Source organism: Phyllobates terribilis, unplaced genomic scaffold (genome assembly GCF_046119375.1).
Source record: "Phyllobates terribilis strain yellow unplaced genomic scaffold, ASM4611937v1 Scaffold_1__5_contigs__length_1240528914, whole genome shotgun sequence".
Classification (NCBI taxonomy): domain Eukaryota; kingdom Metazoa; phylum Chordata; class Amphibia; order Anura; family Dendrobatidae; genus Phyllobates; species Phyllobates terribilis.
The window spans coordinates 690,518,332-690,806,689 of NW_027362761.1; positions in this window are offsets into that span (position 1 = coordinate 690,518,332).

Sequence of the window (288,358 nt, forward strand, 5' to 3'; positions counted from 1 at the left end):
GCATTAAAACCGTCTTGTTAAGCTACTGTGACATCCACGTCTCTTTCACGGGGCATTGATATTGTCTTTTTATTCCTCTGTAACCTCCACCACTCTTCCAAGGGGCATTGATATTGTCTTTTTAATCCACTGCGACCTCCACCACTCTTCCAAGGGGCATTAAAACCGTCAATTTAAACCACTCTGAACTCCACAGCTCTTGCAAGAGGCATTGATATTGTCTTTTTACTCCACTGTAACCTACAGCACTCTTTCAAGGGGCATTGATATTGTCTTTTTATTCCACTACGACTTCCACCACTCTTCCAAGGTGCATTAAAAACACCTTGTTTAGCTACTGTAACGTCCATGTCTTTTCCACGGGGCATTGATATTGTCTTTTTATTCCACTGCGACCTCCACCACTCTTCCAAGGGACATTGATAAAGTATTTTTATTCCACTGCGACCTTCACTCTTCTTCCAAGGAACATTGATATTGTCTTTTTTTTCCACTGTAACCTCCACCACTCTTCTAAGGGGCATTGATATTTTCTTTTTTTTCCACTGCGACCTCCACCACTCTTCCAAGGGGCATCGATAATGTTTTTTTAATCCACTGCGACCTCCACCACTCTTCCAAGGGGCATTAAAACCGTCTTTTAAGCTACTGTGACCTCCACGTCTCTTCCAAGGGGCATTAAAACCGTCAATTTGAACCACTCTGAACTCCACAGCTCTTGTAAGAGGCATTGAGATTGTCTTTTTATTCCACTGCAACCTCCACCACTCTTCCAAGGGGCATTGGTTTTGTCTTTTTAATCCACTGCGACCTCCATCTCTCTTCGAAGAAGCATTAAAACCGTCTTGTTTAGCTACTGTGACCTCCACGTCTATTCCACTGTGCCTTAAAACCTTCTGGTTAAACCACTGTGAACTACACAGCTCTTCCAAGGGGTATTGATATTTTCTTTTTATTCCACTGTAACCTCCACCACTCTTCCAAGGGGCATTGATATTGCCTTTTTATTTTACTGCGACCTCCACCACTTTTCCAAGGGGCATTAATATTGTCTTTTTATTCCACGGCGACCTCCACCACTCTTCCAAGGGTCATTGATATTGTCTTTTTATTCCACTGTGACCTCCACCTCTCTTCCAAGGGGCATTAAAACCATCTTGTTAAGCTACTGTGACCTCCAAGTCTCTTCCATGAGGCATTGATATTGTCTTTTTATTCCACTGCGACCTCCACCACTCTTCTAAGGGGCATTGATATTGTCTTTTTAATCCACTGTGACCTCCACCACTCTTCCAAGGGGCATTAAAACAGTTTTGATAAGCTACTATGACCTCCACGTCTCTTCCAAGGGGCATTAAAACCGTCTGGGTAAATCACTTTGAACTCCACAGCTTTTCCAAGAGGCATTGATATTGTCTTTTTATTCGACTGTAACCTCCACCCCTCTTTCAAGGGGCATTAAAACCATCTTGTTAAGCTACTATCTTCTCCACGTCTCTTCCAAGGGGCATTAAAACCGGCAATTTAAACCACTCTGAACTCCACAGCTCTTGCAAGAGGCATTGATATTGTCTTTTTATTCCACTGTGACCTCCACCACTCTTCCAAGGGGCATTGATTTTGTCGTTTTAATCCACTGTAACCTCCACCAATCTTCCAAGGGGCATTGATATTGTCTTTTTATTCCACTGCGACCTCCACCACTCTTCTAAGGGGCATTGATATTGTCTTTTAAATCCACAACGATCTCCACCACTCTTCCAAGGGCCATTAAAACAGTCTTGTTAAGCTACTGTGACCTCCTCGTTTCTTCCAAGGGGCATTAAAACCGTCTGTTTAAACACCCTGAACTCCACAGCTCTTACAAGAGGCATTGATATTGTCTTTTTATTCGACTGTAACATCCACCACTCTTCCAAGCGGCATTGATATTGTCTTTTTATTCCACTGCGACCTCCACCACTCTTCCAAGGGGTATTGATATTGTCTTATTAATCAACTGCGACCTCCACCTCTCTTCCAAGGGGCATTAAAACCGTCTTGTGAAGCTACTTTGACCTCCACGTCCCTTCCACGGGGCATTGATATTGTCTTTTTATTCTACTGCGACCTCCACCACTCTTCCAAGGGGCATTAATATTGTCTTTTTAATCCACTGCGACCTCCACCACTCTTCCAAGGGACATTGATATTGTCTTTTTATTCTACTGCGACCTTCACTCTTCTTCCAAGGAACATTGATATTGTCTTTTTTTTCCATTGTAACCTCCACCACTCTTCTAAGGGGCATTGATATTTTCTTTTTATTCCACTGCGACCTCCACCACTCTTCCAAGGGGCATCGATAATGTTTTTTTAATCCACTGCGACCTCCACCACTCTTCCATGGGGCACTAAAACCGTCTTGTTAAGCTACTGTGACCTACACGTCTCTTCCAAGGGGCATTAAAACCGTCAATTTAAACCACTCTGAACTCCACAGCTCTTGCAAGAGGCAAGAGATTGTCTTTTTATTCCACTGTAACCTCCACCACTCTTCCAAGGGGCATTGATTTTGTCTTTTTAATCCACTGCGACCTCCATCTCTCTTCGAAGAAGCATTAAAACAGTCTTGTTTAGCTACTGTGACCTCCACGTCTATTCCACTGTGCCTTAAAACCTTCTGGTTAAACCACTGTGAACTCCACAGCTCTTCCAAGGGGCATTGATATTGTCTTTTTATTCCACTGTAACCTCCACCACTCTTCCAAGGGGCATTGATATTGTCTTTTTATTTTACTGAGACCTCCGCCACTTTTCCAAGGGGCATTAATATTGTCTTTTTATTCCACTGCGACCTCCACCACTCTTCCAAGGGTCATTGATAATGTCTTTTTATTCCACTGCGACCTCCATATCTCTTCCAAGTGGAATTGATATCGTCTTTTTATTCCACTGCGATCTCCACCACTCTTCTAAGGGGCATTGAGTTTGTCTTTTTAATCCACTGTGACCTCCACCACTCTTCCAAGGGACATTAAAACAGTTTTGATAAGCTACTGTGACCTCCACGTCTCTTCCAAGGCGCATTAAAACCGTCTGGTTAAACCACTCTGAACTCCACAGCTCTTCCAAGAGGCATTGATATTGTCTTTTTATTCGACTCTAAGCTCCACCCCTCTTCCAAGGGGCATTAAAACCGTCTTGTTAAGCTACTGTGTCCTCCACGTCTCTTCCAAGTGGCATTAAAACCGTCAATTTAAACCACTCTGAACTCCACAGCTCTTGCAAGAGGCATTGATATTGTCTTTTTATTCCACTGTAACCTCCACCACTCTTCCAAGGGGCATTGATTTTGTCTTTTTAATCCACTGCGACCGCCACCACTCTTCCAAGGTGCATTAAAACCGTCTTGTTAAGCTATTGTGACCTCCACATCTCTTCCACGGGTCATTGATATGGTCTTTTTATTTAACTGTAACCTCCACCACTCTTCCAAGGGGCATTGATATTGTCTTTTTATTCAACTGTAACCTCCACCATTCTTCCAAGGGGCATTGATATTATCTTTTTATTCTACTGCGACCTCCACCACTCTTCCAAGGGGCATTCATATTGTCTTTTTAATCCACTGCGACCTCCACCACTCTCCAAAGGGGCATTAAAACCGTCTTGTTAAGCTACTGTCACCTCCACGTCCCTTCCAAGGGGCATTAAAACCGTCAATTTCAACCACTCTGAACTTCACAGCTCTTGCAAGGGGCAATGATATTGTCTTTTTATTCCAATATAACCTCCAGCACTCTTCCAAGGGGCATTGATATTGTCTTTTTATTCAACTGCAACTTCCAGCTCTCTTCCAAGGGGCATTAAAACCGTCTTGTTAAGCTACTGTGACATCCACGTCTCTTTCACGGGGCATTGATATTGTCTTTTTATTCTACTGTAACCTCCACCACTCTTCCAAGGGGCATTGATATTGTCTTTTTGTTCCACTGGGACCTTCACCACTCTTCCAAGTGGCATTGATATTGTCTTTTTAATCCACTGCAACCTCCACCACTCTTCCAAGCTGCATTAAAACAGTATTGTTAAGCTACTGTGACCTCCACGTCTCTTCCAAGGTGCATTAAAACCGTCAATTTAAACGACTCTGAACTCCACAGCTCTTGCAAGAGGCATTGATATTGTCTTTTTACTCCACTGTAACCAACAGCACTCTTTCAAGGGGCATTGATATTGTCTTTTTATTCCACTACGACTTCCACCACTCTCCCAAGGTGCATTAAAAACATCTTGTTTAGCTACTGTAACGTCCATGTCTATTCCACGGGGCATTGATATTGTCTTTTTATTTCACTGTATCCTCCACCACTCTTCCAAGGGGTATTGATATTGTCTTTTTATTCCACTGCGCTTACCACCTCTTTTCTAAGGGGCCTTGATATTGTCTTTTTAATTTACTGCAACCTCCACCACTCTTCCAAGAGGCATTAAAACAGTCTTGTTAAGATAATGTGACCTCCACATCTCTTCCAAGGGGCATTAAAACCGTCTGGTTAAACCACTCTGAACTCCACAGCTCTTCCAAGGGGCATTGATACTGTCTTTTTAATCCACTGTGACCTCCACGTCTCTTCCAAGGGGCATTAAAATCGTCAATTTAAACCACTCTGAACTTCACAGCTCTTCCAAGGAGCACTGGTATTGTCTTTTTATTCCACTCTAACCTCCACCACTCTTCCAAGGGGTATTGACATTGTCTATTTATTCCGCTGCGACCTCCACCACTCTTCCCACGGGCATTAAGACCATCTTTTTAAGCTACAGTGACCTCCACAACTCTTCCATGGGTCATTGATACTGTCTTTTTATTCCACTGTAACCTCCACCACTCTTCCAAGTGGCATTGACATTGTCTTTTTATTCCACTGCGACTTCCACCTCTCTTCAAAGGGGCATTGATATTGTATTTTTATTCCACTGCGACCTCCACCACTCTTCCAAGGGGCATTAAAACCGTCTGGTTAAACCACTCTGAACACCACAGCTCTTCCGAGGGGCATTGATATTGTCTTTTTATTCCACTGTAACCTCCACCACTCTTCCAAGGGGCATTGATTTTGTCTTTTTATTCCACTGCGACCTCCACCACTCTTCCAAGGGGCATTAAAACCATATTGTTAAGCTACAGTGACCTCCACATCTCTTCCATGGGGCATTGATATTGTCTTTTTATTCCACTGTAACCTCCACCAATCTTCCAAGGGGCATTGATATTGTTTTTTTATTCCACTGCGACCTCCACCACTCTTCCAAGGGGCATTAAAACCAACTTGTTAAGTTATTGTGACCTCCACGTCTCTTCCAAGGAGCGTTAAAACCGTCTGGTTATACCACTCTGAACTCCACAGTTCTTCCAATGGACATTATTATTGTCTTTTTATTCCACTTTTACCTCCACCACTCTTCCAAGGGGCATTGATATTGTCTTTTTATTCCACTGCGACCTCCACCACTCTTCCAAGGTTCATTGATATTGTCTTTTTAATCCACTGCGACCTCCACCACTCTTCCAAGGGGCATTAAAACCGTCTTGTTAAGCAACTGTGACCTCCACGTCTCTTCCAAGGGGCACTAAAACCGTTTGGTTAAACCACTCTGTACTCCACAGCTCTTCCAAAAGTCATTGATATTGTCTTTTTATTTCACTGTGACCTCCACCTCTCTTCCAAGGGGCATTAGAACCATCTTGTTAAGCTACTGTGACCTCCAAGTCTCTTCCAAGGGGCATTAAGACCGTCTGGTTAAACGGCTCTGAGCTCCACAGCTCTTCCAAAGGGCATTGACAATGTCTTTTTATTCCATTGTAACCTTCTGCACTCTTCCAAGTGCATTGATATTTTCTTTTTATTCATCTTCGACATCCACCACTCTTGCAAGGGGCATTAAAACCGTCTTGTTAAGCTACTGTGACCTCCAAGTTTCTTTCACAGGGCATTGATATTATCTTTTTATTCCACTGTAACCTCCACCACTCTTCCAAGGGGCATTGATATTGTCTTTTTAATCCACTGCGACCTCCATCACTTTTCCAAGAAGCATTGAATCTGTCTTGTTAAGCTACTGTGACCTCCACCTCTATTCCACGGTGCATTAAAACTTTCTGGTTAAATCACTGTGAACTCCACAGCTCTTCCAAGCGGCATTGATATTGTCTTTTTGTTCCACTCTAACCTCCAACACTCTTCCAAGGGGCATTGATATTTTCTTTTTATTTTACTGCGACCTCCACCTCTCTTCCATGGGGCATTAATATTGTCTTTTTATTCCACTGTGACCTCCACGTCTCTTCCAAGGGGCATTGATATTGTCTTTTTATTTAATTGGAACCTCCACCACTCTTCCAAGGGGCATTGATATTGTCTTTTTATTCCACTGTAACCTCCACCATTCTTCCAAGGGACATTGATATTGTCTTTTTATTCCACTGTAACCTCCACCACTCTTCCAAGGGGCATTGATATTGTCTTTTTATTCCACTGTAACCTCCACCACTCTTCCAAGGGGCATTGATATTGTCTATTTATTCCACTGTAACCTCCACCACTCTTCCAAGGGGCATTGAAATTGTCTTTTTAATCCACTGCAACCTCTACCACTACTCCAAGGTGCTTTAAAACAGTCTTGATAAGCTTCTTTGACCTCCACGTCTCTTCCAAGGGGCATTAAAACAGCATGGTTAAACCACTCTGACCTCCACAGCTCTTCCAGGAGGCATTGATGTTGTCTTTTTATTCAACTGTAATCTCCACCGCTCTTCCAAGGGGCATTGATATTGTCTTTTTTTTCCACTGCGACCTCCACCACTCTTCCAAGGGGATTTGATAGTCTTTTTAATCCACTGCGACCTCCACCACTCTTCCAAGGGGCATTAAAACTGTCTTGTTAAGCTACTGTTACCTCCACGTCCCTTCCACCGGGCATTGATATTGTCTTTTTATTCCACTGCGACCTCCACCACTCTTCCAAGGGGCATTGATATTGTCTATTTAATCCACTGCGACCTTCACCCCTCTTCCAAGGGACATTGATATTGTCTTTTTATTCCACTGCGACCTTCACCCCTCTTCCAAGGAAGATTGCTATTGTCTTTTTTTTCCACTGTAACCTCCACCACTCTTCTAAGGGGCTTTGATATTTTCTTTTTATTCCACTGCGACATCCACCACTCTTCCAAGGGGCATTGATAATGTATTTTTAATCCACTGCGACCTCCACCACTCTTCCAAGGGGCATTAAAACCGTCTTGTTAAGCTACTGTGACCTCCACATCTCTTCCAAGGGGCATTAAAACCGTCAATTTAAACCACTCTGAAGTCCACAGCTCTTGCAAGAGGCATTGATATTGTCTTTTTATTCCACTGTAACCTCCACCACTCCTCCAAGAGGCATAGATTTTGTCTTTTTAATCCACTGCGACCTCCATCTCTCTTCCAAGAAGCATTAAAACCGTCTTGTTTAGCTTCTGTGACCTCCACGTCTATTCCACGGTGCCTTAAAACCTTCTGGTTAAACCACTGTGAACTCCACAACTCTTCCAAGGGGCATTGATATTGTCTTTTTATTCCCTTGTAACCTCCACCACTCTTCCAAGGGGCATTGATATTGTCTTTTTATTTTACTGCGACCTCCACCACTCTTCCAAGAGGCATTAATATTGTCTTTTCATTCCACTGTAACCTCCACCACTCTTCCAAGGGGCATTGATATTGTCTTTTTATTCCACTGCAACCTCCACCTCTCTTCCAAGAGGCATTAAAACCATCTTGTTAAGCTACTGTGACCTCCAAGTCTTTTCCACGAGGCATTGATATTGTCTTTTTATTCCACTGCGACCTCCACGTCTCTTCCAAGTGGTATTGATATTGTCTTTTTATTCCACTGCGACCTCCACCACTCTTCTAAGGGGCATTGTTATTGTCTTTTTAATCCACTGCGACCTCCACCACTCTTCCAAGGGTCATTAAAACAGTTTTGATAAGCTACTGTGACCTCCACGTCTCTTCCAAGGGGTATTAAAACCGTCTGGTTAAACAACTCTGAACTCCACAGCTCTTCCAAGAGGCATTGACATTGTCTTTTTATTCGACTGTAACCTCCACCACTCTTCCAAGGGGCATTAAAACCGTCAATTTAAACCACTCTGAACTCCACAGCTCTTGCAAGAGCCATTGATATTGTCTTTTTATTCCACTGTAACCTCCACCACTCTTCCAAGGGACATTGATATTGTCTTTTTATTCCACTGTAACCTCCATCACTCTTCCAAGGGGCATTAATATTGTCTTTTTATTCCACTGCTACCTCCACCACTCTTCCAAGGGTCATTGATATTGTCTTTTTATTCCACTGTAACCTCCACCACTCTTCCAAGGGGCATTGATATTGTCTTTTTATTCTACTGCGATCTCCACCTCTCTTCCAAGGGCCATTAAAACCATCTTGTTAAGCTACGGTGACCTCCAAGTCTCTTCCACGAGGCAATGATATTGTCTTTTTATTCCACTGCGACCTCCACATCTCTTCCAAGGGGAATTGGTATTCTCTTTTTATTCCAGTGCGACCTCCACCACTCTTCTAAGGGGCATTAAAACAGTCTTGTTAAGCTACTGTGACCTCCACGTCTCTTCCACGGGGCATTAAACCGTCTGGTTTAACCACTCTGTACTCCACAGCTCTTCCAAGAGGCATTGATATTGTCTTTTTATTCGACTGTAACCTCCACCACTCTTCCAAGGGGCATTGATATTGTCTCTGTTTTCCACTGCGACCTCCACCACTCTTCCAAAGTGCATTGATATTGTCTTTTTAATCCACTTCGAACTCCACCACTCTTCCAAGGGGCATTAAAACGGTCTTGTTATGCTACTGTGACGTCGACTTCTCTTCCATGGGGCATTAAAACCATCTGATTAAACCACTCTGAACTCCACTGCTCTTCCAAGGGGCATTTGTATTGTCAGTTTATTCCACTCAAACCTCCACCACTCTTCCAAGGGGCATTGACATTGTCTTTTCATTCCACTGCGAACTCCACCACTCTTCCAAGGGGCATTAAAACCATATTGTTAAGATACAGTGACCTCCACATCTCTTCCACGGGGCATTGATATTGTCTTTTTATTCCACTGTAACCTCCACCAATCTTCCAAGGGGCAGTGATACTGTTTTTTTATTCCACTGTGACCCCCACCACTCTTCCAAGGGGCATAAAAACCGTCTTGTTAAGTTACTGTGACCTCCACGTCTCTTCCAAGGACCGTTAAAACTGTCTGGTTATGCCACTTTGAACTCCACAGCTCTTCCAAGGGGCATTATTAATGTCTTTTTATTCCACTGTATCCTCCACCACTCTTCCAAGGGGCATTGATATTGTTTTTTTATTCCACTGCGACCTCCACCAGTCCTCCAAGAGGCATTAAAACCATCTTGTTAAGCTACTGTGACCTCCACGTCTCTTCCACGGGGCATTGAAATTGTCTTTTTATTCCACTGTAACCTCCACCACTCGTCCAAGGGGCATTGATATTGTCTTTTTATTCCAATGCGACCTCCACCACTCTTCCAAGGGGCATTGATAATGTCTTTTTATTCCACTGCGACCTCCACCACTCTTTCAAGGCTCACTGATATTGTCTTTTTAATCCACTGCTACCTCCACCACTCTACCAAGGGCCATTAAAACCGTCTTGTTAAGCTATTGTGACCTCCACATCTCTTCTACGGGGTATTGATATTGTCTTTTTATTTAACTGTAACCTCCACCAGTGTTCCAAGGGGCATTGATATTGTCTTTTTATTCCACTGTAACCTCCATCACTCTTCCAAGGGTCATTGATATTGTCTTTTTATTCCACTGTAACCTCCACAACTCTTTCAATGGGCATTGATATTGTCTTTTTATTCCACTGCGACCTCCACCACTCTTCCAAGGGGCATTCATATTGTCTTTTTAATCCACTGCAACCTCCACCACTCTTCCAAGGGGCATTAAAACCGTCTTGTTAAGCTTCTGTCACCTCCACGTCCCTTCCAGAGGGCACTAAAACCGTCAATTTAAAACACTCTGAACTCCACAGCTCTTGCAAGGGGCATTGATATTGTCTTTTTATTCCAATGTAACCTCCAGCACTCTTCCAAGGGGCATTGATATTGTCTTTTATTCCACAGCAACTTCCACCTCTCTTCCAAGTGGCATTAAAACCGTCTTGTTAAGCTACTGTGACCTACACGTCTCTTTCGCGGGGCATTGATATTGTCTTTTTATTCCACTTTTAGCTCCACCACTCTTCCAAGGGGTATTTATATTGTCTTTTTATTCCACTGGGACCTTCACCACTCTTCCAAGTGGCATTGATATTGTCTTTTTAATCCACTGCGACCTCCACCACTCTTCCAAGGGGCATTAAAACCGTATTGTTAGCTACTGTGACCTCCACGTCTCTTCCAAGGTGCATTAAAACCGTCAATTTAAACCACTCTGAACTCCACAGCTATTGCAAGAGGCATTGATATTGTCTTTTTACTCCACTGTGACCTACAGCACTCTTTCAAGGGGCATTGATATTGTCTTTTTATTCCACTACGACTTCCACCACTCTCCCAAGGTGCATTAAAAACATCTTGTTTAGCTACTGTAACGTCCATGTCTATTCCACGGGACATAGATATTGTCTTTTTATTCCACTGTATCCTCCACCACTCTTTCAAGGGGTATTTATATTGTCTTTTTATTCCACTGCGACTTCCACCTCTCTTCTAAGGGGCATTGATATTGTCTTTTTAATCCACTGCAACTTCCACCACTCTTCCAATAGGCATTAAAACAGTCTTGTTAAGCTACTGTGACCTCCACATCTCTTCCAAGTGGCATTAAAACCGTCTGGTTAAACGACTCTGAACTCCACAGCTCTTCCAAGGGGCATTGATATTGTCTTTTTATTCCACTGTAACCTCCACCATTCTTCCAAGGGGTATTGATATTGTCTTTTTAATGCACTGCTACCTCCACCACTCTTTCAAGGGGCATTAAAACCATCTGGTTAAACCACTCTGAACTCCATAGCTCTTTCAAGAGGCATTGATATTGTCTTTTTATTTCACTGCAACCTCCACCACTCTTTCAAGGGGCATTGATATTGTCTTTTTTTTCCACTGCGACCTGCACCACTCTTCCAAGGGGCATTAAAACCATCTTCATAATCTACTGTGACCTCCACGTCTCTTACAAGGGGCAATAAAACTATCTGGTTAAACCTCTCGGAACTCCACAGCTCTTCCAAGTGGCATTGGTATTGTCTTTTTATTCCAATCTAACCTCCAACACTCTTCCAAGGTGCATTGACATTGTCATTTTAATCCACTGCGACCTCCATCATTCTTCCAAGGGTCATTGATATTGTTTTTTCATTCCACTGCCACCTCCACCACTCTTCCAAGGGGCATTGATATTGTCTTATTAATCCACTGCGACCTCCACTTCTTTTCCAAGGGGCATTAAAAACATCTTTTTAAGCTACTGTGACATCCACGTCACTTCCAATGGGCATTAAAACCATCTGGTTAAACCACTCTGAACTCCACAGCTCTTCCAAGGGGCATTGGTATTGTCTTTTTATTCCACTCTAACCTCCACCACTCTTCCAAGGGGCATTGACATTGTCTTTTTATTCCACTGCGACCTCCACCATTCTTCCAAGGGTCATGTAAACTGTCTTGTTAAGCTACAGTGACCTCCACATCTCTTCCATGTGGCATTGATATTGTCTTTAAATTCCACTTTAACCTCCACCACTCTACCAAGGGGCATTGATATTGTCTTTTTAATCCACTGCGACCTCCACCACTCTTCCAAAGGGCATTAAAACCATCTTGTTAAGCTACTGTGACCTCCACATCTCTTCCATGGGCCATTTATTTTGTCTTTTTATTCCACTGCGACCTCCACCACTCTTCCTCGGGGCATTGATATTGTCTTTTTAATCCACTGCAACCTCCAACACTCTTCCATGTGGCATTAAAACCGTCTTGTTAAGCTACTGTGAACTCCATGTCTCTTCCAAGGGGCATTAAAACAGTATGGTTAAACCAATCTGAACTCCACAGATCTTCCAAGGGGCATTGATATTGTCTTTTTATTTCACTACGACTTCCAACACTCTCCCAAGGTGCATTAAAAACATCTTGTTTAGCTACTGTAACGTCCATGTCTATTCCACGGGACATAGATATTGTCTTTTTATTCCACTGTATCCTCCACCACTCTTCCAAGGGGCATTGATATTGTCTTTTTATTCCACTGCGACCTCCACCACTCTTCCAAGGGGCGTTAAAACCGTCTTGTTAAGCAACTGTGAGCTCCATGTCTCTTCCACAGGGCATTGATATTGTCTTTTTATTTCACAGGAACCTCCAACACTCTTCCAAGGTGCATTGAAATTGTATTTTTATTCCACTGAGACTTCAGCCACTCCTTCAAGGAGCATTGACATTGTCTTTTTAATCCACTTCGACTTCCACCACTCATCCAAGGGGCATTAAAACAGTCTTGTTAATCTGCTGTGACCTCCACGTCTCTTCCAAGGGGCATTAAAACCATCAATATAAACCACTCTCAACTCCACAGCTCTTGCAAGGGGCTTTGATATTGTTTTTTATTCCACTGAAACCTCCAGCACTCTTCCAAGGGTCATTGATATTTTCTTTTTATTCCACTGCGACTTTCACCTCTCTTCCAAGGGACATTAAAATCATCTTGTTAAGCTGTGACATCCACGTCTCTTTCACGGGGCATTGATATTGTCTTTTTATTCTACTGTAAACTCCACCACTCTTCCAAGGGGCATTGATATTGTCTTTTTATTCCACTACCACCTCCACCACTCTTCCAAGGGGCATTGATATTGTCTTTTTAATCCACTGCGACCTCCACCACTTTTCCAAGGGACATTAAAAACGTCTTTTTAAGCTTGTGTGACCTCCACCTCACTTCCAATGGGCATTAAAACCGTCTGGTTTAACTACTCTGAACTCCACTGCTCTTTCAAGGGGCATTGATATTGTCTTTTAAATCCATTGTTACCTCCACCACTTTTCCAAGGGGCTTTGATATTGTTTTTTTATTCCACTGCGACCTCCACTACTCTTCCAAGGGGCATTGATATTGTTTTTTTATTCCCCTGCTACCTCCACTACTCTTCCAAGGGGCATTGATATTGTCTTTTTATTCCACTGCGACCTCCACCACTCTTCTAAGGGGCATTTATATTGTCTTTTTAATAAACTGCGACCTCCACCACTTTTCCAAGGGCCATTGAAACAGTGTTGTTAAGCGACTTTGACCTCCACATCAATTCCACGGCGCATTAAAACCGTCAATTTAAACCACTCTGAGCTCCACAGATCTTGTAAGGGGCATGGATATTGTCTTTTTAGTCCATTGTAACCTCCAGCACTCTTTCAAGGGGCATTGATATTGTCTTTTTATTCCACTGCAACTTCCACCTCTCTTCCAAGGGGCATTAAAACAGTCTTGTTAAGCTACTTTGACCTCCACGTCTCTTTCACGGGGCATTGATATTGTCTTTTTATTCCACTGGGACCTTCACCACTCTTCCAAGTGGCATTGATACTGTCTTTTTAATCCACTGCGACCTCCACCACTCTTCCAAGGGGCATTAAAACCGTATTGCTAAGCTCCTGTGACCTCCACGTCTCTTCCAAGGTGCATTAAAACTTTAATTTAAACCACTCTGAGCTCCATAGATCTTGCAAGGGGCATGGATATTGTCTTGTTTAGCTACTGTGACCTCCACGTCTCTTCCAAGGGGCATTAAAACCGTATGGTTAAACCAATCTGAACTCCACAGATCTTCCAAGGGGCATTGATATTGTCTTTTTATTTCACTGCGACCTCCACCACTCTTCTAAGGGGCATTTATTTTGTCTTTTTAATCAACTGCGACCTCCACCACTCTTCCAAGGGACATTAAAACTGTCTTGTTAAGCTGCTGTAACCTCCATGTCTATTCCACGGGGCATTGATATTGTCTTTTTATTCCAATGTAACCTCCACCACTCTTCTAAGGGTCAGTGATATTGTCTTTTTAATCCACGGCGACCTCCACCACTCTTCCAAGACCCATTAAAAACATCTTATTAAGCTACTATGACCTCCACGTCTCTTCCAAGGGACATTAAAATAGTCTGGTTAAACCAATCTGAATTCCACAGCTCATCAAAGGGGCATTGATATTGTCTTTTTATTCCACTGTAACCTCCACCACTTTTCCTATGGGAATTGATATTGTCTTTTTTTATTATTATTATTATTATTATTTATTATTATAGCGCTATTTATTCCATGGCGCTTTACATGTGATAGGAATATGCATAACAAAAGCATTTACATAATCTTAACAAAACAAGTCAGCGACTGGTACAGGAGGAGCGAGGACCCTGCCCGCGAGGGCTCACATTCTAGAAGGGATGGGTGAGGATACATTAGGTGAGGGTAGAGTTGGTCGTGCAGCGGTGGTTACTGCAGGTTGTAGGCTTGTCGGAAGAGGTGGGTCTTCAGGTTTCTTTTGAAGGTTTCCACGGTCGGCGAGAGTCTGATGTGTTGGGGTAGAGAGATCCAGAGTAGGGGGGATGCACGGGAGAAATCTTGTATACGATTGTGGGAGGAGGAGATAAGAGGGGAGTAGAGAAGGAGATCTTGTGAGGATCGGAGGTTGCGTGCAGGTAAGTACCGGGAGACTAGGTCACAGATGTATGGGGGAGACAGGTTGTGGATGGCTTTGTATGCCATGGTTAGAGTTTTGAACTGGATTCTCTGGGCAATGGGGAGCCAGTGAAGAGATTGACAGAGAGGAGAGGCCGGGGAACAGTGGGGGGACAGGTGAATTAGTCGAGCAGCAGAGTTTAGGATAGATTGGAGAGGTGCAAGAGTGTTGTAAGGGAGGCCAAGGAGCAGGAGGTTGCAGTAGTCGAGGCGGGATATGATGAGGGCATGCACTAGTGTTTTTGCAGAGTCTTTGCTGAGGAATGCACGGATCCTGGAGATGTTTTTGAGTTGGAGTTGGCAGGAAGTGGAAAGGGCTTGGATATGTGGCTTGAAGGAGAGATCAGAATCCAGGGTTACTCCAAGGCAGCGAGCTTGTGGGACTGGGGAGAGTGAACTGCCATTGACGTTGATGGCTATGTCAGATGGGGGATGTGAATGAGAGGGTGGAAAGATGATGAACTCTGTTTTATCCATGTTGAGTTTTAGAAATCTGTCAGAGAAGTAGGATGACATGGTGGACAGACATTGTGGCATTTTGGTTAGTAGGGAGGAGATATCGGGTCCAGAGAGGTAGATCTGTGTGTCGTCAGCATAGAGGTGATACTGAAAACCGTGAGACTCTATAAGCTGTCCCAGGCCAAAGGTGTAGATGGAGAAGAACAGAGGTCCAAGAACTGAACCTTGGGACACCGACAGATAGGGGGTGAGATGAGGAGGTGGTGCGTGAGTGGGAGGCGCTGAATGTCCTGTCTGTTAAGTATGAGGAGATCCAAGATAGAGCCAAGTCCGTGATGCCAAGAAATGAGAGAATCTGGAGTAAGAGGGAATGGTCCACTGTGTCAAAGCCAGATGACAGGTCCAAAAGGAGGAGGATGGAGTAGTGTCGCTTGGATTTGGCATTTAGTAGGTCATTGGTGACTTTGGTCAGGCCAGTTTCAGTCGAGTGATGCGGTCAGAAGCCAGATTGCTGGTGGTCGAAGAGGGAGCAGGAGGAGAGGTGGGAGGACAGTTCAAGGTGGACATGTTGTTCTAGTAGTTTTGAGGCAAAGGCGAGAAGTGATATGGGGCGGTAGCTAGTCAGAGAGGAAGGGTCAAGGGAGGGCTTTTTGAGGATGGGTGTGATTGCGGCATGTTTGAAACATGAGGGGAAGACACCGGCTGTTAGTGACAGATTGAAGAGGTGGATTAGGGTTGGGATGAAGACTGTGGTAAGGTTAGTGATGAGGTGGGATGGGATTGAGTCAAGTTCGCAGGTGGTGAGGTGTGATTTGGAGAGTAAAGAGGAGACTTGACCTTCTGTAATGGTGGAGAAGTGGGGTTTGGAGGAGGAGGGTTGAATAGATATGAGGAGGGGTTGTGTGGACTTTAGGCAAAAGTTTTGTCTGATGGTGTCAATCTTCTGTTTGAAGAATGAGGCAAAGTCATCGGCTGAGATGAGAGAAGAGGGAGGAGGTGCTGGGGGACGAAGGAGAGAGTTGAAAGTGTTAAATAGCTGTTTAGGGTTGTGAGATAGGGAGGATATGAGAGATGAGAAGTAGGTTTGTTTTGCTGTAGTGAGTGCGGACTTGAAATTAGTGAGGGATTGCTTGAATGCAATGAAGTGCTCGATGGAGTGAGACCTTTTCCATCTCCGCTCCGCAACCCTGGAGGCCCGGCGCAGTTCTTTAGTAAGTTTAGTGTGCCAGTTGCCTGTTGGATGTGCGAGATGTGGTGTGTGTGAGAGGGGCGATCGAGTCTAGAGCTGCAGCTATTGTGGTGTTATATGAAGCAGCAGCAACGTCTGCATCGTGTAAGGAATTTATTACTGTAAGAGGGAGGAGGGATTCAGAGAGCGAGTGTAAGTCAAGGTGTTTGAGATTTCTGCGAGGGTATGCAAGTTTGTGGAGTGCGGATTGTTGCCCCGGGGAGGAGAGAGAAGAGAATTTAAGTAGGCTGTGATCAGAGAGAGGGAGAGGTGAGTTAGAGAGGATAGATAGGGAACAGATGCGGGTGAAGATGAGGTCCAGTGTGTGGCCATCTTTGTGGGTGAGTGTGGAAGACCATTGAGTGAGTCCGAAGGAGGAAGTGAGAGATAGGAACTTAGAGACAGACGAGTGGGATGATAGTGGGGATGTCAGTGGAGAGGAAGTGAAGCAGCCAGGTGGTGAAGTGGTCTAAGAAGGTGGTAGCTTGCCCTGTGGGTCGGTAAACGACGGCCAGTTGGAGGTTGGAGGGGGAATAGATGAGCACACAGTGCACCTCAAAAGAGGGGAGTGTAACAGAGGGTGGCAGTGGGATTTGGGTGAAAGCGCAGTGTTCTGATAGGAGAAAACCTACGCCTCTGCCATGTTTGCCGTTGGGGCGGGGGGGGTGGGAAAGGTGGAATCCGCCATATGAAAGTGCAGCTGGAGAGGCTGTGTCAGAGGGGGTGAGCCAGGTTTCAGTGATGGCGAGGAAGGAAAGTTTGTAATGAAAAGATGTGGATGAAGGAAAGTTTGTTGCAGACAGAGCGAGCGTTCCATAGAGCTCCTGTTAGAGCAACTAAGGGAGTTGGGATTGGTTGGAAGGGTATGAGGTTAGAAGGGTTGCGATCATTTGTGGAAGTCGTGGATAGGAGGAAGAAGTAACTGTGGGGATATGGCGAGGAGGACCAGGATTTGGAGAGATATCTCCAGCAGTGAGGAGGAGCAGAGAAAGTGTTAGCAGGTGGGAGCAAGAGAGAGCATGAGGTAGCTGTCTGCGTTTGGAGTTCCAGGATTGAATGTTTAGGAATAATTTGGAGGAGGAGGTGAGATGAATGGGGAGGATGGAGGGAGAGATGAAGATTTTCTTACTAAATGTAGGGATATGAGGGGTTACTAGAAAGTGGAGGACTATAGAGGAAAAAGTGAGAGCTAACAGAAACATAGTTAAAAGAGAGTAAGTGGTCAAAGTGTTGGTCACCTGACTCCTGCCCTGACTAACTGCCTCTGAAATAACTGCCACTTATCTCCGAAGCCACTTTGCACAAGAAGACGCGTGCACCCCTTACAGAGCTTCTAAGTATATAGGGCACATTAAACTATCAGTTGAAGGGCATTGTGGGAGCTGCATATGGCTAAATTAGCAGCTGGTCATCCACCAGGAGATGGCTGGGTGATCAAACACAGAGCTAGGACTCTAATCTGTGCAGTTTAGCACCTCTAAAAATCAGATAAGATCTATAGTGGGGAAGGGACAGAAATATGTGGGTATTGAATGGAGTGGGACAGATAAAGCAGAGAAGTTATGCAGAGCATGTACCAGTGAGGTGAATCAGCAAAGCAGAGCATTAGATTACAGCAGACACAGCAAGCAGAGAAGTTAGGAAGAGCATGTTCAAGTGAGGTGAATCAGCAAAGCAGAGCATTAGATTACAGCAGACACAGCAAGCAGAGAAGTTATGCAGAGCATGTACCAGTGAGGTGAATCAGCAAAGCAGAGCATTAGATTACAGCAGACACAGCAAGCAGAGAAGTTAGGAAGAGCATGTTCAAGTGAGGTGAATCAGCAAAGCAGAGCATTAGATTACAGCAGACACAGCAAGCAGAGAAGTTATGCAGAGCATGTACCAGTGAGGTGAATCAGCAAAGCAGAGCATTAGATTACAGCTAACACAGCAAGCAGAGAAGTTATGCAGAGCATGTACCAGTAAGCTTATTCCACTGCGACCTCCACCACTCTTCCAACGGGCATTGATATTGTCTTTTTATTCCACTGTAACCTCCACCACTCTTCCAAGGGGCATTGATATTGTCTTTTTAATCCCCTGCAACCTCCACCACTCTTCCAAGGGGCATTAAAACCATCTTGTTAAGCTACTGTGACCTCCACGTCCCTTCCACGGGGCATTGTTATTGTCTTTTTAATCCACTGCGACCTCCACCACTCTTCCAACGGGCATTAATATTGTCTTTTTATTCCACTGTAACCTCCACCACTCTTCCAAGGGGCATTGATATTGTCTTTTTAATCCACTGCGACCTCCATCACCAAGAAGCTTTAAAACCGTCTTGTTTAGCTACTGTGACCTCCACTTCTATTCCACGGTGCCTTAAAACCTTCTGGTTAAACCACTGTGAACTCCACAGCTCTTCCAAGGAGCATTGATATTGTCTTTTTATTCCACTCTAACCTCCACCACTCTTCCAAGGGGCATTGATATTGTCTTTTTATTTTATTGCGACCTCCACCACTCTTCCAAGGGGCATTAATATTGTCTTTTTATTCCACTGTGACCTCCACGTCCCTTCCAAGGGGCATTGATATTGTCTTTTTATTTAATTGGAACCTCCACCACTCTTCCAAGGGGCATTGATATTGCCTTTTTAATCCACTGCGACCTCTACCACTATTAGGACAAATAGACAAAGTAGCAAAACATAATGAAGTGATTGTAATGGGGGATTTCAACTACCCGGATATTGACTGGGAAACAGAAACCTGTAGATCTCAGAAAGGAAAAAGGTTCTTGACAAATATTAAGGATAATTATCTCTCCCAACTAGTGCAGGAACCAACGAGAGGGAAGGCCGTGTTGGACTTAATATTGACTAATAGGCCTGATAGAATAACTGAGGTACAGATAGGGGGGCACCTAGGTAATAGCGACCATAATATTATCGACTTCAAAATGCCCTTCAGTAGGGTTATCAATAAGGGAACAACAAAAACATTAAACTTTAGGAGGGCGAAGTTTGATCAGCTGAAAGAAAGCCTTCAACTTATTGACTGGGACAAAGTACTTAATCAATGGAATACGAATAGTAAATGGGAAACCTTCAAAAGAATTCTGAATACTCAGTGCGAGAGATATATACCGTATGGGAATAAAAGGGCCAGAAATAAGAGGAAACCAATATGGTTGAACAAGAACGTAAAAGGGGCGTTAAATAGCAAAAAAGAGGCATTCAAGAGATTAAAACAGGAAAACAGTAAGGAGGCACTAATGTGTTACAAGGAAAAAACGAGAACCTGTAAAAAACAAATAAAAATAGCGAAGGAGGAAACAGAGAGACGTATTGCTAGGGAAAGTAGATCAAATCCCAAACTGTTCTTTACGTATATAAATAGTAAAAGGATTAAATCGGATAATATTGGACCGATAAAAAGTGAGGAAGGCAAAATCATAGAGAAAGATGAGGATAAAGCTAATCTATTAAATCATTTTTTTTCGACAACTTTCACAAAGGAAAGAGAACTAACAGGAGAAATGAGAAGTGACAAACTTAATCCTCCACTAAGTATGACTAATCTAACCCAAGCTGGGGTACAGAAACGCCTCAGTAACATTAAAATAAACAAATCACCAGGACCTGATGGCATACACCCACGGGTACTAAAGGAACTAAGTAATGTGATAGACAGACCGTTATATCTTATATTTAAGGACTCTGTTGAGACTGGGTCTGTGCCACTTGATTGGCGACAGGCGAATGTAGTGCCAATATTCAAAAAGGGAGCGAAAAGTGACGCCGGAAACTATCGGCCGGTGAGTCTGACGTCCGTTGTGGGCAAAATTTTTGAAGGCTTTATTAATGAGGCAATCATGGAGCATCTTGATGCTAATAATCTATTAACCCCGAACCAACATGGATTCATGAGGAATCGCTCCTGCCAAACTAACCTGATTGACTTCTACGAGGAGGTTAGCTCTCGAGTAGATCAGGGGGAACCAGTGGATGTCGTGTATCTCGACTTCTCAAAAGCGTTCAATAGCGTGCCACATAATAGGTTGGTATACAAAATGAGAATGATGGGGCTGGGGGAAAATGTTTGCAAGTGGGTAGCTAACTGGCTAAAGGATAGAAGGCAGAGGGTGGTTATAAATGGAATATACTCAGATTGGGTAAGCGTCACTAGTGGGGTACCACAGGGGTCTGTACTAGGCCCAATGTTATTTAATATTTTTATTAACGACATAGTCAACGGGATAAATAGTAAAATATCAATATTTGCAGATGACACAAAGTTATGTAAAACAATTAATACAAAAGAGGATAGTGAAGACCTACAGAGGGATTTGGATAAGCTGGGTAGGTGGAGCATTAAATGGCAAATGAGGTTTAACGAGGAGAAATGTAAGGTCATACATATGGGAAGGAAAAATGGAAGTCACCAGTACTCACTGAATGGGAAATCATTGGGGAATTCAGAGATGGAGAAGGACTTGGGCATCTTGATTGATAGCAAACTAAATTGGAGTGCCCAAAGACAGGCCGCTGCTGTAAGGGCAAACAGGGTAATGGGATGTATCAGAAGAGGTATGGCTGCAAAGGATGAGAACATTGTTCTTCCACTGTACAAAGCACTGGTCAGACCACACTTGGAATACTGTGCTCAGTTATGGGCCCCAATATATAGAAAGGATATAAATGAGCTTGAAAAGGTACAAAGGAGGGCAACAAAATTAATAAGGGGAATGGAGGGACTGCAATACCCAGAGAGGTTGGCAAAACTAGGACTATTCAGCCTGGAAAAGAGAAGGTTGAGGGGGGACATAATAAATGTGTACAAATATGTTAGGGGACAGTATAGAGACCTTGCCCGGGATTTGTTCAAAAGGAGGGATATTACGGTAACAAGAGGGCATTCACTAAGACTGGAAGAGAAAAGGTTTCAGCACCAGCATAGGAAGGGGTTCTTTACGGTAAGAGCAGTGAGACTATGGAATTCACTGAGTGAGGAGACGGTAATGTCGGATTCACTAAACCAGTTCAAGCGGGGACTGGATGCTTTTCTAGATACCAGGCAGATTTCAGCATATACTTAAAAATAAAATAAAATAGTAGGTTGATACAGGGATTTATTCTGACTGCTGGTTTCAGAGTCGGGAGGGAATTTTTCCTCAGGTGAAGATTGGCTAAATCATTTGGGGTTTTTGCCCTCCTCTGGATCAACTTTAGCAATTACAGAACTAACAGGTCGAACTTGATGGACGCAAGTCTTTATTCGGCTTTACTAACTATGTAACTATGTAACTATGGATACCCGTGTGGACGGCAGAAATATTGCTGGAAGGCTCTGGCCGCTGTTTGGGCTGTCAAGTCTTTTACCGGGACCACCACGAGAAAACGGGAATAGTGGTCCACGATTGTCAGGGCGTAGATGTACCCTGACCGGCTTGGAGCCAACTTGACATGGTCTAGAGCTACCAGCTCAAGAGGCTGCGTGGTGACGATGGGCCTCAAGGGTGTCTTCTGGCTGGTGCGGTCCTTCCTCCTTAGGTGACAAGGGCCACAGTCTCTGCACCATTTTTCTACAGCTCCTCTCATGCTGACCCAAAAGAATCTTCCTCTTAGCAGGAACTCCAGTTTCTTCCAACCGAAGAGCCCCGCTCTGTCATGGTAAGCCCCCAGGACCATAGCTGCATCTCGCCTTGGGACCACGACTTGCCAGGTCAGCTCGTGCGTCCGGTGGTTGACAATCCTTCTGCACAACTTGCCTTCGTAGAGGAACAGCTTGCTCTTCTCTTTCCATAGCTGCTTGGCTTCCTCTGGGGCATCTGGATCTAAGCGGGCGTCTTTCCGGGTCAGCAGATCTTTCACCAGGCGGATTGCAGAGTCACTATCTTGGGTCTCGGCCCAGCTGTGGTGAGGTAGGGGATTGATCATCACAGTTGTTAGATCCTCCTCCTTCACGCGGTGAGAGTATTGAGCGGCTCCATACCGGTGAAACGCGGGGAGTTCTACCTCCTCCAGCTCTTCTGGGTCTTCGTCACCTTCAGGTAAGTGAGGCATCCTTGATAGGGCGTCCGCGTTGGCATTGGTTTTGCCTGCCCGGTACTTGATCACGAAGTCATAGTTGGAGAGACGGGCCATCCACCGCTGTTCCAGGGCACCCAGTCTTGCATTGTCCAGGTGTGTCAACGGGTTGTTGTCCGTGTACACGGTGAACTTTGCGGAGGCCAGGTAATGCTTGAAGCGTTCCGTCACGGCCCACACCACCGTCAAGAATTCAAGCTTGAAGGAGCTGTAATTCTCCGGGTTCCTCTCGGTGGGCCTCAGCTTCCGGCTGGCGTACGCGTTCATCCTTTCTCTGCCCTGTTGGTTTTGGGACAGTACGGCTCCCAGTCCCACATTACTGGCATCTGTGTGGAGAATGAAAGGCTGGCCGTAATCAGGGTAGGCCAGGATCTCATCCCCCGAGAGGGCCATCTTTAGCTGGCGGAAGGACTCCTCTTCCGGTTTATCCCACTTGAAGGGTGGCTTTTGACTTCTGGACTTAGACTGTCCGATCAGGAGGTCCTGCATAGGAGCTGCCATCTTAGTGAACCCGGGGATGAACCTTCGGTAGTAGCCAACCAACCCGAGAAACTGTCTCACCTCTTTGATGTTCGAGGGGCTTGGCCAGCTCTTGATTGCCGTGACCTTGTCAGGGTCGGGGGCCACTCCTTCCGCGCTTACCACGTGCCCTAGGTACTGGACCTTTGGTTTCAGCAGGTGACACTTCGATGGTTTCACCTTCAGGCCATAGCCTGCCAGGGCTTCGAACACCTCGGCCAGGTGCTTTAGGTGGTCCTCGTAGGTCTTCGAATAGACGATCACGTCGTCCAGGTAAAGGAGAACCGTCTCGAAGTTTCGGTGCCCTAGACAGCATTCCATCAGCCGCTGGAAGGTCCCTGGTTGTCACACTACTGGCGATACTGGACTGGAGGTCAGTGGCCGGAGCAGATGTGTACAGGTGACCTGACCGTGGGAAGACTTCTGGGGATGCAGTATATGGCGGTAGTAGTTCACCTTGTCAGAAGATGCAGTATATGGCAGTAGTAGTTCACCTTGTCAGAAGATGCAGTATATGGCGGTAGTAGTTCACCTTGTCAGCAGATGCAGGGGCCCGCCCGAGCAAGGGCCGGCCGGGATCACACACGAGCACCAGGTTCGTTTAGGCAATAGGAGTTCGAGGTAGGAACAGCAGAGTCTTCACAAGAAGCAGGAAAGCGCCAGCAGAACACCTTCCAAGTCAGGAGCTCAGATAATGCTTCACTCAGTTAGACTGAGCACCACAATACTCAGCAACAGGAAGCTGCACAGGGCCAGGTATATATAGCAGGTCCAATCAATCTCAATCAGGGCGGGAACAATCAGCAGGGCAGGTGATGATCTCTATCCCAGACGAAGTTCATATGGTTTCAGGCAGGAGTTAAACAAGTTCCGAATAGCTCCACAGCAAAGGAACAGACTAGCAAGCAATGGGTCACAGGTTCAAATCCTAACAATAACATAGGATCCACCATTCACAATAGGTGAGATCACAGCTCACGTCCTCCTCCTCCTGTACAATGACTGATAACACATCTATATACAGTAGATTACACAGGATCCACCATTCACAATAGGTGATATCACAGCTCACCTCCTCCTCCTGTACAATGACTGATAACACCTCTTTATACAGTAGATAACACAGGGGGACCCACCATTCACAATAGGTGGTATCACAGCTCATCTCCTCCCCCTGTATAATGACTGATAACTAGTGTTTAGCAAGCACTAAAATGCTCGGGTGCTCGAAGCTCGGGCCGAGCTCACTGTGATACTCGGGTGCTCGACCCGAGCAACGAGCCCAATGTTAGTCTATGGGAGACCCGAACATTTTTGCGGCGGCACCCCCGGCAGTCTTTAGAAAGCCTAAAAAGTGCCCAAAACGATAGTGACAGTGTTCAAATGACATGGGGACAGCATGGGGATCGCCCCAGGAAGCATTTCTGACCCCCAGGTCACTGCTGTCAACAAGTGGGCAGAGGTATTAAGCCACTTTTACAGGCTCACAATAAAACGTTCAAAAACGAAACTGAAAGTGCTTTCCTGTGAAATATGTTAACCCCTTAACGACCATGGGTCTCTCTGTTTTTGTGTTTTCCTTTTTTCCTCCCCTTCTTCCCAGAGCCAGAACTTTTTTAATTTTCGTTCAATATGGCCATGTGAGGGCTTATTTTTTGCGGGACGAGTTGTACTTTTAAACACCATCACTGGTTTTACCATATCGTGTGCTGGAAAATGGGAAAAAAATTCCAAGTGCAGTGAAACTGCAAAAAAATGCAATTCCACAGTTGTTTTTTGGGTCCTTTTTTAACCACGTTCACAGATTGCTAAAACTGACCTGCCATCATTATTTTCCAGGTCGTTACGAGTTCATAGACACCAAACATGTATAGGTTCTTTTTTATTTAAGTGGTGAAAAAAAAATCCAAAACTTGCTAAAAAAAACAAAAAAAAATGACGCCATTTTCCGAGACCCTTAGCTTCTCCATTTTTCGGGATCTGGGGCCGGGTGAGGGCTTATTTTTTGTGTGCCGGGCTGACGTTTTTATTGATACCATTTTGGGGTAGATCCGATGTTTTGATCGCCCGTTATTGCATTTTATTGCAAAGTTGTAGCGACCAAAAAAAATTAATTCTGGCGTTTAAAATTTTTTTCTCTTTACGCCGTTTACTGATTGTATTAATTCTTCTTTTATATTGATAGATCAGGCGATTCTGAATGCGGCGATACCAAATATATGTATGTGTTGTTTTTTTTTTATATATATATATTTTATTTTGAATGGGGCGAAAGGGGGGTGACTTAAACTTTTATATATTTTTTATTTTTTTAATATTTTTAAAAACTTTTTTTTTACACTTTCTGCTTGCTTCTATAGTCTCCAGTCTCTGCCACTGTCAGAGATTTAACATGTTAACAGCCGCGGGTGGATTGCGATTCCAATAATCAGCTGACATGTGCTCGCTTCAGTGCGGGCTCACCGCCGGAGCCCCCGCTGAACCGGCCTTCCCGACCTGGTGCATACTATTACTGACCAGGTCGGAAAGGGGTTAAGGAACATCCTTTCCAGGGTAAAGACTTGTGTATAAGGTAAAATAAATAACCAAAAACAAAAATACTCCTCCACACCTTCGGCTATGTTCACAAGTAGCATTTTTTATGCGTTTTTGCACGTTTGTATTGCTTTCAACCGTGACAAATGCATTCACCGGGAAATGTCATTTTAACATTTTACAACCTTATCAGGCCATGTGCTGTGTGACACATGCATACAGTGCTAAAAAGACATGGGAACAGTATGGGGAAGACCCCTGGAAGCATCTCTGACACCCAGGTCACTGCCTAAAAGTGTGCCCATCAGAAGTGATCCTTGCCGCATCAGAAGATGCAGACTTGCAACTATCCCCGTGCAAGTCCTTGTCCCAGGGCAGTGTTCAATTGTACCTCCCCCATAACTTGCAATACAAGCGCAAGTATGCAGCCTGCCACCCACCCACCCCCGGGCTGCAATACCATACTGCTAGCTTGCTTGCACTTGAAGTTGGGCCTTTTAGGCATGTGGAGGTGGAATCTGGCCACCACGTCATGGCTGCGTCGGTAGCCTGGTATCCATACTCAGTCCCCAGCCGCCCGGCGGCCAGGTGTCCACGCTTGGTCCCCAGCCGCCAGGGGACGGCCGGGTGTCCATACTCGGTCCCCAGCCGCCCCGCGGCTGGCTGCCCACACACAGTCCCCAGCCGCGTGGGGGTGGCCGGGTGTCCATAAACGGTCCCCAGCCGCCCCTATTTGTCCCGGTGCGCCTTATACACAAGCGCGCATGCCAAAACATTACCTGTGCCCTCCCCAGTGCATTTAGTGGGAAGGACAGCCTAACCACAAACACGTGGACATGTGAATGTGGCCAGGAATGGTCCATCTCACTGACGCCTTCACACTGGGTTAATATTGTGGAAGCCGGGACACAGTTGGACACTGGGATGCAACACGTCCTCCAGACATAGAGGATTGCGGGTCCTGGGTCAATCAGGCTTCAACACAAAGTTCAGAAGGTAGACAGCAGCAGTGGTCGGCCTCCTACACAACGAGTAAATTATTCATAATCATGAGGCCATCCACCTCCTTAGCTTTCTGTTCCTTGGAATGCAAGCGCATGTATGTAGTAGCGGCTAGGCCTGAGGTGGTCCGCGTTTTGGCGCATATCCTACCTCCTCCGAGGATTGCTGGATGTTTTCCTGCTACTATCCCAGTTCTATGACTCCCGTTAAAACAAAGCTTCAGGTGATGAATGATGGATGAGATGGTGGCAAAGGAGAAAGAGCAGGAGGAACAGGGACCATTCACATCAATATCAGGCCAGTCAACCAGATATGTCTTGTAGGATATGTTTCTGTAACAAAAGGAGCAGTTCGGCTACACAGTTATAGGGCATACAGTGAGTGCAATGCCTACCAAAAATTTCGAGCCACTCCAATGCCCCTTGGAAATGACATGGAGGTCAGAGGGCATTAACTAAACCTTTTTTTCCATTTATAGCAACTGGGTCTCCCGTGCACTGTTGGCCTAAGCAGTGAAGGGAAGGCTTTCCAAAAATTATGAGGAACTGCAATGCCCCTTACAAGAGCCATGTGTGGCACCCCAGGGGTCTGGTCACCACAGTAATAGAGATATTACGTCGGAGAGCAAGTGGGAGGTTTCCTGGTCAGGATCCCTTAAACATGCAACATCCTCCTGCCCCAGTCCTGGGAGGGGAGAATTCTGCCCTTATAAACTGGATCTGGGGTGGGGTTGAGTGAGTTAGAGAACAGTCAGAGTCAGAGTGAGAGCAAGGGAAAGTAACAGCAAGGAGCTCTGTAGGAGCTAGGAGCTAAAGACCAGGGGCTGGAAGCTGAGCAGAGCTCGCCCTGGCAGAAGACAATAGGAACCGGACACAGGAGTCCGAAGCTGTGAGGACTTATATATCCAGCAGCAGAAACCAGCCGGCAGGGGATTTCAGGTCCTCTGGCCATAAAAGCCCGGAGGCTCAGTCACAAGCAAGGGACCAGCACCGCCGTCGTGGAGCGGAGGCTAACAGAAGGCCCCAAGTCACCAGCCATACGGGTGAGCACTACACGGTACACTCAGGGACGTGGGCTACTTCTACCCGCTTACAACAAGGTAGCCAGGAAGAGTGCAGACAGACGGGGAGGCCTACAACTCCACCTGGCCAGGGGAACTCCTGCTTGCTCACAGACTGACCAGGCCTCTTATGCTAGCCAGTACTCCCAGGAGGGTCTACCTTATAATCATCAGTAAAGACCCTGAACTGCACTGCAAAGACTCTGAGTCATTCCTGCTGCGCTCGTGCACGATCACCCCCATCATCCACACTCACTGCCCTGAGGCTATACTCCTCCCGAGGGGAGTTATCCCATTCTATGCTGCGCACACACCAGCCTCAGCGGTCTGCCTCGCAGCGGTGGTACTCCCTGACCGCAATCCACGGGTGGCGCAGTTGGACAATTAACCTCAAAACCTAAGAAAGACTGCCACTGGTTTGACCAGCCTGAGCCACGGGATCGGGTCACCGCCACGGAGACTACAGACCCCAGAGACCCGGCACCGGGTATCCCACACACGTGTACACACGGCCCAGGGGGCGCGTCACATGCAGTACAGCATATTACAAACATAAGTCCTATTATTGGGGAGTGGGTGTCCCATAGTATTTGCTTATGCCTTGCAAGCAAAAGCTGCCAAAAATTAGGACGGAGCAACTTGCAATGCCCCTTACAAGAGCCATGCAGTACAGCATATTACAAACATAAGTCCCATTATTGGGGAGTGGGTGTCCCATGGTATTTGCTTATGCTTTCCAAGCAAAAGCTGCCAAAAATTAGGACGGAGAAACTTGCAATGCCCCTTACAAGAGCCATGCAGTACAGCATATCACAAACATAAGTCCCATTATTGGGGAGTGGGTGTCCCATGGTATTTGCTTATGCTTTCCAAGCAAAAGCTGTCAAAAATTAGGACGGAGCAACTTGCAATGCCCCTTACAAGAGCCATGCAGTACAGCATATTACAAACATAAGTCCCATTATTGGGGAGTGGGTGTCCCATGGTATTTGCTTATGCTTTCCAAGCAAAAGCTGCCAAAAAATAGGACGGAGCAACTTGCAATGCCCCTTACAAGAGCCATGCAGTACAGCATATTACAAACATAAGTCCCATTATTGGGGAGTGGGTGTCCCATGGTATTTGCTTATGCTTTCCAAGCAAAAGCTGTCAAAAATTAGGACGGAGCAACTTGCAATGCCCCTTACAAGAGCCATGCAGTACAGCATATTACAAACATAAGTCCCATTATTGGGGAGTGGGTGTCCCATGGTATTTGCTTATGCTTTCCAAGCAAAAGCTGCCAAAAAATAGGACGGAGCAACTTGCAATGCCCCTTACAAGAGCCATGCAGTACAGCATATTACAAACATAAGTTCCATTATTGGGGAGTGGGTGTCCCATAGTATTTGCTTATGCCTTGCAAGCAAAAGCTGCCAAAAATAAGGACGGAGGAACTTGCAATACTGGCACCCTGGTGGTATAGTGGTGGTGGAGGCTGAGGATAAGGAGAAGAAGATAAAACAGCCGAAACGAGGAAGCGTATACCCATGTGTGGGTGTGTAGCGGTGCATGTGAATACACCTCCCGAAATAACACAGTGGATTTGACTTTATGTTACTCTGCTGTCATTTGGTGGTGATGAGAAGTCTGGCCCAATCCAGCCCTTGTTCATTTTGATAAGGGTCAGCTTGTCAGCATTGTCAGTTGACAGGCGAGTGCGCTTATCAGTTATAATTCCCCCAGCGGCACTAAAAACACGCTCCGATAACACGCTAGCGGCAGCGCAGGCCAGGACCTCCAAGGCGTACAGAGCGAGTTCATTCCAAGTGTCCAGCTTGGATACCCAATAATTAAAAGACACAGAGGAATCACGGAGGACGCTGGTACGATCGGCAAGGTACTCCCTCACCATCTTTTGAAACTTTCCACTCCTTGTGAGAGTACCCCGCGCCTCAGGGCCTTTAAGCTGGGCGGGTGTCAGAAAACTGTCCCAGAACGTTGACAGTGTTCCTCTGCCTCTGCTGGATTGGAGTTGCATCTCTCTCGCCTGTACGCCTTGGTTGGGCCATGAACTGTGACTTCTGCCGCTAGCGTGTTCAGATGGGAATTTTTTTAAGAGTTCTGCAGCAAGGGCCTTCTGGTACTGCCCCATTTTTGTAGACCTCTCCACCTCAGGAATAAGAGAGTGAAAGTTCTCCTTGTAGCGGGGGTCTACAAGTGTCACCAACCAGTAATGACTGTCACCCAACATTTTAACAATGCGAGGGTCACGGTTAAGGCAGCGTAACATAAAGTCAGCCATGCGTGCCGGACTGGTAACGGGCAAGATGACGACTGACTATGCTCTCCTCCTCCTCCTCTTCCTCCTCCCCTCTGTCCTCAGGCCACCCACGCTGAACCGACGGTATGACACTTGTACAGGTACTACCGTCTACAACGCATGATAGCAGATCCTGTTCTTCCTCCTCCTCCTCCTCCTCCTCCTCTCCCTCATTGTCCCCCAATGCACGTTGGGATGAGATGAGGCTGGGATGTGTGTAATCGCCCGCTACGGCTTCTTGATCCATCTCATCATACTCTGGCTGCAATGCCTCCTCTTTAATTCTCTGCAGAGAGCGTTGCAAAAGACAGACAAGTGGGATGCTGACACTAATGATGGCGTCATCGCCACTCACCATCTTGGTGGCCTCCTCAAAGTTTGTCAGGATGGTACATATGTCAGACATCCAGGTCCACTCCTGAGGTCTTATGTGTGGAGTCTGACCTGAATATCGACGGCCTTGTTGCAGCTGGTACTCAACAACTGCTCTCTTCTGCTCACAAATCCTTTGCAACATGTGAAGGGTAGAGTTCCAACGTGTGGGGACATCACACACCAGTCGGTGTGCTGGAAGCTGCAAACGCTGCTGCAACACAGCAAGGGCGGCGGAAGCTGTAGCCGACTTGCGAAAATGAGCTGACAGGCGGCGTACTTTCACGAGCAGATCTGGCAACTCGGGGTACGATTTAAGAAACCGCTGAACCACGAGGTTAAGCACATGAGCCAGGCATGGTACGTGTGTGATCTCACCTCGCCTCAGAGCCGCCACCAGGTTACGGCCATTGTCACACACGACCATGCCGGGATGTAGGTTCAGAGGTCTCAGCCACAGATCTGCCTGCTCTTTCACAGCTGTCCACAACTCACAAGCAGTGTGAGGTTTATCACCTAAGCTTATGAGTTTCAGCACAGCCTGTTGCCGCTTGGCGGAGGCAGTACTGCAATGCTTCTAGCTTGTAACTGATGTGGTGATATCTGAGATGGAGGCTGAACATGAGGAGGAGGAGGAGGATGCGCAGGAGCTGTACACTGTGGGGGCAACTCTGACTGACATAGGGCCCGCAATCCTCGGTGTGGGGAGGATGTGTTCCGTCCCAAGGTCCGACTGGGTCCCGGCTTCCACTATGTTTACCCAGTGTGCCGTCAGAGAGATGTACCGTCCCTGGCCACAAGCACTTGTCCACGTGTCCGTTGTCAGGTGGACTCTCCCAGTAACTGCGTTGTAGAGGGCACGGCAGATGCTTTGGGACACGTGATTGTGTAGTGCGGGGATGGCACACCGGGCAAAATAGTGTCGGCTGGGGACCGAGTACCGAGGGACGGCCACCGCCATAAGATTGCGGAAGGATTCCGTCTCCACCAGCCTAAAAGGCAGCATTTCCAATGCAAGCAGTCGTGAAATGTGCGAATTTAGGACTGTGGCCTGTGGGGCGTTAGCTGCGAATTTCCGCTTTCATTCAAAGGTCTGGGATATGGACAATTGAACGCTGCGGTGGGACGTGGACGTGGACGTTGATGCTGTTTCTTGAGAAACTGCCATAACAAGTGAAGACTGAGAGGAGGGGGCATCTTTACATGCAGTGTGGACAGGGGATTGCCTTGCACACACAACAGGGGGTTCTATTGCACGCACAACAGTGGAAGAAGCAGTGGTGACACTCGCTGACACTGGTCGTGGACCCTGCGTTTCGCCCCACAAAGTCGGGTGCTTTGCTGCCATGTGCCTGATCATGCTGGTGGTGGTCAGGCTGGTAGTTTTGTCACCCCTGCTGATGCTGGCATGGCAGGTGGAACATATGGCCTTTTTGGGGTTATCAGCAGAGTCTTTAAAAAAATTCCAGACTCTGGAAGACCTACCGCTTGTACTGGCAACGTCCCTCGTGTTGGTGTTACGGGGAACGGTTGCCTGCCTTCTGTCTGCGGCCACCACACTGCTTCTTCTTGCCTGTTGGGGTACTCTGCCTCCCTCCCCCTGTGTGCTGCTGGCCTCACTCTGCATGTCCTCCTTCCACGTTGGGTCAGTTACTAGATCATCCACCACCTCCTCCTCTTCCACTTGCGCACCACGATCCTCCTCCTCACTTCCTGGCAATTGTGTCTCGTCATCGTCCATCTCTTGTGACAGATTGCCAACGTCGACTTCCTGTGGCCGTGGCTGTTCAAATATTTGGGCATCGCAACATGGGATCTCCTCTTCCACCACTTCAAGCGTTTCAGGCGAGGGGCCCAAATATGGAAATGGACCAGTGAACAGCTCTTCAGAGTGTCCAAGTGTGGGATCACTTGCTGTCTGACGACACTCGGCATGGTGGGAGGAAGGAGCATCAGGGTGAAGAGGAGTATGCGGTCGAGACTCACGGCTACTAAGAGTTGACCGTGTGGAAGACAGACCGGAGGTGGTGGTGCCCAGGTAACTGGAAGTATTGTCTGCTATCCAATTAATAACCTGTTCACACTGATCAGTTCTCAATACTGGTGTTGTTCTGTGCTTCCCTAGTAATTCGGTCAAGAAGTGGGAGCGAGAAGATGTGGCTGTTGGTTGTGGCACATTTTCACCTTGGCCACGGCCCCGTCCTCTGCACGAACCATCACCAGAACGTCCACTTCCACGTCCCTTGCCACGCGCCTTGCCCATTGTAAATTAAGTAAAATAGCTTACACTTGCACTATCAATGGAAAAAGGGTAATAAAGAGTAGATTAGAACCATGGAAGAGGAAAACCACAGTTATTGTTTACTGGGGTATACCACACTTTTTTAAATAGAGATATTTGCGGCTGAACAGTGAGCGACACACTCAAACTGCTTTTTTTTTAGATACCAAAGGCCCAAAACTGGATAGTACAGCGATTTGACCCGTGGAACTGTGAAACCACACTGGGATGTCGGGCCTACACAAGACTATTTTCAACAGATATATTTTTGTGTCACAACAGTCAGGAGACACTACTGTTTTTCTTTACGGAAAAAACTACCAAAAGCTGATCAATAGAGATTTTTTACCGTGGGATGGCAAAACCACAGTTATTGTTTACTGGGGTATACCACACTTTTTTAAATAGAGATATTTGCGGCTGAACAGTGAGCGACACACTCAAACTGTTTTTTTTTTAGATACAAATGGCCCAAAATGAATAATACAGAGGTTTGAACCGTGGAAGTGCAAAACAACACTTCAGTTTCTCTAGCCTACACCAGACAATTTTCAACAGTTATATTTGTGTCTGAAAAATCAGAGACACGCTTTTTTTGGGGGGGGGGAGGGGGGACACACCAAAAGGTTAATAAGACGGGTATTTGTACAGTGTGAAGGAGGAAACAAAAAGGAGGATTTAGATGGAAAAAAAAAGGATTTTTCCTGGCCCCCGACACCTGGTGCTAAGTCCAGCAATTTCAGCAACAGGAGCACACAGGACTGTAATGCAGCGTTTGCTGGTATAACCACTGTGTCTCCTATACAGCCTGCCTGCCTGGTATCTGGGATGGATATTAGTCCTGAAAAGGACTGTTGGTTTGTTCTGGCAGCCTTTACAGACCCTACACTAACTATTTTGCAGTTTATATCTCTCCCTAAATCAGCAGCGCTGTCCCTACACTGTCTAAACCGGAGCGACTGTGTCCAAGATGGCGGCGCCCCGTTTTAAATACTCGAGGTGACGCTGTGCGGCCAGCCTATCACTGTAATGCCCACAACCAACATTGCTGCAGCATTTCAGTGACTGGCTGGCAATCCCTGCATTTTCATTGGCTCTGTAAAGAGCGCCAAACATGCAGGGCGGAGACCCGAGCTCCCGCCCGAGTAAACCGGAAATGCTCGGTGCTCGCCGAACATCCCGAGTAGCGTGATGCTCGGGCGAGTACCGAGCAGTGTCGAGCATGTTCGCTCAACACTATATGGGACCCATTATTCTGTATGGAGCAATATATGGGGTCCATTTTTCTGTATGGAGCAATATATGGGACCCATTATTCCGTATGGAGCAATATATGGGTCCATTATTCTGTATAGAGCATTATATGGGGCCCATTATTCTGTATGGAGCATTCCATTGGGCTCATTATTCTGTATGGAGCATTATATGGGGTCCATTATTCTGCATGGAGCATTATATGGGGTCCATTATTCTGAATGGAGCAATATATGGGGTCCATTATTCTGTATGGAGCAATATATGGGTCCATTATTCTGTATGGAGCAATATATGGGGCCCATTATTCTGTATGGAGCAATATATGGGGTCCATTATTCTGTATGGAGCAATATATGGGTCTATTATTCTGTATGGAGCATTATGAGGCCCATTATTCTGTATGAAGCAACATATATGGTCCATTATTCTGTATGGAGCAATATATGGGGTCCATTATTCTGTTTGGAGGAATATCTGGGGCCCATTATTCTGTATGGAGCATTTGATGAGGTCCATTATACTGTATGGAGCAATATATGGGGTCCATTATTCTGTATGGAGCAATATATGGGTCCATTATGCTGTATAGAGCAATATATGGAGTCCATTATTCTGTATGGAGCTTTATATGGGGTCATTTATTCTGTATGGAGCAATATATGGGGTCCATTATTCTGTATGGAGCAATACATGGGTCCATTACTCTGTATGGAGAAATATATGGGGTTCATTATTCTGTATGGAGCAATATATGGGGTCCATTATTCTGTATAGAGCATTATATGGGGTCCAATATTCTGTATGGAGCAATATATGGGTCCATTATTCTGTATGGAGCATTATATGGGGCCCATTATTCTGTATAAAGCAATATATGGAGTCCATTATTCTGTATGGAGCTTTATGTGGGGTCATTTATTCTGTATGGAGCAATATATGGGGTCCATTATTCTGTATGGAGCAATATATGGGGTCCATTAGTCTGTGTGGAGCAATATATGGGTCCATTATTCTTTATGGAGCATTATATGGGGCCCATTATTCTGTATGGAGCAAAATATGGGGTCCATTATTCTGTATAGAGCAATACATAGGGTCTATTATTCTGTATGGAGCATTATATGGGGTCCATTATTCTGTATGAAGCAATATATGGGGTCCACTATTCTGCATGGAGCAATAAATGGGGTCCATTATTCTGTATGGAGCAATATATGGGACCCATTATTCTGTATGGAGCAATATATGTGTAGCATCGGCGTCTCTGCCCCGTACTAGGCAGAGACGCCGTCCCTCTCACCTCCCCGCTCCTGGCGCGGCGTCCTCCTGCGCTTCTCTCCCCGCTGCTTCCGGCACGCGCTCCTTCCCCGGCAGTGTGCTTAGGGCGCGCGCGCTCCCCGTCTCTTAAAGGGACCGCGTGCGCCGTCCTAAGGAGTCCCCGGCCAATTGCCGGAGGACCTCCCATATTTAAGGCACCTCCTCCAAGATGGAGGTGCCCGAGCAATGTTGTTGCAAAGCCTTCACTCTGCTTCAGCCCTCAGGTCCCGTTACCAGTTACCAGCCAGTCACCTGCCAGATTCCTGCTTGTTACCTGCCAGTCACCTGCCAGATTCCTGCCTGTTACCTGCCAGTTACCTGCCAGATTCCTGCTTGATACCTGCCTGATATCCGTTTACCTGCTTGCAAGCCTGCGGTCCGACGGTCTGCTTTCCGACACCTGTCAGTCTGTCTAGGGACCAGCCTGCCCGCTCACCTGGGAGCGCTCACCTGCTACCTGCCTGCTAGCCTACCTGGAGGCTCCGCCGTCACTTGCCGTGACCACCTGCCTGTCCAGAGACTCTTGCCTGCTCACCTGGGAGCGCTCACCTGCTACCTGCCTGCTAGCCTACCTGGAGGCTCTGCCGTCACTTGCCGTGACCACCTGCCCGTCCAGAGACTCTCGCCCGCTCACCTGGGAGCGCTCACCAGCCACCTGCCTGCTGTCCTTCTACCCAGAGACTGTCCCTGTCACTTGCCGTGAGTACCCGTCCGTTTACCCAGAGACTGTCCCTGTCACTTGCCGTGACTACCTGCCCCTCTACCCAGAGACTGTCCCTGTCACTTGCCGTGACTACCTGCTCCTCTACCCAGAGACTGTCCCTGTCACTTGCCGTGACTACCTGCCCGTCTTCCCTGGGAGCCACCCGCTTCCTTACACGGACTGCCCCCTTGTATAGTTGCACAGAGGTTCCGCCTCCCAGACCCGTAACAATATGGGGTCCATTATTCAGTATGGAGCAATATATGGGGTCCATTATTCTGTATGGAGCAATATATGGGTCTATTATTCTGTATGGAACATTATATGGGGTCCATTATTTTGTATGAAGAGATATATGGGATCCATTATGTATGGAGCATTATATGAGGCCCATTATTCTGTTTGGAGCAATATATGGGGTCCACTATTCTGCATGGAGCAATATATGGGGTTCATTATTCTGTATGGAGCAATATATGGGGTCCATTATTCTGTATAGAGCATTATATGGGGTCCATTATTCTGTATGGAGCAATATATGGGGTCTATTATTCTGTATGGAGCAATATATGGGGTCCATAATTCTGTATAGAGCAATATACGGGGTCTATTATTCTGTATGGAGCATTATATGGGATCCATTATTCTGTATGAAGCGATATATGGGATCCATTCTGTAAGGAGCATTACATGAGGCCCATTATTCTGTTTGGAGCAATATATAGGGTCCACTATTCTGCATGGAACAATATATGGGTCCATTTTTCTGTATGGACCAATATATGGGACCCATTTTTCTGTATGGAGCAATATATGGGGTCAATTATTTTGTATGGAGCAATATATGGGGTCCATTATTCAGTATGGAGCAATATATGGGGTCCAATATTGTGTATGGAGAAATATATGGGGTCCATTATTCTGGATAGAGCATTATATGGGGTACATTATTCTGTATGGAGCATTATATGGGTCCATTATTCTGCATCGAGCATTATATGGGGCCCAATATTCTGTATGGAGCAATATATGGGGTCCATTATTCTGTATGGAGCAATATATGGGTCCCTTATTCTGTATGGAGCAATATATTGGGTCCATTAATCTGTATGGAGCAATATATGGGTCCATTATTCTGTATGGTGTATTATATGGGGCCCATTATTCTCTATGGAGCATTTTATGAGGCCCGTTATTCTGTAAGGAGCATTAAATGGGGCTCATTATTCTGTATGGAGCATTATATGGGGTCCATTATTCTGTATGGAGCAAGATATGGGGTCCATTATTCTGTATAGAGCATTATATGGGGTCTATTATACTGTATGGAGCAATATATGGGGTCCATTATTCTGTATGGAGCAATGTATGGGTCCTTTATTCTGTATGGAGCAATATATGGGTCCATTATTCCGCATGGAGCATTATATGGGGACAATTATTCTGTATGGAGCAATATGTGGGGTCCATTATTCTGCATAGAACAATATAAAGGGTCTATTATTCTGTATGGAGCATTACATGGGGCCCATTATTCCGTATGAAGCAATATATGGGGTCCATTATTCTGTATGGAGCAATGTATGGGTCCATTATTCTATATGTAGCATTATGTGGCCCATTATTCTTTAGGGAGCAACATACAGGGCCCATTATTCTGTATGGAGCAATATATGGGTCCATTATACTGTATAGAGCAATAAAAAGGGTCTATTATTCTGTATGGAACATTATATGGGGACCATTATTCTGTATGGACCAATATATGGGGTCCATTATTCTGTATGGAGCAATACCTGTTTCCATTAATCTGTATAGAGCAATATATGGGGTCCATTATTCTGTATGCAGCAATATATGGGGTCCATTATTCTGTATAGAGCATTATATGGGCTCCATTATTCTGTATGGAGCAGTATATGGGTCCATTATTCAGTATGGAGCAATATATGGGGTCCATTATTCTGTATGGAGCAATATATGGGGTCCATTATTCTGTATGGAGCATTATATGGGGTTATTTATTCTGTATGGAGCAATATATGGGGTCCATTATTCTGTATGGAGCAATACATGGGTCCATTACTCTGTATGGAGAAATATATGGGGTCCATTATTCTGTATAGAGCATTATATGGGGTCCAATATTCTGTATGGAGCAATACATGGGTCCATTATTCTGTATGGAGCATTATATGGGGCCCATTATTCTGTATAAAGCAATATATGGAGTCCATTATTCTGTATGGAGCTTTATGTGGGGTCATTTATTCTGTATGGAGCAATATATGGGGTCCATTATTCTGTATGGAGCAATATATGGGGTCCATTAGTCTGTGTGGAGCAATATATGGGTCCATTATTCTTTATGGAGCATTATATGGGGCCCATTATTCTGTATGGAGCAAAATATGGGGTACATTATTCTGTATAGAGCAATACATAGGGTCTATTATTCTGTATGGAGCATTATATGGGGCTCATTATTCTGTATGAAGCCATATATGGGGTCCACTATTCTGCATGGAGTAATAAATGGGGTCAATTATTCTGTATGGAGCAATATATGGGACCCATTATTCTGTATGGAGCAATATATGGGTCCATTATTCTGTATAGAGCATTATATGGGGTCCAATATTCTGTATGGAGCAATATATGAGTCCATTATTCTGTATGGAGCATTATATGGGGCCCATTATTCTGTATAAAGCAATATATGGAGTCCATTATTCTGTATGGAGCTTTATGTGGGGTCATTTATTCTGTATGGAGCAATATATGGGGTCCATTATTCTGTATGGAGCAATATATGGGGTCCATTAGTCTGTGTGGAGCAATATATGGGTCCATTATTCTTTATGGAGCATTATATGGGGCCCATTATTCTGTATGGAGCAAAATATGGGGTCCATTATTCTGTATAGAGCAATACATAGGGTCTATTATTCTGTATGGAGCATTATATGGGGTCCATTATTCTGTATGGAGCAATATATGGGACCCATTATTCTGTATGGAGCAATATATGTGTAGCATCGGCGTCTCTGCCCCGTACTAGGCAGAGACGCCGTCCCTCTCACCTCCCCGCTCCTGGCGCGGCGTCCTCCTGCGCTTCTCTCCCCGCTGCTTCCGGCACGCGCTCCTTCCCCGGCAGTGTTCTTAGGGCGCGCGCGCTCCCCCTCTCTTAAAGGGACCGCGCGCGCCGTCCTAAGGAGTCCCCAGCCAATTGCCGGAGGACCTCCCATATTTAAGGCACCTCCTCCAAGATGGAGGTGCCCGAGCAATGTTGTTGCAAAGCCTTCACTCTGCTTCAGCCCTCAGGTCCCGTTACCAGTTACCAGCCAGTCACCTGCCAGATTCCTGCTTGTTACCTGCCAGTCACCTGCCGGATTCCTGCCTGTTACCTGCCAGTTACCTGCCATATTCCTGCTTGATACCTGCCTGATATCCGTTTACCTGCTTGCAAGCCTGCGGTCCGACGGTCTGCTTTCCGACACCTGTCAGTCTGTCTATGGACCAGCCTGCCCGCTCACCTGGGAGCGCTCACCTGCTACCTGCCTGCTAGCCTACCTGGAGGCTCCGCCGTCACTTGCCGTGACCACCTGCCTGTCCAGAGACTCTTGCCTGCTCACCTGGGAGCGCTCACCTGCTACCTGCCTGCTAGCCTACCTGGAGGCTCTGCCGTCACTTGCCGTGACCACCTGCCCGTCCAGAGACTCTCGCCCGCTCACCTGGGAGCGCTCACCAGCCACCTGCCTGCTGTCCTTCTACCCAGAGACTGTCCCTGTCACTTGCCGTGAGTACCCGTCCGTTTACCCAAAGACTGTCCCTGTCACTTGCCGTGACTACCTGCCCCTCTACCCAGAGACTGTCCCTGTCACTTGCCGTGACTACCTGCTCCTCTACCCAGAGACTGTCCCTGTCACTTGCCGTGACTACCTGCCCGTCTTCCCTGGGAGCCACCCGCTTCCTTACAAGGACTGCCCCCTTGTATAGTTGCACAGAGGTTCCGCCTCCCAGACCCGTAACAATATGGGGTCCATTATTCAGTATGGAGCAATATATGGGGTCCATTATTCTGTATGGAGCAATATATGGGTCTATTATTCTGTATGGAACATTATATGGGGTCCATTATTTTGTATGAAGAGATATATGGGATCCATTATGTATGGAGCATTATATGAGGCCCATTATTCTGTTTGGAGCAATATATGGGGTCCACTATTCTGCATGGAGCAATATATGGGGTTCATTATTCTGTATGGAGCAATATATGGGGTCTATTATTCTGTATGGAGCAATATATGGGGTCCATAATTCTGTATAGAGCAATATACGGGGTCTATTATTCTGTATGGAGCATTATATGGGATCCATTATTCTGTATGAAGCGATATATGGGATCCATTCTGTAAGGAGCATTACATGAGGCCCATTATTCTGTTTGGAGCAATATATAGGGTCCACTATTCTGCATGGAACAATATATGGGGTCCATTTTTCTGTATGGACCAATATATGGGACCCATTTTTCTGTATGGAGCAATATATGGGGTCAATTATTTTGTATGGAGCAATATATGGGGTCCATTATTCTGTATGGAGCAATATATGGGGTCCAATATTGTGTATGGAGAAATATATGGGGTCCATTATTCTGGATAGAGCATTATATGGGGTACATTATTCTGTATGGAGCATTATATGGGTCCATTATTCTGCATCGAGCATTATATGGGGCCCAATATTCTGTATGGAGCAATATATGGGGTCCATTATTCTGTATGGAGCAATATATGGGGTCCATTATTCTGTATGGAGCAATATATGGGTCCCTTATTCTGTATGGAGCAATATATTGGGTCCATTAATCTGTATGGAGCAATATATGGGTCCATTATTCTGTATGGTGTATTATATGGGGCCCATTATTCTCTATGGAGCATTTTATGAGGCCCGTTATTCTGTAAGGAGCATTAAATGGGGCTCATTATTCTGTATGGAGCATTATATGGGGTCCATTATTCTGTATGGAGCAAGATATGGGGTCCATTATTCTGTATAGAGCATTATATGGGGTCTATTATACTGTATGGAGCAATATATGGGGTCCATTATTCTGTATGGAGCAATGTATGGGTCCTTTATTCTGTATGGAGCAATATATGGGTCCATTATTCCGCATGGAGCATTATATGGGGACAATTATTCTGTATGGAGCAATATGTGGGGTCCATTATTCTGCATAGAACAATATAAAGGGTCTATTATTCTGTATGGAGCATTACATGGGGCCCATTATTCCGTATGAAGCAATATATGGGGTCCATTATTCTGTATGGAGCAATGTATGGGTCCATTATTCTATATGTAGCATTATGTGGCCCATTATTCTTTAGGGAGCAACATACAGGGCCCATTATTCTGTATGGAGCAATATATGGGTCCATTATACTGTATAGAGCAATAAAAAGGGTCTATTATTCTGTATGGAACATTATATGGGGACCATTATTCTGTATGGACCAATATATGGGGTCCATTATTCTGTATGGAGCAATACATGTTTCCATTAATCTGTATAGAGCAATATATGGGGTCCATTATTCTGTATGCAGCAATATATGGGGTCCATTATTCTGTATAGAGCATTATATGGGCTCCATTATTCTGTATGGAGCAGTATATGGGTCCATTATTCAGTATGGAGCAATATATGGGGTCCATTATTCTGTATGGAGCAATATATGGGGTCCATTATTCTGTATGGAGCATTATATGGGGTTATTTATTCTGTATGGAGCAATATATGGGGTCCATTATTCTGTATGGAGCAATACATGGGTCCATTACTCTGTATGGAGAAATATATGGGGTTCATTATTCTGTATGGAGCAATATATGGGGTCCATTATTCTGTATAGAGCATTATATGGGGTCCAATATTCTGTATGGAGCAATACATGGGTCCATTATTCTGTATGGAGCATTATATGGGGCCCATTATTCTGTATAAAGCAATATATGGAGTCCATTATTCTGTATGGAGCTTTATGTGGGGTCATTTATTCTGTATGGAGCAATATATGGGGTCCATTATTCTGTATGGAGCAATATATGGGGTCCATTAGTCTGTGTGGAGCAATATATGGGTCCATTATTCTTTATGGAGCATTATATGGGGCCCATTATTCTGTATGGAGCAAAATATGGGGTCCATTATTCTGTATAGAGCAATACATAGGGTCTATTATTCTGTATGGAGCATTATATGGGGCTCATTATTCTGTATGAAGCCATATATGGGGTCCACTATTCTGCATGGAGTAATAAATGGGGTCCATTATTCTGTATGGAGCAATATATGGGTCCATTATTCTGTATAGAGCATTATATGGGGTCCAATATTCTGTATGGAGCAATATATGAGTCCATTATTCTGTATGGAGCATTATATGGGGCCCATTATTCTGTATAAAGCAATATATGGAGTCCATTATTCTGTATGGAGCTTTATGTGGGGTCATTTATTCTGTATGGAGCAATATATGGGGTCCATTATTCTGTATGGAGCAATATATGGGGTCCATTAGTCTGTGTGGAGCAATATATGGGTCCATTATTCTTTATGGAGCATTATATGGGGCCCATTATTCTGTATGGAGCAAAATATGGGGTCCATTATTCTGTATAGAGCAATACATAGGGTCTATTATTCAGTATGGAGCATTATATGGGGCCCATTATTCTGTATGAAGCAATATATGGGGTCCACTATTCTGCATGGAGCAATAAATGGGGTCCATTATTCTGTATGGAGCAATATATGGGACCCATTATTCTGTATGGAGCAATATATGTGTAGCATCGGCGTCTCTGCCCCGTACTAGGCAGAGACGCCGTCCCTCTCACCTCCCCGCTCCTGGCGCGGCGTCCTCCTGCGCTTCTCTCCCCGCTGCTTCCGGCACGTGCTCCTTCCCCGGCAGTGTGCTTAGGACGCGCGCGCGCGCTCCCCCTCTCTTAAAGGGACCGCGCGCGCCGTCCTAAGGAGTCCCCGGCCAATTGCCGGAGGACCTCCCATATTTAAGGCACCTCCTCCAAGATGGAGGTGCCCGAGCAATGTTGTTGCAAAGCCTTCACTCTGCTTCAGCCCTCAGGTCCCGTTACCAGTTACCAGCCAGTCACCTGCCAGATTCCTGCTTGTTACCTGCCAGTCACCTGCCGGATTCCTGCCTGTTACCTGCCAGTTACCTGCCAGATTCCTGCTTGATACCTGCCTGATATCCGTTTACCTGCTTGCAAGCCTGCGGTCCGACGGTCTGCTTTCCGACACCTGTCAGTCTGTCTATGGACCAGCCTGCCCGCTCACCTGGGAGCGCTCACCTGCTACCTGCCTGCTAGCCTACCTGGAGGCTCCGCCGTCACTTGCCGTGACCACCTGCCTGTCCAGAGACTCTTGCCTGCTCACCTGGGAGCGCTCACCTGCTACCTGCCTGCTAACCTACCTGGAGGTTCTGCAGTCACTTGCCGTGACCACCTGCCCGTCCAGAGACTCTCGCCCGCTCACCTGGGAGCGCTCACCAGCCACCTGCCTGCAGTCCTTCTACCCAGAGACTGTCCCTGTCACTTGCCGTGAGTACCCGTCCGTTTACCCAGAGACTGTCCCTGTCACTTGCCGTGAATACCTGCCCCTCTACCCAGAGACTGTCCCTGTCACTTGCCGTGACTACCTGCTCCTCTACCCAGAGACTGTCCCTGTCACTTGCCGTGACTACCTGCCCGTCTTCCCTGGGAGCCACCCGCTTCCTTACAAGGACTGCCCCCTTGTATAGTTGCACAGAGGTTCCACCTCCCAGACCCGTAACAATATGGGGTCCATTATTCAGTATGGAGCAATATATGGGGTCCATTATTCTGTATGGAGCAATATATGGGTCTATTATTCTGTATGGAACATTATATGGGGTCCATTATTTTGTATGAAGAGATATATGGGATCCATTATGTATGGAGCATTATATGAGGCCCATTATTCTGTTTGGAGCAATATATGGGGTCCACTATTCTGCATGGAGCAATATATGGGGTCCATTATTCTGTATGGAGCAATATATGGGGTCCATTATTCTGTATAGAGCATTATATGGGGTCCATTATTCTGTATGGAGCAATATATGGGGTCCATAATTCTGTATAGAGCAATATACGGGGTCTATTATTCTGTATGGAGCATTATATGGGATCCATTATTCTGTATGAAGCGATATATGGGATCCATTCTGTAAGGAGCATTACATGAGGCCCATTATTCTGTTTGGAGCAATATATGGGGTCCACTATTCTGCATGGAGCAATATATGGGGTCCATTTTTCTGTATGGACCAATATATGGGACCCATTTTTCTGTATGGAGCAATATATGGGGTCAATTATTTTGTATGGACCAATATATGGGACCCATTTTTCTGTATGGAGCAATATATGGGGTCAATTATTTTGTATGGAGCAATATATGGGGTCCATTATTCTGTATGGAGCAATATATGGGGTCCATTATTCTGTATGGAGCAATATATGGGGTCCAATATTGTGTATGGAGAAATATATGGGGTCCATTATTCTGGATAGAGCATTATATGGGGTACATTATTCTGTATGGAGCATTATATGGGTCCATTATTCTGCATCGAGCATTATATGGGGCCCAATATTCTGTATGGAGCAATATATGGGGTCCATTATTCTGTATGGAGCAATATATGGGTCCCTTATTCTGTATGGAGCAATATATTGGGTCCATTAATCTGTATGGAGCAATATATGGGTCCATTATTCTGTATGGTGTATTATATGGGGCCCATTATTCTCTAAGGAGCATGTTATGAGGCCCGTTATTCTGTAAGGAGCATTAAATGGGGCTCATTATTCTGTATGGAGCATTATATGGGGTCCATTATTCTGTATGGAGCAAGATATGGGGTCCATTATTCTGTATGGAGCAATGTATGGGTCCTTTATTCTGTATGGAGCAATATATGGGTCCATTATTCCGTATGGAGCATTATATGGGGACAATTATTCTGTATGGAGCAATATGTGGGGTCCATTATTCTGCATAGAACAATATAAAGGGTCTATTATTCTGTATGGAGCATTATATGGGGCCCATTATTCCGTATGAAGCAATATATGGGGTCCATTATTCTGTATGGAGCAATGTATGGGTCCATTATTCTATATGTAGCATTATGTGGCTCATTATTCTTTAGGGAGCAACATACAGGGCCCATTATTCTGTATGGAGCAATATATGGGGTCCATTATACTGTATAGAGCAATAAAAAGGGTCTATTATTCTGTATGGAACAATATATGAGGACCATTATTCTGTATGGACCAATATATGGGATCCATTATTCTGTATGGAGCAATACATGTTTCCATTAATCTGTATAGAGCAATATATGGGGTCCATTATTCTGTATGCAGCAATATATGGGGTCCATTATTCTGTATAGAGCATTATATGGGCTCCATTATTCTGTATGGAGCAGTATATGGGTCCATTATTCAGTATGGAGCAATATATGGGGTCCATTATTGTGTATGAAGCAATATATGGGGTCCATTATTCTGTATGGAGCATTATATGGGGTTATTTATTCTGTATGGAGCAATATATGGGGTCCATTATTCTGTATGGAGCAATATATGGGTCCATTATTCCGTATGGAGCATTATATGGGGACAATTATTCTGTATGGAGCAATTTGTGGGGTCCATTATTCTGCATAGAGCAATATAAAGGGTCTAATTGTAACGGGTCCGGGAGGCGGAACCTCTGAGCTACTATACAAGGGGGCGGCCCTTGTAAGGGAGCGGGTGGCAGTCTCTGGGTGAACGGACAGGGAGTTACGGCAAGTGATCAGGGCAGTCTCTGGGTAAGGGGTAGGTACGACCTGTGATGGCAGAGCCTCCGGGTAGGCTAGCAGGTAGATGTGTGCTCCCAGGTGAGCAAGCGAGAGTCTCTGGAATAGCAGGTGGTCACGGCACGTGACGGCGGAGCCTCCGGGCTGGCAGGCAGGCAGGTAACGGAGAAGCGCTCCCAGGTGAGCGGGCAAGAGTCTCTGAGATAGCTGGTGGTCACAGCACGTGACAACGGAGCCTCCGGGCTGGCAAGCAGGCAGGTAACGGAGAAGCGCTCCCAGGTGAGCGGGCAAGCTGGTCCATAGACAGACTGACCGGAGTAGTAAGGCAGACCGTCGGACCTCAGGCAAGCAGGCAGGTAGCTGATATGCGCTCCCAAGTGAGCGGGCAGGCTGGTCCTTTAGACAGACTGACAGGAGTAGTAAGGCAGACCGTCGGACCTCAGACTGGCAGACAGGTAACAAGTATTCAGGCAGGAATCAGGCAGGTAACTGGCAGGTAACTGGCAGGTAACTGGCAACGGGACCTGAGGGCTGAAGCACAGGTGAGACACAGGTGCAAACAACATTGCTCGGGCACCTCCATTTTGGAGGAGGTGCCTTATATATGATGAAGTCCTCCGGCCATTGGCCGGGGACTCTTTAGGGCGGCGCGCGCGGCCCCTTTAAGAGGAGGGGAGCGCGCGCGCGCGCGCCCTAAGCACAGGGGCCGGGAAGGAGCGCGCGCTGAGAGCAGAGCAGGAGGAGGACGCCGGGACGGAGCGCGCGCTGACAGCAGAGCGGGGGGAGGATGCCGGGCACGGAGCAGAGCGGTGAGGGGAGCAGCGTCCCTGCCTAGCAGAGGGCAGGGACGCCGGCACTACAGTACCCCCCCCTTTAGGCCCCCCCTTTTTTAGGCCAGACAGAAATTTAGCTAGGATGAGAGGGGCATGGATGTTCTCCCGGGGCTCCCACGTTCTCTCCTCAGGACCAAACCCCTTCCAATCTACCAGGAAAAAGGTCTTTCCTCTTACCCTTTTGGTGGCAAGAATGTTCTCTACCTCAAACTCGTCCTCAGCAGAAACCGGAGCAGGAGGCGTACCTGTAGACTTGGAAAAAGAGTTAAGCACCACAGGTTTGAGGAGAGATACATGGAAGGAGTTAGGGATCCGTAAGTTGGCCGGGAGTTTCAATTTATAGGCCACCGGGTTGATCTGACTGATGACCTCCAGTGGGCCGATGAACCGAGGCCCTAACTTATAGGAAGGGATCTTGAGCCGGACATATTTGGACGAGAGCCAGACTTTATCCCCAGGGCGGAATTGAGGAGGGTCCAGACGTTTTTTGTCAGCGTGTCTTTTCATACGCTCGGATGACAGAAGGAGTGCGGACCGGGTACTCTCCCATATGGAGGAAAATTTGTTAACAAGAGATTCCGCAGCCGGATTGTCCACCGAGGTGGAGACGGGAAACGGGATCCGAGGATGCTGACCGTAGACTACAAAAAACGGGGATTTGGAGGAAGACTCGCTCTCGTGATTGTTGTACGAGAATTCGGCCCATGGCAGGAGATCCACCCAGTCAGAATGGTGGGCATTAACGAAGTGCCGGAGGTAACTGGTCAGGTTCTGATTGATCCGCTCCACTTGACCATTAGACTGTGGGTGGTAAGCGGAGGAGAAGTCCAGGGTGACGTCCAGCAATTTACAAGTGGCTCTCCAGAAACGGGAAGTGAACTGTACTCCTCGATCCGACACGATGTGACGGGGCAGGCCATGAAGACGGAAGATGTGGCGGATAAAGTCTTTAGCCAGCTCGGGTGCAGACGGAAGACCTGGCAGCGGAATGAAGTGAGCCATCTTGGAAAAGCGGTCAGCGACCACCCAAATGACCGTACAACCGGCAGAGACGGGCAGATCAGTTATGAAGTCCATCGCTATATGCTGCCAGGGGGCAGCAGGTACTGGCAGAGGTAGAAGGCGGCCGGCCGGCAGGTGTCTCGGAACTTTGTTGCGGGCGCAGGACACACAGGCAGAAACAAAGTCTATTACATCCTTGTGCAGGTTAGGCCACCAGTAGTGCCGGGTAATAAGCTGGAGGGTCTTTTTCTGACCGGCGTGGCCAGCTAGTTTAGACGAATGACCCCAGTGTAGGATCTTCTCCCGATCAGGTGCTGGTACGAACGTCTTACCAGGAGGAAGACGATTTAGACTCACGGGAGCCACCTGCATTACTCTGGCGGGATCGATGATGTGTTTCGGATCCTCCTCGAGATCAGACACCAGAAAGGATCGAGACAAGGCGTCCGCCTTGACGTTTTTGTCAGCCGGGCGAAAATGAAGGACAAAATCAAAACGAGCAAAAAACAAGGACCACCGGGCTTGGCGCGGGTTAAGTCTCTGGGCATGCTGGAGGTAAGCCAAGTTCTTGTGGTCAGTGTAAATTATTACCGGGTGAAGAGCCCCCTCGAGCAGGTAACGCCACTCCTCCAATGCCAGTTTGATGGCCAATAACTCTCGGTCTCCTATGGAATAGTTGCGCTCAGAGGAGGAGAAGAGTTTTGAGAAGAAGCCACAAGTTACCATCCTCCCGGAAGATGATTTTTGAGTAAGTACCGCTCCGGCTCCAGAGGAGGAGGCGTCAACTTCCAGGAAGAACTGCTTGTTGCCATCTGGGCGATGCAGCACCGGGGCGGAAGAGAAGGCCTGTTTAAGGGAAAGAAAGGCCTCCTCTGCTTCGGGTGGCCACTCTTTGGGATTAGTACCTTTACGGGTGAGCGCAGAAATTGGGGCCGTCCGGGAAGAGAAGTGTGGTATGAAGAGGCGGTAGTAGTTGGCGAAGCCCAGGAATCGCTGAATGGCCTTCAACCCCTCCGGTCGGGGCCATTTCTCGATGGCAGACAGTTTCTCAGGATCCATTTGTAGGCCGGTCTGAGAGATAATGTAGCCCAGAAACGGAAGCGAGGTCTGCTCAAAGAGGCACTTCTCAAATTTAGCGTAGAGATGGTTCTGCCTTAGCCTGAGCAGGACCTGACGAACGTCCCTCCGGTGAGTCTGGAGATCCGGAGAGAAGACCAAGATGTCGTCCAGGTACACCACTACGCAGGAGTAGAGAAGGTCCCGGAAGATGTCATTGACCAACTCTTGAAAGACGGCAGGAGCGTTACAGAGACCAAAGGGCATTACCAGGTATTCATAGTGGCCGTCCCGGGTGTTGAATGCCGTCTTCCATTCATCCCCCTGACGAATACGAACCAGGTTGTACGCCCCACGAAGATCCAGTTTGGTGAAGATCCTAGCCCCCCTCAGACGATCAAATAATTCTGGAATGAGCGGAAGGGGGTACTTATTCTTCACCGTGATCAGGTTTAGGCCTCTATAGTCTATACAGGGACGGAGAGAGCCGTCCTTCTTTTTGACGATAAAGAAGCCTGCTCCCGCCGGGGAGGTAGATTTCCGGATGAATCCTCTGGCCAGATTCTCCTCAATATATTCGGACATTGACCGGGTCTCAGCAGCGGACAAAGGATAGATACGCCCACGGGGAGGAGTAGTACCGGGTAGCAGATCGATGGGACAGTCGTATCGTCTATGTGGTGGTAATGTCTCTGCCTCCTTTTTATTAAAGACATCTGCATAAGACCAATAAGGAATCGGAAGTCCAGGTAGATTAGCTGGGGTAGGAGAGGGACGGACGGGATGGACGGGAACCAGGCAGGTTTTATGACAGTCTTGTCCCCAGCGAAGGACCTCTCCGGTTTGCCAGTCTAGCACGGGTGCATGTCTCTGGAGCCAGGGCAGACCTAGCAAGAGGGCGTGAGAGAGTCCAGGCAGAACATGAAAGGAGATACTTTCAGAATGCAGCATTCCCACCTGCAGGGTAATGGATTCGGTGATGAGTTGAATGGGGCGAGGTAAGAGGCCCCCATCCACGGCAGCGACAGACAAGGGTACAGCCAGAGGTTTGGTGGGGATGCGGTATTTCTCAACCAGGGACTGTGAAATAAGGTTCCCGGCTGCTCCAGAGTCAAGTTGGGCTAGTTCGAAATAACGGTTCTCCCCGTAGATGATCGAAACTGACAACAGCAGGGATGGAGAGGATTTATTCTTGTCTAGGTGGACCTCTCTGAGCGAACCTAGACACAGGCGTTTCCCGACCTCTCCGGGCAGGCACGGATCCGGTGCTCCTTACTGCCACAGTAGAAGCAGCTCCCCTCGGCACGGCGTGAGTCCTGACGGGTTTTGACCATCTTGGTCTGGTCGACCTGCATAGGCTCAGGAGAGTGTACCTGGGGAGAGACGGAGGGAATGACGGGTTTCTGGAAAGTAGGAGCTAAACGTGGAATCCTTCTCTCACGGGTGACCTCTTTGGCACGCTCCTGGAACCGTAGGTCAATCCGGGTGGCAAGGGTTATTAGATCATCGAGAGAGGTAGGAATGTCCCGACCAGCAAGTTCATCTTTAATACGACCGGACAGACCCTCCCAGAAGACGGATACCAGAGCGTCGTTATCCCAGGCCAGCTCCGAGGCAAGGGTGCGGAACCGTATGGCATATTGGCCCACGGTGAGACCCTCCTGACGGAGGCGTAGCAGAGAGGATGCGGATGAGGTCTTCCGTCCGGGTTCGTCGAAGACTTTCCGGAAAGCCGAGAGAAAAGCAGGCAAGTTGGACACCAGGGGGTCTCCTCTCTCCCATAGAGGATTTAGCCAGGCCAGGGCCTCCCCGGTGAGATGGGACATGATAAAGGCAATTTTGGCCCGGTCGGAATTAAACTGATGGGACAAAAGTTCAAAGTGCAGGGTGCACTGATTTATGAAGCCCCGAGCCTGGGCGGAGTCGCCTCCGAAACGAGGAGGTGCAGACAGCCGGGGGCCGGGATAGGTTACCATGGTATTAGTGGGTAGCGGAGCTGCCGGGTTGCGAGTCATGGTACTGGCAGTGGTTGCAGGTGGTGCAGTCAGAGTGTCCAGGCGAGTATTGACATTCCGCAGGTGACCCAGGATGGACTCCTGTTGGGACCTTTGACGGGACAGTTCATGACACAGGTCCGTGAGCGAGGGAGCTTGGGTGCCACCGGGTTCCATGGCCCGAGCAAACTGTAACGGGTCCGGGAGGCGGAACCTCTGAGCTACTATACAAGGGGGCGGCCCTTGTAAGGGAGCGGGTGGCAGTCTCTGGGTGAACGGACAGGGAGTTACGGCAAGTGATCAGGGCAGTCTCTGGGTAAGGGGTAGGTACGACCTGTGATGGCAGAGCCTCCGGGTAGGCTAGCAGGTAGATGTGTGCTCCCAGGTGAGCAAGCGAGAGTCTCTGGAATAGCAGGTGGTCACGGCACGTGACGGCGGAGCCTCCGGGCTGGCAGGCAGGCAGGTAACGGAGAAGCGCTCCCAGGTGAGCGGGCAAGAGTCTCTGAGATAGCTGGTGGTCACAGCACGTGACAACGGGACCTCCGGGCTGGCAAGCAGGCAGGTAACGGAGTTGCGCTCCCAGGTGAGCGGGCAAGAGTCTCTGAGATAGCTGGTGGTCACAGCACGTGACAACGGAGCCTCCGGGCTGGCAAGCAGGCAGGTAACGGAGAAGCGCTCCCAGGTGAGCGGGCAAGCTGGTCCATAGACAGACTGACCGGAGTAGTAAGGCAGACCGTCGGACCTCAGGCAAGCAGGCAGGTAGCTGATATGCGCTCCCAAGTGAGCGGGCAGGCTGGTCCTTTAGACAGACTGACAGGAGTAGTAAGGCAGACCGTCGGACCTCAGACTGGCAGACAGGTAACAAGTATTCAGGCAGGAATCAGGCAGGTAACTGGCAGGTAACTGGCAGGTAACTGGCAGGTAACTGGCAACGGGACCTGAGGGCTGAAGCACAGGTGAGACACAGGTGCAAACAACATTGCTCGGGCACCTCCATTTTGGAGGAGGTGCCTTATATATGATGAAGTCCTCCGGCCATTGGCCGGGGACTCTTTAGGGCGGCGCGCGCAGCCCCTTTAAGAGGAGGGGAGCGCGCGCGCGCCCTAAGCACAGGGGCCGGGAAGGAGCGCGCGCTGAGAGCAGAGCAGGAGGAGGACGCCGGGACGGAGCGCGCGCTGACAGCAGAGCGGGGGGAGGATGCCGGGCACGGAGCAGAGCGGTGAGGGGAGCAGCGTCCCTGCCTAGCAGAGGGCAGGGACGCCGGCACTACACTAATATTCCGTATGGAGCATTATATGGGGCCCATTATTCTGTACGAAGCAATATATGGGGTCCATTACTCGTTAAGGAGAATTAGATGGGATCCATTATTCTGTATGAAGCGATATATGGGATCCATTGTGTATGGAGCATTATATGAGGCTCATTATTCTGTATGGAGCAATATATGGGATCCACTATTCTGCATGGAGCAATATATGGGGTCCATTATTCTGTAATGAACAATATATGGGACCCATTATTCTGTATGGAGCAATATATGGGTCCATTATTCTCTATGGAGTATTATATTGGGCCCATTATTCTGTATGGAGCAATATATGGGGTCCATTATTCTGTATGGAGCATTATGAGGCCCATTATTCTGTATGAAGCAACATATAGGGTCCATTATTCTGTATGGAGCAATAAATGGGGTCCATTATTCTGTTTGGAGCAATATATGGGGTCCATTATTCTGTATGGAGCAAAATATGGGACCCATTATTCTGTATGGAGCAATATATGGGTCCATTATTCTGTATGGAGCATTATATGGGGCCCATTATTCTGTATAGAGCAATATATGGAGTCCATTATTCTGTATGGAGCTTTATATGGGATCATTTATTCTGTATGGAGCAATATATGGGGTCCATTATTTTGTATGGAGCAATATATGGGTTCCATTAGTCTGTATGGAGCAATATATTGGGTCCTTTATTCCGTATGGAGCTATATATGGGGTCCATTATTCTGTATGGAGCTATATATGGGTCTATTGTTCTATATGGAGCAATATATGGGGTCCATTATTCTGTACAGAGCATTATGTGGGGTCCATTATTCTGTATGGAGCAATATATGGGGTCCATTATTCTGCATGGAGTAATATATGGGGTACATTATTCTGTATCGAGCATTATATAGGGCCCATTATTCTGTATGGAGCAATATCTGGGGTACATTATTCTGTATGGAGCAATATATGGGTCAATTATTTAGTATGGAGCAATATATGGGGTCCATTATTCTGTAAGGAGCAATATATGGGGTCCATTAATCTGTATGGAACATTATATGGGGCCCATTATTCTGTATGGAACATTACATGGGGCTCATTATTCTATATGGAGCATTATATGGGGTCCATTATTCTGTATGGAACAATATATGGGGCCCATTATTCTGTATGGAGTAATATATGGGTCCATTATTCTATATGGAGCATTATATCGGGCCCATTATTCTGTATGGAGCAATATATGGGTCCATTATTCTGTATGGAGAAATATATGGGGTCCATTATTCTGTATGGAGTAATATATGGGTCCATTATTCTGTATGGAGCATTATGAGGCCCATTATTCTGTATGGAGCAATATATGGGGTCCATTATTCAGTTTGGAGGAATATCTGGGGCCCATTATTCTGTATGGATCATTGTATGGCGTCCATTATACTGTATGGAGCAATATATGGGGTCCATTATTCTGTATGGAGCAATATATGGGTCCATTATGCTGTATAGAGCAATAAAAAGGGTTTATAATTTTGTATAGAGCATTATATGGGGTCCATTATTCTTTTTGGAGCAATATATGGGGTCCATTATTCTGTATGGAGCAAAACATGTGTCAATTACTCTGTATGGAGCAATATATGGGGTCCATTATTCTGTATGGAGCAATATATGGGGTCCATTATTCTGTATAGACCATTATATGGGGTCCATTATTCTGTATGGAGCAATATATGGGTCCATTATTCTGTATGGAGCATTATATGGGGCCCATTATTCTGTATGGAGCATTACATGGGGCCCATTATTCTGTATGGAGCAATATCTGGGGTACATTATTCTGTATGGAGCAATATATGGGTCCATTATTCAGTATGGGGCAATATATGGGGTCCATTATTCTGTACGGAGCAATATATTGGGTCCATTAATCTGTATGGAACATTATATGGGGCCCATTATTCTGTATGGAACATTACATGGGGCTCATTATTCTATATGGAGCAATATATGGGTCCATTATTCTGTATGAAGCATTATATCGGGCCCATTATTCTGTATGGAGCAATACATGGGTCCATTATTCTGTATGGAGTAATATATGGGTCCATTATTCTGTATGGAGCAATATATGGGGTCCATTATTCTGTATGGAGTAATATATGGGTCCATTATTCTGTATGGAGCATTATGAGTCCCATTATTCTGTATGAAGCAACATATAATGTCCATTATTCTGTATGGAGCAATATATGGGGTCCATTATTCAGTTTGGAGAAATATCTGGGGCCCATTATTCTGTATGGATCATAGTATGGAGTCCATTATACTGTATGGAGCAATATCTGGGGTCCATTATTCTGTATGGAGCAATATATGGGTCCATTATGCTGTATAGAGCAATAAAAAGGGTTTATAATTTTGTATGGAGCATTATATGGGGTTCATTATTCTTTTTGGAGCAATATATGGGGTCCATTATTCTGTATGGAGCAATACATGTGTCAATTACTCTGTATGGAGCAATATATGGGGTCCATTATTCTGTATGGAGCAATATATGGGGTCCATTACTCTGTATAAGTAATGAGAAAGCAAGCAAAGATGTCTCCAGCAGGACCAGGGTTGTATATATCTTGTTAAAACTTCAACCCTGGTCCTGCTGGAGACATCTTTGCTTGCTTTCTCATTACTTGAACTTTGGTAGCCCGTGACCTGGGCGTCTCTGCTGCAAGACTTCGTTGGGACTGGATGAGTCTGGCTATTACATCGTGAGCTGACATACGTTTTCCCTTTCCCTTTCCCCTTGTTTTTTCATTATTTTGTATAGACCATTATATGGGGTCCATTATTCTGAATGGAGCAGTATATGGGTCCATTATTCTGTATGGAGCATTATATGGGGCCCATTATTCTGTATAGAGCAATATATGGGGTCCATTATTCTGTATGGATCACTATATGGGGTCATTTATTCTGTATGGAGCAATATATGGAGTCCATTATTCTGTATGAAGCAATATATGGGGTCCATTAGTCTGTATGGAGCAATATATGGGCCCATTATTCTTTATGGAGTATTATATGGGGTCCATTATTCTGTATGGAGCAATATATGGGGTCCATTATTCTGTATAGAGCAATAAACAGGGTCTATTATTCTGTATGGAGCATTACATGGGGCACATTATTCTGTATGAAGCAATATATGGGGTCCACTATACTGCATGGAGCAATATATGGGGTCCATTATTCTGTATGGAGCAATATATGGGATCCATTATTCTGTATGGAACATAATATGGGGTCCATTATTCTGTACGGAGCAATATATGGGTCCATTATTCTGTATGGAGCATTATATGGGGCCCATTATTCTGTATGGAGCATTACATGGGGCTCATTATTCTGTATGGAGCATTATATGGGGTCCATTATTCTGCATGGAGCATTATATGGGGTCCATTATTCTGAATGGAGCAATATACGGGGTCCATTATTCTGTATGGAGCAATATATGGGTCCATTATTCTGTATGGAGCAATATATGGGGCCCATTATTCTGTATGGAGCAATATATTGGGTCCATTATTCTGTATGGAGCAATATATGGGTCCATTATTCTGTATGGAGCAATATATGGTGTCCATTATTCTGTATGGAGTAATATATCGGTCCATTATTCTGTATGGAGCATTATGAGGCCCATTATTCTGTATGAAGCAACATATACGGTCCATTATTCTGTATGGAGCAATATATGGGGTCCATTATTCTATTTGGAGGAATATCTGGGGTCCATTATTCTGTATGGAGCATTTTATGGGGTCCATTATACTGTATGGAGCAATATATGGGGTCCATTATTCTGTATGGAGCAATATATGGGTCCATTATGCTGTATAGAGCAATAAAAAGGGTTTATTATTCTGTATGGAGCATTATATGGGGCCCATTATTCTTTTTGGAGCAATATATGGGGTCCATTATTCTGTATGGAGCAATACATGGGTCCATTACTCTGTATGGAGAAATATATGGGGTCCATTATTCTGTATGGAGCAATATATGGGGTCCATTATTCTGTATAGAGCATTATATGGGGTCCAATATTCTGTATGGAGCAATATATGGGTCCATTATTCGGTATGGAGCATTATATGGGGCCCATTATTCTGTATAGAGCAATATATGGAGTCCATTATTCTGTATGGAGCTTTAGATGGGGTCATTTATTCTGTATGGAGCAATATATGGGGTCCATTATTCTGTATGAAGCAATATATGGGGTCCATTAGTCTGTATAGAGCAATATATGTGTCCATTATTCTTTATGGAGCATTATATGGGGCCCATTATTCTGTATGGAGCAATATATGGGGTCCATTATTCTGTATAGAGCAATACATAGGGTCTATTATTCTGTATGGAGCATTATATGGGGCCCATTATTCTGTATGAAGCAATATATGGGGTCCACTATTCTGCATGGAGCAATATATGGGGTCAATTATTCTGTATGGAACATTATATGGGGCTCATTATTATGTATGAAGCAATATATGGGGTCCATTATTCAGCATGGAGCAATATATGGGGTCCATTATTCTGTATGGAGCAATATATGGGTCTATTATTCTGTATGGAACATTATATGGGGTCCATTATTTTGTATGAAGAGATATATGGGATCCATCCTGTATGGAGCATTATATGAGGCCCATTATTCTGTTTGGAGCAATATATGGGGTCCACTATTCTGCATGGAGCAATATACAGGGTTCATTATTCTGTATGGAGCAATATATGGGGTCTATTATTCTGTATAGAGCATTATATGGGGTCCATTATTCTGTATAGAGCAATAAACAGGGTCTATTATTCTGTATGGAGCATTACATGGGGCACATTATTCTGTATGAAGCAATATATGGGGTCCACTATACTGCATGGAGCAATATATGGGGTCCATTATTCTGTATGGAGCAATATATGGGATCCATTATTCTGTATGGAACATAATATGGGGTCCATTATTCTGTACGGAGCAATATATGGGTCCATTATTCTGTATGGAGCATTATATGGGGCCCATTATTCTGTATGGAGCATTACATAGGGCTCATTATTCTGTATGGAGCATTATATGGGGTCCATTATTTTGCATGGAGCATGATATGGGGTCCATTATTCTGAATGGAGCAATATACGGGGTCCATTATTCTGTATGGAGCAATATATGGGTCCATTATTCTGTATGGAGCAATATATGGGGCCCATTATTCTGTATGGAGCAATATATTGGGTCCATTATTCTGTATGGAGCAATATATGGGTCCATTATTCTGTATGGAGCAATATATGGGGTCCATTATTCTGTATGGAGTAATATATCGGTCCATTATTCTGTATGGAGCATTATGAGGCTCATTATTCTGTATGAAGCAACCTATACGGTCCATTATTCTGTATGGTGCAATATATGGGGTCCATTATTCTATTTGGAGGAATATCTGGGGCCCATTATTCTGTATGGAGCATTTTATGGGGTCCATTATACTGTATGGAGCAATATATGGGGTCCATTATTCTGTATGGAGCAATATATGGGTCCATTATGCTGTATAGAGCAATAAAAAGGGTTTATTATTCTGTATGGAGCATTATATGGGGCCCATTATTCTTTTTGGAGCAATATTTGGGGTCCATTATTCTGTATGGAGCAATACATGGGTCCATTACTCTGTATGGAGAAATATATGGGGTCCATTATTCTGTATGGAGCAATATATGGGGTCCATTATTCTGTATAGAGCATTATATGGGGTCCAATATTCTGTATGGAGCAATATATGGGTCCATTATTCGGTATGGAGCGTTATATGGGGCCCATTATTCTGTATAGAGCAATATATGGAGTCCATTATTCTGTATGGAGCTTTATATGGGGTCATTTATTCTGTATGGAGAAATATATGGGGTCCATTATTCTGTATGGAGCAATATATGGGGTCCATTAGTCTGTATGGAGCAATATATGTGTCCATTATTCTTTATGGAGCATTATATGGGGCCCATTATTCTGTATGGAGCAATATATGGGGTCCATTATTCTGTATAGAGCAATACATAGGGTCTATTATTCTGTATGGAGCATTATATGGGGCCCATTATTCTGTATGAAGCAATATATGGGGTCCACTATTCTGCATGGAGCAATATATGGGGTCCATTATTCTGTATGGAGCATTATATGGGGCCCAATATTCTGTATGAAGCAATATATGGGGTCCATTTTTCAGTATGGAGCAATATATGGGGTCCATTATTCTGTATGGAGCAATATATGGGTCTATTATTCTGTATGGAACATTATATGGGGTCCATTATTTTGTTTGAAGAGATATATGGGATCTATTCTGTATGGAGCATTATATGAGGCCCATTATTCTGTTTGGAGCAATATATGGGGTCCACTATTCTGCATGGAGCAATATACGGGGTCCATTATTCGGTATGGAGCAATATATGGGGTCTATTATTCTGTATAGAGCATTATATGGGGTCCATTATTCTGTATAGAGCAATAAACAGGGTCTATTATTCTGTATGGAGCATTACATGGGGCACATTATTCTGTATGAAGCAATATATGGGGTCCACTATACTGCATGGAGCAATATATGGGGTCCATTATTCTGTATGGAGCAATATATGGGATCCATTATTCTGTATGGAACATAATATGGGGTCCATTATTCTGTACGGAGCAATATATGGGTCCATTATTCTGTATGGAGCATTATATGGGGCCCATTATTCTGTATGGAGCATTACATGGGGCTCATTATTCTGTATGGAGCATTATATGGGGTCCATTATTCTGCATGGAGCATTATATGGGGTCCATTATTCTGAATGGAGCAATATACGGGGTCTATTATTCTGTATGGAGCAATATATGGGTCCATTATTCTGTATGGAGCAATATATGGGGCCCATTATTCTGTATGGAGCAATATATTGGGTCCATTATTCTGTATGGAGCAATATATGGGTCCATTATTCTGTATGGAGCAATATATGGGGTTCATTATTCTGTATGGAGTAATATATCGGTCCATTATTCTGTATAGAGCATTATGAGGCCAATTATTCTGTATGAAGCAACGTATACGGTCCATTATTCTGTATGGAGCAATATATGGGGTCCATTATTCTATTTGGAGGAATATCTGGGGCCCATTATTCTGTATGGAGCATTTTATGGGGTCCATTATTCTGTATGGAGCAATATATGGAGTCTATTATTCTGTATGGAGCAGTATATGGGACCCATTATTCTGTATGGAGCAATATATGGGGTCAATTATTCTGTATGGAGCAATATATGGGGTCCATTATTCTGTATGGAGCAATATATGGGACCCATTATTCTGCATGGAGCAATATATGGGGTCCATTATTCTGTATGGAGCATTATATGGGGCCCATTATTCTGTATGAAGCAATATATGGGGTCCATTATTCAGTATGGAGCAATATATGGGGTCCATTATTCTGTATGGAGCAATATATGGGTCTATTATTCTGTATGGAACATTATATGGGGTCCATTATTTTGTATGAAGAGATATATGGGATCCATTCTGTATGGAGCATTATGTGAGGCCCATTATTCTGTTTGGAGCAATATATGGGGTCCACTATTCAGCATGGAGCAATATACGGGGTCCATTATTCTGTATGGAGCAATATATGGGGTCTATTATTCTGTATGGAGCATTATATGGGATCCATTATTCTGTATGAAGCGATATATGGGATCCTTTCTGTAAGGACCATTACATGAGGCCCATTATTCTGTTTGGAGCAATATATAGGGTCCACTATTCTGCATGTAGCAATATATGGGTCCATTTTTCTGTATGAACCAATATATGGGACCCATTTTTCAGTATGGACCAATATATGGGGTCTATTATTCTGTATGGAGCAATATAAGGGGTCCATTATTCTGTATGGAGCAATATATGGGGTCCAATATTGTGTATGGAGAAATATATGGGGTTCATTATTCTGGATAGAGCATTATATGGGGTATATTATTCTGTATGGAGCAATATATGGGTCCATTATTCTGCATCGAGCATTATATGGGGCCCAATATTCTGTATGGAGCAATATATGGGGTCAATTATTCTGTATGTAGCAATATATGGGTCCCTTATTCTGTATGGAGCAATATATTGGGTATATTAATCTGTATGGAGCAATATATGGGTCCATTATTTTGTATGGTGTATTATATGGGGCCCATTATTCTCTATGGAGCATTTTATGAGGCCCGTTATTCTGTATGGAGCATTAAATGGGGTCATTATTCTGTATGGAGCATTATATGGGGTCCATTATTCTGTATGGAGCATTATATGGGGTCCATTATTCTGTGTGGAGCAAGATATGGGGTCCATTATTCTGTATAGAGCATTATATGGGGTCTATTATTCTGTATGGAGCAATATATGGGGTCCATTATTCTGTATGGAGCAATGTATGGGTCCTTTATTCTGTATGGAGCAATATATGGGTCCATTATTCCGTATGGAGCATTATATGGGGACAATTATTCTGTATGGAGCAATATGTGGGGTTTATTATTCTGCATAGAGCAGTATAAAGGGTATATTATTCTGTATGGAGCATTATATGGGGCCCATTATTCTGTATGAAGCAAAATATGGGGTACATTATTCTGTATGGAGCAATTTTTGGGTCCATTATTCTATATGTAGCATTATGAGGCCCATTATTCTTTATGGAGCAACATACAGGGCCCATTATTCTGTATGGAGCAATATATGGGTCCATTATACTGTATAGAGCAATAAAAAGGGTCTATTATTCTCTATGGAGCATTATATGGGGTCCATTATTCTGTATGGAGCAATATATGGGGTCCATTATTCTGTATGGAGCAATATATGTTTCCATTAATCTGTATAGAGCAATATATGGGGTCAATTATTGTGTATGCAGCAATATATGGGGTCCATTTTTCTGTATAGAGCATTATATGGGGTTCATTATTCTGTATGGAGCAGTATATGGGTCCATTATTCAGTATGGAGCAATATATGGGGTCCATTATTCTGTATGGAGCAATATATGGGGTCCATTATTCTGTATGGAGAATTATATGGGGTTATTTATTCTGTATGGAGCAATATATGGGGTCCATTATTCTGTATGGAGCAATATATGGGTCCATTATTCCGTATGGAGCATTATATGGGGACAATTATTCTGTATGGAGCAATATGTGGGGTCCATTATTCTGCATAGAGCAATATAAAGGGTCTATTATTCTGTATGGAGCATTATATAGGGCCCATTATTTTGTACGAAGCAATATATGGGGTCCATTACTCGGTAAGGAGAATTAGATGGGATCCATTATTCTGTATGAAGCGATATATGGGATCCATTCTGTATGGAGCATTATATGAGGCTCATTATTCTGTATGGAGCAATATATGGGATCCACTATTCTGCATGGAGCAATATATGGGGTCCATTATTCTGTATGGTGCAATATATGGGACCTATTATTTTGTATGGAGCAATATATGGGTCCATTATTCTCTATGGTGTATTATATCGGGCCCATTATTCTGTATGGAGCAATATATGGGGTCCATTATTCTGTTTGGAGCATTATGAGGCCCATTATTCTGTATGCAGCAATATATGGGGTCCATTATTCTGTTTGGAGGAATATCTGGGGCCCATTATTCTGTATGGAGCATTGTATGGAGTCCATTATACTGTATGGAGCAATATATGGGGTCCATTATTCTGTATGGACCAATATATGGGACCCATTATTCTGTATGGAGCAATATATGGGTCCATTATTCTGTATAGAGCAATATATGGAGTCCATTATTCTGTATGGAGCAATATATGGGGTCATTTATTCTGTATGGAGCAATATATGGGGTCCATTATTCTGAATGGAGCAATATATGGGGTCCATTAGTCTGTATGGAGCCAAATATGGGTCCATTATTCTTTATGGAGCATTATATGGGGCCCATTATTCTGCATGGAGTATTATATGGGGTCCCTTATTCTGAATTGAGCAATATATGGAGTCCATTATACTGTATGGAGCAATATATGGGGTGCATTATTCTGTATGGAGCAATATATGGGGTCCATTATTCTGTATGGATCAATATATGGGTCTATTATTCTGTATGGAGCAATATATGGGGTCCATTATTCTGTATGGAGCAATATATGGGGTCCATTATTCTGTATGGAGCAGTATATGGGTCCATTATTCAGTATGGAGCAATATATGGGGTCCATTATTCTGTATGGAGCAATATATGGGGTCCATTATTCTGTATGGAGAATTATATAGGGTTATTTATTCTGTATGGAGCAATATATGGGGTCCATTATTCTGTATGGAGCAATATATGGGTCCATTATTCCGTATGTAGCATTATATGGGGACAATTATTCTGTATGGAGCAATATGTGGGGTCCATTATTCTGCATAGAGCAATATAAAGGGTCTATTATTCTGTATGGAGCATTATATAGGGCCCATTATTCTGTACGAAGCAATATATGGGGTCCATTACTCGGTAAGGAGAATTAGATGGGATCCATTATTCTGTATGAAGCGATATATGGGATCCATTCTGTATGGAGCATTATATGAGGCTCATTATTCTGTATGGAGCAATATATGCGATCCACTATTCTGCATGGAGCAATATATGGGGTCCATTATTCTGTATGGAGCAATATATGGGACCCATTATTTTGTATGGAGCAATATATGGGTCCATTATTCTCTATGGAGTATTATATCGGGCTCATTATTCCGTATGGAGCAATATATGGGGTCCATTATTCTGTTTGGAGGAATATCTGGGACCCATTATTCTGTATGGAGCAAAATATGGGTCCATTATTCTGTATGAAGCATTATATGGGGCCCATTATTCTGTATAGAGCAATATATGGAGTCCATTATTCTGTATAGAGCTTTATATGGGGTCATTTATTCTGTATGGAGCACTATATGGGGTCCATTATTCTGTATGGAGCAATATATGGGGTCCATTAGTCTGTATGGAGCCAAATATGGGTCCATTATTCTTTATGGAGCATTATATGGGGCCCATTATTCTGCATGGAGTATTATATGGGGTCCCTTATTCTGAATTGAGCAATATATGGAGTCTATTATTCTGTATGGAGCAGTATATGGGACCCATTATTCTGTATGGAGCAATATATGGGGTCAATTATTCTGTATGGAGCAATATATGGGGTCCATTATTCTGTATGGAGTAATATATGGGACCCATTATTCTGTATGAAGAGATATATGGGATCTATTCTGTATGGAGCATTATATGAGGCCCATTATTCTGTTTGGAGCAATATATGGGGTCCACTATTATGCATGGAGCAATATATTGGGTCCATTACTCTGTATGGAGCAATATATGGTACTCATTATTCTGTATGGAGCAATATATGGGGTCCACTATTCTGTATGGAGCAATATATGGGGTCCATTATTCTGTATGGAGCAATATATGGGTCTATTATTCTGTATGGAACATTATATGGGGTCCATTATTCAGTATGGAGCAATATATGGGGTCCGTTATTCTGTATAGAGCATTATATGGGGTCCATTATTCTGTATGGAGTAATATATGGGGTCTATTATTCTATATGGAGCAATATATCGGGTCCATAATTCTGTATAGAGCAATATACGGGGTCTATTATTCTGTATGGAGCATTATATAGGATCCATTATTCTGTATGAAGCGATATATGGGATCCATTTTGTAAGGAGCATTATATGAGGCCCATTATTCTGTTTGGAGCAATATATAGGGTCCACTATTCTGCATGGAGCAATATATGGTGTCCATTTTTCTGTTTGGAGGAATATCTGGGGCCCATTATTCTGTATGGAGCATTTTATGGGGTCCATTATACTGTATGGAGCAATATATGGGGTCCATTATTCTGTATGGAGCAATATATGGGTCCATTATGCTGTATAAAGCAATAAAAAGGGTTTATTATTCTGTATGGAGCATTATATGGGGTCCGTTATTATTCTTGGAGCAATATATGGGGTCCATTATTCTGTATGGAGCAATACATGGGTCCATTACTCTGTATGGAGAAATATATGGGGTCCATTATTCTATATGGAGCAATATATGGGGTCAATTATTCTGTATAGAGCATTATATGGGGTCCATTATTCTATATGTAGCAATATATGGGTCCATTATTCTTTATGGAGCATTATATGGGGTCCATTATTCTGTATAGAGCAATACATAGGGTCTATTATTCTGTATGGAGCATTATATGGGGCCCATTATTCTATATGGAGCAATATATGGGGTCCATTTTTCTGCATGGAGCAATATATGGGGTCCATTATTCTGTATGGAGCAATATATGGGGTCCATTAGTCTGTATGGAGCAATATATGGGTCCATTATTCTTTATGGAGCATTATATGGGGCCCATTATTCTGTATGGAGCAATATATGGGGTCCATTATTCTGTATAGAGCAATACATAGGGTCTATTATTCTGTATGGAGCATTATATGGGGCCCATTATTCTGTATGAAGCAATATATGGGGTCCACTATTCTGCATGGAGCAATATATGGGGTCCATTATTCTGTATGGAGCAATATATGGGACCCATTATTCTGTATGGAGCAATATATGGGGTCCATTATTCTGTATGGAGCAATATATGTGGTCCATTATTCTGTATGGAGCAATATATGGGTCCATTATTCTGTATGGAGCATTATATGAGGCCCATTATTCTGTTTGGAGCAATATATGGGGTCCACTATTATGCATGGAGCAATATATTGGGTCCATTACTCTGTATGGAGCAATATATGGTACTCATTATTCTGTATGGAGCAATATATGGGGTCCATTATTCTGTATGGAGCAATATATGGGGTCCATTATTCTGTATGGAGCAATATATGGGTCTATTATTCTGTATGGAACATTATATGGGGTCCATTATTCAGTATGGAGCAATATATGGGGTCCGTTATTCTGCATAGAGCATTATATGGGGTCAATTATTCTGTATGGAGTAATATATGGGGTCTATTATTCTATATGGAGCAATATATCGGGTCCAGAATTCTGTATAGAGCAATATACGGGGTCTATTATTCTGTATGGAGCATTATATAGGATCCATTATTCTGTATGAAGCGATATATGGGATCCATTTTGTAACGAGCATTATATGAGGCCCATTATTCTGTTTGGAGCAATATATAGGGTCCACTATTCTGCATGGAGCAATATATGGTGTCCATTTTTCTGTTTGGAGGAATATCTGGGGCCCATTATTCTGTATGGAGCATTTTATGGGGTCCATTATACTGTATGGAGCAATATATGGGGTCCATTATTCTGTATGGAGCAATATATGGGTCCATTATGCTGTATAAAGCAATAAAAAGGGTTTATTATTCTGTATGGAGCATTATATGGGGTCCGTTATTATTCTTGGAGCAATATATGGGGTCCATTATTCTGTATGGAGCAATACATGGGTCCATTACTCTGTATGGAGAAATATATGGGGTCCATTATTCTATATGGAGCAATATATGGGGTCAATTATTCTGTATAGAGCATTATATGGGGTCCATTATTCTATATGTAGCAATATATGGGTCCATTATTCTTTATGGAGCATTATATGGGGTCCATTATTCTGTATAGAGCAATACATAGGGTCTATTATTCTGTATGGAGCATTATATGGGGCCCATTATTCTATATGGAGCAATATATGGGGTCCATTTTTCTGCATGGAGCAATATATGGGGTCCATTATTCTGTATGGAGCAATATATGGGGTCCATTAGTCTGTATGGAGCAATATATGGGTCCATTATTCTTTATGGAGCATTATATGGGGCCCATTATTCTGTATGGAGCAATATATGGGGTCCATTATTCTGTATAGAGCAATACATAGGGTCTATTATTCTGTATGGAGCATTATATGGGGCCCATTATTCTGTATGAAGCAATATATGGGGTCCACTATTCTGCATGGAGCAATATATGGGGTCCATTATTCTGTATGGAGCAATATATGGGACCCATTATTCTGTATGGAGCAATATATGGGGTCCATTATTCTGTATGGAGCAATATATGTGGTCCATTATTCTGTATGGAGCAATATATGGGTCCATTATTCTGTATGGAGCATTATATGAGGCCCATTATTCTGTTTGGAGCAATATATGGGGTCCACTATTATGCATGGAGCAATATATTGGGTCCATTACTCTGTATGGAGCAATATATGGTACTCATTATTCTGTATGGAGCAATATATGGGGTCCATTATTCTGTATGGAGCAATATATGGGGTCCATTATTCTGTATGGAGCAATATATGGGTCTATTATTCTGTATGGAACATTATATGGGGTCCATTATTCAGTATGGAGCAATATATGGGGTCCGTTATTCTGCAAAGAGCATTATATGGGGTCCATTATTCTGTATGGAGTAATATATGGGGTCTATTATTCTATATGGAGCAATATATCGGGTCCAGAATTCTGTATAGAGCAATATACGGGGTCTATTATTCTGTATGGAGCATTATATAGGATCCATTATTCTGTATGAAGCGATATATGGGATCCATTTTGTAACGAGCATTATATGAGGCCCATTATTCTGTTTGGAGCAATATATAGGGTCCACTATTCTGCATGGAGCAATATATGGTGTCCATTTTTCTGTTTGGAGGAATATCTGGGGCCCATTATTCTGTATGGAGCATTTTATGGGGTCCATTATACTGTATGGAGCAATATATGGGGTCCATTATTCTGTATGGAGCAATATATGGGTCCATTATGCTGTATAGAGCAATAAAAAGGGTTTATTATTCTGTATGGAGCATTATATGGGGTCCGTTATTCTTCTTGGAGCAATATATGGGGTCCATTATTCTGTATGGAGCAATACATGGGTCCATTACTCTGTATGTAGAAATATATGGGGTCCATTATTCTATATGGAGCAATATATGGGGTCAATTATTCTGTATAGAGCATTATATGGGGTCCATTATTCTGTATGGAGCAATAAATGGGTCCATTATTCTTTATGGAGCATTATATGGGGTCCATTATTCTGTATAGAGCAATACATAGGGTCTATTATTCTGTATGGAGCATTATATGGGGCCCATTATTCTATATGGAGCAATATATGGGGTCCATTATTCTGTATGGAGCAATATATGGGGTCCATTATTCTGTATGGAGCAATATATGGGGTCCATTAGTCTGTATGGAGCAATATATGGGTCCATTATTCTTTATGGAGCATTATATGGGGCCCATTATTCTGTATGGAGCAATATATGGGGTCCATTATTCTGTATAGAGCAATACATAGGGTCTATTATTCTGTATGGAGCATTATATGGGGCCCATTATTCTGTATGAAGCAATATATGGGGTCCACTATTCTGCATGGAGCAATATATGGGGTCCATTATTCTGTATGGAGCAATATATGGGACCCATTATTCTGTATGGAGCAATATATGGGGTCCATTATTCTGTATGGAGCAATATATGTGGTCCATTATTCTGTATGAAGAGATATATGGGATCCATTCTGTATGGAGCATTATATGAGGCCCATTATTCTGTTTGGAGCAATATATGGGGTCCACTATTCTGCATGGAGCAATATATGGGGTCCATTATTCTGTATGGAGCAATATATGGTACCCATTATTCTGTATGGAGCAATATATGGTGTCCATTAATCTGTATGGAACAATATATGGGGTCCATTATTCTGTATGGAGCAATATATGGGTCTATTATTCTGTATGGAACATTATATGCGGTCCATTATTCTGTATGAAGAGATATATGGGATCCATTCTGTATGGAGCATTATATGAGGCCCATTATTCTGTTTGGAGCAATATATGGGGTCCACTATTCTGCATGGAGCAATATATGGGGTCCATTATTCTGTATGGAGCAATATATGGTACCCATTATTCTGTATGGAGCAATATATGGGGTCCATTATTCAGTATAGACCATTATATGGGGTCCATTATTCTGTATGGAGCAATATATGGGTTCTATTATTCTGTATGGAGCAATATATGGGGTCCATAATTCTGTATAGAGCAATATATGGGGTCTATTAATCTGTATGGAGCATTATATGGGATCCATTATTCTGTATGAAGCGATATATGGGATCAATTCTGTAAGGAGCATTACATGAGGCCCATTATTCTGTTTGGAGCAATATATAGGGTCCACTATTCTGCATGGAGCAATATATGGGGTCCATTTTTCTGTATGGAGCAATATATGGGTCCATTATTCTGTATGGAAAATTATATGGGACCCATTATTCTGTATGGAGCAGTATATGGGGTCCATTATTCTATATAGAGCAATATATGGGTCCATTATTCTGTATGGAGCAATATATGGGTCCATTATTCTGTGTGGAAAATTATATGGGACCCATTATTCTGTATGGAGCAGTATATAGGGTCCATTATTCTATATAGAGCAATATATGGGTCCATTATTCTGTATGGAGCAATATATGGGACCCATTATTCTGTATGTAGCAGTATATGGGGTCCATTATTCTATATAGAGCAATATATGGGTCCATTGTTCTGCATGGAGCAATATATATGTCATTTATTCCGTATGGAGTATTATATGGGGCTCATTATTCTGTTTGGAGCATTATATGGGGCCCTTTATTCTGTATGAGCATTATATGGGGCTCATTATTCTGTATGGAGCATTATATGGGGCCCTTTTTCTGTTTGGAGCATTATATGGGGTCCATTATATTGTATTGAGCATTATGTGGGGCTCATTATTCTGTATGGAGCAATATATGGGTCCATTATTCTGTATGTAGCATTATATGGGGTCCATTATTCTGTATGGAGCATTATATTGGATCCATTATTCTGTATGGATCAATATATGGGGTCCATTATTCTGTATAGAGCATTACATTTGGTCCATTATTCTGTATGGGGCAATATATGGGGTCCATTATTCTGTATGGAGCAATATATGGGTCCATTATTCTGTATGTAGCATTATATGGGGCCCATTATTCTGTATGGAGCAATATACAGGGTCTATTATTCTGTATGGAGCAATTTATTGGATCCATTACTCTGTATGGAGCATTATATGGGGTCAATTATTTTGTATGGAGCAATATATGGGGTCCATTATTCTGTATGGAGCAATATATGGGGTCCATTATTCTGTATGGAGCATTATATGGGGTCCATTATTCTGTATGGAGCAATGTATGGGTCCATTATTTTGAATGGAGAATTATATGGGACAAATTATTCTGTATGGAGCATTAAATGGTGCTCTTTATTCTGTATGGAGCATTATATGGGGCTCATTATTCTGTATGTAGCATTATATGGGATCCATTATTCTGTATGGAGCAATATATGAGTTCATTATTCTGTATGGAGCATTATATGGGATCCATTATTCTGTATGGAGAATTATATGGGACCCATTATTCTGTATGGAGCATTAAATGGGGCCCATTATTCTGTATGGAGCATTATATGGGTCCATTATTCTGTATGGAGCAATATATGAGTCCATTATTCTGTATGGAGCATTATATGGGGTCCATTATTCTGTATGGAGCTTTATATGTGGCCCATTATTCTGTATGGAACATTATATGGGGCTCATTATTCTGTATGGAGCATTATATGGGGCTCATTATTCTGTATGGAGCAATATATGGGTGCTCTGCAGAATACTTCCGTTCCCAACCTCAAGAGGCAGTCTAGACGTGCAAGGCATAGAAGTAAACCGTCACGTCAGGTTCTGTCCTCCCAAAGACCTCCTGTTCCCCAGCCTGTAGAGGCAGCTACCCGCACAGAATCTATGAAGGTTGACCATGTTCGTCAGGCAAAGCAGAGGCCGGAACTCTGTCATAAAATCGGATTGTGGACCCGCTGCGGTTGTTTGGAACACCCTGACGATTTTTGTCCAGCGAAGGTTGGAGAGTCCCAAGACATTAGGCCTGTAGGAGAGGCTGCCCTTGGCGTTAGTGTTTCCTCTCCACAGATGACCGTGACTGTCTCCGTGGCAAGTGAAGGCCTCGGATTAACTGGAAGTTTCGGGCTGAAAGCCGTGAAGAGTCGATGTGTGTTCCCCGTCCGACAACTCCAGAATCCGGTTTGGGCATTGTCAGGGGTAGGACGAGCCCTACTCAGAAACAGTCAAAATGTGTCTGTACAAATCAAGCTCCAGATTGGAGCATTACACATGAAGAAGTTCCCATTCCAGGTGCTGTCTGGTTTACCCACAGGTCGTCCAGAGCCGAGAGCTCTAGTGCCCGCTCAGGTCTGGAGATCCTGCATGGTGCTTCCTGGGGGAATGCTGAGGTACAAGGAGTGACCAGTCCCCATATCTTCAGGACAGTCAGCAATGTCGTCTTCTTCACCAGATCTGCTAGTCGCTGACTCGCTGTGCACTGAAGTCTCCGAAAGAAGGGAAGCGGAGGCGATGTCCCCACGAAGTCTTGACGATTGTACCAATGATCTGTCTTCAGGTACCGCCCCGCCTCTCAGATATGTCATCTAAGAGACCAGACTGAAGATGGTCCCGAAGCAAGGATCTTCCATCTTTAATAAGTCTGGCAATAAGTCCTTCAAGGCAGTGGCTACCTCCAAGTCTCTGCACCCCTCCAACCAGGCGGAGGACCTCCAGTTGTCTCTTGAAACCTCCGGGGTGCTACCTGATGTAAAAAAATGGAGAGACTTTCCTACACCCTGCACCTGGCACTTCGTCCACTTCATCCAGTAAGCTTGGCAAAGTGTACGTCAAAGCGGTAGCTACCCCCAAGTCTCTGCGCCCCTCCTACCAGCCAGAGGACCTCCAGTTGTCTCTTGAATCTTCCGGAGTGCTACCTGATATTAACAAATGGACAGAGACTCTCCTACACCCTGTTCCTGGTACTTCATCCACGTCATGTGATGCTGAGGATGGCTCGGTGGGACGAAGCATCCTAGTCACCAGGATGGTGAGACCAGTCTTGTTTCCTCTAGTGGACAGAAGAGGTAGTCTTCTTGAAGACAAGTCTTGGGAATCCATTGTGAAGAATCGGCCTCCAACTTCTCTGCAGAAAATCCTTGCAGGCTTGAAGAAGAGGGGGCGTAAAGGGAGGGATACTGTAACATCACTGGCGGCGTGCTGGCATGGCTTACCATCTCCCACCATGCAAGACCGCCAACTTACCTATCGGTCTAGGCTGTGCACTATACTCCTTTACTTGCTGTGTGCATGTCTCTTGTCTGCTGGCTTAGGGCGGCAGCGCTGGCACTTCCTGATTCTTAAAGTTACAGCGTGCGCAGTCCTAATGCATCCCCAGCCTATTGCTGTGAGTCACTGGATACTTAAAGCTCCTCCACCCAGTGGGAGGGGCCTGAGCAACACTTTCTTTCAGTGTGTTCTGTGCAATTGAGTTGTCAGGTCCTGTCCTGTATCTTGTCTGTTTCCGCCACCCTGGGGGCTGATTACCCAGGCCCGTTACCTGTATCTGTGACTTCTAGTCTATTCCTGCCATCCTGGGGGCTGAGTACCCAGGCTCGTTCCTGTATCTTGTTCCAGTGTCAGTTCCTGTCTGAACTGTGTCCTAGTCTGTTACCTGTTTGTCTCTATGTCCGATCCTTCCCTTTTCCTGCTGTGTCTGAACCAGTACCTAACTCCAACTCATTGTCTCTGTACTTCTGTTTGTGAGTTTTGTGTCCACTCGCTACTTCATTGCAAGTACCTTGTGTGTATCTGGTTCTGCTTGTCTCGTTTCCCTGCCTCCTTTTCTACCTCCTGTGTTCTAGCTATCTTCCTGTGTTTCCCAGTCTGTTCCATGTGAACAGAGCCCTGTCCTGTCTGCCTGCACCTGCGGCTCTGCTCCACTCTGTTCTGCTTGTCTTCTGCACCTGCAGCTTTGCTCTGCTCTGCCCTGCTCTGCTTGTCCTCCGCACCTGTGGTTCTGCTCTGCTCTGCCTGTCCTCCGCACCTGTGGTTCCGCTCTGCTCTGCTCCGCTTGCCCTCTGCACCTGCAGCTTTGCTCTGCTTCTCCTCCGCCCCTGGGGTTCTGCTCTGCTCTGCTTGCCCTCCGCACCTGCGGTTCTGCTCTGCTGTGCTTGTCCTCTGCACCTGCAGTTCCGCTCTGCTCCGCTTACCCTCCACACCTGCAGCTTTGCTCTGCTCAGCCCCGCTCTGCTTTTCCTCCACACCTGCGGTTCTGCTCTGCTCTGCTTGTCCTCCGCACCTGCGGTTCTGCTCTGCTCTGCTTGTCCTCCGCACCTGCGGTTCTGCTCTGCTCCGCTTGTCCTCCGCACCTGCGGTTCTGCTCTGCTCCGCTTGTCCTCCGCACCTGCGGTTCTGCTCTGCTCTGCTTGTCCTCCGCACCTGCGGTTCTGCTTTGCTCTGCTCTGCTTGTCCTCCGCACCTGCGGCTCTGCTCTGCTCTGCTTGTCCACCCCACCTGCGGCTCTGTTCCTGTATCCCAGTCTGTACTGGTCCCTCTCCAGCCTGTTTTCCTACCTGCCTGTACCGGCCCGTCTGCATACCAGCCGTACTTGCCTGTACCCGCCTGTCTGCATACCAGCCGTGCCTGCCAGTACCCACCTGTCTGCTTACCAGCCAAACCTGACTGTTCCTGCATTCCCCAGTGTGGGTCAACAGCTGGGACCGGGGTCTGACCTGGAGTAGCACCTCGGCCACCTCCCACGTCCCTCTTCGGACCACTGAGTCGATTAAGCCGCAGTGTGTTCGTGGTCGGATCTGGCGAGGCCCCTAGTCGCAACCCTCCAGGCATTCCTCGGTTCGTGGCCCAGTGGGACCACTAACCACGCTCACAGCAGTCAGTCCGGACGTGAGCGTAACACAGATTATGCATATGGCATACTTGCAGTCGCATGACTACCCTCTACTGCCACTGGAGACACCTGACAGCGCGCGCTGTGCGGATTCACAAGTCTGCAGTCACATACCTGTACAATCCCATATGTCGGGTATTTGGTGAGTTTTTTACTTCAGTATTTGTAAGCCAAAACCAGGAGTGGGTGATAAATACAGAAGTGGTGACGTGTTTCTATTATACTATTCCTCTTATTGTTCCACTCGTGCTTTTGTTTGTTTTATTCTTCCTCCCAAAAGTCAGAATAGAAAGCGATCAAAAAATGTCATTTGCCCGAAAATGGTACCAATAAAAACGTCAACTTGTCCTGCAAAAAACAAGCCTTAACATGAGACTATCAGCCGAAATATGGAAAAGTTATAGCTCACATAATATGGCGATGCAAACATTGTTTTTTGCAAAAAGATTTGTCTTTTAGTGTGTGACAGCTGTAAATCATAAAAACCCAATATGAATCTGGCATCGCTGTAATCGCACCGACTCAAAGTATAAAGTCGCCTAATCACTTTTATAAGGCACGAGGAACGGCGTAAAAAATAAATAAAACCAATTCACCTGCTGCTGCTGATTTGTTTATTCTGCCTCCCTAACATCAAAATATGGCTCGGCGCACATTTATACTGTGCTCTACGCTGAGCGCTTTCACCGGGCTTTCAGTGTAAATCTCTGAAATAAGTGATTCAGACGGAACCCCTGACAGAAGATTCCCTGTAATGAGGCAGATGGAGGCACTGTGGACTCCATCTGACCTATGATTTGGCGGTGTCCATCTTTTTAGGCGTAGATAAAAGCGCGGTCGGCCACAGTTTGTGCACCTCTGAACAGAAGGACAACGCTGAACAGAGGTTAGACGGAGTCCAGAGTAACTCTGCTGCCTCATCTCATTATAGTGATTGGAGCTCTCAGGGGTTTCATCTGAATCACGTCATTCGGAGATTTAGTTTAAAACCCCTAAGTAAGTCCTCAGCGTAGAGCGCCGGATAAATGTGATCTAAAATGTTATGTAAAATGTTCCCAATAAAAGCTTCACATAAAAGCCCCCACTCAGGACTATCATGTGTTAATGGAAATATAGGGGGCTTCCACGTTACTGGTAGTACAAAACCACTTTTAGTGTCCACATGTTTGGCAGGTGTATAATTTTCAAAATGGGGTCACTTGAGGGGGGATTCGGCTCTTCTAGCACTTAAGGGCTTTGTATATGGAGTCCGCAAACTATTCTAGGAAAATCTGCGCTCCAGCAGGTAAATAGCGCTCCGTCCCTCCCGAGTGTCGCCATGTGGCTAAGCAGTACTGTACAGCCACATATGAGGTATTGCCACATTCAGCAGAAATTATGGGACAAATTTTGGTGCCATTTTTAATCATTATCCCAGTGTGGAAATGTAAAATCTGGGGCTAAAACAATTTTTTTGCGGTAAAAATGTAATTATTTTTTCCTTACTGCCCTATGGTATAAAATTCTGTGACACACCCTTGGTGTCAGTATAATCACTGCACCCCTAGATGAATTCATTGAGAGGAGTAGTTTGTAAAATGGGGTCATTTATGGGGGAATCTGCTGTTCTGACACCTCGGGGGGCTCTCCCAGTGGGTTATGTCACCTGCAAACCACAACAGTAAAATCTGCACTATAATATGGTGCTCCTTCCTTTCTGACCTTTGCACTGTGCCTCAAAAGTAGTTCCCAATTACATGTAGGGTATTGGCGTACTCAGGAGAAAATTGCACAACAAAATGAGAGGTAAATTTTTCTTCTATTTCCCTTGTGAGAATAAAAAATTTGGGGCTAAAAGAAAATTTTTGTGATTTTTTTTTATTTTCACGGCTATACGTTGTAAACTTCTGTGAAGCACCTGGGGGTTCAAAGTGCTCACCACACATCTAGATAAGTTCATTGAGGGATCTAGTTTCCAAAATGGGGTCACTTGTGGGGGTTTCCGCTGTTTAGACACATCATGGGCTCTCCAAATGCGACATGGCGTTTGCTGATTAATCCAGCAAATTTTGAATTCAAAAAGTCAAATGGCGCTCTGTCCCTTCCGAGCCCTGCCGTGCGCCCAAACAGTGGTTTTCCGCCATATATGGGGTATCAGCATGCTCAGGAGAAATTGCACAATACATTCTGGGGTCCATTTTTATCTGTTACCCTTGTGAAAATAAAAAAATGGGTCTAAATTTAATTTTTTGTGAAAAAAAGTTAAAGGTTAATCTTTTTCTTCCTCATTGCGTCAGTTCCTGTGAAGCACCTGAAGTGTTAATAAACTTCTTGAATGTGGTTTTGAGCACCTTGAGGGGTGCAGTTTTTGGAATGGTGTCACTTTTGGGTATTTTCTGTCATATAGACACCTCAAAGTCACTTCAAATGTGATGTGGTCCCTAAAAAAAATGGTTTTGTAAATTTTGTTGGAAAAATGAGAAATCGCTGGTCAACTGTTAACCCTTATGAGTTCCTGACAAAATTTTTTTTCCCAAAATTGCGCTGATAAAAAGTAAACATGTGGGAAATGTTATTTATTAACTATTTTGCGTGACATATCTCTCTGATTTCAGGGCATGACAATTCAAAGTTTGAGAACTGCAAAATTTTCAAAATTCTCGCCAAATTTCCATTTTTTTTTAACAAATAAACGCAAGTGATATTGAAGAAATTTTACCACTATTGTGAAGTACAATATGTCATGAAAAAACGATCTCAGAATCAGGGGGATCCGTTGAAGTGTTCCAGAGTTATTACCTCATAAATTGACAATGGTCAGAATTGAAAAAATTGGCCCGGTCATTAACCTACAAAGTGGCTCGGTCCTTAAGGGGTTAATACAATTGTCAGCTCATCATGCAAAAAACAAGGCCTCACATAACTGTATCGACTGAAAAACGGAAAGATGACAGGTCTCGAAAAATGGTGACACAAACAAAAAAATGTTTTATTTTTTGTACAAATTTCTGAATTTTTGTTTTCACCACTAAAATAATAACAAAAAAACTGCGGAAGTTTGATATTGCTGTAATCATACTGACGTGGATCGTAAGATTATTTTTACTGCAACATGAAAGCTGTAAAAACTAAACCTTAAAAACAATGTTGGAATTGTGTAGGTTTATGTTTGCATTTTCATTGCACTTAGGATTTTTTTTATTTTTTATTGGTTTCCAATACATTGTATGGTCAAATGATTGATGTCATTCCCATAAGAAAAATCCTGCAAAAAAACAAGCCCTCATACGGCTATGTGGATTGAAAAAAAATAAAAAAATGATGGCTCTTGGATGAAAGGGAGGGAAAAAAACACAAAAAAGGAAAATGGTTGTATCAGGAATGCGATTACAAGGGATTTCTAGCGTGATTAGAAAAGCCTGCACTTGTCACTTTGTGTGTGAACACAGACTGGCGACTAGCGACAATGTGCAATGCGCACACTGTCACCATTCTCCTGTATTGCCAGCACCAGAGGGTGGACACCTGACCACCATTTATATACTTCTCTCATGTCCCCACTACATTCTCTGGGGCTTTTCTCAATGCTTTCTTTATTGTTCTGCTCAGAAAATCCCCTTAATAAGAAGATAGTTGCAAAGTTATTTTTTTCACAAACACTTTGCAATTTATCCATAAAAGAATTAGTGAATAACATTTTAATGGATGAATTAGAACAACCAGTGAGTCAGTTCTTAGGGGGATGTGTCTATACCTCCGCACTGTCTGCCAATATTATATCAGCATACTGCTGTAGGAAGCCATTATGGCAGCACTCAGAGCTGAGAGGACAGCCCCCCTCACACGTGTCACTGTACAGTATCCGCCCCCCTGTAATACAGCCTGGAGCTGTGAGGGGGTCGTCATAACTACAGCAACGACGAGCAAGCAACCTGGAGGACAGACTGAAGGTTTCCCCTCACAACTGCTCGCCATGTCTGGAGGCCTGCTGACAGGAGCCTTCATGAGCTGGTGAGGAGCGGGAATGTGCGGGATATGGCTGACTAGTAGCTGGTTACACTGCAGCGCGGGGTAGAGACTGTTCCTGTAATTGGTTCTGCTCTCCTATTACTGCTGTGGGTGTATTAGAAAGGTTTTATTATGGCAGGAGTGAGACCTGCTCAGCAGAAGTCTGTTATGTCAGTGATTAGGACTGCGCAGGAGACAGCCGTCATGTCCGGGATGAGAACAGCGAGCGGAGTCCCACTGCAGCTGCCGGGACTACATACACTGCGGGGACTTTCGGCGGGAAACCACGAGGCTCCGCCCACTCACATAAAATGGCGGGAAGAGCGCAAGCTAAATGGCGCCACTGCGCCTCATCATTTATTCTATAAAGAAATGAGCTGCAAATCCGATATATTATGGAAATAGCTACGTGCTACTAATGTTCAGTACTTTTATGATTGATGGCTGGCTTTATATATTGCACTTATACATATAAGGTGGAAATGAATGTGCAATGCTGTTGACACATAGTGCATGCTAAATGTAGTCAGCTTAGTAGAACCGTTACTGTAATAAATAAGAGTTAGGCCATGTATTTGTTTAGCCCATGTCATGCTGTGTTCTGTGTAATAGAATGAGAGTCGCCCCATTGGTAAAATCTAATGTATCCTGTGTGAATAAACCATGTCAGAAGTCAGTCAGTTTGGCCCAAGTGCAGATTAGCAGGGTTCCTTCTCTGCCTCCTTGTCTCTCAGAGGTCGCTGTGCGGCTGGAAATGGTGGCATTTCCCTCACTTTTACCTGACAGGATTTTGCTCATTAGTGTTTAGATCTAGCATGTAACTCCCTTTCCAGACCTGGTGATTATTTGTTTGCGCTTTTGCTTTTTCCTTCTCTTCCAAGAGTCATATTTTTTAAAATTTTCAAGTAATTTGAAAAAAATACAATTCTGCCATTGTTTTTAAAATTTTGTTTTTAGAGCATTTAGTGTGATAAAAAATACCTGGAACATGATTCTCCAGATCTGAACGATTACTGCAATAACCATTTTGTAATTTTATTTTTTATGCATTGGTATGTAAGGCGTTTGACAGAGGCATGTTCTGTTAGATTGCCTGACATTGTAAGGCTGCGTGCCCACTATGCGTTTTTCAAGCGTTTTTGCTGCAGAATTTCTGCAGCGAAAACGCTTGGTAAGGCTATGTGCCCACGATGCAGAAATGCTCAGGATTTGTTCCTGAGCGTTTCTGCATCTCCCTGGCAGCAAAGAACGCATGCAGATTGTACATGCAGATTGTACATGCAGATTGTACATGCAGATTGTACATGCGTTTTCCTGCCAGGGACATGCGGATGTGGAGCGTTATCACTGATATTTCCGCATGCAGATTGACAAGCGCTTTCCAAGCGATTAGCATCACTGCATGGATTTATATAGTGTGACCCGAGAGAGTGGTACCCCTTAAGGACCAGAGCATTTTCCGTTTTTGCGTTTTCGTTTTTTTGCTCCCCTTGTTCCCAGAGCCATAGCGTTTTTTTTGGGGGTCAATATGGCCATGTGAGGGCTTATTTTTTGCGGGATGAGTTGTACTTTTCAACACCATTACTAGTTTTACCATATCGTGTACGGGAAAACGGGAAAAAAATTCCAAGTGCGGTGAAGTTGCAAAAAAAGTGCAATACCACAGTTGTTTTTTATTTATCACGTTCACTGAATGCTAAAACTGACCTGCCATTCTTATTCTCCAGGTCATTACGAGTTCGTAGACACCAAACATGTATAGGTTATTTTATATTTAAGTGGTGAAAAAAAATTCCAAAATTTGTTTAAAAAAAAAAATAGCGCCAATTTCTAAGACCTGTAGCGTCTCCATTTTTCGGGATCTGGGGCTGGGCGAGGGCTTATTTTTTGTGCGCCGGGCTGATGTTTTTATTGATAACATTTTGGGGTAGATCCGATGTTTTGATCGCCTGTTATTGCATTTTATTGCAATTTTGCGGCGACCAAAAAACGTAATTCTGGCGTTTAGAATTTTTTTCTCGTTACGCCGTTTACCGTTTGGATTAATTCTTTTTTTATATTGATAGATCGGGCGATTCTGAACGCGGCGATACCAAATATGTCTATGTAGTTTTTTTTTTTAATATTTTATTTTCAATGGGGCGAAAGGGGGGTGATTTAAACTTTTATATTTTTTAATTTTTTTTATAATTTTAAGAATGTTTTTTTTTTCACTTTTTGCATGCATCTATAGTCTCCATAGGAGACTAGAAGCAGCAACTATCCGATCGCCTCTGCTACATACAGGGGATCAGCAGATCCCCTGCATATAGCAGAATTGGTCCTGTGCTATGAGCGCCGACCACTAGGTGGCGCTCATAGCGACCAGCTCATGACAACCACAGGCGTCTGCTGCAGACCCTGGGTTGTCAAGCCCACCCATCGGTGACCCCCGATTACGTGACGGGGTCGCCAATGGGCGGGGCTTAGGACGCGCCTCCCGGATGCGCGCGTTAAATGCCGCTGTCGGAGATTGACAGCGGCATTTAACATGTTAACAACCGCGGGTGGATCGCGATTCCACCCGCGGCTGTTGCGGGCACATGTCAGCTGTAAGAATCAGCTGACATGTGCTCGGCTCAGTGCCGCAGCCCTCACTGAACCGGGGGAGGAGTCCTATGACGTACTAAGACGTCATGGGTTGCAAAGGGGTTAAAAATAAAAAAATAAATATATGCTTACCCTCCGATGGCCTGCGCTGGCTTGCTTCGCTCGGTGCCGGCAGCGGTGGATTGAAAGACCTGCCGACGTCAGCGTCGCGTGACCCGTTACATGACTGACGTCCGCGCAGGTCCTTCAATCCACTGCAAAGTGCCGGGAAGCAAGTAGGAGCGCAGCGCGGGCCGCCAGAAGGTAAGTATATATTTATTTTTTATTTTATTCTTTTTTTACAGCTTTTTTTAATGGTACCTGGGTGTGGATGAGAGTCTCCATCCGCACATTAGAACGCGCCAATTACGCAAGTACAGATGCAGTCTTGCGGAATTGGCGCGTTCTAATGCAAGTCAATGGCGGTGAAAACGCAACATTTCCACAAAATAATTGGTAGTGCTGCGTTTTTTTCCGCAATGATAATCCGCAGCAAAAATTTCCGCAGCATGTGCACAGCACATGCGGATTATCATTGGGGAACATTGCTGCCCTTCTACCATGCGTTTTTAATGCGATTCCGCAGCTGCAAAAACACATTAAAAACGCATCGTGGGCACACAGCCTAATACGTGCCCCATGGTCCCCAATGATAATCCGCATGTGCTGTGCACATGCTGCGGAAATTTACGCTGCGTTTTATCATTGCGGAAAAATACGCAGGATGTCCACTAATTTTGCGGACACGCAGCTTAATTGCCACCATTGACTTGCATTGAAACACTTGATATCCTCATCACTACATGTGCACACGCGGATATTAAGCGATTCAATGTGCGGATGGTACCCAGATCTGGAGAAGAGGAGACTCTCATCCAGACCCGGGTACCATAGTACCTGTAAAAAAAAAAAGAATTTAAAATAAAAAATAAAGATTATACTTGCCTTCCGATGGCCCCCGGTCTCCTCAACAATGCGTCTGGTGTGTTGGGCGGCTCGCGGTGATGTGAGGACCTGACATGATGTCATTTAGTCATGTGACAGGTCACGCGACCACTGACGTCGGCGGTCGCGTGACCTGTCACATGACTCAATGGCGTCATGGCAGGTCCTTTTACACAACCGCGAGACACCGGGGAGATCGGACGCATCGGAGAAGGAGACCGCGGGCCATTGGAAGGTAAGTGTAATGTTTATTTTTTATTTTTTACCATTCTTATTCTTTTTTTAACTATTACTTGGTCACACTATATAAATCTATGCCGGTTGCATGGATTTATATAGTGTGACCAAGTTGTCAAGCACTTTCCAAGTGATGCTAAAATCGCTTGGAAAAGCGCTTGATAACCCGCATGCAGAAATGCATGCAAAAACTCTTGACAAACGCTTCTACCTGGCAGGAAAAACACATGTAATATCCGCATGCGTTTTCCCTGCCAGGAAGAAATGGAAAAAATATGCAGCATTTCTGCATCGTGGGCACTTAGCCTAAGACTGGGGCTAGTTACACTGTGACTTTGGTCGAGACCCAGGTCAGACGGCCAGAGATCACTATGTGCCGTTACTACGGTACGTCACAGCGTAATGCAGGTGAATGGGATTGCATTGCAACGCCTAGGATACCACAAGGAGCAAGTCACACAAAGGATAACTGAGGGTGTGTGCAGACGATCCAGATCCGCTGCTGGTTTGACGCTGCGGACTTATGCAACGTCAAACCCGCAGCGGCCAGCTGTTACAGCATAGTGGATGAGATTTGTACAAATCCCATGTCCACTATGCGTCTCTGTGCACCCGCGGAAACTGACATGCAGCATGTCTTTCCAGACCGCAGCATGTCAATTTCTCATGCGGGTCCACATGCGGACTTTCCCCATAGACCTAATCTCTATGAGGAAAGTCCGTAGGTAAAAAAAAAAGAAAAAAAAAAAGCAGAGCTCATTTGCATATCAGCTCCTCCGTAGCATTGGGGCCGCAGGCTGGGAGATACTTCTGCACATACCCTTAGACTTCTGCTTGTCGCGGTACTCAATGTCACTGCATTTTGCTGCTATGTTGCAGTGGCACAAAGCCATATTTGGGAGTGTAACCTACAGTGCCAGTCAAAATTTGGGGCTCACCTGTTCTTGAGACTCACAGATAATACACATAAAACTTATAATTTATTAGTATCAATTAAAAATATGAAAGACAAAAAAATCCCTCAAAAAGCAAAAGTCAGTATATAACCAAAACTGGATAATACAAGTGGATGGGGGGGAGTTGGATACCTTACACTGGTCTATCCCTACCTGTCAGCGGAGGTTGGCACCCTCTTGAGCGCAAATGGCGCCCCGCTTCTCGACGGCTCTCGCCAAAGGGTACCATTAGGCCCTGAGCAGATGGAAGCTGATGGGATTCCGTACAGAGGTGAGAGGGGCAGAAAAAAAGTAGCCAAACAGCTGATTCTGGACACCGCAACCAACTCACCACTGTACCTACAGCATGCAGATGTGGTGAAAAATATCCAGGAAAGTCTGTGTGATATCCTGAGAACACTATTACCTCTTGTATATTCTATATTAGACAATAGTCCTACAACATACAGCACATAGTTGTTGTGCATGTAGTAAATACTCATAAACGGACCACAAAAAAGCCGGGTGGGGTCTAGTGCTTTTTACTGCCATTTGGTGATATCTGCACCATTATTTGAACATTTGATCCAGAGGATGCATGAGGCACTTTATTAATAACACCACTGGTACACTGCGAAGGAGCATGCACAAGGCACTTTATCAAGAATGCCATTAAAATCACCAAAAGCTAAATCGTCTTTTGATTCTACATCTTGCATCTTAGGAATTTATATGGTTTGTGACTCCTGATGAGGCGATTTGCAGGAGAAACGCGTAGAGCAGGGGACAGGAACCTTTTTGGCTGAAAGAGCCATGAACGCTACATATTTTAAAATGTAGTTCCGTGAGAGCCATACAATATTTTTAAAACTAAATACAAGTAAGGCTATGTGCCCACTATGCAGAAATGCTCCAGATTTTTCCGGAGCGTTTCTGCATCTCCCTGGCAGAAAAAACACATGCGGATTTTACATGCGTTTTTCCTGCCAGGGACCAGCGGAAGTGAAGCGTTCTTCACATGCATTTCCTCATGCAGGTTGTCAAGCGCTATCCAAGCGATTTTAGCATCACTTGGAAAATGCTCGACAACTTGGTCACAGTATATAAATCCATGCAACCAGCATGGATTTATATAGTGTGACCGTAAAAGAATGGTAAAAAATAAATATTATACTTACCTTCTGATGGCCCCCTGTGTCCTTATCCGATCCGTACTGGCTTGCCGGCAACTCGCGATGGTCTAAAAGATCTGCCATGACGTCATTTAGTCATGTGATGGGTCACCCGACCACTGACGGCGGTTACGTGACCTGTCATGGCAGGTCCTTTAAGCCCATCGCGAGCTGCTGGCAAGCTAGGACGGATCGGATAAGAACGCCGGGGGCCATCAGAAGGTAAGTATAATGTATATTTTTTATTTTATTCTTTTTTTTTTACAGGTACTATGGTACCCGAGTCTGGAGGAGTCTCCTCTTCTCCAGACCCGGGTACCATCCACACATTGAACCGCATGATATCCGCATGTGCATATGTAGTGATGCGGATGTCATGCGGTCCAATGCAAGTCAATGGCAGCGAAAACACCGCGATTCTGCAAAATAATTGGTAGTGCTGCGGATTTTTCCGCAATGATAATACGCAGCGGAAATTTCCGCAGCATGTGCACAGCACATGCGGATTATCATTGGGGAACATGGCAGACCTTCTACCAAGAGTTTTTTAAGCGTTTCTGCAGCAGAATTGCCGCTGCGGAAATGCTTAAAAAACGCATAGTGGGCACAGTGCCTAAATCTGTGCATTTTATGCAAGACCAACACTTTAGAAGTACAATAAGTACCTGCTCTCTCCACAAAGGTGAATTCTTCTGTCCATTCCTGCTGAAAAGTACGATACTCCTCATTTTTTTTCTTTTAGCCATCTTCTTCAATAAAAGGGTTTCTGCAATTAGCTAGCTGACTACTTGATTAAAAGGAGGGAAGTTTACTTCCATATGCTGGAGGTGTCCCTGGCTAATTCCATGTGGGGAACAGAGATGGCGTCTTTGCTCTTAAGGGGAAGGGCAAACTGTACTCCCGAAGTACTGTGTATATACAGTACAGACCAAAAGTTTGGACACACCTCATTTAAAGATTTTTCTGTATTTTCATGACTATGAAAATTGTACATTCACACTGAAAGCATCAAAACTATGAATTAACACATGTGGAATTATATACTTAACAAAAAAGTGTGAAACAACTGAAAATATGTCTTATATTCTAGCTTCTTCAAAGTAGCCACCTTTTGCTTTGATGACTGCTTTTCACACTCTTGGCATTCTCTTGATGAGCTTCAAGGGGTAGTCACCGGAAATGGTCTTCTAACAATCTTGAAGGAGTTCCCAGAGATGCTTAGCACTTGTTGGCCCTTTTGCCTTCACTCTGCGGTCCAGCTCACCCCCAACCATCTCGATTGGGTTCAGGTCTGGTGACTGTGGAGGCGTAGCACCCCATCACTCTCCTTCTTGGTCAAATAGCCCTTACACAGCCTGGAGGTGTGTTTGGGGTCATTGTCCTGTTGAAAAATAAATGATGGTCCAACTAAACGCAAACCGGATGGAATAGCATGCCGCTGCAAGATGCTGTGGTAGCCATGCTGGTTCAGTATGCCTTCAATTTTGAATAAATCCCCAATAGGGTCACCAGCAAAGCCCCCCCACAGCATCATACCTCCTCCTCCATGCTTCACGGTGGGAACCATGCGTGTTGAGTCCATCCGTTCACCTTTTCTGCGTCGCACAAAGACACGGTGGTTGGAACCAAAGATCTCAAATTTGGACTCAACAGACCAAAGCACAGATTTCCACTGGTCTAATGTCCATTCCTTGTGTTCTTTAGGCCAAACAAGTCTCTTCTGCTTGTTGCCTGTCCTTAGCAGTGGTTTCCTAGCAGCTATTTTACCACGAAGGCCTGCTGCGCAAAGGCTCCTCTTTACAGTTGTTAAACCTACAAAAGACAAAAAATATATCTCATACCCTACGATCATTATATATAAATGTAAAGCAAAGTTGCATATTAAATATAGGGTACTTAGTGAACTATTTTTGATCAAAAAAAGTATACAAGCCGTCCCACCAGCGACAAGGTGACCCCAAATTGGGACGGTACCTGCACTGTCTATATTAAAAACCTTACTGTATATCAAAGTTGAAGTAATGCATATAAAAGGGTAGACAAATAGGACCGGGTCCCAACTCCAGACCACCTAGGCCCGTGGTAAGCTACATATATACTAACCAGCTCAACAAAGGGGATGCCACACCCTTAATTTGCACAGAATGCAAACAAGACAAAAAACCAAGCAATGTGAACTGAGGTCTAAGATGGTACACATGCAAGAAATAGGAGCATGTTCACACTAGCAAAAAGAAGCAAAACCTACAAAAGACAAAAAATATATCTCATACCCTACGATCATTATATATAAATGTAAAGCAAAGTTGCATATTAAATATAGGGTACTTAGTGAACTATTTTTGATCAAAAAAAGTATACAAGCCGTCCTACCAGCGACAAGGTGACCCCAAATTGGGACGGTACCTACACTGTCTATATTAAAAACCCAATTTGGGGTCACCTTGTCGCTGGTGGGACGGCTTGTATACTTTTTTTGATCAAAAATAGTTCACTAAGTACCCTATATTTAATATGCAACTTTGCTTTACATTTATATATAATGATCGTAGGGTATGAGATATATTTTTTGTCTTTTGTAGGTTTTGCTTCTTTTTGCTAGTGTGAACATGCTCCTATTTCTTGCATGTGTACCATCTTAGACCTCAGTTCACATTGCTTGGTTTCTTTACAGTTGTTGTAGAGATGTGTCTGCTGCTAGAACTCTGTGTGGCATTGACCTGGTCTCTAATCTGAGCTGCTGTTAACTTGCGATTTCTGAGGCTGGTGACTCGGATAAACTTATCCTCAGAAGCAGAGGTGACTCTTGGTCTTCCTTTCCTGGGGCGGTCCTCATGTGAGCCAGTTTCTTTGTAGCGCTTGATGGTATTTGCAACTGCACTTGGGGACACTTTCAAAGTTTGCCCAATTTTTCGAACTGACTGACCTTCATTTCTTAAAGTAATGATGGCCACTCTTTTTTCTTTACTTAGAAATTGTAATATGGCAAGAAAAAAGCAGATAACAGTCTATTCAGTAGGACTATCAGCTGTGTTTCCACCAGTCTTCTGCACAACACAACTGATGGTCCCAACCCCATTTATAGGGCAAGAAATCCCACTTATTAAACCTGACAGGGCACACCTGTGAAGTGAAAACCATTTCCAGTGACTACCTCTTGAAGCTCATCAAGAGAATGCCAAGAGTGTGCAAAGCAGTCATCAAAGCAAAAGATGGCTACTTTGAAGAACCTATAATATAAGACATATTTTCAGTTGTTTCACACTTTTTTGTTAAGTATATAATTCCACATGTGTTAATTCATAGTTTTGATGCCTTCAGTGTGAATGTACAATTTTCATAGTCATGAAAATACAGAAAAATGTTTAAATGAGAAGGTGTGTCCAAACTTTTGGTCTGTACTGTAGGTAACTGACGTCCCCCTAATTGACTAGTGGTATGAAGTAAGAGCGTTACCTGTATTCAGGCGCTCACTGACTGATGCGGCTGCTGATTCTTGCCAGTGGAGTTTAAAATGGCACCGCCGCTTCTGATCCACACCACAGGAAGCCATCACTCCTATAAGGCGCCCGCTGTCCTGACAGCTAAAGCGGCGCTTGAGCGAGCGGAGCTCAGTTGCTGCTACGCTGGGGTGAGGAGAACGATGGCTGACAGCGCGGGAACTCCCTATACCTGCTGGTGAGCTCGCCTCCGGTCTGCGCTTAATGATGACTCACCCCAGCGTAGCCGCAGCTGAGCTCTGAGCTAGGCAAAAAAGCATGCGGAAACACACAAAGAATGGGCTTGCATCGTTTTTTTCTGCACATGAAATCTGGTCAGGAAAATTTCTGATCATGTGCACGGAACTTGCAAAATGTCATAGTATAAGGTATGCAATGCGTTTTTGGCCCATTTCCGCTCTGAAAAAAAAAAAAAAACGCACAAAAAACACACTGTGCACATAGCCCAAAGCATTTATTTAACTGAATAATGTTATACAGGGCTGGTTAGGCAGGGAATTTACTCATACATAGGTGAATGCTGCTGAGTTGGATTGGGGGGGTGTGACCTGTCACCAATATTAGGCTACATTCACACATTTAGGATTTGGTCAGTACTTTACATCAATATTTGTAAGCCAATGAGGAGTGAAACAATCAGAGGAAAAGTAAAATAGAAACATGTGCTCCACTTCTGCATTTCTCACCCAACCCCTTGGTTTTGGCTTACAATATGGATGTAAAATACTGACCAAAAACTGAACGTGGCCTTAACGTTCCGATGTAGGGTCAATCTGTAGGTTAATAGCTTTACTAATCTGCCCGGTGCGCGCACTTAGCCGAACGCTATGGTGAGAAAATTAACTATTCTCCCCGCAGCGTTCCGGTTTCAGTCACGAGGGGTGGTGCCAGCAGTGACTTGGATCACTTGTATGAAATAAAATGCAGTCACTTTTTTTTTTTTTACTTTTTATACTGTTTGTGGAGTATAATCTTATTTGTCCACCCATCAACAGGAGTGCTGCGCATCCTTTTTAAAACTGCACAGATGCGCTACATTGTGAGCTTTCCATCAAAGTAACAGGGCGTGCTTGGAATCTCAGATCACTGTTAATTAAGCGGTGACATTCTTCCATTCCGAACACGCCTTTATGACTCAAAGTCGGCGGCTTCTGGGAGAAATACAATTAATTTCATTCCAGTAATTGCACCTTCAGTGCGGCAGCTTTAAAGCATTGTAACTATTAAAAGGAACCTGTCACATGCAAAAATAAGCTATTTAACTGCAGATCCAGGGTTAATCTGCAGATTAATAGCATTCTGAACCTGCTCGGCGCCCACACTTTGAGCCTCATTTCCAGGATGAAATGAGCTTTATTCCACTCCCCCCCACCAGCGTTTGTTGTTCTATCATAGGGGTGGCTCAGGCACGGTTTCAATCAGTGCTTTATGTATAGAGATTGGCAGCTATGACCGAGCCCCCCGCACTGACTGACAGCTGACCCTAATGTGGATCCTGTTGTCAGTCAGTTCCGAGGGTGTTGTTACAGCCGCTGCTCTCTATACACTGAGCGGTGACTGAAACTGCGCCAGCTCCACCCCTGTGACTGAAACTCAAATGCTTCTGTGGAAAAAAAGTTAATTTCCTCCCGGCATCGGGACTTTGAGTGCGGGCGCTACGCCAGGTACAGAACGAGATTTACCCCATGTCTTCAGGTTAATAGCATTTTTTCACGTGTTCCCTTCAACAGGCAGAATAAGAGCATGGACACACAGCCGTTTAATACGTGCGATGATCGCATCGCACTGAATGGACTGGCCGGCACCTCTCCTGACCTGAGTATGACAGCGTGATGGATTTCTATACAGCTGTCAAGCTCAGGTCAGGATAGGTGCTGGCCAGTAGGAGGTTTACCATGCGATACTCGCAGGAGAAATACGTCAGTGTGTCCCTGCTTAACCCCTTTAAAGCCCATGACTTACTAATACGCGTCTGTGCCCTGGGCTTTAAGAGCCTGACCCGTATTAGTACGTCATAGCGATCGCGCGCGCACACAGGATGTGCGGGCACGATCGCCGCCGGGTGTCAGCTGATTCTCACAGCTGACACCCGGTACAATGTGCAGGGAGCAGTCCCGCACCGCTCCCAGCACATTAACCCCCGCAATGCTGCGATCGAAGTCGATCGCAGCATTGCGGTGGCAAGGGGAGGTGATCGGTATACTCACCTCCTCTTCCGGCCTCCAGCGCTGTCTACCGCGGCTTCCCAGGTGTTGCCATGACGACCCGATGTCGTCATGACAACATCCGGGTCACCAGACAGCAGTAAGATTGTTTGGACATGCGCAGTGCATCTCCAAACTATCTTCTCCCTGTCCAGCGCTAACTGCTTGCATGGCACAGGGATGGTGCTGCATTCCTGTGCCATGCAGGCGATCAGAATAAAAAAAGTGAAAGTCCCATAGTGGGACAAAGTAAAAAAACTCCCAGAAAGTGAAAAAAAATATCTAAAAAAAAAATTGTAAAAATATATATAAAAAAATAATCCACTAAAAATATAAATATAATGTACCCATCAATAAATATTATTATGAAAAACAAACAAACAAACAAAAGTACACATATTTGGTATCCCGCTTCCGTAACGACCTGGCCTATAAAACTGTTCCACTAGTTAACCCCTTCAGTGAACACGGTAAAAAACAAAACAAAGCAAAAAACAATGCTTTATCATCATACCGCCAAACAAAAAATGGAATAACACGCGATCAAAAAGACGAATGTAAATAAAAATGGTATCGCTGAAAACTTCATCTCGTCCCGCAAAAAACAAGCTGCAATACAGCTCCATCATCCGAAAAATCAAAAAGTTACAGCTCTCGGAATAAAGCGATGCAAAAAAATAATTTTTTTAATAAAATAGCTTTTATTGTGTAAAAGCGCCAAAACATAAAAAACTATATAAATGTGGTACCGCTGTAAACGTACTGACCCGAAGAATAAAGCTACCTTATCAATTTTACCACACCCAGAGCAGAATAAAAAAATGTAAAAAAACACAATTCCTGAATTGTTGGTTTTTGTTTATTCTGCCTCCAAAAAGCTGGAATAGAAAGCGATCAAAAAATGTCACATGCCTGAAAATGGCACCAATAAAAACGTCAACTCATCCCGCAAAAAACAAGCCGTCACATGACTCTGTCGGCCAAAATATGGCGATGCAAAAACTAGATTTTACAAAATAGTGTGTGACAGATGTCAATCATAAAAACCCGATATGATTCTGGTATCACTGTAATCGCACCGACCCGAAGAATAAAGTAATCTCATCACTTATACCGCACGAGGAACGGCGTAAAATTTAAACGCTGGGGTTGGGGTTGTGCTAATGTTAGGGTTGTTTTTTTTTTTCAAAAGTAAAAAAAAAAAAAAAGATGCCAATATGGCAACTAGTGTTGAACGCTACTTGAGTTTGCATCGGGTGCTCGGGTATGCACTGAGGCACCCAAGGCACCTATCTAGATGCATAGTGAGCACTTGGAACCCCCAGGTGCTTCACAAATTGATTCGTAAAAATGAAAAAGTGTTTTTTTCCCACTTTTTCATTTTTACGAATCAATTTGTGAAGCACCTGGGGGTTCCAAGTTCTCACTATGCATCTAGATAGGTGCCTTGGGGGGTCTAGTTTCCAAAATGGGGTCACTTGTGGGGGGTTTCCACTGTTTAGGCACATCAGGGGCTCTCCAAACGCAACATGGCGTCCACTAATTATTCAAGCAAATTTTACAATCAAAAAGTCAAATGGCGCTCCTTCCCTTCCGAGCCCTGCCGTGCGCCCAAACAGTGTTTTTTCCCCACATATGGGGTATCTGCGTGCCCAGGGGAAATTGCACAACAAATTTTGGGGTCCATTTTTTCTTGTTACCCCTGCGAAAATAAAAAAAATTGGGTCTAAAATAACATTTTTGTGAAAAAAGTTAAATGTTCATTTTTTTCTTCCACATTCCAAAAATTCCTGTGAAGCACCTGAAGGATTACTAAAGTTCTTGAATGTGGTTTTGAGCACCTTGAGGGGTGCAGTTTTTAGAATGGTGTCACTTTTGGGTATTTTCTGTCATAAAGACCTCTCAAAGTGACTTCAAATGTGATGTGGTCCCTAAAAAAATGGTTTTGTAAATTTTGTTGGAAAACTGAGAAATCGCTAGTCAACTTTTAACCCTTATAGCTCCCTAACAAAAAAAAATGTTGGTTCCAAAATTGTGCTGATGTAAAGTAGACATGTGGGAAATGTTATTTATTAACTCTTTTGTGTGACATATCTCTCTGATTTAAGGGCATAAAAATTAAAATTTTGAAAATTGCTAAATTTTCAAAATTTTCGCCAAATTTCCGTTTTTTTCTCAAATAGACGCTAGTGATATCGAAGAAATTTTACCACAATCATGAAGTACAATATGTCACGAAAAAACAGTCTCAGAATCAGGGGGATCCGTTGAAGCGTTCCAGAGTAATTACCTCATAAAGTGACAGTGGTCAGAATTGTAAAAATTGGCCTGGTCATTAACGTGCAAACCACCCTCGGGGGTAAAGAGGTTAAAGGGAAGGTCCCTTTAAAAAAAATGTTTTTTAAACAATTGAAAAAAATTACCTCCTCCATTTGCAACAAAAAATCCTAATTTGATCTCCTTGACTTATCAGTAGGAGTCATCACCCCTTACACCTCATGAACAAGTGTTTGCTGTAACATCTCTCAAATGTTGTGCCTTGTATCTTTTGAATTCATTTGTAATATTGCCTGACAAAGGAGCCTCTGTGCTCTGAAAGCTTGCATATATATTTTTTTTCTGGTTAGCCAATAAAGGTATCACTCTGAGAATACTTTTGTCAGTTTTGGGCATAAAAGTATTTACATCAATTAAAAAAAAAATAGTTTTTATTAACACCTTTCTGGCGCAAGTCGTACTAATACATATCTGCTCCCTGGCCCTTATGGGTCTGATACGTATTAGTACGCCTCGGCATGCGGGCGCGATCGCCGCAGGGTGTCCCGCACCGCACATTATCCCCCGAAATGCTGCGATTGAAATCGATCGCAGCATTGCGGTGGCAAGGGGAGGTGATCGCGATACTCACTTTTCCTGCCGGTGTCCAGCGCTATCTGCCGCGGCTTCCCGGATGGGAGGAGGTAAGCGCAGATACTTACCTCCTCTCCGGCGTCCTGCGCCGTCTGAGTCCGGTCCCGGATGTTGTCATGGTGACCCGATGTCATCATGACAACATCCGGGTCGCCAGGAGGCAGGAAGTTACTTTGGTTCAAAATAACTTCTCCCAGTGCAGCACTGACAGGCTGCATAGCACAGGGATGGTGCTGCTTTCCTGTGCTATACAGCTGATCAGGCTGCAAAAAGTGAAAGTCTCATAGTGGAACAAAGTGTAAAAGTAAGAAAAATGTCAGAAAGTGAAAGAAAAAAATTGTAAAGATATTAAAAAAAATTGTAAAAATACCTCCCCCCCCCCCAAAAAAAAAAATTTTGTACCCACAAATAAATAATAATAATAATAATAATAAAAAAAAACAATAAAAGTACACATATTTGGTATCGCCGCGCCTGGAACGACCTGACCTATAAAACTGACACACTAGTTAACCCCTTTACTGAACACTGTAAAAAATAAAAAACGAAGCAAAAAACTATGCTTTATCATCATACTACCAAACAAAACATGGAATAAAATGCGATCAAAAAGACGAATGTAAATAAAAATGGTACCGCTGAAAACGTCTCACAATAAACAAGTTGTCATACAGCTCCAACGGCCAAAAAATAAAAGTTATAGCTCTCAGAATAAAGCGATGCAAAAAACAATTCTTTATTCTATAAAATAGTTTTTATTGTGTAAAAGCGCCAAAACATAAAAAAAAAACAATATAAGGCTATGTGCCCATGATGCAGAAATGCTCCGGATTTTTTCCTGAGCGTTTCTGCATTTCTCTGGCAGAAAAAAACGCATGCGGATTGTACATGCGTTTTTTCTGCCAGGGACAAGCGGATGGGAAGCGTTCTTCACATGCATATCCGCATGCGGCTTGTCAAGCGCTTTCCAAGCGATTTTAGCATCACTTGGAAAATGCTTGACAACTTGGTCACACTATATAAATCCATGCAAACGACATGGATTTATATAGTGTGACCGAAAGAATGGTAAAAAATAAATATCATACTTACCTTCTGATGGCCCCCGGTATCTTTATCCGATGCGTCCTGGCTTGCTGGCAGCTCGCGGTAGACTAAAGTACCTGCCGACGTCATTGCCAAGTCCACCGCGAGCTGCGGTCAAGCCCAGGACGCATCGGATAAAGACACCGGGGGCCATCAGAATTTAAGTATAATGTATATTTTTTATTTTATTATTCTTTTTTTTACAGGTACTATGGTATCCGGGTCCGGAGGAGAGTCTCCTCTTCTCCAGACCCGGGTACCATCCACACATTGAAACACATGGAATCTGCATGTACAGATGCAGTGATGCAGATTTCATGCGTTCCAATGCAAGTCAATGGCGGCGAAAACGCTGCGCTTATGCAAAATAATTGGTAGTGCTGCGTATTTTTCCGCAATGATAATCCGCAGCGGAAATTTCCGCAGCATGTGCACAGCACATGCGGATTATTTGTTTATTCTGCCTCCCAAAAATCAGAATAGAAAGCGATCAAAAAATGTCACGAGCCTGAAAATGGTACCAATAAAAACGTCAACTTGTCCCGCAAAAAACATGACTGTCAGCCGAAATATGGAAAAATTATAGCTCTCAAAATATGGCAATGTAAAAACTAGTTTTTGCAAAAAAAACAGGGTTTTTTAGTGTGTGACAGCTGTCAATCATAAAAAACCGATATGAATCTGGTATCACTGTAATCGCACCAACCCGAAGAATAAAGTCATCTAATCACTTATACCGCACGAGGAACGGCGTAAGAAATAAACTCTAGGGTTAGGGTTGTGCTAGGGTTAGGCTGCGTACGCACGATGCGGATTTAATGCGTTTCCGTGGCGCTTTTCCGCCGGAAAAACGCATTAAAAATGCATGTTAAGTTGTCTGCCATGTTTCCGAATGATAATCCGCATGTGCTGTGCACATGCTGCGGAAATTTCCGCTGCGGATTATCATTGCGATAAAATCTGCAGCACGACCATTAATTTTGCAGAATCCCGGCGAAATTGCAGCCATTGACTTGCATTGGACCGCATAACATGCGATTCAATGTGCGGATGGTACCCGGGTTTGGAGAAGAGGAGACTCTCCTCCAGACCTGGGTACCATAGTACCTGTAGTTAAAAAAAAATTAAAATAAAAAACAAACAAACATATACTTACCTTCTGATGGCCCCCTGTCTGCTCCCGGCGGTGCTGCTGGCTCTTCGGCTGCTCGCGGTGGTAAAAGGACCTTCTATGACGTCATTTAGACATGTGACAGGTCACGCGACCGTCATGACTAAATGACGTCATGGAAGGTCCTTTTTAGAGCACCGCGAGCCGCCGAAGAGCCAGTGGCACAGGAGAAGGAGATCGGGGGCCATCGGAAGGTGAGTATAATTTTTTTTGTTGTTTTTTTTCAACATTTTTATTCTTTTTTTTACTATTGATGCTGCATTTGCAGCATCGTAACTTGGTCACACAACATAAATCCATGCCGGTTGCATGGATTTATATAGTGTGACCAAGTTGTCAAATACTTTTCCAAGTGATGCTAAAATCGCTTGGAAAAGCTCTTGACAACCCGCATGCAGAAATGCATGCAAAAACTCTTGACAAACGCTTCTACCTGGCAGGAAAAACGCATGTAATATCCGCATGCGTTTTCCCTGCCAGGAAGAAATGGAAAAAATATGCAGCATTTCTGCATCGTGGGCACTTAGCCTAAGACTGGGGCTAGTTACACTGTGACTTTGGTCGAGACCCAGGTCAGACGGCCAGAGATCACTATGTGCCGTTACTACGGTACGTCACAGCATGTTCAAAACGCTTCACAAACTCTTCTACCTGGCAGAAAAAACGCATGTAAAATCCGCATGCGTTTTTTCTGCCAGGGAGATGCAGAAATACTCCGCAGCATTTCTGGGCACTTAGGGTTAGGGTTGTGCTAGGGTTAGGGTTGGGGTTGTATTAGAGTTGGGGTTGTATTAGAGTTGGGGTTAGGATTTTTTCAGAAGTAAAGAAAAAAAATGATGATGATGTGGCGACTGGTGTTGAGCGCAAGTGCTCAGGTATGCACCGAGTATAGCGGGTACTCGAGTGACTTGCTTGAGTCTCTGTCCCATATGTTTTGCAGCTGTTATACAGCCAAAGAAACCTTGTGGGGATTGCCTGCCATGGACGAGTGATCCCCGCATGTTTTTTTTTGAGTGTTTAATAACCATGAAACATGCGGGCGGGGACTCGAGCACGTCACTTGAGCACCCGCGATACTTGGTGCATACCAGAGTACCCGATGCAAACTCTAGTAGTGACACTTGCACTCAAGACCAGGGGTCGACAAAGTTGTTCAGAATCTAGGAGCCAGCCAAAAAATTTAGGAGCCAGAATTTTTTTTGTTGACAAACTGTACATATAGACCCCCTCACACACGGCGTCTCCCCGGTGAGCACGGCCTTTGTATGTACTTACACAGGTAGCGGGAGATGAGAACGGGCCCCCGGCCACAGCGATCCTTCCCCCCAGGGCCGGCTCCAGGTTTTTCTGGGCCCCGGACGAAAGAGTCTCAGTGGGCCCTTTTAACACATACACGATTCATGATGCACAGATACGGCGGAGAAATAAATATATTTATTTATTACACATGGCCCAGCCTGCCCCCTCATCCTTCACATACGCAGACATATGCGCGCGTACACACGGTACGCAGACATATGCGTGCGCAAACACGGTACGCAGACATATGCACGCACACACGGTACGCAGACATATGCACGCACACACGGTACGCAGACATATGCGTGCGCACACACGGTACGCAGACATATGCGTGCGCACACGGTACGCAGACATATGCGCGCGCACACACGGTACGCAGACATATGTACACATACAGACATACACATAGATAAAACAGACAAATATATATACACAGTCATATACACTGACATTCACATACATGCACTCACACAGACCCATTACTAATATTTTTAATATGGGGATTGGGGAAGCCTCACTCACCTGTCCCCGGTCCAGTGTCCTGTCCAGCAGCTCCTCGGGTATGGGGCAGTGCAGGGCCCCCGGCGTGTCACAGACTTCATGGCCCTGGAACATCAGAGGGGCCCACTTGCGGTCGGGTCCGGGCCCCTCCCGCCCATCTGTGCAGGACCTCCGCTCCGACGGTGTTTGATTGCCGGCACTCCCCCAGACATGGCCGTGCGCTGTGCGGCTATGTCTGCTAGTAATGACGCGGCAGGAGCGACACACAAGCACAATTAAAGGTGCAGTGCCGTCGACCCTGCCGTGTCATTACTAGCAGACACAGCCGGACAGCGCGCGGCCATGTCTGGGGGAAGTGCTGGCAATCAAGCAGCGCCTGCGTCCCAGAACAGGTGCCGAGGAAGCGGCCAGGGCCCCGACAGTGAGTGGGCGGGTGGGTGTGTGGGCCCGGCCCCGACAGTGAGTGGGCGGGTGGGTGTGTGGGCCCGGCCCCGACAGTGAGTGGGCGGGTGGGTGTGTGGGCCCGGGCCCCGACAGTGAGTGGGCGGCTGGGCCCCTCTGATTTTCCAGGGCCCCGGCACTTGCCCGGGTACGCCGGGTGCTGACGCCGGCCCTGCTTCCCCCGTAACCCAACTCTCCCTGTCCAGTCCCGGAGCATAAGGGGGGCGGAGCAAAGTGGAGAAGGCGGCCTGAGCGATACTGTCCCTGCTTCCTCCGATTGGATGACTCCGTGCAGGAGGTGGGATTGGATTGAGAGTATTTTTTTTTCTTCTCAACTCAACTCCTCAAGCACCAGGCAACATTTTCTAGGCGCCAGACAACATTTTCTAGGCGCCAGACAACATTTTCTAGGCGCCACTGGCGACCAGGCGCCTGGGTTTGTCGAGCCCTGCTCAAGACTAATGACAACTTATTCAATATGATGACCTAATGTTATCAAATTCTGTGTCGTACCTCTGGGTTCAAATTGTTCACTATACCCCTTGATAAAATCCTTGAGGGGTGTAGTTTCCAAAATGGAGTCACTTGTGGGGGGTTTCCATTGTTTAGGCGCATCAGGGGGTCTCCAAACTTAACATGGCATCCGCTAATTATTCAAGCAAATTTTATATTCAAAAAGTCAAATAGCACTCCTTCCCTTTCGAACCCTGCCGTGCGCCCAAACAGTGTATTTTCCCCACATATGGGGTATCGGCTTACTTAAGGAGAAATTGCACAAGAAATTGCATGGTGCAATTTCTCCTGTTACTCTTATGAAAATGCAAAATTGGAGGCTGAAAAACATTTTTGTTGGAAAAATGTGAAAATTTTATTTTTACGGCTCAATGTTATAAACTTATGTGAAAGGGTGCTCACCACACATCTAGATAAATTCCTTCCCTTTCCGAACCCTGCCGTGCGCCCAAACAGTGGTTTTCCCCCACATACGGGGTATCAGCATGCTCAAGAGGAATTGCACAACAAATTTTGGGTCCATTTTTTAATGATACCCTTGCGGAAATAAAAAAAAATTGGGGTCTAAAGTAACATTTTTGTGAAAAAAATAAATGTTCATTTTTTTTCTTCCACGTGCCAAAAATTCCTGTGAAGCACCTGAAGGGTTAATAAACTTATTGAATGTGGTTTTGATCACCTTGAGGGGTGCAGTTTTTAGAATGGTTTCACTTTTGGGTATTTTCTGTCGTAAAGGCCCATCAAAGTCACTTCACATATGATGTGGTCCCTAAAAAAAATGGTGTTATAAAAATGAAAAATCGTTGGTCAATTTTTAACCCTAAAAGCTCCATAACAAAAATAAATTTTGGTTCCAAAATTGTGCTGATGTAAAGTCTCCTTATCCGATGCGTCCGGTCTTCCCGGTGTCTCGCTGTTGTGTAAAAGCACCTGCCATGACGTCATTTAGATATGTGATGGGTCACGCGACGGCTGACGTCGGTGGTCGCGTGACCCGTCACATATCTAAATGATGTCAAGGCAGGTCCTTTTAGACCATCGCGAGCTGCCGGAAAGCCAGGACGCATCGCTGAGGAGACTGGGGGCCATCATAAGGTAAGTATAATGTTTTTATTTTTATTTTAATTCTTTTTTTTTTATGGGTACTATGGTACCCGGGTCTGGAGGAGAGTCTTCTCTTCTCCAAACCCGGGTACCATCCGCACAGTGAATCGCTTAATATCCGCATGTGCACATGTAGTCATGTGGATATTATGCGATTCAATGCAAGTCAAAGGCGGCGAAAACGCTGCGATTACGCAAAATAATTGGTAGTGCTGCTGATTTTTCTGCAATGATAATCCGCAGCGGAAATTTCCGCAGCATGTGCACAGCACATGTGGAACTGCCGCTGCGGAAACGCTTAAAAAACGCATAGTGGGCATACAGCCTGAAATTTTTTTTTTTTTCAAATATTATCATTTGTTTTTAAATAAGTAAAATATTAAACATAATTTTAAAAGTTTTTATATTTTCTCTTTTAGGCTGGGTGCCCACGTAGCGTTTTTCAAGCGTTTATGCTGCGTAATTTCCGCAGCGTAAACGCTTGTGAAACGCTAGGTAATCCGCACCCCTTGGTCCCCAAGGGGATTCCGCATGTTCTATGCACAGCGTTTATGCTGCGTACAAAAATCCGCAGTATGTCATTTAATTTTGCGGAAATGCAGCGGAATGGCCGCCATTGACTTGCATTGAGACGCATAGAATGCGCGTCTGTACATTTCTACAAGCGAATGCTATGCGTCTCTATGTGCGGATGGTACCCAGTTCTGGAGGAGAGAAGACTCTCATCCAGACCTGAGTACCATTGTACCTGTAAAAAAAAGAATAAAATAATAAAGTTTTTCACCTTTCCGAAGGCTTCTCTGCATGCCGGCATCGCTGAAGGACCTTCGGTGACGTCACAGTCATGTGACCGCAGGCCCTTCACCGCTCTGTCTCGCGATATGCCGGCAGCCAGGAACCAGCCAGGAAGCAGCGCTGCAGCCACGCCGGGGCATCGGGGGTAAGTATAGCTTTATTTTATTTTATTTTTACGGTTCACACTGTATAAATCCATGCTGTTTGCATGGATTTATACAGTGTGACCTAGTTTTCAAGCACTTTCCAAGTGATGCTATCGCCTGTAAAGCGCTTGTCAATCTGCATGCGGAAACGCATGTGGATCCGCATGTATTCCGCATGTATTCTGCAGGAAAAACGCATGCACAATCTGCATGCGTTTTTTCTGCCAGGGAGATGCAGAAATGCTGCAGAAATTTTCTGCTTCATTTCTGCATCGTGGGCCTTAAACACTAGGGAGAGCAGCTGCTGAAATTTGCCATAAAAACCTAGTAGTGCCAGTTCACATTACAACTGCAGTGAATGTGGGCTGGATCTGCACACATGTGTGGGATGTCACCCCTCCTCCTATTCTGAGTGTTTGGAAAAGGATAAGAAAGGATGAAGTTTAGGATCACAGTGTGGAGCCATTTTGTTAGTGACTGCAAAGTGTTACTGACAAGTACAGTGTCACAGAGGACAGCTGGCAGCATTGATTCTGTTAGTTGTTGCTTCTTTCTGTATCATAAGTTAAAGTTGTTAGATAGTTGTTAGTGTATCGTGCTGCGATTAGATACGCTTAGAGTAACGCTGGAATTAGATACAGGGACAAGTGTAGTGTATCACCTGATGGGATTAGATAGACATTGAGCTCAGCGGAGTGTATCACACAGGATAGGATTAAATACACAGTATCTATTCTAATGTATATATTGTGTCTCCCCGCACAGTCCACTTCTATGGGAGAAGTGGTGTAATCAGCGACACCGCTCCATCCACTTCTATGCGAGGAGTGGTGTAATATGGGGTTATGCATTACACCACTGCTCCCATAGAATTATACAGAGCTGGGTTACACATTAATTGCAACCACCCCCACTACCCCAAAAATAATAATATTCAGCGGGGTCACAGAAGAGCATATCTCATAACTTTGCAGCCCTTACAAAGTAATTTTCATTCTAGATTCCCATATATTTAAAAAAAAACAACAACATAAATACAATTTAATAAAGCATAGGTTAAAACAACATTCCCTTTAATGTTGTGCTTTGCTGTTGCAGGGAACCCAGGAACTACTCTTCATCTGGAAGCTACAGGCAGCAAGGTACGGATGAGCTTTCCTCATATCTCAGCATTTGGCTCATGTACTGAGTCATTAGGGTCAGTTCACATGCGACAGTTTTATTGCAAAAATATTGGCACCTTTCCCATTTATCTGATTTGGATTGTGTGGAAATCCATGGATCTGCATAAAAATAACCTCAGTCACATGTGTTTAATGGGTTTTTAAGTTGGAGAATTTATCATTAAGGGGATGTTTGTTTTGTTTGTAACCACTTTGCCGTAATTTACACCAGATTATTGAAGTGTTGCTCAAAGTTGGATGATGAATTTTTTTGCATCTTTAGATGACTGTTTAGAGCCGATTTTCTACTTTTTACATCATCCCCCTTTCTGGAGTGAGAATTAATGAAGTTGTCCGACCACAAAATCCAAATTTGTTTTTTAAGGTAATCTGTGCTGTATTGTAATATACAATACCCCTATAAATTTTTGTTTTTGTTTCTGCCTTTTGTTCCTCCTGAATTTCAATTCATTCCCTCACCTACTTTGTTTAGCAGTGGCTCTACCAAACTTGACAGCTCCCTGTGCTGTATTAGCTAACCTCATAGCCAGAACTGGCCTCAGTGTCCAGCCCTGCCCCCTGCCGGCCCACTGCACACTCATGCCTGCCAGTATTGTCCCCAGCATCATCACTCCAGAATTGGAAATAACAGAGCAGTGTCCTCATCTAAGGAAGGCATGACAATCACTGCACCACTTCTCCACATCACCTCTGGCATATGAGTACTGTGAAGTGAAAAGTCTATAGTGATGTGTGTGTGTGCAAGAATGCAAGTATACAGCTCTGGCAAAAATTAAGAGACCACTGAACAGTTTTCTATTGGAAAGCATGCCAAGACGCATGAAAACTGTGATTAAAAATCATGGTTAGTCCACCAAATATTGATTTCTGAACTGTCCCTGAGTTAAGACATAAATAAATTTGAGGTCTGAAAGCACTGTTTCTTTTTTAGTATTTTGACGCTTTATCATTTGCTGTAAATAAATACAATATTTTTAGCTTTGAATTTTGGAGACATGTTGTCAGTAGTTTATAAACTAAAACAACAATGTACATTTTACTCAAAAATATACCTAGAAAGAGAAAAATCAGAGAAACTAAAAATTTTGCAGTGGTCTCTTCATTTTTGCCAGAGCTGTATGTGTATATCTACATATATACAGCTGCTGCAGAACCTCGTAATATACACAGCAGGTGCTTTAGAACCTCATAATATGCCACAGCTGATGCTGAACCTCATACTGCACACCTCAGCTGCAGAACCTCATAATACACCTTGGAGGCTGCAGAACCTCATAATACACACCTCAGCTGCAGATCCTCATAATACACTTTGGTAGCTGCAGAACCTCATAATACACCTTGGCGGCTGCAGAACCTCATAATACACACCTCAGCTGCAGATCCTCATAATACACTTTGGTAGCTGCAGAACCTCATAATACACCTTGGCGGCTGCAGAACCTCATAATACACACCTCAGCTGCAGATCCTCATAATACACTTTGGTAGCTGCAGAACCTCATAATACACCTTGGCGGCTGCAGAACCTCATAATACGCACCTCAGCTGCAGAACCTCATAATACACCTTGGAGGCTGCAGAACCTGATAATACACACCTCAGCTGCAGATCCTCATAATACACACCTCAGCTGCAGAACCTCATAATACACCTTGGCGGCTGCAGAACCTCAATACACCTTGGCGGCTGCAGAACCTCATTTGCTGCAGAACCTTATAATACACCTCGGCCGCTGCAGAACCTCATAATGCACCTCGGCAGATGCAGAACCTCATAATATATCTCGGCTACTGCAGAACCTCAGTCTATAGTGATGTGTGTGTGTGTGCATGAGTGTAAGTATGTGTGTATACACATAAATATACCTCATAATAACCTTATAATACACCTCAGCTGCTGCAGAACCTCGCAATACATCTTAGGCCTCCTTCACATGTACGTGTGAAAGTGTGGCCTGGTCCATTTTTACCATCTATGTGTACATGTGTGCCGTCCGTGTGACACATACTGGAATAAAATGCATTCAAGAAATTACAGATTTTTATGTGTTAAAGAGAACCTCCCACTAGAAACAACGCTATTAGGCCTCTTCCACACGTCCGGATATTTCCGGTACTGGAAAAAACAGTACCGGAGATATCTATGTACGTGTGTCCATGTGTATGATACGTGTGGCATACGTGTTGCAACCGTGTGCCGCCCGTGTGATGCATCAGTATGGTTATGTGCCCACCATGCAGAAATGCTCCGTATTTTTTCCTGAGCGTTTCTGCATCTCCCTGGCAGAAAAAACACATGCGGATTGTACATGCGTTTTTTCTGCCAGGGACCAGTGGAAGTGAAGCGTTCTTCACATGCATTTCCGCATGCGGGTTGTCAAGCGCTTTCCAAGCGATTTTAGCATCACTTGGGAAGTGCTTGACAACTTGGTCATACTATATAAATCCATGCAAACGGCATGGATTTATATAGTGTGACCGTAAAGAATGGTAAAAAAAAATTAAATCTATACTTACCTTCCGATGGCCCCCGGAGTCTTTATCTGATTCATCTCGGCTTGCCGGCAGCTCGCGGTGGACTAAAGGACCTGCCGACGTCACCGGTCGCGTGACCCGTCACATGACTAAATTTCTTCACGGCAGGTCCTTTTCAGACCATCGCGAGTTGCCGGCAAGCCAGGACGCATCGCTATGGAGAGCAGGGGCCATCAGAAGGTAAGTATAATATTTATTTTTTATTTTATTCTTTTTTTTACAGGTTCTCGGTACCCGTGTCTGGAGGAGAGTCTCCTCTTCTCCAGACCCGGGTACCATCCACACATTGAAACGCTTGGATTCTGCAGATGCAGTGATGCAGATTCCATGCGGTCCAATGCAAGTCAATGGCGGCGAAAACGCCGCATTTACTCAAAATAATTGGTAGTGCTGCGGATTTTTCCGCAATTATAATCCGCAGCGGAAGTTTCCGCAGCATGTGCATAGCACATGCGGATTTATCATTGGGGAACATGGCAGACCTTCTAACAATTTTTTTTTTGTGTTTCTGCAGCAGAATTGCCGTTGCGGAAACGCTTAAAATACGCATAGTGGGCACACTGCCTATCACACGTACCGTTTCCTGCGAATCAGCCGTACAGTTTGCACTGTTCTCAAATGTCGGGTGCTGAACGCTTCCCTCATCATTGTCCCCTGCTAGCACTGTGTTCAGCGTCAGCAGGGGACAATGTTGAGAGTAGTATTCTGCTCCTGCTGTGTCCAACAAATGTAAAAATAAGAATAAAATAAAAAAATCCTTATTCTCATCTCTGCTCCCTCTGTGTCTTACAAGTGTATAAATAAGAATGGTGCTGGTTAATCTGCAAGTTAATAGAATTACTAACCTGCCCGGTGCCCGCACTTAGCCAAACACTGCGAGGAGATAATGAACTTTATTTTCCCCGCAGAGTACCTGTTTCAGTCATGGGGGCGGTGCCGGTTCATTTATGGCTCTGAGAATACAGAGTGGCGGCTGTAACTGCGCCCCCGCACTAACTGACACTCGCTCTGCATTGGGGCCGACTGTCAGTCAGGGCCGGAGATTCTGCATATACAGAACGGTGACTGACCTTTGCCAACACTGCCCCTATGACTGAAACCAGAATGCTGCGGGGGGAATAAAGTTCATTTTATAAATTAAATAAAGTTTATGCTGTTGGCTGCGTGCAGGCTCTGGGCAGCATAATAACGATATTAACTTGCAGATTAACCACATATCTGCAGGTTATTACCGTTATTTCTGGTGATAGGTTCCTTTTAAGATGTGCAACGATAATAGATATCCGGCAGATATATTACTTCACAACGATAAAAAGCCCAGGATGGGTTTTCCGGTGGTAAGTTAAAAGGTCAGAGAATGCACCCCGGTGGCAGGCTGAAAGGGCCAAGTTGGGTGCCTCAGTGGTTGGCAAAAAAGCCATAGAGTGCACCTCCGTCGTAGGCTAAAAAGCCCATGATGGGCGGCCCTGGTGGTAAGCAAAAAGGCAAAAGAAAAGGCACCCCGGTTGTAGGCTAAAAAGCCCATGATGGGGGGCCCCGGTGGTAAGCAAAAAGGCCAAAGAATGCACCCCGGCTGTAGGCTAAAAAGCCCATGATGGACGGCCCCGGTGGTAAGGAAAAAGGCAAAAGAAAAGGCACCCTGGTTGTAGGCTAAGAAGCCCATGATGGGCGGCCCCGGTGGTAAACAAAAAGGCCAAAAAAATGCACCCCGGTTGTAGGTAGGCTAAAAAGCCCATAATGGGTGGCCCCGGTGGTAACAAAAAGGCACCCCGGTTGTAGGCTAAAAAGCCCATGATTGGGGGCCCCGGTAAGCCAAAAGACAAAAAAAATGCACCCCGGTTGTAGGCTAAAAAGCCCATGATGGGCGGCCTCGGTGGTAAGCAAAAAGGCCAAAAAAATGCACCCCGGTTGTAGGCTAAAAAGCCCATGATGGGCGGCCCCAGTGGTAAACAAAAAGGCACCCTGGTTGTAGGCTAAGAAGCCCATGATGGGCGGCCCTGGTGGTAAGCCAAAAGGCAAAAAAATGCACCCTGGTTGTAGGCTAAAAAGCCCATGATTGGGCGGCCCCGGTGGTAAGCAAAAAGGCCAAAAAAATGCACCCCGGTTGTAGGCTAAAAAGCCCATGATGGGCGGCCCCGGTGGTAAGCAAAAAGGCAAAAGAAAAGGCACCCCTGTTGTAGGCTAAAAAGCCCATGATGGGCGGCCCCGGTGGTAAATAAAAAGGCCAAAAAAATGCACCCCGGTTGTAGGGTAAAAAGCCCATGATGGGCGGCCCCGGTGGTAACAAAAAGGCACCCCGGTTGTAGGCTAAAAAGCCCATAATGGGCGGCCCCGGTGGTAAGCCAAAAGGCCAAAAAAATGCACCCTGGTTGTAGGCTAAGAAGCCCATGATGGGCGGCCCTGGTGGTAAGCCAAAAGGCAAAAAAATGCACCCTGGTTGTAGGCTAAAAAGCCCATGATGGGCGGCCCCGGTGGTAAGCCAAAAGGCCAAAAAAATGCACCCCGGTTGTAGGCTAAAAAGCCCATGATGGGCGACCTCGGTGGTAAGCAAAAAGGCCAAAAAAATGCACCCCGGTTGTAGGCTAAAAATCCCATGATGGGTGGCCCCGGTGGTAAACAAAAAGGCAAAAGAAAAGGCACCCTGGTTGTAGGCTAAGAAGCCCATGATGGGCGGCCCTGGTGGTAAGACAAAAGGCAAAAAAATGCTCCCTGGTTGTAGGCTAAAAAGCCATGATGGGCGGCCCCGGTGGTAAGCAAAAAGGCACCCCGGTTGTAGGCTAAAAAGCCCATGATGGGCGGCCCCGGTGGTAACAAAAAGGCACCCCGGTTGTAGGCTAAAAAGCCCATGATGGGCGGCCCCGGTGGTAAGCCAAAAGGCCAAAAAAATGCACCCCGGTTGTAGGATAAAAAGCCCATGATGGGCGGCCTTGGTGGTAAGCAAAAAGGCAAAAATAAAAGGAACCCCGGTTGTAGGCTAAAAAGCCCATGATGGGCGGCCCCGATGGTAAACAAAAAGGCCAAAAAAATGCACCCCGGTTGTAGGCTAAAAAGCCCATGATGGGCGGCCCCGGTGGTAACAAAAAGGCACCCCGGTTGTAGGCTAAAAAGCCCATGATGGGCGGCCCCAGTGGTTAGCCAAAAGGCCAAAAAAATGCACCCCGGTTGTAGGCTAAAAAGCCCATGATGGGCGGCCTCGGTGGTAAGCAAAAAGTCCAAAAAATGCACCCCGGTTGTAGGCTAAAAAGCCCATGATGGGCGGCCCCGGTGGTAAGCAAAAAGTCACCCCGGTTGTAGGCTAAAAAGCCCATGATGGGCGGCCCCGGTGGTAAATAAAAAGGCCAAAAAAATGCACCCCGGTTGTAGGCTAAAAAGCCCATGATGGGCGGCCCCCGGTGGTAACAAAAAGGCACCCCGGTTGTAGGCTAAAAAGCCCATGATGGGCGGCCCCGGTGGTAAGCAAAAAGGCAAAAGAAAAGGCACCCCTGTTGTAGGCTAAAAAGCCCATGATGGGCGGCCCCGGTGGTAAGCAAAAAGGCCAAAAAAATGCACCCCGGTTGTAGGCTAAAAAGCCCATGATGGGCGGCCCCGGTGGTAACAAAAAGGCACCCCGGTTGTAGGCTAAAAAGCCCGTGATGGGTGGCCCCGGTGGTAAGCCAAAAGGCCATAAAAATGCACCCCGGTTGTAGGCTAAAAAGCCCATGATGGGCGGCCCCGGTGGTTAACAAAGAGGCAAATGAAAAGGCACCCTGGTTGTAGGCTAAGAAGCCCATGATGGGCAGCCCTGGTGGTAAGCCAAAAGGCAAAAAAATGCACCCCGGTTGTAGGCTAAAAAGCCCATGATGGGCGGCCCCGGTGGTAACAAAAAGGCACCCCGGTTGTAGGCTAAAAAGCCCATGATGGGCGGCCCTGGTGGTAAGCCAAAAGGCAAAAAAATGCACCCTGGTTGTAGGCTAAAAAGCCCATGATTGGGCGGCCCCGGTGGTAAGCAAAAAGGCCAAAAAAATGCACCCCGGTTGTAGGCTAAAAAGCCCATGATGGGCGGCCCAGGTGGTAAGCAAAAAGGCAAAAGAAAAGGCACCCCTGTTGTAGGCTAAAAAACCCATGATGGGCGGCCCCGGTGGTAAATAAAAAGGCCAAAAAATGCACCCCGGTTGTAGGCTAAAAAGCCCATGATGGGCGGTCCCGGTGGTAGCAAAAAGGCACCCCGGTTGTAGGCTAAAAAGCCCATAATGGGCGGCCCCGGTGGTAAGCCAAAAGGCCAAAAAAATGCACCCCGGTTGTAGGATAAAAAGCCCATGATGGGCGGCCTTGGTGGTAAGCAAAAAGGCAAAAGAAAAGGCACCCCGGTTGTAGGCTAAAAAGCCCATGATGGGCGGCCCCGATGGTAAACAAAAAGGCCAAATAAATGCGCCCCGGTTGTAGGCTAAAAAGCCCATGATGGGCGGCCCCGGTGGTAATAAAAAGGTACCCCGGTTGTAGGCTAAAAAGCCCATGATGGGCGGCCCCGGTGGTAAGCCAAAAGGCCAAAAAAATGCACCCCGGTTGTAGACTGAAAAGCCCATGATGGCCGGCCTCCGAGGTAAGCAAAAAGTCCAAAAAAATGCACCCTGGTTGTAGGCTAAAAAGCCCATGATGGGCGGCCCCAGTGGTAAACAAAAAGGCAAAAGAAAAGGCACCCTGGTTGTAGGCTAAGAAGCCCATGATGGGCGGCCCTGGTGGTAAGCCAAAAGGCAAAAAAATGCACCCTGGTTGTAGGCTAAAAAGCCCATGATGGGCGGCCTCTGTGGTAAGTAAAAAGGCCAAAAAAATGCACCCCGGTTGTAGGCTAAAAAGCCCATGATGGGCGGCCCCGGTGGTAAGCAAAAAGGCAAAAGAAAAGGCACCCCTGTTGTAGGCTAAAAAGCCCATGATGGGCGGCCCCGGTGGTAAACAAAATGGCCAAAAAAAATGCACCCTGGTTGTAGGCTAAAAAGCCCATGATGGGCGGCCCTGGTGGTAACAAAAAGGCACCCCGGTTGTAGGCTAAAAAGCCCATTATGGGCGGCCCCGGTGGTAAGCCAAAAGGCCAAAAAAATGCGCCCCGGTTGTAGGCTAAAAAGCCCATGATGGGTGGCCCCGATGGTAAACAAAAAGGCCAAAAAAATGCACCCCGGTTGTAGGCTAAAAAGCCCATGATGGGCGGCCCCGGTGGTAACAAAAAGGCACCCCGGTTGTAGGCTAAAAAGCCCGTGATGGGCGGCCCCGGTGGTAAGCCAAAAGGCCAAAAAAATGCACCCCGGTTGTAGGCTAAAAAGTCCATGATGGGCGGCCCCGGTGGTTAACAAAAAGGCAAAAGAAAAGGCACCCTGGTTGTAGGCTAAGAAGCCCATGATGGGCAGCCCTGGTGGTAAGCCAAAAGGCAAATAAATGCTCCCTGGTTGTAGGCTAAAAAGCCCATGATGGGCGGCCCCGGTGGTAAGCAAAAAGGACAAAAAAATGCACCCCGGTTGTAGGCTAAAAAGCCCATGATGGGCGGCCCCGGTGGTAAGCAAAAAGGCAAAAGAAAAGGCACCCCTGTTGTAGGCTAAAAAGCCCATGATGGGCGGCCCCGGTGGTAAGCAAAAAGGCCAAAAAAATGCACCCCGGTTGTAGGCTAAAAAGCCCATGATGGGCGGCCCCGGTGGTAACAAAAAGGCACCCCGGTTGTAGGCTGAAAAGCCCATGATGGGCGGCCCCGGTGGTAAGCCAAAAGGCCAAAAAAATGCACCCCGGTTGTAAGATAAAAAGGCCATGATGGGCGGCCTTGGTGGTAAGCAAAAAGGCAAAAGAAAAGGCACCCCGGTTGTAGGCTAAAAAGCCCATGATGGGCGGCCCCGATGGTAAACAAAAAGGCCAAAAAAATGCACCCCTGTTGTAGGCTAAAAGGCCCATGATGGGCGGCCCCGGTGGTAACAAAAAGGCACCCCGGTTGTAGGCTAAAAAGCCCATGATGGGCGGCCCCGGTGGTAAGCCAAAAGGCCAAAAAAATGCACCCCGGTTGTAGGCTAAAAAGCCCATGATGGTCGGCCTCGGTGGTAAGCAAAAAGGCCAAAAAATGCACCCCGGTTGTAGGCTAAAAAGCCCATGATGGGCGGCCCCGGTGGTAAGCAAAAAGGCACCCCGTTTGTAGGCTAAAAAGCCCATGATGGGCCGCCCAGGTGGTAAACAAAAAGGCCAAAAAAATGCACCCCGGTTGTAGGCTAAAAAGCCCATGATGGGCGGCCCCGGTGGTAACAAAAAGGCACCCCGGTTGTAGGCTAAAAAGCCCATGATGGGCGGCCCCGGTGTTAAGCCAAAAGGCCAAATAAAATGCACCCCGGTTGTAGGCTAAAAAGCCCATGATGGGCGGCCCCGGTGGTAAGCAAAGAGGCCAAAAAATGCACCCCAGTCATAGGCTAAATAGCCCATGATGGGGGTGGTAAGCTAAAAAGCCCCAAAAAATGCACCCCGGTCGTAGGCTAAAAAGCCCATGATGTGCGGCCCCGGTGGTAACCAAAATGACCAAAAAATGCACCCCGGTTGTAGGCTAAAAAGCCCATGATGGGCGGCTCTGGTGGTAAGCAAAAAGGCCAAAAAATGCACCCCGGTTGTAGGCTAAAAAGCCCATGATGGGCGGCCCCGGTGGTAACAAAAAGGCACCCCGGTTGTAGGCTGAAAAGCCCATGATGGGCCGCCCCGGTGGTAAGCCAAAAGGCCAAAAAAATGCACCCCGGTTGTAGGATAAAAAGGCCATGATGGGCGGCCTTGGTGGTAAGCAAAAAGGCAAAAGAAAAGGCACCCCGGTTGTAGGCTAAAAAGCCCATGATGGGCGGCCCCAATGGTAAACAAAAAGGCCAAAAAAATGCACCCCTGTTGTAGGCTAAAAGGCCCATGATGGGCGGCCTCGGTGGTAACAAAAAGGCACCCCGGTTGTAGGCTAAAAAGCCCATGATGGGCGGCCCCGGTGGTAAGCCAAAAGGCCAAAAAAATGCACCCCGGTTGTAGGCTAAAAAGCCCATGATGGTCGGCCTCGGTGGTAAGCAAAAAGGCCAAAAAATGCACCCCGGTTGTAGGCTAAAAAGCCCATGATGGGCGGCCCCGGTGGTAAGCAAAAAGGCACCCCGTTTGTAGGCTAAAAAGCCCATGATGGGCCGCCCAGGTGGTAAACAAAAAGGCCAAAAAAATGCACCCCGGTTGTAGGCTAAAAAGCCCATGATGGGCGGCCCCGGTGGTAACAAAAAGGCACCCCGGTTGTAGGCTAAAAAGCCCATGATGGGCGGCCCCGGTGTTAAGCCAAAAGGCCAAATAAAATGCACCCCGGTTGTAGGCTAAAAAGCCCATGATGGGCGGCCCCGGTGGTAAGCAAAGAGGCCAAAAAATGCACCCCAGTCATAGGCTAAATAGCCCATGATGGGGGTGGTAAGCTAAAAAGCCCCAAAAAATGCACCCCGGTCGTAGGCTAAAAAGCCCATGATCGGCGGCCCCGGTGGTAACCAAAATGACCAAAAAATGCACCCCGGTTGTAGGCTAAAAAGCCCATGATGGGCGGCTCTGGTGGTAAGCAAAAAGGCAAAAGAAAAGGCACCCCGGTTGTAGGCTAAAAAGCCCATGATGGGCGGCCCCGGTGGTAAGCAAAAAGGCCAAAAAATGCACCCCGGTTGTAGGCTAAAAAGCCCTTGATGGGCGGCCCCGGTGGTAAGCAAAAAGGCAAAAGAAAAGGCACCCTGGTTGTAGGCTAAAAAGCCCATGATGGACGGCCCTGGTGGTAAGCCAAAAGGCAAAAAAATGCACCCTGGTTGTAGGCTAAAAAGCCCATGATGGGCGGCCCCGGTGGTAAGCAAAAAGGTCAAAAAAATACACCCTGGTTGTAGGCTAAAAAGCCCATGATGGGCAGCCCCGGTGGTAAGCAAAAAGGCAAAAGAAAAGGCACCCCCGGTTGTAGGCTAAAAAGCCCATGATGTGCGGCCCCGGTGGTAAACAAAAAGGCCAAAAAAATGCACCCCGGTTGTAGGCGAAAAAGCCCATGATGGGCGGCCCCGGTGGTAACAAAAAGGCACCCCGGTTGTAGGCTAAAAAGCCCATGATGGGCGGCCCCGGTGGTAAGTCAAAAGGCCAAAAATATGCACCCCGGTTGTAGGATAAAAAGCCCATGATGGGCGGCCTTGGTGGTAAGCAAAAAGGCAAAAGAAAAGGCACCCCGGTTGTAGGCTAAAAAGCCCATGATGGACGGCCCCGATGGTAAATAAAAAGGCCAAAAAAATGCACCCCGGTTGTAGGCTAAAAAGCCCAGGATGGGCGGCCCCGGTGGTAACAAAAAGGCACCCCGGTTGTAGGCTAAAAAGCCCATGATGGGCGGCCCCGGTGGTAAGCCAAAAGGCCAATAAAATTCACCCCGGTTGTAGGCTAAAAAGCCCATGATGGGCGGCCTCGGTGGTAAGCAAAAAGGCCAAAAAAATGCACCCCGGTTGTTGGCTAAAAAGCCCATGATTGGCGGCCCCGGTGGTAAGCAAAAAGGCAAAAGAAATGGTACCCCGGTTGTAGGCTAAAAAGCCCATGATGGGCGGCCCCGGTGGTAACAAAAAGGCACCCCGGTTGTAGGCTAAAAAGCCCATGATGGGCGGCCCCGGTGGTAAGCCAAAAGGCCAAAAAAAATGCACCCCGGTTGTAGGCTAAAAAGCCCATGATGGGCGGCCTCGGTGGTAAGCAAAAAGGCAAAAGAAAACGCACCCCGGTTGTAGGCTAAAAAGCCCATGATGGGCGGCCCCGGTGGTAAACAAAAAGGCCAAAAAAATGCACCCCAGTTGTAGGCTAAAAAGCCCATGATGGGCCGCCCTGGTGGTAAGCAAAAAGGCCAAAAAATGCACCCCGGTTGTAGGCTAAAATGCCCGTGATGGGTGGCCCCGGTGGTAAGCAAAAAGGCCAAAAAAATGCACCCCGGTTGTAGGCTAAAAAGCCCATGATGGGCGGCCCCGGTGGTAAGCAAAAAGGCCAAATGATGCACCCCGGTAGCAAGATAAAAAGCCCAAAAGTGGTGCACCGGTGGTAAAACGGGAATGGATGTGCTCCGGTGGCATACCAACGGGTAAGGGTGTGCTCCGGTGGCACTCCCCACGGGAAAGTGTGTGCTCCGGTATCACTCCCAACGGGAAAGGGTGTGCTCCGGTGGCACTCCCAACGGGAAAGTGTGTGCTCCGGTGGCACTCCCAACGGGAAAGGGTGTGCTCCGGTGGCACTCCCAACGGGAAAGGTGGTGCTCCGGTGGCACTCCCAACGGGAAGGGGTGTGCTCCAGTGGCACTCTCAATGGGAAAGGGTGTGCTCCGGTGGCACTCCCAACGGGAAAGGGTGTGCTCCGGTGGCACTCCCAACGGGAAAGAGTGTGCTTCGGTGGCATTCTCAACGGGAAAGGGTGTGCTCCGGTAGCACGCCAACGGGAAAGGCTGTTCTCCGGTGGGGCGCCAACGGGTAAGGGTGTGCTCCGGTGGCGCGCCAACGGGAAAGAGTGTGCTCCAGTGGCACGTCAACGGGAAAGAGTGTGTTCGAGTGGCACGTCAACGGGAAAGGGGGTGCTCCGATGGCACTGCAATGACAAAGGGAAGACTGTAGCCTTTTATATGGAGGGCTATTTGGGACCCCTTATATTGAATGGAGAGCTATGTGGGTGCCAATAAATTATAAGAAAATCTATGTGGGTCCTATTATATTAAATGGAGGGGTAGGTAGGACCCATTATATTATATATAAAGCTATGTGGTGCCCAATACATTTATTAATTGAAGGGCTATGTGGAACCGACTATTAAATTGAGGGCAATGTGGTTCTCAATACATTAAATAGAGGACTATGTGGCGCCCATTACAGTATATTAAATGATAGGGTATACGGGCCATTATTAAATTTAGTGCCATGTGGGGCCCTTGATTTTAAATGGAAGGCTATGTTTTTCCCGTGATATTATATGAATAGCTATATGGCGCCAATTATATTAAATGGAAAACTGGGGTCCATTATTTTTAATGGAGGGTTATGTGGGGTCCACTATATTAAATGGAGTGCTATACAGATCCCATTATAATAAATAGAATGCTATACAGATCCCATTATATTAAGTGGAGTTCTTTGTGGGACCCATTACATTAATGGCAGGACTACGTGGGGCCCATTGTATTACATGAAGGGTTTTGTGGGTCACAATACATTTAATGGAAGGCTATGTAGGGCACATTATAATAAATGGCGGGCTATATGTAACCCCTTATATTGAATAGAGGACTATGTGGGTCCCAATATATTATAAAACCAATGTTCGTGCCCATAACATTAAATGGAAGGTTATATTTGGCCCATTATTTTATATGTAAAGCTATGTGGTGCCCATTACGTTAATTGAAGGGCTATGTCGGATCCATTATATTAGTTTGAGGGATATGTGATACCCATTACATTAAATGGAGGTCTATGTGGGTCTCATTATATTAAACTAAAGGGTATATGGGGCCATTATATTAAATTTAGTGCCATGTGGGACCTTTTATATTAAATGGAGAGCTATGTGGTACCCATTATATTATGTGGAGGGCTATATATGTGACCCCTTATATTAAATGGAGGGCTATGTTGGACTCAGTATATTAAATGGAGGGCTGTATGAGGCCCATTATATTAAATAGAGGGCTATGTGGGGCCTATATAATAAGTTGAGGGCTATGTGGGGCCATTACAATAAATTGAGAGCTATGTGGGGCACATTATATTAAATGGAGGGTTTTGTGGGGCCCATATTATATGTAAAGCTATGTGGTGCCCATTACAATAAATAGAAAGTTATATAGGTCCTATGGAGTTCTTTGTGGGACCCATTATAGTACTTGCAAGGCTACATGGGGCCCACTGTATTAAATGGAGGGTTTTGAAGGGCCCTTTATATTATATGTAAAGCTATGTGGGGCCCATTTTATTAAATAGAGGTCTGTGTGGGGCCCATTATATTAAAGGAAGGGTTTTGTGGGTTCCATTATATTAAAGGGAAGGCTGTATAGGGCATATTCTAATTAATGGAGGGCTGTATATGATCCTTTATATTGAATGGAGGGTTAGGTGAAAAAACGGTAAAGGGTGTGCTCCCGTGGCACTCCAACGGGAAAGGGTGTTCTCCGGTGGCACTCCAGCGAGAAAGGGTGTGTTGCGGTGGCACGCCAGCGAGAAAGGGTGTGCTCCAATTGGGACGCCAACAGGAAAGGGTGTGCTTTGGTGGCACGCCAACGGGAAAAAATGTGCTCCGATGGCACGCCAATGGGAAAAGGTGTGCTCCGGTGGCACGCCAACAGGAAAGGTGCTCTGGGTGGCACTCCAATGGGAGAGGGTGTCCTGCAGTGTCACGTCATTGGGAAAGGGTATGCTCCGATGGCACGCCAGTGGGAAAGGGTATTCTTCGGTGGCACTGCAATGACCAAAGGGAAGGCGATGTGTGGCCTCTTATATGGAATACCATGTGGGCTCATATTAAATGGATGGCGATGCGGTGCCCATTATAATAATTGCAGGGCTACGTGGGGCCCATTGTATTAAATGAAGGGTTTTGTGGGTCACATTTTATTAAATGGAAGGCTATGTATGGCACATTATAATAAATGGAAGGCTATATGGAACCCCTTATTTTGAATGGAGGGCTAGGTGGGTCCCAATATATTATAATAAAATCCATGTGGAGCCCATAACATTAAATGGAGGGTTATATTTGGCCCATTATTTTATATGTAAAGCTATGTGATGCCCATTCCATTAATTGAAGGGCTATGTCGGATCCATTATATTAATTTGAGGGCTATGTGGTACCCATTACGTTAAATGGAGGGCTATGTGGGGCCCATTATATTAAATGAAAGGGTATATGGGGCAGTTATATTAAATTTAGTGCCATGTGGGGCCCTTTATATTAAATGAAGAGCTATGTGGCATCCATTATATTATGTGGATGGCTATATGTGACCCCTTATATTAAATAGAGGGCTATGTTGGACTCCGTAAATTAAATGGAGGGCTGTATGGATCCCATTATATTAACTGGAGGGCTATGTGGGGCCCATATAATAAATTGAGGGCTATGTGGGGCCCATGACAGTAAACTGAGAGCTATGTAGTGCACATATTAATTGGAGGGTTTTGTGGGGCCCATATTATATGTAAAGCTATGTGGTGCCCATTCTAATAAATAGAAAGCTATATAGGTCCTATTATAATAAATGGAGTTCTTTGTGGGACCCATTTTATTACTTGCAGGGCTACATGGGGCCCACTGTATTAAATGGAGGGTTTTGAAGGGCCCTTTATATTATATGTCAAGCTGTGCGGGGCCCATTATATTAAATATTGGGCTATATGGGACCCATTTTATTAAATTAAGGGCTACGTGGGGCCCATTATATTAAAGGAAGGTTTCTGTGGGTTCCATTATATTAAATGGAAGGCTATGTAGGGCACATTATAATAAATGGAAGGCTATATGGAACCCCTTATTTTGAATGGATGGCTATGTGGATCCCAATATATTATAATAAAATCTATGTAGAGGCCATAACATTAAATGGAGGGTTATATTTGGCCCATTATTTTATATGTAAAGCTATGTGATGCCCATTACATTAATTGAAGGGCTATGTCAGATCCATTATATTAATTGGAGGGCTATGTGGTACCCATTACGTTAAATGGAGGGCTATGTGGGGCCCATTATATTAAATGAAAGGGTATATGGGGCAGTTATATTATATTTAGTGCCATGTGGGGCCCTTTATATTTAATGAAGAGCTATGTGGCATCCATTATATTATGTGGATGGCTATATGTGACCCCTTATATTAAATGGAGGGCTATGTTGGACTCAGTATATTAAATGGAGGGTTGTATGGGTCCCATTATATTAATTGGAGGGCTACATGGGGCCCACTGTATTAAATGGAGGGTTTTGAAGGGCCCTTTATATTATATGTTAAGCTATGTGGGGCCCATTATATTAAGTATTGGGCTATATGGGACCCATTTTATTAAATAGAGGGCTACGTGGGGCCCATTATATTAAAGGAAGGGTTTTGTGGGTTCCATTATATTAAATGGAAGGCTATGTATGACACATTATAATAAACTAGATGGTGGCCCGATTCTAACGCATCGGGTATTCTAGAATATGTATGCGGCCGACCGGGCGCGACTAATCAGCGAAGCAGTGTTTAAATGGGTTGTGCACTACTTTAAAATTAACCCCCCAATGTATCCCTCCGGGGCCCCTCCCGATGGCAAGTGTGAAGGGAGGACCGGGGAGCGAGGTCGCCGGTCGGGGTACTTCTGCTGTGTCGCTGATCTCCTGACGGTGGCCTGCGTGTTTCAAATCCGGTGCCAATCAGAGCAGCAGTGTTTTAAATTTGGCGCCAATATCTCTGATTGGTCGCGGCCGGGTGGCCGTGACCAATCAGCAGAGCGGTGTTTAAATTTGGCGCCAATATCGCTGATTGGTCGCGGCCGGGCGGCTGTGACCAGTCAGCAGAGCGGTGTTTAAATTTGGCGCCAATATCGCTGATTGGTCGCGGCCGTGACCAATCAGCAGAGCGGTGTTTAAATTTGGCGCCAATATCGCTGATTGGTCACGGTCGGTGGCCGCGACCAATCAGCGAACTGCGTTAGTGAGGATGGTGGAGCGGCGCTGCCTGTGCTGGTACTTCCGCTGCGAGCAGCCGGGAGATGACCGGCCTCCCGGCTGCATCGCCGCTGACCTCCATGCGGCTACCATCGGGAGATCAGCAGCTAGGGCCGCTGATCTCCCGGCGGCAAGTGTGAAGGGAGGACCGGGGAGCGGCGCCGCCTAGGCCGCCGGTCGGGGTACTTCTGCTGCGAGCAGCTGGGAGATCTCCCAGCTGCATCGCCGCTGACCTCCGTGCGGCAGATGAGCCGCTAACTGCCGCCATCTTGTTCTGAAATCCCGCGTCGCTGATTGGCCGCGGCTGGACCAATCAGCGTTGCTTGATTTCCTGGACGGACAGACAGACGGGATAAGCCGATTATATAGTAGATGGAAGGCTATATGGAACCCCTAATTTTGAATGGAGGGCTATGTGGGTCCCAATATATTATATGAAAATCCATGTGGGGCCCATAGCATTAAATGGAGGGTTATGTTTGGCCCATTATTTTATATGTAAAGCTATGTGGTGCCCATTCCATTAATTAAAGGGCTATGCCGGATCCATTATATTAATTTGAGGGTGATGTGGTACCCATAAAGTTAAGTGCTGTGGCACGCCAATGGGAAAAGGGTGTGCTCTGGTGGCACACCAGCGGGAGAGGGTGTGCTCCGGTGGCAAGCCAACGAGAAAGGGTGTGCTCCAGTGGCACGTCAACGGGAAATGGTGTGCTCCAATGGCACGCCAACGGGAAAGCTTGTGCTCCGGTGGCTCTGCAGTGACAAAGGAGAATGCTATGTGTGGCCTTTTATATGGAATGGCATGTGGGGCTCATATTAAATGGAGGGCTATGCAAGGCAGGGCTACGTGGGGCACATTGTATTAAATAGAGGATTGCGTAGGGGTCTTTATAATATAGGTAGATCTATGTGGGGTCCATTATATTGAATGTTGTTCCATGTGGGGCCGATTATATTAAATGAAGGGTTTTGTTGTTCCAGTTATATTAAATGGAATCCTATGTGGGGCACATCCCTTATATTGAATGGAGGGCTATGTGGGTGCCATTATATCATAAGTAAATCTATGTGGGGCCCATTATATTAAATGGAGGGGTAGGTAGAATCCATTATATTATAAGTAAAACTATGTGGTACCCAATACATTAATTGAAGGGCTATGTGGGACCTACTATATTAAATTGAGGGCTATGTGGCGCTCAATACATTGAATGGAGGGCTATGAGGGGCCCATAACTGTATTTTTCGGACTATAAAGCGCACTCTTCTCCAAAAATTTGGAGGAAAGTGGGGGTGTGCGTCTTATAGTCCGAATGTGGTGTGTGTGCTTGTGTGGTGTGTATATATATATATATATATATATATATATATATATATATATATACATATACATATATACACACACACACACACACACTGTGGGGGGAGCGGCGGAGTAGCTGGCACAGTAGGCAGGGGCCGGCTGCTGCAGCTCCTGCTTGTGCCTGCTGCTAAAGAAAATGAATATTCACTGCTCCCCACGCCCATGGGAGTGGGGAGTACTGAATATTCATTCTCCTTACTAGCGGGCACACAGTGTAGCTGCAGCGTGGCTCCTGCTGCTGCCAGGTGATCGCGTGTGCCTGCTATTAAAGAGCATTAATATTCACCCCTCTCCACGCCCATGGGCGTGGAAAGGGGTGAATATACGTGCTCTTTGATAGCGGTTACACGCGATCGCTCGGCAGCAGGAGCCACGCTGCGGCTACACTGTGTGCTGGCTATTAAGGAGTATGAAGTCACTGCTCTCCACGCACACAGTCCCAGCGTGTGGAGCAGTGACTTCCGACAGCTGATCTCACTTTGTGAGGGCGCGTGGAAGTGACGCCATGCCTGTCTCGCACGGTGAGACCAGTGCTTGGCAGTAGAGCAGGACCCAACACTGGAGGAGAGAGAGGTGAGTATAATTGTTTATTTTTTTGTGTGCAGTTTCATAGGGATTAGGGGGGGGGTGCATGCATACCAGGAAGAAGGATGGAGGGAGCCATGCATACCACGAAGATGGATGAGGGGAGCCATACATACCAGGATTAGGGATGAGGGGTGCTATGCATACAGGGATGAGGGGTGCTATGCATATGAGGGGTGCGATGCATACAAGGATGAGGGGTGCCATGCATACCAGGAAGAGGGATGAGGGATGCCTTGCATACCAGGATAGGGATGAGGGATGCCTTGCATACCAGGATAGGTATGAGGGGGGCCGTGCATACCAGGATGAGGTATGTCTTGCATACCAGGATGGGGATCAGGGTTGCCATGCATACCAGGATAGGGATCAGTGGTGCCATGCATACAGGGATGATGGGGGCCATGCATACCAGGAAGAAGGATGAGGGGGTTACCATACATACCAGGATGAGGGTTGGCAAGCATACCGGGAAGAGGGATGGAGGGAGCCATGCATGCCAGGAAGATGGATGAGGGGAGTCATACATACCAGGATTAGGGATGAGGGGTGCTATGCATACAGGGATGAGTGGTGCAATGCATATGAGGGGTGCCATGCATACAAGGATGAGGGGTGCCATGCATACCAGGAAGAGGGATGAAGGGGCCATGCATACTAGGAAAAGGGATGAGGGGTGCCATCCATACCAGGATAGGGATGAGGGATGCCTTGCATACCAGGATAGGTATGAGGGGGGCCGTGCATACCAGGATGAGGTATGTCTTGCATACCAGGATGGGGATCAGGGTTGCCATGCATACCAGGATAGGGATCAGGGGTGCCATGCATACAGGGATGATGGGGGCCATGCATACCAGGAAGAAGGATGAGGGGGTTACCATACATACCAGGATGAGGGTTGGCACGCATACCAGGAAGAGGGATGAGGGGTGCCATGCATACATGGATGAGGGGTGCCATGCATGCCGGGATGGGGATCAGAGGTGCCACGTATACCAGGATGAGGACTACGTATAATAGGAAGAGCGGGGCCATATAGACCTGGATGGGGGGATATTAAGATAATTGGGGTACATTTCCCCTATAACAGTGTCAGAAGCAGACTCCCTCCCCCTTAACAGTGCATCATGACCACATTTTTTGCTTCAATTTTTTTTCTATTTTCCTCCTCTATAACTTGGGTGTGTCTCATGGTCCGATGCGTCTTATAGTTTGAAAAATACTGTATATTTTATGATAGGGTATACTGGCCGGTATTAAATTTAGTGCTATGTGGGGCCCATTATGTTACTTGGAGACCTATATATCTCCCCTTATATTAAGTGGAAAACTATGTGGGCCCCATGATATTATATGAATGGCTTATACTAAATGGAAGACTATGTGGGGTCTACTATATTAAATGGAGGGCTATGTGGGTCTCATTATAATAAATAGAATGCTATGCAGATCCCATTATATTAAATAGGGTTTTTTGTGGGACCCATTATATTAATTTTATGGCTACGTGGGGCCCATTGTATTAAATGAAGGGTTTTGTGGATCACATTATATTAAATGGAAGGCTATGTATGGCACATTATAATAAATGGAGGGCTATATTGGACCTCTTATTGAAAGGAGGGCTATGTGGGTCCATATATATTATATGAAAATCCATGTGGGGCCCATAACATTAAATGGAGGGTTATATTTGGCCCATTATTTTATATGTAAAGCTATGTTGTGCCTATTCCAATAATTGAAGGGCTATGTCGGATCCATTATATTAATTTGAGGGCTATGTGGTACCCATTACATTAAATGAAGGGCTATGTGGGGCCCATCATATTAAATGAAAGAGTATATGAGGTAGTTGAAAAACATACAAAAAAGTTAATGTCTGCTCACCACCTCCTGGAGCGCACGGATCCTGCTGTGCGGCAAGTTTTCAGAACTTAGAAAGGAATAAGTCCAGCGCTATTAGTCCATTAAAAATCCATTCTTCATTTATTTCATAGCTTCAAATGGTATAAAATCCAGTAAGTCACAGTCCAGAAATTAAAAACATACGTGTTTCGACGCAAAGCAGTGCGTCTTAATCAATGATTATAATCAATGATTAAGACGCACTGCTTTGCGTTGAAAGGCGTTATATTAAATTTAATGCCATGTGGAGCCCTTTATATTAAATGGAGAGCTATGTGGTACCCATTATATTATGTGGAGGGCTGTATGTGACCCCTTATATGGAGGGTTATATTGTACGCAATATATTAAATGGAGGGCTGTATGGGACCCACAATATTAAATGGAGGGCTATGTGGGGCCCATTACATTAAATTGAGAGCTATATAGGTCCTATTATCAACTCTTTAAAAGCCCAAGACGTAATAATACGTACCTGCGCCCTGATCCAGGTAGGGAATAGTACGTCATGGCGATCGCGCCCGCACACATGCTGTGCATGCGCGATTGCCATCGGGTGTCAGCTGATTGTCACAGCTGACACCCAGTGCTATGTGGAGGGAGCGGTATCGCACCGGTCCCGGCACATTAATCCCCGCAGTGCTGCGATCGAAGTCGATCACAGCATTGCAGTGGCAATGGGAGGTGATCGCGATGCTCATCTCTCCTGCCGGTGTCCAATGCTATCTGCCGCGGCTTCCCGGATGTTGCCTTGACGACCCGATGTCGTCATGACAACATCTGGGTCACCAGACGGCAGGAAGATACTTTGGTCATGCGCAGTGCATGACCAAAATATCTTCTGCATCTGCAGCGCTGACAGCCTGTATAGCACAGGGATGGTGCTCCATCCCTATGCTATACAGGCGATCAGAATAAAAAAAAGTGAAAGTCCCATAGTGGGACAAAGAATAAAAGTTAAAAAAAGTATTAAAAATTTAAAAAAAAAATTGTAAAAATCTAAAAAAAAATAAAAAACAATCCACCAAAAATAAAAATATAATGTACCCATCAATAAATATTATGAAAAAAACCCCAAAACAATAAAAGTACACATATTTGGTATCGCCGCGTCCGGAATGACCTGACCTATAAAACTGTCCCACTACTTAACCCCTTTAGTGAACATGGTAAAAAAAAAAAAACGAAGCAAAAAACAATGCTTTTATCATACCGCCAATCAAAAAATGGAATAACACGCGATCAAAAAAACGAATATAAATAAATATGGTACCTCTGAAAATGTCATCTTGTCCCGCAAAAAACAAGCTGCCATACAGCTCCATCAGCCAAAAAATAAAAAAGTTAAAGCTCTCAGAATAAAGCGATGCAAAAAATAATTTTTCTATAAAATTGCTTTTATTGTGTAAAAGCGCCAACACATCAAAAAACTATATAGACGTGGTACCGCTGTAAACGTACTGACCCGAAGAAAAAAGCTACCTTATCAATTTTACCACATGCGGAACAGAATAAAAAAACAAAAAAAACAACAATTCCTGAATTGTTGGTTTTTGTTTATTCTGCCTCCCAAAAATCAGAATGGAAAGCAATCAAAAAATGGCACGTGCCTGAAAATGGCACCAATAAAATTGTCAACTCATCCCGCAGAAAACAAGCCATCACATGACTCTGTGGGCCGAAATATGGAAAAATTATAGCTCTCAAAATATGGCAATGCAAAAACTAGATTTTACAAAAAAATGCGTCTTTTAGTGTGTGACAGCTGTCAATCATAAAAACCCGATATTAATCTGTTATCGCTGTAATCGCACCGACCCGAAGAATAAAGTCGTCTAATCAATTATACCGCATGAGGAACGGCGTAAAAAATAAACTCTAGGGTTGTGCTAGGGTTAGGGTTGGGCTAGAGTTAGGGTTGGGCTGGGGTTAGGGTTAGGGTTGGGCTAAAGTTGGGGTTGGGGTTAGGGTTGGGGCTAGGGTTAGGGTTGGGATTTTTTTAAAAGTAAAAAAAAAAAAAATGACTATATGGCGACTAGTGTTGAGCGCAAGTGCTCGCTACTTGAGTTTGCATCGGGTGCTTGGTTATGCACTGAGTATCGCGGGTGCTCAAGTGACATGCTCGAGTCTCCGCCCCATATGTTTCGCGGCCAAAAAAACCTTGCGGGGATTGCCTGCCCTGCACGAGCGATCCCCTCATGGTTTTTTTTGGGGTGTCTAATAACCGTGAAACATGCCGGGCGGGGACTTGAGCATGTCACTTGAGCACGCGCGATACATGGTGCATGCCTGAGTACCCGATGCAAACTCAAGTAGCGAGCACTTGCGCTCAAGACTAATGACAACTTATTCAATATGATGACCTAATGTTATCAAATTCTGTGTCGTACCTCTGGGTTCAAAATGTTCACTATATCCCTTGATAAAATCCTTGAGGGGTGTAGTTTCCAAAATGGGATCACTTGTGGGGGGTTTCCACTATTTAGGCACATCATGGGCTCTCCAAACTCAACATGGCGTCCGCTCTCTATTCCAGACAATTTTGCGTTCAAACAGTCACACAGTGCTCCTTCCCTTCTGAACTCTGCCATGCGCCCAAACACTGTATTTTCCCCACATATGGGGTATTGGCGTACTCAGGAGAAATTGCACAATAGTTTTTGGGGCCCATTTTCTCCTCTTAACCTTGTGAAAAGAAAAAAAAATAGGGGCTAAAACATAATTTTTGTGGAAAAAGTTAGAATTTTTTTATTTTCACGGCTCCATGTTATAAACTTCTGTAAAGCACTTGGGGGTTCAGCATGCTCACCACACATCTAGATAAGTTCGCTGAGGGGGGTAGTTTCCAAAATGGTGTCACTTGTGGGGGGTTTCCACTGTTAAGGCACATCAGAGGCTCCTCAATCGTAACATGGCATCCAATAATTATTCAAGCAAATTTTACAATCAAAAAGTCAAATGGCACTCCTTGCCTTCCGAACCCTGCCTTGCGCCCTTGCAGTGATTTTCCCCCACATATGGGGTATCGGCTTACTCAGGAGAGATTGCACAACAAGTTGCATGGTGCAATTTCTCCTGTTACCCTTATGAAAATGCAAAACTGGGGGCTGAAAAACATTTTTGTGGGAAAAATGTGAAAATTTTATTTTCACAGCACCATGTTATAAACTTCTGTGAAGCACCAGGGGGTTCAAGGTGCTCACCACACATCTAGATAAGTTCCCGGAGGGGCCTAGTTTCCAAAATGGTGTCATTTGGGGGTTTCCACTGTTTAGGCACATCATGGGCTCTCCAAACGCAACATGGAGTCCGCTAATTATTTAAGCCAATTTTACATTCAAAAAGTCAAATGGCGCGCTTTCCCTTCTGAGCCCTGCCGTGAGCCCAAACAGTGTTTTTTCCCGACATATGGGGTATCTGCGCTCTCGGGAAAATGCACAACAAATTTTGGTGTCCATTTTTTCCTGTTACCCCTGCAAAAACAGAAAAAATTGGGTCTAAAGTAACATTTTTGTGAAAAAAGTTAAATGTTCATTTTTTTCTTCCCCATTCCAAAAATTCCTGTGAAGCACCTGAAGGGTTAATAAACTTCTTGAATGTGGTTTTGAGCATCTTGAGGGATGCAGTTTTTAGAATGGTGTCACTTTTGGATATTTTCTGTCATAAAGGCCCCCTCAAAGTCACTTCAAATGTGATGTGGTGCCTAAAAAAATGGTTTTGTAAATTTTGTTGTAAAAATGACACCACTCCAAATCTACTCAGACATTCATGCAGAGGAACAATTACAATGTTCTGGAATGGCCATCCCAGTCCCCAGACCTGAATATCATTGAACATCTGTGGGATCATTTGAAGAGGGCTGTCCATGCTCGGCGACCATCAAACGTAACTGAACTGGAATTGTTTTGTAAAGAGGAATGGTCAAAAATACCTTCATCCAGGATATCATTAAAAGCTACAGGAAGCGACTAGAGGCTGTTATTTTTGCAAAAGGAGGATCTACTAAATATTAATGTCACCTTTCTGGTGAGGTGCCCATACTTATGCACCTGTCAAATTTTGTTTGAATGCAGATTGCACATTTCCTGTTAGTACAATAAACCTCATTTCAAGGCAGAAACATTACTGTGTCCAACAGTTATTACATATATCAAACTGAAATAGCTGTTGCAAAAACACCAATTTTTATAAAACATTAAGCTTAAGATTAATAGGGGTACCCAAATATAACTGTGTATGTATGTATGTATGTATATATATATATATATATATATATATATACATACATATATATATATATATATATACACATATATACACACACACACACACACATACATACACACTGTGGGGGGGAGCGGCGGAGGAGCGGGCACAGGAGACAGAAGCCGGCTGCTGAAGCTCCTGTGTGTGCCTGCTGCTAATGAAAATGAATATTCACTGCATGGGAGCACTGATTATTCATTCTCCTTACTAGTGGGCACACAGTATAGATGCAGCGCGCCTTCTGCTGCTGCCAGGTGATCGTGTGTGCCTGCTATTCAAGAGCATGATTACTCACCCTTCTCCACGCCCATGGGAGTGGAGAGGGATGAATATTCATGCTCTTTGATAGCGGGCACACGCGATCGCCCGGCAGCAGGAGCCACGATACGGCTACACTGTGTGCTGGCTATTAAGGAGTATGAAGTCACTGCTCCGCACGCACACAATCCCGTCGTGGGTAGCAGTGACTATTCCGGCAGCTGATCTCACCTTGTAAGGGCACATGGAAGTTACGCCATGCATGGCTCGCACGGTGAGACCAGTGCTGGCAGCAGAGCAGGACACAGCACTGTAGTAGAGAGAGGAGGTGAGTATTAGGCTGTGTGCCCACGATGCGTTTTTTAAGCGTTTCCGCAGCGGCAAAAACGCTGCAGAAACACTTAAACGCATGGTAGAAGGCCTGCCATGTTCCCCAATGATAATCTGCATGTGCTGTGCTCATGCTGTGGAAATTTCCGCTGCGGATTATCATTGCGGAAAAAAACGCAGCACTACCAATTATTTTGCGGAAGTGCTGCGTTTTCGCCGCCATTGACTTGCATTAGACCGCATGGATTATGCATCACTACATACGTATGTAGATGCGCATTCCATGCGTTCTAATATGCAGATGGTACCCAGGTCTAGAGGAGAGGAGACTCTCCTCCGGACCTGGGTACCATAGAAAACTGTAAAAAAAAGAATAAAATAAATATATACTTGCCTTTTGGCAGCCCGCGGTGCGCTCCTCCTCGCATGCCGACAGTTCGCGATGTACTGAAGGACCTGCGCTGACGTCATAGTCATGTGACGGGTCACGCGACGCTGACGCCGGAAGGTCCTTCAGTCTACCACAGCCGGGACAGTGAAGCGAGACAGCGCGGGCCATCGGAGGGTAAGTATAGATTTATTTTTTTATTTTTTGACATTCTGTCGGGTCACACTATATAAATCCATCACTTTCCAAGTGATGCTAAAATCGCTTGGAAAGCGCTTGTCAACCCGCATGCGGAAATGCATGTGAAGAACGCTTCACTTCCGCATGTCCCTGGCAGGAAAACGCATGTACAATCCGCATGCGTTTTTTTCTGCCAGGGAGATGCAGAAACGCTCAGGAAAAAATCCTGAGCATTTCTGCATCGTGGGCACATAGCCTAATTGTTTATTATTTTTGTGTGCAGCGTGATGGGGATTGGGGAGGGACCATGCATACCAGGAACAGGGATTGGGGGGGGGGGGCATACATACCAGGATGAGGGGTGCCATGCATACCATGAAGAGGGATAAAGGGGCCATGCATACCAGGAAGAGGGATGAGGGGTGCTATCCATACAAGGAAGAGGGATGAGGGGTGCCTTGCATACCATGAAGAGGGATGAAGGGGCCATGCATACCAGGAAGAGGGATGAGGGGTGCCATGTGACGCGCCCCTGGGCCTGTGTCGCGCTGCGTTGCGCACGCGGGAGCTTACCCGGAGCCGGATCTCTTGAGGGTTGTAGTCTCGTAGCGGTGACCCGGTCCGTGCCCAGGGAGTCAAACTGAGCGGCGATGTAACAGCGGTAGATGCAGGACGACTACGCCACCCGTTGAATGCAGCTATGGAGCTGCCGCTGCAGGACAGTCTGCTGAGGCCGGTGGATGGATGGTGCAGCGTAGATGGTATAACCCCCAACGGGAGGGGTATGGCCTCAGGGCAGCAGATGTGGATGATGGGGGTAGCAGGAACCACTCAGAGACGGTGCGGTGTAATTCAGGGTCTTTACTGGTAACAACGATAGACCCTCCCGGAGTACTTGCTAGTGAACGGGGCCTGGTCAGTCCTTGAGCAGATGGGATCTCCCCTGGCCAGGCGGAGTTGTAGGCCTCCCAAACTGACTGTACTCTTCTGGCTACCTTGCTAGAAGCGGGTATAAGTAGCCCACGTCCCTGAGTGTACCGTGTGGTGCTCACCCGTATGGCCGGTGACTCGGGGCCTTCTAATGGCTTCCGCTCCACGATGGCGGTGCTGGTCCCACGCGTGTGACCGTGCCTTCGGGTTTCTGGGCCTGAGGACCTGAAATCCCCTGCCGGTCGGCTTCTGCTGCTGGGTAAGAGTTAGTCCCCACAGCCTCGGACGCCGGGTCCGGTAAGAAAGCTTCTCAGTCAGGGCGAGCTCTGCAGCTGCCAGCCCCTGACTTGTAGTAGTATTGCTCCCACTGAGCTTCTGCTGTTTCTTCCTGTGACTGTTTCTTGTCTCTACTCTCCTTGACTGACTAACCCTGCCTCAGCCCAGGGTTTATACAGGGGAAGTTCTTCCCCTCCCAAGACTGGGCAGGAGGTGTGGCATGCACAGGATCCCTGACCAAAGGACCTCCCACCTGCTCTCAGACATAACATTACATTACTGTGGAAAACCAGACCCCTGGGGTGCCACATTCCCCCCTAGTGAAATTTAGTACTCCGGGACTAAACATATTTTAGAAAAAAAAACATAACAAGATATAACAACAATAATAGTACAATAAGAAGAAACACATAAAGGTGGTCACGGCATGTCCGTAACCGGGTGTAGTCTTTGAAGAAAAGCAAGGTGTCCATTTCACCAAAACAGGGAGACGTAACCAGGTAGGGGTCTGTCCTACCCCGAGTCCTTAACAGTCTCTAGTCCATCCTGGGTTACGCTCCAACTATGTACAAGGATTCCCGGTAGATCCACCAAGGATTCCTAAAAATAACTGGAAACACAAAATTATACACAAGCAACAATACACAGATAAACATAAATAAAACAATTTATACATTTCAAATCCTCCAGCGTGCGGGTAACTGGCCTCTAGTGGCCCTAGTGGACCTACGGAGCTGACTGTCTGGCCCTGAACTACAGGGTGTAGGAGCTGTCAAGGGTAAACTGGGCAGCTGTCTACCGGCTCTTTGTCTCACTAGGGGTACGGCAGGCTCACTATAAGCAGAGAGTTGATCCTCCTGTTCTGCTTGTGTGGAGTCTTCTGCCTCCTGGACCGGCTGTTCTTCCAGCTCTACCTGTTGCTCCGTAGGTGCTTGGGATGCTGGTTGGAGGAAGGTGAGTACGGGTACCACAACTGCACCATTGACTTGAGTCCAAGACCGAGGGAAGTCCCCGAGCACAGTACTAACCATATCTTCCCTTTCCTCTACGGGTCGATGGTCTTCTTGTTCCTCTTCAGGGTTCCTCAGTTGTTCGGGACACTTCTTCAGGTGATCCCGGGATACAATGGCTGTGGTTTCCCCTCCGTCTTTACTGATGGTACAAACCTTCGGGTTCTCGTGGCTTGAGGGCAGTACGGTGTACGGGTCCTTCTCCCACTGGTCATCCAACTTGTGGAGCCGTCTCTTCCTCTTCAAGACCTGCTCTCCGGGTACCAGGGGAACAGCGGGAGCATACTGGTTGTAAGTTTTCTCTTGTCTTTCCCTAGCCTGACAGAGACTTCGCTCCACGCTCTCCTGTACTCTCCGGTACTGCTGCTGCCTCTCTGTGTCCCAGTCTGTTTCTGGTGAAGTGTCCTCGGGTGTCAGGACTCCCATTTCCAGGTCAACAGGTAACTTACCAGGTCTCGCCCTCATTAGGTAAGCCGGGGTACAGTTGGTGGAACCTACCGGGATGTGGTTGTATAGGTCCACCAGATCGGGCAACTTCTCAGGCCACAGACTGCGTTCTTCCAGGGGCAACGTTTTTAGAAGATCCATTACCACCTGGTTCATTTTCTCACAAAGTCCATTAGTTTGCGGATGGTAGGGTGTCGTCCTTATCTTCCGGCAGCCATACAGATTGCAGAATTCCTGGAAGACCTCCGCTTCAAAGGCAGGTCCCTGGTCCGTCAGCACTTGGTCCGGGTACCCGTGTGGACGGCAAAAGTGCTGCTGGAAGGCTCTAGCTGCTGTTTGAGCCGTTAAGTCCTTGACGGGGACGACAACCAGAAACCGGGAGTAATGATCCACGATGGTTAACGCGTAGACGTAGCCACTTCTGCTTGGGGTCAGTTTTACATGATCCAAGGCTACCAGTTCCAACGGTTGCCGGGTGACGATGGACTGCAGGGGAGTCTTCTGGCTGGCACGGTCCTTCCTTCTCAGGTTGCACGGGCCACAGTCTCTGCACCACTTCTCGATGGTTCCCCTCATGCCTACCCAGTGGAACCGCTCGCGCAGCAGGAACTCCAGCTTCTTCCACCCGAAGTGTCCAGCACCGTCGTGGTATGCCTCCATCACCATGGCTGCGTCTCTTCGTGGCACCACTACTTGCCAGAGTAATTCATGCGTCCGGGAGTTAACCATTCTGCGGCACAACTTCCCTTTGTAAAGGAACAGTCGACTCTTCTCTGCCCATAGTTGTTTGGCTTCCTCCGGAGCGTCTGGTTCAAGGCGAGCCTCCGGCCGAGTCAGCATCTCCTTCACCAGTCGGACGGCAGGGTCGCTGTCTTGCGTTTCCGCCCAGTTGTAGTGGGGTAAGGGATTCAACGTAGCAGCCTGCTTACTCCTTACCCGGTGGGAATACTGGATAGTCCCATGACGGTGGAACGCAGGGAGTTCAACTTCTTCCAGTCCCTCCGGATCTTCTCCTCCGTCCGGCAGGTTGGGCATCCTGGACAGGGCGTCCGCGTTGGTATTGGAGCGTCCTGCCCGGTATTTGATTGTGAACTCGTAGTTGGACAGACGGGCCATCCACCTCTGCTCCAGGGCACCGAGTCTTGCCGTGTCCAGGTGTGTCAACGGGTTGTTATCCGTGTACACGGTGAACCGGGAAGAAGCGAGGTAATGCTTAAAGCGCTCGGTGACTGCCCATACTACGGCCAGGAACTCTAGCTTAAATGAGCTGTAATTCTCGGGGTTCCTTTCGGTGGGTCGCAGTTTTCGGCTGGCGTAGGCGATTACTCGTTCCTTCCCCTGCTGGATCTGGGACAGTACGGCTCCTAGCCCGATGTTACTGGCGTCGGTGTAGAGGATAAAGGGCTGGCTATAATCCGGGTACGCCAGGATTTCGTCCCCCGTGAGGGCCATCTTCAGCTGGCGGAAGGACTCTTCTTCCAGCTCCTCCCATTTGAAGGGCGGCTTCTGGTTCTTGGCCTTCCGGGACTGGCCTATCAGGAGGTCCTGCATAGGTGCTGCCTTTTTGGTGAAACCGGGAATAAACCTTCGGTAGTAGCCTACCAACCCGAGGAACTGCCGCACTTCTTTTACGCTGGAGGGGCTTGGCCATTCCTTAATTGCGGTGATCTTATCAGGGTCGGGAGCCACTCCGTCAGCGCTCACCACGTGTCCCAGGTACTGCACCTTTGGTTTCAGGAGGTGACACTTGGAGGGTTTCACCTTTAGGCCGTAACTTGCCAGAGCTTCGAACACTTCCGCCAGGTGTTTCAGGTGGTCCTCATACGTCTTGGAATATACGATGACATCGTCCAGGTACAACAGGACCGTCTCGAAGTTTCTGTGGCCCAGACAACACTCCATTAGTCGTTGGAAGGTTCCCGGTGCGTTGCAGAGTCCGAACGGCATGCAGGTGAACTCGCTAAGTCCCATCGGGGTGGTGAATGCGGTCTTCTCCCGGTCTGCCTCTGCTACAGGAACCTGCCAGTACCCGCTAGTGAGATCCAAGGTAGAGAAGAAGTTAGCAGATCTTAAAGCAGCCAATGACTCCTCTATCCTTGGTAAGGGGTACGCATCCTTGTGTGTGATACGATTGATTTTCCGGTAATCTACACACATCCTCATGGTGTTGTCTTTCTTTCGGACTAAGACTAGTGGAGCTGCCCAGGGGCTACAGCTATCCCTGATCACCCCAGCCTCCTTCATGTCTCTAAGCATCCCCTTGGCGTGTTGGTAGTGTGCAGGGGGTAAGGGTCGATACCTCTCTTTTATGGGAGGATGGTCTCCCGTGGGGATGTGGTGTTCTACCCCCTTGACTCGCCCGAAGTCTAACGGGTGTTTACTAAACACTCTCTCGTACTCTTGAACCACCCGATAGACTCCCTGTTTCTGATGTGAGGGAGTGGAGTCAGTACCCAAATGTAGTTGCTGACACCAGTCCTCCTCTGTTTTCTTAGAGCCGTTACCTTCCTCCGGGTGAGATGGAGGCAAGGGTTCCACAGATTGTATAGAATTTTGGTTAATGGTATATAATTTGGCTAGCGTGGCATACCGGGGCAGGTACACTTCCCTCTCCCCGATATTGATTATGCGAACGGGCACCCTCCCATGGCGTACATTGACCACCCCCCGTGCTGTCAAAATGGTGGGCCTACTGTCTGAGTAAACTGGTTCTACCATTGCCTGGTAATCTCTACCTCTCAGACCAATAGCTGCCCGACACCAAATCATCATTTCACTTTTTGGGGGCATGGCAATAGGAAAAGGGTCACACATTCTTACGCTACCAATCTCACTGCCGGAGAGTTCCACCTGTTGCCGTCGCATCAGTGCCCGGATCTCTTTCTGGAGCACCCGCTGCTCGCCGGAGCTGGCGTTCTTGGCAACCTGCTGTAAAAGGAAAATCACCTCTGCAAGACAATTTTCAATTACATTAGTTCCTAGAGTTATTTTTGGGTGACTCTCGTGTTTGTCAATATCTACAATGATCAGTCCCTGTGCTGCCAGTTCGACTCTACCGATTTTGATGGTCACCTCTTTAAATCCGATCTGTGGCACGGGCTGGCCATTGCTGGCGATGATACTCAAGTCGTCGTCAGGGTAGCGGGTAATATCCGAGTCATTCCAGTACTGCTTAAAGAGCACGTACGGGATGGTGGTGACCTGTGACCCGGTGTCCAGTAGGGCACTCATGGGAATGCCATCCAGTACCACAGGCAAGACTGGACGTCCTCCCACATATCTGTCGCGCCAGTTCGATGGGCCTGGTGATCTTTTTCCTGGGGGTTGGCCCTCTACCCCAGGTTGTGCCCGTTTAAAGAACAGTACCTTGCCATATGTCCAGGTTGATTGCAGCGGCGGCAGATGGGTCGTCCGTCCTCGCTGTATCGGTCACTGGGTCTTCCTCTGGCCGGTGGGGTCCTCCTTGGTCGACGCCACGGGATGTCCTCTGGTCCGGATGCCAGCTGGATCTTCCCTGGGGTGGAAACCTGTAAAGACTGCACAGTTCGGGTTAGCGCAGCAACGCTCTTAGCTAGCTCTTGGACCTGATGGTGTAGGTCTGGAGCCGGGTCATTGTCCAAAGCCTGCGCATCAGCTCCCACAGGCCCTGCCGACAAGGGCGCCGCCTCCTGGTGGTAAGTGATAGCTGGGCGCCTGTGGGTCACAACGCCACCCGGTGCCGGTTCTCGGAGCACCCGGATGGCTCTGTCCTTGAACTGTGCAAAGCCCAGATGGGGATCCTGTAAGGCCATTGCCCGCAACTGGGTTCGGTGGGTATTACAATACAGTCCCTCTATAAACTGTTCGGTCAACAGCCTGTCCTCGTTTCCCACTCCATCAGGGTCGGTCTGCTTAATGGCCCTCAGGGCCTCTTGTAGGTTTAGTGCATAGTCCCTTATACTCTCATGCGCTCGCTGCTTGCACCCGTAGAATCTAAGCTTAATCTCGGCTGAGGTGCGGGTATCAAAGGTGTCCTTCAGCCGGGTTAGTATCCCTGCGACAGTCTTCCTCCCAGGTGGCCAGGATTTTACTTCCCTTTTGGCTGCCCCAGTTAGTTGGGCCACCAGGATGCTCACTTTTTGCTCTTCTGTGAGGGGGTACACCTGGAAGAGGCTATCCAGCTTTTCTCTAAAGTCATGCAGGGTATGTGACTCCCCTGAGTACTGGGGTAGCCAAGCTGCTCCCGGGATATAGGGCATGGTGAAGGGCATAACTGCCGCAGCGGTAGCGCTGGCGGGGGTTGAGGCAGTGAAGCTCTCCTCCGTATCCGACATCTTCCTCCCCCCTAGTGGACCGTGGCCTACCTTGCGATGATCCTGTTCCGTAGGCCGCGGCTCCGCAGTGGATCGTCAGGGTTGAGGACCTTCCGTCGCGCTCCTGTGACGTCGGCGTCTGCTGGGCTCCTTCCAGGACCTTACGCAACGTCCGGACGTGAGGCGGGGCTTCAGTTCTCGCGCGCTTTCGGAGTCCACGCCCCTCTTCTTCCCGCGCGGCGTCCTCAAGATGGCGTCCAACGGCGGGAAAACTCCACGGATGGTGGGAAGAAGGCTGAAGATGGCGCCGGATGGCGGGAATCTTCACAGATGGCGGGAAGAAGGCTGAAAATGGCGCCGGATGGCGGGAATCTTCACCGATGGCGGGAAAACTTCACGGATGGTAAGTTTTAAAAGTCTCTTTTTCAGGCACGCAGTACCCGGTGGTTGCGGGCACGAAATCCTGCCGACTACGCCAAAGTTGACGCGCCCCTGGGCCTGTGTCGCGCTGCGTTGTGCACGCGGGAGCTTACCCGGAGCCGGATCTCTTGAGGGTTGTAGTCTCGTAGCGGTGACCCGGTCCGTGCCCAGGGAGTCAAACTGAGCGGCGATGTAACAGCGGTAGATGCAGGACGACTACGCCACCCGTTGAATGCAGCTATAGAGCTGCCGCTGCAGGACAGTCTGCTGAGGCCGGTGGATGGATGGTGCAGCGTAGATGGTATAACCCCCAACGGGAGGGGTATGGCCTCAGGGCAGCAGATGTGGATGATGGGGGTAGCAGGAACCACTCAGAGACGGTGCGGTGTAATTCAGGGTCTTTACTGGTAACGATAGACCCTCCCGGAGTACTTGCTAGTGAACGGGGCCTGGTCAGTCCTTGAGCAGATGGGATCTCCCCTGGCCAGGCGGAGTTGTAGGCCTCCCAAACTGACTGTACTCTTCTGGCTACCTTGCTAGAAGCGGGTATAAGTAGCCCATGTCCCTGAGTGTACCGTGTGGTGCTCACCCGTATGGCCGGTGACTCGGGGCCTTCTAATGGCTTCCGCTCCACGATGGCGGTGCTGGTCCCACGCGTGTGACCGTGCCTTCGGGTTTCTGGGCCTGAGGACCTGAAATCCCCTGCCGGTCGGCTTCTGCTGCTGGGTAAGAGTTAGTCCCCACAGCCTCGGACGCCGGGTCCGGTAAGAAAGCTTCTCAGTCAGGGCGAGCTCTGCAGCTGCCAGCCCCTGACTTGTAGTAGTATTGCTCCCACTGAGCATCTGCTGTTTCTTCCTGTGACTGTTTCTTGTCTCTACTCTCCTTGACTGACTAACCCTGCCTCAGCCCAGGGTTTATACAGGGGAAGTTCTTCCCCTCCCAAGACTGGGCAGGAGGTGTGGCATGCACAGGATCCCTGACCAAAGGACCTCCCACCTGCTCTCAGACATAACATTACATTACTGTGGAAAACCAGACCCCTGGGGTGCCACACATGCATACCAGGATAGGGAAGAGAGGTGCCTTGCATACCAGGATAGAGATGAGGGGAGCCATGCATTGTAGGATAAGGATGAGGGGTGCCATGCATACCAGGATTAGGGGTGCCTTGCATACCAGGATGGGGATCAGGGGTGCCTTGCATACCAGGATGGGGATCGGGGAGGGGGCATTCATACCAGGAAGAGGGATGAGGGGGACCATACATTTTAGGATGAGGGGTGCCATGCATATCAGGAAGAGGGATGAAGCGTCCACGCATACTAGGAAGAGGGATGAGGGATGCCATGTATACAAGGATGAGGAGTGACATGCATACCAGGATGGGGATCAGCGGTGCCATGCATACCTGGATAGGGATGGGGACCACTTATAATAGGAAGAGCGGGGCCATATATTGCAGGATGGGGGATATTATTAGCAGAATTGAGGGACATTACCCTTATAAGTGTCAGCAAGAGACCCCCTCCCCTTTAACAGCGCATCATGACCACATTTTTTGCTTCAATTTTTTTTTCTATTTTCCTCCTCTAAAACCTAGGTGCGTATTTTGGTCCAGTGCATCTTATAGTCTGAAAAATACGGTATATTAAATGATAGGGTATATTTGACATTATTAATTTAATTTACTGCCATGTGGGGCCCATTATATTACGTGGAGGCCTATATGTGTCCCCTTATATTAAATGGAAGGCTATGTAGGTCCTGTGATATTATATGAATGGCTAAGTGGCGCTCATTATATTAAATGGAAGACTACGTGGGGACCATTATTTTAAATGGAGGGTTATGTGGGGTCCACTATATTAAATGGAGGGCTATGCAGGTCCCATTATAATAAACTAGCTATTGAGCCCGTTCTACGCCCGGGTGGCGAGCATTTTTATTGGTATATGGTCTCCCATCCTGGTATTTGTGCTGCCCCCATCCTGGTATTTGTGCTGCCCCCATCCTGGTATTTGTGCTGCCCCCATCCTGGTATTTGTGCTGCCCCCATCCTGGTATTTGTGCTCCTCAATCCTGTTCCCCCATCCTGTTATGTGCTGCCCTCATCCCTATCCTGTTATGCATGGTACACCTCATCCCTATCCTGGTTTGCATGGCACCCCTCACCCCCCAATCCTGGTACGCATGGCACCCCTTACCCTCAATCCTGGTATGCTTGGCACCCCTCACCCTCAATCCTGGTAAGCATGGCACCCCTCACCCCCAATCCTGGTATGCATGGCACCTCTCACCACTAATCCTGGTATGCATGGCACCCCTCATCCCCCAATCCTGGTATGTGTGGCCTCCTCATCCCTCAATCCTGATATGCATGGTCCCCTCATCCCCCAATCCTGGTATGCATGGCACCCCTCATCCCTATCCTGGTATGCATGGCACGCCTCATCCCTATCCTGGTATGCATGGCACCCCTCACCTCCAATCCTGGTATGCATGGCACCCCTCATCCCCAGTCCTGGCATGCATGGCACCCGTCATCCCCAATCCTGGCATGCATGGCGCCCCTCATCCTGGTATGCATAGCTCCCTCATCCTGGTATGCATGGTACCCCTCATCCCTATCCTGGTATACATGGTACCCCTCATCCCTATCCTGGTATGCATGGCCCCTTATCCGAATCCTGGTATGCATGGCCCCCCCAGATCCCTATCCTGGTATGCATGGTAGCCCTCATCCCCCAATCCAGGTATGCATGGTACCCCTCATTCCCCTATCCTGGTATGCATGGTACCCCTCACCCCTCAATCCTGGTATGCATGGTACCCCTCGCCCCTCAATCCTGGCATGCATGACACCCCTATTCCCCCAATCCTGGTATGCATGGCACCCCTCTTCCCCCAATACTCGAATGCATGGCACCCCCCATCCCCTATCCTGGTATGCGTGGCACCCCCCATCTCCTATCCTGGTATGCATGGCACTCCTCATCCCCCATTCCGGGTATGCATGGTACCCCTCATCCCCCCAATCCTGGTATGAATGGTACCCCTCACCCCCCAATCCTGGTATGTATGGTACTCTCATCCCCCAATTCTGGTATGCATGGTACCCCTCACCCACAATCCTGGTATGCATGGTACCCCTCATCCCCCAATCCTGGTATGCGTGGCCTCCTCATCCCCCAATCCTGGTATGCATGGTCCCCTCATCCCCCAATCCCGGTATGTGTGGCCCCCTCATCCCTCAATCCTGGTATGTATGGTACCCCTCATCCACCCAATCCTGGTATGTGTGGCCCCCTCATCCCCCAATCCTGGTATGTGTGGTCCCCTCATCCCCCATTCCTGGTATGTGTGGCCCCCTCATCCCCCAATCCTGGTATGCATGGCACCCCTCATCCCCCAATCCTGGTATGTGTGGCCCCCTCACCCCCCAATCCTGGTATGCATGGTACTCCTCTGCACACATACAAACAAAAAACACTTATACTCACCTTTCTTCCCTGTACTCCAGCGCTGCTGTGTCCTGTTCTTCCGGGGGAGGAATGCGGCGCCAGAGCAACGTGCTGTCCGGCGTCATTTTGCTGAAGACATAATGCAAATGTCTTCAGTAAAATGGCGCCAGATAGCGCTATGCGCATGCGCGATTCCGACACCTTCACTCCGCCCCCGGTCTCTGGCCAGAAGAGAGGCGCCGCGGCAACGCTCCTCCCGGTCAGGTAAGTATGTAAGTATGACGCCGGAGATTGCGGTATGCGTTCAGTGTCTACGCATACCGCGATCTCCGGCGCCATACACTCCTCTTACCTGTAACGGCTCCATGCGTTCTTTTGTCTGGAGCCAGACTGCGCGTCGCGCATGCGCAGTCTATAGGCTTCAGACAGACGGACGCTCGGCCGGTTATATTATAGATAGAATGTTATGCAGATCACATTATATTAAATAGAGTTTTTTGTGGGACCCATTATATTAATTTCAGGGCTACGCGGGGCCCATTGTATTAAACGAAGGGTTTTTTTGGGGTCACATTATATTAAATGGAAGGCTATGTAGCGCACATTATAATAAATGGAGGGCTATATGGGACCACTTATTGAATGGAGGGCTATGTGGGTCCCAATATATTATAAGAAAATCCATGTGGGGCCCATAACATTAAATGGAGCGTTATATTTGGCCCATTATTTTATATGTAAAGCTATGTGGTGCCCATTCCATTAATTGAAGGGCTATGTCGGAACCATTATATTAATTTGAGGGCTATGTGGTACCCATTAAATTAAATGGAGGGCTATGTGGGGCCCATCATATTAAATTAGAGGGTATATGGGGTCATTATATTAAATTTAGTGCCATGTGGGGCCCTTTATATTAAATGGAGAGCTATTTGTACCCATTAATTTATGTGGAGGGCTATATGTGACCCCTTATATTAAATGGAGGGCTAAGTTGGACGCAGTATGTTAATTAGAGGGCTGTATGGGATCCATTATGTTATATTAAAGAAAGAGTTTTGTGGGTTTGATTATATTAAAGGGAAGGCTATGTAGGGTGTATTCTAATAAATGGAAGGCTATATGGGATCCTTTATATTGAATGGAGGCATGCCAATGGGAAAAGGTGCGCTCTGGTGACAAGCCAATGGAAAAGGGTGTGCTCCGATAGCACGCCAACGGGAAAGGGTGTGCTCCGATGGCACTGCAATGGCAAAGGGAGGGTGTGGCCTGTTATACGGAATGCCATGTGGCGCTCATTATATTAAATGGAGGGCTATGCGAGGCCCAATATAATAATTACAGGGCTACGTGGGGCCGATTGTGTTAAATAGAGGGTTTTGTAGGGCTCTTTATATTATAGGTAGATCTATGTGGGGTCCATTATATTGAATGTTGGGCTATGTGGGGCCGATTATATTAAATGAAGGGTTTTGCGGTTCCAATTATATTAAATGGAATGTTATGTAGGGCACATTTTAATAAATGGAGGGCTAATTGGGACCCCTTATATTGAATGGAGTGCTATGTGGCTGCCAATATATTATTAGAAAATCTAAGTGGGGCCCATTACATTAAATGGAGGGGTAGGTAAGATCCATTATATTATATGTAAAGCTATGTGGTGCCCAATACATTAATTGTAGGGCTATGTGGGACCTACTATATTAAATTGAGTCAAACGGAGGCCCAGTATATTATACAAAAAGAGTCGCAAATACACCAGTTACCAGTGGACTGGTGTATCACAAAAACCTGCCGACTCAAGCCGTATGAGGACAAAGGAGAAAAGAGTGAGTAAAAAGAAGATGAATGAGGCATCCCTTTCAGAGATTGAAACTGAAATTGAGCAGCTTCAGATCCAGCTCAAGAGAGACATGACTGGTGACGATCTGAAGAAACTAAATGACGACATTGACGCTGAATCCCAAAAGTGGGTCAAAGAAATTTATTCAAGTAAGACCAAAAATTACAACGTGATATACGGGATAAACAGACGTCGAGTGTTTATAGATGGAGGTTTCCATCTGAGACGTCACACTCTCTCGTTTTAGGAACAGCAACTATTCCCGCTCACGTTCGGTATCAACAGCGTCATTGACGTCTACAGATGACCGTTTCCCTCTGGAACCATCAGGCTCTCAGTGCCAGACAACCCACCTACCCGCCACAAAGGGTCCAGACTAGACTCAATAACAGAAGGAAACAGACGACTCCATTCCAGGTTGGTGTATCCCAGGGGGGGGCTCCGTATCATTAACCTATCTACACATACTGTATACTATCTGCTGCACAGGTGGAAGTTCTTGGGAGAGGCCTATCATTTTCACCAACAAATGCCATTCTTTTTTTCACTGCTCTCAAGAGCCTCCACATGTTTGCCCGCAAACTGATTCTCCTTAAACTCCATTCAAGGTCGCGTGGTGATGGAGACCCTATGAGCGCTGTGGAGGAAGAGGCCCTACAAAATTTAGAGGACTTCCTTTTGAAGCAGGGAACTCTTTCAACAGGTGGGTCATTACAATGCTTGTACCCTAAATCCACATGTTTCCCACCCTTGTCCCTCAGTCCGGCTGTGGAGATATTTGTGCGATTCGTCACGGAGGACCTTAGACGTCTCTCCACACGCCGGAGATTTGATAATTTGACACACTTCCAACATGTAGCCATTCAACAGTTGCAGTCTCTTCAAGACGTGTTCTTTAAACCGGCAGACAAGTGAGGGAACATAGTGTTATGGCCCTTTTCCAAATATGAAAAGGAGACACTTCGCCAATTACGGGGCTCAACATCTATACTAAATTATCTTTTAAACCAACAGCAACGTTCTCCGCGGTGCTCCAGGGGATCCTGGCTCATGCCTGTGAACAAGGAGTTATCAACAAGAAAACAGTGGAGGCTCTTACAATGCAGTTTCCAAAAACGGCTACCTTCTATCTCCTCCCCAAGATCCACAAGGACGCTGTCAGCCCCCCGGGACGTCCAATCGTGCCTGGTTTGGGAGGCCTATGTGAATTGATATGCAAATACATTGACAGACATCTCAGGCCCCTTGTTGAGTTTATCCACCATATATAAAGGACACAACGAACGTCCTTACTCGGGTTGATAGCATCCTTGTGGAGGACGGCACTCTGATGGTGACGGCCGATGTTGAGAGCCTGTACACTTGTATCAGCCATGATCTGGGCCTTAAGTGGTCCGCCTCTTCCTCGGAACCTCCGACCTGGACCGCCCATCGCTTGAATTTATCCTTGAGCTCCTTCACCTCGTCCTCTCACATAATTATTTTTTAATTAAAGATATGGTGTATCTCCAAAAGCGAGGCACAGCCATGAGGGCGGCCTGCGCGCCCTCGTACTCCAGCCTCTTCCTTGGGGCATGGGAGAGGGACCTCTTTGGTGATGAGGGCGCGGGGCGTGGACCAGGTTGAGTCTTTGCTGAGATACATCGATAACATTTTATTTTTTTGGCGGGGGACGGTGAAGGAGCTTGATAATTTTATGGTGCGACTCATTTCTAACTCACTTGGGATCAAACTCACTTATACACATCATGCTAAATGCGTTGATTTTCTTGACGTCACTCTGGAGGTGGATGCCCACTCCGCTATTCAGACTGACGTCTACAGCAAACCTATGGCAGTAAATGCTTTGAAACACTGAGTCCGCACATAATTCATCGAAGATTAGGGCCGTCCCGGTCGGACAGGATGAGGCGGATTTGCTCCACTGACTAAATTTGAGACACAAGCCGCAGATCTGGCTGATCGTTTTAGGAATCGTGGATATAGTAACAGGAGCATCGACCGTGGCTATCGGATGGCACGGGGAACTCCCTGTAACCAGTTATTGTACCCAGCCTGTTCGGGGGAGGCGGTGAAAGAACAAGAAGGTACCCGCTATATTTCTACCTTCAATCACGAATGGGACTCTATTCGGACGATTTTGACTAAACATTGGGGTATGCTTGGCATGGAGCCCTCCCTGCGAAGCCACTTTGGTAATCCCCCACTGATGAAGGCTCGGCGGGCCAAAAACTTGGGAGATCTCTTGGTGTCCTCCAACTATGTTCCATCTCCATCAAACTCATTTTGGACCCACTGTGGTTTGCTTTCCCTGTGGCCACTGTCTTGCCTGCGCCAATTTCTTCCGAAGTGCATCCTTTGCATCATCTGACGGCTCTCTTGTATTTAGGATTACGAATTACATCTCGTGTGGTACCACCAATGTCGTCTATCATGCCACTTGTGGCTGCTTCCTGATATACATTAGACTGACTACGCAAGAGCTATGAGTCAGGGTGCAGGAGCACTCGCGGGACATTAGCACGGCCAAGACGGCAGATGATCCCGGGATCTCAACACATTACTACGCCACGTCCGGGCCGTACATAATTTGGACCCAAGGACATTGAAGGTGCATGGAATAGATGTGTTACATCTTGGCTCCCGGGGAGGCAATGCCGCAAAACTTCTGGCCCATAAAGAGGCCAGATGCATTCTTACTCTGGACTCCGCGGGGCCTAAATGAAGCTCTAAGCTTCGCACCCTTTTTATAAGCAAGGTCTCCTGAATGTATATACAGTACAGACCAAAAGTTTGGACACACCTCATTTATCGATTTTTCTGTATTTCCATGACTATGAAAAATGTACATTCACACTGAAGGCTTCAAAACTATGAATTAACACATGTAGAATTATATAGTTAACAAAAAAGTGTGAAACAACTGAAAATATGTCTTATATTCTAGGTTCTTCAAAGTAGCCACCTTTTGCTTTGATGACTGCTTTGCACACTCTTGGCAGTCTCTTGATGAGCTTCAAGAGGTAGTCACCGGAAATGGTCTTCCAACAATCTTGAAGGAGTTCCCAGAGATGCTTAGCACTTGTTGGCCCTTTTGCCTTCACTCTGCTGTCAAGCTCACCCCAAACCGTCTCGATTGGGTTCAGGTCTGGTGACTGTGGAGGCCAGGTCATCTGGCGTACCACCCCATCACTCTCCTTCTTGGTCAAATAGCCCTTGCACATTCTGGAGGTGTGTTTGGGGTCATTGTCCTTTTGAAAAATAAATGATGGTCCAACTAAACGCAAACCGGATGGAATAGCATGCCGCTTCAAGATGCTGTGGTAGCCATGCTGGTTCAGTATGCCTTCAATCTTGAATAAATCCCCAACAGTGTCACCAGCAAAGCACCCCCACACCATCACACCTCCTCCTCCATGCTCCACGGTGGGAACCAGGCATGTAGAGTCCATCCGCTCACCTTTTCTGCATCCCACAAAGACACGGTGGTTGGAACCAAAGATCTCAAATTTGGACTCATCAGACTAAATCACAGATTTCCACTGGTCTAATGTCCATTGCTTGTGTTCTTTAGGCCAAACAAGTAAGCCTGTCCTTAGCAGTGGTTTCCTAGCAGCTATTTTACCATGAAGGGCTGCTGCACAAAGTCTCCTCTTAACAGTTGTTGTAGAGATGTGTCTGCTGCTAGAACTCTGTGTGGCATTGACCTGGTCTCTAATCTGAGCTGCTGTTAACCTGCGATTTCTGAGGCTGGTGACTCGGATAGACTTATCCTCAGAAGCAGAGGTGACTCTTGGTCTTCCTTTCTTGGGGCGGTCCTCATGTGAGCCAGTTTCTTTGTAGCGCTTGATGGTTTTTGCAACTGCACTTGGGGACACTTTCAAAGTTTGCCCAATTTTTCAGACTGACTGACCTTCATTTCTTAAAGTAATGATGGCCACTCGTTTTTCTTTACTTAGCTGCTTTTTTCTTGCCATAATACAAATTCTAACAGTCTATTCAGTGGGACTATGAGCTGTGTATCCACCTGACTTCTGCACAACACAACTAATGGTCCCAACCCCATTTATAAGGCAAGAAATCCCACTTATTAAACCTTACAGGGCACACCTGTGAAGTGAAAACCATTTCCGGTGACTACCTTTTGAAGCTCATCAAGAGAATGCCAAGAGTGTGCAAAGCAGTCATCAAAGCAAAAGGTGGCTACTTTGAAGAACCTATAATATAAGACATATTTTCTGTTGTTTCACACTTTTTTGCCTGGGCATGCTCCTGATGAGGTTGTGGATGGTCTCCTGTGAGATCTCCTCCCAGACCTGGACTAAAGCATCCGCCAACTCCTGGACAGTCTGTGGTGCAATGTGACGTTGGTGGATGGAGCGAGACATGATGTCCCAGATGTGCTCAATCGGATTCAGGTCTGGGGAACGGGCGGGCCAGTCCATAGCTTCAATGCCTTCATCTTGCAGGAACTGCTGGCACACTCCAGCCACATCAGGTCTGGCATTGTCCTGCATTAGGAGGAACCCAGGGCCAACCACACCAGCATATGGTCTCTCAAGGGGTCTGAGGATCTCATCTCAGTACCTAATGGCAGTCAGGCTACCTCTGGCGAGCACATGCAGGGCTGTGCGGCCCTCCAAAGAAATGCCACCCCACACCATTACTGACCCACTGCCAAACCGGTCATGCTTAAGGATGTTGCAGGTAGCAGATCGCTCTCCACGGCGTCTCCAGACTCTGTCACGTCTGTCACATGTGCTTAGTGTGAACCTGCTTTCATCTGTGAAGAGCACAGGGCTGTGGCAAATGCCAAGCGTCCTGCACGGTGTTTGGCTGTGAGCACAACCCCCATCTGTGGACGTCGGGCCCTCATACCCCCCTCATGGAGTCGGTTTCTAACCGTTTGTGCAGACACATGCATATTTGTTGCCTGCTGGAGGTCATTTTGCAGGGCTCCCCCTCCACGTCTCCTGGTGTACTGGCCTGTCTCCTGGTAGCGCCTCCAGCCTCTGGACACTACGCTGACAGACCTCAAACCTTCTTGCCACAGCTCGCATTGATGTGCCATCCTGGATGATCTGCACTACCTGAGCAACTTCTGTGGGTTGTAGAGTCCGTCTCATGCTTCCACGAGTGTGAAAGCACAACCAACATTCAAAAGTGACAAAAACATCAGCCAGAAAGCATTGGTACTGAGATGTGGTCTGTGGTCCCCACCTGCAGAACCACTACTTTATTGAGGGTGTCTTGATAATTGCCAATAATTTCCATCTATTGTCTATTCCATTTGCACAACAGCATGTGAAATTGATTGTCAATCAGTGCTGCTTCCTAAGTGGACAGTTTGATTTCACAGAAGTTTGATTTAGTTGGAGTTATATTCTGTTGTTTAAGTGTTCCCTTTATTTTTTGAGCAGTGTATATACATATGACGCGCCCCCTGGGCCATGTTGTTTGGGAATACCCGGAGCCGGATCAGATGGGGGTTGTAGTCTCCGAGTGGCGGTGACCCGGTCCGTGCCCAGGGTGTCAAACTCAGTGTGCGGCAGTCCTTGCAGATGTTGTTAGGTGTTCTTAGTGTCGACTACGCCACCCGTTGATTTGCGGTCAATAAGGCCGCCGCTGCAGAAGGGTCCGCTGAGGCTGGTGGTGTGTGTGCAGCTCTGGTAGTATAACCCCCAACGGGAGGGGTATAGCCTCAGGGGGTCAGATGTAGAGGATGGTGGTTGTGGAGGTGCAGGAAGAAGACTCAGAGTCGGGCTGTGCAGTTCAGGGTTTTTACTTACTGCTGTTCTTTTGGTCACTCTGGCCTTGAGTGACCACCCGAGCCGTGCTGCGTCCACCAGGTCCTGGACTCGGCCAACTCCCAAGCAATTCTGGAGCGTGATCCTGAGCTCCCTTTCTGACTTTCCTTTCTACTGGCCGTTCCCACCAGGGATCCACTTATGTCCGGCTCCCTCGGGTCTCTTGTTGGTCAAACCTCTTCTCTGGGTTCCCTGACCCTATACTTGGTGTGCCTTTCTAGTGGATTTGGTGAGGGTCGTGACAGATCCTGCCCACGACCTCCGGTTCCTGGCTAAGGTGTGCTTTGGCCTCTGCCAGCTTGGGATCCGGTACCCTTGTTGCCAACCCTTCACCCTTCTGCTTGAATTCTGGGTTCTTGGGGTTCCTTCTTCTCCCCTCTCTGGGCCTTTCTTTTCTCCTCTCTCTCTCTCTCAGACTTGGCCTTGGAGCTGGCTGAGCTTCTCTGCTCTTCTCCTCTGCTCTACAAAAGACTGACTGTCTGACTGACCCTGTCCTAAGATGGTGCCCACCTTATATACTCCCTCTATGTGTGAGCTCAGGTGACCAGCACCTAATGAGCTCCTAACTTTACCCAGACTGCTCCCCCTATCTGCCCCTACACTACTGGGATGTTCCACCCCCCTCCCACTCCAGCCAGGGACAGACACTGTCGTACCTGCACATATATCTAGTGGGAGTACCATTGTTCTGTCCCTCGGAAATGGGATGTATGTAGTGTATGCAGCTATCTGAGCTCAGTTCCACACTCCATCCTTACCCGGGAGTGGAATACCACACCTCTGGCTTGAGGTGTAATACCCCTGTAGCAGCCGAGTCCTCAGGGTGCTACATTCCCCCCTGGTAAATCACAGCACGTCCTCGGGCTGTAAGAAAACAAAAACATCCACAAACATACACATTTTTTCATAAAACATCAACATATAAAACATATAAACAGCATATATATATTAGCAGCAAAAGACTTTTTCATAATAAACTTTCTTATTCCTCCGGCCACGGTGCAACTTGTGACCGGGTAAAGTGCGACAGTCTCTTGTAGTTTCCTATAAAACCAGTAGGGGGCGCCTTAGGAAGCGCAACTATGTACAAGGGGAAATGGCCGCTCTCAGTCCTCGGCCAGGTATAAGGGAAGGATGACCGCTCTCAGTCCTCGGTCAGTGGGAACAGGGACACACGGGTTTCAGTTTATACTTGTCCCAATGGGGAACATATTTAAATCAGCAACAGTTCTGATACCCCGACGGGTAACTATATACAGTCTCACGATACCGTACTTTAATGACGGCGTCCTCCTGCTCCTTCTCGCTGGTAAGCTTCAGACCCGTCCGGGTCCTCTTGCTCCTCCTCACACCGCAGCTCCTCCTCCGTCAGTCGTGTACATGGAGGGCGTAGGGTCCTTTGGCACACTTGTGCCGGGTGAATGTGACCTCATCCCCTACGTATAGGTCACGACCTCTGTGTCCCTCCGGTAGGTGGGACTCAACGTCTCTTCTGGTCACGAAGACGTCGCCGGGGGTGTGGTGATCCCTGATGAAGCCCCACCCGTGCTGCAATTGGAATTTAATCACAGTCCCGGTGGCACGGGGACCATGAGCTGCACGGGGGTTCCTCCGGGTCCGGCTCTTCTGCTCTGCGCTCTGTACCTGCATCTGCTGCTCACGGACCCGCCTCTCTCTCCGTTCTCGTTCGAAGACCTCTAGCTGCTGGCGGCAGCACTCCGCACGCTCCGCTGCGGCCGCCCGAGTTTCTTGGGTGAACCCCATGAGGTCTTCTCCAGTGGGGTCCCACTCGAACTGTGCCTCCTCCAGCGGGAGCTGGGTCCTCTTGACGGGCTTCGGAGCCGGAATCAGGGGCTCGCTCAGGGGCCTTGCCTTTTGGAGTTCCAGTTGATAATACTCCGGTGGCCATATAAAGGGCTGCCCATCCGGGCACGTGTGCTGGGCAAATAAGTCTTCACCCAGGTGCGGCACTCTAGATGTTGATGGCGCGGTGGTGGCAGCGGCGCCCGGGTTCACCAGGCCTTGCGACCAGGCCTGGGGCACCCTAAACGTAAAGGGCACCGTTAGTACGGCGGCGCCCGGGGTTACATAGCCCTGCGACCAGGCCGGTGGTTCGGTGGAGGTAGGGGGCGCTGTTGGAACTGCAGCGCCCGGGGGCACTAGACCTTGCGACCAGGCCGATGTTGTTTCCTGCTTGGCCGCCCTCAGGGTTGAGGCGCGTGACGTCACAGGGGTCGCGGCTGCGGCTTCTGCTTGGGGCCTAGTCGGGAGCGGTGACGATGCAGCGACGGGCACGGCAGGGGGAATTTCGGGCTCTGCGACGGGGAGCTGGGGCAGGCTCACTGTTTCTCGGCTCGGGGTAGTAACGTCCCCTTTACCTGCCTCCGTCTGTTCAGCTCCCTCCTCGGCGCCGTCTCCGGCCTTCACTCCTCCTGCACCATCCTCAGAGGCGGTCTGTCTCCTCGTCTCGAGTGGCGTGCTCCGCTGACGGGTTCCGGTCTGCTGGGCCATCTCTCGGCTCCACTCCGCCAGCGTTTCTCGCTGCACCTCGGCCATCCTCCGTGCGAGGCCCTCCAGCGCGGCCTGTGCATGCTCCCGGTCTCGGGGGAGCTGCGCCAGGATCTCCACCAGGCCTAGTGGGGTCGTGGCTTGCAGCAGGCTCCTGACCACTGGGTCGGTGCTGCCTGACTCTCCCTCCATCTCCGGGTGTGCTTTCTCCATACTCCTCTCCAGACTTCTCGTCTCCGGGTGCGCTCTCTCCAGACTCCTCCAGGCGGCACCCATCTTCGCTCTTTTGTTCTGTCTCCGCACACATTGAGGGTGGTCCCGGGGCAACTTAGTGATTGTCAGTTCCAGGGGCAGTTCCTTCACGCTGATGGACATCTCTAGCATCACAGTCTCTGTTAGTGGGGGCGGTTTCCGCTTTTGGCGCCATTCTTCGACCTGGCCCACGATGGGAGGTGGCCTCTTGCCACCCTCTGGCACGCCCATAATGGCGTCCGCTCTTCCAAGGCGGGAAATCTCCTCTGATGGCGGGAAACGTCTCCCAGTGGCGGGAAACTCCGTGGATGGCGGGAAAAAGCTGCAAATGGCGGGCAACCGGCGGGAATCGACCTGTGATGGGGTCCGATGGCGGGGACCCTCCGGAACTGGCGGGAGACTTCGTTTTGAGGTAAATGTGAACTTTTCTTCAGGCACGCAGTACCCGGTTGTTGCGGGCACGTGATCCTGCCGACTACGCCAAAGTTGACGCGCCCCCTGGGCCATGTTGTTTGGGAATACCCGGAGCCGGATCAGATGGGGGTTGTAGTCTCCGAGTGGCGGTGACCCGGTCCGTGCCCAGGGTGTCAAACTCAGTGTGCGGCAGTCCTTGCAGATGTTGTTAGGTGTTCTTAGTGTCGACTACGCCACCCGTTGATTTGCGGTCAATAAGGCCGCCGCTGCAGAAGGGTCCGCTGAGGCTGGTGGTGTGTGTGCAGCTCTGGTAGTATAACCCCCAACGGGAGGGGTATAGCCTCAGGGGGTCAGATGTAGAGGATGGTGGTTGTGGAGGTGCAGGAAGAAGACTCAGAGTCGGGCTGTGCAGTTCAGGGTTTTTACTTACTGCTGTTCTTTTGGTCACTCTGGCCTTGAGTGACCACCCGAGCCGTGCTGCGTCCGCCATATCCTGGACTCGGCCAACTCCCAAGCAATTCTGGAGCGTGATCCTGAGCTCCCTTTCTGACTTTCCTTTCTACTGGCCGTTCCCACCAGGGATCCACTTATGTCCGGCTCCCTCGGGTCTCTTGTTGGTCAAACCTCTTCTCTGGGTTCCCTGACCCTATACTTGGTGTGCCTTTCTAGTGGATTTGGTGAGGGTCGTGACAGATCCTGCCCACGACCTCCGGTTCCTGGCTAAGGTGTGCTTTGGCCTCTGCCAGCTTGGGATCCGGTACCCTTGTTGCCAACCCTTCACCCTTCTGCTTGAATTCTGGGTTCTTGGGGTTCCTTCTTCTCCCCTCTCTGGGCCTTTCTTTTCTCCTCTCTCTCTCTCTCAGACTTGGCCTTGGAGCTGGCTGAGCTTCTCTGCTCTTCTCCTCTGCTCTACAAAAGACTGACTGTCTGACTGACCCTGTCCTAAGATGGTGCCCACCTTATATACTCCCTCTATGTGTGAGCTCAGGTGACCAGCACCCAATGAGCTCCTAACTTTACCCAGACTGCTCCCCCTATCTGCCCCTACACTACTGGGATGTTCCACCCCCCTCCCACTCCAGCCAGGGACAGACACTGTCGTACCTGCACATATATCTAGTGGGAGTACCATTGTTCTGTCCCTCGGAAATGGGATGTATGTAGTGTATGCAGCTATCTGAGCTCAGTTCCACACTCCATCCTTACCCGGGAGTGGAATACCACACCTCTGGCTTGAGGTGTAATACCCCTGTAGCAGCCGAGTCCTCAGGGTGCTACACATACATACATACACACAAACACTGTGGGGGAAGCGGCGCAGGAGCTGACACAGGAGGCAGGAGATGGCTGCTGCAACTCCTGCGTGTGCCTGTTGCTAAAGAAAATGAATATTCACTGCTCCCGACGCCCATGGGAGTGAGGAGCACTGAATATTCATTCTCCTTACTAGCGGGCACACAGAGAAAAGAGTGGCGCCGCAGCAACGCTCCTCCCGATCAGGTAAGTATGGCGCCAAAGATCGGGGTATGCATTCATTGTCTACGCATGCCGCGATCTCCGGCTCCATACACACTCCTCTTAGCTGTAACACCTACATGCGTTCTTCTGTCTGGAGCCAGACTGCACAAAGGTGTCGTGCTTGCGCAGTCTATAAAAGCTTGAGACAGAGGTAAGCATCTCTAGTTATATTATAGATGGAGTTTTTTGTGGGACCCATTATATTAATTACAGGGCTACATGGGGCCCATTGTATTAAATGAAGGGTTTTGTGGGTCACATTATATTAAATGGAAGGCTATGTAGGTAGGGCACATTATAATAAATGGAGGGCTATATGGGACCCCTTATATTGAATGGAGGGCTATGTGGGTTCCAATATATTATAAGAAAATCCATGTGGGGCTCATAACATTAAATGGAGGGTTATATTTGGCCCATTATTTTATTTGTAAAGCTATGTGATGCCCATTACATTAATTGAAGGGGTATGTCAGATCCATTATATTAATTTGAGGGCTATGTGGTATCCATTACATTAAATGGAGGGCTATGTGAGGCCCATTATATTAAACTAGCTATTGAACCCGTTCTACGCCTGTGTGGCAACCATTTTTATTGGTATATGGTCTCCCATGCTGGTATGTGCTACCCCCCTCCTGGTATTTGTGCTGCCCCCATCCTGTCCTGGTATGCATGGCACCCCTCACCCCTATCCTGGTATGCATGGCACCCCTCACCCCTATCCTGGTATGCATGACACCCCTCACCCCTAACCTGGTATGCATGGCACCCCTCACCTCCAATCCTGGTATGCATGGCACCCCTCACCCCCAATCCTGGTATGCATGGCACCCTTCACCCCCAATCCTGGTATGCATGGCACTCCTCACCCCCAATCCTGGTATGCATGGCACCCTTCACCCCCAATCCTGGTATGCATGGCACCCCTCACCCCCCAATCCTGGTATGCGTGGCCCCCTCATCCCAATCCTGGTGTGTGTGGTACTCCTCATCCCTATCCAGGTATGTGTGGTACTCCTCATCCTATCCTGGTATGTATGGTACCCCATCCCTCATCCCTATCCTGGTATGTATGGTGTCCCTCATCCTGGTATGCATGGCACCCCTCATCCCCAATCCCGGTATGCATGGCACCCCTCACCCCCAATCCCGGTATGCATGGCACCCCTCATCCCCAATCCCGGTATGCATGGCACCCCTCATCCCCAATCCCGGTATGCATGTCCCCCCTCATCCCCAATCCCGGTATGCATGGCCCCCCTCATCCCCAATCCCGGTATGCATGGCTCCTTCATCCCCAATCCCGGTATGCATGGCACCCCTCATCCCCAATCCCGGTATGCATGGCACCCCTCATCCCCAATCCCGGTATGCATGGCACCCCTCATCCCCAATCCCGGTATGCATGGCACCCCTCATCCCCAATCCCGGTATGCATGGCCCCCTCATCCCCAATCCCGGTATGCATGGCACCCCTCATCCCCAATCCGGGTGTGCATGGCACCCCTCATCCCCAATCCTGGTATGCATGCCTCCCTTATCCCCAATCCTGGTCCTGGTATGCATGGCTCCCTCATCCCCAATCCTGGTATGCATGGCACCCCTCATCCCCAATCCTGGTATGCATGGCACCCCTCATCCCCAATCCTGGTATGCATGGCACCCCTCATCCCCAATCCTGGTATGCATGGCTCTCTCATCCCCAACCCTGGTATGCATGGTTCTCCTCATCCCCAATCCTGGTATACATGGCACTCCACATCCCCATCCTGGTATACATGGTACCTCTCATCCCTATCCTGGTATGTATGGTACCCCTCATCCTTGTATGCATGGCACCCCATCCCTCATCCTGGTATGCATGGCACCCCTTATCCCTATTCTGGTATGCATGGCACCCCTCACCCCCCAATCCTGGTATGCATGGCACCACTCTCCCCCCAATCCTGGTATGCATGGTCCCCTCACCCCCCAATCCTGGTATGCATGGTCCCCTCACCCCCCAATCCTGGTATGCATGGTCCCCTCACCCCCCAATCCTGGTATGCATGGTACCCCTCATCCTGGTATGCATGGTCCTCTCATCCCCCAATCCTGATATGCATGGTCCCCTCACCCCCCAATCCTGATATGCATGGTCCTCTCACCCCCCCAATACTGATATGCATGGTCCCGTCACCCCCCAATCCTGGTATGCATGGCACCCCATCATCCCCTAATCCTGGTATGCATGGTCCCCTCACCCCCCAATCCTGGTATGCATGGTCCCCTCACCCCCCAATCCTGGTATGCATGGTCCCCTCACCCCCCAATCCTGGTATACATGGTACCCCTCATCCTGGTATGCGTGGTCCCCCCAGATCCTTATCCTGGTATGCATGGTCCCCTCACCCCTCAATCCTGGTATGCATGGTCCCCTCACCCCCTCAATCCTGGTATGCATGGTCCCCTCATCCTGGTATGCATGGTCCCCCCAGATCCCTATCCTGGTATGCATGGTCCCCTCACCCCCCAATCCTGGTATGCATGGTCTCCTCATCCCACAATCCTGGTATGTGTGGCCCCCTCATGCCTTTCATGCTGTACACGCATACAAAAAAATAAACACTTTATACTCACCTTTCTTCCCTGTGCTACAGCGCTGCGGTGTCCTGTTCTGTCGGATGCCGGGGAAGGAGTGCGGCGCCGGAGCACCACACTGTCCGGTGCCATTTTGCTGAAGACGTAAAATGGCGCCGGATAGCACTATGCGCATGTGCCGATCCGATGCCTTCACTCCGCCCCCGGTCTCCGGCAAAGAGAGACGCCGCGGAAACGCTCCTCCCGGTCAGGTAAGTATGTAAGTATGGCGCCGGAGATCGTGGTATGCGCTCAGTGTCTACGCATACCGCGAACTCCGGCGCCATACACTCCTCTTACCTGTAACGGATGGATGCCTACTTCTGTCTGGAGCCAGACTGCGCGTCGCGCATGCGCAGTCTATAAAGGCTTCAGACAGAGACACACATCCCCGGTTATATTATAGATGAAAGGGTATATGGGGACATTATATTAAATTTAGTGCCATGTGGGGCCCTTTATATTAAATGGAGAGCTATGTGGTACCCATTATATTATGTGGAGGGCTATATGTGACCCCTTATATTAAACGGAGGGCTATGTTGGATTCAGTATATTAAATGGAGGGCTATATGGGGCCCATTATATTAAATGGAGGGCTATATGGGGTCCATATAATAAATTGAGAGCTATGTGGTGCACATTATATTAAATGAAGGGTTTTGTGGGGCCCATGTTATATGTAAAGCTATGTGGTGCCCATTATAATAAGTAGAAAGCTATAAAGGTCATATTATATTAAATGGAGTTCTTTGTGGGACCCATTATATTACTTGCATGGCTACATGGGGCCCACTGTATTAAATGGAGGGTTTTGAAGATCTCTTTATATTATATGTAAAGCTATGAGGGGCCTATTATATTGAATGTTTGGCTATGTGGGACCTATTTTATTAAATTGAGGGCTATGTGCGCCCCCATCCTGTTATATGCTACCTCCATCCTGCGACTTGATCAGTTAACAGCTTTGACGTATACATTTTTGCCAGAACTCTACTTTTCAAAAAATTGTTTCATAATGAAGATATACAGAAGCATTTTCCAATGCCAGAGGAACAGGAGGCTTTGAGAGTTTTGGAGGGATTGGCGGCTGAACACAATATACCTTCTTTAGGTAAGGTTCCAATATCCATACGACCAAAATCAAAAATTTTTCCACCATTGTCACTATGCCCCAACGTTGACATCTTTGTTCAGCTGGTTTCTGAGGATTTATATAGCATACCTATCAATATACACAATGATAACCTTAGAATGTCTGAACACATCGGTTTGAAACGTCTTAAAGCAATAAAAGACGTTATATTCAAACCAGCTGACACGAGTGGCAACGTTGTGGTGTGGCCAACTAAAATGTATGAGGCAGAGGCAAATAAAATGCTTAAAGACCATCAGTGTTACAAAAAACTGACGTTCAATCTCTTATTATCTTTCAAAGATCAACTCAACAAAATCCTTTTAGCTGGGATAGAGAGAGGCATTATCACCAGGGAATTGTATGACACATTATTGGTGAAGGATCCATCTGTTTCAACGCTGTACTTGTTACGGAAGGTCCATAAAGATATGAAGACCACTCTGGGTAGACCCATAATTGATGGTATTGGAGGACTCACACAGAGATCAGTAAGTATGTGGATTATTTCTTAAACCTTTGGTGGAAACAATTCCCTCCTATCTACGTGATACATCTGATCTACAAAAAATTGACTCCACTCACATTGACAAGGATATGCTTCTTGTTACTTGTGATGTGTAGTCATTAAATACGAGTATCCGCCATGGTGATGGACTGAGAGCCGTTGCCCATTTCCTTTCCATGTCTCAATTTACCTTTGATGAGAGAGACTTCATTCTAACACTGTTGGAGTTTGTACTCACCAAAAACTTTTTTGTCTTCAATGGGTCCTTCTTCCTGCAGCTCCAGTGAACAGCAATGGGGGCAGCCTGTGTGCCCTCTTATGCTAACTTGTTCCTGGGGCTGTGGGAGAGGGAGCTCTTCTCATCACATTGATGCTCATCAATGGACCGGGTCATTTTTTGGACCCGGTACATTGATGATGTATTTTTGATCTGGCGAGGTACATCTGTAGAACTACTCAGTTTTTTTCAAGAACTGAATTCTAATGAACTTATTATCAGACTGACGTATAAATTCGATTATCAAAAGATTGATTTCTTGGATGTGACTATTAAAAGGGGTGAATCTGGCATTTTACAGTTTGATGTCTATCGGAAAGAGACAGCCGTCAATGCTGTCTTGCACACCTCTTCTTCACATCCAAGACATGTGGTTAGATCAGTTCCAATTAGTCAGTTTCTTAGAATCAGACAGATTTGTTCTACCATTGAAGACTTTGAAATGAGAGCAGAGGAAATGAAAGGGAGGTTTTTGGATAGAGAGTACAGTAAGAGAAGCATTAAGTATGCCTACAATCGAGCGAAAAATGCTACTCGTCAACAATTAATCTATCCTAAGAGACAATCGGTGCAAGCCAATCCTGTGAGAATGGTGACTCAATACCATTCTCAATGGCAGAGGATGTATGACATTTTTAAAAAACATTGGCTCATCCTATTGGCTGATCGCACCCTTAAACAATACCTCCCTACAAATCCATCTATCACTGCACGTAGATCTTTAAATTTACAGGACCATTTGGTTCGGAGCTATTATACACCGACTAATCAGTCACGGATTACTGACATCAAACCAACCGATAAGAAGAGGAATTGGGGCTTCACTCCATGCGGCTCCTGTATAACTTGCCTTAATATTGAAAAGACTAAGAAGTTTCTCTCTTCGACTGGAAAGGAGTTTGATATCACATACCCTATTACCTGTACAACACATAGCGTAATATATCTTGCTACATGGCCCTGCTCCTTAATATATATAGGCATGACAACTAGGATGCTCAAAATTTGAGCGAGAGAACTTGTCCAGGACATCATGGCAGCTGCTACAGAAGACAATTTGGATCTATTAACGACAATACCTAAACATTTTAAGCTCCATAACGCTTGTGATCCTTCGGGTTAAGGAGATAGACCACATATATTTGAACCTGCGTGGTGGTAATACCAGCCGACTCCTGGCCCAAAAAGAATCAAGATGGATCTGGACTTTGAAAACGTTACATCCCCATGGCCTTAATGAGGCCTTGACTTTTACTCCATTTCTCTAATCTCCCTCCCCTTTTTCCCCTCCAGCCGTATTTTTGGCATCATGTTTTTATAATGTTTTAAACTAAAATTATTTTTAATTGTGTTTGTTGCTACAATCCTAATAATGTCCCATTTATCATCTTTTAGTATATACTTACCGTACCTTGATATTGGCTCTTGCTTCTATCCATGTTGAAGAGGATGTGGATGCCTCCTGGCATCATTTTGAAGGGGAGAAATAAGAGAATAGGATGAGAAGGCACCGCTAGACAAGATGCGGACAATTAGGCTTTAACAGCCTATATCTACTACATCTGGACATCAGTTTGTTTCATGTGGATATATACTATGTTCTTATTATATGCATATAACCAATGTTATTGACTTGTCCAACTTCATTTTTTAAATGACCTGCAGGTTCATTTTTCTGTATGTCTTTCAGCTTTATCCATACTCTTAATAGCTTTTGGATCCGGGTATTTGCTACAATGTCTTTTTCTCTTTCTGGGGCATTTTCCTTGTTTATCCTTATTGGGGTTTCCTCCATGACATCAGGGCATGGCTCATATCACTGGCATCATTGGTACCATGTTGCCACCTGTGTTGAATTCATGTCCTTGATGCCCCAGGGGGCCCCCAATCTCCAACTTGGGTTTTCCTTCCCTTTTTTGTTTCTTTCTTATCTGGTTCTCCCTGACCTATATCTTAAGATAGTATAAATTGTATATGTTAAGATTGCATAAAACCTTTTTTGTTGATTCTTTACCATACAGGTCGTCATTTGACATATATGCTTCTTTTTTATATCCAGGCTTTAAACCCCTTCTGTCATACCTAGATATGTTTGGTAAAAGTTAATACTATATATTCTCCATGTCTGGTAAAAGTTAATACTAATTAGTACCCTGTTGTGCTATATGTCTGGGTTTACCTCTCACTGAGCTGTTCTCTATTTTGACCTTTTGTGACAGGTTTTCTTATATCTAACTGTGACTTTCCATCTATGCGCGTGCCTTCCTCCCGTTCTCCCCCTACATCACTATTTGCGATTAAGGGTGGCGTGCTTCTGAGTGACTGCTCCTCCGCTCATGTGACTTTTAGTGGGCGTGACTTTAGGCTTCACACTCATTTAGTCTTTCTTTCCGTTTATGTGACCCTCCGTGGGCGTGGCTTTTGGCTGCACGTTTACCCTTACTTTCTCTCCGCTCATGTGACCTCAGTGGGCGTGGTGTTGGGTTGCACGTCTATTCTGATACACTAGGGAGGCGGCGTTCTTGCAATGACATCGGCACAGGTCTGTCCTATCCTTACCGCCGACTCGTTCCTCATGAATACTCTTTATTTTATGGTTGCTGCTATTGGTACCTTATGTTTATTTATGGGACACACTGCTTATGATGCTGCACACCCGGAAGAAGGCACACACCGAAACGCACGTTGGGGCTGGCACTACTATTTGGCACTTGCTAGTAAGTACTCTTGCTGTACCACTACTTTTGGTTCATCAATCTCTTTAGCGGGGACCATATATGGCTAATACTTTATGGACAATTTGATTGTTTACATGCACGATGTACTTTAATTCCTTTGGTAAATATGTTAGCTATTTTTGTATGGTTACTGCACCTGTATACAGTTGTGCTCAAAAGTTTACATACCCCGGCAGAATTTTTCCTTTTTTGGCCTTGTTTCCGAGAATATGAATGATAACAAAAAATGTTTTTCTTCACTCATGGTTATTGGTTGGGTGAAGCCATTTATTGTCAAACTACTGTGTTTTCTCTTTTTAAATCTTAATGACAACCAAAAACATCCAAATGACCCTGATCAAAAGTTCACATACCCCAGTTCTTAATACCGTGTATTGCTCCCTCTAACTACAATGACAGCTTAAAGTCTTTTGTGGTAGATGTGGATGAGGTTCTTTATTTTCTCAGATGGTAAAGCTGCCCATTCTTCTTGGCAAAAAGCCTCTAGTTCCTGTAAATTCCTGGACTGTCTAGCGTGAACTGTGCGCTTGAGATCTCCCCAGATTTTCTCAATGATATTCAGGTCAGGAGACTGAGATGGCCACTCCAGAATCTTCACTTTGTTCTGCTGTAGCCAATGGCAGATCGACTTGGCCTTGTGTTTTGGATCATTGTCATGTTAGAATGTCCAAGTATGTCCCATGCGCAGCTTCCGGGCTGATGAGTTCAAATTTGCCTCCAGTATTTGCTGATAACGTGCTGCATTCATCTTTCCTTCAACTTCTACCAAGTTTCCTGTGCTTTTGTAGCTCACACATCCCCAAAACATCAGCGATCCACCTCCTCGCTTTACTTTAGGAATGGTGTTCCTTTCATCGTAGGCCTTGTTGACCTCTCTCCAAATGTAACGTTTATGGTTGTGGCCAAAAAGTTCAATTTTGGTCTCATCACTCCAAATGACCTTGTTCCAGAAGTTTTGAGGCTTGTCTCTGTACTGTTTGACGTATTGTAGGCGAGATACTTTGTGGCATTTGCGCAGTAATCACTTTCTGCTGGCGACTCGACCATGCAGCCCATTTTTCTTCAAGTGCCTCCTTATTTTGCATCTTGAAACAGCCACACTGCTAGTTTTCAGAGAGTCCTGAATTTCAGCTGATGTTATTTGTGGGTTTTTCTTTGCATCCCGAACTATTTTCCTGGCAATTGTGGCCGAAATTTTTGTTGGTCTTCCTGACTGTGGTTTGGTTTTTACAGAGCCCCTGATTTTCCATTTGTTAATCACAGTTTGAACGCTGCTGACTGGCATTATCAATTCCTTTGATATTTGTTTGTATCCCTTTCCTGTGCTATATAGTTCAACTGCTTTTTCCCGTAGATCCGTTGACAATTTTTTTGCTTTCCCCATGACTCACAATTTAGAAATGTCAGTGGCTGGATGAGAGATGCAAGAGTCTGTCTAGATCCCAGAAACTCACTCAGCTTTTATGCACACACTCTGATTACAAGCAAACAGGTAACAGGTGAGGATGTTACCTTTAGTAGCCATTCAAACCCATTTGTGTCAAATTGTGTGCATGTGGCCAAATCACCAGGGTATGTGAACTTTTGATCAGGGTCATTTGGATGTTTTTGGTTGTCATTAAGATTTAAAAAGAGAAAACACAGTAGTTTGACAATAAATGGCTTCACCCAACCAATAACCATGAGTGGAGAAAAAGTTTTTTTGTTATCATTCATATTCTCTGAAACAAGGCCAAGAAAGCAAAAATTCTGCCGGGGTGTGTACACTTTTAAACACAACTGTAGCTTTCTATTTATTATAATGGGCACCACATAGCTTTACATATATTATGGGCCCAACAAAACCCTTCATTTAATATAATGTGCCCCACATAGCTCTCAATTTAATGTATTGGGCCCCACATTTAATGTAGTGAGTCCAACATAACCCTCCATTTAATATAATGGGCCCAATAACATAGCCATCTATATAATATCACGGGACCCACATTGCCCTGCATTTAATATAAGCGGTCACATATAGCCCTCCACATAATTTAATGGGTACCACATAGCTCTCCATTTAATATAAAGGGCCTCACATGGCAGTAAATTTAATGTAACAGCCCCATATACCCTTTAATTTAATATAATGGGCCCCACAAAGCCCTCCATTTAATGTAATGGGCACCACATAGCCCTCAATTTAATATAATGGGTCCCACATAGCCCTTCAATTAATGTAATGGGCACCACATAGCTTTATATATAATGTAATGGTCCCCATGTAACCCTCTATTTAATATTATGGGCTCCACAAAGATTTTCTCATAATATATTAGGACCCACATATCCTTCCATTCAACATAAGGGGTCCATATAGCCATATATAGGTGAAAAAATGGGAAAGGGGTTCTCCAGTGGCACGTCAACTGGAAAGGGTGTGCTCCGGTGGCACTCCAATGGGAAAGGGTATGCTCTGGTGGAACGCCAACGGGAAAAGTTGTGCTCCGGTGGCACGCCAATAGGAAAGGGTGTTCTCCGGTGTCACTGCAATGACAAAGGGAAGGCTATTTGTAGCCTGTTACATGAAATGCCATGTGAGGCTCATTATATTAAATGGAGGGCTATGCAGGGCCCATTATATTAATTGCAGGGCTACGTGGGGCCCATTGTTTTAAATGGAGGGTTTTGTAGGGCTTTTTATATTATAGCTAAATCTATGTGGGGTCCATTATATTGAATGTTGGGATATGTGGGGCCGATTATATTAAATTAAGGGTATTGTCGTTCCAAATATATATTAACCCTAGAATGCGTGACGTCTGAAATATACACTTTCACATAACCCGGGCCTTTTAGGCTCTTGTACAAATCATATGGAGGAACTCAAATAAATAACTTTTACACATTTATTTCAAAATTACAAAGTAAGATATGAAAAATGCACAACATCTAATATATATAATCGTCTTATCCCGTCTGTCTGTCCAGGAAATCCCGCGTCGCTGATTGGTGCGGCCGCGGCCAATCAGCGACGCGGGATTTCAGAGAAAGATGGTGGCCGTTAGCGGCTCATCTGCGGGACTGAAGTCAGTGGCGAAGCTGCCGCTCATCTCCCCTGCTGCTGGCAGCACAAGTACCCCGACGGGTGGCGCCGCTGACCTCCATGCGGCTACCGTTGGGAGATCAGCTGCTTGGGCCGCTGATCTCCTGACGGCAAGTGTGAAGGGAGGGACGGTTCGCTGATTGGTTGCGGCCGGCCGCGACCAATCAGCGAGATTGGCGCCAAATTTAAACAACACTGCTGATTGGTCGCGGTCGCCGGCCGCGACCAATCAGCGATATTGGCGCCAAATTGAAACACCCCTTTACTGATTGGTCGCGGTTGCCGGCCGCGACCAATCAGCGATATTGGCGCCAAATTAAACACCCCTCTGCTGATTGGTCGCGGTTGCCGGCCGCGACCAATCAGCGATTTTGGCGCCAAATTTAAACAACGCTCTGCTGATTGCGCCCGGTATTCTAGAATACCCGATGCGTTAGAATCGGGCCACCATCTAGTTGTAATTATAATTGTTTGCAGAAAACACCAAAAAAGTAAGTACATGGGCCTAAAAGACCCGGGTTACGCATTCTATGTGATTAATCCTTTTTATCATTTTAACGATTTTTTTTTCAAATTTCAAACAAAGACATGAAAAACACACAAACAAGGGTATATAAATGTTGAACTAAACTAGCTGCAGCTACATTTATTTTCCAACCTTTCCTTTTCAATTTTATTGATCTTCCACACAAGTTACATGTTATCTTTTGTGAAGAATGTTCTTTACAGATATTTTCTGCACAAATGATACAGTAACACTCAAGTTTTCCTGTCTTTGTTTGTTGGAGAAATAAAACCACGCTTTTGTTTTCTTTCTCCTGGCTCTGGAATTACCTGAAAATGGAATATACCACACCATTTGATAGCTTTTCTAGTTTGCTTTGGCAAGCATTTTATGTTGCTTCGCTGCATCATGTGAAGCATTACAAGTTCATGGCAAAGGAACTTGAAGAATAGGCGTCTACTGTCCTTCCTACTAGGAATTAAGGGTTGATACATCAAGCATATTTGAAAAAATTACTACAGACCAACATTTTGTTTGCCTCTGTCATGAATATTTTCCAACCATTTCATCCATTTTGTCCACACCTCCTTTAGTTTTATTACAGTGCAGGATGATTTGTGGTTTCTGTTTCCTGACAATACTGGAACCATGATGCATGGTGCTGAGTAATATAAAGGATTTTTCCTTATTCACTTTGTACTACACAATTGTTGCTTTGTTGCTGAAACCAAAGACACATGTCTTGTAAATCTTTATCACTTCTCCACAGAATAGGTGATTGGTCTGAAATCACTCGGGGTGTAAAGAGACTCTGTCATCACAGAATAACTAATCAAACCAATCGCAGCCCCTCAGTATATAATGGCACCCTGTATTTTGATTGGCAGCTGTAGCTTTATAGACTCGAGTGGGGGTCTCAAACATTTGGCCACAGAGGCTGCTTCATGCAGGCCGCAGGCACCATACACCTTGAGGATTGTGGCACGTCAGCACTTTTTCAGTGGAACATATTGCAGGCGCCGTGCACAGACAAGCTCTTTGCTCAGCTATACCAATGCCAACTGTGGGTCAATCACAGGCCAGCAGCTAATGTCTGCAGGGGACCAGGATGGGAACAGTACTAGAAGATGAGGATCAGGATCTTGACATTACTGCAAAGAGACATTACTACAAAAAGGGGACCAGAAAGGGACACGTTACTGTGAGATAGGGAGCCGAATGGTGAGATTGCTACAAAAAGGGGACCAGGTAAGAGGATATTTCTACAAGATGGCCATGATGGGAGACAATAAAACAATATGCGGACCATGATGGGGGACATAAGCACAATATAGGAACCATGATGGGGACATTACTACAAGATGTTGGCCAAAACTACTATATGGTGCTAATAGTAAGATTGTATTACAAAAAGGGGCTAAAATGTAAAAGAAAACAAAAAAAATATAGATTGGAGTTGCTGCAGGGTGTTTTATTATTTCTTGGCAGACATTATACAAGATTACAGCCACAATTCATGAAGAAACAAATTTTGCATGCCAGTATTTAATAAAAGGTGAGAGGTAGAAAGCTTTTTTTTGTTAAATTAAAAAAGTATTTTTTTTTTATATTATCACTTTTCATAGTTTAAAAACTTACACAAAGCTCTGATTGTTCATGTTTGACAAAATTTTACTTTTCTTGTCTGTCCACCAGTCCTGGTCAGCACCTGTATTTTGAAGAGCGGGTGGACATTATCATAATTTACATCACAAATGTGGCAGAAATGATCACATAAATGTTGTCTAGCTCCGCCCACTCTTCAGAAATGTCGCTGCTGTGGCTGGGACTGGTGGAAATACAGTAAAAGTCAAATTTGGGCAAAACTGAACAATCAGTGCTGTGTGTAATTATGTATGTCACAAAAAGTGACAATATATACATACATTTATAATTCCTATGCCACGAGATTGGAATCTATGAGGAGCTCCTGGAATTAACTCCATTCTGGAGGTTTCAGTCATGAGCGTCTAGATTGGATTTGATTCTATGAGGACATCGCTCCAGCAACTCCATTCTAGTCAGGTCAGCAATGAACTGTACAGAATAGAGGCTACAGGGAGATCATCTAAAAATCCACTCCGATCTAGACTGCTCACTAGTGAATCAGATAGAATGGAGTTGCTCAAATGAGGTCCTCAAAAATCCACTCCGATCTATACGGCTCACTAGTGAATCAGCTAGAATGGAGTTGCTCAAATGAGGTCCTCAAAAATCCACTCCGATCTATACGGCTCACTAGTGAATCAGCTAGAATGGAGTTGCTAAAATGAGGTCCTCAAAAAATCCACTCCAATACAATGTTGTAAATTATGAGGACTCTGTTGCTGCGATCTGTTATGTTTCTCCCTGCGAAGCTCCGCTCACTCTTTGAAAAACTCGATTCCAGTCACCTCAGCACCAAATAGTACAGTTTGGAGGCTACAGGGAGATCCTCAAAATACCCACTCCGATCTAGATGGCTCACTAGTGAATCAGCTAGAATGGAGTTACTAAAATGAGGTCCTCAAAAAATCCACTCCGATGTATACGGCTCACTAGTGAATCAGCTAGAATGGAGTTGCTCAAATGAGGTCCTCAAAAAATCCACTCCAATACAATGTTGTAAATTATGAGGACTGTGTTGCTGCGCTTTGTTACGTTACTCCCCGCGAGCCTGCGCTCACTCTTTGAGAAAACTCGATTCCAGTCACCTCAGCACCAAACTGTACAGAGTGAAGGCTATAGGAAGATCCTCAACATACCCACTCCGATCTAGACGGCTCACTAGTGAATCAGCTAGAATGGAGTTACTAAAATGAGGTCCTCAAAAAATCCACTCCAATACAATGTTGTAAATTATGAGGACTCTCTCGCTGTGCTTTGTTACGTTTTTCCCCACGTAAAACTGAACGATCAGCGCTGTGTGTGATTACTTATATTACAAAAAGCGATAATAAAATGCAAGTTTGATTAATCATGAAAAAAATAAAATTTTGCCCTTTGGAAATACGTAAAAAATATAACAGTTTGAGCAAGTACTTAAAAAATAAAAACATGAAATCATTAGAATTATAAGGCTGATATATATCTACAATGTGTGTACATTCCAATTCCACTACATTGCAGGCTATGAGGATCCGGGAATCTGCTCCATTCTGGACATTGGAGGTGATTTTTTGAGGAACTTCAGTGTAGAAACTGAGCTGTCTAGAATGGAGAAGCTGCAGAGAGATCATCAAAAGATCAACTCCGATCCAGTCACCTCACTAGTGAATCAGCTAGAGTGGAGATGCTGGAATGAGGACCACAAAATATCCCCCCGATCCAGTCACTTCAGTACTGAGCCGCCTAGAGTGGAGCTGATAAAATGAGGCCTCAAAAAATCAACTCCAAACTAGACGGCTCAATGGTGAATCAGCTAGAATGGAGTTGATTGTTTGAGGACCACAAATAATCAACTCCAAACTAGATGCAACCATCTCTCTTGCACGCCCCATGCGCTCCAAGCACAACCGGATATCCGTGGTCACCGGAAACACGTGACAGGAAGCACGTGACCGGAGAGTCAGTATGCGTTCCACACGCCGGAACCACCTGGCCGCCATTCTCCCAGTCAGAGCATGTGACCAGCACCGGGATCATGTGATCATGGACAGAGTGAAGCCGCCTCCCCGCTGTCACCTAGATTTCAATGCACAGTCAATCCTGGAACTTTACAGCTGAGTGCGTTCCATGACATCATACAATCTATATGCCTATTGCAAACATTGTCATTCTGATAAGGGCATACTATACTCATAAGGCTTCTCAAATAAATAGTACAAGCGACACTCAAATATATTGGGCATGGGAGTTCACAATAGGCTATAATTGCATAGAGAAGACCCTTAGTGGGCCAATTTCATGTACTAATGCTATACCATGCAGATTTACATACTTGACCTGCAAATGATTCTTCTAGTTCTTCTGCAGCCTAAACATAAAACAATCTAGTGAGCGACAGATGTGGCATCTTCTTTGGTGCATGGGTCGGCGTCAACTAATCAATGAGCATTAACATTTTTTTTACACTGCCACAATGATATTAAGTGAAATTAACACCGAAATTTGAACCTTACTTGCTCACATATAAATTTTTCACTGCACCCCTTAAATATCTAAGCGCGTATATTAAAGGGGGCGGCCATTTACACTTATTAGTGCAGCTTTCCTCACACACTGAGCAGCATTCTGTCCATACAATGGCCGCTGGTGGAGGAGCAGTGACCAGACCTGTCCTCAGCCTCCAATACTAAAACTCCTCACATAGGAGAGCTGCTTGTCTGTTGCAGGAGGCTGATACGATAGGCTGATCTGGTCACATGATCCTCCCCCAGCGGCCATTTTATGGACATAAGTGCTGCTCAGTGTGTGAGGAGAGCACGTGGAGTAATCTAGTCTCCTCTAGCAGTAACAGAGAGGAGACAATGTTTTCACCTAGTTTGACAAATTAAAAAAAATAGATTTGCAGCAACTCAGATCTCCTCAAATTGCAAATACTTGAAGAAAATCTAAATTTATTGCTATCAATAATGGTGTCCTCTTTTTCCTTATAATAATACTTATATTCACTGGGCTACGTTATAATAATAATGTCCCCTGTACTGACTAATAATAATAATGTCTCATGACAGTGGTGCCCTGTGTATCCTTATAATGCCCCCCGGGCCTTCTTATGTAATAATTGTGTCCTGGGAAACCAGAAACATATGCTAATACTTATCACCCCCTCTCTCCCACGCTGAGGGGTGATATTCTCCTCCTCACTACAGTCTAGGTGCAGCAGATGTTGAAGTGAGGTCATTGCATCACCTGATGTCCCTCAAGTGGTGCTGACCTCTTTGAGTACATAAGACATAAGCAGTCTACGGCTTTTCTGAGCAAGTGGCAGAGCAGGGAGTCCATGGCTCTCTGCTCCGCCTCAGTTGTTAATGGTTAATGATATCCACATCCTCAGAAAGTGGATACTGTCAACAAGTGTCCACACCGGCCCATCTGGTATTTGTTGGAACTTCCAGATGGACAGTCAGGCCCTGCGGGGACCCTTGCAGTTTAGCTCAGTTGGTATAATAGAGTCATATCTAGAATATTATTTAAGCTTAACTTTGAAGGGCCCATGTTAGTGACCCTCATACATAGCGTTTTTCTGTGTTTTTTACTGCAACAATAAAAACTTGTCTTGGCAGTAAAAACACTGTGTTCAAAACCCCTGGTTTTCCTCATGTTCCCTGCATTTTTGTCACTTTTTTGTAGCCTTTTTTTGGGTGTGGATTACATATGAGCTTTGTCTACAGTACATGTTTAATCCCATACAACTAGAATGCACAACAGACAATAATAAAAAATCAAACAAGCTTTATTGAGTAAAATCGACAAACAAATAAGGAATAATAATAATACAGAATCCGAAAGGTGATGTTATACGGGATAAAGTGCCAAAACAGAAAATAGATAGATGTACAAAATCATGGGAACATGTATAATATATTATGAGTAGCAAATGATGCTAAAGACTTGAGTAAACCCAAGAAAATGTATAAAGATAATTATCTAATATCTGGTGGGTACGTGCGGACACAATCACAAGATGTATGATATAAATATCAACAGCTCAAAAAGTGGAATTGTGAATTAGAGAAAAAAAGGGTGACTCTTCAAAATTTGCATACATCACAAAATTGTAAAAATAAATGATTGTGATATTTCCCATAGTAGTAATGGAATAAAGTGACAGTGCTAGTAATAGTGCAAATATGCAAGAATAAATAAAGGGAAAGTAATTCAACAATTAAGGTATAGTATCCACAATTAGAGCAATCAATCCCTCATATAATAAGGAGGGGAGCAGAAGCAAAAAGCAGTAAAATAGGCATTCTTACCACCAGTGTGTAGGCACTGAACCCCGCGTATCTCGACGAGCGTTTCGCCTTGCTGGCTTTAACGAGGGAAAGCCAGCAAGGCGAAACGCGCGTTTGCACTATTACTAGCACTGTCACTTTATTCCATTACTACTATGGGAAATATCACAATCATTTATTTTTACAATTTTGTGATGTATGCAAATTTTGAAGAGTCACCCTTTTTTTCTCTAATTCACAATTCCACTTTTTGAGCTGTTGATATTTATATCATACATCTTGTGATTGTGTCCGCACGTACCCACCAGATATTAGATAATTATCTTTATACATTTTCTTGGGTTTACTCAAGTCTTTAGCATCATTTGCTACTCATAATATATTATACATGTTCCCATGATTTTGTACATCTATCTATCTATCTATATTCTGTTTTGGCACTTTATCTCGTATAACATCACCTGTCGGATTCTGTATTATTCCTTATTTGTTTGTCGATTTTTCTCAATAAAGCTTGTTTGATTTTTTATTATTGTCTGTTGTGCATTCTAGTTGTAGGGGATTATTATTTTGTGTTTGCACAGCTATATGCTGATTAATATTTTTGTTAATACAGTACATTTTTAATAAAGTTAGTTTTATTCACAACCGCTGCCAAAACGCTGTGAAAAAACTTGCATTTTTTACAGTATTTTTTCACCCTTTCATTTCTTTGTAAAAAAAAAGCTACAAAAACACTGAGAGAATTGACACGCTGTGGATTTTAAAAACGCTGCATTTGTCAAATTCAGTCAGGAAAAAAAATCAAGCATATGAGTGAAATTTCTAAAATCGCATATCTTTTGCTGATACTGTAAAACGCAGCTTGATCTGAGGTAAAAATGTCAGACATGTCAGGTGCTCAGGTACTAGAAGTACAGGAGTCTGTACAGAACAATAGGCAGGGCCGGCGTCAGCACCCGGGCAAGTGCCAGGGCCCTGAGCAGGCGAGGGGGCCCTCTTGCGGTCGGGCACCCCGCCGGGCTATGGGCGAAGGAGAGCGGTGCCAGCGCCCGCCCTTCTCCCCCACTTGCTCAGGGCCCCGGCAGCCGGATACTTACCTCTCCCCATGCCTCCGCAGCTCCGCTGTCTTCCCGCTCTGCGCTCCCTGTGACATCTCAGGTCAGAGGGCGTGGTGACGTCTTTCCACCGCACCCTCCCCTGAACCATCACAGGCAGCGCAGAGCGGGAAGACGCCAGCAATGCTGGAGTCCGGACCTGAGCAGCGGCAGCAGGTGAGGAGGAGTGAGGTGAGGGTGAGTATTTGATTTTTTTTTAATGTATGGAGGCATGGGGCATTATATGGGGGGGGGGGTGACATCCTGCATGGGGCATTATATGGGGGGGTGACATCCTGCATGGGGCATTATAAAGAGGGGGGTGACATCCTGCATGGGGCATTATATAGGGGGGGGAGACATCCTGCTTGGGGCATTATAAAGAGGTGGGGAGACATCCTGCATGGGGCATTATATAGGGGGGGAGACATCCTGCATGGGGCATTATAAAGAGGGGGGGAGACATCCTGCATGGGGCATTATATAGGGAGGGAGACATCCTGCATGGGGCATTATAAAGAGGGGAGATAACATCCTGCATGGGGCATTATATGGTGGGGAAGAGGGATATCCTGCATGGGGCATTATATGGGGGGAAAGGGACATCCTGCATGGGGCATTATATGGGGGGAAAGGGACATCCTGCATGGGGCATTATATGGGCCGGAGAGGAGACATCCTGCATGGGGCATTATATGGTGGGGGAGAGGGACATCCTGCATGGGGCATTATATGGGAGGGGGGAAGGGACATCCTGCATGGGGCATTATATGGGGGAAAGGGACATCCTGCATGGGGCATTATATGGGGGGGAAAGAGACATCCTGCATGGGGCATTATATTGGGGGAAAGGGACATCCTGCATGGGGCATTATAAGGGGAGAACAGCCTGCATAGGGCATTATAAGGGGAGAACAGCCTGCATAGGGCATTATGTGGGGGGGAACAGCCTGCATGGAGCATTATATGGGGGCCAGTATCCTGTATAGAGCGTTATAAGGGGGCCAGTATCCTGTATAGAGCGTTATAAGGGGACCAGTATCCTGTACGGACCGTTATATGGGGGCCAATATCCTGTATGGAGCGGTATATGGGGGCCAGTATTCTGTATGGATTGTTATGTGGGGGCCAGTATTCCATATGGAGCGTTATATGGGGGTCAGTATTCCGTATGCAGCTTTATATGGGGGCCAGTATTCTGTATGGAGCATTTTATGGGGGCCAGTATCCTGTGTGGAGCAATTCTCCGTTTTTTGAGCTTTTGTAGAATTTACAATAGATATATCTCATGTAATGTAAGAAGTGAAATCTTTGCATTGTACTATATATATATATATATATATATATATATATATGAATCGTGGTATGTGTTAAGGGGGCCCACTGAGACTCTTTTGCCCAGGGCACAGAAAAACCTGGAGCCGGCCCTGACAATAGGGATATGTTTTCTGAGATCCCAGATCATAGAAACGTAATAAAATATTTTAGTTTTTCTGTAGAGCATAGACCCGGACGTCAGCTGGCCAATACAGGTGCCCTGTCCAGGGTCCTAGTTTTGGTTTAATGATTTAAGAGCTAAGAATATTCCGGCGCTGAGGTAGAAACAGATGGGAGGATATGTAACATGAGCGGGGGAAACGTGTGGTGTGTGCATGTCACCTTCGATCCGCTCATGTGAACAGTGTATTTTCTGGCTAATCACCTGCAATGTTCAGGTCTGATATAATAGGGCTGAGAGTCCACAAGAAGAGGCTCTCTCTGCTCCTGGGAAAACTGCTGTGAGTAAAGCAATTGTTTGGGTTAAGAGCTGTGAACGAGGCCGAGCTCTGGTGAGTCAGGACTTTGTAAAATTGGTTGTAACCAGTAGTACCAAACCTGCCTGGTGTGAATTGTGCCTTGGAATACCTGAAGCACATGTCTGGTCCAGGGGACGGTGATCGCTTGAACTTATTCTCTAATCCTGTCACAATATATAAATAGTTACATATATATAGATTTTTATATTTACTTATATAAATAAAATATGCAAGTGTGTATGTGTGTGTATATTATATATATATATATATATATATATATATATATATATATATATATATATATACAGTACAGACCAAAAGTTTGGACACACCTCATTTAAAGATTTTTAAATCTAGACAACCTCTTGAAGCTCATCAAGAGAATGCCAAGAGTGTGCAAAGCAGTCATCAAAGCAAAAGGTGGCTACTTTGAAGAACCTAGAATATAAGACATATTTTCAGTTGTTTGACACTTTTTTGTTAAGTATATAATTCCACATGTTTTAATTCATAGTTTTGATGCCTTCAGTGTGAATGTACAATTTTCAAAGTCATGAAAATACAGAAAAATCTTTAAATGAGAAGGTGTGTCCAAACTTTTGGTCTGTACTATGTATATATATATATATATATATATATATATATATATATATATATATATATGAAAGGACAGCACCATTTAATCATTACTCACTAGTAGGTGCCAGGCCTCCAAACAGTCTGTCCAAACGGTTGCATATCAATGGAAAGTATATCAAAAGGCAGCACTCCAAAAATTCTTTAGAAAAAATGGACTTTAATGAGCCCAAGAAGCAACGTTTCGGTTCACAGAACCTTTTTCAAGCAGAGTTCAAATGCATATGGTGCAATATATATAGTTCCAAACAGTGATTCCATAATTACAATTAATTTATACAAAACCATGATTTCACAAAGAAAATGCAAAAGTGCGTATCTCAAAATAATATTAAAATTACATACATAGTGATAAATTTTAAACAGATACATTATTATCATCAATATCATGATCCATAACTCTCATAAAGTGACAAGTGCTTTGATTGATAATTATTAGTGCCAGGTGTACATTGTAAATAATACATATGAGGGTGCGACTCACCACCGCAGCAATCATGCATAAACATACTTCCTACTTCCTCCACGCTGTTCTCGGCGTCTCAGAATCCAATCTGCGCATGTCTCCCATGGGACCCACATTGTTTTGTCACATGACCAGGGCAAACCTAGTCCGCCCATATCGTGACATCACCGGGCAAGCGCTTTACACTTCTAACACTACGGTCGCTATCTTTTTAATTGGCAAACTCCACCAGAAGATTATTTTCAAATATAAACAAAATGTGCACTCAAATAATTAATCCTATCCTCTATTAACTGCAAGAACGTGCCCACTTTTCATTATCAGGGACACCATCCTATTCATAATTTCTCAATTTATTTATATTATAATAACAGTATCCATACGGTAATTCCTATGTCCATAAATGAACGGAGAGATAAGATATTAATGCATAACCCAAACACCCTTCCATGGAATTCCCTATGCCTAGGTTCATCCATGGAGTGAGATTAAGAGGTCAGAGGAGGAACCTTCCTCAGGTCCCCACCCCCTTCCCAATCTCAGGCGATAATTAGGAATACATTATAGTTCAATTCTCTCCATAAATAGGAATACCATTTCATAATGTAGAAATATATTTTTATAACTTCATTAGGTGGAAACTTGAATATTTTCAACTACTATATGTAACGGGTCTGGGAGGCGGAACCTCTGAGCTTCTATACAAGGGGGCGGTCCTTGTAAGGGAGCGGGTGGTGACCAGGGAAGACGGGCTGGAAGTCACAGCAGGTGAACAGGACAGTCTCTGAGTGAACGGGCTGGAGGTCACGGCAAGTGACCGAGGCAGTCTCTGGATGGACGGGCTGGTGGTCACGGCTGGAGAACGGGACAGTCTCAGAGTGAACGGGCTGGAGGTCACGGCAAGTGACCGAGGCAGTCTCTGGATGAACGGGCTGGTGGTCACGGCAAGTGACCGGGGAAGTCTCTAGGTAAAGGGTTGGTACGACCTGTGGCGGCTGATGATAGACGTGAGCTCCCAGGTGAGCAGGCGAGAGTCTCTGGATGAGCGGGTGGTCACAGCATGTGACGGCGGAGCCTCCAGGAAGACCAACAGACAGGCGGCAGATGAGCGCTCCCAGGTGAGCGGGCAGAAGTCTCTGGACAGGCGGGTGGTCACGGCACGTGACGGCAGAGCCTCCGGGTAGGCAAGCAGACAGGTAGCAGATGAGCGCTCCCAGGTGAGCGGGCAGGAGTCACTGGACAGGCAGGTGGTCACAGCACGTGACGGCGGAGCCTCCAGGTAGGCTAGCAGGCAGGTAGCAGATGTGCGCTCCCAGGTGAGCGGGCAAGCTGGTCCATAGACAGACGGACAGGAGTTGGAAGGCAGACCGTCGGACCTCAGGCAAGCAGGCAGGTAGCTGATGTGCGCTCCCAGGTGAGCGGGCAGGCTGGTCCTTAGACAGACTGACAGGATTAGTAAGGCAGACCGTCGGACCTCAGACTAGCAGGCAGGTAGCAAGTAATCGGGCAGGAATCTGACAGGTAACTGGCAGGTAACTGGCAACGGGACCTGAGGGCTGAAGCACAGGTGAGACACAGGTGCAAACAACATTGCTCGGGCACCTCCATTTTGGAGGAGGTGCCTTATATATGGTAAAGTCCTCCGGCCATTGGCCGGGGACTCCTTAGGACGGCACGCGCGGCCCCTTTAAGAGGGAGGGAGAGCGCGCGCGTGCCCTAAGCACAGAGGCGGGGAAGGAGCGCGCGCTGCCAGCAGAGCGGGAGAGGGACGCCGGGCACGGAGCAGAGCGGTGAGGGGAACAGCGTCCCTGCCTAGCAGAGGGCAGGGACGCCGGCACTACAGTACCTCCCCCTTTAGGCCCCTCCTTTTTTAGGCCAGACAGAAATTTAGCAAGGATGAGAGGGGCATGGATGTTCTCCTCAGGACCAAACCCCTTCCAATCTACCAGAAAAAAGGTCTTCCCTCTTACCCTTTTGGTGGCAAGAATGTTCTCTACCTCAAACTCGTCCTCAGCGGAAACCGGAGCCGGAGGCGTACCTGTAGACTTGGAAAAAGAGTTAAGCACCACGGGTTTGAGGAGAGATACATGGAAGGAGTTAGGGATCCGTAAGTTGGCCGGGAGTTTCAATTTATAGGCCACCGGGTTGATCTGACTGATGACCTCCAGAGGACCGATGAACCGAGGCCCTAACTTGTAAGAAGGTATCTTGAGTCGAACATATTTAGATGAGAGCCAGACTTTATCTCCTGGACGAAATTGTGGAGGATCCAGGCGTTTTTTGTCAGCGTGTCTTTTCATACGCTCGGATGACAGAAGGAGTGCGGACCGGGTACTCTCCCATATGGAGGAAAATTTGCTAACGAGAGATTCCGCAGCCGGGTTGTCCACAGAGGTGGAGACAGGAAAGGGAATCCGAGGATGCTGACCGAAAACTACAAAAAACGGGGATTTGGAGGAAGATTCGCTCTCGTGATTATTATAAGAGAGCTCGGCCCATGGTAGGAGATCCACCCAGTCTGAATGGTGGGCATTAACGAAGTGCCGGAGGTAACTGGTCAGGTTCTGATTGATCCGCTCCACTTGACCATTGGACTGTGGGTGGTAAGCGGAGGAGAAGTCCAGGGTGACGTCTAGTAGTTTACAAGTGGCTCTCCAGAAACGTGAGGTGAACTGTACCCCACGATCCGACACGATGTGGAGGGGCAGGCCATGAAGGCGGAAGATATGGCGGATAAAGTCTTTAGCCAGCTCGGGTGCAGACGGGAGGCCTGGCAGGGGAATAAAGTGAGCCATCTTGGAAAAGCGGTCAGCGACCACCCAAATGACCGTACAACCGACAGAGACGGGGAGATCAGTTATGAAGTCCATAGCAATATGCTGCCAGGGGGCAGCAGGCACAGGAAGCGGAAGGAGGCGACCGGCTGGCAGGTGTCTCGGGACTTTGTTGCGGGCGCAGGACACACAGGCAGAAACGAAGTCTACTACGTCCTTGTGCAGGGTAGGCCACCAGTAGTGCCGGGCAATAAGCTGGAGGGTCTTTTTCTGACCGGCGTGGCCAGCTAGTTTAGACGAATGGCCCCAGTGTAGGATCCTCTCCCGATCAGGTACTGATACGAACGTCTTACCGGGAGGGAGACGATTTAGACTCACGGGAGCCACCTGCATTACTCTGGCGGGATCGATGATGTGTTTAGGTTCATCCTCGAGATCGGACACTAGAAAGGATCGGGACAAGGCATCTGCTTTGACGTTTTTGTCAGCCGGGCGAAAATGAAGAGCAAAATCAAAGCGAGCAAAAAACAAGGACCACCGGGCTTGGCGCGGGTTAAGTCTCTGGGCATGCTGGAGGTAAGCCAAGTTCTTGTGGTCAGTGTAAATTATTACCGGGTGGAGAGCCCCCTCAAGCAGGTAACGCCACTCCTCCAATGCCAGCTTGATGGCCAATAACTCTCGGTCTCCTATGGAATAATTGCGCTCTGAGGAGGAGAAGAGTTTAGAGAAGAAGCCACAAGTTACCATCCTCCCGGAAGATGATTTTTGAGTAAGTACCGCTCCGGCTCCAGAGGAGGAGGCGTCAACTTCCAGGAAGAACTGCTTGTTGCCATCTGGGCGATGCAGCACTGGGGCGGATGAGAAGGCCTGTTTTAGGGAAAGAAAGGCCTCCTCAGCTTCGGGTGGCCACTCTTTGGGATTAGTACCTTTACGGGTGAGCGCAGAAATTGGGGCGGTCCGGGAAGAGAAGTGTGGTATGAAGAGGCGGTAGTAGTTGGCGAAGCCCAGGAATCGCTGTATGGCCTTCAACCCCTCCGGTCGGGGCCATTTCTCGATGGCAGACAGTTTCTCAGGATCCATTTGTAGGCCGGTCTGAGAGATAATGTAGCCCAGAAACGGAAGCGAGGTCTGCTCAAAGAGGCACTTCTCAAATTTAGCGTAGAGATGGTTCTGCCTGAGCCTGAGCAGGACCTGACGAACGTCCCTCCGGTGAGTCTGGAGATCCGGAGAGAAGACCAAGATGTCGTCCAGGTACACCACTATGCAGGAGTAGAGAAGGTCCCGGAAGATGTCATTGACCAACTCTTGAAAGACGGCAGGAGCGTTACAGAGGCCAAAGGGCATTACCAGATATTCATAGTGGCCGTCCCGGGTGTTGAATGCCGTCTTCCATTCATCCCCCTGACGGATACGAACCAGGTTGTACGCCCCACGGAGGTCCAGTTTGGTGAAGATTCTAGCCCCCCTCAGACGATCAAATAACTCCGGAATGAGCGGAAGGGTGTACTTATTCTTCACCGTGATCTGGTTAAGGCCTCTATAGTCTATACAGGGACGGATAGAGCCGTCCTTCTTTTTGACGAAAAAGAAGCCTGCTCCCGCCGGGGAAGTAGATTTCCGGATGAATCCCCTGGCCAGATTCTCCTCAATATATTCGGACATCGAGCGGGTCTCAGCAGCGGATAATGGATAAATACGCCCACGGGGAGGAGAAGTACCAGGTAACAGGTCGATAGGGCAGTCGTATGGTCTATGAGGGGGTAGTGTCTCTGCTTCCTTTTTATTAAAGACATCAGCATAAGACCAATACGGGATCGGAAGTCCAGATAAATTAGCTGGGGTAGGAGAAGGACGGACGGGATGAACGGGAACCAGACAGGTCTTATGGCAGCCCTGTCCCCAGCGAAGGACTTCTCCGGTCTGCCAGTCAAGAACGGGTGCATGTCTCTGGAGCCAAGGTAGACCTAGCAAGAGGGCGTGAGAGAGTCCAGGCAGAACATGGAAGGAGATACTTTCAGAATGCAGCATTCCCACCTGCAGAGTAATGGATTCGGTGATGAGTTGGATGGGGCGTGGTAAGAGCCCCCCATCCACGGCAGCAACAGACAAGGGTACAGCCAGAGGTTTGGTGGGGATGCGGTATTTCTCTACCAGGGACTGTGAAATAAGATTCCCGGCTGCTCCAGAGTCAAGTTGGGCTAGTTCGAAATAACGGTTCTCCCCGTAGACGATTGAAACTGACAACAGCAGGGATGGAGAGGATTTATTCTTGTCTAGGTGGACCTCTCTGAGCGAACCTAGACACAGGCGTTTCCCGACCTCTCCGGGCAGGCACGGATCCGGTGCTCCTTACTGCCACAGTAGAAGCAGGTCCCCTCGGCACGGCGTAAGTCCTGACGGGTCTTGACCATCTTGGTCTGGTCGACCTGCATAGGCTCAGGAGAGTGTACCTGGTAAGAGACAGAAGGAGTGACGGGTTTCTGAAAAGTAGGAGCTAGACGTGGTAATCTCCTCTCACGGGTGACCTCTCTGGCACGCTCCTGGAACCGTAGGTCAATCCGGGTGGCAAGAGTTATTAAATCATCGAGAGTGGTAGGAATGTCCCGACCGGCAAGCTCATCTTTAATACGGCCGGACAGACCCTCCCAGAAGACGGAAACCAGAGCGTCGTTATCCCAGGCCAGCTCCGAGGCAAGGGTACGGAACCGTATGGCATATTGGCCCACGGTGAGACTCTCCTGACGGAGGCGTAGCAGAGATGATGCGGATGAGGTCTTCCGTCCGGGTTCGTCGAAGACTTTCCGGAAAGCCGTGAGAAAAGCAGGCAAGTCGGACACCAGGGGGTCTCCTCTCTCCCATAGAGGATTTAGCCAGGCCAGGGCCTCCCCGGTGAGATGGGACATGATAAATGCAATTTTGGCCCGGTCGGAGTTAAACTGGTGGGACAATAGTTCAAAGTGCAGGGTGCACTGATTTATGAAGCCCCGAGCCTGGGCGGAGTCGCCTCCGAAGCGAGGAGGTGCAGAAAGCCGGGGTCCGGGGTAGGATACCATGGTATTAGTGGGCAGCGGAGCTGCCGGATTGCGAGACATGGCACTGGCGGAGGTTGCTGGTGGAGCAGTCAGAGTGTCCAGGCGAGTATTGACATTCCACAGGTGACCCAGGATGGACTCCTGTTGGGACCTTTGACGGGACAGTTCATGACACAGGTCCGAGAGCAAGGGAGCTTGGGTGCCACCGGGTTCCATGGCCCGAGCAAACTGTAACGGGTCTGGGAGGCGGAACCTCTGAGCTTCTATACAAGGGGGCGGTCCTTGTAAGGGAGCGGGTGGCGACCAGGGAAGACGGGCTGGAAGTCACAGCAGGTGAACAGGACAGTCTCTGAGTGAACGGGCTGGAGGTCACGGCAAGTGACCGAGGCAGTCTCTGGATGGACGGGCTGGTGGTCACGGCTGGAGAACGGGACAGTCTCAGAGTGAACGGGCTGGAGGTCACGGCAAGTGACCGAGGCAGTCTCTGGATGAACGGGCTGGTGGTCACGGCAAGTGACCGGGGAAGTCTCTAGGTAAAGGGTTGGTACGACCTGTGGCGGCTGATGATAGACGTGAGCTCCCAGGTGAGCAGGCGAGAGTCTCTGGATGAACGGGTGGTCACAGCATGTGACGGCGGAGCCTCCAGGAAGACCAACAGACAGGCGGCAGATGAGCGCTCCCAGGTGAGCGGGCAGAAGTCTCTGGACAGGCGGGTGGTCACGGCACGTGACGGCAGAGCCTCCGGGTAGGCAAGCAGACAGGTAGCAGATGAGCGCTCCCAGGTGAGCGGGCAGGAGTCACTGGACAGGCAGGTGGTCACAGCACGTGACGGCGGAGCCTCCAGGTAGGCTAGCAGGCAGGTAGCAGATGTGCGCTCCCAGGTGAGTGGGCAAGCTGGTCCATAGACAGACTGACAGGAGTTGGAAGGCAGACCGTCGGACCTCAGGCAAGCAGGCAGGTAGCTGATGTGCGCTCCCAGGTGAGCGGGCAGGCTGGTCCTTAGACAGACTGACAGGATTAGTAAGGCAGACCGTCGGACCTCAGACTAGCAGGCAGGTAGCAAGTAATCGGGCAGGAATCTGACAGGTAACTGGCAGGTAACTGGCAACGGGACCTGAGGGCTGAAGCACAGGTGAGACACAGGTGCAAACAACATTGCTCGGGCACCTCCATTTTGGAGGAGGTGCCTTATATATGGTAAAGTCCTCCGGCCATTGGCCGAGGACTCCTTAGGACGGCGCGCACGGCCCCTTTAAGAGGGAGGGAGAGCGCGCGCGCCCTAAGCACAGAGGCGGGGAAGGAGCGCGCGCTGCCAGCAGAGCGGGAGAGGGACCCCGGGCACGGAGCAGAGCGGTGAGGGGAACAGCGTCCCTGCCTAGCAGAGGGCAGGGACGCCGGCACTACACTATATATATATAAAGAAAACAATTTTTTAAGAAAAAATCCATTCCCAGAGGAAGTCTCCCTTTCTTTATACGCATGTTGCTGCAGGTCGCGTCGACTCCACAAAATATCATAGTGAGAGTGATTGATCTGCAAGAAACCAAAAATATCCATATATAAATATATTAAAATACAAAAATCCAATTATATTTAAAATACCCCAAATTTCATACACTGCTGATGTCTGAACATACTCCTCAGGTGATACCTGCTGTATTAAATTTAGCATTCAGTCCATTTGGCTTCAACGTATTCAAGTTATGGATCCACTCAAGTTCCTTTCTTTTTAATAATCGTATTCTATCTCCACCCCGTCTTTGCAAAGGGACCGCATCTATAATTCTAAATCTTAATTGTATCACAGTATGTCCCGCCTCCACAAAATGCTTTGATACAGGTAAGTCCATCCTCTTTTTTCTAATGGAATGTCTATGATTATTCATGCGAGTTTTAAAATCGCACGTAGTTTCTCCTATATACCAAAGTGAGCAGGGGCACTCTAACAGATATATTATATAGTCGGAATCACATGTAAAAAAATTTTTTATGTTGTATACTTTTTGAGTTTTTGGATGAACAAACCGATCACCTTTTAACATAAACGGGCAGTTGACACATGAAAGACATGGATAACAACCCTTTCTACCTCTACCCTTAATGAATGTCTGAGTCACAGTTTTAGAGGGACCAATATCTGAATGTACTAGTACATCTTTAATATTTTTATTTCTTCTATAAGAAAAAAGAGGGGGATTTTTAAATTCTGGCACATCCGGTAAACACCTATTTAACATTTTCCAATGACTCCTGTCTATATTTGCCACCTGTTCACTCTCTTCACCAAATGTCGATACCATAGGTATTCTATCATCCTTATTTTGTTTGGTCATTTTATTCAGAATAATATCCCTATTTAATCCACTGACTTTTTTTTCCTGTTTATTTAACAGTCTCTGAGGGTAACCTCTTGACCTAAGTTTTTTCGTAAGTTTCTGTGCACTCTTATACAGGCCCTCCTCACTACTCTCTATTCTTTTAATTCTTAAATATTGGCTAAAAGGTAATGATTCTATCAAGCGTTTTGGGTGGTGACTGTTATACCTCAGGAAATCATTTCGATCCGTCGGTTTAATGAAGAGGAAGGTCAATAATTTTCCATTTTCCTGTGTGATAAAAACATCCAAAAACTGAATAGATTTACATGAACTCACCAATGTAAATTTGACAGTCCTATTGACCTGATTCAAATATCCATAAAAATCCTCCAGTTCCCCTTGTGTACCTGTCCAGAGGAGGAAGACGTCATCTATGTATCGCCACCACGCCATGACATGTCTAAAGTGGTGGGACACATAGACAAAGTCCTCCTCCAATGTAGCCATAACAATATTTGCATAAACAGGGGCCATATTAGCCCCCATCGCGGTTCCACATTTCTGGAAGAAATATTCATCACCAAATAGGAAATAATTATGATATAATATGAACTCTAATAATTCAATAATAAATTTCCTACTATTTTCACTAAGATCCGTATAAGACAGTCTCCGTTCAATCGCCTCCACCCCCCTACCATTATCAATGGAGGTGTATAGAGATACCACATCAAATGAGGCCAAAATGACCTCACTTTTTAATTCAACTTCCTGTATTTTTAATAAAAAATCCGTGGTATCTTTCACAAAGGATTTAGTATTTTTAATATTCTATCAAGATAAATTCCAATTTTACTCGTTAATGAATTTACCCCGGAGACTATGGGTCGGCCCGGAGGATGATCAAGATTTTTATGTATTTTAGGAAGTACATATATCACAGGGGTGGTAGGATTCTCCATATACTGTATAAATAATCATAAAGATCTTTATCAATTATATTATTTTCCAAATCCCCATCCAAAATGACTTTCAAAGAATTTAAAAATAGAAATTTTGGATCCTTTTCCAACTTGGCATAAACTTCACTGTCACTCAACTGTCTTCTAATTTCTTCAATATACATGACCCTGTCCATGACGACGACAGCCCCACCTTTATCGGCAGGTTTTATAATGATGTCGTTGTCATGGACAAGGTCCTGCAAAGCCCGTATCTCCTCTGTACTCACATTTGGAGATTTCAGTCTTTTATTTGAGTTCCCTCTCAATGCTTTCACATCCCTCTGTACCGCTTCCATAAATGCATTAATTACCGGAGGATTCACAGGTGGCGTAAAGGTACCCCTTTTGGCCACCTGAACCTGTTGTAGATTAAGTTCACTAGTTATACATTTAGGGACAATCACACTACCATAAAACCAATTTCTCAATTTGACATTTCTAAAAAATCTCTGGAGATCTAGCTGCAGCTGAAACCAGTCCACATGTTTGCTCATACTAAATGACAAACCCTTATTCAAGACAGTCATCTGTGATGAGGTCAAATTTTTTTTAGAGATATTTACCACGAGTTCATTTCTTTTTTTCCGTGTCACCACTTGTCTCTGCTGCCGTGGTTTGATTTTGTCCTGTTTTTTTCTGTTGTCTTCGGTGCCGTTTGCCCCCTCTTCTTTTCCATTGGATCCTCTCTGTTGCTCCTGATCTAGGTCTAAAGGAGAAATTATCACACAATTGTAAATGTCCTTTTATATCATGCTTGTTAGGCCTTTTATCAGTCCTTAAATAACCTCTTTTACTCCATGATGAATTAGATCCACCCTTCTGCCAGTTATAAATGTGACCAGTTTGATAATCCTCCATATCTCGATTCCATTTACGACGTTTTACATCCTCCAATTCCATGCGCAAACCCTGCGCCTTAGTCATTATTAAATCCTTGAAGGAATCCCATTCCTCAATTTTGAGCAATGATTTCAATTTTTCCTCAGTATCCACAATGTAAGTTGTCATTTTCAATATTTCCTGTTGTAAAAGGTCAATATTCAACAAAATTATATCCAAGGCATATCTATTGGAGATTTGACAAAAACGGGAGCAAAAAGTCACATTATTTCCAAAAAGATTGGGTCTTATATTTGAACGTAAACCCCGTGATATTTTCCGAGCTTTATAATACTGTCCCAAAGTAACCAAATGCAGTTGTAGAATAATCATCCTTTTAGAATCACTTTCATATTTACGTTTAAGATCCACTAGGGAAGGTGTACTTAAAAAAGTCCCATCATCCTTCAGCGCACCTAGGATCCGTTCTTCTTCCTCAGCAGTATATGAAAAAACATCAGGCTCTATACCGTCCATTACTTTAGATCAAAAGAATACATTTTTAAAGGAAAAAGAAAAAATTAAGAGAAAATGTGCATGTCTTCCTGGACATATACAGTACAGACCAAAAGTTTGGACACACCTTCTCATTTAAAGATTTTTCTGTATTTTCATGACTTTGAAAATTGTACATTCACACTGAAGGCATCAAAACGATTAATTAACACATGTGGAATTATATACTTAACAAAAAAGTGTGAAACAACTGAAAATATGTCTTATATTCTAGGTTCTTCAAAGTAGCCATCTTTTTCTTTGATGACTGCTTTGCACACTCTGGGCATTCTCTTGATGAGCTTCAAGAGGTAGTCACCGGAAATGGTTTTCACTTCACAGGTGTGCCCTGTCAGGTTTAATAAGTGGGATTTCTTGCCCTATAAATGGGGTTGGGACCATCAGTTGTGTTGTGCAGAAGTCTGGTGGATACACAGCTGATAATCCTACTGAATAGACTGTTAGAATTTGTATAATGGCAAGAAAAAATCAGCTAAGTAAAGAAAAACGAGTGGCCATCATTATTTTAAGAAATGAAGGTCAGTCAGTCCGAAAAATTGGGCAAACTTTGAAAGTGTCCCCAAGTGCAGTTGCAAAAACCATCAAGCGCTACAAAGAAACTGGCTCACTTGAGGACCGCCCCAGGAAAGGAAGACCAAGAGTCACCTCTGCTTCTGAGGATAAGTTTATCCGAGTCACCAGCCTCAGAAAATCGCAGGTTAACAGCAGCTCAGATTAGAGATCATGTTAAGGCCACACAGAGTTCTAGCAGCAGACACATCTCCACAGCAACTGTTAAGAGGAGACTTTGTGCAGCAGGCCTTCATGGTAAAATAGCTGCTAGGAAACCGCTGCTAAGGACAGGCAACAAGCAGAAAAGACTTGTTTGGACTAAAGAACACAAGGAATGGACATTAGACCAGTGGAAATCTGTGCTATGGTCTGACGAGTCCAAATTTGAGATCTTTGGTTCCAACCATGTGTCTTTGTGCGACGCAGAAAAGGTGAATGGATGGACTCTATATGCCTGGTTCCTACCGTGAAGCATGGAGGAGGAGGTGTGATGGTGTGGGGGTGCTTTGCTGGTGACACTGTTGGGGATTTATTCAAAACTGAAGGCATACTGAACCAGCATGACTACCACAGCATCTTGCAGCGGCATGCTATTCCATCCAGTTTGCGTTTAGTTGGACCATCATGTATTTTTCAACAGGACAATGACCCCAAACACACCTCCAGGCTGTGTAAGGGCTATTTGACCAAGAAGGAGAGTGATGGGGTGCTACGCCAGATGACCTGGCCTCCACAGTCATCAGACCTGAACCCAATCGAGATGGTTTGGGGTGAGCTGGACCGCAGAGTGAAGGCAAAAGGGCCAACAAGTGCTAAGCATCTCTGGGAACTCCTTCAAGATTGTTGGAAGACCATTTCCGGTGACTACCTCTTGAAGCTCATCAAGAGAATGCCAAGAGTGTGCAAAGCAGTCATCAAAGCAAAAGGTGGCTACTTTGAAGAACCTAGAATATAACACATATTTTCAGTTGTTTCACACTTTTTTGTTAAGTATATAATTCCACATGTTTAATTCATAGTTTTGATGCCTTCAGTGTGAATGTACAATTTTCATAGTCATGAAAATACAGAAAAATCTTTAAATGAGAAGATGTGTCCAAACTTTTGGTCTGTACTGTAGATAAAAAATATATTGAAGACAGCACCATTTAATCATTGCTCACTAGTGGGTGCCAGGCCTCCAAACAGTCTGTCCAAACTGTTGCATATCAATGGAAAGTATATCAAAAGGCAGCATTCCAAAAATTCTTTAGAAAAAATGGACTAAATCACACTTGCAGCTAGTTAACATGGATTAAAGTTGACTCAACCTCTGTCCTGTGTCCTTGTGTGTACCACATTGAGCATGGAGAAAAGAAAGAAGACCAAAGAACTGTCTGAGGACTTGAGAAACCAAATTATGAGGAACCATGAGCAATCTCAAGGCTACAAGTCCATCTCCCAAGACCTGAATATTCCTGTGTCTTCCGTGCGCAGTGTCATCAAGAAGTTTAAAGCCCATGGCACTGTGGCTAACCTCCCTAGATGTGGACGGAAAAGAAAAATTGACGAGAGATTTCAATGCAAGATTGTGCGGATGGTGGATAAAGAATCTCGACTAACATCCAAACAAGTTCAAGCTGCCCTGCAGTCCAAGGGTACAACAGTGTCAACCCGTTCTATCTGTCGGCGTCTGAATGAAAAGGGACTGTATGGTAGGATACCCAGGAAGACCCCACTTCTTACCCCGAGACATAAAAAAGCCAGGCTGTAGTTTGCCAAAACTTACCTGAGAAAGCCTAAAACGTTTTGGAAGAATGTTCTCTGGTCAGATGAGACAAAAGTAGAGCTTTTTGGGAAAAAGCATCAACATAGAGTGTACAGAAAAAAAAAGAGGCATTCAAAGAAAAGAACACGGTCCCTACAGTCAAACATGGCGGAGGTTCCCTGATGTTTTGGGGTTGCTTTGCTGCCTCTGGCACTGGACTGCTTGACTGTGTGCATGGCATTATGAAGTCTGAAGACTACTAACAAATTTTGCAGCATAATGTACGGCCCAGTGTGAGAAAGCTGGGTCTCCCTCAGAGGTCATGGGTCTTCCAGCAGGACAATGACCCAAAACACACTTCCAAAAGCACTATAAAATGGTTTGAGAGACTTCTAAGGTGGCCAGCAATGAGTCCAGACCTAAATCCCATAGAACACCTGTGGAGAGATCTCAAAATGTCAGTTTGGAGAAGGCACCCTTCAAATATCAGGGACCTGGAGCAGTTTGCCAAAGTAGAATGGTCTACAATTCCAGCAGAGCATTGTAAGAAACTCATTGATGGTTACCGGAAGCGGTTGTTCACAGTTATTTTGGCTAAAGGTTGTGCAACTAAGTATTAGACTGAGGGTGCCAATACTTTTGTCCGGCCGTTTTTTGGAGTTTTGTGTGAAATGATCAATGATTTGATTTTTGCTTCATTCTCTTTTGTGTTTTTTCCTTGCAAGCAAATTAAATTAAGAGAATAATACCAAAGAATTTGTGATTGCAATCATTTTCAGGAAGAAACTGAGTATTATCTGACAGAATTGCAGGGGTGCCAATACTTTTGGCCAGCACTGTATATATACATGCATACATATGTGGTCAAAATTGTTGGTACCCCTCGTTTAATGAAAGGAAAAACCCACAAGGGTCACAGAAATAATTTGAATCTGACAAAAGTAATAATAAATTTAAAATCTATGAAAATGAACAAATGGAAGTCAGACAGTGCTTTTCAACCCTGCTTCCACAGAAGTTTTTAAAAAATTTAACTCATGATATAGGCCTGGACAAAAATGATGGTACCCCTGAAAATAATGTGACAACAGATACATGTTAAATCAAGTTGTGTCCACTAATTAGCATCACAAGTGTCTACAATCTTGTAATCAGTCAGTGGGCCTGTATATACTGTAGGGCTACAGATACTCACTGTGCTGTTTGGTGACATGGTGTGTACCACACTCAACATGGACCAGAGGAAGCAAAGGAAAGAGTTGTCTCAGGAGATTAGAAAGAAAATTATAGACAAGCAAGTTAATGGTAAAGGTTATAAGACCATCTCCAAGTAGCTTGATGTTCCTGTGACTACAGTTGCACATATTATTCAGAAATTTAAGATCCATGGGACTGTAGCCAACCTCCCTGGACGTGGCCGCAGGAGGAAAATTGATGACAAATCAAAGAGACGGATAAATCGAATGGTAACAAAAGAGCCCAGGATAACTTCTAAAGAGATTAAAGGTGAGCTTCAAGCTCAAGAAACATCAGTGTCAGATCGCACCATCCGTTGTTGTTTGATCCAAAGTGGACTTCATGGGAGACGACCAAGGAGAACACCGTTGTTGAAAAAAATTTCATAAAAAAGCCAAACTGGAATTTGCCAAACTACATGTTGACAAGCCACAAAGCTTCTGGGAGAATGTCCTATGGACAGATGAGACAAAAATGGAAGTTTTTGGCAAGGCACATCAGCTCTATGTTCACAGATGAAAAAATGAAGCATATCAAGAAAAGAACACTGTTCCTACTGTGAAACATGGAGGAGCTCTGTTATGTTCTCGGGCTGCTTTGCTGCATCTGGCACAGGGTGTCTTGAATCTGTGCAGGGTACAATGTAATCTCAAGACTATCAAGGGATTCTAGAGAGAAATGTGCTGCCCATTGTCAGAAAGCTTGGTCTCAGTCGCAGGTCATGGGTCTTGCAACTGGATAATGACCCAAAACACACAGCTTATAACACCCAAGAATGGCTAAGAGGAAAACTTTGAACTATTCTGAAGTGGCCTTCTATGAGCCCTGACCTAAATCCTATTGAGCATCTTTGGAAAGAGCTGAAACCCGCCATCAGGAAAAGGCAACCTTCAAACATGAGACAACATAAATAAAACTGTTACACTCGCGCCCGGACTGACTGGCGTGAGCGTGATTAGTGATCCCACTGTACCATGAACCGAGGAGTGCCTGGAGGGGCATAAATAAGTATCTACCCGATCCGACCAAGGTCAAACGGAGGCTAACGACTCCGTGAACCAAGGATGAAACAAGCAGAGGGACCAGGTGCTACTCCAGGTCAGACCCCGGTCACAGCTGTTGACCCACACCGGGGAATGCAGGAACGGGCAGGTTAGGCTGGCACACAGACAGGTGGGTATTGGCAGGCACAGCTGGAGTGCAGACACGAGGATACTGGCAAGCACGGCTGGTATGCAGACAGGGGGGTACTGGCAAGCACGGCTGGTATGCAGACAGGGGGGTACTGGCAAACATGGCTGGAGTGCAGACAGGGAGGCACTAGCAGGTTGGAGCGCAGGCTGGATAGGGTCCAGTACAAACTGGGATTCAGGAACAGAACCGCAGATTGCGGTAGACAAGCAGAGCAGAGAGGAACCGCTGGAGCGGTGGGCAAGGCAGAGAAGAGAGATACTGCCGAAGCGGTGAGCAAAGCAGAGCAGGGCGAAACCGCCGGAGCGGTGGGCAAGGCAGAGCAGGAGGAACCGCCAGAGCGGTGAGCAAGGCAGAGCAGGGCGAAACCGCCGTAGCGGTGGACAAGGCAGAGCAGAGAGGAACCGCCGGAGCGGTGAGCAAGGCAGAGCAGAGAGGAACCGCCGGAGCAGTGAGCAAGGCAGAGCAGAGAGGAACCGCCGGAGCAGTGAGCAAGGCAGAGCAGAGCGGAACCGCCGGAGCAGTGAGCAAGGCAGAGCAGAGTGGAACCGCCAGAGCGGTGAGCAAGGCAGAGCAGGAAGGAACCGCCGGAACGGTGACCAAGGCAGAGCAGAGCGAAACCACCGGAGCGGTGAACAAGGCAGAGCAGAGAGGAACCGCCGGAGTGGTGAGCAAGGCAGAGCAAGGCGAAACCGCCGGAGCGGTGGACAAGGCAGAGCAGAGAGGAACCACCGGAGCGGTAAGCAAGGCAGAGCAGGAAGGAAGCGCCGGAGCGGTGAGCAAGGCAGAGCAGAGCGAAACCGCTGGAGCTGTGAACAAGTCAGAGCAGAGGGGACAGGGCTCTGTTCACACTGAACAGACTGGAAGGGACAAGCAGAACCAGATACACACAAGGTACTTGCAATGAAGTAGTGAGTGGACACTAAACTCACAACAGAAGTACAGAGACAACGAGAAGGAGTTAGGTGCAGGTTCAGAGACTGCAGGAAAAGGGAAGGTACGGACACAGAGACAAACAGGCTAGGAGAGTGTTCAGACAGGAACTGACACTACAACAAGATACAGGAGCGAGTCGGGTATACTGCCCCAAGAATGGTGGACACACAGGCTAGGAGAGTGTTCAGACAGGAACTGACACTGCAACGAGATACAGGAGCAAGTCTGGGTATACGGCCCCCAGAGAGGCGGAAACAGGCTAGAAGACACAGATAACAGGTCTGGGAATGCAGCCCCCAGAGAGGCGGAAACAGACTAGAAGTCACAGGTAACAGGTCTGGGAATGCAGCCCCCAGAGAGGCAGAAATAGACTAGAAGTCAGAGGTAACAGGACAGGACCTGGCAATACAGTTGCAAAGACAAACTGAGTGAAGGTGTTGCTCAGGCACCTCCTACTGGGTGGAGGGGGTTTAAATATCCAGTGACTCACAGCAATAGGCTGGAGACGCATTAGGGGTCCGCCCACAGCAGCTATAAGAATCAGGAAGTAACTGGGCCGCCGCCCTAAGCAGTCAGTCAAGGGATATGCACACAGCATGGAGCAGGAATAGCAGACTGGACAGACAGGTAAGATTGCGGTCTTGCATAGTGGGAGGTGGTGCACTATGCAAGCATGCCACCAGGGATGTTACAAAAACGAATTCTTCACCTGCTGTTGATTTTTAAATTCTGCCTCCCAAAGATCGCAGTAAGGCTCAGCTCACATTTATCCTGAGCTCTGCGCTGAGCGCTTACACCGGTTTTCTGTGTAAATCTCTGAAATACATGATTCAGACGGAACCTCCAGCGGAAGATTCCCTATAATGAGGCAGATGGAGACCCCTATGATTTGGAGGGGTCTGTATTTTTATTAGGCGTGCATAAAAGTCCCGTCGGCCACAGTTTTGTGCACTTCTGGAAAGAAGGGCGACGCTGAACAGAGGTCACATAGAGTCCAGAATGAGTCTGCTGCCTCATTATAGTGAATGGATCCCTCTGGGGTTTCATCTGAATCATGTCACTCGGAGATTTACATGGAAACGTTGATATAAGTGCTCAGCGTAGAACGCTGGATAAATGTGATCCAAAATGTTATATAAAATGTTGCCAATAAAAGCTTCAACTACATTCGCAAAAAAAGCAAGTCTCCAATCAGGTCTGTCATCTGTTAACGAATATATAGGGGGCTTCTACGTTACTGGTAGCACAAAGGCTCTAGAAAAATGAAATGGCTACTAGCTGTCCAAAAGAAATCCAGCAAATTCTGCGCTCCCAAATCCAAATGCCGCCTCCCTTCTGAGCTCCAGAGTGTGCCTGAACCGCAGTTAGCGTCCACATGTTTAGCATTTCTGTAGCGATGAGAGCCCGCCTAATTTACAGGTGCATGTCTCCAGAAGCACAAGCTGGGCACAACGTACTGGTCACTACAATGGGAGTTTGCAATCTTCACTTAGCAACATTCACTGCTGCTTGTTTCTGAAAAACACCCATGGAGTCAAAATCATCACTATACCTGTAGAAGAATTCACAAAGGGGTGTAATTTACAAAATGGGGTCACTTGAGGGGGGATTCTGCTCTTCTAGCACTTAGGGTGTTAGAACTCTCCTGTTAGGTTTTTTCTATCTTGCTGGTCTCATGACCTTTTTTGCTTATTTAATCCGGCTCCGCCCTCCTGGCCTTGCTTCGCTTCATTGTATTTACTACTCTTGAGCTAGCTTGGTGCTCTGTTGCCGTTCTCTGTTAGTTTTGCTAGGTCTTCTGACCTCTATGCTTTTTGTTGTGTGTTTGTCTTTGACTGCTACTATTTCTGCTAGGAGGTGTCCAACTTATCCCAGTCCCTAGTTCTTGTAGGGATCCCTCCCTCACATCTATAGGTCTTCGTACAGACTAGCCGAGGACTTTAGCGGGTCTGATCGCAGGATCAGGTTCCCCGTTACATCGTAGGGATCTAGTTTAGTTCTATTGTAGGGACAGATCTCCTGTCTTTCCTTAGTCCCTGTAGCAGATCATAACAGTAAGTCCAGCCCTAAAAGAAAAAAAAAAAAAAAAATTTTCTCTAAGGAAAGACCTCCAGTTTTCCATCATGGTCTCAGTTCAAGATTTGGCTCAACGCTTGCAGGGACTCTCTCTGGAGGTGGCCAAGCTCCAACAACACGTGAGTAGCTGTTCTGGAGCACATTTTGTGGAACCAAAGGTACGTCTGTCTGATTTATTTTTTGGTGAACAACAAGATTTTTTTTCTTTTAAAAATGCTTGTTTATTGTATTTTCATTTGAGACCCGGATCCTCTGGTGATGAATCACAGCGCATAGGGTTCATAATGTCACTTTTGCGCAAAGATCCTCAGGGATGGGCCTTCTCTCTCCAACCTAGTGATCCGTGCTTTAGATCAGTGGATAGTTTTTTTTCTGCTTTGGGTTTGTTGTATGATGATCCTGATCATGTCTCATCTGCTGAGTCTGAATTGAGACGTTTGAGGCAGGGTTCAGGTAATGTGGAAAAATATTGTTCTCACTTCCGTCGGTGGTCTGCCCAGGTGGGGTGGAACGATTCAGCTTTGAAAAGCTTGTTTCTTGCAGGGCTAGGTGAAAGGGTTAAGGATTTACTGATTGCTTATCCCACACCTGGAAACTTGCAGGAGGCAATGCAATTAGCTATACGGGTGGACAGGAGACTGCGTGCAAGGGTTAATGAGAGCAAATCCTCTGCTATGTCAGCTCCGAGTCCTGAGAGGGTCTGTGCTGACAATGGAGAGCCGATGGAGATTGGGGCGATGGCACCCCGCTCTCAGGAAAAAGACCGCAGGCTTTCTGAAGGCTTGTGCTTCTATTGCGGAAATTCTGGTCATTTTATTAAGAACTGTGAGCTTCGTATGAAGAAAGAAAAAAAAATGGTCAGTCATGCACGTATTGCCTGTTTAAATTCTAAGGGAGTATTCCTATCTGCCACTACTGCTGCTCAGGATGAATTAATTGAATTTCGGGTATTTGTGGATTGTGGTTCTACTCTGAATGTGATTGATGGGGGATTCTTGGAAAAACTTAGATTAGAACCTAAAACTTTGTCATCCCCTATTGCTGTGGTTTCTGTTGATGGCTCTCCCTTGAAGAGTGTTACTTATAAGGTCTGTGAATTTCCCCTCACTTTTAATGGTATTCATCAAGAGAATTTGGATTTGGTGGTATTGGATAATTTGCCTTCTCCAGTAATATTGGGGTTACCCTGGTTAAAATTGCACAATCCTGTACTGGATTGGTCTACCAATGAAATTAAGTCCTGGAGCCCTAAGTGTTATGACAAGTGTTGTAACGGACGTATTGCTGCGGTGGAAAAAGGGGAATTACCTGTACCTATTCAGGATTTTTGGAGAGTTTTTTCTGAGGAGGAGTCACAAATTTTGCCTCCCCATAGAGACTATGATTGTACCATTGAATTTGTCCCTGGAGCGACTCTTCCTAAAAGTCGTTTATTTAATCTTACTATTCCTGAGAGAAAGGCTTTGGAGGAATACATACAGATAAGCTTGGCCGCCGGTCACATTAGGCCTTTCAAGTCTCCGGTGGCTGTTGGATTTTTTTTTGTAAAAAAAAAGATGGCGGTTTACGTCCTTGTCTGGACTTTCGTGAGATTAATAAAATTACTGTACGCAATCCTTACCCACTGCCATTGATTCCTGATTTATTTAACCAGTTAGTGGGGGCCAAGTGGTTCTCTAAAATTGATCTCCGGGGGGCATACAATTTGTTGCGCATGAAGGAGGGTGATGAATGGAAGACTGCTTTTAACACTCCTGTGGGTCATTTTGAGAATCTGCCTTTTGGTCTTACCAATGCTCCAGCATTTTTTCAGAATCTTATTAATGACATCCTTAGACCTTTAAATCGGCAAAAATGTGGTTGTGTATTTGGATGACATTCTGATTTATTCGCCTGATCTGGAGTCTCATTGGCGGAGCGTACGTGAGGTATTACAGTTATTAATGGACAATTCGCTTTTTGCTAAGCTGGAGAAATGTGAGTTCGCTGTACAGAGAATTAGTTTTTTGGGCTACATTATCTCCAGTGAAGGTTTTGAGATGGACCCAGTTAAAGTTCAAGCTGTGCAGGAATGGCCTAGGCCTATTGGTTTGAAATCGATACAGAGGTTTTTGGGTTTCGCCAATTATTACAGAAAATTCATAAAAAAAAATTCTATTATTGTCAAACCGCTGACCGATCTCACCAGGAAAGGTGCTAATGCGGTTCTGTGGACTTCTGAGGCCATTGAAGCTTTTGTGTTTCTAAAGGAGAGGTTCACCTCTGCTCCCATCCTTATGCAGCCTGATGTGACTAAGCCGTTTTTGGTTGAGGTTGATGCTTCTTCGGTGGCGGTCGGTGCGGTGTTGTCTCAGGAAAACAAGGATGGAGTACATCCCTGTGCCTTTTTTTCAAAAAAATTTTCTGAGACTGAACTTAATTACGATATTGGTAATTGGGAATTGCTGGCGATTAAACTCGCATTTGAACACTGGCGTCACCTCTTGGAAGGTGCTGAATTTCCCATTCAGGTTTTCACTGATCATAAAAATCTGATCTATCTTGATGCTGCCAAGCGCTTGAATGCCCGTCAGGCTAGGTGGGCACTTTTTTTCTCGCGGTTTAATTTTTCCGTTACTTACATCCCGGGTACCAAGAATGTTAAAGCGGATGCTTTGTCTCGCAGCTTTTCTCCCATGGTCGGTGTTGAGGAGGAAGAGGAGAGCATTTTACAAGAAGGTGTTGTGATTGCTGCTTTGGACTCCGTTTTGGAGGATGAGATTCTTAAAGCTCAGGAGAATGCCCCATCTAACACTCCCCATGGGAGGTTGTTTGTGCCTAGGACCTTTAGGAGAGATTTGTTTGTTGAGTGTCATGAGTCTCGGTTGGCAGGTCATCCAGGAATTTCTGAGACCAAGAGACTTGTGGATCGCAGTTTTTGGTGGCCTGGATGGCAGAAGGAAGTCATTAAGTGGGTGCGCCAATGTACTGTGTGTGCTAGATCCAAGTCTTCGCATGCTCCTGCTGCGGGGTTGCTTTGCCCTCTGGAGGTTCCTAGTGCACCTTGGACACATCTGGCTATGGACTTTATTACTGACCTTCCCCCCTCTGAAGGTTTCACGGTCATCTGGGTGGTCGTGGACCGTTTTAGCAAGATGTGTCACTTGGTTCCCTTCATCAAACTGCCTTGCGCTAAGACACTCGCTAAGGCCTTTGTCAAGGAAATTGTCAGACTACATGGTGTTCCCACTGACATTGTTTCTGATAGGGGACCTCAGTTCGTGGCTCGTTTTTGGCGTGCCTTTTGTGACAGGTTGGGAGTTCATTTGTCGTTTTCATCCGGATATCATCCTGAGTCTAATGGCCAGACAGAAAGGAAGAACCAGGATGTTGAGCAGTTCTTGCGTTGTTTTGTGGCAGACAATCAAGAGGGGTGGTCTGAGTTTCTACCTCTTGCTGAATTTGCTCTTAACAACCATACATCCTCTTCTGCTGGGTGTTCGCCTTTTTTTTGTTGTTCTGGGAGACATCCGTCTTTTGGGTCATTCTCCAAATTGGTTTCGGCTGTGCCTGAGGAGGAGAGTTTTTCCGGTGATTTGGAGAGAGTTTGGACGGATGTACGTGGTAATCTTCAGGAGGCTAACAAAAAATCTAAGAGGTACTTTGATAGGAAACGGCAAGAGGTTTTGTTTGCTGTTGGTGACATGGTTTGGTTGTCCTCTAAGAATCTGCGATTGAGGATTCCTTCTAAAAAATTGGGTCCTAAGTTCGTAGGGCCCTTTAAGGTGCTTCAGATAGTTAACCAATCTGCTGTTAGGTTGGAGGTTCCTACGTCCTGGAAGATTAACCCGGTGTTTCATGTTTCTCTGTTGAAAAAAGCTGATGTGTCGGATGGTGACGCCTCTGCCACTGTTCCTCCGGTGGTGGAGGACGGGGAATATGAAATTTCCCGCATCCTAAATTCTAGACGGTATAGAGGGAGTTTGCAGTATCTCGTCGCTTGGAAGGGTTTCGGACCTGAGGATAACTCATGGGTGAGGGCGGATGATGTTTCTGCTTCCAGACTTGTCAGAGCGTTTCACAGGAGGTTTCCTGGTAAGCCTGGGCCTAGGGGATCCGGAGGATCCTCTTAGAAGAGGGGGTACTGTTAGAACTCTCCTGTTAGGTTTTTTCTATCTTGCTGGTCTCATGCCTTTTTTTGCCTATTTAATCCGGCTCCGCTCTCCTGGCCTTGCTGGACTTCATTGTATTTACTACTCTTGAGCTAGCTTGGTGCTCTGTTGCCGTTCTCTGTTAGTTTTGCTAGGTCTTCTGACCTCTATGCTTTTTGTTGTGTGTTTGTCTTTGACTGCTACTATTTCTGCTAGGAGGTGTCCAACTTATCCCAGTCCCTAGTTCTTGTAGGGATCCCTCCCTCACATCTATAGGTCTTCGTACAGACTAGCCGAGGACTTTAGCGGGTCTGATCGCAGGATCAGGTTCCCCGTTACATCGTAGGGATCTAGTTTAGTTCTATTGTAGGGACAGATCTCCTGTCTTTCCTTAGTCCCTGTAGCAGATCATAACATAGGGGCTCTGTATATGGAATCTGCAAACTGTTGTAGGAAAATCTGCGCTCCAGGAGGCAAAAAGCTCTCTGTCCCTCTGGAGCCTCACCGTATAGCTAAGCAGTACTGCACAGCCACAGCAGAAATTGGAGAAAAAATTTTGGTGCCATTTTTACCCATTTCCCAGTATGAAAATGTAAAATCTGGGGCTAAAACTAAATTTTGGTGGTAAAAATGTAATTATTTTTTCTTCACTGCCCAATGGTATAAAAGTATAAAATTCTGTGACACACCCGTGGTGTCAATATGATCACCATGTCGCGTCCAGGGGATGGGGTCGACTCAGTACCCGGAGCCTTTGCCTGGTTTGGGGGTGTCGCGGTGGTCGGCTCCCGGGCCCGTACCCTGGGGTCACTCTTGAAAAAGGGGATTGGAACTTGGATAAAATAAACAGTTCGTGACGCAAACCTGTGGTACCTGGTAATGATTACCAGCGCTGCTTCAGACCTCCGGGGGTGTTGGGACGGCAGCCGAGGTGTTTCTGCTCCCCACAGGCGGAGTGGTCCCCGGGGCAGGGTGGTGTGAAGGGATGCAGGAGAGAGGGGACCCAGCCGGGTCAGAGGAAGAACAGACACACACACCGGGGCTAGTTTCAGTACCTTTACTGTAGATGGTAGGCAGGTATGATCCGGGGTACTTGTAGGTGGTGTGCACTTCTAGACTTGCCCCTCAGTGAGCGGGTGTAAGGCCTCCTTTCTGTATCTTCCTGTCTCCCTCCCTGGAGCTTCTGACCTGCCTGGGACAGGGTCTATCTCCCTTGATGTTTCTCTCACCCGTCTTGCTTGGTGGCGAGGGCTTTCCCACTGGTTACCACGATCCCTGGACGCTGGGACCTTTGTGGTACCTAGTCCTCTGAATGTGCGGTATTCACGGGTGGACTGAGGGATCTGAAATCCTCCTCAGTATGCCGGATTCCCTACTGGGCATAGAGGTCCCAATAGGCTCGGGCCCGGTGCCCGGCTGGCATCAGGGGACGAACCCTCTGTGCTTCCTCTGTCCCTCATGGCTCTTCTCTTCTCCTTGCCTTCTAGCCCACTCTAGGCTCTCACTGACCAGACTTGCCCGCAGCTTGGGCCTAGCCTGGCTTTCAGCCACACAGACTTCAGCTTGGCTGGTGCTGCAGCATCGTGTCACACTCACTGCTTCCCACTGACTGACTTCCTGAACTCCACCCCCAAGTATATATATACCTGACAGGGCTCCATCTAGTGGACTTGGGTGGAGGTGTCTGCATGAATGGAAGCCACTGGGGAGAATCCATCTGTGCAATACCCAGGAGTTCTGTGACAGCCTGCAGCCGCAGGGTGTTACAACTACACCCCTAGATGAATTCATTGAGAGGTGTAGTTTGTAAACTGGGATCACTTATGAAGGATTCGGTTGATCTGGCACCTTAGCCAATGTGACACAGCACCCTCAAAGCAGTCCAGCAAAATCTGAACTCCAATATGGCACTTCTTCCCTTCTGAGCTTTGCATTATGCCTCAAAAGTAGTTTTCGACCACATATGGGGTATCTGCGTACTCAGGATAAATTGCACAACAAATTTTGGTGTCTATTTTCTCCTGTTACCCTTGTGAAAATGCAAAATTTGGGGCTAAAGAACATTCTTACGGGAAAAATTTGATTTTTTTTTTTTTTCATTTTTTTATTTTCACGGCTCAATGTTATAAACGTATGTGAAGCACCTACATATGAGCGCACCACCCATCTAGATAAGTTCCCTGAGGGGTCTAGTTTCCAAAATGGTGTCACTTGTGGAAAAGTTTGGCATCCGCTAATTATTCCAGCAAATTTTACATTCTGGAATGGAGCTCCTTCCCTTTCGACCCCTGCCGTCCACCTGAACAGTAGTTTTGCCCCATATATGGGTAGTGATTAGGGTTGAGCGAGTATGTTCTGTCCGAGTATGCTCGGGCCGAGCGAGTATTTACAGCTGCTCAGTATTATGGTTGAATCGATCCCGTGTGCATGATTTGCAACTGTTTGACAGTTTTACTACATGTGAGGAATGTGTAAAAAATAGACATTCCTCACTTGTAATAAAACTGTCAAACAGTTGCAAATCATGCACACGGGAGCGATTCAACCATATCACCGAGCAGCTGTAAATACTCGGAGCTTGGCCAGAGCATACTCGGCGAAAGGGTTAATAGAACATACTCGCTCAACACTAGTAGTGATGAGTGAGCATGCTCGTTTAACCCTTTAAAAGAGCACACTCGGTACTCGCATAGTAGTTTCGGCATGCTCGGCATTTCAGTAACAGCCCCCGCGGCTGTATGTGTCACATCTGTTAGACAGCTGTGACACATGCTGGGATAGCCTGTTAACTCATAAAGTGACTCTGGTTAGAATTAAAAAACTTGGCCTGGTCAGGAAAGTGAAAACAGGTTTCAGGGTGAAGGGGTTAATGGTTGCATGAGGACTGTTCTGCCATAATGAATGCACTTGGGCACACAAATCATCAAGATCTGCTGACGGCAACTCCTTTTGCAATGCTCGACCAATGAAGTGCTTAATGGGAGTCAAATCCGGAGATGCTTCTGGCCATGGTATCATGTTTAAGTCAAGCATGCTGCTCACAGTAGCACCTGCAACATGTAGCTTAACATTTCCATGTTGAAAAATAGTTACTGAGGCACGTTTAAGAAATGTCCATATCACTGGTTCCACGACCAAATCAATGTAACACTGAGCAGTTAGTATACCTGGAATGAAGACTAGAGGGGTCCTGCTACCATATATTATTCCACAGCACACCATAATCCCGGGAGTACAATCGGTGTGACATTCTTTCTTGAATGCCAGTATTCTAATCTAGTCCAATTCCTCATATATGCCTACACACAGTATGATACCACTTTCATGGCCCCACAGTGGCTATCACACTCAATATGATGCCCCCACAGTCCTATTGCATACAGCATGATGTACAGTATGATGCCCCCTGACAATACATTTCCCCACACAGTACATTGAAAGAAGACACATCCATTGTGTTCTACCTATAACCTAACATGTTGATACAAAGGAAGGCAAAAGACCCATGAGGCAGATGCTAATTGCCCCATATTAACGAAAAAATCCTTCCCAACTCCACTAATGGCAATTAGACTAGTTCCCTGGATGAACGTCCTATCACAGAATCTAGTTCCATTAACCTGTAATATATTTTTCAACAAAAGCATCCGGGCCATACTTGAACTTGTTTAGTAAATCAACAATTACAATATGATGTTCCCGAAAGTCTGAATATTAAAAATGATGAACATTGGACATAATTTAAAAAAACATCACAGTAAAAGATAATGCCTTACCAACACCAGGTCAGATTACCAATGCACTGCAGGATGCAGCAAGCCTCCATGATAAAGGCGGGGGCAGCACATGTGCAAAATACTGATGCAGACAGCCACTCACTAACCTACCAATTCTTGGAGGGGGTGGCTGTGTAGTATTATACATGCACACCGATGGAGTCTGCATAGGGCGCCAGTCACACAGATATGTGTGATACACAGTGTCTGGCTTGCAGCCTATTGATGTCTTGCTTGCAGCGTATTGATGACGCCCATAGTATTAGATCAGGCGGGTTGCCCAGAACTATATACATGCACCCCCACAGGACAGACGCCCCAATTCACCCAGCCAACACTAAAGAGGCCTGGCTGCATCCTGCAAAAAGATGTGCAAAAAAGATGAAAAATAGTATATAAGATAAGTACACCACATGACGTATTGGACGATATTTTGGCCAAAATACGCAAGCTCGCAACTCCATCGGTGTGCATGCATAATACTACACAGCCACCCCCTCCAAGAATTGGTAGGTTAGTGAGTGGCTGTCGGCATCAGTATTTTGCACATGTGCTGCCCCCGCCTTTATCATGGAGGCTTGCTGCATCCTGCAGTGCACTGGTAATCTGACCTGGTGTTGGTAAGGCATTATCTTTTACTGTGATGTTTATGTTCCCGAAAGTCCCGTAATTTCACTATTCTTAAAGTAAAGAATCGCCATCTATGATGACTGAGAAACCATCTTTCTTCTAGTAGGAGAGGGTGCCTCCTTGTCATCGTTGAAGGTCTATATGTAAAAAGTTCCTTAATAAGATCTCTATACTGTTTCTTCTTATATTTGTACATTGTAATAAGATCGCCCTTAAACCTTCATTATTCCAAACTGAATAACCCTAACTTTGATAACCTGTCTTGGAATTGCAGTGCACCAATTCCCTTAATAACCTTGGTTGCATTTGTCTGCATACGTCCTAGTTCAACTATGTCCGTCTTATACACCAAAGACCAAAATTATACACAGTATTCTAAATGTGGCTGAATTAGTGACTTGTATACAGACACAACTATGTTCTTATCATAAGCATCTATGCCTCTTTTAATGCTTCCATGGTTCTATTTGCCTTGGCAGCAGCGGCCTAGCACTGGTTATTAAAGTTGAGTTTGCTGTGCACCCATACACCCAAGTCTTTTCCAGTGATGGTTTTCCCAGTGTTTAGTACATAATTGTACATTGTAATTTGTCCCAAGCAAGAACATTTATCTACATTAAACTTCAATTGCCATTTTTCAGCCCAAACCTCAAGCTTACATAAATCCCTCTGTAATATTACATTATCCTCCTATGTACTGATAACCTTGCAGAGTTTACGATCATCTGAAAATATTGAAATTTTACTCTGTATACCCCCCAAAAGGTCATTAATAAATGTATTAAATAGAAGTCCCAATACTGACTCCTGGGGTACACCACTTTTAAATGTGACCCAGTTAGTGTGTTCCGTTAATAACCATCATCTGTTTCTTATCACTGAGCTTTTTTTTGTTTCTTTCAAAATCATCTATACGGTTCCAGACATATGGACCTTTTTAAGTGCTAATGTTTATGGTATTTACCAAAGAAGCAGTCACCCAATGACACTCTTCCTTCAGAGAATCTTCTGGGCCATGGAAACTGGCATGACTTTGGGGTTTCTTGTAGTTTTGAATGATTCATTTTACTATTCAATGTACTAAAAATGGGGAAAAAAATCCATTTGTGGTGAAATTGGACCAAATACTGATAGTGGGGCGGTAGCCTAAATCTCTGTCTCCTTTGAAGCTCAGCATATAGATGAGCTCCAGAGGAGCACCAAGACAGCGGGCACAGGGCCCTCACTGTCCTAGTGACCCATCAGCCCCCGAGATCATGTCACAGGGCACAGATGGGAGCTGGCAAATGGAAGCAGTGGCATGGGTTACATATACGTGCTGCTGTCAGAGATTGACAGCAGCATTTAAATGATTAACTTGTCGTAATTAATTGCTGTACTTTTATGTTAGAGGAGCAGAAAAGAAGGAAAAGCCGAGCTGTGGAGTTAGTATCAGAAGAACGTACCAACTCCAACTGCAGGTAGAAAAAAATGTAAATACTTATATATTGTTAATATTGTATATTATAAATTATTTTCATGCATAAATTGCTGAATATTTACTATTATTTGTTGCAGTATATTTGTTATTAGTAATTATTATAGTTGGAAATTTGACTTACTGACACCACAGCCCTTGTTAAAAGGGTTTTCCACAAGTGAATATATTTATATATATACTAGATGGTGTCCCAATTCTAACGCATTGGGTATTCTAGAATATGTATGCGGCTGACTGGGCGCAATCAGCAGAGCGGTGTTTAAATTTGGCGCCAATCTCACTGATTGGTCGCGGTCGGCTGGCGGCCGCGACCAATCAGCAGAGCTTTGTTTAAATTTGGCGCCAGAGCGTTGTTTAAATTTGGCGCCAAAATCGCTGATTGGTTGCGGGCAGCGGCCGCGACCAATCAGCACAGCAGTGTTTAACTTTTGCGCCAAGATCACTGATTGGTCGCGGCCAGAGACCGCGACCAATCAGCGAATCGTATTGGTGAGGACCGGGGAGCAGAATCGTATTGGTGAGGACCGGGGAGCGCCGCTGCACTGTGCGGCTACTTCCGCTGCGAGAAGCCGGGAGATGAGCGGCTTCTCGCAGCAGAAGTATCCCGACCCGCAGCGCCGCTCCCCAGTCCTCCCTTGACACCCTAGCCGCATGGAGGTCAGCACCCCTGCGTGTGCGGCTACTTCCGCTGCGAGAAGCCGGGAGATGAGCGGCTGCTCGCCGGTCGGGGTCCTTCTGCTGCTAGCGGCCGGGAGATGAGAGCCTCGCGCCGGTCATCTCCCGGCTGCATCGCCGCTGAGCTCCGTCCCGCAGATGAGCCGCTAACGGCCGCCATCTTTTTTCTGAAATCCCACGTCGCTGATTGGCCGCTGCTGGACCAATCAGCGACGCGGGATTTCCCCAACAGACAGACGGGATAAGACTATTATATATAGATATACACGGTGTGCAGAATTATTAGGCAAATTGTATTTTAGAGGATTATTTTTATTGTTGATCAACAACTATGTTCTCAATCAACCCAAAAGACTCATAAATATCCAAGCTTAATATTTTTGGAAGTTGGAGTGTTTTTTTTAAGATTTGGCTATCTTAGGAGGATATTTGTTTGTGCAGGTAACTATTACTGTGCAGAATTATTAGACAACTTAATAAAAACCAAATATAATCCCATCTCACTTGTTTATTTTCACCAGGTAAACCAATATCAGTGCACAAAATATAGAAATAAACATTTCTGACATGCAAAGACAAAAACCCAAAAAATTAGTGATCAATATAGCCACCTTTCTTTATGATGACACTCAACAGCCTTCCATCCATAGATTCTGTCAGTTGCTTGATCTGTTTTCGATCAACATTGCGTGCAGCAGCCACCACAGCCTCCCAGACACTGTTCCGAGAGGTGTACTGTTTTTCCTCCCTGTAGATCTCACATTTTATGATGGACCACAGGTTCTCTATGGGGTTCAGATCAGGTGATCAAGGGGCCCATGTCATTGTTTTTTCTTCTTTTAGACCTTTACTGGCCAGCCACGCTGTGGAGTAGTTGGATGCATGTGATGGAGAGTTGTCCTGCATGAAAATCATGTTTTTCTTGAACGATACCAACTTCTTCCTGTACCACTTCTTGAAGAAGTTGTCTTCCAGAAACTGGCAGTAGGTCTGGGAGTTGAGCTTCACTTCATCCTCAACCCGAAAAGGTCCCACAAGTTCATCTTTGATGATACCAGCCCATACCAGTACCTCACTTCCACCTTGCTGGCGTCTGAGTCGGAGTGGAGCTCTCTGCCGTTTACTGATCCAGCCTCTGGCCCATCCATCTGGCCCATCAAGAGTCACTCTCATTTCATCAGTCCATAAAACCTTTGAAAAATCAGTCTTAAGATATTTCTTGGCCCATTCTTGAAGTTTTATCTTATGCTTCTTGTTCACAGGTGGTCGTTTTTCAGCCTTCCTTACCTTGGCCATGTCCCTGAGTATCGCACACCTTGTGCTTTTTGATACTCCAGTAGCATTGCAGCTCTGAAATATGGAAAAACTGGTGGTGAATGGCATCTTGGCAGCTTCACGCTTGATTTTCCTCAATTCATGGGCAGTTATTTTGCGCCTTTTTTGGCCAACACGCTTCTTGCGACCCTGTTGACTATTTGCCATGAAACGCTTGATTGTTCGGTGATCACGCTTTAAAAGTTTGGAAATTTCAAGACTGCTGCATCCCTCTGCAAGACATCTCACAATTTTGCACTTTTCAGAGACCGTCAAATCTCTCTTCTGACCCATTTTGCCAAAGGAAAGGAAGTTGCCTAATAATTAAGCACACCTTATATAGGGTGTTGATGTCATTAGTCAACACCCCTCCTCATTACAGAGATGCACATCACCAGATTTACTTAATTGGTAGTTGGCTCTCAAGACTATGCAGCTTGGAGTAGGACAACATGTATAAAAAGTATCATGTGATCAAAATACTCATTTGCCTAATAATTCTGCACACAGTGTATATATATATATATATATATATATATATATATATATCACACTATAATACAGTATGTCTTTTTTATTTGAACAATTGGGATGTGCCTGCTGGGACCCCCAGGATGCCCAGTACTGAATCCAACTGGTTCTTATACATAAAACTTAAGTAGAGCCACATGAAGGTAAAAGGATCAGAGTGGCTCTAAAATGTATGGATCAGAAGGTGTTTTTCCCTGGATTGACTGTCATTCGTAGATGTAACAGAATCACTGGTCTTCTCTTCCACTTTTGGCTGAGGATTAGAGGATTAACATGAAACATGGAAACGATATTCTCTCATCAGACATATATGATGTTTAGTACAGATATGCCATAAATGTCAGTAGTATTTCATTAAATGCAAAGGGACATTAATCAATTTGAAATGATTCTTTTTAGTTTTTTTTTATTAAGAATTACATGGAAGGATGAAGAGATGTTCTTGGAGGGCCTTCTTCTGCAGATGTTACTTGCTGGTCAGAAGGCCACAGGTAGATGGTACAAGTCCTTCCACACAGGTGCATCTTTAATAGTGGACATGCTGTACTAGGCACTAGACATGAAGGGTTTTTCACATTGAGATGTTTGTGTTGCTCCGATGACAGGGAGCAAATATGCAGCTTTGTCTGATGGAGCGAGCAACCCTGGATAATCCACGCCGGCAAGATGATATCAGCCGGCGGAAGGTGGAACCTGTGAGAGGAGACAAAGAGACATAACTAATGTAAGTAATGGGACTACATATTAGAGCAGGGATGTCACACTCAAACACACAGAGGGCCAAAATGAAAAACTTGGACCCCACATAATCCTACATACAGAATAATGGCCCCACGTAGTCCTCCGTACAGTATAATGGGCCCCACATTGTCCTCCATACAGAATAATGGCCCAAATAGTGGTGGTGGTTCTGTTGTCGCGGGTCAAATATAACCACCCTGCGGGCCTGGTTTGGTCCACGGGCCAGAGTTTGACATGTATGTATTAGAGGATACTACTGTAGTGTCACTGTGACAGGATGATAGAGGAGTCGTATCCATACAGAGGTACGGGGTCATTGTCAGTAATCCTACGGATAATATCTGCTCCACATGACTCCTTCTCACTGACTGACATCATGCAACATGGAGCTTATTGTTACACTTACCTCTTCTACTTCTTCTCTCTTCTACCTTCTCTGTTTTTTGTCGATCTTTCGATGCAGATTTTCTTTTCCCCTGAACTGGTGATTCTGATAAAAAAAGACAAGAAAAAGATGTATATTATAAACTCCTAAAAGATTAGCTTTGTATCTTTATATAGAATTCTGTTATTCTTGTACCCTGTAGTCCCAGTAATTGATTATTGCACCATAATAGAGAGAATATCTCATATATACATAAAACCATCTGAGGGTCTGAGAATTAGATTGCCTTGTGAACTGATTAATATGAAACCTGTAGGTTTTCCGATATGTGGTGTCTAGCCAGGGAACTATGTCCCCTTATTAACATGATAACACTGCAGCATCCTGCAAGTAATATCTGAAAATAAGTTAGCTAAAACCTCAGTGCATTCTTAAGGTGATAAGGATCAGTATAGGCCTATATGGAGCCATGGGTGCAGTATTCAGAATCAGTTTGGCAGAAGACTGAATGGCTTCTTATGCATTAAAAATTATAACCTATAAGGCTATGTGCCCACGTAGCAGATTTGATGCAGAGTGTTTTTGCCTCTCTCTGGCAGAAAAAAACGTATGCAGATTTACATGCAGATTTACATGCGTTTTTTCTACCAGAGAGAAGCGTTTTTTCAGCATTTTTACATGCGTTTTTGCATGCGTTTTTTCAAGAAGTTTTCCAAGCGATTTTGAGCATCACTTGGAAAAGTGCTTGACAAGTTGGTCACACTATATAAATCCATGCAACTGGCATGGATTTATATAGTGTGACCGAGTAATAGTTAAAAAAAAGAATAAGAATGGTAAAAAATAAAAAAAAAGATTATACTCACCTTCCGGTGTCTTCCCGGTGTCATCTCTGCTGTGTCCGGTCTCTTGCAATGCTCGCGGTGGTGTGAAGGACCTGCGGTGACGTCATTGAGTCATGTGATGGGTCACATGACTCAGTGACGTCATGGCAGGTCCTTCACAACAGCGCGAGCATTGCAGGCGACCGGACGACGTGGACAAAACACTGGGAGGACATCGGAAGGTGAGTATAAGCTTTATTTTTTATTTTAAATTCTTTTCTTTACAGATTCTATGGTACCCAGGTCTGGATGAGAGTCTCCTCTCCTCCAGACTTGGGTACCATCCGCACATTAGAAGGCGCCAATTACGCAAGTACAGATGCAGTCTTGCGGAATTGGCGCGTTGTAATGCAAGTCAATGGCGGCGATTACGCTGCGTGTCCGCAAAATGAATGGACATGCTGCGAATTTTTGAGCGCAGCATAAACGCTGCGGAAAAATACGCAGCATGGGCATTGAAAGTGCGGAATTGCATTGGAGACCATGGGGGAAGGTTTACCAAGCGTTTCCCAAGTGTTTACGCTGTAGAAATTCCGCAGCGTAAACGCTTGAAAAACGCATCGTGGGCACCCAGCCTAAGAGTGAGGATTTTTATAAAATGAAATGTTGGGCTGTTTTCACATTACACTTTTTGACACAGGCTGCAATAGAATGACCTATAGAGCTATACATACCTGACAATATGGATGACTGTCTGCCTTCAGCAGTGAAACACTGCTTATCATCATCAGACTTAGAGGGGGGAGAATCTTTCTGCGTCTGGTTGTCATCATCAGACTTAGAGGGGGGAGAATCTTTCTGTTTCTGGTTGTCATCATCAGACTTAGAGGGGGAAGAATCTTTCTGCGTCTGGTTGTCATCCTCAGACTTAGAGGGGGGAGAATCTTTCTGTGTCTGGTTGTCATCATCAGACTTAGAGGGGGGAGAATCTTTCTGTGTCTGGTTGTCATCAGATTTAGAGGGGGGAGAATCTTTCTGCGTCTGGTTGTCATCATCAGACTTAGAGGGGGGAGAATCTTTCTGCGTCTGGTTGTCATCAGACTTAGAGGGGGGAGAATCTTTCTACGTCTGGTTGTCATCAGATTTAGAGGGGGGAGAATCTTTCTGCGTCTGGTTGTCATCAGATTTAGAGGGGGGAGAATCTTTCTGCGTCTGGTTGTCATCAGACTTAGAGGGGGGAGAATCTTTCTGCGTCTGGTTGTCATCAGACTTAGAGGGGGGAGAATCTTTCTGCGTCTGGTTGTCATCAGATTTAGAGGGGGGAGAATCTTTCTGCGTCTGGTTGTCATCAGATTTAGAGGGGGGAGAATCTTTCTGCGTCTGGTTGTCATCAGACTTAGAGGGGGGAGAATCTTTCTGCGTCTGGTTGTCATCAGACTTAGAGGGGGGAGAATCTTTCTGTCTGTTTGGTAGAAGAAAAACATATAAATTACAAGTGAAAACAATAGATACGGATACAACACCTGTCTGCAAAGCCCATTAGGACATCTGAATAACATGAAGGGGATGCTGTGCTCAAGACCCTCTTCTACCAGCAAGAATGGAGAATCACTAGTAATATTTATTTTCCTGTAATGAATTGGAAATTAAAGCTGGTCATAGTTATCAACTTTCATCACCAGCGTTATCACAAGTCAGAAACATGGTGATCAGCAATCATGTGGTCATCGATACTGGATTTAGTATCGACTTACACTCGTCTTGAATTTGGTGTTGTGAACACATATCAGAATTGGACCCCATAAAAATACTTTACTCACATGTCTGACTGTTTTGCACTTTCTGGTGAATACCCTGGAGGTGACTTGGGTTCTTCATTGTTCATCATCTTGGTATGGATGGAACAGAGCTAATACAAAGAGGAAAAAAAATATTTTAATATTTTACAATTTTATTTTAATTATAGGTTGTATCGATCTTATTGGTCACATACTTACTTTAGAAAGCCTATGCGAAGATGATAGAAAGTTTTGGCTTTCCGGCCAGTCATTATCTTCACTTGTGTCCCCCTCATCTGAATCAATATGTTGATGTCTGCTACATCGAGCTGAAAAGTACAAGAGTTAATCGAGATTATTAGCATAATACTTTGTCCTGAACAGTCACCATTTGATCATGAATCAAGGTGGGGACTGATTCTCACTTAAAATGAAATACAAGACACACAGCAGCTTTCTGCAGATGATGTCTCATTCTACTTACTGTCAAAGTAGATGGTATCCTCTTCTGACTCAAGATCAGCAATGAACAGCGACTTCTGACTTAGAAGGTTGTCAAAATCTAAGTTACGCAGGAATGGATGAAATTTGATCTCATTTGCTCCTCCTTGAAAAGGAAAACAATGAATAGTGATATAGTTATTGTCAAAGAGACAAGTTTGTTAGGCCTCCTACACATATCCGTGTTTGCACTACATGTGGCATCCATTTTTCTTTCACGTATGCCACACGTACCCATTATCATCTATGCTGCTGTTTTTTTGTGGCAGCACAGATGACAAGGGCCAATACAAGTCTATGGGACCCTGAAAAACACGTACATCACACAGATGGCATCCGTGTGCCATTTGTGTGCCTTCCTTATGCTGTATCTGTTTAACATTACAAAGTATAAGAGATACTTTATCATTTCTTTTTCTTTGCCGTAGCGGAAAAACACTGATGGCACACTGATGGCACACTGATTCAAAACACTGATGGCACTAGTACTGTTTTTTTCCGGTAATGGTTTCAGTACTGATTTTATACGGACGTGTGAAGGGGGCGTTAATCTGAACGGTTGACGTAACAGAGCCGAAGTGAAGTAGATGTACTGAAAGTCTTAGCATGAAGAATGGGGAATGGCCAAGCTGGTAGAGAACAAAACCTCAGTGCTGATCCTCATTATTCATTTTCTGTTCACAAAGGTGTAATAAGTCATTAATAATAGTATTATATACATTACCTGTCCCAAGTCTTTGTGCTGGATCTTTTCTGAGCAGCTCAATGATGATATCCCGAGCTGTGGCTGGAAAAGCCGAATTAGTAAGTTTCCAATATATGTCATCTGTCATATAAAAAGCAAATATTACAGAAAATGAAACATCTTAATTTATTTTATCAAAACAAAAATCTTTTGCATTAACACAAGTAACTAAATCACACAACTAATGTATTCAAATAACAATGACATTACACAGCAATCAGATTATTTTACTTACCCCTGACAATATGGCTGTAAATGTCATATTTGGAAGGCCCATAAAATGGTACACGTCCTACAAGAAATGTATATAGGATGATCCCAATTGACCACCAGTCAGCTGGCCTTCCATAGCCTTCCTTTAAGATAACTTCTGGGGCTATGTAATGAGGGGAGCCAGCAATCTGGAAAAAACAGAGGAATGAGATAATGATCAGAGAACATAATTGTGACAAATAACATCAGTGGAAACGTTTTCTAGATGAGAAAGTATAAGAGAAGGAGAAATGGAGGAGATGAGTAAAGAACAAGTTCCTGCCTACCTCCTTATCATGGAACTCTCTGGTGATGTCCTCAATTGGAGCCTTGTAGATCTCTGATGTTGGTCTCATGAGGCAGAGTTTGGAAAGCCCAAAATCTGTAACTTGAATATGACCAGTTGACGTTATCAGGAGGCTGTGAAAAAAAGAGGATGTCAGCCTCAAGTTGCAAATAGATTGTATAATAAACGATATCTTTTTTCCCCTTTCTTATACTACAAGTGTCACTTACTTTTCAGGCTTCAGGTCTCTGTGCATTACACCATAGCTGTGCAGATATTCCACAGCTAGAACCGTTTCTGCAATGTACAGACGAGCCAAGGGGACAGGTAAACACCCATAGTTCTTCATAAAACTGCCACAGTCTCCTCCTACAGCAGAAAGCAAATATGACAGGAGAGGGTTTGTTACAATGTATATGACACATGAGGAGTGTGAAGGAGAAATGAGCGGAGACATTGGGGCAGGATGTCATACACAGAGATATACTGTATAATAATGCAAAAAACCCTCCATTGGAGCATACCCGAATAGTAACTAGGACTGCACTAAATGTCTATGAAGCAAAACCACAAAGGTGCAAGAGCTGCACAAATAAGTGCAATGAAGCAACATCCCATATAAAAGCATGAATCTTTACTAGTCACGTGGAATAAATATTTAAAAATAACAAGGTAACTCATACAAAAAAAGACACTATTCTGGCCAAAAAAGTATGAGCTATATATACTATGTATCTTACAATAAATAAATATATAATTAGTTAAAGGTGTCAGCAGTCTCATTTGTGGTCTTGCTTTATATACTGTATAAGGCCGGTTTCACACGTTCGGATATTTCTGGTACCGGAAAAACCTGTGTCGGAGATGTCCGTGTGCCGCATCAGGAGCACACGTACCGGCGTTTGGGAATCAGTGTACAGTTAGCGTTATTCCCAAAAGCCGGGTACTGAACGCTGCGCTCATCATTTTCCCCTGCCGGCACTGCGATCAGCACCAGCAGGAGTTAATAATGAGAGTTGTAGTCTGCTCCCGGTGTCTCCACCTGTAAAAATAAGAATAAAATAAAAAAAAAACCTTATACTCACCTACCTGTCCTAAGTATCTCCTGCTGTAATCCATGCAACTGCTCAGCAGAGGAGCTGGGGAGAATGACTCCTGCAGCGAGTGACGTCAGACCTGTGCTGAGCTCAGTGAGTGACAGGACACCGCTCGCTGAGCTCAGCGCAGCTTCGGGGCCGCTCGCTGCAGGAGTCATTCTCCCCGGCTCCTCTGCTGAGCGGTCTCATGGATTACAGTGGGGGACACTTAGGACAGGTGAGGGTATGTATTTTTTTTTAATTCTTATTTTTACAGGTAGAAATACACTGGGAGAAGACAACCCTCATCATTAACCCCTGCTGGTTATGATCGCAGCACCGGCAGGGGACAATGATGAGGGCAGCATTTAGCACCCGGCGCTAACTTTATCGCTAATTCCCAGGCGCCGACACATGTCACACGGATGGCATCCGTGTGCGGTATGTGTTTACACTGAACCATTGACTTGAATGGGTCTGTGTGATCCGTCCTGCTGGCCAAAAACAGACATGTCTACGTGTGGATCACATGGACACACGGTCCGTGGAAACACTGACATGTGCGCACATGTGTCAGTGTCTCCAGTACGTGTGGTAAACTGTCACCTCACGTACCAGAAATACTGACGCGTGAAAGAGGCCTAATGTAGAGCGTATAAAGCAGAGTGACCCAATATAAAAAGACAGAGCCGTGCCTCATCTACAAGCCTCTTATTCATTACTCTGTGAAATGCTCATCTATACAAACTGTTAGAATTGAGTCAAATCCTCCTTTTATCCTCAGTGGATATTTTTGCCATTCTCAGTGAGGACATTCACCAGAGACTTTCACAGAGATAATGATTTTCCTGGCATCTTGGTAACAGATAACTTATAGTAAATGCGGAATGGACATGTAACCGTCCATGTGGTCACATTCAGATTATGGAGAAGATGCTAGAGATAAGCAGATTGAGGCTGGATATAGGCACAATGGATATGACCTACCTGCTGCATACTCCATGACCATACACAGATGATGAGGAGTTGGAAAGGAGCACAACATGGAGGCCACAAAGGGACAATCAGCAAATGTTAGGATGTCCCTCTCTAGAAAGGCACGTTCAAGTCTTCTTGGAATATTCACGTTCTCCTTATCCAGCTTCTTCATAGCGAATAGCTGGCTTGTGTATTTGTGTCGCACTAAGTGGACGGCTCTGGAGAGAAGGAAAATCCATGATTTATAATGAATTCTTACTAACATTTTGTCTATAAACCTCATCACATGATTGTCTGGTTACTACTAGATGTCCCTAGAAATCCATGTAGAAATCCATCAAGTTACACAACATAAATGATGACCTATGCAAGGTCCTCATCTATGTCACTTCCTAACTGACCTAAATAATGACATATAGATGTAGCCAGTAGACATGAGCTAACACATTTGAGTGGAATTAAATTCTACTCAGATTTTGCAAAATTCTGCATTTACCAAAATGGCGTTTTGTTTTTTGTTTGTTTTGTTTTTTTGTAATTTGCTTACTCATGGATTTAGCAAAATGTCAAGCGTTGGTCACCATTTTCAAAATCTTAAAAGGCCATAAAAAAGTTTAAAAATAAACAAATTTTTATACTCACTTCTACGGCCCCTCCGCCTCAACCGTCTGTTCCTTGCCGCATCCTCAAATCTCTGCTGCTAATGCTGAAATCCAAATGCCTCTCATACTGGGACGGGACTTCCAACATTGATGAGATCTGGGAGGATTATGCACAAGCGCAAGAACAGTCACGGTGTCACAATGTTGTGACTTTTTATGCTCTTGCATAGAACTCTCTCAGACCTTCTCAAAGCCTGAAGTCCTTGCATAGCGTGAGCGGTGGCAAACTGAAGAGGCAGTGAGGACCGGACGGGTGACGGTGAGAAGTGGAGGGGCTAGAGAATTGAGCAGTAAGGGGAGTATAAGTATGTTTCTTATGCTTATTATGTTCTGGGGCCTGGTGAGACCCCAGAGCATAATAAGGGACATTAATTTCTCCTTGAATCGTATTTTCACAAGTCCACGTGAACAAGCAAATTAGAATTTTGCCTGATCCGCTCATCTCTTGTGGACAGTATGGACTCAGAGCATTTCTCTGTTGTACGGGCTGGGCACAGAGACAGAAGCATTGTCATAAGGAACACTAGGAAATGTATATTATGCAAGCATAAAGCTCACCCATAAGCTCCACTGCTGATCAGTTTGATTGGTTTAAAGTCGGTCTTACTAGGACTTGTCTCCAAGTTCAATGATCCGGTCAAGGCCTAGAAATAATAAGAAATGACATTAAGACATAGAATCTGCAGGAAAATAAAAGCTACAGATGCAGGAACTTCTCCTCTATATTATGTCCACGCTGATTACATTGCAGCAGATGTAGAGGACATGATGCAAGCCGGAACCTCCACAGACAGTATTATATTATAAGGGGATATTCCCCATACATAGATACAGTCATATGAAAAAGTTTGGGCACCCCTATTAATCTTAAGCTTAATGTTTTATAAAAATTGGTGTTTTTGCAACAGCTATTTCAGTTTGATATATGTAATAACTGTTGGACACAGTAATGTTTCTGCCTTGAAATGAGGTTTATTGTACTAACAGAAAATGTGCAATCTGCATTCAAACAAAATTTGACAGGTGCATAAGTATGGGCACCCTTATCATTTTCTTGTTTTAAATTCTCCTACCTACTTTTTACTGATGTACTAAAGCACTTTTTTTGGTTTTGTAACCTCATTGAGCTTTGAACTTCATAGCCAGGTGTATGCAATCATGAGAAAAGCTACTTAAAGTGGCCACTTGCAAGTTGTTCTCCTGTTTGAATCTCATCTGAAGAGTGGCATCATGGGCTCCTCAAAACAACTGTCAAATGATCTGAAAACAAAGATTATTCAGCATAGTTGTTCAGGGGAAGGATACAAAAAGCGGTCTCAGAGATTTAACCTGTCCGTTTCCACTGTGAGGAACATAGTAAGGAAATGGAAGAACACAGGGACAGTTCTTGTTAAGGCCAGAAGTGGCAGGCCAAGAAAAACATCAGAAAGGCAGAGAAGAAGAATGGTGAGATCAGTCAAGGACAATCCTCAGACCACCTCAAGAGAGCTGCAGCATCAACTTGCTGCAGATGGTGTCACTGTGCATCGGTCAACTATACAAAGCACTTTGCACAAGGAGAAGCTGTATGGGAGAGTGATGCGAAAGAAGCCATTTCTGCAAGCACGCCGCAAACAGAGTAAGCTGAGGTATGCAAAAGCACATTTGGAGAAGCCAATTTCTTTTTGGAAGAAGGTCCTGTGGACTGATGAAACCAAGATTGAGTTGTTTGGTCATACAAAAAGGCGTTATGCATGGTGGCAAAAAAACACAGCATTCCAAGAAAAACACTTGCTACCCACAGTAAAATTTGGTGGAGGTTCCATCAAGCTTTGGGGCTGTGTGGCCAATGCCGGCACCGGGAATCTTGTTAAAGTTGAGGGACGCATGGATTCCACTCAGTATTAGCAGATTCTTGACAATAATGTTCAAGAATCAGTGATAAAGTTGAAGTTACGCAGGGGATGGATCTTTCAGCAAGACAATGATCCAAAACACTGCTCCAAATCTACTCAGGCATTCATGCAGAGGAACAATTACAATGTTCTGGAATGGCCATCCCAGTCCCCAGACCTGAATATCATTGAACATCTGTGGTATCATTTGAAGAGGGCTGTCCATGCTCGGCGACCATCAAACTTAACTGAACTGGAATTGTTTTGTAAAGAGGAATGGTCAAAAATACCTTCATCCAGGATCCAGGAACTCATTAAAAGCTACAGGAAGCGAATAGAGGCTGTTATTTTTGCAAAAGGAGGATCTACTAAATATTAATGTCACTTTTCTGGTGAGGTGCCCATACTTATGCACCTGTCAAATTTTGTTTGAATGCAGATTGCACATTTTCTGTTAGTACAATAAACCTCATTTCAAGGCAGAAACATTATTGTGTCCAACAGTTATTACATATATCAAACTGAAATAGCTGTTGCAAAAACACCAATTTTTATAAAACATTAAGCTTAAGATTAATAGGGGTGCCCAAACTTTTTCATATGACTGTATCACTGTACTGCAGGGTATGATAAGGGGCATCACACAGAAGAGGCAGAATAACAATGCCATCATTACTCACAATAGATCTGATCTACATAAAAGCAAAGATATCCCATTGTCATCTGGGGTATAATATTATATGTGTAATTCATACCCCGTTATCTGATGATAAACAGACGTCTCCTCTGATACTTACACTGGCAGATTCGTGGATCTCTGGTGTCTCACATATTCCACCATCAGTACTGGCCGTCGACACAGTTATTTCTAAAATAATGATAAAATAATGAAGAGATGTCATGTATCAGTCTATATCAGTACTTAATATATAACACATCCATATAATGAAGGACATGACAAGATCTCTGTAAATGATATAAAAACTAGATATCTGGTATTCTGCACATACTAAATATACAGTATTTATGGCACATCCAGAGATAGATACACTGGGCGATTGTTCAGGATCTGATTACCGTATTTTTCATGTTATAAGACACACTTTTTTCTGTAAAATGGGGGTGCGTCTTATCCAAACGTAGCTTACTGAGGGGGGGGCGGTTGCGGTAAAGCGAGGCCCCAGGAGGCAGGGTCACTGCTGCAGGAAGCTGGCGGCGGCAGGAGTGGGGCGATGCTGTGGGCCCCAGGCTGGGAGGAGGGGGTGTTCGGCGGTGCAAGGATGCAGCGGTCCCTGGGCTTTCAGAAAATGTCGCCGGAGACTCCACACTTCCATGATTTTCAGTGTGGTGGACTTTGGAAAAATGGATTCTGGAGATGGCGCATGCAGATTGAGATCTTGTCTCCCGAGATTTAAAATCTGAGATTTTCCCGAGGTCCACCAGATTGAAAACCATGGAAGTGCGGGGACTTCAGTGCAGCATCGCCCCACTCCTGCTGCTGCCATCTTTCCGCTGCCTTTCCCCTAGAAAAGTTACCACAAAATTGGATTATAAGTTGCACCACCATTTTATTAAAAAATTGTTTTTCCTATTTTCCGCTCCAAAATTTCGCCTGCTTCTTATGGTCCGGTGCATCTTATAGTCTTCAAAATAAGGTATTTTTGAACAATTACATGATTGGGGATCTATGACCCTCATTTTGGAGTCGAGAAGACCACACAGGCATGAAGTAGAATTACATGATCCCTCTCCATTACAGGGAATGAAGAGTAAATCTACATATTCTCTGCCATTCTCTATAATATCTGGATATTTGAATGTAAAATATTAGATGATCGGCTTACCTTCAATCAGATCAGTTTTTAGCTCTAACTGACTAATATTAGGGTCAGGCATGTTCACGGTTTGCCCCTCTTCGGAGTCACCTTCGGATGTTTCCTGATGGTTATAATATGTACAATTAGTATAACATTTCACAAATACTAAATTATCATATACAATAGATAGGAAGGACTAAACATGGGATTTACTGGTAATTTCAGTATTGGACGGACTATACACAGCCACTCCCTCCAGTAAATCAACAATAATATATAAGGTACTTGTATATACAACTGATCTCTGTTATCAGAATTGCAGCATTTACAAGAAGGAAGATTGTGATGATCGAGCAAAACAGAGGCAGAAATACAAACTCCCACCGCTGAGTACAGACTGCCATCACAGATGATGGAGCCGCAGGGACAGGCGGTCATGAAATATCCTGTGCCTGCCTGGAGGGGACAAGGACATGTGATATAGAAGATGATGGCTCCTTACCAGGTGCTCCAGTGAGCGGGCCGGACTCTCCAGTATATTCAGGACATTTTGGGCCAGTTGTTTAAAAAAGGCCAATTTTCCACTTTGGGCTTTTTCTTCAGCCTATAAAGATGGAAATAAATACAAAAGGAAAATCATGAGAGAAAGTGCAGAATGGAGGAGGCCATTTATGTCACCATTTTACTCCTGTCTATCTGCAGCTACAATTACTACACATTTGGTACATTTTATATATTATATTGGTGTCGATCTAAAGAACAATTTTCTGTAAATAAACTTGTATTCCATTATTATTATTTGATTTGTATTATTATTATTATTATTTTTTTTATACAGCATAAAAACACTTGTATAATTAGTGGTGGTGAATTATGATGTCATAATAGCAGTGATGTCGTGATGGAATCTTGTGATGGAATCTTAACGGGGCATCTCACCGTAAAAGGAAGTTTCCTAGCAATAGTTAAGGTGGCAAAACCATAGTTTGTGCATCAGTACCAGATGCTTGAATGTAAGAAAGAACTGTGGGTACTTTACATTTCTAATCAGTGAGGCTAGTTCTATGGTCTGAGATAAATTATTAATATTTGTTATACACAATAAAAATCATAATTACATATTTATAAGAAATCCGGATTAAGGTGCTAAATGAAGTGTCTTTATTAAGGGACAAGGACTGGGCTAGGAATGAAATCTAGCCCTGACATTTGAATCACACAGGCTCATGCTGCACTTCTACACCCTCTTCCCAAAGTGGGGATCTCTATTACAAATATGACCCTGCCTGACACTGAAGAAAGTCTAAATTTTATTACTACCAATAATACCACTATACAGTAAGGGAGACCAACTAGACATAATAATAATAATAATAATAATTTGTGCAGATTGTCTGCTATTTACCTGTTGTACTAATGTCCTGATGTTCTGCTGTAAATGCTGAAGATATTCTGAGGTAATACGACCTTGGTAGTATTTGGTCAAGCAGTCCCGTACAAGCTCCATAACCAGCCGGTAAGTGAAGCTGAGGACGCCATCGGGTAGTGGTAGCACAAAGTTAGGGGAATAGGTAGTAAGAATCCCCTGGAGTAGTGCCAACTCCTGAAGTTTGTCTGGAGAAATTCCAGACATTTCAATGAAATGCGCAATCAGTATATCACTAGATAAGTAGCTAAACACTGACAACAATGACACCGGGGTATCAAAGTGACACTGAAGTGTAAAAGCTTGTATAAGTAGTGGTTGTGAATTATGATGTCATAATAGCAGTGATGTCATGATGGAATCTTGTGATGGAATCTTACAGGTACATCTCACCTTTTATGGAAGTTGCCTAGCAACAGCTAAGATGCCAACTCCATAGACTGAGCATCAGCATCAGATGCTTGAATGTAAGAAAGAGCTATGGGTACTTCACTTTTACTTTGATAGGCAGGTGAGTATAAGGATTTTTTAATTTTATTCTTATTTTTACACTAGGACACAGCGGGAGCAGACTACTACTCTCATCATTGTCCCTTGCTTGTGCTGATCGCAGCGCCAGCAGGGGACAATGATGAGGGCAGCATTCAGCACGCGGTGCTTGGGAACAGTGGTAACTGTACTGCTGATTCCCAGGTGACGGAACGTGCGCTCCTGATGCGGCACACGGTTGCCACAGAGGTGCACATGGACACGGATATCTCCCGTACCGGTTTTTCCGATACTGGAAATATCAGGACATGTGAAACCGGCCTTACTCTGGACTCTGTAAACCGAAAAAACTGACGGCACTTCCAATACGAGAAATAGGTGTGAATAGGTGCTTACTAGGAGAAACTACCTCCATATACAATTAACAAATAAAGTAGCAAACTGCAATGCTAAGTATGTAAACATGAAATATGGAATATGAATAGCATTACTGCTATAGAAAATAGAAATAAATGAGAAATCTTAGCGCATAAATTGGCCAATTCATGTGTACCTGTCCCTTAGAGAGGTATTTGTGGCACCCAGCTGCGCTTGGTACCACAGATCATAGAAGGGTGTATTGATGGAATCCTCCACAAGAGGCCCCCATAAACATTCACACATCTTCACCTTCCACCTCAGACCAGCAGAGGGAGCCCATCAGGGATATAAATAGGGAAGGTGGAGCCAGGCGGACAGTGATTCAGCAGTTCCTGCAGAGTGAGACACAGAGAGAGGTCAATCTGCAGTGGAGCTCAGTCTAGTTTAGAGAACTCAGTTGTAGCTCAGTTAGAGTTCAAGGTGTGCTGGCGCCATAAGATCGGTGAAGCGCGGTAAGCTGCCGTTAGTGTGAGTAGCCTAGTGAAGACCCGAGCGTGGCCGTAGGCGAGTGGAAAGTGAGTAGCAGTGGGGGCAGAGGAGCTTACCCAGCTCACCCCGAAACATATACCGGACACCGGGTCCGAGCTTAGTTGGATCTCTACGACCCAGTAAGGCATAACCGGAATCCCTGGAGCACTACAGGTCCCAGGTTCACCAGAGAGCTGATACGTAACAGAACCAGGAGACACATAGGCCCCGTAAGCTGGGAGCGTGCACTCCAAGAGAAGGCCCTACCACAACGTCAGCCGGTGCAGGACAGAGATAAAGTTAGGCCTAGTTTCAGGCAGGTCAGAAACTTACTATGCAGAGGCAAGAAACAGGAGGCCCTACACCCGCTCATTGGGGAGGATCCTGATATGCACCCTTCACCCTACAGTGCTCCGGGATGTGCCTGAACTACCATCAGTAAAAGGTACTGAAGTGACTATCGTGTCTGTCCCTGTTCTTGCTCTGACCCGGCTGGGTCTCGCCTGTCCTGCATCCCCCTCTCCGTATGCTGCCCTGAGGCCTAGCTCCACCTGTGGGGAGCTATACCATCGAGCTGCCTTATCACCGGCCTCAGTGGACTGCCGCAGCGCTGGTGATTCTAACCAGAAACCACAGGTGGCGTCACGAACTTTCATAGAGTTAACCAATAATCCCCTTTTAAAAGCTGACCCCAGGGTACGGGCCCGGGAGCCGACCACCGCGACATCCCCAAGGCCAGGCAAAGGCCCGGGTACCGAGTCGTCCCCATCCCCCTGGGCTAGTCATCTTTCCTGGTTCCCCGAACAGGATCGCGTGCCCGCTGCAACGTTGGAGTGTTATGCCCGTTGCCACCGGGTACTGTGCGCCTTTAATTAAAAACTGTGTATGTTAAACTGTGGTGAAGATTGCTGCCATTGTTTGGCCACCGAGCGAGAAGAAGGGCGTAACCGCGGGAAACTAAGGGGCGTACCTGCAAAAGCGCGCGAAGCCCCGGACGTGCCCCACGCCTCGACGTCAAACCAGGAAGCGCCAGGTCCTGGAAGGAGCATCGCTGAACGCTCTGACGTAGGACACAAGCAACGCAAGGTCCTGAAAACGACCGTCACCTGCGGAGCTGCGGCCTACCGGAAAAAAAAAAGAAAAGAAGGTAGACCACGGTTCGCTAAGGGGGCGTCAGAATGTCCGAGGAACAGCACGACGCCGGAATACCGGTTAACGGCCCTGATGTTCAACCCGCGCCCGACACCGGGCAGGCCGAGGCAGCCGCTCCACCAGCAGCGCCTGTAACTCCTGTCATCCCCATAACTCTACCGTACATTCCTTGAGCAAAGTGGTTCCCCCAGTACAACGGCAAACCAGATACCCTGTCTGGATTCAAATGGAAGATATGCAGTATCTTGGACATGTACTCTATGACAGGCAAGCAGAGGGCCGCTGTTGTATTAGAACAACTGACTGGTGCTGCGGAACGGGAAGTGGAAACATGGTCGGCCGCAGACCAGGAGTCAGTGTCCGCAATCTTTAAAAAGCTACAGACTGTTTTTGAGTATCATACTGAGGTGGACCTCCGGATGAGGTTCTACAACTGTTCCCAACAGCCGAAGGACAATGTTCGGGACTATGCCTGGCGTCTACAAGGGGCCCTGCGGGCTCTGAAACAGGTTAGTCCGACCAGCATCGAAAATGAAAACAAAATGCTGAAGGAACAGTTTGTCCGGGGACTGAGGTCTCCAGAGGAGAGCAGGACTGTGCGTTGGTGGTCGTTAGATCATCCAGATGCCACCTTTGACCATCTTAAGGACATGGCTATAAAAGGACTGCAGCCCCTGGAAACAAATGCCATCCAATGTTACCAGGGTGGGGCTACCCCAGTGCCTGTGTAGCTCCCCGAGGGTTCGGTTGCTACAGGGGTATTGCACCTCAACCAGAGATGTGATATTCCACTCCCAGGTAAGGATGGAGTATGGAACAGGGCTCATTAGCTGCATACACACACTCACCCCTTTTCCGGGGGACAGCTCGACGGTGCTCCCATTTATTGCAGGCACAACTGACCATGTCCCTGGCTGGAGTGGGGAGGGGGGAGAGAACCCTGTGATGTAGGAGCAGAAGGGGACGGTTTCTGGAGCATAGGAAGGAGCTCATTGGGTGCAGGTCACCTGAGCTCAGACACAGAGAAGCAGATAAAAGGTGGGGGCCATCTTAGGAGGGGGTTCGTTCAGTACAGTGGAGAGGTGACAGGGAGCAGAGGCTCTGTAGGAGCTCTGCTCAGAAGGCAGGCCTAGAGAAGAGGCCGGGGCCGGAGAGGAGAAGTGAAGGAGGAGAAGGAAGGAAAGAGGAGAGACAGAGGAGTAGAAAGGCTCCAGAAACAAGAAGGCAGAAGGGACCCTAAGAACCCATGAGATATCGGGTGAAGGGTCAGGCAGAATAAGGGTACCGGATTCCCAAGTTGGTGGAGGTAAATCATCCCTCAGCCAAAGACCGGAGGTCGTGATCATCTATTGGTGCGACCCCCGCCAAACCTGCTAGGAAGGCACCATATAGGATAGCGGGAAACGGGGCCCACGTTTGCCCGCATAGATCCGCGGTAGCTGGACAGAAGTTTGGTCACTGGTGGGGCATGAGAGGCCAGAGAAAGGACAGAAGTGGGTCCTGTGCCATACTCCTGAATTGCCTGGGGGTTGACCGAGCCCCTCACCTGGTGGACGCAGCACGGCTTGGGCAGTCATTGCTGACAGAAGTGACATGGATAACAACTGTGAGTAAAAACCCTGGACTGCATCATTGGACTCTGTGTTATTTATGCTGCGCCTGCACCACGACCCCCAGCATCCTCTTACACTGCCCTGAGGCTATACTCTTCCCGTGGGGAGTTGTCCTATCCCTGTGCTGCACCCTAACACCAGCCTCAGCGGTCTGCCTTGCAGCGGCGGTCATCCTTGACCGCAATCCATGGGTGGCGTAGTCGGACATTTCATAGCTCTAAAAATAGACTGCCACAGCATTTGGTCTGACCACCCTGAGCCACGGGATCGGGTTGCCACTACTACCCCCATCATTGCACTGAAGCCCGGTTCCGGGTACCCCACGGCCCAGGGCACGAGTCACCTGCTACACCCACCTTTCCCCCAGTGGCTGCTGAAGCCAAGGTTCCAGCAACGTCCCCTAGAGAGCTGGACAGTCTGCGCTCTGAAGTGCGCCAGTTGAGCAAAACCCTGACCACTGTGCTGAGTGACCTGCAGCTGCGGACGGAGCCCGAGGAATGAGGGAAAATCCTGTTAGCCGATAGCCCTGAGGATGTCCCCTGGATGCGAAGGAGGAGGAGGAAAACACCACCCTCTACGAGGATCAGTGACCAGCGCCGTCCACAGAAGGACCCTACCTGCTACCGCTGCCGCAAGACCGGACACACCGCCCAGAATTGTCCTTTAAACGAGAAAACCCTGGGGCCAAGGGCCGACACCCAGGAGTAACTCAGCCAGGCCCCTCAGACTTCTATAACAGGTTCGTCGGAAGAAGACCTTTCCTGTCCATTGTGCTGGACGGCATCCCGACGCACGCTCTGCTGGACACAGAATCTCAGGTAGCCATAATGCCTGACGTCCTCTAAAAGAGGTTCTGGTCCATGGACGACCTACGTCCGCCAGCTCCAAATCTTTCTGTTTATGCCTTAAATGGACTCCCCATTAACCTAATCGGGGTTAAGAATGTGACAGTAAAGATGGGGAGAGTGGAGCTGAAGGACCAGGGTCTAATTGTAGTAGAGACTAATCCTGATGATACCAATCCGTATATGGTACTAGGCACTAACATTGTTGGTAACTGTTTGGGAGAAGTTGTGTTCTTGCTCCAACAGATAGCTGACACTTCCAGACCAGGACAGAGGAGGGCGCTGCAGAAGGAGATCCGAGTCCTGATGTACCAACAGCAAGTAAGGTTAACAGATGGTGAAATCGGTAATGTGCGGGTGGCGGACCACATACCCATTGTGATCCCCTCAATGAGTGAAGTGCGAAATGGTGTAGAGCCGCCATAGGTCTTAGAGGACAGAGCTACCAGGCGGTAGTAGAACCCCTTTGCTCTGAGCACAGACCCACGCTCTTAACCACCAGAGGAGTGGTAGATCTTCGCAATGGGAGGGTGCCCGTCCGTCTTCTCAACTGTGGGGAAGATGAGGTCAGATTGCCACGTTATGCCACTGTTGCCAAGTTACATGCTGTAAATAACAACTACATTTTCAAGGCGGAGTCATTAACCTCACCAGACGAAGAGGAGGATGATGACCCTGCAACCCAGGTGGAGGATTGGTGTCAACAGCTCCATGTTGGGACAGACACCACTCCTGCCCATCACAAACAGGGTGTACACCGGGTGGTTCAAGAATACGCGCAGGTGTTTAGTAAACATCCACTTGACTTCGGGAGGATTAAGGGGGTTCAACACCATATCCCCACAGGTGACCATCCACCCATCAAAGAACGTTACAGGCCTATACCACCAGCACACTACCAGAAGGCTAAGGAAATGTTGCATGACGTGAGAAAGGCAGGGGTAGTAAGGGATAGTTGTAGTCCCTGGGCAGCTCCCCTAGTGCTAGTTAGGAAAAAGGATGGGAGCATGAGAATGTGTGTAGATTACCAACAAGTAAATCGCATTACACATAAAGATGCATACCCTTTACCACGCCTAGAGGAGTCCCTAGCTGCCTTAAAGTCTGCAAATTATTTTTCCACCCTTGACCTCACTAGTGGGTACTGGCAAGTAGCTGTGGCTGAGGAGGATTGGGAGAAGACGGCCTTCACTACCCCGATGGGACTCTGTGAGTTCAACAGTATGCCGTTTGGACTCTGCAATGCCCCTGGAACGTTCCAGAGATTGATGGAGTGCTGCCTGGGACACCGCAACTTCGAGACTGTGTTACTATACCTGGATGACATGATAGTGTACTCCAAAACGTATGAGGACCATTTGAAGCACCTGGCAGAGGTCTTTGAGTCACTGTCCCGGTACGGGATGAAGTTGAAACCCTCAAAGTGCCACCTGCTCAAGAGAAAGGTACAGTACCTGGGGCACATTGTCAGTCCGGAAAGGGTAGCACCAGACCTAGAGACGGTCACTGCCATCCAGAAGTGGCCGGAGCCGAAGAACCTCAAAGAGGTGCGTCAGTTCTTGGGACTAGTAGGATACTACCGGAGGTTTGTAAAAGACTACACCAAGAAAGCAGCTCCTCTGCAAGACCTCCTGGTAGGGCAGTCCCCCAAAGGCAGAAATCCCCCATTCCACTGGGGTAAGGAGCAAGCTGAGTCGTTTCAGGAGATGAAGGAGATCCTGACAGGCGATGAGATCCTAGCCTACCCTGGCTACAACCAACCGTTCCTGATGTATACTGATGCCAGCAACGAAGGACTGGGAGCTGTCCTAAGTCAGAAGCAGAATGGCCAAGAGAAGGAGATCGCATACGCAAGCAGGAAGCTCCGCCCGACCGAGAGGAACCCAGAGAACTATAGCAGCTTTAAGTTGGAGTTCCTGGCCTTGGTCTGGGCCATCACTGAAAGGTTCAAGCACTATCTAGCCTCCTGTAAGTTCACTGCCTTCACTGATAACAACCCCTTGACCCATCTTGAAACAGCTAAGCTAGGGGCACTGGAACAACGATGGATGGCTCGGCTGTCAAATTATCAATTCATAATTAAATACCGGGCGGGCCGCAAGAATGCCAATGCCCTGTACAGGATGCCTCACCAGTCAAACACAGTAGAAGAAGTGGATGACCTGGAAGAGATCGAGCTACCTGCCTTTCACCGGAATGGGATGATCCACGAGCAACGAGCCTCCAGGAGGCAGCGTGGAAAGACGTTAAACCCCCTGCCTCACCACAGCTGGAAAGAGACCCAGGACAGTGACCCGGTTGTCAGCCGCATGAAGGAGCTGATAACCCAAGAAGGTTCCTCCCTGGAAAAAGAAGCATCTCTGCAAGCAAAGCAGCTGTGGAAATAGAGAAGCCGGCTGTTTATCTACCGTGAGAAGCTGTGCCGGAGGTACGTCAATCCAAAAACCCATGAGATGGTATGGCAGATAGTGGTCCCAAAGACAGACATACAAATAGTGCTGGAGGCCTACCACGATCAGGCGGGGCACTTTGGCTGGAAAAAGCTAGAGACCCTGCTGAAGTCTCGATTCTACTGGGTAGTAATGCGCAGCTCCATTTAGCGGTGGTGCCGAGACTGTGGACCCTGTAGCCTCAGAAGAAAAGACTACAGCAGCCAGAAGGCACCCCTGCAACCCATCAAGATGTCTCGACCTCTGGAGATCGTGGCCCTGGACCATGTCAAGCTGTCACCCAGCAGGTCAGGGTACTCTTATGCTCTGACCATGGTGGATCACTACTCACGCTTCCTGGTGGACACTTTGCCTAATGACTTCCTTATTTATCTAAGAACTTTGTGGCTGAAGACTATGTGCAGCCCAAAAACTATTTTTTTGTATATAATTGCACTCCCTGGAGTGCCCCTTTAAGATGACCTCAGAAGAAAAACCTGTCTGGAGTGGCTCTACTGGAGGTCCAACTCGGGATCTTCATGCCCTGCAGCCACCCCAGGGCCTACGTTGAGGGTTTGGGACAGGTCCCTCAAACCACCAAGTACTCTACCCTGTGAGATGGACATCCTGTCTGGGAACCTCACCATAAGAGACTTGAATTCTGAGGACGCTTTGTACCTGTTTATGTTATTATGCAACGTTTAAGAAATGTGCCTCCCATAAATGGAAGAGTTATTACATTGTTAATGTTTACTATTGTTGTTTTAAAATGTACTTCAGCCCGGGAGTGCTGAGCTTTGCTAGGGGGAATGTGGCACAGATCCTAGAAGGGTGTATTGATAGAATCCTCCACAAGAGGCCCCCATAAACATTCACACATCTTCACCTTCCACCTCAGACCAGCAGAGGGAGCCCATCAGGGATATAAATAGGGAAGGTGGAGCCAGGCAGACAGTGATTCAGCAGTTCCTGCAGAGTGAGACACAGAGAGAGGTCAGTCTGCAGTGGAGCTCAGTCTAGTTTAGAGAACTCAGTTGTAGCTCAGTTAGAGTTCAAGGTGTGCTGGCGCCATAAGATCGGTGAAGCGCGGCAAGCTGCCGTTAGTGTGAGTAGCCTAGTGAAGGCCCGAGCGTGGCCATAGGCGAGTGGAAAGTGAGTAGCAGTGGGGGCAGAGATGCTTACCCAGATCACCCCGAAACATATACCGGACACCGAGCTTACCGGGATCTCTACGACCAAGTAAGGAATAACCGGAATCCCTGGAGCACTACAGGTCCCAGGTTCACCAGAGAGCTGATACGTAACAGAGCCAGGAGACACATAGGCCCCGTAAGCTGGGAGCGTGCACTGCAAGAGAAGGCCCTACCATAACGTCAGCCGGTGCAGGACAGAGATAAAGTTAGGCCTAGCTTCAGGCAGGTCAGAAACTTACTACGCAGAGGCAAGAAACAGGTGGCCCTACACCCGCTCATTGGGTAGGATCCTGATATGCACCATTCACCCTACAGTGCTCCGGGATGTGCCTGAACTACCACCAGTAAAAGTTACTGAAGTGACTATCGTGTCTGTCCCTGTTCTTGCTCTGACCCGGCTGGGTCTCGCCTGTCCTGCATCCCCCTCTCCGTACGCTTCCCTGAGGTCTAGCTCCACCTCTGGGGAGCTATACAATCAAGCTGCCTTATCACCGGCCTCAGTGGACTGCCGCAGCGCTGATGATTCTCACCAGAAACCACAGGTGGCATCACGAACTTTCATAGAGTTAACCAATAATCTCCTTTTAAAAGCTGACCCCAGGGTACGGGCCCGGGAGCTGACCACCGCGACATCCCCAAGGCCAGGCAAAGGCCCGGGTACCGAGTCGTCCCCATCCCCCTGGGCTAGTCATATTCATATTGGTAGGTTCCTGGCACTGAGAAACGCCTTACCGCGGCTTCCAGGTACACATGAATTGGCCAATTTATGTGCTAAGATTTCTCATTTATTTCTATTGTCTACAGCAGTAATGCTATTCATATTCCATATTTCATGTTTACATACTTAGTGTTGCAGTGTGCTACTTTATTTGTTAATTACTCTGGACTCTGTGTGGCCTCTGTTCAGTGGTGTCCTTTTTTTCAGGGGCTCACAAAACTGTGCCCGACGGCACTTTTATTCACGCCTAATAAAAAGACGGACACCGTGGGATCACAGGCCAGACGGTGCCTCCATCTGCCTCATTACAGGGAATCTTATGCCAGAGGTTCCGTCTGGATCACGTATTTCAGAGATTTACATGGAATCCCCGGTGTAAGTGCTGAGCATAGAGCACAGGATAAATGTGGGCAGAGCCATATTGCGAACTCTGGGAGGCTGAATGAACAAATCAACAGCAGGTGAAGAATTGGTTTTATTTATTTTTTTACACCGTTCCTCGTACAGTTTAAGTGATTAGATGACTTTATTCTTCGGGTCGGTGCGATTACGGTGATACCAGATTCATATCAGGTTTTTACATTTGGCAGCTGTCACACACTAAACGTTTTTTTTTGCAAAGACTAGTTTTTGCATCGCCATATTTTGAGAGCTATAATTTTTCCATATTTAGGTCGACAGAGTTATGTGATAGCTTGTATTTTGTGGGACAAGTTGACGTTTTTATTGGTACCATTTTCGGGCATGTGACATTTTTTGATCGCTTTCTATTCTGATTTTTGGGAGGCAGAATAAACAAAAACCAACAATTCAGTAATTGTTTTTTTAGTTTTTTTTTATGCCGTTCTGCGAGTGGTAAAATTGATAAAGCAGCTTTATTCTTCGGGTCAGTACATTTACAGCGATACTGCATTTATGTATTTTTTTATGTTTTGGCGCTTTTACACAATAAAAACTATTTCATAGAAAAAAAATTACTTTTTTTTGCATCGCTTTATTCTAAGAGCTATAACTTTTTTATTTTTTGGCTGATGGAGCTGTATGGTGGCTTGCTTTTTGCGGGACAAGATGATGTTTTCAGTGGTATAATTTTTATTTATATTCGTCTTTTTGATCGCGTTTTATTCCACTTTTTGTTCATCGGAATGATAAAGCACCGTTTTTTGATTCTTTTTTTTTTTTTACTGTGTTCACTAAAGGGGTTAACTAGTGTGACAGTTTTATAGATCAGGTCGTTCCGGATGCGGCGATACTAAATATGTGTACTCTTATCGTTTTTTGTTTTTGTTTTTTTTTTCATAATAATATTTTATTTTTTTTATTATTTTTTTATTTTAAAAAAAATATTTTTACAACTTTTTTTTCACTTTTTTTACTTGGTCCCACTATGGGACTTTCACTTTCCGCATGCTGATCGCAGTTATAAGGTATAGAAGTGTAGGATCACTGCTATACATTGGAAACTGTCAGTGCTGCAGACACAAGCTAGTTTGATCATGAACTGCGCATGGTCAAACTAACTTGCTGGTGCCTGGTGACACAGATGTCGTCATGACGACATCGTGTCACCATGGCAACGATCAGGACCCCGTGAGGACAGCGCAGGGTCTCCGATCCAAGAGCAGAGGTGCTTCTGTCCCTCCACTTGCTAAATGCTGCGATCGCAGAATTTAGGGGGTTAAAGTGCCGGGTGTCAGCTGTCAAAATCATAAGGCCCAGGGCACAGGGACGTATTATTATGCACAATGTCAGAAAGGGGTTAAAGGTTCCGGCGCAACTTCAGACACCGCTCAATATACAGTGATAGGCAGCTGTAACAACGCCCCGGCACTGAGTGACAGCTCAGCAGTACATCAGTACAGATCCGGCTGTCAGTCTGTACAGGGAGCGGTTACAGGGGCCGCTTAGCCGGCTGTCAGTCAGTGCCAGGGTGCGGTTATAGCTGCCGCTCACTATGTACTGAACAATGACTGAAGCCACGCCGGCCGCGCCTCTATGACTGAAAGCTGGAGGCTGCCATGGGGAATAAAGTGCATTTCCTCCCGGTAGCCGGCCTTTCAGTAAGACGCCCGGCAGCTTTATAAATGTTATGATCTGCTACAGGGACTAAGGAAAGACAGGAGATCTGTCCCTACAATAGAACTAAACTAGATCCCTACGATGTAACGGGGAACCTGATCCTGCGATCAGACCCGCTAAAGTCCTCGGCTAGTCTGTACGAAGACCTATAGAAGTGAGGGAGGGATCCCTACAAGAACTAGGGACTGGGATAAGTTGGACACCTCCTAGCAGAAATAGTAGCAGTCAAAGACAAACACACAACAGAAAGCATAGAGGTCAGAAGACCTAGCAAAACTAACAGAGAACGGCAACAGAGCACCAAGCTAGCTCAAGAGTAGTAAATACAATGAATTCCAGGAGGGCGGAGCCGGATTAAATAGGCAAAAATGGTCATGTGACCAGCAAACTAAAAAAAAACTAACAGGAGAGTTCTAACAGTACCCCCTCTTCTAAGAGGATCCTCCAGATCCCCTAGGCCCAGGCTTACCAGGAAACCTCCTGTGAAAAGCTCTGACAAGTCTGCAAGCAGAAACATCATCCGCCCTCACCCATGAGTTATCCTCAGGTCCGAAACCCTTCCAAGCGACGAGATACTGCAAACTCCCTCTATACCGTCTAGAATTTAGGATGCGGGAAATTTCATATTCCCCGTCCTCCACCACCGGAGGAACAGTGGCAGAGGCGTCACCATCCGACACATCAGCTTTTTTCAACAGAGAAACATGAAACACCGGGTTAATCTTCCAGGACGTAGGAACCTCCAATCTAACAGCAGATTGGTTAACTATCTGAAGCACCTTAAAGGGCCCTATGAACTTGGGACCCAATTTTTTAGAAGGAATCCTCAATCGCAGATTCTTAGAGGACAACCAAACCATGTCACCAACAGCAAACAAAACCTCTTGCCGTTTCCTATCAAAGTACCTCTTAGATTTTTTGTTAGCCTCCTGAAGATTACCACGCACATCCGTCCAAACTCTCTCCAAATCACCGGAAAAACTCTCCTCCTCAGGCACAGTCGAAACCAATTTGGAGAATGACCCAAAAGACGGATGTCTCCCAGAACAACAAAAAAAGGCGAACACCCAGCAGAAGAGGATGTATGGTTGTTAAGAGCAAATTCAGCAAGTGGCAGAAACTCAGACCACCCCTCTTGTTTGTCTGCCACAAAACAACGCAAGAACTGCTCAACATCCTGGTTCTTCCTTTCTGTCTGGCCATTAGACTCAGGATGATATCCGGATGAAAACGACAAATGAACTCCCAACCTGTCACAAAAGGCACGCCAAAAACGAGCCACGAACTGAGGTCCCCTATCAGAAACAATGTCAGTAGGAACACCATGTAGTCTGACAATTTCCTTGACAAAGGCCTTAGCGAGTGTCTTAGCGCAAGGCAGTTTGATGAAGGGAACCAAGTGACACATCTTGCTAAAACGGTCCACGACCACCCAGATGACCGTGAAACCTTCAGGGGGGGGAAGGTCAGTAATAAAGTCCATAGCCAGATGTGTCCAAGGTGCACTAGGAACCTCCAGAGGGCAAAGCAACCCCGCAGCAGGAGCATGCGAAGACTTGGATCTAGCACACACAGTACATTGGCGCACCCACTTAATGACTTCCTTCTGCCATCCAGGCCACCAAAAACTGCGACCCACAAGTCTCTTGGTCTCAGAAATTCCTGGATGACCTGCCAACCGAGACTCATGACACTCAACAAACAAATCTCTCCAAAAGGTCCTAGGCACAAACAACCTCCCATGGGGAGTGTTAGATGGGGCATTCTCCTGAGCTTTAAGAATCTCATCCTCCAAAACGGAGTCAAAAAGCAGCAATCACAACACCTTCTTGTAAAATGCTCTCCTCTTCCTCCTCAACACCGACCATGGGAGAAAAGCTGCGAGACAAAGCATCCGCTTTAACATTCTTGGTACCCGGGATGTAAGTAACGGAAAAATTAAACCGCGAGAAAAAAAGTGCCCACCTAGCCTGACGGGCATTCAAGCGCTTGGCAGCATCAAGATAGATCAGATTTTTATGATCAGTGAAAACCTGAATGGGAAATTCAGCACCTTCCAAGAGGTGACGCCAGTGTTCAAATGCGAGTTTAATCGCCAGCAATTCCCGATTACCAATATCGTAATTAAGTTCAGTCTCAGAAATTTTTTTTGAAAAAAAGGCACAGGGATGTACTCCATCCTTGTTTTCCTGAGACAACACCGCACCGACCCCCACCGAAGAAACATCAACCTCAACCAAAAACGGCTTAGTCACATCAGGCTGCATAAGGATGGGAGCAGAGGCGAACCTCTCCTTTAGAAACACAAAAGCTTCAATGGCCTCAGAAGTCCACTGAACCGCATTAGCACCTTTCCTGGTGAGATCGGTCAGCGGTTTGACAATAATAGAAAAATTTTTTATGAATTTTCTGTAATAATTGGCGAAACCCAAAAACCTCTGTATCGATTTCAAACCAATAGGCCTAGGCCATTCCTGCACAGCTTGAACTTTAACCGGGTCCATCTCAAAACCTTCACTGGAGATAATGTAGCCCAAAAAACTAATTCTCTGTACAGCGAACTCACATTTCTCCAGCTTAGCAAAAAGCGAATTGTCCATTAATAACTGTAATACCTCACGTACACTCTGCCAATGAGACTCCAGATCAGGCGAATAAATCAGAATGTCATCCAAATACACAACCACATTTTTGCCGATTAAAGGTCTAAGGATGTCATTAATAAGATTCTGAAAAAATGCTGGAGCATTGGTAAGACCAAAAGGCATCACCAGATTCTCAAAATGACCCACAGGAGTGTTAAAAGCAGTCTTCCATTCATCACCCTCCTTCATGCGCGACAAATTGTATGCCCCCCGGAGATCAATTTTAGAGAACCACTTGGCCCCCACTAACTGGTTAAATAAATCAGGAATCAATGGCAGTGGGTAAGGATTGCGTACAGTAATTTTATTAATCTCACGAAAGTCCAGACAAGGACGTAAACCGCCATCTTTTTTTTTTACAAAAAAAAAATCCAACAGCCACAGGAGACTTGGAAGGCCTAATGTGACCGGTGGCCAAGCTTGTCTGTATGTATTCCTCCAACGCCTTTCTCTCAGGAATAGTAAGATTAAATAAACGACTTTTAGGAAGAGTCGCTCCAGGGACAAATTCAATGGTACAATCATAGTCTCTATGGGGAGGCAAAATTTGTGACTCCTCCTCAGAAAAAACTCTCCAAAAATCTTGAATAGGTACAGGTAATTCCCCTTTTTCCACCGCAGCAATACGTCCGTTACAACACTTGTCATAACACTTAGGGCTCCAGGACTTAATTTCATTGGTAGACCAATCCAGTACAGGATTGTGCAATTTTAACCAGGGTAACCCCAATATTACTGGAGAAGGCAAATTATCCAATACCACCAAATCCAAATTCTCTTGATGAATACCATTAATAGTGAGGGGAAATTCACAGACCTTATGAGTAACACTCTTCAAGGGAGAGCCATCAATAGAAACCACAGCAATAGGGGATGACAAAGTTTTAGGTTCTAATCTAAGTTTTTCCAAGAATCCCCCATCAATCACATTCAGAGTAGAACCACAATCCACAAATACCCGAAATTCAATTAATTCATCCTGAGCAGCGGTAGTAGCAGATAGGAATACTCCCTTAGAATTTAAACAGGCAATACGTGCATGACTGACCATTTTTTTTTCTTTCTTCATACGAAGCACACAGTTCTTAATAAAATGACCAGAATTTCCGCAATAGAAGCACAAGCCTTCAGAAAGCCTGCGGTCTTTTTCCTGAGAGCGGGGTGCCATCGCCCCAATCTCCATCGGCTCTCCATTGTCAGCACAGACCCTCTCAGGACTCGGAGCTGACATAGCAGAGGATTTGCTCTCATTAACCCTTGCATGCAGTCTCCTGTCCACCCGTATAGCTAATTGCATTGCCTCCTGCAAGTTTCCAGGTGTGGGATAAGCAATCAGTAAATCCTTAACCCTTTCACCTAGCCCTGCAAGAAGCAAGCTTTTCAAAGCTGAATCGTTCCACCCCACCTGGGCAGACCACCGACGGAAGTGAGAACAATATTTTTCCACATTACCTGATCCCTGCCTCAAACGTCTCAATTCAGACTCAGCAGATGAGACACGATCAGGATCATCGTACAACAAACCCAAAGCAGAAAAAAAACTATCCACTGATCTAAAGCATGGATCACTAGGTTGGAGAGAGAAGGCCCATCCCTGAGGATCTTTGCGCAAAAGTGACATTATGAACCCTATGCACTGTGATTCATCACCAGAGGATCCGGGTCTCAAACGAAAATACAATAAACAAGCATTTTTAAAAGAAAAAAAATCTTGTTGTTCACCAAAAAATAAATCAGGCAGACGTACCTTTGGTTCCACAAAATTTGCTCCAGAACAGCTACTCACGTGTTGTTGGAGCTTGGCCACCTCCAGAGAGAGTCCCTGCAAGCGTTGAGCCAAATCTTGAACCGAGACCATGATGGAAAACTGGAGGTTTTTCCTTAGAGAAATATTTTTTTTTTTTTCTTTTAGGGCTGGACTTACTGTTATGATCTGCTACAGGGACTAAGGAAAGACAGGAGATCTGTCCCTACAATAGAACTAAACTAGATCCCTACGATGTAACGGGGAACCTGATCCTGCGATCAGACCCGCTAAAGTCCTCAGCTAGTCTGTATGAAGACCTATAGAAGTGAGGGAGGGATCCCTACAAGAACTAGGGACTGGGATAAGTTGGACACCTCCTAGCAGAAATAGTAGCAGTCAAAGACAAACACACAACAAAAAGCATAGAGGTCAGAAGACCTAGCAAAACTAACAGAGAACGGCAACAGAGCACCAAGCTAGCTCAAGAGTAGTAAATACAATGAAGTCCAGCAAGGCCAGGAGGGCGGAGCCGGATTAAATAGGCAAAAATGGTCATGTGACCAGCAAACTAAAAAAAAACTAACAGGAGAGTTCTAACAATAAACCTGCAAATTAACCCCATATCTGCAGGTTAATAGCGTTTAGGGACATGACAGGTTCCCTTTAAAGTATAGAGTGGAAACCGCCGGTGGCAGAGCTTCACCAATGACAACTCACCGGCGTCTAAATGATGTGCACATACCCTTAGGCTACGTTCTCACAATGAGTTTTGGGTGAGTTTTTTATGCTGTATATTTTAGAAAAATGCAAGTAACCTATTTTACTTAATGGGGCAGAAAATCTGCTATATCTAAAACTCACTAGAAGCTCATCGTGGGGACGTAGCCTTATACCTCGAAAATCAGAGGGTCCGATTCATCATTTTGCTTGTTTTTTTAACAATTGATAGTGTCGTCACTGCTTTCTGGTTCTTCTATCCTCTAGTATACAGGCCCGGAGAGAATAAGACACAAGACAGGTAGTATGCGTCAAAAGACTCCAACTTTATTACAAAGCATAGGGTTTATATACACCCTGGAGGCAGAAACGGATTTACCATATATGGTCCGATCATACAATTTAGCTGTGCAAACAAAAACTGGTTTCTGTTCTCGTGATGCCTATGCTTGTGTTGAAACATTTAATCAGACTCATTCTGATGACTAGCAAGGACACATTAGTTTCTATTGATACAAAGAAGGAACATTTAGTTGTTGTTTTTGACCTAAGGTAACCGTCAGACTTATACAGCATAGATGGGGTCTTTGAACATGAGGGACCTCATCTTCTGCTATAACATTCCATCCTTTTGTTCCTTCATTTATCAATATGAATCCCTATTATTATTATTATTATTTTTTTCTTTTCCTTTTAGTACAACGCTGAATACACATTACAAAAAGCTTAAAAACCAAATAAACCGCAAGACACATTAGCAAAACCTGAAAAATAGAATTATGGGCCAAAGTATCTGAGCAGTTCACCCAAAAGTTTATCTCTTCCCATGAGACTCGGACAGCGAGAAAGGGTATGCTAGTGGACGTCACAGGGGCATGTGTACATATCCAACAATTAGCAATAGTCTGGTTTTGCTCCTTTAGTCCATCGATTAGAGCAAGATGGTGTTTAATGAATCTATTGTCATCTCCATCTGTGGTGCCTAACGTAGTCCATGCACCTGTGGTCGCAAGGATGCAGGTAAGTATAAACAATGTCTTCATTCTTTGTCCGCTGGGTCTCCTAGTATCTTTTTGCAATGGGACGCGTGGATCCAGGCCTCTTTTCCCTCTAGCTTAACGGCTGTGCTTGTGGTCAGCAGAACTTGAAAGGGTCCGTCAAACCGTGGATCTAGGCTTTTCCTCACGTGTCTTTTTATAACCACCCAGTCTCCAGGTTGCAGCGTATGACTGCTAGAGTCTTGATCTGGATCTGGAAGAGAACTGAAAACATTATCATGTATTTGCTTGATCTTTTTGTGTAAAGCCCTCACGTAGGAACTTAGCACATGGTTGTTCATTTCTAATGCTTGCGGATAGAAACACCCTAGGCTGGGTACATTGCCAAACAATATCTCATATGGAGAGAGTCCAGTCTTTTTATTGTGCGTGTATCTTACTGAAAACAGAGCAAGCGGTAAACAATCCGGCCATGGTTTTCCTGTCTCAGCCATTGCTTTCTGAATTTTTAATTTCAATGTCCCATTCAGTCTTTCCACTTTACCACTACTTTGTTGGTGATATGGGGTATGGAATGCTTGTTGAATTCCTACAGCTAACATGACTTCATTCATTATTTCACCCGTGAAGTGTGTACCACTGTCACTCTCAATTACCTCTGGTACCCCATACCTGCAGACCACCTCCGCAAGCAGTTTCATTGCGGTTGCCGCAGCCGTGGCTTTGGCAATCGGGAAAGCCTCTGGCCATCCTGAGAACAAATCAATACAGACCAACACATATTCCCATGATCCTGACTTCGGCAGCTGAATATAATCAATTTGCAGTCTCTGGAATGGATAGAGGGGCCGGGGTGTGTGTTTGGGTGGTGTTTTAACTACTCTACCTTGATTATGTGTAGCACATATCATGCACCCTTTTATCAGTCGTTCAATACAGGTGGAGAATCTTACCTGGTCGGTGCGTCTGGTATGTGCTCTTACCTTTATGACAGCTACTTGTTTGGGTAATTGTAGCGCATCAATTAACTGCTGGACCGCATCAGCATTCTTAATGGGGTGTCCTGCTGCCGTCAGGAAACCTCTTGATTTCCATATTGGACCAAAATCATGCGCTATACCGAATGCGTACCTAGAATCCGTGTAAATGTTAACAACACTACCTTCTGCTAATTTACAGGCCTCGGTTAGGGCCCTAAGTTCGGCCTCTTGAGCCGATTGGTGTGGGAGTATTGGTTCTGCCTTGATTACTGCATTGAGGGAGACAACTGCATATCCAGTATGGAAAGTACCTGAATCATCCTGATGACGGGATCCATCTACAAAAAATTCAAAATCTGCATTTCCTAATTCATGTTCAAACACAGTAGGTAAACCTGCCGTTTCTTGTGCCATCATTTGTACACAGTCATGAGGAACATCCTCTCTAGGATCTTCCTTAAAAAGCACAGTACCTGACCCCTCCTTCAGATCCGAGAGAGGTAACAAAGTTGCTGGGTTCAAAGTAGTACACCTCTGTAAAGAAACATTGCGAGGCATTAACAGTGCACATTGTAACCTGAGATGACGTGCTGCTGAGAGGTGAGTGGGTTGCACTTGATTCAATATAGTATAGACATCATGAGGTGTTATCACGGTGAGTGGATGATCTAGAACAATGTCTGCAGATTTGTGGAGTAGCAGTCCAACAGCATGCAGAGCACGTACACAGGATGGTGCACCTCTGGCTACCGCATCCAATCTGCCACTAAAATAGGCAACAGGTCTCTGATTGTCACCATGTAATTGAGTTAAAACTCCTGCTGCATGTCCAGCTTGCTCGTGAAGGTACAGAGTAAATGGGAGCTCATAATTAGGTGTACCCAAAGCTAGAGCGGCCAAAATACGTTTTTTGAGAGAATAAAAACAGTCTATTGCCTCTGGTGTTAGTACAAAAGGTGTTGGGGTAAAACAGTCATAGAGGGGCTGCATTAAAACAGAGACGGCATGAATCCACTGTCTGCAATAGGAAACAAGTCCAAGAAAAGTTCTGAGGGCTGCAACATTAATGGGGACGGTGAATGCCTGTACTGCTAGTTTACGTGCATTTGTCAAATGGCGGGCTCCTTGTGTAATGCAATGTCCCAAAATGGTGACTGAAGATTTACAAAACTGAAGCTTATCTTTCCACGCCTTGCAGCCAGCGCGATAGAGAAACAACATAAGCGATATAGTTGCATTATGACATTGTTTCCTGGAGGGGGCACAAATGAGCAGGTCATCGACATATTGCAGAACAACGATATGTGGTTCAGACCATCCATCCAGTATTTCCTGCAGACTTGCAGTGTACATTGTGGGTGAATTCTGGGCACCCTGTGGCAACACTGTCCATGTATATTGACTGCCCTGGAACGTGAAAGCAAACAGGTACTGGCAGTCAGGATGTAATGGTACACTGAAAAATGCATTTGCCCAATCGACCACTGAAAAACAAAGAGAGTTAGAAGGTATCTGTGACAGAAGAGTATGCGGGTTGGGCACAACTGGTGTTAGAAGTTCTGTGGCTTTGTTAACCAACCGGAGGTCATGGACCATTCTATATGCGGCTGGTTGTCCTGGCACGCTCTTTTTCTTTACTGGGAACAGGGGAGTGTTGCAAGGGGACTGGGTTTTGACTAGGACTCCCCTGTGTAGTAATTTTTGGACTTGCTGGGCTATAACATTCTCCTGAGCCGAGCTAAGGGGATACTGCTTCTGTTGAGGCAAGATGGCTCCTGGTTTTAGATTCACCATTACTGGTTGAACTCTTAACCTACCAACATCTGTGTTATCTGAGGCTCAAAAGTCGTAGGGTACAGCCTGCTCCAATATCAGGGGAAAATCGTTTGTCTCTTCTATGCTGGCAATATCTAGTGACATAATTTTGCAAAGGGTGCTTGGTTTTAAACCTGGGGTCATGGTGCAAGTGCCATCAGGATGATATTCGATATGTGCTTGTAATTGAGACAATACATCGTTTCCCAAAAGGTTAGATTGGCCTCGGGGTGATACCATGAGCTGGCTATGTACAGTAGCTCCTTGAATTTGCAGGGGAATTTTTTTAGTGACAGGGAGCAGGACAGACGGGGAATTGAAAGGGGTGGCAATGACATGATGTGAAAAATCAGTGTCAGTGTATAGCCAATCACCTCGCGTAATTACTGAATTGTCAGCCCCCGTATGTACGTGGAAATCGATTTCATGTCCCCCTGGTAGGTTCACCTGCACTATACAACTGGGAGTTGGGGGTAAGGAGATGAGGGGGTTCATGTGCAAGCTACCCTCTTCCTATGGGGGCGTTGTTTGGTTGGCTGGAGGACTAGTACTCTGAGCATCTGGATACGGGTTGGTCCTACAGTGCTTTCTAAAATGTCCTGGCTTTCTACATCCGTAACATAGTCTCTGTCCCCCTCCTGCAGTCCGTCCTCTGCCTCTGTTGTTTCTAGGGGTCGTCTCTACTATGTGTATTCTGGCAGCTCTTTTTGCCTGTATTATGTCATGCTGTGCCCCCTGAGCTATCCTGGCCAAATCCTCTGCCTTCACTGATCTCCACTCTGGTCTACTTGCTTTTACCTTTTCTGCAATCTCTTTCTTTAGTCCGTTCATGAAAGCACTTGCTAATACCCTCTCACTAGTCTTATTTTCAGGAATGAACCCCATTTCCGACCAAGTCTTCCTTAGAGCCCAAAAGTAATCTTTGGGGTCCTCTTCCTTACCCTGAACTCGGTATTCTAGTGTAACCTGCCTGTCTCCCTGCCTGTCTCTACATGCCTTTACCAATGCTGTTGTGAACAGGACTCCGGCCGCTGCGTTATTGGGTTCTGCGTCTACGGGTCCGGTCCTATTGTCATACTGCTTGTACGTTTCGTCTATCAGCCTATCATAGCGGGCTTCATCTGCCAATTTTCCCTTAATTACCCCTTGTAAATCCAACCTAGTTGCATTATACGTATCCTGTATGGTTCTTATCATATTGGCAAAAACCCATCGGGGACTGGGACGGATCTGGCAACTGGGAAATCAACGCCAATTGTTCTGAGGGACTCCAATGTCTATACATTAACATTGTACGGGCTTCTTGACCTGGAACAACTGCGTCCCCTACTGCTGCTGCTGCTGCTGCACCCGGTGCTCCTGGCACAACTACCGTCCTCATTGGGAATAGTCTAGCTGGGTGGGGTCTTGGTCCTCCGCATGCCACACAGATATCTACAGTCAAGGGATTTTGCTGTCCACATCTGGGGCAAACCCAGCAATTGGGTTCCTGGGAATTCAGGTACTGGGGTGGGAGTGACGTCGGGGGCAGATAGGGAGGAAAATCTGTCATTCCGGTTTTTGTCAGTCTGTAACATCCGTTTCCTAATTCTTCAATTCTTCCTTCAAAATGAGCGCATGCATTCATCCATACATCCACTGTCTCCAACAGACCCTTATCTTTCAGCCATCCATGATAGGAGTTAAAGAAGGATTTCCATTTCTCTCCGTTTATCTCTCCATTTTCATTTATTCCCGCCTTACACAATATTTTGTCAATTCCAATCAGTGCCTGCTTCCCTTCTCTGCGTACTACTAAGTCTTTGGCTGTAACGCCTTCTTTGGCATTTTGGTTCCCCATTCTTTCGGTTCTCCTCACTCAGAGTAGACTCCTCAATCACTTAGACAATGGGCCACAAAGATTTCTGAACCACGCCACTACTTGCCCTCCAGGACTTATACGCCAACCAGAAAAAACAGACCAAAAACACCGATCCCGAGACACACCCACAACACAATCATCGGATCCATGCTGTCATTCTTAAGTTTTTCCAAAGGATAGAAGGCAGGACTGACAATTTATCTGAGGGGATTCTACTGGTTCAAAGGGACCTGAGCCAGACAACAATCTGTGAACTACCAGGGGTCGAGCACCCCTGGTCAGATTAACTCAGGTACCTGTTCGGGCGCCAGCTTGTCGTCACTGCTTTCTGGTTCTTCTATCCTCTAGTATACAGGCCCGGAGAGAATAAGACACAAGACAGGTAGTATGCGTCAAAAGACTCCAACTTTATTACAAAGCATAGGGTTTATATACACCCTGGAGGCAGAAACGGATTTACCATATATGGTCCGATCATACAATTTAGCTGTGCAAACAAAAACTGGTTTCTGTTCTCGTGATGCCTATGCTTGTGTTGAAACATTTAATCAGACACATTCTGATGACTAGCAAGGACACGTTAGTTTCTATTGATACAAGGAAGGAACATTTAGTTGTTGTTTTTGACCTAAGGTAACCGTCAGACTTAAACAGCATAGATGGGGTCTTTGAACGTGAGGGACCTCATCTTCTGCTATAACAATAGCATGTGAACCCCTCTTAGTAATCCTGCAAAACCTTTACTAAAGTCTGTGCTGTGCGGTCATAGGGCCCAATACAACATTGTATTTTTTCAAGTCCCTTTACTCTTTTATGTCTTTTGTATCATTTGATTTTTTTGTGCCAAATTCCTGAAAGTGGCGCACCTGGTTCATGGATTTTGCCCAAAATCAAAACTGTATATTTTTGTCTTTAAACCTTTTTGTGTCTTTGTATCGCAAAAAAGTGGCATGCTAAAATGTTGCAAAGTTTGTGCAAAAAAACTCCCGGACTACAGAACACAAAATCACTTGAAATATATTTGAGTAAAAATGTGACAACTTTTTAAAAAGTCACAATTAGATAATTAGCCGGAAACCCCATAATGATCAATGAAAAAAAAGGGAATGCTGCAGACTTCAAAAAGGCGCAAATTAAAAGAAGAACAGGGCGCAAATGAAAAACACTAAAAAATAGAAAAAAAAGGTGCAAATACACTAATGAATTGTCCCATAGCTTTATAACAGTGCCATAATATGCAGCTTGTGTAGGAACACCCCCCATTATAAAGGGGAACGTGACATCTAGTAGTCAGGTGGTATTACATTTCCAGGAACAGCACAATATGGAGGTCACAGAAGATACATGAACTGTTCCTTCATTGAGGATATTTTATAAAATGAACACGTGGTATCTATACGCTATGGGGGAGTCACTTACATGAGGGTCCGCTTGGTCCATAGAAATCTTGTGGAGGTCCAGCAGAGCCTGATTTACGCCCTTTTCAATTTTCAAGGCATTCTCCATAGCATTGGTGCCATTCCCCCATTCATCGGCCTCAGATTTGTGGAGCAAAAATGGACAAAACATTTCATTAATGGCGGATAAATAACGACTTCTATCTACGGATATCTACGCACCACCTGAAGTTACATTCCCTCCAGGTTTCATAATTTCACCTGATTTGTACCTTACAGTCCAAGTGTTTTCATCATCTAGGTAGATCCAGGTATGGGAGTAAGTTAGTAGCAGCGAGGGCTTCATGCTTCTTGGAGGACCAATACCGGCTTGGGATATTTTTATGGACGTTATTCCATAATGTCTACAAGTCTCAAAAACTCTATTTCTTCAGAGCAGATGTCCTTCCTGACAGACTATTGACCAACATCTGCTAATTGGCTGCAGAGGACATAACAAGTCATAGCAATGTCCGGAAAAAGAGGTGCTGAAGTCCTAAATGTAATAAGCTGGGGATGTGCAGTAGTGGACAACCCCTTTAATGAACTTGATTACTTAAAGGGGATGTCCACTAATCAGACAACCCCTTCTAAATCCCTATGTTTCTCCCCAGTAAAATAACACTTATATTCACCTTCGGTGTTGGTGTTGTACCAGCTGTCTCGGCACTGGCTCTCCCGGGGCTCATGTGACATAACAATGGCACTGGCATACCGCTAATAATGGCAGACCCCGCAGCTGCTTTGCAACTGTGAGACCGGTGGCGATGTCAGCACAGGCATCGGGCCCATTCTGGATGCAGATACAATTGAAAGGAATGATGGAGGAGGGAACCGTCTGCTCCCTCCTCCATCATTCTCCTCTGTGCTTCTGATGCCTCAGCTCAGTGGACGTGATAACGTCCCAAAATCGCGTCCACTGTGCCGAGCTGAGCATAGTTTCAAACCACATGCTGCAAAGACCAGAACAGCAGGGGAATGGGGAGAGGTGAGTATTTCTTTTTTAAATCAATAAGTAGTTTGTGAGGGCCATCATATTATTTGGAGGGCAAACTGGAAGGCCATGATACTATTTGTAGGGCTACTTGGAGGCCATCATATTATTTGAAGGGTTATTTGGGGGGCATCATCATATTTGGGGTGCTAAAATACTATTTTTAGGGCTGTCTTGGGGACCATCATACTATTTGGAGAACTATGTGGGGGCCATCATTCTACTATTTGGAGGATTATGTGGGGAGCATCATACTATTTGTAGTGCTCTGTGGGGGCCATTATACTACTATTTGAATGGCTATGTGTCAGGCTATCATACTATTTGGAGGAATATGTGGGGACCGTTCTATTATTTGGAGAGCTGTATGGGGACTATTATATTATTTGGAGGCCTATATGGGGTCCATTATATTATTTGGAGGGCTGGGTGGGGACTATTATATTGTTTAGAAGCTTATGTGAGGACTATTATTTTATTTGGAGCGTTGTGTTTGGGCCATTATACTATTTGGAGGGCTGTGTGGTGAGGGGCATTATACTGTATAAGTGGCTGATGGGGGTCATTATACTGCTTGGGTGGATAGTGGGGGCCATTATACTGTATGAGGACCATTATACAGTGTGGAGGGCTGTGCGGGGTCCATTATACTGTGTGGAGGGTTATGTGGGGGCCATCATACTGTGTAGAGGTCACTGGGGGTTTATCATACTTTGCGGGGGTACTGTAGAGTCATCATACTGTATGTGTGGAGGGTACAGTGGAGAAATTCACTGTGGGGGTATCTTACTGTGTTTGGGGGCACATTTTTGGCCATTAAAGGAGTATCTTAGTACGTGGGAACACTGGGGGGCTTCAATTGGGGCAAAATTACTATGAAAGGGTTGCAAAGTTGTGAGGTATGCTCTTCTGTGACCCTGCTGAATATTAATGTTTTTTGTGGGGGCTTAAATATTACTTCTGCTATGGGAACCCATGATTTCCATGTATGCTCAGGGAAGGTGATAAATCATAAATTAGCTGAATGGAGCTCAAAATAATAAAAACAAGAGTAGTTACTTCTCCAGTCAGACCAAACTCACTGATGATATCCCAGTTAACTCATTCTGCAGCCAGCAATAGAAATCTTGATTTAATCTGTTCATATAATCTTATATTTGTGATTCTGCTATTACTATGATGTGGTGTTCTCATCGCAGGCGTTGATACCATGTAAAGGCCTCATACAGGGTCGGACTGGGGTGCCTAGGGCCCACCAGGAGAATTGACTCTAGGGGCCCACACTACAGCATCCATAAACGGTTGTATTACTCATTCATTTTTCGGCCTCTCCCACTAAAACGTGTGCCTTTTAGCAAACTATACAGTGTGTAAAAGAGAACTGTATTGTGTAGTGCACTATATCAAAGTGTTTCTTGTTAACCAACTTATTTATTGTAGTTAACAGAATCAGTAATTTACAATCAGTAGCGGTTTTTCTTACACATGGCGTTTCCTTGTCCTAGGTAAACCACCCAGTCCCTCAGCCAACTTAAACAATTTTCAAAGTGAAGAAAAAGTCATAATCACACAGCCTCACTGCGCATGCGCTTTAACGCGCTATGTTCCCAGCGCATGCGCAGTGAAGCTGGTAATCACAGAGCCTCACTGCGCAGGCGGCCGGACATATACAAGTGCGCCTGCGTCCCACAATATCAGCACTGGCCGGGAACAGGATTCAAATACATGGACGGCGCCAGCAGTGAGTGAATGCTGCGCTCGCCCTTGACTGAATATGACAAGCACGCCCCTATGATTGAAAAGGCAGGTAGGATATAAGTATATTAAACGTTGTAAATTCATTATAGCTGCAGCGATTTTCATGAAAACAGCTTGCTAGTGATGCACATTGCGTCACTACCAACGCTATGGGGGCAGTGTAGAGGGCAGCTAGGACGTGACAGGTTCTCTTTAAAGTGTGAATGACTTGATGCTGTGGGTTCAAATGCAATACCCGTCCCCGCATCATCCCTGCAGTAAAAACCTACAATTCCCAGCAGGCCCTGAAGGGTTAAATCTGACAGTGCATGCTGGGAGTGGTACATATCAGAGGGTAAACCACTCAAATTATTATTATTTTACATCTTATTTTACCAGTGCAGTGTGTATATACAGATACTGAGAATTACACCCAGTATACAGGACAGGAGAATTGCTTCTATCCAGTGTATATACTGTATATACAGAATTACGCCCAGTATAGAGGACAGAAGTGGTACTCTGCAATATATATGTATATATTATATATACAGACACACACATTATACAGTATATACATATACACTGTGTTCAGGAATATAGAGCGGAGCAGTGTATATACTATATAATGTATAGATATGGCAGTGAATAGAATGTGGATTCCACACCATATACGCAGCAGCATACTATCTAACCATCTGTACACTATATACTGCATATAGTAGCATATATAGACCCTTGTAGCATCTGTGTGCACACCCTCCATGCACTTAATAGCCCTCTGTGGCCATACACATACTGGCTGGTGACCGGTTCATGCAGCGTTATGTGCAGACCCTATTTAGTGTATAATGGTTGTATCATACAATATAAGCACATTTTATCATTTACCTTTCGTGTCTCCCTATTTCCTCATAGATTGTAGCTTGCGAGCAGGGCCCTCACTCCTCTTGGTATCTGAGTTATGTTTATTCTGTAATGTCTTTATTGTCTGTACAAGTCCCCTCTGTAATGTAAAGTGCTTTTTCAATAAATTTGCAAACATTTCTACATTTCTGTTTTTTTTCAGTCAAGATGGGGTGCAGAGTGTACTTTAATGAGAAAAATAATGAACTTTTTAGAATTTACCAAATGGCTGCAATGAAATATAGGAGGCCAAATGCATTGTATATGTCATATAGGAGGCAGAGAGTGCGGTCTGTTTGTCATATATGAGGTAGAAAGTGCGATCTATACATCATATAGGAGGTATGAAATAGACAGCACTCACCAATGGATGCCAAAAAAAGATCCTTTTATTTCAGATCCAGCATACAGACGTTGCGGCTGGTTCAGGGGTGCGGGAGTGAACTATACTGGACCCGTGGTGGCGCTGCTTGTGCGCGAAACGGCCGTCGTCCTCTTTTCACCCTTGAACCAGCCACAACGTCTGTACGCTGAATCTGAAATAAAAGGATCTTTTTTTGGGATCCATTGGTGAGTGCTGTCTTTTTCATACTTCCTTGGACATTTGATTAACACTGCTTATTTAGACATTGCACCTCCTGATGTGGATAGCCAAGGGCTAAAAAACCCGTCATAGAGGTATTTTTGACTAAACAGACAAGATTTGGGAACTGGTGCCGGCATACTTCACTTCTATGTGGTATACATCATATTGGCCCCACACATGACATATATCGCACTCTCGGCCTCCTATATGACGTACAGACTGCACATTCGGTCTCCTATAATATATACTTTATATATCAGGCTGAGTGTGTTGTATACGTCATATAGGCCCGCACTCTCAGCCTCCTATATGACATATACACTGTATAATTCATAAGAGTCCAAGAGTGTGATCTATGTTTCATATAGGAGGTAGAAAGTGTGATCTATTATGTCATATAGGCCCCATATATAACGTATACCGCACTCTTGGCCTCCTATGTGACATACAGACTCTCGGCCTCCTATATGGCATAGGGCTCTTTCACACATCCGGATATTTCCGGTACTGGAAAAAACAGTACCGGAAATATCCGTGTCTGTGTGGCATACGTGTGCTTCATCAGGATCACACATATCGTACCAGTGCCTGGGAATCAGCGGTACAGTTTGTGCTGTTCCCAAGCACCGGGTGCTGAAGGAATCGCTCATCACTGTCCCTTGCCGGCGCTGCAATCAGTATTAGCAAGGGACAATGAAGAGACAATGTTGAGAGTAGTATTCACCTCCAAATGTCTCCAAAACCTGTAAAAATAAAACTAAAATTCAAAAAAACAATATATTCACCTGGCTTGAAGTGACCACACACGCTGAAGAGCGGAGGAGAATGACTTGCTGCAGTGAGCGGTCCCCCAACCTATGCTGAGCTCAGTGAGCGTAGGGGCCTGCTCGCTGCAGGGAGTCAATCTCCTCAGCGTGTGTGGTCGCCTCAAGCCAGGTGAATATGTTTTTTTTTTATTTTCTTATATTTACAGGTTTTGGCGACATCGGGAGGTGAACCTACTGCTCTCAACATTGTCCCTTGTTAGAGCTGATCACTGATTCCTTAAGCACCTGGGAACAGCATTAACTGTACCACTGATTCCCAGGCGCCGGTATGTGTCACACCGAAGACACACGCACGTCATCTGTGTGCACATGTGTGGGACATTTTTCGGCCCGTGCAGTATATAAAAAAAACTGACATGTCAGCGTGTTTTGCCCATGGACACACGGTCCGTGGAAACAGTATATACTTTATATAGGAGGCCGAGTGCGTTGTACATCATGTAGGCCCGCACTCTAGGCCTCATATAAAACGTATACCGCACTCTCAGCCTCCTATAGTCTATACTTTATATAGGAGGCCAAGTGCATTGTACATCATGTAGGCCCGCACTTGTTATAGCAGAAGATGAGGTCCCTCAAGTCAAAGACCCCATCTATGCTATATAAGTCTGACGGTTACCTTAGGTCAAAAACAACTAAATGTTCCTTCCTTGTATCAATAGAAACTAACGTGGCCTTGCTAGTCATCAGAAGTGTCTGATTAAATGTGTCTGATTAAATATGTCTGATTAAATGTTTCAACTACAAACCTAGGCATCACGAGAACAGAAACCAGCTTTTGTTTGCATAGCTAAATTGTATGATCGGACGATATATGGTAAATCCGTTTCTGCCTCCAGGGTGTATATAAACCCTATGCTTTGTAATAAAGTTAGAGTCTGTTGACACATACTACCGGTCTTATGTCTTATTCTCTCCGGGCCTGTATACTAAAGGATAGAAGAACCAGAAAGCAGTGACGTCAGCTGGCGCCCGAACAGGGACCTGAGTTAATCTGCCCAGGGGTGCTCGACCGGTCCAAGATGTGGGACGAGCAAGGCTCTCTGTTGGTGATATATACAGCGCTGAGGTAAGAATAACTGTTATATTCTACCTAAATTATATCACTACATAGAAGAGACTCCCTCACCCCCGAGCGATCGGCTCCCAGGTAATTCACAGATTGTTGTCTGGCTCAGGTCCCTTTGAACCAGTAGAATCCCCTCAGATAAATTGTCAGTCCTGCCTTCTATCCTTTGGAAAAACTTAACAATGACAGCATGGATCCGATGATTGTGTTGTGGGTGTGTCTCGGGATCAGTATTTTTGGTCTGTTTTTCTGGTTGGCGTATGTAGCATCGGCGTCTCTGCCCCGTTCTAGGCAGAGACGCCGTCCCTCTCACCTCCCCGCTCCTGGCGCGGCGTCCTCCAGCGCTGCTCTCCCCGCTGCTTCCGGCACGCGCTCCTTCCCCGGCAGTGTGCTTAGGGCGCGCGCGCTCCCCCTCTCTTAAAGGGACCGCGCGCGCCGTCCTAAGGAGTCCCCGGCCAATTGCCGGAGGACCTCCCATATAATAGGCACCTCCTCCAAAATGGAGGTGCCCGAGCAATGTTGTAGCTCTGTTCACTACTCTGCTTCAGCCCTCAGGTCCCGTTGCCAGTTACCTGCCAGTTACCTGCCAGATTCCTGCCAGTCTGCTGTCTAATTCCTGCCTGATATCCTGCTACCTGCCTGCTAGCCTGAGGTCCGACGGTCTGCCTTCCAACTCCTGTCAGTCTGTCTAAGGACCAGCTTGCCCGCTCACCTGGGAGCGCTCATCTGCTGCCTGTCTGCTAGCCTACCAGGAGGCTCTGCCGTCACGTGCTGTGACCACCCGCCTGTCCAGAGACTCCTGCCCGCTCACCTGGGAGCGCTCATCTGCTACCTGTCTGTTGGTCTTCCTGGAGGCTCCGCCGTCACATGCTGTGACCACCCGATTATCCAGAGACTCTCGCCTGCTCACCTGGGAGCTCACGTCTATCATCTGCCGCCACAGGTCATACCAATCCTTTACCCAGAGACTGCCCCGGTCACTTGCCGTGACCTCCTGCCCGTTCATCCAGAGACTGCCCCGGTCACTTGCCGTGACCTCCTGCCCGTTCATCCAGAGACTGCCCCGGTCACTTGCCGTGACCTCCTGCCCGTTCAACCAGAGACTACCCCGGTCACTTGCCATGACCTCCTGCCCGTTCATCCAGAGACTGCCCCGGTCACTTGCCGTGACCCCCTGCCCGTTCATCCAGAGACTGCCCCGGTCACTTGCCGTGACCTCCTGCCCGTTCATCCAGAGACTGCCCCGGTCACTTGCCGTGACCTCCTGTCCGTTCATTCAGAGACTGTCCCAGTCACCTGCTGTGACTGCCTGCCCGTCTACCCTGGTCGCCACCCGCTCCCTTACAAGGACCGCCCCCTTGTATAGTAGCTCAGAGGTTCCGCCTCCCAGACCCGTTACAGTTTGCTCGGGCCATGGAACCCGGTGGCACCCAAGCTCCCTCGCTCTCGGACCTGTGTCATGAACTGTCCCGTCAGAGGTCCCAACAGGAGTCCATCCTGGGTCACCTGCGGAATGTCAATTCTCGCCTGGACACTCTGACTGCTCAGCCTGCAACCACCGCCAGTGCCATGACTCGCAATCCGGCAGCTCCACTGCCCACTAATAACATGGTATCCTACCCCGGACCCCGGCTTTCTGCACCTCCTCGTTTCGGAGGCGACTCCGCCCAGGCTCGGGGCTTCATAAATCAGTGCAACCTGCACTTTGAACTCCTGTCTCACCAGTTTAACTCCGACAGGGCCAAAATTGCCTTCATCATGTCCCATCTCACCGGAGAGGCCCTGGCCTGGCTAAATCCTCTATGGGAGAGAGGAGACCCCCTGGTGTCCGACTTGCCTGCCTTTCTCACGGCTTTCCGGAAAGTCTTCGACGAACCCGGACGGAAGACCTCATCCGCATCATCTCTGCTACGCCTCCGTCAGGGAAGTCTCACCGTGGGCCAATATGCCATACGGTTCCGTACCCTTGCCTCGGAGCTGGCCTGGGATAATGACGCTCTGGTTTCCGTCTTCTGGGAGGGTCTGTCCGGCCGTATAAAAGATGAACTTGCCGGTCGGGATATTCCTACCACTCTCGATGACCTAATAACTCTTGCCACCCGGATTGACCTGCGGTTCCAGGAGCGTGCCAAAGAGGTCACCCGTGAGAGGAGGTTTCCACGTCTAGCTCCTACCTTTCCGAAACCCGTCACTCCCTCCGTCTCTCCTCAGCTACACTCTCCTGAGCCTATGCAGGTCGACCAGACCAAGATGGTCGGTTCTCGCCAAGAATCTCGCCGAGCCGAGGGAAGCTCTTTCTATTGTGGCAGTATGAAGCACTTCATCCGTTCCTGCCCGGAAAAGCCGGGAAACGCCAGTGTCTAGGACCACTCGGAGAGGTCGTCCTAGACAAAAGTAAGCCCTCTCCGTCTCTGACCTTACCGGTCTCTATTGCTTGGGGAGAAAACCGTCTCTTTGAACTCGCCCATCTGGATTCTGGAGCTGCTGGAAACCTCATCTCCCAGTCTCTGGTAGAGAGATACCATATTCCCACCAAGACCCTGGCTGAACCATTGTCAGTCGCCTCCGTGGATGGAAGACTTCTCTCGGAGACCATCCTGCTCGTCACCGAACCCATAACCCTGCAGGTGGGAATGCTGCACTCTGAGGAGATCTCATTCCATGTGCTGTCCGGACTTTCTCACTCCCTGTTGCTAGGTCTACCTTGGCTCCAGACACATGAACCCGTATTGAACTGGCGGTCCGGTGAAATACTCCGATGGGGTCCTGACTGCCATAGGACCTGCCTGGTCCCGGTCCGTCCACTTCGCCCTCAGCCTACTCCAGCTAACTTACCTGGTCTCCCGGCTCCCTACTGGCCCTATGCGGACGTCTTCGGTAAGAAAGAAGCTGAGACGTTGCCACCCCATAGGCCATACGATTGCCCGATCGACCTGGTACCTGGCACCACTCCTCCCCGTGGGCGTATCTACCCGTTGTCTGCAGCTGAGACCCGAGCCATGTCTGAGTACATTGAAGAGAATCTGGCTAGGGGATTTATCCGAAAATCTACCTCCCCGGCTGGAGCCGGATTCTTCTTTGTCAAAAAGAAAGACGGCTCGCTACGTCCCTGTATTGACTACAGAGGACTCAATCTCATCACGGTAAAAAACAAATATCCCCTGCCACTCATCTCCGAATTGTTTGACCGTCTCAAGGGCGCCAGGATCTTCTCCAAGCTGGATCTACGAGGAGCGAATAATCTGGTCCGTATCCGTCAAGGAGACGAGTGGAAGACGGCATTCAATACCCGGGACGGTCACTACGAGTACCTTGTGATGCCCTTCGGTCTCTGTAATGCTCCCGCGGTCTTTCAGGAATTAGTCAACGACATCTTCCGTGACCTCCTGTACTCCTGCGTAGTGGTATACCTGGACGATATCTTGGTCTTCTCTCCGGATCTCCCCACACACCGGAGGGATGTTCGTCAGGTCCTGCTTAGGCTTCGGCAGAACCACCTTTACGCCAAATACGAGAAGTGCCTCTTCGATCAGACCTCCCTTCCGTTCTTGGGCTATGTCATCTCCCAAACAGGTCTGCAAATGGATCCCGAGAAGCTCTCTTCCGTTCTAAAATGGCCTCGTCCTGAAGGTTTGAAGGCGATACAGCGATTCCTGGGCTTCGCTAATTATTATCGTCTTTTCATCCCACACTTCTCGTCTCGGACTGCTCCCATATCTGCACTTACCCGTAAGAGGGCTAACCCCAGGACATGGTCGCCTGAAGCTGAGGAGGCCTTCCTTTCCCTAAAGAAAGCCTTCGCCTCTGCTCCCGTCCTGCACCGTCCGGACTGTAATAAACAATTCTACCTGGAGGTTGATGCCTCCTCCTCCGGAGCCGGAGCGGTGCTCACCCAGAAGTCTTCTACTGGGAGAATGGTAACGTGCGGCTTCTTCTCCAAAATCTTCTCCTCGTCGGAGCGCAACTACTCCATTGGAGACCGGGAATTGCTAGCCATCAAATTGGCACTGGGAGAGTGGCGCTATCTGCTTGAAGGGGCTCTCTACCCGGTAATTATCTACACGGATCACAAAAACCTGGCATATCTCCAAAATGCCCAGAGACTCAATCCTCGCCAGGCCCAGTGGTCGTTGTTTTTTGCCCGCTTCGACTTCATTCTTCATTTCCGTCCGGCGGACAAGAACGTCAAAGCTGATGCCTTGTCCCGGTCCTTCCTGTCCTCCGATCAAGAGGAGGAACCTACGCACATCATCGACTCCTCCAAGGTGATGAATGTGGCCCCCTTGAATCTGACTCGTCTTCCACCCGGTAAGACGTTCGTAGCTGTGCCAGATCGGGAGAGGGTTCTTCGCTGGTGACATTCTTCTAAACTAGCTGGCCATGCTGGCCAAAAGAAGACCTTCCAACTTATTACCCGGCATTACTGGTGGCCTACCCTGCGTAAGGACGTGGTAGACTTCGTCGCGGCCTGTTCATCCTGTGCCCGTAACAAAGTTCCCCGACATCTACCTGCCGGCCATCTCCTGCCCCTTCCCGTACCTGCTGCTCCTTGGCAACACATCGCTATGGACTTTATCACCGACCTTCCAGTTTCTGCCGGTTGTACTGTCATTTGGGTTGTCGCTGACCGTTTTTCTAAGATGGCCCACTTCATTCCCCTGCCTGGTCTTCCGTCTGCACCCGAGCTGGCTAAAGACTTTATCCGCCACATCTTCCGTCTCGATGGTCTGCCCCTCCACATCGTGTCGGATCGTGGGGTTCAGTTCACCTCTCGCTTCTGGAGAGCCACATGTAAGCTGCTGGACATTACCCTGGATTTCTCCTCCGCTTACCACCCTCAGTCCAATGGTCAAGTGGAGCGGATCAATCAGATCTTGTCCAGCTACCTCCGGCACTTCGTTGATGCTCACCACTCGGACTGGGTGGATCTCCTACCATGGGCCGAGTTCTCTTATAACAACCATGAGAGCGAGTCCTCTTCCAAATCCCCGTTCTTTATAGTCGGTGGCCAACATCCCCGGATTCCACTTCCTGTCTCCGTTTCTGTGGACAACCCTGCTGCGGAGTCTCTTGTCAGCGAATTTTCTACTATTTGGGAGAGCACCAGGTCCGCTCTTCTTCTCTCCTCTGAGCGGATGAAGAGATATGCTGATAAGAGACGTCTGGATCCGCCCCAATTCCGTCCGGGAGACAAGGTTTGGCTCTCATCCAAACATGTGCGGCTCAAAGTACCCTCCTACAAGTTGGGTCCTCGATTCATCGGTCCCTTCGAAGTCCTCAGGCAAATTAACCCTGTGGCCTACAAATTAAAACTCCCGGCCACCCTACGGATCCCCAACTCCTTCCACGTATCTCTCCTCAAACCCGTTGTCTTTAACTTTTTTTCCAAAAATCCAGGTGCCCCTCCTGCTCCGGTTTCCGCTGATGACATCTTTGAGGTAGAGAGTATTCTGGCCTCCAAGAGGGTAAGAGGAAAAACCTTTTTTCTGGTAGATTGGAAGGGGTTTGGTCCTGAGGAGAGAACTTGGGAACCCAGGGAGAACATCAACGCCCCGCTTCTCCTTGAGAAATTTCTTTCTGGCCAAAAAAAGAGGGGGCCTAAAGGGGGGGGTACTGTAGCATCGGCGTCTCTGCCCCGTTCTAGGCAGAGACGCCGTCCCTCTCACCTCCCCGCTCCTGGCGCGGCGTCCTCCAGCGCTGCTCTCCCCGCTGCTTCCGGCACGCGCTCCTTCCCCGGCAGTGTGCTTAGGGCGCGCGCGCGCTCCCCCTCTCTTAAAGGGACCGCGCGCGCCGTCCTAAGGAGTCCCCGGCCAATTGCCGGAGGACCTCCCATATAATAGGCACCTCCTCCAAAATGGAGGTGCCCAAGCAATGTTGTAGCTCTGTTCACTACTCTGCTTCAGCCCTCAGGTCCCGTTGCCAGTTACCTGCCACTTACCTGCCAGATTCCTGCCAGTCTGCTGTCTAATTCCTGCCTGATATCCTGCTACCTGCCTGCTAGCCTGAGGTCCGACGGTCTGCCTTCCAACTCCTGTCAGTCTGTCTAAGGACCAGCTTGCCCGCTCACCTGGGAGCGCTCATCTGCTGCCTGTCTGCTAGCCTACCAGGAGGCTCTGCCGTCACGTGCTGTGACCACCCGCCTGTCCAGAGACTCCTGCCCGCTCACCTGGGAGCGCTCATCTGCTACCTGTCTGTTGGTCTTCCTGGAGGCTCCGCCGTCACATGCTGTGACCACCCGATTATCCAGAGACTCTCGCCTGCTCACCTGGGAGCTCACGTCTATCATCTGCCGCCACAGGTCATACCAATCCTTTACCCAGAGACTGCCCCGGTCACTTGCCGTGACCTCCTGCCCGTTCATCCAGAGACTGCCCCGGTCACTTGCCGTGACCTCCTGCCCGTTCATCCAGAGACTGCCCCGGTCACTTGCCGTGACCTCCTGCCCGTTCATCCAGAGACTACCCCGGTCACTTGCCGTGACCTCCTGCCCGTTCATCCAGAGACTGCCCCGGTCACTTGCCGTGACCCCCTGCCCGTTCATCCAGAGACTGCCCCGGTCACTTGCCGTGACCTCCTGCCCGTTCATCCAGAGACTGCCCCGGTCACTTGCCGTGACCTCCTGTCTGTTCATTCAGAGACTGTCCCAGTCACCTGCTGTGACTGCCTGCCCGTCTACCCTGGTCGCCACCCGCTCCCTTACAAGGACCGCCCCCTTGTATAGTAGCTCAGAGGTTCCGCCTCCCAGACCCGTTACAGCGTATAAGTCCTGGAGGGCAAGTAGTGGCGTGGTTCAGAAATCTTTGTGGCCCATTGTCTAAGTGACTGAGGAGTCTACTCTGAGTGAGGAGAACCGAAAGAATGGGGAACCAAAATGCCAAAGAAGGCGTTACAGCCCAAGACTTAGTAGTACGCAGAGAAGGGAAACAGGCACTGATTGGAATTGACAAAATATTGTGTAAGGCGGGAATGAATGAAAATGGAGAGATGAACGGAGAGAAATGGAAATCCTTCTTTAACTCCTATCATGGTGGCTGAAAGATAAGGGTCTGTTGGAGACAGTAGATGTATGGATGTATGCATGTGCTCATTTTGAAGGAAGAATTGAAGAATTAGGAAACGGATGTTACAGACTGACAAAAACCGGAATGACAGATTTTCCTCCCTATCTGCCCCCGACGTCACCCCCACCCCAGTACCAGAATTCCCAGGAACCCAATTGCTGGGTTTGCCCCAGATGTGGACAGCAGAATCCCTTGACTGTAGATATCTGTGTGGCATGCGGAGGACCAAGACCCCACCCAGCTAGACTATTCCCAATGAGGACGGTAGTTGTGCCAGGAGCACCGGGTGCAGCAGCAGCAGCAGCAGTAGGGGACGCAGTTGTTCCAGGTCAAGAAGCCCGTACAATGTTAATGTATAGACCATGGAGTTCCTCAGAACAATTGGCGTTAATTTCCCAGTTGCCAGATCCGTCCCAGTCCCCGATGGGTTTTGCCAGAATGATAAGAACCATACAGGATACGTACAATGCAACTAGGTTGGATTTACAAGGGGTAATTAAGGGAAAATTAGCAGATGAAGCCCGCTATGATAGGTTGACAGACGAAACGTACAAGCAGTATAACAATAGGACCGGACCCGAAGACGCAGAACCCAATAATGCAGCGGCCGGAGTCCTGTTCACAACAGCATTGGTAAAAGCATGTAAAGACAGGCAGGGAGAAAGGCAGGTTACACTAGAAGACCGAGTTCAGGGTAAGGAAGAGGACCCCAAAGACTACTTTTGGGCTCTAAGGAATACTTGGTCGGAAATGGGGTTCAGTCCTGAAAATAAGACTAGTGAGAGGGTATTAGCAAGTGCTTTCATGAACGGACTAAAGAAAGAGATTGCAGAAAAGGTAAAAAGCAAGTAGACCAGAGTGGAGATCAGTGAAGGCAGAGGATTTGGCCAGAATAGCTCAGGGGGCACAGCATGACATAATACAGGCAAAGAGAGCTGCCAGAATATATATAGTAGAGACGACCCCCAGAAACAACAGAGGCAGAGGACGGACTGCAGGAGGGGGACAGAAACTATGTTATGGATGTAAAAAGCCAGGGCATTTTAGAAAAGACTGTAGGACCAACCCGTATCCAGATGCTCAGAGTACGGGTCCTCCAGCCAACCAAACAACGCCCCCATAGGATGAGGGTAGCTTGCACATGAACCCCCCTCATCTCCTTACCCCCAACTCCCAGTTGTATAGTGCAGGTGAACCTACCAGGGGGACATGAAATCGATTTCCAAGTAGATACGGGGGCCGACAATTCAGTAATTACGTGAGGTGATTGGCCATACACTGACACTGATTTTTCACATCATGTCATTGCCACCCCTTTCAATTCCCTGTCTTTCCTGCTCCCTGTCACTAAAAAAATTCCCCTGCAAATTCAAGGAGCTACTGTACATAGCCAGCTCATGGTATCGCCCCGAGGCCAATGTAACCTTTTGGGAAACGATGTATTGTCTCAATTACAAGCACATATCGAATATCATCCTGATGGCACTTGCACCATGACCCCAGGTTTAAAACCAAGCACCCTTTGCAAAATTATGTCACTAGATATTGCCAGCATAGAAGAGACAAACGATTTTCCCCTGATATTGGAGCAGGCTGTACCCTACGACTTTTGAGCCTCAGATAACACAGATGTTGGTAGGTTAAGAGTTCACCCAGTAATGGTGAATCTAAAATCAGGAGCCATCTTGCCTCAACAGAAGCAGTATCCCCTTAGCTCGGCTCAGGAGAATGCTATAGCCCAGCAAGTCCAAAAATTACTACACAGGGGAGTCCTAGTCAAAACCCAGTCCCCTTGCAACACTCCCCTGTTCCCAGTAAAGAAAAAGAGCGTGCCAAGACAACCAGCCGCATATAGAATGGTCCATGACCTCCGGTTGGTTAACAAAGCCACAGAACTTCTAACATCAGTTGTGCCCAACCCGCATACTCTTCTGTCACAGATACCTTCTAACTCTCTTTGTTTTTCAGTGGTCGATTTGGCAAATGCATTTTTCAGTGTACCATTACATCCTGACTGCCAGTACCTGTTTGCTTTCACGTTCCAGGGCAGTCAATATACATGGACAGTGTTGCCACAGGGTGCCCAGAATTCACCCACAATGTACACTGCAAGTCTGCAGGAAATACTGGAGGGATGGTCTGAACCACATATCGTTGTTTTGCAATATGTCGATGACCTGCTCATTTGTGCCCCCTCCAGGAAACAATGTCATAACGCAACTATATCACTTATGTTGTTTCTCTATCCATTCTAGAGACTGCAAATTGATTATATTCAGCTGCCGAAGTCAGGATCATGGGAATATGTGTTGGTCTGTATTGATTTGTTCTCAGGATGGCCAAAGGCTTTCCCGATTGCCAAAGCCACGGCTGCGGCAACCGCAAAGAAACTGCTTGCGGAGGTGGTCTGCAGGTATGGGGTACCAGAGGTAATTGAGAGTGACAGAGGTACACACTTCACGGGTGAAATAATGAATGAAGTCATGTCAGCTCTAGGAATTCAACAAGCATTGCATACCCCATATCACCCTCAAAGTAGTGGTAAAGTGGAAAGACTGAATGGGACATTGAAATTAAAAATTCAGAAAGCCATGGCTGAGACAGGAAAACCATGGCCGGATTGTTTACCGCTTGCTCAGTTTTCAGTAAGATACACGCACAATAAAAAGACTGGACTCTCTCCATATGAGATACTGTTTGGCAACGTACCCAGCCTAGGGTGTTTCTATCCGCAAGCATTAGAAATGAACAACCATGTGCTAAGTTCCTACGTAAGGGCTTTACACAAAAAGATCAAGCAAATACATGATAATGTTTTCAGTTCTCTTCCAGATCCAGATCAAGACTCTAGCAGCCATACGCTGCAACCTGGAGACTGGGTGGTTATAAAAAGACACGTGAGGAAAAGCCTAGATCCACGGTTTGACGGACCCTTTCAAGTTTTGCTGACCACAAGCACAGCCATTAACCTAGAGGGAAAAGAGGCCTGGATCCACGCGTCCCATCGCAAAAAGATACTAGGAGACCCAGCGGACAAAGAATGAAGACATTGTTTATACTCACCTGCATGCTTGCGACCACAGGTGCATGGACTACGTTAGGCACCACAGATGGAGATGACAATAGATTCATTAAACACCATCTTGCTCTAATCGATGGACTAAAGGAGCAAAACCAGACTATTGCTAATTGTTGGATATGTACACATGCCCCTGTGACGTCCACTAGCATACCCTTTCTCGCTGTCCCAGTCTCATGGGAAGAGATAAACTTTTGGGTGAAGTGCTCAGATACTTTGGCCAATAATTCTATTTTTCAGGTTTTGCTAATGTGTCTTGCGGTTTATTTGGTTTTTAATCTTTTTCTAATGTTTATTCAGCGTTGTACTAAAAGAAAAAGAAATTATAGAAATTCATATTGATAAATGATGGAACAAAAGGACGGAATGTTATAGCAGAAGATGAGGTCTCTCAAGTCAAAGACCCCATCTATGCTATATAAGTCTGACGGTTACCTTAGGTCAAAAACAACTAAATGTTCCTTCCTTCTATCAATAGAAACTAACGTGTCCTTGCTAGTCATCAGAAGTGTCTGATTAAATGTGTATGATTAAATGTGTCTGATTAAATGTTTCAACTACAAACCTAGGCGTCACGAGAACAGAAACCAGCTTTTGTTTGCATAGCTAAATTGTATGATCGGACCATATATGGTAAATCCGTTTCTGCCTCCAGGGTGTATATAAACCCTATGCTTTGTAATAAAGTTAGAGTCTGTTGACACATACTACTTGTCTTGTGTCTTATTCTCTCCGGGCCTGTATACTAAAGGATAGAAGAACCAGAAAGCAGTGACGTCACACTTTAGGCCTCATATAAAAAATATACCGCACTCTCAGCCTCCTATAGTCCATACTTTATATAGGAGGCCGAGTGCGTTGTACATTATGTAGGCCCGCACTCTAGGCCTCATATAAAATGCATACCGCACTCTCAGCCTCCTATATGGCATATACACTGTCTGTATATGTCATATAGGAGGCCAAGAGTATGATCTACATGTCATATAGGAGGCCTAGAGTGCAATGCATAATGTATAAAATAAATTATATTATTGCTGGCCAGTGCTGGGAACACTCACCCATAAAAACCTTATTGAATATTTGGCACGGTGCTCTTGACATGAAATTAAAGCAGTGAGAGCTGTAGGCCTGCAGCCTTGTTTCCAATTCCAGGCCAGGTTGGAGAGTTGAACTGTAGAGGACGGTCACTGTCCACATATCCAGCCCCGGAACCGGTATAAAAAAGCCCAGAGTCAGAGCAGGAGAGAAGGGGGCGGTGCGCCGGTGCCGGTGCCACCACCCGGTCCGGAACAGGTATTACTACAGGGGAGTAGGCCAGGGCAGGTAAGGAGCCGGGATGGGACTGAATCAGAAGACCGGGAGCAGGGAGAGCAGAGCGAGACGTCGGGTTCGTTGGCGCCGGCGTATCGTAGGAGGATGGCCCCGGAGCTGAGAGAGAGCACTGCAGAGCGTGGCCAGAAGAGAGCGGCGTCAGCGTCAGTGTCACCTGACACCACACCACAGTCTGCCAGCCAGCGGGAAAGCAGAGCGCAGTGCGTGTCACCACCCAGAAAGAGTCCATCCTCAGGGACTACTCACGTGGTAAGTATGCTGCATGCACGTCACTGCAGGCCCGCTGTCACCAATGAATGTTCAGTGCGCGCGGCGCTACATTTCCTTCAGCCGCGCTTTTAAAGGGCCCACACTTTTAAAGGGCCCCCGCCACCAATTTTCTCACTCTCATATCGGGGCCCAACGGGAAATTTCCCGATTTCCCGCTAGGCCAGACCGACCCTGATGAGGAGCTCCTGGAATTAACTCCATTCTGGAGGTTTCAGTCATGAGCCGTCTAGATTGGATTTGATCCTATGAGGACAACGCTCCAGCAACTCCATTCTAGTCAGGTCAGCAATGAACTGTACAGAACAGAGGCTACAGGGAGATCATCTAAAAATCCACTCCGATCTAGATGGTTCAATGGTGAATCAGCTAGAATAGAGTTACTAAAATGAGGTCCTCAAAAAATCCAGTCCGATCTAGACGGCTCCCCACGTAAAACTTAACGATCAGCGCTGTGTGTGATTATTTATATTACAAAAAGCGATAATAAAATGCAAGTTTGATTAATCATGAAAAAAATAAAATTTTGCCCTTTGGAAATACGTAATAAATATAACAGTTTGAGCAAGTACTTAAAAAATAAAAACATGAAATCATTAGAATTATAAGGCTGATATATATCTACAATGTGTGCACATTCCAATTCCACTACATTGCAGGCTATGAGGATCCGGGAATCTGCTCCATTCTGGACATTGGAGGTGATTTTTTGAGGAACATCACTGTAGAAACTGAACTGTCTAGAATGGAGAAGCTGCAGAGAGATCATCAAAAGATCAACTCCGATCCAGTCACTTCAGTAGTGAGCCGTCTAGAGTGGAGATGCTGGAATGAGGACCACAAAATATCCCCCCGATCCAGTCACTTCAGTAGTGAATCAGCTAGAGTGGAGATGCTGGAATGAGATCCTCAAAATATCCCCCCGATCCAGTCACTTCAGTAGTGAGCCGTCTAGAGTGGAGATGCTGGAATGAGATCCTCAAAATATCCCTCCGATCCAGTCACTTCAGTAGTGAGCCGTCTAGAGTGGAGATGCTGGAATGAGGACCACAAAATATCTCCCCGATCCAGTCACTTCACCAGTGAATCAGCTGATAAAATGAGATCCTCAAAAAATCAACTCCAAACTAGACGGCTCAATGGTGAATCAGCTAGAATGGAGTTGATTGTTTGAGGACCACAAATAATCACCTCCAAACTAGATGCAACCCTACTCTGACTGCAATCACCCAGCTACAGCGTCACCACGCCTCAGCAACAGGCTGTGTCCGCGCATGCGCTCACTTCCGGGTCGGACACTCACTTCCGTTTGACCCTTTTCCTTCCCTCCCCTCACTATTTCTGACACACAGTACTTTACAGCACAACGCAGCAATTTACAGATATAAAAAAAAATACACTAACACCTATAGGGACCAGACGCGGTGAATGGAGGATTACAATCCTGTTAGTGTGTAATAATATGACCTTCTTCCAGCGGAAGTGACGTGCGTACTCTGCAGCGCCGCGGTGTTAGAGCTCCCCCTTGTGGTTGGCTGGGCTGACGGGCTGTCACTCATTGCTGAAAGTCATGGCCGCCTCTACGGGGACAGACTGACCGTCAGTGCGGGAGATCTTCACCTCCATGCAGTACGGCCCGGCTCCTGAGGCCGTCAGTGTCGCGCAGGTGAGGCGTCAGTGCAGGCTGCTCTGTGTTCTGGGGCTCCGGCATCACCTGTAAGAGCCGCAGGCTACAAATTGCAGGTGTGCACAAAACTGATGGGAAAAGTGTCGTGCGATGACACTTTTTTTTCTGTGCAGTGATTGTGCTCTTCTAATATTGCGACATTTTGCAAAATAAATAATCTAAACTTGCCTGATTGTTTGTCTGCTGTAAGGGCCTGTTCACACAGTGCGTTTTTTTGGTAAAAAATAAATAAATTTAGTGATAAAAGATTGCATTAAAATTTAGCTTTAAATCTGCATTAAATAAAGGGTAAATTCAGCAATAATCAGAAAAAAAATGTATTTTGGCATAAAAAAAACTGCAGCATGTGAACACGGAAAGATTTCTGCAACTTTGCATTTTTTTTTGCAGCAAATGTCGCCTAAAATAAACGAACAACATTGCGGATATTGAACTCCACAACACAAGTTTTGGGAAAACCCGCTATTAAAAAAAAAAATGCATGCGGATTTATATGCGTTTGTAATCTGCTGACTTTGTCAATTAAGTTTTATTAAAGGCGTATTCACATGTTGCAATTTTTCCATAGAAAAAAAAAAATCGCTGCATTTTATAGGACCAGCAAAGTGAATGAGATTCCTGAAATCGTATTTTTCTTTCCATTTGCGCCTTTTTTAAAGTCTATTTCAGGCTGAGTTCACACGATGCGTTTTTAATGCGTTTCCGCGGTGTTTTTGCAGTTGCGTAAACGCCGCGGAAACGCATGAAAAACGCATGGTAGAAGGGCAGCAATGTTCCCCAATTGAAATCCGTATGTGCTGTGCCCATGATGCGGAATTTTCCGCAGCGTAAACGCTGCGCTCAAAAATCCGCAGCATGTCAATTAATTTTGTGGAAACGCTGCTTTTTTGGCGCCATTGACTTGCATTAGACCGCATGGAATCTGCATCACTGTATATGTTGATGCGCTTTACATGCGGTCTAATGTGCGGATGGTACCCGGGTGTGGATGAGAGGACTCTCATCCAGACCCAGGTACCATTAAAAAAAAAAAAGAATAAAATAAAAAATATATATATACTCACCTTCTGACGGCCCGCGCAGCGCTCCTGCTTGGTTCCCGGCACTTCGCGGTTGAATGAAGAAGGACCTTCGCTGACGTCAGAGTCATGTGACGGGTCACGTGACGCTGACGTCGGCAGGTCCTTCAGTCTTCACTGCCGGTAGCCGGGACCGAGCGAAGCAGGACACCGGGGGCCATCAGAGGGTAAAGTATATATTTATTTTTTATTTTTTGACATTCACACACTATATAAATCCATGTCGTTTGCATGGATTTATATGGTGTGAAGTTGACAAGCACTTTCCAAGTGATGCTAAAATCTCTTGGGAAGCGCTTGTCAACCCGCATGCGGAAATGAAAGTGAAGAACGCTTCATTTCCGCATGTCCCTGGCAGGAAACCGCATGTACAATCCGCATGCGTTTTTTCCTGCCAGGTAAATGCAGAAATGCTCAGGAAAAAATCCTGAGCATTTCTGCATCGTGTGCACATACCCTCATATGTCCATTTATTTATTTACTTTATTTATTTATTAATTTATTTATTTATTTCCCATTGTCGGCACAGGTTGGGGGTCTCAGATGTTTTTGAATTATCTGTTTTTGCTTAAATGTTTCCATCTCCCACCCCAGAGGGATTTTTTTTCAATGTCCATCTGTAATTTTTCGCTGAAATGTTGCAACCTGTGGCTTTTTGCACTAAAAAATAGCGAAAAAAAAAAATAGAGCATTTTAAATTCTGGGCAAAAGTTCTGAACACGTGCGCAAAAGAAAAAAGGTGACCATAAGACAAAAAAATAAATAAGTGACTGAAAAATATACAAATGATGAATCTGGGACTTTAGTTTTTTTATTTTTTTTGTGATTTTTTTTATTTATTTATTTTTATAAATCATAATGTGACAAAAAGTCTTTTTAATTTATTTGTTGTTCCGTTCATTTCCCATATTTGGTCCATGCAGACCCTCGGTCCACGAAAAAAGAGAATAGCCCCATAAAATGTGCGTCAGTCGGGATAATGCACAACAAGGTGACAAACACCAATGTGTGAATGCGGCTTAATGGTGTGAGAGAGTCTCCGGCAAATCGTCACCTTCTGTCTATATACAAAGCCCGTTTCCATTACCTGGATATTACCACCAGGTAATATTACATTGCACTCTGTATCAGACCGTACAACCATCTTGCTGGGTTGCAATACCATACACCGCCAACAGACAAGAGTGGCGCTGTTTCTAGAAAGAAAAGAAAAAAACACTTTTTTTTTTAATTTTGATCAAACATTTAAGCATCAGAAGTTAATTAACTTTTAGAAACTTTTTTTTTTAATGTTTGTGAAAGTTTTCATTAGTCAATAACAAATAACTTCAGGCTCCAAGGGATTTTTTTTTTAACAGTAGATGAATCCTTCTCTATATATGTAACTCAAGGCTGTTGGGGAACTATAACACCCATCATGCCATGATGCGGCCATTTCTTGGAGTTGTAGACCTCCGATCCAGATGTTGATTGAGGTTAGATTGTAGGTTGTAGAGGACAGATTGCTGACTGTTTCCCTCATCAGATTCACGTGATGGCTTGGTAAGGTTTTGCTCTGTGTAATCCTCCAGTTCCTCTTCGTTGTTGCACATGACTTGTACACGACTTACTGGAAGCGTCTTCTCTCCTTGAGAAAGATCAGAAAGGAGCCGTCGTGTTCTCCTGGAATCACCAAACCCAGACTCCTCCATCAGACGTTGATAGAGAAGTATGATCCGTCACTGCACAGAACACGTCTCCTCCAGAGTCCAGTGGTGATGGCTTTACACCACTCCATCCGACACTCTGCATTGTGCTTGGTGATATACGGCTGCATGAAGCTTCCGGCAGGGGCGCAGTGTTTGTGCTCATAGTAATACCAGAGGACGTCTGGACTCTTATTACAGGACCGCGCTGGTATCAGTGAGCTCTTTTCCTTCCTTAATTCCAAAAACAAAAAATGGCCAATCAAGATCATTGCATTTTGGAAGTTAAAAAAAAGATGGGGGGGACACTGAGCCCCTTTATTTTTTCAGGACAGGAGGTTTTTGTGGTGAAGGTGTGGACAACAGCAGCTGATGCACCGAGTCTTAAAGCGAGGCATTGCTCCCTGGGAATAAAAAAGGTATACACCAAAAGGCAAAAATACTGCCACTGGTTGGAGACGGGTGCACTGTGAGTGAATGTAGTATAAAGTACAGCTACAGCCTCCTCAAAAAAGATTGAAGCACCATTTATAGGCGGCTGCTTCAGTATTACTGGCATGTTTCTCTTCACAATCTAGTGGTGTCTGCAGTACCCCCTAAGATCCAAATTAAAGCCTTGCCCTGTACTGACGAGAACGCCAAAACAGCTGACGGGTTTCTCTTCATTTTGGAAGAGTTCTAGTTTTGGCTTATAGGTACTTTGTATCGCCACTCTTTTCTTAAAGGGTAATTTGTCAGTAGGTTTTGATATGTAATCTGAGAGCACTATGAGGGTGGAGAGACCCTCATTCCAGCGATGTGTCACTTACTAGGCTGTGTTTTGCCTTTCCATTAAAATCAGTGATTTATCAGCAGGAGATTATCACTACAGGACGAGGTGTCTCGTGCCTCCTGGTCCAACCATGCCTCCATCACTGATTGTCGGCGCTGCTGTTCTCTTTGATTGGCAGCAGCAGTTACATGGCACCACACTATCAATCAGTGGCCACTGACTGGCTGCAGCCTTTACTATTTTGTTCGATTTTACGCAATATTGATGCGCTGCAGCTGATCAGCAACGGCTCATTGGCTGCAGTGGTCACTTGACACTACTGGTAGCAGCAGCGCTGACAATGCTGGAGTGGTGCGGCTGCGGGAGGCGAGTGTATAATGATTTTACCTTCTATGGAGCCCTGAATTGATCAAGTTTTTCAAACTTTTGAAATCCGTCCACAAATAGTTAACGCTGTTGCTCCTGTATTGCATGGCAGTGCGTGACGGAGGCGACTTGAGAGCGTTCACCCCCCAGGTCTGCAGGGATTGGCTGGGAGCCGCGGCCTCCCCTGTGTACATGGCTCCCTATACATCACAATGGCCGGGAGCGGACAAAGGTTCCTTTCTTGTTAGTCAGTGCAGGCTACATTTTAACAGGATCCTCGTGCCTCCAGGAGCCCGGCATCATCTTGTAACCCTTTGTCTGAAGTTGATCTGCAGCTTTAAAGCTAAAAAAAAATAAATCTTCAGTTCTTTAAGGCAAATATATTATGAATATGCTTGTCCCAGTGCAGCCACAATGAAGATTTTTTTTGTTAGATTACCCTTAAAGGGAATCTGTCAGCAGGTTTTACTATGTAATCTGAGGACTGCATCATATAGGAGCAGAGACCCTGATTCCGGTGATGTCACTTACTGAGCTGCTTGGTGCAGTTTTGATAGAATCCCTGTTTTCTCTGCTGTAGATCTCGGAATGCTGAGCGATGTATAACCACGCCCACTCCCCTGATTGGCTGCTTCCTGTGTACACTGTCAGCAAACTGCCAATCAGTGGTGGAGTTACAAATTAACTGGACTGCTGTGCAAGTGATAAAACAGATTGAATTGAAACTACAGCAAGCAGCCTAATAAGTGACACATCGCTGGAACCAGACTCTCTGCCCCTACATCATGCTGCTCTGATTCTCTTTAAAGAGTAATTTAAATATATATATATTTTTTTCATTTATTTTGTCCAGCATGGTTTATTTTATTTTTATTTTTTTTACAGGAATGAGGACAAATTCCCTAATAAAGTGATTTAAAAAGTATTATAACTTTTCCTACTAAAAAAATAAACTTTTTCTAACTCTGCATATATGCTGACTTTTACAGTGGTCACAATCTTGCTCCCTGGTCCATGTTTTTTCTCCCCGGTATCATTGATAAGTCCCCATGATCTGTACACGCTGTGTCTTCCTCCTTGGCCTTGTCCTCTCATTATATGGGGTCACTCCCCCGCAGTCCGCTGGGTCATCACCCCCAAGAGCATCAGAATGAAGGAGTTGAAAATCTGTTTGTACTTCATGGTATTTCATCACTGACCTTCACAGTCTGGTGGATTTTCGGTGATTGCAGAGTGTAAGAGACCTAAAGATAAGACCGAGCCGCGCGTGTCCCCCATATCACTGGAGGCTGTAATCCACAATCTATCTGTCCCACATGATGGCTCCACGTATCTAGGAGCTGTAATACTGTCAAGTACATGGTGCGTCACTTGCTCAGCCTGTTCATTTTAAGAGCATTAAGCCTACTTACAGGCACAATTAGTATATACGGCACCTCCCTATAAACAACAACAACCTACAAATTTAATGGAAGCAAACAGCCAGCAGCATAGAAATAATAATCTTTATTAACAACAAAAAACTAACATATTTTTAAAAAGGGAAAATAACTAGCAGAATTTATTTTCCCAAAAAACTGGTCATATCAAACTATACCACTGGAGGGAGCCGATGTTCACTAGTAGTTATAGTTTATAGTGAAAATCAAGAGTCAGCTCCATATGTTAGAAGTGCATGCATAGGCCAGTATCCTAAGTACAGCTAGGTCCATATATATTTGGACAGAGACAACATTTTTCTAATTTTGGTTCTAGACATTACCCCAATGAATTTTAAACAAAACAATTCAGATGCAGTTGAAGTTCAGACTTTCAGCTTTCATTTGAGGGTATCCACATTAAAATTGAAAGAAAGGTTTAGGAGTTTCAGCTCCTTAACATGTGCCACCCTGTTTTTAAAGGGACCAAAAGTAATTGGACAGATTAAATAATTGTAAATAAAATGTTCATTTCTAGCACTTGGTTGAAAACTCTTTGTTGGCAATGACTGCCTGGCCTGAAGTCTTGAACTCATGGACATCACCAGACGCTGTGTTTCCTCCTTTTTGATGCTCTGCCAGGCCTTCACTGTGGTGGTTTTCAGTTGCTGTTTGTTTGTGGGCCTTTCTGTCTGAAGTTTAGTCTTTAACAAGTGAAATGCATGCTCAATTGGGTTGAGATCAGGTGACTGACTTGGCCATTCAAGAATATTCCACTTCTTTGCTTTAATAAACTCCTGGGTTGCTTTGGCTTTATGTTTTGGGTCATTGTCCATCTGTAGTATGAAACGATGACCAATCAGTTTGGCTGCATTTGGCTGGATCTGAGCACACAGTATGGCTCTGAATACATCAGAATTCATTCTGCTGCTTCTGTCCTGTGTCACATCATCAATAAACACTAGTGACCCAGTGCCACTGGCAGCCATGCATGCCCAAGCCATCATACTGCCTCCGCCGTGTTTTACAGATGATGTGGTATGCTTTGGATCATGAGCTGTACCATGCCTTCACCATACTTTTCTCTTTCCATCATTCTGGTAGAGGTTGATCTTGATTTCATCTGTCCAAAGAATGTTCTTCCAAAACTGTGCTGGCTTTTTTAGATGTTTTTTTTTAGCAAAGTCCAGTCTAGCCTTTTTATTCTTGATGCTTATGAGTGGCTTGCACCGTGCAGTGAACCCTCTGTATTTACTTTCATGCAGTCTTCTGTTTATGGTAGATTTGGATATTGATACGCCTACCTCCTGGAGAGTGTTGTTCACTTGGTTGGCTGTTGTGAAGGGGTTTCTCTTCACCATGGAGATTATTCTGCGATCATCCACCACTGTTGTCTTCCGTGGGCGCCCAGGTCTTTTTGCATTGATGAGTTCACCAGTGCTTTCTTTCTTTCTCAGGATGTACCAAACTGTAGATTTTGCCACTCCTAATATTGTAGAAATTTCTCGGATGGGTTTTTTCTGTTTTTGCAGGTTAAGTATGGCTTGTTTCACCTGCATTGAGAGCTCCTTTGACCGCATGTTTACTTCACAGCAAAACCTTCCAAATGCAAGCACCACACTTCAAATCAACTCCAGGCCTTTTATCTGCTTAATTGAGAATGACATAATGAAGGGATTGCCCACACCTGTCCATGAAATAGCCTTGGAGTCAATTGTCCAATTACTTTTGGTCCCTTTAAAAACAGGGTGGCACATGTTAAGGAGCTGCAACTCCTAAACCCTTCACCCAATTTTAATGTGGATACCCTCAAATGAATGCTGAAAGTCTGAACTTCAACTGCATCTGAATTGTTTTGTTTAAAATTCATTGTGGTAATGTCTAGAACCAAAATTAGAAAAATGTTGTCTCTGTCCAAATATATATGGACCTAACTGTAATTCCAAATGGTATTAGCATCTATACATATAAAGCTAGCAAGTCCACAATAGCATCATTCAAAATAAATTGGAGGATACCCATCCCCCTGGAAGAGGCATCGTGTGAAACGCGCGTTGGGGCCATTATTTTCAAACTCAGGTCGTACCTGCTGCTCCCTATTTCACTATAAGCACTTTATATTCTTTGTGACTATATTGGATGTGTAATCCTGTGCACTATACCTTGTCTAATGTGATTGATTTAAATGCATTTGCACATAGCACTTTATATATTTATTTAGTACTTTGCACTTTGATGTACCTATCCCCCATTTATTTTGAATGATGCTATTGTGGACCTGCGAGCTTTATATGTATAGACGCTAATACCATTTGGAATTACTTAGGATACTGGTCTATGCATATGCTGCTAACATATGGAGCTTACTCTTGATTTTCACTATGAATTATAACTACTTGTGAACATGGGCTCCCTCCAGTGGTGCAGTTTGATATGACAAGTTTTTTGGGAAAAAAAATTCTGCTATTTTCCCTTTTTAAAAATGTTTTTTATTTTTGTTAATAAAGATTATTTTTATGCTACTGGTTCTTTGCTTCCATTAAATTTGTAGGTTATTGTTGATGTTTATAGCAACTGCAATTCTTCACTTTGCTTGTGGTGGCGCTGCAGGAAACGTGAACACTTGCCGTGGGGTTCACTTGTGGATTATTGATTTTTGAGACGACTTTTACAATACAAGGAGATTTTAAACCAAACAATCCCTCTCTGGTCATTTCTAAGCGTTTATAGTAAATGGCTCATTGTCTAAGTTACCGGATACCGCTGCAGTCTATCGTTGGTGACTGATCTCCTAGGCAAAGAGATCAGCGCTTACAAGCTCTTTCCTCCAGTATGGGGAAGAGCACAGCTGGAATCAGTGGCGTGACAACACCACTGGCCGTAAGTGCCTCTCGAGCGGTGAGTGCGCGCCGCCTCTCGAATGGTGAGTGCGCGCCGCCTCTCGAGCGAGGCCTGATTTCTCATTATCAGTCTTTTTTTCTTTTCCCTGAACTTATGATTTTATTTTTATCTTTTTATGCTCATGGTTTTATTTGTTTTTTTCCCTCTCTAGGCCTGGCTTGACAGTCACAAACGAAGCTTTTGTCATTGAATTGGTGGCAAATGGATAAAACCGGATGGAAGGCAGACGTACGCTACTAAGAATCCAGCAACGGGTGAGTGGTCACTTTCGGAATAATATAATCAAATCTACACGTAACCTGATCGTCCTCAACTGCAAAGTGTAAATGAGGCTTAAGTATATGATAATGGCAATACCGCCTTTGACCACTAGATGCTGCCATTATACATCTATAATCTTCAGCACATGTAATCTTTCAGTGGACATTGGATTTATCAGGTCCTGGGAAAGCTGGGTGACAGCTGATATGGTCACCTCAATGGCTTCTCTTCCAAATAGATTTAACCTAGAAACGGCCCATATTGTCATGGCACTTCCAAATAATTGCAAAAACCTATAAAGGAATGGAAACAAATGCCACCCAGAATCAACATACACAGTATTTTATTAATCAAAACCAAGATGTATAAAACATACTTAAAACAAGGGGAAACCAAGCAGAATTAATCACATCCACTGGCAGTACCAAACTGATCCACATGGAGGAGCCAAAGCACTATTTGTGTATAGTTATAGCAGCACAGATTAATTCATTTTCTATTAACAACTCCTATTAAAGTTTGCATGTATAAGCTGCCCTAAGACGTATTTCACGGAGAACAAGTCCAGTAAGAGTGGGGAAAAATTCCTGCAAAGAAATGGTATGCAACCAATGATTCAATAATGAGCATAAATTACAATAATTAAATTTTTAGAACTACAAGTAGAAGGATAGAAAAGTGCTTAACATCGTGTGATAATTACACAGTGGAGTACCCAGACTGCAAATATATTGAGGACATAGCAATGTACTTAAGCGGAAAACAATCCTGCTACACACAAATAAGGTCTGAGCAATATATACTGTAAAGTCATAAGAATAGGTCGCGAGACCAATAGCTTTAAGAAAAACGTGCTGAATATAGTGCAGAAAGGTACTGGGCAGGGTAGAAATTAAAGCAGATTAATACATAGCTGCATAGTGCAGAGAGTAAGAGATACTACCTGAAGATGTGGTACAGGCCCTGACGCGCGTTTTGCGATTTAGCTTATTCCAGGGGGTTAAATATAGTGGCAGGGGGAGATGTGGTCTTTTTATAGTTGTGCAAGTGCATTCCCGCCGGCAAACCAGAAGTAGCGTCACGGCGGGTCAGCGTCACACTCACACATAGGTAACACAGGATCCACTGTTCACAGTAGAGGATGTCACAGCTCACCTCCTCCTCCTGTACAATGACTGATAACACCTCTATATACAGTAGATAACACAGGATCCACCATTCACAATAGGTGATGTCACAGCTCACCTCCTCCTCCTCCTCCTGTACAATGTGAAAATTTGCAAGACTTTAATATAGATAATAATATGTAAAAAAAAACATAAAAACCTGGCACTTAATTAACAACAGGTCCCATTCCCATGAAGTCGTCTTTTCTCCATTGATTCTTGACCCTGGTAAGTCACGACGTCCATCCCGGGGCCGTGTGTCCAGTAATCAGCGACATTGTGAGTGGGGAGGGATTAGGGACGCTGCGGGTTTATTCCAAGGTTAATCTGTGAGCAGCTGTACTGGAGAAGATGTAGGACACTGTAGGACACTGCATCGAGGAGGGGAAATCCTGGCCTGGCACAGCGCCCCCTATACAACATACTGGGAATTGTGCTCAGTGGGACATGTATTTCCGGTCCACGTACAGAACGTGATCATGTGATATTATTGGTGTATTGCATGGCCAATCTACAACACATGCAGAGTACATTGATGTTCTCCTTCAGCCCCATGTTAAAAGGTTGAGGAGTTACCTTCGTGACTCCAGCCACCTCATCAACCTTACTAAGGACATCCAATGGGAAGAATCATTTGTATTTTTAAGCCTTGATGTTACATCCCTTTACACCAATATTGATTGGGAAATTGGTTTATTATGTGTTGAACATATGATCTCCAAAGACATCGGCCTGTCGTCCTCCCACAAATCATTTATTCTATCTGGGTTATCTTTCATCCTTAATAACAATTATTTCACTTTCCTCCAACACACTTACCATCAGATCAAAGGGACCGCGATGGGGTCAAAGGTCGCACCTACGTTCGCTAATATTTTCATGGGCATATTTGAACTGGTGTTCATCTATGGGGTCCATTTTGGGAAGGCATTATATTTTACAAAAGATACATTGACGACTTAATTTTCATTCTTAATAAGGACATCGCAGAACCCTCAGCCCTTGCCAGTTTTCTAAATAACAACTGCTGGGGTATTTCCTTCAATTCCGATACAAATAACACCAGTATTCATTTTCTGGATCTGACCTTATTTATAGAGAACGATAGGATTTGCTCCAAGACTTATTTTAAACAAGTGGATGCGAATAGTTCCATCCACTACAGCAGTGGCCACTACCAGAAATGGCTGCGTAATATTCCTTTTAATCAATTTCAGAGGATCAGAAGGAATTGCACTTCTGAAAATGATTTTTCAGAGCAATCAGGTATGCTGAAACAGAAAGTTCTACAACAGGGCTATCCCAAAAATCTTGTTGGCGAATCATGTGAAAGGGTAAGGGATACCTGTAGCCAGAATTCACTTCTATTAAAATCTAATTCAGATAAAATGTCCTATGAGCGCTGTGTAAAATTCATCACTACATAGAATTTTCAGCATAAATCATTTAGAGATATTCTGCAGAAGAATTGGCATATTCTGTTAAATGATCCGATACTCAAGAAGATTATCCCAGAAAAACCCTCCATTGTGTATAGGAGAGCCCCCACTCTAAGGAACATTTGAGCCCCCCGTAGGATACACACCCTTTCTACTCTAGATTGTAGCAAGATCAATAATAAGAATAAAACCATCACCAGATGTGGCAAAAAGAACGGCATGTGCTGCATGAATATCACTCATGGAGCCGACACTTCTGCATCCACATCAAGCAATGAACACTCCACAATAAATAGTGATATGTCCTGTGACACTGATTCTGTCATATATCTGATTGAATGCACATGTCCCAAGCAATATGGCGGCAGAACTATGCAACCCTTTCATAAAAGACGAAATTCTCATAGGCATAATGTCGCTACAGGTTTTTTAAAACATGGTTTATCACGACATATGGCAATCCATCACAATAAAGACTTTGGGTGTCTTAAAATCCTGCCCATAGAACATATTCCATGCACCACTCCCAATAGAATTCAGGGTCTCAATAGAAAGAGAGATACTGGATAGATCAACTAAATACTTTGGGGTCTCAATGAAATATCAGAGGTTTTTATTTGAAAGCACTGACAAATATAATTGTCCTCTACATGGTCAGGAACATGTGTCTTGGCTTGTTCTTGATCCACTGTCCCGATCCAGGGTTTCACTGAGTTCAGTTTCCTTTCTTCTTATGATCATTGCGTTCTGTTCCCAGTAGTCTGCACCATTCCCTAGGACACTTTCAGTGCTCATCATACCACCTAGTGGACATTAATGCGCACGACTATTCTCTAGTACTACACCGATAATACGGACACACTCCTAAAGAAATGATTCATGTTGCCGATACGATCACATATTCTATTATAAGAAGAATTAAAATTATTTTGTTTAGTATGTACGTATAAGTTAGATATATCGTCTAATATCCGTTTATTACTTCCTATCAGAACAAGATCAATCACAATATACATGAGCACCCGTGGCTTAGAGGGTTGTACCATGATTAGGATCTAACCATGATCCATTTGATCGCAATACAGCAGGTTCAGTTCCCACTTCAGGAATTATACATATATATATATATTTTTAATTTTTCATTATATTTTTTTAGCATTGAACTATATCGGTTTTTAATTAATTTTTAATCATGCTAGCAATATTTTATTCCCGATGCATATATACATTGATGGATACGCAAATTTCTGCCTTTTTATTGATTGTATTTTTCTGCCTTAACGGCCACATTGTTTTGGCGGCAGTTTTTTTCCCATTTTTTGTATATACATGTCCACTCCTTGCTATACCGGACACAAGCTATGCACTGATGAAGTGGACAGGACGTCCAGGAAACGCCTCTTATTTTAGCTTCTAAATAAATGGCTTCTTAACCAACCACTGGGTATTGCATCACTTCGTGTGACCCGGAGGAGCGGAATCATGGGCACTTTCTTGCATCCACAACTTCTGGTACATTCCCTTTTCGGCATATGATTTTCTATATGTTCTCAGCCTGATATCCCTCCTAACTGATGTCTACTGCTTCCACAGCACGAAGACTTGCTGAGCCTTAGAAAGAAATGATTGCGCTCTTGGACCCAACCCCTGCAGTACTTGTTCATGGGGGCGCCAAATAACATGGAGAAAAAAGTGAAAGAAGCTGAGGAACACACCAGGATTCTTCAAGGAGGAATAGACAGGATCTCTGGAGAGTAAGCAGCATTATTATCACACACATCCTCTCTTCCTTCACGTAGGTCATGAATTTAGGCTATATGGTACGAGTATAAACCAAAGCGGAACTGACTGAGTAAACCATAGAGTGGCTGAGAAGTGGCAATAAGTGTAACAATAAATTCTCTTTAAATGGAATCTGTCAACAGGTTTTTATGTAATCCGAGAGCAGCATGACGTAGGGGCAGAAATTCTGATTCCAGCGATATGTCACTTGTTGGTCTGCATGCTGTCATTTTGATACTATCACTGTTGATTGTATTAGATCAGGTTGACTAGGAGGCACAAGATCCCTAGTCCTGTAGTGATAATCTCCTTCTGATGAAACACTTATTGTATCGAAACAGCTAAACACAGACTAGTAAGTGACACATCGCTGGAATCAGGGTCTCAGCACCTACATCATATTGCTGGCAGATTCCCTTTTAGAAAGCATGTCCATCCACAATATTTTTCCTTTTAGGAAGATATTGAGTTTGCTTGTGACTGGTGGTAATGCTGTAATAGGCACAACGTTTGGATAATTGTAGTGTTAGATTGTACCTTTACTCCAACCAAATTCTACACCCGCATTCACCCATTGTTTATTGCAGATGCTGACTGATCTAGAACACGTTTACCCCCAGTGGTTTGGACCAATCGATGTAACGGCGCCACAGGGCGATTCCTACATGTTCCCCGTCTACCACTTGCTTCACTGTTTCCGCAGAGATTCCCACCAGATTGACAGCTACTTGAAGATCCTGCGATGTCGCCTGATACACGCCAACTGCTAGGGACGGGAGCATTGTACATTATATGCCAGCATTTATCTCTGGTGCCTCAAAGTGGACATTTTAGATTGGTAAACAAATAAAAAAACAACTAATTGAGAGTTTGTGTTCCAACCTGTTTTTTTAGAAAATGAGAGCAACATTATTAATATTTCTCACATATTGTCATTTCATATACAGTATTTAGGTAGCAGGTAAGGAATAGAGGATCACGGCAACTGCCAGGAGGACAACTCCGTATATAATATTATGGCATATTGCCAGGATATAATATTGTGATTGGCGATGGTCCGACCACCGATCCTTAGAATGAAGGAATGGGGAACCTATCAGCTTTTTTTTTTCTGCACCGCTGTGCTCCCAACCACCCACCCACAGTGCAAAAAAAAACCCCTAAAAAAACAATAGGTATAACCGTAATCAAATTGATAATTGGGAGCAACGATTAGTGAGAAGGATATAATATTGTGATTGGCGATGTTCCATCCACTGATTCTGAGAATGAAGGAATAGGGAACCTATCAGCTTTTTTTCCTGCACAGTTGTGCTCCCACCCATTGCGCAAAAATACCCTAAAAAAAAAATACCCTAAAAAAAATATGCACGTACTCAAATTGTTAATTGGGAGCAATGATGAGTGTGAAGGGATATAATATCTTGATTGGCGATGGTCCGACCTCTGGTTCCGGCACTGATCCCAAGAATGAACGAATTGAGAACCTATAAGCTTTTTTTTTTCCTGCACAGCTGTGCTCCAAACCACCCACCCATAGTGCAAAAAAACCAATAGATCCAACTGTACTCAAATTGTTAAATTGGGAGCGTAAAAAAACACCAAGGTTACTTACCGGTAGCCGGTTTTTCCTGAACCCATGACAGCACACCTTGAGAGAGGGATCCGCCCCACCAAGGACAGGAAACCGTCTGAAATAAAAGGGCGGTACCTCTCCCTCGCTTCAGTTGGATTACAGAGCATTGAGAGGACCTCCAGAAAAGGTTAGACACATAACCAACACCTACAATATATATATATATATATATATAATCACTCAAAATGTAAAGTGCTTCACCAGGGCGTGAGAAAGACGGGGGACGACGACTACGGTTCCTGTCATGGGTTCAGGAAAAAATGGCTACCGGTAAGTAACCTTGGTGTTTTCCCCTCACCCATGACAGTACACCTTGAGAGAATTTTGGAAAATATGAGCACCCTAGGGAGGGACCACCGCCTGAAGTACCCTTCTCCCAAAGGTAAGGTCAGAGGAGGATAGATCCAACCAATAGTGCTTGTAGAAGGTGGATGGTGCAGACCAAGTAGCAGCTTTACATATCTGGTCAATCGATACATCTGCTCTCTCTGCCCAGGAGGTTCCAACAGCTCTGGTGGAATGAGCTTTAACATCGTCCGGTGCCGGAACACCTGTAGATGTATAAGCTAGACAAATGGCCTCCCTAAGCCACCTAGCAATAGTTCCCTTTGATACCCCGTGACCTTTCCTACTCCCCTGAATGGCCAGAAACAAGGACTTGTCCTTCATCCACTGACTAGTCATGTCTATGTACTGTAGTAATGCCCTTCTAACATCTAGATTGTGGAACCTAACCTACCCAGGGTTTTTAGGGTTACTGCAGAAAGAGGGAAGTACAATCTCCTGATTACAGTGGAATCTGGATACAACTTTTGGAAGGTACGCCGGATCTGTACGCAGGACGACCCGGTCATCATGAATTTGGGTGTATGGGGGATCAACAGAAAGGGCCTGCAGGTCACTCACCCTACGGGCCGACGTTAGGGCCACAAAGAGGATGGTTTTGAGGGTGAGGATCTTTGGAGAGTTAACCTGCAGGGGTTCAAATGGGTCGCCAGAGAGTGCATTTAAAACCAAATTCAGGTCCCAGGGAGGAAGAGCCCAAACTGGCTTAGCTCTGGAACAGGATTTAATGAATCTAGAGACCCCTCTGTTCCCTGCCAGGTTACAATTATAAATTGCAAAAAGAACTTCGGCACTCCATACATGAAAATATAAGAAATATTGTATCTAGACTAATGTCACTTTGAAAAATGAAGGTTTTTTGCGCATAATTTGGCCAATTTATGTGTGCCCATCAACCATGACAAGGTCACCTTCGTATGATGGGAAACTACGCTACGCTACCACTGGATATGCCACTCTTGGGCTGTAAGCCTGTATGGACAATATGTCTATGCTTGGGCTTTTAACCTACAATGTATGGGCTGGTAGAGCTAGTTAAAACCACCTGTGACTGAATGGGAGGGACACATGGTCAGAAAAAAGGCTGTCAAACTTCTAATAGTGTGAACACGTACCTGCTGCAATGCTCCAGGAGCGGGATCCCAAAAATGATTAATAGAAAAAAGAGAGGGGTCGCTCACTGGTCTATTTGGGTGCTCTGAAGAAAAGAGTAATCTTAATTGCAAAAAGAACTTCGGCACTCCATACATGAAAATATAAGAAATATTGTATCTAGACTAATGTCACTTTGAAAAATGAAGGTTTTTTGCACATAATTTGGCCAATTTATGTGTGCCCATCAACCACGACAAGGTCACCTTCGTATGATGGGAAACTACGCTACGCTACCACTGGATATGCCACTCTTGGGCTGTAAGCCTGTATGGACAATATGTCTATGCTTGGGCTTTTAACCTACAATGTATGGGCTGGTAGAGCTAGTTAAAACCACCTGTGACTGAATGGGAGGGACACATGGTCAGAAAAAAGGCTGTCAAACTTCTAATAGTGTGAACACGTACCTGCTGCAATGCTCCAGGAGCGGGATCCCAAAAATGATTAATAGAAAAAAGAGAGGGGTCGCTCACTGGTCTATTTGGGTGCTCTGAAGAAAAGAGTAATCTCAATTGCAAAAAGAACTTCGGCACTCCATACATGAAAATATAAGAAATATTGTATCTAGACTAATGTCACTTTGAAAAATGAAGGTTTTTTGCGCATAATTTGGCCAATTTTTGTGTGCCCATCAACCACGACAAGGTCACCTTCGTATGATGGGAAACTACGCTACGCTACCACTGGATATGCCACTCTTGGGCTGTAAGCCTGTATGGACAATATGTCTATGCTTGGGCTTTTAACCTACAATGTATGGGCTGGTAGAGCTAGTTAAAACCACCTGTGACTGAATGGGAGGGACACATGGTCAGAAAAAAGGCTGTCAAACTTCTAATAGTGTACAGCCCAAGAGTGGCATATCCAGTGGTAGCGTAGCGTAGTTTCCCATCATACGAAGGTGACCTTGTCGTGGTTGATGGGCACACATAAATTGGCCAAATTATGCGCAAAAAACCTTCATTTTTCAAAGTGACATTAGTCTAGATACAATATTTCTTATATTTTCATGTATGGAGTGCCGAAGTTCTTTTTGCAATTGAGATTACTCTTTTCTTCAGAGCACCCAAATAGACCAGTGAGCGACCCCTCTCTTTTTTCTATTAATCATTTTTGGGATCCCGCTCCTGGAGCATTGCAGCAGGTACGTGTTCACACTATTAGAAGTTTGACAGCCTTTTTTCTGACCATGTGTCCCTCCCATTCAGTCACAGGTGGTTTTAACTAGCTCTACCAGCCCATACATTGTAGGTTAAAAGCCCAAGCATAGACATATTGTCCATACAGGCTTACAGCCCAAGAGTGGCATATCCAGTGGTAGCGTAGCGTAGTTTCCCATCATACGAAGGTGACCTTGTCGTGGTTGATGGGCACACATAAATTGGCCAAATTATGCGCAAAAAACCTTCATTTTTCAAAGTGACATTAGTCTAGATACAATATTTCTTATATTTTCATGTATGGAGTGCCGAAGTTCTTTTTGCAATTGAGATTACTCTTTTCTTCAGAGCACCCAAATAGACCAGTCAGCGACCCCTCTCTTTTTTCTAGGTTACAATTATAGATCGCCCCTAGGGCGGACACCTGCACTTTAAGTGTTCCCGTAGCCAATCCTAGGTCACGTCCCTTTTGTAAAAACTCTAGGACTTCTCTAACTGGAGGTTTATCCGACAATGGGGAGTCTATAAAATCCAGGAATTTTCAACAGATTCTGGAATAAATTTTAGTTGTTATGGGCTTTCAACTACCCAACAGGGTAGAAACTAGGCCTGGTGAAACCCCCCTATTGCTCAGTAACAACCTCTCAAATTCCAAGCCACCAGATGGAAACCTTTGGCTTGTGCATGGAATATTGGCACCTGGATGAGAAGGTCCGGCCTGTCAGGCAGGACCCAGGGATCTGATTATCCTCGCCCCCTCCTCCCGAATTTTCCTCACAACTGCCGGGATCATCACTATCGGTGGAAAGGCGTAGGCCTTCCTGAACTTCCAGGGAATGTGGAGAGCATCTACAGTATAGGGATTCTCTGTTGGATTTAGTGAACAGAATCTCTCCACCTTCCTGTTCGCCCTGGTGGTGAACAAATCTATTTCCGGTGACCCCCATAGCTGGATAATCTGTTGGAAGACTATTGGGTTTAGAGGCCACTCTCCTTGTCTTAAAGTGTGGCGACTGAGGAAATCTGCTCTTGAATTTTCTACCCCCCGGATGAAAAGAGCACTGAGGGATGGGAGATGTTGTTCTGCTAGATGCAGTATCCTGTTTACCACTACCATAAGGGAGCGAAATCTTGTTCCTCCCTGGTGATTTATATATGCCACTGTCGTCCGATTGTCGGACCTGATCTGGACATGGCGACCCTGTATGTGGGGAAGGAAGCCTATCTAGGGTTTCTCCACTGCCAAAAGCTCTTTTAGGTTTGATGACGCTTCTTTTTCGTGACGTAGCCAGAGCCCCTGAACTGAGAACTCTGCCAGATGACCCCCCCAGCCGGAGCCACTTGCATCTGTTGTAATTGTGTGGTCGACTGGTTTGGACCATTGTAAGCCTGCGATCAGATTCTCCCTGTTTGTCCACCAGGAGAGGGAGTTTACTGTCTCCAAAGACAGAGAGAGTTTTTTTCCTAAATGTCCGTTGAAGGATTTCTGAGCCGACAGGACCTCCCACTGAAGAAGCCTCATATGACTCTGGGCCCATTTGACTGCCGGGAGACAGGAAGTCATGGAGCCTAATAGGGACATTGCTTCTCTCAAGGACATCACAGGAGACCTTATTGCCTTTGAGACCAGGCTGATTATTTTGCAAACCTTGTCTTCCGGGAGGAAACAGGATTGGCGTTGGGAATCTAGGGTCAAGCCCAGAAAGATCTGAGTCCTCGAGGGGGATAGCTTTGATTTTTGAATATTTATTAACCACCCCAGGTGATGTAAAGCTGTCCTGACCTCTAAAAGTTGAGAGGAACAGTGGTCCTCCGATTTCCCTATTATCAGAAAGTCGTCCAGATAGGGAACAATCACCACGTTCTTGATTCGGAGAAAAGCTGTCACCTCCGCTATAACCTTTGTAAATACTCTCGATGCTATCGAGAGTCCAAAAGGTAGGGCAGTGAATTGGAAATGTCTCAATTGCCCTTGGATGAACAGGGCTACCCTTAGGTACTTCCGGTAGTCTGGATGGATTGGGACGTGATAGTAGGCATCTTTTAGGTAGATGGCTGCCATGAAACAATTGTGGTGTAAGAGTTTCACTGCAGAGTTCACTGATTCCATCTTGAAAGTCTGGTTGATTATCAGCTGATTTAGACTTTTGAGGTTGACAATGGTCCTTAAGGACCCATTTGGTTTTTTTATCACAAACAGGGGGGAATAAAATCCCCGTCCCCATTGTGAAACTGGAACTTCGTGAAGGACCTGTTTGTTGACTAAGTCTAATACCTCTGATTCTAGAGCCATCTGCTCCTCCCTGGACTTCCTCCTGGAGGTGATCATGAAGGTTCGGTGAGGAACCTGACAGAAGCGTATCTTTAGGCTGTTCTTTATGATATCCAACACCCAGGGATTTGAAGTGATGGCTTCCCAAGCTGGGATAAAATGGGAAAGCCTTCCCCCGACCTCTAGCCTCGCGTCATTGGGGAGATTTTTTGGAACTGGAGGATGGTCCTCCAAACATGTAACCAGAGTCCTTTTTAGATCTGGGCTCCCATCTTTTCCTTTATCCCGGAGGGCGACCCCAGTTAAATCTCTTCCTCCGAAAATAGGACCTTTTTGTTTCCCCCGTGAACCCTGGGAAACCTCTCTTTCTGTCGCCAGCCTTCTCCAAAAACTCGTCCAGTTTTTGGCCAAACAAAAGTTTACCATCACAAGGAAGAGAACAAAGCTTATGCTTAGATTGTAGGTCTCCCGGGCAACCCTTGAGCCACATGGCTCGTCTGGCAGCATTAGACAAATTTGCAGACCTGGCAGCGAGTTTAACTGAATCCGCTGAGGAGTCGGCCAAAAAAGCAGATGCTGCTTGTAGCAAAGGCAGATTGGAGAGGATTTTATCTCTGGACATCTTTTTATCCTTTAGCTGGTCTCCTAATTGCTGAAGCCACACCATAAGTGACCTAGCGACACAAGTGCCTGCTACCGCTGGCTTCAGGCCCCCTGCTGCTGCTTCCCAGGTGTGACGGAGGAAGGAATCTGCCTTCTTATCCAGAGCATCCTTTAGACTGCCCGAATCTTCCAGGGGTAGGGACGATCTTTTGGATAATCGGGCGACAGACCCGCCAACTTTAGGAATTTTGTCCCAGGACTCAGAGACATTATCCTCGAAGGGGTACCTCCTTTTAGAGGATGAGGGCAATACTCCTGATTTCTCCGGCTTCCTCCATTCCAGGTATATAAGGGTCTGAATTTGGGGATTCACTGGAAAGGAGCGTCTTTTTTTCCTCCAGGCCTGCGAACATATCTTCCAGGGACCTGGCTGCCTTCTCCTTCCTCAACCCCATGGTAGATCTGACCGCTCTGATCAACTTGTCAGTATCCTCAATAGGGAAACAGGGCCTACCACTGTCTGATGAAGAGGAGGATGCCGAATCACTGAGGCAAAGATCCTCTGACTGGGAGGATAAATCATAGTCAGAGGAGATATCTTTATGGGATCTCTTTTTCCACTTTAGTAAGCCTTACAGGGAATCCTGCACCTCTGAACGGATTACGGACCTCAAATTAGAAGCGAAATCCGGGGTGCTCTCCGCTATCGTTTGGTTAATACAGCTTGCACAAAGCTGTTTCTGCCAATCTATGGAAAGAGGGGCCTGGCATAAGGCACAAACCCTGTGCTTCTTTTTGCCGCTACTCTTCTTAGGTTCCTAAGGAATGAAGCACATAATAAATTTCCATTACTATTAAGTGACATTCAAGAAGATCACTCACCCCTGAAGTCACAAAAGGGTACCGGATTTTGAGGCTGTGGCGGGACATAAGACGAATCCCTTCTGGATGGCCCTGAAGCGTCCGACACCTTACTCCTCCTGCTGCCGCTGCGGTTGCTGGAGCGGCCGTCCGTGTGCGAGGTGTCCGACTGCTTCTTCCGCTGGCGTTGGTGCGGTGGAGGGGTCAGCTGCTGTTGCTCCTGGCTGTCCTGGTCTGCCATAGCTGCTACACCCGAGCTTGAGTATAAGCAGCGCTTGTCAGGAGCCCCCCACCTTAATTAGGGCACATCCGAACCTCCTCCGGTCCATGTGTGTCACCCAGGCCTGGATGCCACAAGTGTAATTAAAGCTGTGTCTGAGAGCAAGGGGGAGGTTCTCTGGCCAGGGGAACATTAGCATGCAATGCCTCCTGTCTCAGGCCAGTAGGGGGAGCAGGCTGCCCCTATAAAAGCTGGTACTGGGGACAGGGTTAGGGAGAACTGGATTGCCTGTCTCAGCTCTGAGACGTGTCCCAGAGTGGAGCAGGGACAGAAAGTTGATTGCACCTAAGAGGAAGTGTGGCAGTAGGAGAGAGCCACCAGCCAGAGACAAGAGGCGAAGAGAGCCTGTCTTGGCAGAGAAAAGACTTCATTTTACCAGACTTTGGTGTCTGAGGCTGGAAGGATTCCACATCCCCCAGCAGAGAACCAGTCCACAAGGGACTATACATTCCTTGGCCTAAGAAGCCTGGAGGCCCTGCCACAACCGAAGGGACCAGTGAAGCCGTACAAGGCTGGGAGCAGAAAGGAACCCACGTCGCAGGCCATACAGGCGAGAAAGCACGGAAGCTCGGAAACGTGGGCTGTTACTCTATAAGGAGGGGATAGCCAGAAGGAGCGCAGAAAGCACGGTAGGCCTACACCCTCACCCTGACCAGGGCCAATTTCCCCGTTGCTCTCAGACATCCAGGTCCCCTCCTAGCTGGGACTGATTATGGGTCAGTTTGCCTGTTTCAGTAAAGACCCTGGACTGCAACCTGTTGTCTGTGTGCTCCTTGCTCCTCCAGCACTATCATCACTGGGACTCTCACTACCATCACTCCCACCATCCACTATACTGCCCTGGGGCCGCACTCTTCCCGTGGGGAGTCACACTACCCTAGCTGCACACCTCATCAGCCCCAGCAGTCTGCAAGCAGCGGCGGTTCCTAATAACCGCAATCCACGGGTGGCGTAGTCGGGCATAATCAATATAACGAACTACCATTGGCCTGACCACCCTGAGCCACGGAACCGGGTTGCCACTACTACTCCCATCGCTCCCTATTGCCCGGATCCGAGTGCCCCACGGCCCAGGGGGCGAGTCAGCTTTGGCGTAGTCGGCAGGATTTCGTGCCCGCAACCACCGGGTACTGCGTGCCTGAAAAAGACTTTTGTAACTTACCTGTGGCGAAGTTTCCCGCCGTCCGGAGTCGTTTCCCGCCATCCGGAGCCGATTCCCGCCATCAGACGCCATCTTGGACCATTTCCCGCCGTCTTCTGCCATCTTCCCGCCATCCGCAGCTGCTTCCCGCCATCGGACGCCATCTTCAGGACGCCGCGCGGGAAGAAGAGTGGCGTGGACGTCAAAACCGTGCGAGATCCGAAGCTCCGCCCCACGCACCGACGCTGCGCAAGGTCCTGGAAGGGAGAGAGAGCGACGCTGACGTCATCGGAGCGTGACGCCAGGTCCTCATCCAGAGCAGCAGCAGCGGAGCCGCGGCCTACAGAAGAGGATCGTCGGAAGGTAGGCCACGCTTAACTAGGGGGGAGGAAGATGTCGGACACAGAGGCGCCCACTACCACCAACGCAGCTGCAGCAGCGGTTATGCCCTTTTCCTTACCCTACATCCCGGGAGCGGCCTGGCTGCCCAAGTACTCAGGGGAGCCCCATGCCCTAACTGACTTCAAGGAAAGACTGTATAGTTTGTTCCAAGTTTACCCCCTGACAGAGGAACAGAAGGTCAGCATATTGACAGGGCAGTTAACTGGCGCAGCCCAAAGGGAGGTAAAATCATGGTCCACTGAGTAGAAAGGGACTGTGAAGGGTATTCTGGCCCGGCTGCGGGGTACCATTGACACACGTACCTCCGCTGAGATTAAAATGAGGTTCTATGGATGTAAGCAGCGGGCACAGGACAGCATCAGAGACTATGCCTTAAATTTACAGGAAGCCTTGAGGGCTATTCAACAAACTGACCCTGGCAGTGTGCAGGAAACCGATAAGCTGCTAACAGAACAATTCATAGAGGGTCTGCTGTCCAGCGCCCACAGGGCCCAGCTGCGCCTCATGTTCTTCCAGAACCCCGACCTAACCTTTGCTCAATTTAAGGACAGGGCCATAAGGGTGCTCCGTGAATCTGCAACCAGTGGCGCTACAAACCCCCGGCGCCCTGCTATCACCTACCACCAGGAGGCGGCGCCCTCCTCTATGGACTCCGTGGAGGCTGATGCACAGGCCCTGAACCAACCCCCGTCGAAAGGCCTGCACCACCAAGTCCAGGAACTGACCAGGAGCGTCGCGGCGTTGACCAGGACCGTCCAGGCGTTGCAAGTGGACCCGTCAAGACCCATTGAGCTGGCTTCAAGTCCGGAGGATGTCCCGTGGCGTCGACAGAGGAGGATCCCGTCGTTCCGAGGGAGGCCCACAGACCGCTACACAGAGCATGGACAGCCCATTTGCCGTCGATGCAACCAGCCCGGACACATTTCCAGGTACTGTAATTTAAACAGGTCCAACCTGGGGCAGAGGGCCGACCCCCAGGCATAAGATCACCAGGCCCTTATAATTGGCTGGGCCGAAACCCAAGATAGTGACCCTGCTGTCCGCCTGGTGAAAGATCTGCTGACCCGGGAAGGCGGCCGCTTAGATCCAGATGCCCCAGAGGAAGCCAAGCAGCTATGGAAGGAGAAGAGCAAGCTGTTCCTCTACGAAGGCAAGTTGTGCAGAAGGATTGTCAACCACCGGACGCACGAGCTGACCTGGCAGGTCGTGGTCCCAAGGCGAGATGCAGCTATGGTCCTGGGAGCTTACCATGACAGAGCGGGACACTTCGGTTGGAAGAAACTGGAGTTCCTACTAAGAGGAAGGTTCTTTTGGGTCGGCATGAGAGGAGCAGTAGAAAAGTGGTGCAGAGACTGTGGCCCTTGTCACCTGAGGAGGAAGGACCGCACCAGCCAGAAGACACCCTTGAGGCCCATCGTCACCACGCAGCCTCTTGAGCTGGTAGCTCTGGACCACGTCAAATTGGCTCCCAGCCGGTCCGGATACATCTACGCCCTGACAATCGTGGACCACTATTCCCGTTTTCTAGTGGTGGTCCCGGTAAAGGACTTGACAGCCCAAACAGCGGCCCGAGCCTTCCAGCAATACTTCTGCCGTCCACACGGGTATCCGGAACAGGTCCTGACAGACCAGGGTCCAGCGTTCGAGGCTGAAATCTTCCAGGAGTTCTGCAACCTCTATGGCTGTAAGAAGATTCGGACAACGCCTTACCACCCCCAAACCAACGGGATGTGTGAGAAGATGAACAATATAGTCATTGATCTCCTGAAGACGTTGCCCCTGGAGGAACGCAGCCTGTGGCCAGAAAAGTTGCCGGACCTGGTAGACATGTACAACAATATACCGGTGAACGCTACAAACTGCACCCCGGCTTACCTGATGCGAGCCAGACCGGGTAAGCTGCCCGTAGACCTGGAGATGGGAGTCCTAATACCTGAGGACACCTCCCCGGATGCGGACTGGGATACGGAAAGGCAACTGCAGTACAAGAAGGTACAGGAGAGTGTGGAGAAGAGCCTGGCCCAGGTGAGAGAGAAGCAAGAAAGACTCTTCAATCAACACGCCCCTGCTAGTCCCCTAGAACCTGGTGAGCAAGTCCTGAAGCGGAAAAGAAGGCTACATAAGTTGGACGACCAGTGGGAAAGGGAACCCTACACCGTACTGCAGTCTGACCACGACAACCCAAAGGTGTGCGTAATCACCAAGGACGGAGGAGAAACCACTAGTGTCGTCTCCAGGGACCACCTCAAAAGATGCCCCGAGCAACTCCGTAGTGCAGAAGAGGATCAGAGTGACCTTGAACCCGCAGAGGACAAGGAAGAAATGATCAGCACCGTTCTCGGAGAGTTCCCTCAGTCCTGGACTCGCATAAATGATGCCATAGTGGTACCCGTCCTGCATTTCCTGCAACCGGCCCAGCAACAACCAACACCAGAGCCGGAAGGTGAAGAGGAGCAAGCGGTTCCAGAGGCAGAAGAGCCTGTACCAGCAGCCCAGGAGAGTCAACCCTCTGCTGACAGTGAGCCTGCCATGCCTGCGGTAAGCCAAAGGACCCGCAGACAGCTGCCTGCCCTACCTGTACACCCAGCTGGTAGCTGTACCCCTAACGCTAGTGGGGAAAGCCAGGTTGGTCCACCACCAGACAGTGGGTTAAGGAGGTCAACCAGGAGCACAAAGGGACAGATACCCGCTCGCTGGAGAATATAGAGTGTACTAAAATTGTAAATAACCATGTTGCCAAATGTTGAAATGTTTGCCAAGTTACCTGCGTGATTATTAATAGCGTGTTTCAGTTTCTTGAAGCCACCGTAAGGACTCACAGGTTATGGACTTTTATAACCGGGACCTTGTATGGACTGCATTCTGAGCCTAACCCAGGAATGAACTAAGACTGTGAAGGACTTGGGGTAGGACAGACCCCCACCTGGTTAAGGCTCCCCGTTGTTTTGGTGATATGGACACCCGGTCACAGACCACACTGTGACCTAAAGAACTCAATTTGTGCGTCGTCTGTCTATTAATGTGTTATTGTTGTGCATATTGTCTTTGTTTATTGTTTAGTCCCGGAGTACTAAATTTCACTAGGGGGGAATGTGTCACCCAGGCCTGGATGCCACAAGTGTAATTAAAGCTGTGTCTGAGAGCAAGGGGGAGGTTCTCTGGCCAGGGGAACATTAGCATGCAATGCCTCCTGTCTCAGGCCAGTAGGGGGAGCAGGCTGCCCCTATAAAAGCTGGTACTGGGGACAGGGTTAGGGAGAACTGGATTGCCTGTCTCAGCTCTGAGACGTGTCCCAGAGTGGAGCAGGGACAGAAAGTTGATTGCACCTAAGAGGAAGTGTGGCAGTAGGAGAGAGCCACCAGCCAGAGACAAGAGGCGAAGAGAGCCTGTCTTGGCAGAGAAAAGACTTCATTTTACCAGACTTTGGTGTCTGAGGCTCGAAGGATTCCACATCCCCCAGCAGAGAACCAGTCCGCAAGGGACTATACATTCCTTGGCCTAAGAAGCCTGGAGGCCCTGCCACAACCGAAGGGACCAGTGAAGCCGTACAAGGCTGGGAGCAGAAAGGAACCCACGTCGCAGGCCATACAGGCGAGAAAGCACGGAAGCTCGGAAACGTGGGCTGTTACTCTATAAGGAGGGGATAGCCAGAAGGAGCACAGAAAGCACGGTAGGCCTACACCCTCACCCTGACCAGGGCCAATTTCCCCGTTGCTCTCAGACATCCAGGTCCCCTCCTAGCTGGGACTGTTTATGGGTCAGTTTGCCTGTTTCAGTAAAGACCCTGGACTGCAACCTGTTGTCTGTGTGCTCCTTGCTCCTCCAGCACTATCATCACTGGGACTCTCACTACCATCACTCCCACCATCCACTATACTGCCCTGGGGCCGCACTCTTCCCGTGGGGAGTCACACTACCCTAGCTGCACACCTCATCAGCCCCAGCAGTCTGCAAGCAGCGGCGGTTCCTAATAACCGCAATCCACGGGTGGTGTAGTCGGACATAATCAATATAACGAACTACCATTGACCTGACCACCCTGAGCCACGGAACCGGGTTGCCACTACTACTTCCATCGCTCCCTATTGCCCGGATCCGAGTGCCCCACGGCCCAGGGGGCGAGTCACATGTGTCCTCCCCCCTCCTGACACCCACCAGCCGATCTTTGAAAAAAAACGTCCGTCAAGCGTTTACAGGGCGCCGCCATCTTGGTTCCGGGTGCCACCCCCGACATCATCGGGCACGCCTCTCCAAGCGTGCACAGCGTCGTGACGTCAGGCGCGTCATACCCGGAAGACGCTGCTTCCAGCGTGCGACCACCCAGGAGCCTGCGGCAGGGAGAGGACAGCGCAGCGGTCTGCGGGGAGCCAGAGCCCTCCTCAACGCCTGCGCCTGCTCGAACACGGCTCCAGGAAACCGCGGACGGTGCTTCTGGGACCCGGAACCCGGTGCACAGGCAGGTGCCCGCTCTTCCACACCGGAACGGGCCCAGGTAAGAAGACACCTTTCTTCAGACAGGTTCCCATCAAGGACAGGAAACCAACTGAAGCGAGGGAGAGGTACCGCCCTTTTATTTCAGACTGTTTCCTGTCCTTGGTGGGGCGGATCACTCTCTCAAGGTGTGTTGTAATGGGTGAGGGGAAAATAATGCATCCACTTCTTTCTAAATTAGGCTGTCAGACCCCCAAGAATGACATCCTAGTAATATGCCATGACTTATACCTCTTTAAATATATGCAAAGAATAAACCTAGATATCCAGGTATACGTTCTATTGATTGATTTCTATAAGGGCCTATTTACACATGGAAATGTGTATCTGCTACGTACATGAATGATCGGCTGCAGCCCTTCCACTTGGCCAGTCAATGGATCCGCAAACCACAACAAGTAATTCAAGGAAATGGAAAAGTAAAAAAAAAAATTCTAGTAACATTGCATAGCGTACCGGCGATTGCGCTATTTAACTTGCCATCAGTGATGGACGGCATATAAATGGTTAAACAGCAGTGATTCACGCTCCGCTCTGGCCGCTGCTGTTACAGCAAGATGTTGGCTGTGTAGGATGGGGGCGCTGCTCCTGAGCCCACCCGAAACAGCAATCCAATGGACGGTTTCACACACCACATTATCCAGTGGTGTTTAATTTGCTTTTCTATTTAGGAAACAAAACCGTTTTAATAACGTTTTCCTTCTCTGGTATCTAGGAGCCATTTCAGCTATTTATAAAGGGAATCTGTCAGCAGGTTTTTCTTGGCTATTCTGAGAGCAGCATGATGGGGTGAGCGCCACACTAGGAGTAGGACCACCGAGCCCAGAGCTATTGCAAGACGTGCAGACAATATATACCAGGTATGAATGAAGCCAATACAACATTATTGTTACTTGGGAATTAACCTACTTGGATATAATACATCCCTTGATATATGTATATACCAAAAGGTCATTATCTTGGGAATGCCTATATTGGCTTTTATTATTTAGGATTATATCCTTTTACTATGTGACCTAGGATATACTATCAGTATGCATTAGCACAATTGGAGCTACTACTATCCAGCCCTGATGTCTCTGCAATTCAAATATTTACATTATACCTCCTCACTATTATATGGTATTACTATATATATGTGTGTGTGCTCTTTTCTTTTGCCGCCATGTACCCAAATTGTTATAATAAAGGTCTTTTTTAACACATTGACCCCTTGTCGGATGTACTATATATTGGTTGTTGTTGAGAGCAGCATGATGTAGAGACAAAGACCCTGATTCTAGGGACGTCTCACTTACAGGGCTGCTTGTTGTAGTTTTGATAAAAATCACACTTTTATCAGCAGAAGATTATCACTAGAGGACTAGTAAACCTGCTGCCAGGTAGTCCAACCACGCCCCCCACCACTGATTGGCAGCTTATATACAGTGTACACAGAAAGCTGCCAATCAGTGGTGTGGGTGGGGTTATTATACAGAGCTCAGCATTCAGAGATCTCCATGAGAAAAAAAACCTGTAATTTTATCAAAATAACACCAAGCAGTCCAGTAAGTGATACATCGTTGGAATCAGGGCCTCGGATTATGCTGCTCTCAAATGGGGTAGCAAAAACCTGCTGACATATTCCATTTAAAGGGGCAGCTGCTACTAAATCCAGACATGGTGCAAAATGTAAATTCTGCTGCAGATTTACTGCTGTAGATTTTTAATTCCTAAAAATCCCTGTAGATTCAGAGGATCTCAACCTTTTCAATGCAAATTATTTTCAAGACTTATTCACAGATATTATGAAATATTACAGTAGAAATAAAAAAAAGAAAAAAGCACAATACCTAAACCCCCTCCTTGGGAAAAATATACGGCAAGTATAAGAAAGACAAAAATTTATTCTGGAGTCATATTGAAGTCTAAATAGAATTGTAACCATACAATGTAAACAGCAGCGAATGTAAGTAGGATCCACTGGATCTATATAAGAGGAACGTTTTCCAAAGCTGATCTTCTGAGCCCACCGCTATGCTGGCTGGACCGGCATTGTGATAGTCAGCACGTTTTACTGCAGCTCATAGAACCAATGATAAGACGCAGAGCAGTGCAAGGCTTGTGACTCACTATACACAAAATATACGACATGTTTGATGAATGGCATAAAGGAAAGCCGATGCATTCAGATGTCTCTGGGCAACTATATGTTGTGATAGGATGCTGCCCCTCACCCTGACAGGAACTTATCTATCTGCTCACTCATCATGACAGGTTTACAGCATGTTGACTCATGGACGTGATCAGTCAGTCAATCGATGACATAGATGCACGTTCTTGATTCCGACAGGTAGGTCAGAGATGTCCGTCTCAAACAGTTTACCTTCACCCATCTAGGATGGATGGCTGCTGACATCGTTAGCCATTATGTCCATACGCAATTATTATCCCCTAATTGTGATGTACAGTACAAATTTATATTGTGGTACCGTGTTAGCCAGAAAATTTGATGTAGATACTTTTATGCCCAAAAATGGCAAAAGTATTCTCGGAGTGATACCTTTATTGGCTAACCAGAAAAAAATATATTACTCTGTCGCCTCATTAGGGGACACAGGACCTTGGGTGTTATGCTGCTGTCCACTAGGAGGCGACACTAGGCTTAATCTGAAAAAGATTAACGGTGGCTCCTCCTCTGCAGTAAATACCCCCTGACGGCGTCAGCCATGTTCAGTTTTTTGCTTAGTGTCGCAAGAAGGCACACCTAAAGATTTTTACTCCATTTTTTCGGATTTTTTCTTTTTCCATGGAGTTACAGATGAAGATAAGTGGGTCTCTGGAGAGACCCCCGGCATGGCTCCTCCTCTGCCCCCTTCTAGGGGTGCACAGTTGAAGTTGAGACGTCTTCTTACCATGTCGCTCCTTCCCCAGCCCCTCGGGTGTTGGTTCGAAGTTGAGACCCCCCCTCCTTCCCCAATTCCTTTTGGTCTTGTGTTGAGGTCGAGGGAGGATTACAGCCTCCTGACTGTGAAGGCAGCACCCTCCCTGTCACGAAAAACACTTGGTCAGACCTTGCAGCCCTCTGGCACCCCCTTATCCTGCTGGTCAACCACGGTATTGACCGAGGATAAGCACGGGCGCAGCTGCTCTAATTTATGTCGACTATTGTGGCACGTGATGTGACAGGACGTATATATACCACCAGTTCCTTCCAGGAACGTATATATACCTCCGTCCAGCCACCCTCAAACCACAATATCACATAAATACTGGTATACTGCCACCACCAATCGCTTAACAGGTGGATCGGGTACTCGTTAGGCAACGGGAATTAGCGGATGAGGAACATGTTTGCTCGACATAGGACAAGAAGAACGAAGCTGGTAAATAATGATTTAATCCTGAAAGTGGGCAGTGTTTACAAAAGATATACATGATATTATAAAAGAGACAATTTACATATATGCATAAAACAGTTATTAAAATACAAGGGGTAAATAATAGCAAAACCTGCACCACGAGGTGATGGTCTCAGATTGTGTGGGGGGGCACGGCTCCCCGGAAACTAGGTGTGATTCCTCCATGCAGCAAAGAGTGCTTGCGTCTGACGTCCCTGGGTAAGAATGAAGTAAAATGTCCGTTCTGGTTTTTAGTAAGGGGCCAAAACACTAGGAGACACCCATGTTGTTTACCTCACACGGGGGCTTGGTTTTGTGAACCCACCCAGCTGCCTAAGACATAAAAATACTTCAGATTTCATATCTTGGTATGGGGGGGTCCCACATCCAAGATGGATACATCATGTTTGCCGTCACCAATATTCATGAAGATGGATATCAAATATCAGAACCCATTTCCTGGGTTTCCGGTGGTTTCCCAGTTATGTAAGATATACCGGCATAATTGGAAAAAGGTGAACATCCAAAAAATGTGGTCCCTGTGTTTGTGACAGTCATGTGCATTATTAAACTCGACATTAAAAGTTTGTACGGTTAGACAATAGGATTTTGGAGGGAATTTCCAGTTTACACCAGTATGCTTGCTCTGGCTGAGGTTTTATGGCGGTAATAAAAATTCCTTGTTTGGGGAAAGCAAGAGTGAGTTCTATGTAGGACCATTCTAAATGAGAAGGGGATGGAGATTTAAGACATCTCTCATTTTTAAAACTAGGACAAAAATACATTTTGCCTGACACTCCCCAATCCCCCTCATGGGGGCATTAGGTTGAGACACCGCAGGTAGGATTTGTGCAGACAGCAATATACAGCTCCCAGTAGCTGTCGCTCTGCACCAACGTTCAGGAATCGCAGCTCTGCTGCAGACTCCTGATGGACCGGGGGACAGTGCTGGCAGAAGGGCACACAGAGACACAGGGTGGCTTCAGCTCTGTCTCTCTGCCGGCACCAGCGCTACGGTGCCTCAGAGGAACCCTTTAAGGGTGCCCTTTTAATATAGTATCCCACCGCCTTTCCTGCCATTAAAAACCGGGGGGGTCCGATTCAGATCCGGTACCC